Genomic DNA, 288358 nt, shown 5'->3' with positions numbered 1-288358 from the left:
ACACAAGATGGAATAAGTTGTGACAATAATAACTTAGAAGGAGAAGAGGTAAGGGATGGAATCAACTTAGTCTAAGGAAATACGAGGCTGTCAGAAAAGGGATTATCTCATCTACAAGATTTTTTTATACAAACCTCATGGTAAACACTAAACAAATAATCCAAACAGAGACACAAATGATAAAGAGAAACCTAAGAAAGCCATCACAGAGAACTACCAAACTGAATTGGTAGTCCAAAACACATGGAATGAGAAAAAGGGAAATACAGAACAACCAGAAAATGAGTGATAAAATGGAAGCATTAAGCCCTCATATATCAATAATAACTGTAAATGTAAATGGATTGTATTCTCCAATCAAAAGACAGAGAGTGGATGGATGGATTAAAAAACAAGACCTAATGGTATGCTGCCTCCAGGAAACACATCTCAGCTCTAAAGACAAACACAGGCTCAGAGTGAAAGGTTGGAAGACAATACTCCAAGCTAATGGCAAACAAAAGAAAGCAGGTGTTGCCATACTTATACCAGACAAAGTAGACTTCATGATAAAACAGGTGATGAGAGACAAAGACAGGCAATATATAATGATAAAAGGGATACTCCACCAAGAATACATATCACTTATAAATATATATGCACCTAATGCAGGAGCACCAAAGTACATAAAGCAACTATTAACACCCCTAAGAGGAGATATTAACAACAACCCCATAACAGTAGGGGACCTTAACACCCCACTTACGTCAGTGGATATATCATCCAGACAGAAAGTTAATAAGGAAATAGTGGACTTAAACAAAATCTAGATGAGATGGACTTAATAGATATATAAAGAACACTCCATTCAAACACAGCAGATTACACATTCTTCTCAAGCATGTGTGGAACATTCTCAAAGGTAGACCATATGTTAGGAAACAAGGCAAGCCTCCAAAAATTTAAGATTGCGATCATAACATGCATCTTTTCTGACCATAATGCTGTGAAACTAGAAATCAACTACAAGAAAAAAACTTAGAAAGTGACAAAGATCTGGAGAGAAAACAACATGCTACTGAACAACCAATGGATCATTGAAGAAATTAAAGGAGAAATCAAAAAATATCTGGAGACAAATGAAAATGAAAATACACCATACCAACTCATATGGGATGCAGCAAAAGTGGTCCTGAGAGGGAAATTCATAGCAATACAGGCCCACCTTAACAAACAAGAAAAATCTCAAATAAGCAATCTTAAACTACACCAAAAGATTTAGAAAAACAACAAACAAAGCCCAAAGTCAGCAGAAGGAGGGAAATAATAAAAATTAGAGCAGAAATAAAAGAAATTGAAAAAAAAAACAGTAGAAAGGGTCAATGAAACAAAGAGCTGGCTCTTGAAGAAGATAAGCAATATTGACAAACTCTTAGCCAGACTCACTAAGAAAAAAAGAGAGAAGCCTCAAATAAATAAATTAGAAATGAAAGAGGAGAAATTACAATAGATACCACAGAAATACAAAGGATTATAAGAGAATACTATGAAAAACTATATGCCAACAAAGTGGACAATCTGGAAGAAATGAATAAACTGTTAGACTCATACAACCTCCCAAAACTGAATCAAGAAGAAATAGAGAATCTGAATAGACCAATCACAAGTAGAGAGATTGAAACAGTAATCAAAAACCTCCCCAAAAATAAAAGTCCAGGACCAGATGGCTTCTCTGGAGAATTCTACCAAACATTCAAAGAAGATTTAACACCTATCCTTCTCAAACTATTCCAAATAATTGAGGAAGATGGAACACTTCCCAACACATTCTACGAGGCCAACATCACCCTGATACCAAAGCCAGACAAGGACAACACAAAGAAGGAAAATTATAGGCCAATATCCCTGATGAACATAGATGCAAAAATCCTCAACAAAATATTGACAAACCGAATACAGAAATAGATTAAAAAGATCATCAACCATGATCAAGTGGGATTTATACCAAGGACATAGGGATGGTTCAACATCCGCAAATCAATCAATGTGATACACCACATTAACAAAATGAAGAATAAAAACCACATGATCCTGTCAATAGATGCAGAGAAAGCATTTGACAAGATCCAACATCCATTTATGATAAAAACTCTCAACAAAATGGGTATAGAAGGAAAGTACCTCAACATAATAAAGACCATATATAACAAACCCACAGCCAACATCATACTCAATGGGGACAAACTGAAAGGCATCCCTCTGAGAACAGGAATAAGACAAAAGTGCCCACTCTTGCCACTCTTATTCAACATAGTAACAGAGGTTTTGGCCAGAGCAATTAGGCAAGAAAAAAGAATAAAGAGAATCCAAATAGGCAATGAAGAAGTGACACTCTCACTGTTTGCAGACAACATGATTTTACATATAGAAAACCCTAAAGAATCCATTGGAAAACGATTAGAAATAATCAATCAACAACTACGGCAAAGTTGCAGAGTACAAAATCAACTTACAAAAATCAGTTGCATTTCTACACTTTAATGATGAACTAACAGAAGGAGAATTCAAGAATACAATTCCATTTACAATCACAACAAAAAGAATAAAATATCTAGGAATGAATTTAACCAAGGAGGTGAAAGACCTATACAATGAAAACTATAAGACATTATTGAAAGAAATAGATGATGACATAAAGAAATGGAAAGATATATCATGCTCCTGGGTGGAAGAATAAACATAGTTAAAATGTCCATACTACCTAAAGCAATCTACAGATTTAATGCAATCCCAATCAGAATTCTAATGACATTCTTCACAGAAATAGAACAAAGAATCCTAAAATTCATATGAGGCAACAAAAGACCCTGAATAGCTAAAGCAATCCTGAGAAAAAACAAAGCTGGAGGCATCACAATCCCTGACTTCAAAATATGCTACAAAGCTATAATAATCAAAACAGCATGGTACTGGTACAAAAACAGACACACAGATCAATGGAACAGAATTGAAAGCCTAGAAATAAAACCACACATCTACAGACAGCTAATCTTCAACAAAGGAGCTAAGAACATACAATGGAGAAAGGAAAGTCTCATCAATAAATGGTGCTGGGAAAACTGGACAACCGCATGCAAAAGAATCAAAGTAGACCGTTATCTTTCACCATACACAAAAATAACTCAAAATGGATCAAAGATTTGAAGGTAAGACCTGAAACCATAAAACTCCTAGAAGAAAATTTAGGCAGAACACTCTTTGACATCTGTCTTAGAGGGATGTTTTCAAATTCCATGTCTACTCAGACAAGTGAAACAAAAGAAAAAATAAACGAGTGGGACTTTATCAGACTAAAGAGCTTCTGCAAGGCAAAGGAAACCAGGATCAAAATGAAAAGACAACCCACCAGCTGGGAGGAAATATTTGCAAATCATATATCTGACAAAGGGTTAATCTCCATAGTATATAAAGAACTCACACAACTGAACATCAAAAAAACAAACAACCCAATCACAAAATGGCCAGAGGATATGAACAGACATTTTTCCAAGGAAGATATACAGATGGCCAATAGGCACATGAAAAGATGTTCAACATCACTAATCATCAGGGAAATGCAAATCAAAACTACACTAAGATATCACCTTACACCTGTTATAATGGCTGTACTCAACAAGACAAAAAATAACAAATGGTGGAGAGGTTGTGGAGAAAAGAAAACCCTCGTACACTGCTAGTAAGAAGGCAAACTGGTGCATCCTCTATGGAAAACAGTATGGAAATTCCTCTAAAAATTAAAAATAGAACTACCATACAACCCAGTTATCCCACTATTGGGTTATTTATCCAACGAACTTAAAATCAACAATCCATAGAGACTTATGCACCCCTATGTTCATTGCAGCATTATTCACTATAGCCAAGAAGTGGAAGCAACCCAAGTGCCCATCAACTGATGAGTGGATAAAGAAGATGTGGTATATATATACAATGGAATACTACTCAGCCGTAAAAAAAAGACAAAATCATCCCATTCGCAACCTTGAGGTTATTATGTTAAGTGAATGGACCTTGAGGGTATTATGTTAAGCGAAATAAGCCAGAGAAAGACAAACACCATATGATTTCACTCGTATGTGGAAGATAAACTAACAGACAGACAGAGAGAATAGTTTGGTGGTTACCAAGGGGAAGGGGTTGGGAGGTGGGCACAAGGAGTGAAGAGGCACATTTATGTGGTGACTGACAAATAATAATGTACTACTGAAATTTCACAGTGTTATAAACTATTATGACCTCACTTTAAAAATTGACATACAGCTATGTAACAGCAAAAAAAGAAAAATTTGAGTAAATAATTCCCCCACTGCATAATATTCCAGGACTAGACACCATTCTTTGTAACTTCTGGGTATGGGTTACTCGTTTGTACCATATGTGGGGGCAGGGCACATTCAAATTCTCCCATCAGCCCTGCTAAGAAATGATTATTATTAGATTTTCCAGATGGAAAAACTGAGGCTCAGAGAAGTGAATATTTGCCCAAGGACACACAGCAAGGATTTTTTTTTTTAATAATTTTATTTTTATTTATTTTTTTCCCCCAAAGCCCCAGTAGATAGTTGTATGTCATAGCTGCACATCCTTCTAGTTGCTGTATGTGGGATGCGGCCTCAGAGTGGCGGGAGAAGCAGTGCCTCAGTGCGCGCCTGGGATCCGAACCCCGGCCGCCAGCATCGGAGCGCGCGCACTTAACCGCTAAGCCACGGGGCCGGCCCAGCAAGGATTTAAATCATGTCTGCTCTGCATAGTGTTATGCAAATCTGGTGGTGGTGTTAGAGGGACATGGTTATGTAATCCACTCCTAATTCAGAGCAGTTGGCTTTGTTCAGTATTTTGGAATTAGAGACCAGTGCCCCCTAAAATGTGCAATTGTAACTCAGGCTTGCTTGAGATGACCCATTGGGGTGAACAAAGATTCTATTATAACTTCAGTTTCTATTTCTTTATATTCCCTCTATAATTTTTAACATTATATATGTTCAACAACACACATAATTTATTAGTATTGTAGCAAATATATATATGTGTGTACGTGTGAACATATATACATATGTATATATGTATATATATACATATATACGTGTAAACATACCTATATATAATGGGTGCTTGTACTTTCTCTAATCGATGGGGCTTCTGTGAGAAACGCATTGATGAAGGTCTTGTATATGTAACAGGAGCTTAAGGCCGTGATGAGAAAGAAAGGGAAAGCACTGGGAATGGGACATCTACTACCTCAAAGACTTTGAACGTTTTTAGGTTTTCTTCTTTCATTTATCTGCAGAAGTCTTGAGTTCTCTCTCCCTCTCTCCCAGACAGTGTTCTTAATGTGCAGAGTCCCTGTGCAGCTCAGGAGCTGCAAGCCTGGCTGTCAGGATGGCTGGTTCCCATTCACAAGCTAAGATACTCGGCAGAGAGATTCTTGGAACAGGCACCGGGTCCTGGTGATCACTAGGCGTGTGATTGGCAGGCCGTCCCGGGGAGGCCAATTAGGTGCTGGGTCCTGAGCTATGCAATAGGAAAGACAAGATGAATACCACATGGCTAAGCCCCCAAGGAGCCGCAGCAGACATAGACCGTTTCAAATAGTGTGACAGTGCTGCAGTGGAATTGTGCAGTGTGCACAATTCCAGTGGGAGCATAAAAGAAGCATTGGTGGAATTTTCTTGGGGGCTGGGGTGAGAAGTGTTTCAGAGGAGACTCACCAGAAAAGAGATGCCTGAGCTGAGTCTTACAGGATGCTCAGAAGGTCACCAGCTAGACCAAGGTAGTTATAGGAGAATGGAGCAGAGGATAAAGTTATTGAAGAGGTGAAATTAGCAGGACCTCACAGCTGACCAGATCAATAAAGCAAGAGGGGCCCAGGTTGACTTCAGGGATGTGGGTGGGGGACAAAAGTGTTATTGATCAAGACGGGCATCTGGGAGAAGAAGCTGGTCTTTAAGAAAAGCTATTCCATCTCGAAAGACATATCCAAAAGGTAGCCCGTGGTATGGGTCTGGAGCTCAGAGAGAATTCCAGGCTGGGGCTGGGTAGACTTGGGAGTCATTAGCTTAGAGAGGGTTAGAGGAGCCCCAGAAGTCTAGAAGGGAGAGTCTACCAAAGAGGGAAAGTTGGGGAATGTGAGCATCTGAGAGGAAAAATAGCCCTTGTTGACAGCATTTGCCAACTGCTGTGGTGTAAATATTCCCACCGTGACTGATTGTGATCTACCAACAGGAAGTGTCTGAACACAGAGTCAGAAAGTGATGAACACAGTCGGCTCTTGTGAGCTGGTGTGAGCCAGCTGGAAACACAGCAAGGGACACACCTCCACATGTGGTAAAAATCTGTCTGCAGCCGACAGTCTGTCTCTTTGGGATTTTTCTATAGAGCCCATCAAATGAATTGTGCGTGTCTCACATGTATGAAGTGTTTCCACGGGATGCAATATCAGCAAACAGATGGGGGCTTTGATTTGCTTCCATAAACGACAAGAATTTACAGAACCCCTCCACTCCCCGCTAATGTCCCCCAGGCAGGCCCTGCTGGACCAGAGGGAGGAATCCCGAGACAAGTCCCCAAGAAGGCTTCTGCCTAGAGCACCACGTGTTGCCTCCAGCTTCTGGAGTTTTCAGGCGTGCCCCCCCAATTTCAAGTTCTCCCACGTCTTCCCCAGCACAGTAGAAAGCACTTTTTGTTTTCATGGTGCTGAGGACAAGGTTGAAGCTATGAACAGTTTTAAAGTCACAGCTTTGCGGCGGTCCATCACTTGGAATTTTATCTCTTTTGATCAAATGGTGTCAACTTCAGGAGCCCCTTTTTCTGGACATTTCATTGTCATTTTGTCAAGCTTCTCTGTCTTGTTTGCTATTCTCTTGTCTTGAGAGTTCCAATGCCTTCAACACCCACTCAGCCTTCATCTGCTGTCATCCGGGTGAAGGCATCAGCAGCTCAGTCAACAGGCCTGAGCGGAATGGGGAGGGCGCTGGGGGGGAGGATGTGAGATGGGGGCTAATCAGAGCTAATTAGCCCCCTCGAGTGGGGGCTAATCAGGGAGGGAAGCTGGGCCATCCCAGAAAAGGCTGGAGGACACAGTGGCCTCAGTTCTTCGTCCATTAAAGGCCATGATCTGGAGCGGAAGGAATGTGGCCTTGGGGGTTAGGAAGCTCTGGGGTCTGTCACTTCTCCCTTCTGTGGCCTCGGGCAAGTTGCTTCATTGCTCTGAGCCTCAGTTTCCCATTTGTACAGCTGAATACACACTTTGTAGGAGTGTTCTGAGGATGAGGAGAAAGATCTGTGGAGCTCCGGGCTCGGTGTCTGGCACATGGGGTGTTCTCAGCAAGTGAAACTGAACCTTTCCAGAACTATCACACAAGCAGACGGTAACCGGTGACCGGGGTTGGGTCAGGCGGTCAGCACGAGAAGGGAACCTGAGAGGCGCCAGAGGCAGGGTGGGCAGCAGTTGTGGGGGTCCCTTTGGGTGCAGCAGGACCCAACGATCAGGCGGTGGGTGCAGGGAGGGAGTGGGATCCAGCCCCCAGGAGAGCCCACTTTTCAGTGCTTGTTCATGGAAACAGCCAGGGCTGCTCTGGCAGAGAGTCAGGGCTCGCAGTGGTACTGCCGTGGTTTTTCAAACCCCTGCCTTGTTTTTGTTTTCCTAATTACAAAACTTAGTATGCTCAGGGGTAGAAATCATGCAAAATACTAAGAAGAACAAAGAAGGAAACGAATTACCTTCAATCCCAAAGACAAAGATAAAAAACACCATTTAGGCTTTTTATTCTGTGTACCATGCACGTGTATATTTTTTAAACCATAGCTTTGGTTATGTATTAAACTACATTGTTGTGGGTCCTGACTTTTGTACTGAACATTTTGTCAATGAACACTTGCCTGTGCCATTATAAAGTCGCTTTAAAAAATGTTTTTAATGACTGGGCAGGACTCTATTCTAAACTCCATGGTTTAACTCCAGTTTTTGATTGTTTCCCTTTTTCCCCACGTTAAACATAACACTTTGAGGGGCATCCTTGTATCTGAGACTTGGTCCCTACCTGAGACTATTTCCTGTCATAGACTGAAGGTTTGTGTTCCCCCCAAATTCACATGTTGAAATGCTCACCCCCACTGTCACGGAACAGGAGGTGGGCCTCTCCAAGGTGATCAGGATCAGATGAGGGTGGGGTCCTTACGAATGAGATTAGTGTTCTTACAAGAAGACACAAAAGAGCTTGTTTCTTCTTGCTGTTCTCTGCTATGTGAGGATACAATGAAAAGACTGCCTCCTGCCAACCAGGAGGAGGGGCCTTACCAGTCACTGGATCTGCTGGATCCTTGATCTTGGACTTCCCAGCCTTCAGAAGTGTGAGAAAATAATGTTTGCTGTTTAAGCCACCCAGTTTGTGGTAATTTGTTATAGCAGCCTGAACTAGGACATTTCGTTGGGCTATATTTACAGCAGCAGATAATGTTGAAAGGATATGAACATTTTTTAGACTCTAGAATCATGTTACCCTCCAGAAAAAGTGTGTCTAATGTCTGTCCATCTGCAGCATCTGTGTTTTGCCCAATTAGTTATTTGTCTACAAACCTCTTGGAGGACTCTGTGTGTGTGGGGAAGTCCACTCACCTCATGTTAAAGAACACTGCATTGTGTACATGACAGTGATGGATAAGATTGAAATAAAACAAAACCACATAGCTGGCTCAAATACAAGAAAAACATCTCCATGGACCAGAAATGGAACAGAACTTACAAATGGTGGGTACTGCTGAAGAAGCCTGGGCCATACATAAGAAGAAATGGCCGAGAGTTCGAGTTTTATGAGGTAAACTGACTAAAACTGTTGAACAAGGGAGGCGACAGGCCAGGCTGATAGCCAGAGATGCATCTCGGGCCCTTGAAAAGGAGCTGGGGGTCTCTGCTGCCATGCTGTACTGCCGGGCCCACGGGGGGCTTCAGGCAGAGGGAGGGGTACGTGGACCAGCTGCAGGTTCAGGGGCTGAACCAGTCCCCCAGATCTGTGACAGATCTAGGTCCTCATCAGTATTGTCATGGGCAATGATTCCAAACTGCCTTTTGAAGTCCTGCATTGGGTCCTGGAGGCCCAAGAGGACACAGATGCAAAGTCAGCAGAGCTAGGGAAGAGGAAATCAGAAGAAAGGATAGGAGAGGAGAGAGAGAGAGAGAGGAAGGAGCTTTGGTTTAAAATGAGCCTACACGCCATAAATCTGAGACTCAGGAGGAAATCTAATGCTGGGAAAGGCAACGAACAAAACTGGCCACTGGAACCTGAAGTTGCTTTGGAAATTACTATTACATAAAAGCCTAAAAAGGACTTTAGGGATGTATAGAATATTCAGAGAGATAAAAGTCAAGAAATTAAGAAATATAAATAATGGATGAATATGAAAAGAAAGCAATTATAAATCTTTGGAATAAAAAAAGGCAGGAAACAATTGAAGAGTGTTTTGAATTGGAAATTAGTACTGAGAAATGCAACTAGGTCACAGCGCAGAGGGCAGAGAGTTTAAAAAACACATCAGAGCAAGGAGTAAGGAAACCGGGGGGTAGGTAGAGGGGCGCCAAAATTTGCCTTATGAGTGGAGGGAATGAAGAGAAGCAATAACTGAAGATATGATTATTTAGAACTTTCCAGAAAAAAGTAAGATATGAGTCTTCGGATCAAAAGAGCACTCAGAATCCTGAAAAAGAGAATTAAAAATAAGTTATACACACCCCATTGTAATGAAACTGTAGAACTTCAAGGCTAAAAAGAATATATAGAGTCATCAGAGGAAAAAAACAGATTACTTATAAAAGCATAGCAATTTTTTCTGTCAGCAGACTTATTTGCAGCAATGTATTTTAAAAAGATAAAAGTAGTATTCTTAAACTTTATAAATGACATTTTAAAATATAATCCCACCTATATTTTTATATTAAACTTAACTAAAATTCAAGAATGAGGGCAAACTAAAAATACCTTCTGACACACAGGAAATAAGTGAGTTTACCACCTAAAGACCTGTATGAAAAGAGGTACTAAAGGATGCATTTCAGCAAGAAGAGAAGTGAACACAAGGAGAAGGTAGGAATGGAACAATGTTAAGCACAGATGTGGACAAAATATCTTGGCAAACTGAACTAACCATTGATGTCAATATCACTTTTAATGTGTTTTTAAAAGGGTAAAACTAAAACTTTAAATAAAAATAAAGTGTGTGTGTAGATGTGCAGGCATGTTATCAGGCAAACCCTGCTAAGATGTTGTGTCAGTTAACGATTTACTGCCTCTCTGCTCCCAAACCCACCCTTCGTTGCTCTGCTTGAGATACTGGGATTTTTCTCCCTTGTCAGCTGGCACGATGTTAAGCTTTGCCAGTAGACAGAACTGGAAGGACCCTGGAAGAACAAGAGGCACTATTTTGACAAGTGTTCCACGTGACACCTCCTGTGGCAGCTTCCCCGTCACTCCAGAGGGTGGGTGGCCTACTCACCACCCCTGGCGGTTTCCCAGTGAGTTCTGCTGGTGCAGCTTTCAGCGAACTGTTCTGCCACCCAAGTGAGCCCGGCTGCTCCCTCTCCAGTGAGGTCTGGACCCTTCCCTGGGGAGCAGGGCTTCTGCCAGCTTTGTTACTTCCCAGGGAGCTGTATCTCTGCTCCCTATCTCTTATTTCAAATATTCTCCAGAGTTCTCTTTACGTCCTACTAGCCAGTCTCTGATTACTCCGATCCCTCATTATAGCTAATACTTCTTTATAATATACTTTTCCCTCTCAAAGTACTGTGTGGTTCCTGTCTCCTGGTTGGACTCCGAGTAATACACCAGGCTTTCCCTTGGCCAGGAGGAAAACAGAAATATTAATTAACTGTTGACATTCTTAGGAAAACAAGTAAATTGTGTAACTAAAAAATGTAAGAGTAATCACTAAAAGAACAGAAATATAACTTCTAGCCTCTCAATTAGCACAGGGAAAAAATGAGTATAGCAGACTATTAAAACATCAGAAGGCAGAAAAATGTTGATTTTTTTTAAAAGTTGGTAAAAAATGGAAGAATTATGCTTCTTGAATTAATTTTATTTTATAGTTTCAAATATGCAAAATGACATTATATATTGTTTATTGATGCACAAATTAGTGAAGTATAAATACACAGCACAAAATGATAAACACCAAATTCTTGGCAGTGACTGACACTGGAGAGGGGATGGAAAGTACAAGATCAGGCTGTGGTCCACTGGGGTCATAACCGAATCTATAATGCTTTACTTTAAAGAAATCAGACACAAATGCAACATAATGTTAAGATCTGATAAAACTGGGTGGTAGGTATGAGATTATTATGTTATTCTCTATCATCACTACACATGAAATATTACATATTAAAGCGTGTAACGTAAAAAGTCCACGGGTCAAAGGAACTTATGTATCGAGGAGGAAGGCTATGCCAGGGAAAGCTTAATAAAGGGAAAGCTTGACAAATATTTTTTTATTTGAGTTGGAGCGACCTTGCAACTTAATTAAGCTGAGGCTTGCTTGCTCCTTTGATGAGAAAATAATTCCCATTAGGGTTCCCATTAGAGTTTTGGGGGTGGATTAAGGGTGGGGAGGAGAGAACCCCAATACTTTCCACCCCTTGGTCTACCATGCAGCCTGCTTTGTCCAACATTCAAGGCCCTTTCACCTGATTCTCATCTTTCACCCAGTCTCATCTCCTCCCATTCGTCCCACATGCTGACTCTGCAGTGATAATAAATGTATTTCTGAAGGGCTGTGCTCTTTCATGATTCTGTGCCTTTGCACACGCTGTCCTGTCTGCTTTCAATGCCACTTCCCTTTCCCTTCCCAGCCAGCTTACCTTACGGATGACCCTTCCTCCTCTCTGAATCCTTCCCGAGGCCCCAGTGGAATTAGTTACCCCCTGGCCCACACCCTCACGGCACTGTGCACAGCCCCCCAATAAGAGTATGTACGTGTATATACAGTGCGTGTCTGTGATCCCGTGAGACCTGAGCTCTTTGAAGGCAGAGGCTGTGCTGAAATTGCACAGTTAAGTTGTGCGTTATACCTGCTGTTCATTCCACACCAGGCACAGATAACATTTAACTGTATCAGCAATGAACTTCTCTTCTTCAGATGAGGAAATCAAGTCTCTGGGAGATGAGGCAACTTGCTAAGGTCACACAGCAGGAAAATGGCCAAGCCAAGAAAAAAAAATCTACATTTGTCTGATTCCAAACTCATCCTATTCTGTGCTGCCTCTGGTCGTATTCATCTCTGGGTCCCCAGAGTCTGCACATAGCCAAGAACATAGCAGGTCCTAATAACTGTTTGATGAACGAATGAAAGAATGGACTAACACAGGAGTGAACCCAGGAAAAACTGGAGACCGAAGGTATTTTATGCAGAATGTACCGAGAATAGCACGTTTAGAACTTGTGCGTGGAGAGCAGATACTATTAATTTGCACGCTATTTCTACTTTGCATTCTAATAGGTTTACAAAAAAGAGCATCTGGGCTGGAAAACAGTGCATTCCTCCACATTTCATTGCTGATTAAAATGATTTAAAATGTAATATGAATGACTTCAAATGAGCGAACCAAGCAAGTGCAAGAAACAGCACAAAATGGAATGTAGAAACGGAGGTAAGACAGATAGGATCTGAAATATTTGGGTCTGACTAACGGGAAATCAAAGAACAGGCCTGCTTGCTTTAGCTTTGCTAGGCAAGCAAATTAGAAAGGCAAAGAACCCCATTCATGTGTGGATTCTTAAAGAAGTATATGTGGTGTTTCAAGAGGTCCTTTCATCCAGAGATCTCAAAGCATTTAGCAAATTCTTTCACCTCTTGCTGAACTGATGCCAATTAAAAGAGAAAACTCCAGGTTATCCTTGGAGGTGGAGGGGAGGAGGAGCTGTGGGAACCAGCGTCGGGGGCTCAGGCCGGCATTCAGTCAGGCAGGAGAGTGCCTGCTGTCTGTTAAACAGTGCGCGAGCCATTTGTTTGTGGGATGTGCTCATTTATTCAGCGTAACAGGGCCAGAGGACCCAACCTCCGGTGTTGAAGAGACCGGGTCGTGAATCCTGGCTCTGGCACTTTCTGTCCAACCCCAGGCATGGCAATGACTACTCTCCTTTGAGTCGTTTCCTCAGCTGTAAAATGGGGATAACTATACCCATTATATCTGATGTTATTAGTCCTCCTTATAGAGATGAGAAAAATGAGTCTCAGAGAAGTTAAGTGACCTGCCCAAGGTCACAGAGATAAGAAGTGGTGGTGCTGGAATCCAACCCTGGCGACTCCGACTCTTAACTCCTGTGTGGTGCGGGACTCCTCTGTCCTGCCTCCCTGCCGCATTCCTCTGTATGAGACGGCCCAGAGGAGGCGCTGTGGAATACTGCAAAGATGGAAGGAGATGGCCACGTCAGGGCCTCTCAGGGTCACACAATGCAGCTTGCTGGCCTGGCGAACAAAGCAGGGTCAGCCTATTTGCATATACATAATTTTTAAATGCAGAACATGCCCATTTAATCAACGATTTTGGCTCTAAGGTGACATGCTCAGCAATTACACTTAGAATTACCAATAGATGCTCTGCGCACAAGTCATTAATGTCGACACCCAAGTTATTTTCCTACGTTAGTCATTGGTAACTTAGAAGATCATTTTCTAAACCCCGCTTATTTTTCTAAAGGGACACATTTCCATTTTATTTTTGTTTATTTATTTATTTATTTATTGAGGAAGATCGGCCCTGAGCTAACATCTGCCAATCCTCCTCTTTTTTTGCTGCTGAGGAAGACTGGCCCTGGGCTAACATCCGTGCCCATCTTCCTCCACTTTATATGGGATGCCGCCACAGCTTGACAAGCGGTGTGTCTGTGTGCGCCTGGGATCCAAACCGGGGAACCCGGGGCCGCCGCAGCGGAGCGCGTGCACTTAACTGTTTGCGCCACCGGGACAGCCCAACACATTTCCATTTTAATAAGCGCCTTTCAGGAAGATGTGATAACTGCGAGAGTTAAAAACCATTGGTGCAAACTGGTTGGGGGAGATTCCAGCCGTGGGAGCAGGGTGCCCTTGTTTCCTGGACACAGCCCTTGCTCCCAGGTTAACCTCTTCCCTTGCAGAACACACACTGTGGCCACTAGGTGGCGGAGCTGTAAAGCCAAAGACCAAAGTGCAGACAGACTCAAGAGCCAGAAGCTCCAGCCAGACTGAGATCACAGCCAAGCTCGCCTTCTGACTGCTTTGAAGTTTAGAGGCAAAAGAGACTTCTTCTTCCACTAAAATCATTCCTCTTTTGCAACCAGGGGCTCGTCATTCAATACAAATCGGGTATTTTCCTCCTTTAAGTAAACTCCTTTGGCCTCTATTCATCCATCCACCTACCCATCCATCCATCCATCCTTCCATCCACCCACCCACCCACCCATCCTTCCACCCCCTGCCCCCCAATCCATCTCTCCTTACATACATCCACACAATATTCATGAACACCTAGTATGTACTAGGCATTGTGCACGGCATTGGCGATACGCGGTGAACAGACAGACCCAGAATTTACTCTCGTGGAGCCTACGTCCTAATGGGGGGAGGTGGACATTAAACCAACAATTAGACACATAAATAGACAATTGCAACCTGGGGTACGGGTTGTGAGGGAAGGACTCACATCACCCTCAGGGACCTGACTCTCTGATGGATGCATTAACTAAGTGAGGTGGGATGGGGTGGGGGATTCTAGGCTGAGAGAAGAGAATATACAAAGGCTCCAAATATGAAAGGAGCGTGGTGAGGTCATCGCAGGCCTGCAGGTGGAGGGAGACCCCGGCAGGGGCCAGGTCATGGGAGGGATTATTATTACTATTATTAGGGTTTTACTGTCTGTGCAATGGGAAATCTTGAGGGTCTCCATCATCCGAATCCCCCTCCTGTGTGAGTCTCCCACTGTAGTCAGGTTGAACCTCCCGTCAGTTGCTTCTGTGAGTCAGGCCTTTGCACGAGCTCCTTCTCTTTCTTGATCTCTCTACTCCCATCTCTGGTGCATAAACTCAAAATCATCTTTCAACTCATTGCTCAGATTCTTTCAAACTCACTCTTCAGCCTGGTGGTGGGAGGAGGTCAGGTTCCCTAAAGCCCCACACTGGCCAAGGCCCGGGCTCACATGGGGTGTCCTCACTGGGGACAGTGGGGCAGGAAGGGGCAGAGCTGAGTGTGCAGGCAGGATTTTGAGTCAGGTGGAGGACGTCGGGGTCCGGAGGGGGATTGCCGAGCACCTATCTGGAATGGACTCCAGCAATTCTGGTTGTTGTCTGTGGAGCAGCAGAAGTCAGGTATGCGTCAGGGGTATTTATTTAATGAATAAACTGAAGAAACTTGAACAAATGAACAAGAATGAATGTAACACAGGAAATTAAAAGTGCATCAAATAAGACTCCTCAAGTGTGGCTCACACTCTATCCATCACCTCCAGCTGTGTTCCGAGGTCTCTCTCAGACGAGCCGTTGTGCACACAGCAGAGTGCAGGTTTTCTCTGGTTCCAGAGCCGGATCCAGCACGGAGTTGCCTCTGATGCATAAGGGGTGCTGCGGGCAGCCCCTCCATCTCTCCCAGCTTTGCTCTCCTTGTTTGTAGGCAGAGGAGAATCAGAGCTACAGCCCAGCTACGGTCGAGGCTGCTGTAGGGCTGGGATGGCATATCGGAGGTGAAAGGTTTGGGGAACCACTTTTCAAATTCAAAAATTGAGACCACATTTCCAAAATAATTCCACTTTGTTCTTCCCTTATTCTTTTTACTTTATTCTCCAGTAACTCAGAGGGTTTGGGTTAAAGTGAGAAATGAGGCTAGGGCTCATCAAGATTAACCATCAAGGTTAATCTGTGCATTGACCTGATAGGGAATTTCAGCTCTGCAGAATCGGGATTGGTGGAGGGGTGGAGGGTTGGGAAGAAAGATGAACAGATGTATTCATCTTCTTTCTTCTTCTAGAAAGTCTTCTGGGCAGCTGGATAGGAGGAATCATAAAGTAAGCCATGGGGGAGGAGGAAGAGCTATAGGGTCCTTTTCACACTCTGTGATGCTATGTGCTGCTTCTGTCATCAGAGAGAGGGGACAAGGCTGAATGGGGCCTAGACACAGTGGTGAGATCAGGTGTTAGCCTGAGGCAGAGTCAAGCTTACTGTCCAGAGTTGTCACTCCCTAGCCATGTGATGTTCGGCAAGAAAATTTCATCTCTATGAAACTCCACATGGGGATAACACCCACCCTGCAGGGTCACGTGAAAACTGCATAAAGTCTCTTCTGCAGAGTGTGTCACACAATGGTCATGACGATGATGACCATGGAACCCACTCCACCCTGCATCTGGGTGTCTGGCGTGTCCAACCCAGATCATGACAGTGCCTATGTCTGATCAATCATAGGTTGAGCCAGAGCAGCCTTGAACCCATCAGTCCAACTTGGCCACTTTACAGATGGGAAGACTGAGGCTCAATGCTGTGGACCTGCCCAAGTCTGTGGCCTTCCTTTGACCTGGGGCTTTCCCGACAGTGGTTCTTCCTGGGGCTTGCCTTGGCTCATTGGGCTCCTACTGGAGCTGGAAGAGCTACTTCAGGTGAGATCAGATCTAGACCATGTGGGCAAGGGGACAGAGCTGATTTGCGCTCCCTGGTTCCATGGCCATCATACAGTGACCGCCATTTATTGAGAACTCACTGTATGCTAGGCACTGCGTTAAACACTCTGCAGAGGAACTTCAGTTTTCCCATGGCCCTGCGAGGTGGGTGTTATTAGACCCATTTTCCAAATGAGGAAACTGAGGTTCAGAGAGATGAAATTTTCTCACCAAAGATCACACAGCTGGGAAGTGACAAGTCTGGAAGTGAAACCTAACCTAAGCCTGATGCTGTGCTAAGTGTTCTCTCCATTTATCATCTCATGGGATTCTCCCCACTTTACAAATGAGGGGGACAGTGGCACAAAGCGGCGTGGCCACTTGGCCACCGTCACACAAACAGTAAGAGGAGGTGCTGGGATTGGAACCGTGACCTGCACTCTGTGTCTCAACGGACCCCAGGCCTGAAATCTCTCACTTCAGGAGCATCATGAGCCTTTCTGCATCTCGGCTCTTTTTACCTTTGCTTTCTCCCTGGAGGTACAGAGCAGACAATTCTAGATTTAGAGAGAATCTCGGTTCATGCAGTGTATCAGATCTTTGCTGGGATAAACCCTGCTCTCCATACTAGCACCCTCATGTGTAAGATGAGCGTCATCAGGCCGACCTGGCAGGCTTGTTGTGAGGCTGCTTCAATGAGACGATGGTGAAGGAGAACTCGAGTCCAGTCTCTGGGGGACTTGGGTGTTCCACAAAGCAGGGGCGTGTGGCCAGGAAGAGGCTGCATTCAAAGCGAGCCCCATGCTCTTCCTGGGATTCTGGGCTGCTTTGGGCTTGTCCTGTTCTGTGAAGCAGAGCATCCCAAGACTTTCAAAACAGCACGTGAAGCAAATCATTGTGTGTGTCCAGTGCAATGAGTTTAATCGGAGCCGACTTCCCGTGGCCGGTGCCTGGATGAGGGGAAGAAAGTGGGCGTCCTCCCGCCACCCCAGCCTCCCCCAGCTGCAATGGGATCGGAGAATAAGTATCATGGTGTGTCTGCAACCTCTTCAGACTCCCTGTGGCTCATGGGCTGGAAAGCTCTGAACTGCACCGCGTGTGAGATTCACCTGGGGAGCTGTGAGAAGACGCCGGGGCCCAAGGTCACCCAGAGCGGTGGCGTCAGAATCTCTGGGGTGAGAGCCGGGCATCAGTGCCTTTTAAAGTTCCCTAGGTGCCTCCAATTAGAACCAAGTTTGAGTACCTGTGACCTAAGGAGCCCATCCTTTGAAGAAGTTCTCCTTCTCCCCAAAGGTTGGGTGGGACATGTCTCCAAATGTTAAGCTGAGATCAGGCCGTGGGTCACATATAGTATATATCTGGTTCACAAGGTAGGAGACCCCTTGGAGTGGCTTGGAAGTAGGGCAGAAAAAAACTCAGACCCAAGGGTTAACTTACGCCCCCCAGGAATGGGGATGTGAGGAGACCAGGTAACCCTCACAGCGAGCACGTTAAAGAGGAGGCCTGGGAGTCATCTCAACACTGGCAGAACCCACTGTCTCCTGAAATGGTGTGCACAATCTTTTTCTTCAGTCCACTCATCGCTTTTGAGCACTTGCTATGGCACCTGCTGTGGATACACAGCAGGTGCTGATGCACAGCTGAAGAGACCACAATGAAGAAACTCAGGTGTGTGTTGGAGGGGAGCAGACAGATGACCATGCTGTGAGTCAAGAACTGTAATCAAGATTTGTGAAAAGGGCTACAAGAAGCTAAGGAAATGCTGCCTAACTTAGTCTAAAGGTAATGATTCCCTGAGAAGGTGATATTCCAACTGGGTTTTGAGGGATGAAGAGGAGTAATCCAGGAGACAAGATTCTTGGCTGATGACATGCTTGGGAAACAGCCAGCAGCTGGTTGGTGGAGAGAGAAACAAGCTGGATCTTGGAGAGTCTAGAATGCCAGGCTGAATTTGAACTTTATATTGTAGGGGGTGAGGAGTCCCTAAAACAGAAGATATGGGATCTTTTTTTCCCCCTGAGGTTGGTACAGTTCTGCCATGAATCAAAAGTAATGACTACTATATAATACTTAAAATGATTCAACCAGAGCTACATAAAACAGAAAGTAAACAGCGTGAGGAAATGTACAGCACCATGTCATGTATCTGAGGTTAAAAACAGAAGATGGTGCGTTGTTCACAGCTGCCTGCTGTATACAGTTAGAGAACAGCATCATGCCTGGAAACGATGGGCGACAACTTCTCGACGGCAGTTCTCTGGGAAGGCAGAGGACTTGAAATCCGGGAGGGATACACAAGATGCTTCAGTGGTCTCCGTAAACATTTCTTCCTTAACAGAAACAGTACAAAAATCTGAAGCAAGTAACCAAATGGTCAGATGTGTTAAAACCAGGGGTTAAAACCAGGGTGTGCATTATATTTTTTCCCCCAACTTTCTCTTTGTTAAAAATACTCATAGTAAAAATATTTTGAAAACAGAATTGTAAGTACAATATTGTTTCCTCTCAAACCACCATCCCCAGTGAGCATGCACTTTTCAGTGTCTATATGTTTTCTAGCATATACATTTCATAGAGACCCATATCCAGAAATCTTCCCCTTAAAGAATCACAGAACAGGGCCCGCCCGGTGGTGCAAGCGGTTAGGTGCGAGCGCTCCGCTGCGGCGGCTCGGGGTTCGCCGGTTCGGATCCCGGGCACACACTGACGCACTGCTTGTCAGGCCATGCTGTGGAGGCGTCCCATATTAAGTGGAGGAAGATGGGCATGGATGTTAGCCCAGGGCCAGTCTTCCTCAGCAAAAAGAGGAGGACAGGCAGATGTTAGCACAGGGCCGATCATCCTCAAAAGAAAAAAAAAAAAAAAAGAATCACAGAACAATTAATTTCACGGGTTTTAGAAGTAGTTTAAAGACGCTCAAGGTAAAGGTTTCTTCCAAGCTTTTAAATTTGCTTCTCCCTCTTTCCTTCTGTTGCAAATACTTCCATGGTAACGGTCACTGTCCTCAAGGCTGGGAGTCACACTTTGTGATTTGAATGTGGGACTGAAACTGGCTTCTGCCAAAAATGGATGGAAAATGAGGAAGATTTCACAGAAATAAAAGGCTTGATGCAAGTCATAAAAATGACTGTAGTCCCGATAGCTTCTATCTACCACGTGTTCACTGTGTCAGGACATCCAGGAGTTCATTAAATCTCCGCCAAAACTACATGCCTTTCACATCCTACAAATGAGGAATGAGGTTCATGGAGGCTCTGAAGCTTGCCTGATGTCGCATTGAAATGAGCGTAGAGGCCAGATGTGGGCCTGCTCCACCTGGCTCCAAAGCAGTCACGTCCCTCGCCAATTTCATGGCTCGAGACACCTTTGTCATTCAGTAAAAATAAGTCCCTCTGAGCGACATCATGTTTCCCTGCGACCAAGAAATACGCTCTGCCTGACTCTGTGCTGGGCACGCTAACAGTCAAGACAAATCAGACATCTCATCTGTGCCTAGAGAATGCCTCGGGCGATCTGACCCAAACGTCTGAAGCAGGGACAGCAAATGGATTTGGTCCTGAATTTCCCAGAGAAGTAAGAAATTCATATTTTCTTGGAAAATTCCCAATATTTAACATTTGGCAGCAAATTCAACATTTTTTCCAATATACTTTGTAAGCCAAATAAAACGTCTGTGGAGGCTATGCCAGCTGCCCATTTGCCAACTCAGATATTGGTGATGAGTGACCTCAGGAGAATTTAGGCAAGGAACTCACAATCTGTCAACTTCCAAAAAATCCACCTGACAAAACCTGTTGATAAAGCAAAGCTAAGTTTATTAGACTTACTGCAGTAAGGGAGAACGACATTGTGAAAGATTCTTGATGGTATCACAAACCAGGAAAAAAGAGGAGGATATTTATAGTTTTAGGGTCAAGGCTGGATGACTTTAAGGTGAATCATGTAAGGCAGGGACCTGAATGAGGCTGGGCAGAGTTTATAACCCAATAGCTTTGGATTGGGGGGAACATGTGGGCATTGTGAGGGGAGCCTTGATGAGCGAACTATTAGTCTTGATAAGAAAGCTCTTTTAGTTAGTTCCTAATCTTATCTTCTAGAAACCGGTATTTCTTTCTTTCTTTGTTTTTCTTTTTATTGTGGTAAAATACACATAGCATAACATTTCCCACTTTAACCATTTTTAAGTGTACAGTTCAGTGGCATTAAGTATGTTCACATTGTGCAACCATCACCACCATCCATCTCCAGAACTTTTTCATCTTCCCAAGCTGAAACTCTGTACCCATTAAACACTAACGCCCCATTTCACCCTCCCTCTAGCTCTTACTTTCTGTTTGTGTGAATTTGACAATTCTAGGTATCTCAAATAAGTGGAATCACACAATTGTTGTCCTTTGATGTCTGACTTATTTCACTTAGCATGATTATCCTCAAGGTTCATCCATTTTGTAGCATGTGGCAGAATGTTGTTTCTTTTTAAGGATGAATAATATTTTCTTGCACGAATACATTACATTCTTGTTTATTCATTCATTCATCGATGGTCACTTGAGTTGTTTGTACCATTTGGCTCTTGTGAATAATGCTGCCATTATGATGGGTGTGCAAATATCTGTTCAAGTCTAGGAGCAGGTATTTCTTGCAGCAAGTAGCTAAGTTGCTTACCATGGTATCAAGAAAATATGCCCAGTCCCAGAACTGTTTCCCATGGAGACAGGGGATTAAGTTGGTCTACTTCTCAGATCAGATTGTGTTTTAGGGAGATGCCCCTGCTGCAACGTGTGGCTGTTGGCCTCTGGCTCTCCCATTGCGAACCATTTTCAAAAGTGTTGACCCAGCCTTTTTCCTCCTCTCCGCAGTTCAAGAAAAACGGTGCAGTGTCGAATTGCCTAAAGGCCACGGAAAGCAGCAGCGAGAGCTTGAGCAGGGCTCGCTGTGCTGCAAGCCCTGAGAACAGGTGCTCGGTCATTAGGACTTTTGGAAACACGCCCTTTGATGTTGTTCCCAGGCCCCGGCAGAAACCTACGTTCCCAAATGAGTGAGCAGCAGTGGCCGAAGCTGCCAAACACAGGCTCTTTTAAATGATTTCTGCTGGAAACTCAGGCTGCCTTGGCCCACAGCCCTGTCCAATCATTCGCAGTCATTCTGAATTTTCTGGAACACATTCTGGGCCTAAAGGCAGAAAATATTTGGCTAAGAAGCATTTTTAAATTTTAACATCTAAATGAACCCATCTCAGAAATGAATGGGTTTAACCTTTCTCTTTTCCAAGACCCAGACATGGGTCAGTAGCCACAACCTTCTTCCCTGTCTAGAAGCAGCTACTGAAGTTCTATCACAACAAAGATTTCTCTAGCTCTTACTGTCTGCAAGTCACTAGAGCTTGCAGAAGGTGCAAAAGTGAGTCTGCCAACAAGGAGCCTATATTTAGCTGGGCAGTAGGTAAGCACTCCAGGAATAAAAGGCAGGCTACAATATGGGCCAGAAGCCATTTTCTCTTATGTTATTAATCCCCACTCTCTGCCCTAGGGAACCCACACAGTGGCGGCCTCTAGGTCAGTGGTTGTTAAGCAAGGACATTTTGCAATGTCTAGAAACATTTTTGATCGTCACAACTGGAGGGGTCGGTGCTTCTGGCTTCTGGTGGGTAGAGGTCAAGGATGCTGCTAAACACCCTACAATGCACAGGACAGGCCCCCACAACAAAGCATTATCTGGCCCAAAATACCACTAGTGCCAAGACTGAGAAATCCTGTTCTATCCCTTTTCTTACGCCTTTATATACAGATGTAATCAAAGTTGCTAACATCTCAGAGCTTTCTATATTCCAGGCATTGGAATCATATTTAGTCCTAACCACGAGCCTCTAAGGTTGCTGCCATCATCAACCCTCACTTACAGATAAAGGAACTGAAACTTTAAATAAATTGCCCCAATTCCCACAGGTAGAAAATGATGGAGCTGGAGTTTGCACAGAGAATCCAGACCACCTGCATCATTGCAAAGTAATTGTAGGGAAGGTAAGACCTGGGCCACCTATGTCAGCATGACCGGTTGGTTGTTCCAGAAAACTTTTGCCTGCAAAGTTGAGACTATACACCAATGAATAACTTCATTATTTGCTTCAGGAAGTTCCTGCAGATCAAGTTATTGAAGACAGCACTGGCTCACTCAGCAGCCGACAGTCCACCTGTCCAGCCTTACCTCACTATTTCTCACCTCGGTGTGTCCACCAGCCCTAAACCATTGTGTCATCAACATTGTTCAATTCAGATCAGTTCCTTGTCTTTTAAAAATGCCTTCGACCATTTGAGCCCAGACTCTGGGGCCCTATAATTGCCCTACTGCTGATGTCCCTCTCTGAGACGTGACTAGACTGTCAATGAGTCCTAATAAGTTTAGCTTTGCCTTATTAACAAGTTGTCCAGTGATATTTTGGGGAGCTCAACAGCATCCAAGTCATATAAGCCCAAAGTTCTCCATTTTTGCCATTTGCTGTACAATTTGCTATTACAATTTTGATTTTAGCCCAAATGAGATTATCCAGTGATTGGCTTTTTCAAAATATTTAATGAATTTTAGGCATCTTTCACTGCCAATTAATAAAGAACCAGCTCATTTTCCCCCCAATGACTACATAGAATTTAAATGAGTTGATATATGTATCTTAATCTATTTAGCCAGTTCCTTATAGATAGAAATTTAGGTTGTTTTCATTTTTTTTATTACAAATAATATCATAATATAACCCAACTTTGTGCTCATATTTGAGCATTTCTGTGGCTTTGATTTTCAGAAATACAATTGCCGAACAATGTCATGTGAATTTTAAATTTGAATAGAAATTTACAAATTGTCTTCCACATTGTCTGTACCAATTTAGCAGTGGGGCGTGAGACTGCTTCCCCACTTTCCTCCCAATACTTGACAAGCTGGAGCCACAGCCTCAGCTTGGCTCTAGCTGACTGTTGCCACACGGGAATTTATGCCTGGTGGCAAAAAGATCTTCTAATTTTCCAAAAGAAGCTGAAATTCAGACACCTTAAGTAAAATCTCTTGATTTTTTAATGTTGTCAACTAATTCCATTTTTAAATAAACACTAGCTGCAAGCCAAATTAGCCTGCGTGCTACCAGTTTGCAAGCCCTTGGGGTGTTGATCTTGAAGGCACCTTTCTTCTCTGACAAGATAGAGGCCAAGTCCCACAAGGCAGTGGAGTAGATACCCAAGTGTACAGGCTGGAACAGTTGTTTCCCTAGGAGACATATTTACAGCCACTCTAGGGTAGAATCTGTGTTTCTCAGGTTGGACTGAGTGTCTCAGGTGAGCTTATAAGTCATATCCAAGGTCGTCTTTCTAGTCATTCGTATCCTGGCCTGCCATTGCTAGAGCAGCTGAGAGCAGGCACCAGAAGCAGCCCGGTGGGAAGGAGGGCCACCAGGCAGAGCCGCTGACTCTCCTCCTTAGCAATTAAGACCCTGTTGAAGAACAGAGCAAAGAGGGAGCCCACCAGCAGGCAGTTAGTTAGGGACTCAGGGCTCCCTCTTGATCTCCTCCACCCCCAGTGTCTTAGCAGCGCCTGAAAACTTGAGCATGTCCTCAACTGAACTCATGCCAATTTCTCCTGTGTTTCTTGTCTTAGTGAATGTCACCATCATTCAGAATGAAAAGTCTGCACTAAGACGTCTCATGCCTCCATGCATGAACTCTGCTCTCCACGCGGCTGGAGAACTCCCGCTTGCCCTTTGAGGCTGAGCTCAAAAGTTATCTTCTCCATGGTGCCTTCCCACACTGTAGTTGTGGCTTTACTTTCTGCTGCTCTATTTTCCCTCAGCATTTCTGCCAGCTTTCGTAAAATACTTATACTTATCATGCCATGTTCTGTTACCTCTTTGTCTTGCGAACTAGTTGGTAAGCTCCTCAAAGAGGCCTTACATCTGATTCTTCTGCGTGTGCTTAGCCCACAGCATGTCACCTGACCCACAGTAGGTACACAACCAATGCTGTTGAAGAAATGAATCTGTTGTGGCAGTTTTAAAATTTGTCCACAAATTCTCTGACATTCCGTCCATGAAGAGGTGGGGACTGTGTCTCTTCCCCTGAAACTGGGTAAGCTTTTGTGATTGTTTCAACCCATAGAATATGGTAGCAATGAAGTTATATGGCTTCTGATGCTGGATCATAGAAGGTGATTTAGCTTCCACCTTGCCCACTGGAACATTTGCCTTTGAAGCCTTCAGCTACCAAGTAAGCAGTTCAACTGCCACGAGACCACCATGCTGCGAGGAAGTCTAAACTAGCCCGTGCGGAGAGACCCCTAGAGAGGTTCTGAAACTAATGAGGAGGGGAGATGGAGAGAGAGATCCAGCTAGCTCCAGCTGCTTCATCCCACTGCTGTTCCAAAGCCAACCACCCCCTGACCGTCACTGCCTGAGATTCCCTGAGCCAGAACCACCCAGCAGAGCGTCTGAATTCCTAACCCACAGAATCCATAAGAGATATTAAAATGATTGTTGTTGCTTTAAGCCACCAGTTTTGGTGGTGATTTAAGAGATAACAGGAACAGAATTTTGTTCCAACAAGTGGGGTGCTGCATTGGCATTGGCTTTGAGGCTGGATGGGAGGTGGAAGCTGGAAGCGCCTTGCAGAGCCTCTTAGCAGAAGCCTTGAGGAGGCCCTCAGTGAAGGCTTAAATGAAAGTGAGGAGAATGTTGTTAGAAGCTAAAGGAAAAGAGACCCTTGTTATGTGGTGTTGGAAAGTCTAGCAATACTGTTACCTGTTACCTGTGGTAAGTTGGAAAATAGAAAATGCACCTAATAGACTTGATGATCTAGCTAGAGAGATTTCTGGATAGAGTGTCAGAGGTGCTGCCTGACTTCTAGCTGCCTGAAGTAAAATGTGAGAGGAGAGATGAATCAAAGAACAAACTATTCAATTTTCGAGTAAATTTTTAAAGAAAACGCAGGGATCAGGACAGTCTTTTCAGACAGCAAAAGATTCTCAAAGAAACAAAAGACCTCAGGGAAAATATCAAACCCAGGATGCTCTTGGGAAAATGTGATCTCAGGGTAAAGATAAAGATAAGAGTATGACTATAAAACCTTTTGTTAGGAAGGATCCCCCCAAAATTTAAGGTGGTGCCCTACAGACCTTTTCAAACAGACAAATATTCTTCTCAGGATCTAAGGAGTAAGCTTTGCAAACTCTGTTTGTTAAATAATAGACCCTTCTAAGAATTTTAAGGGAATTATCCGACAATGGGATAATTTGCCCAGAAAGCCCAAAATAGGGAAAAACTTTTCTAAAAGAGATTTGTGGGTGTGGCCTATATTTAATGGAGGAGATTATAAATTGGTACACAGGAAGCCCACAAAGTTTTTAAAGGAATTGCATCACCCTGGAATGAAAGGGACAAAGAGAGTATAAGAAGAAAAGAGCTCTTTGGTTGCCCAATCTTTTCTAGGTAGGAAGTGGGCTGCAAATATGAGCCTTTTCTTATGGAAAAGGGAAGGTAACTCAGAAGAACCAAGAACCCAGTGGTCAAAGCCAACAATCATGGAGAACAACTCCCAGGGAGTAGGACCAAGCCTTAATCAATGAGCTGACAACGTGTGCCTGGCTGGAGTTTAGACGTGCTATTGACTATGGGCCTTCTGTTTGCCCTATTTTTGAATGGAAGTGTTTATGGTGATTATCCTATGCATGTCCAACCATTGTGTGTATGGGAATGTAGGTCACAGACCTTTAAATTGAGAAGAACCATGCATGACGGTCCTCACTTGTGCCAAGGCCTGATATAGGTGATGAGATTCTGGACCTCAAGCCCGAGCCTGATGCCATAATGGGGTGAAACTTCCGGGGGGCAGGGGGTCTTGGGAGGAGGTGAGCGTATTTTACATGTGGGATAAATGTAAATAATTTGTGCTTAGAGGGCAGACTGTGGTGGTTTTAAAATATATCTTCAAATTCTTTAATACTCTTTCCATTGAGAAGTAGGGTCTATGCTCCTTCCACTTTAAATTGAGTGGGCTTCCTGCAGCTATTTAATGATGGAAATGACACTATGGGTAGTAAAAGGCAGTGCAACATCCACCTTAGTTGCTGGGACATTCGCTCTTGAAGTCACCATGTAAAAGCAGTCCAACTTCCCTGAGATCAACACGCTATGAGAAAGTCAAACTAGCCCACACAGAGAGACCACCACACGGAAACCACATGGGGAGGCTCTGGGAATACATGAAGGGAGAGAGATCCTGGTCAGCTCGCAGCTGCCTCAAACCACGTGGTTCCAGCTCATGCATCTAACTGCAAACATATGAGAGATCCGGAGGCAGAACTGTTCATCTGAGCCTTTACTGAATGCCTGGCCCATAGAAACCACGAGAGATAATAACACAACTGTTGTTTTAAGGCACCAAATTTTGGGGTGATTTGTTATATGGCAGTAGATAACTGGAACACCTGCTTTGTAAGATATGGCCTCACCCAGAGGATTGCCTTTCACTGGTTGAGAGAGTGACATTGCATTTGCAGAATCAAGTCAGGGTAGCCACGATATTTGCAGATTTTTTTCCAACAGCAAAGAGAAATACTTCCTTTTGCTGTAAACAAGATGCTGTCAAGCTTAGTTTTGGAGAACTGTGTGAAAGCTGGGCAGAAGGCCTGGCCTGTGTTTCCATACAGTACATTCAAGATGACTTTTCTGTTACCTGAAGCCTTGAGGCCACACCTCAGTATTTGACTTTCTTTATCTGACTCACCTTTGACTTGAGCATTTCTTCTTCCTGCCTAAAGCCTGAGACGTGCTTGCAATGCAAAGCTAAGTTGCTCACACACAAACAGAAAGGAGTGGTCTCTTTTGGTTCCAAATATTTTTTACCGTCTTCCCCAAGCCAAATACTCCCTGAATGCAATGAAATTTTAAGCAGCACTTAACTGAAAGACTTGGGAGACTGCACCAGTTACAGAGAGTTGGATGGGAGTCGGGGGAGGGAACTGGCCACGTAGGCCACATCTCCTGCCCCACTTCTCCCCGCAGCATCTCTTGGCCACGCTACTCCTTCCTGACCATAAGAAGTCTGAGTCCCTGGGCATATTCTGTGGTTTGCAAACTCTACAGCTTCCACTGTCTCTTGTACGTCAGTGATGTTTTCCTGACTCCAAGGACAGGAGGTCAGAGGGAAAGTTCTAGTCCCAGTGGAAGGTGAGCTCTGGTCCTTTCCGTCCATGAATTCTCATTCTCCAGCCTATGTTGTGCATGTGTATTTAACATACTTAGCGGCCTTCACTTTGCTCATGCTTAAGACAATGAGCCACTCTGTTCTACGCAAGCTAGTCCAAGGCCTTACCTCATTCCCTCTCTTGGAACTCAAAGGATCCACTTGGAGTAAAGAAAAGTAAAAAATAAGCAAAAAATAACAACAAATAGAACCAATTTTAAAGAAAGAAAATACATCTTTCTGAGCTTCATTTTGGGTTAAGATTATAGACACAGGAAAGGATAATTGAGTAGATATTAATGTGCAAAGTGCTGTCTAAATCATTTTGGCTGACAATGGTATTCAATTTAAATTTTTGAAGAAGAGAAACATTTAAAGAGGTGGTCAGGTTAATAGGGTGCAAATTCCATAAGGCAAGCATGTTAGAGTGTTGACGGAAAAGTTGCCGCGTTAGAAACTAATTTCTTTTAGGCAAAAATCAATAGACAATTTGCAAGTTAAAGTGAAAGCATTTCTGTAAACTATAAAGAATGGTACTCTTGTCAGAGATTAGCTTTAGTATCAGAGGAGAAATGACAAGTTTTTTCGGGGGAGGTGGGGGAGGAATTCCACCTCTTCTGCCCATATTCCCCCCTACCTTCCTTATCATCAGCTCTTCCAAGGATGGAAAAGTGACCAGTTGGGTGTTCAGAGACCCGTATAGGGCTGCCCTTGGCCAGTGGAGGGATCGGGGCCACCAGGTGTCAGAAAAGCTGTTTTAGTTCCTGTTCCCCCAACACCTCGGGTCCCAGCTGCCCTTTTCCCAGTGCTCCTGCCCCCAGCCCACCTCCCCCTGCTTGCAGGCATAGATTATTATCAGGTCACAAGATTTAGAAACGGGAAGGAAGCAGGAGACCTTGTGCCTCCGTCCTGAGCTTCATTCCTGCATCCTGATTATTTGTGTGCATGTGTAAAAGAGGGAAAGGGGGAAGATGGGATGTCTGTTCCACTTTCAGTAAGCAATACAGATTTTTTCTATTTCTCTATCGTTCTTTGTATGTGTTGCTCTCTTTGGAAAAAACTCTCCAGAGAATAGGGCAAGTAGTAGATATCAGTCAGCAAAACCCACTTTGCGTCCCCCACGTCTCACCTGTTTGTTCTCCAACACCAAGCCTGGCCGTATACCTATGTGGGCTTGACAGTTAAGATATGACACCCAATTAAATTCAAATTTCAGATAAACAATGACCTTTTTTTAGCATAAGTATATCTTAATATGTCATAGGACATACTTATACTACTAATTTATTTGTTATTTATCTGAACTTCAAATTTAACTGAGCTTCTTATATTTTTATTTGCTAAATCTGGCAATCCCCTATCCATGGTCTGCCTCTCTCAGAAGCAGTTAGTGTAACGTCTGAGACAAGGACCCTAAGCCAGACAGAGGTGGGTTTGAATCCCTGCTCTGTCACTTGTTAGCTGTGAGATCTTGAGGATGTATATCACCTACACCAGTTCAGTTTCCTCACCTGAAAAACAAGGAGAACAATGGTGCCCACTCTATGGGGTTGTTGTAAAGGCTGAGTAAGTCGATGCAGGTAAGGTACGTATAACAGGGCCTGGTATGTAGTAAGTTTTCAATGCTGTTTGTAGTAAGAGGCTGATATGGTGTAGCAGGAAAGACATTGGCTCTTTCAGTGGTGATTATTTCTCCAAATTGTGGGTATAGTCAATGTATGTACCTAAACCCAGAGACTTCTTCACATAGAATCCAAGATGTGTGGCCCCCTTCCCAATGGAGCACATCAACCAAAGAATCTCTCTACTCTTCTCTGGTGAGAGAGGGACACCAAAATGCTCTAGGAGTAACATTCTTAAATCCTCTTATAAATATGAATAAAAATTAGCAAGAAAATTTCTATCCAGAAATATGTTAGCCCTTTTTCCTTTTGTCGTTTATCATATCATTAGAAAAAGAAATACTTGACTAAACTTGTGGTGAAATAACTGGATGGATGTAACACTGCAAATGACACGGCCTAGGTAGTTTTTGCAAAGCATACGTGAAGGAACACAGGGGAGAGAATTTTGCTATTTTGTTAATTCTTTTTATTATTTTATAAGCTATTAAAGTGTCTGGAAGGACCCAACCAAACCAGCAGTGGCGGTTGCCCTTCTGATACAACGAGGATGGGGCAGTTCATTTACGCTGTTCCCTTTGATTTTTTTTTCCCTTACAAAAACACTTCATATCCTACTTGTGCACTGAAAATATTAAGAAAAGTAAAAGCAAAGACAAGTAATATCTGCTCATGTGACTCCATCTCAAAGAACACCTCTCGTTCCCTGCTCTCACTCTCAGCAGAGGCACTGCCAGCAGGTTTTATATGTCCTTCTAGGAATTTTCTGTGCATCAATGGGCATATACATAATATAGCTTTTTAAAAACCACAGTGAGGTTCTACTCCACCTAACTGTTGAGCAACTTGCTTGTGTCATTTATCTTATCGTGGAAAATGTTCTGTATCAATACATACAAATCTACCTCAATCTTTTTAATCACATTTTCTTCTATAGTATAAATGTATCACACTTTAAGTGGTATGTAACAAGCAGTTATAGAAATACCAGTTTAGGAAAAGTTAGGCTCTTTGGAGTATGAAGTCATTTGTCTAAGCTTATAAGAAACTTTGGTGGTTTAAATTTCCCCTCATAGATAAATGAAAATATAATACATAAAAACTTATAGGATGCAGCAAAAGCAGTGCTCAGAGAGAAATTTATAGCTGTCAATGTCTATATTAAAAACAAAGATCAAATCAATAACCTAACATTCCACCTAAAGAAATTAGTAAGAGAAGAGCAAACTAAACCCAAACCAAGCAGAAGAAAGGAAATAATAAAGACTAGGTAGGAAATATATGAAACAGAGACTAGAAAAACAACAGAAAAAGGTCAAGGAACCCAAAAGTTGGTTCTTGGAGAGGACTGGCAAAATTGACAAAACTTGAGCTAGACTGACCAAGAAAAGAAGGAAGTCTCAAATTGCTAAAATCAGGACTGAAAGAGACAACATTACAAATGACCTTACAGAAATTAAAATGATTATAAAGGAATGCTATGAACAATTGTATGCCAACAAACTAGACAATTTAGACGAAATGGACAAATTCCTAGAAACACACAAACTGTCAAAACTGACTCAAGAAGAAATAAAAAATCTGAATAGACTGGTAAGTAAAGAGATTGAATTAGTGATATCAAAACTTCCCACAAAGAGAAGTCCACCACCAGATGGCTTCACAGGTGAATTCTACCAAATATTTAAAAACAAATTAACACCAATGCTTCACAAACTCTCGCAAAATATAGAAGAGGGACACTTCTTAACTCATTCTATGAGGCCAATATTACCCCGATACAAAGACCAGACAAAAACATCATAAGAAAAGAAAACTACAGGCCAATATCCCTTGCAAATATAAATGTAAAGAGTCCTGAATGAAATACTAGCAAACTGAATCCAACAGCATTCCAAAAAGGTTATACATTGTAACCAAGTGGGATTTATCCTAGGAATGCAAGGTTGGTACAACGTATGAAAACCAATCCGTGTAACACACCACACTAATAAAGCAAAGGACAAAAACCCCATGATCATCTCAACAGATACAGAAAAAGCATTTCCCAAAATATAATACCCTTTCATGATGATAACACTCAACAAAAAAACAATAGAAGGGACTTTCCTCAAACAGATAAAAGACATCTAGGAAAACCCCAGTTAACATCATACTTAATAGTGAAAGACTGAAAACTTTCCTTCCGAGATCAGAAACAAAACAAGGATGTCTAGTCTCACCACTTCTATTCAACATTGTACTGGAGGTTCTAGCCAAGGCAATTAGGCAAGAAAAATAAACAAAAAGCATCCAGAGTGGAAAGAAAGAAGTAAACCTATATCTATTTGTACAAAATTAAAAAAAAAAAGACCTATTAGAGCTAATAAACAAATTTGAAAAATATAAGACCAATATAAAAAATTGATTGTATTTCTATACACTAAAAATGAACAACCCAAAAATGAAATTAAGAAATCAATCCCATTTACAATATCACCAAAAAGAGTAAAATGCTTAGGAATAAACTTAAAAGAAGTGTAAGACGTGTGCTGAAAATGACAAAACGTCATTGAAAGAAGTTAAAGGAGACCTAAATAAGTGCAAAGACAGCCATGTTCATGAACTGAAAGACTTAATGTTATCAAGATAACAATACTCCCCAAATTGACCTATAGATTCAAAATTCCAGCTCTTTTTTTTTTTTTTTGCAGAAATGGACAAGCTGATCCTAAAATTAATACAGAAATGCAAGAACCAAGTCATCTTGAAAAGTTGAAACAAAGTTCTTCCCAATTTCAAAACTCTTCACGGCAATCCAAAGAGTGTGGTACCAGCATAAGGATAGACATATAGATCAATGGAATAGAATTGAGAGTCCAGAAATAAACTCTCACACCTATGGCCAATTGATTTTTAATGAGAGTTCCAAGACCATTCAATGAGGAAAGAAGAATCTTTTCAACAAAAGATGCTGGGACAACTCTATATCCACAGGAGAAAGCATGAAGTTGGACCCCTACCTCACACTATATAAAATGAACTCAAAGTGGATCAAAGACCTGAATGCAAGAGCTGCAACTACAAATGCCCTGGAAGAAAGTATAGGGGTAAATCTTTGTGAGCTTGGATTAGGCAACAATTTGTTAGATATGACACAAACCATAAACAAGAAAAGAAAAAATAAATAAATTAGACCTCATTGAAATTAAAAACTTTGCATGTCAAAGGACACTATTAACAAAGTGGAAAGACAACTTACAGATTGGGAGAAAAGATTTTCAAGTATATATCTGATTAGGGTCTATCATTCAGAATACTTAAAGAACTCTTACAATTCAACTCTTACAATAAAAAGACAACACAATTTAAAAAGGGACAAAGGATTTGAATAGACATTTCCCCCTAAAACATGTACAAATGGCCAATAAGTATATGAAAAGGTTCTGCAGATCATTACTCATTAGGGAAACACAAGTCAAAACCATAATGAGATACCTCTTAAAACTCACTAGGATGGTTATAATAATAATTTTTTTTTTAAAATGGAAAATAACAAGTGTTGATGAGGATGTGGAGAAACTGGAACTTGCAAACATTGCAGGTAGGAGTATAAAATGATGCGGCTGCTTTGGAAAATAGTCAGTTCCTCAAAAAGTTAACCGTAGAGTTACCATATGACCTAGCAATTCCACTCCTAGGTATATACCCAAAAGAATTGAAAACATATGTTCACACAAAAACTTCTATATGAATAGTCATAGCATTATTCATGATAGCCAAAAACTGGGAACAACCAAAATGTCCATCGATGATGAATGGATAACAAAATGTGGTATATCTATACTGTGGAATATTGCTTGGCAAAAAAAAAGCAATGAGGTACTGATACATGCTACAACATAGATGAACTTTGAGAACATTGTGATAAATGAAAGTCAGACACAGAATACTATATATTGTATAATCCCATTTATATCAAAAGTCTAGAATAGGAAAATCCACACAGACATAAAGTAGATTAGTGGTTGCCAGGAGCTGGGAGTAGTGGGGAATGAGGAGTGACTGCTAATGGGTATGGGATTTCTTTTTGGGGTGAGGGAAATGTTCTGAAATTAGACAGTGGTGATGGTTGCATAAACTTGTGAATATATTAAACATCACTGAGCCATATACTTTCAATCAGTGATTTTTATGATACGTGAATTATATATCAATAAAAATATTTTTAAAAATTCCCCTCACATGTTTAGTCAACTGACTCTATATGTGTGTGCTTATTCATTTAACAAGCATTTGTCAAGAGATCCATGTGTCCGACACTGATGTCCCTCTGTGGAGGATGAAACATCACGGTCTCTGCCTTCAGGGTCTATTTATGGAGGATGGGCCCTGGTGAAGAGGGGTGCAGAGATCTGAGACAGCATTCAAACAGAAAAGCCCAGGAAAGTCACTCTGGTGGGAGGAGAGCTCTGGAGTTGAACTGCTCTTAGCAGCTGTGTGATAGCGAGAAGTCATTTAGTGTCTCTAGGTCTCTGTTGCTCTGTTCTGTTTGTTTTCGATTCTTGTCACTAACGGGAATTGTCACTAATGCATCTCTGCCTTTCCGAGATTTACCACGAGAGGATATCTGGGGACCCTTCAGCACTATGCCTGGTGCGTACACGATGTCCTGTATATGTTCATGGGGTCTGGTTTATAGACAAGAAGCTCATGGGGAAACCCCTGGTTGATTAAATGGCATAATGGATCTAAAAGCCCTTTGCAAATTGCAAAGTCGTTTACAAAAGTGAGTTACTGTTACCACTTAAGAGGGAGACTCTGCCGCCTGCGGAGAGCAGGGTTGAGCTGGGGAGAAAGGCCTAGGGACTAGTGAAGCTTGCTTTGGCAGGCTTATTGGATCTGGATGGGAAAGAAACTGTTTCTTTGGGTTGTTAGCTTGTAAATAGCTGGCCTCCTGCTGATTAAATGAACAACTTCCTAAACAGACTTTCAGCTAGAATTACACTGTGCTCCAAGCCTCAAACTGGAAATGAAATAGGGAGGGCCAAAGCACATCATCCACCAGAGGGAAGAGGAGGGGAGAATTCTATTTATTGCCCTTCCCCTTCCCCTTCCCCTTCCACTCGCCCACCCCTCCCCCAGACCTGGACGAAGAACATCTTCCTCATAACAGCGATTGGCTCAGAGATGGCGGGAACCCAGCTCCAGCCAATCAGGGCAAAGCTTTCCCCTGGCAACAGTGGTTGTTTCAGGTATGGGCAAGTGATCAAAGTTGGTCCAATCAGGGTGAAGCCTGGTATTTTTGTTCAGTAACTGGGAAGAAGAGAAAGTCCCTCTTTCCTTGTGAACAGTCTGGGGTGTGCATGTGAAGTCTGAAACACTCTAGCTATTTTGCAGTGTATCCTCTTTTTTAGGGAATATCAATTAAAGGAAGGATACAAATAAAATGGTGTCACCTTTCAAACATGCTCCAAGTCTTCCTTCCTGCTGGGTATCAGATCCTTTGAAGAGACTTTGGGCAGATGATGTAATTTCTCTGTTAACTTGCAGTTATTGAAACACAGTCCAGTCCATTTTAAAACACCAATATAACGTCTGATTCAAAACTGTCTCCCACCCACAACTCATGCCAGACCTTGACTTAAGGACCTTAAGATAAGGACGTGGGCGTCATCTGTTCTGTGACTTTTCCCCTCTCTGTAAGTGGAACCGGGAATAGGCATATGGGCTGCCTCTGGGACACCTCAGCCTCCTCCTGTCTTTGGATCTAACCCCTCTGGGTCTGGGATAGGGGCAGGGATGACAGAAGAGGGAAGGTGAGTTCATATTCCACAACTTCCCACCTGACTATGACTAGGGACGGTACCCTGGCCCCATTGCTTGGTCTGTTTTTTTTCCTGTCTGCTGCTGGGGCCTCCAGCTGCCATGCTGGGATCTGCATATATGGTGAGTGTGATTTTCTTGGCAGGATTTAGTGTACCCCAGGTCCCTTCATCTCTGATGAATTAAAGAGTTAAAAGCAAGTAATTATTTTAAAGCAAGTAATTTGTTTTTCGTGCAACCACCATGGAAAACAGTATGGAGGTTCCTCAAACTATTAAACTAGAACTACCATATGATCCAGCAACCCCACTTAAAGGAAATGAAAACACTATCTCGAAGAGATATCTGCACCCCCATGTTCACTGCAGCATTATTCTCAATAGCCAAGATATGGAAATATATAGATGTGTAATGGAATATTATTCAGCCATAAAAAGAAGGAAATCTCACTATTTGCGACGACATGAATGGACCTTGAGGGCATTCTGCTAAGTGAAGCGAGACAGAGAAAAGCAAATACTGTATGATCATACTTATATATGAAATCTAAAAAAAACTGAACTCATAGAAACAGAACACATTGGTGGTTGTCAGGGGCAGGGGATGTGAGGTGGGGTGAAAGTGGTCAAAAGGTACAAACTTCCATCATAAAATAAATAAGTCCTGGGGGTATAATGTACACCAGGGCAACCGTAGTTAACAATACTGTATTGTATCTTTGAAAGTTGCTAAAAGGGTAGATTTTAAACATTCTTATCACAAGAAAAAAAATTGTAACTATATGAAGAGATGGATGTTAACTAAACCTATTGTGGCAATCATTTTGCAATGTATACATGTATCAAATCATTATCTTGTACACCTCAAACTTATCCAGTGTTATATGTCAATTATCTCTCAATAAAACTGGGGAAAAAGCAAGTAACTAGAGTACAAGATGAGAATTTAGAAAAATACTTATGAGTTGGGTAAAGACTTTCCAAGCATTACATCAAAATCAGAAGCCGTGAAGGAAAAGATCTGGTTACATAAAAGTCAAAAATTGTAGTTTATTAAACAATACCGTGAGCAAAATGAAAATGAAAGTGCACACACGGGGCTGGAGCAGAGGTCTAGCCATACATAATAGATAGAGAATGAATGTCCTTAGTATGCCAAATCTTCTGACCAATCAGTAAGAAATCAATAAACAGCCTAATCAAATTTGATTAGAAAAGCAGGCAAGTCACAAAAATGAAAACCCAACCATAAATAAGTAAGAAATACATTCGGCTTCACCAGTAATCAAAGAAAAACAAAACACGCCAAAATTAAATACTATTTCACACCCATGGAGGTGTGAGGTAGAAATTTACATCAATTTTTTTTCTCAGATGGCTAGCCAGCTGCCCTAACACTATTTGCTGAATAATGTATGTACTGCCTCACTTAGGTGAAGCGGCCCCTTTGTCATGTGGTCTTTCAGCTGCCTCTTCTCGTGGAAGAACTGCCCTTTGCTGGGTGTAGGACAGAGAAGAAGTGGGTTCTAGGTGGAGGGATCCACATTTGCAAGTGGGCAGCCTGGAGTGTGGAAAAGAGCACCATCTGTTCTGGAAAGAGCTGGAACTTCTACAAGGCTGCAATGAGACGATATGTGATGGGAGCTGGGAGGACAGGGAGGAGTTAAGCCTGGAAGTGTGGAAGGGGGCCACCAATTGGATTCTTGAAGGCCATGCTACAGCTTCTAGTCTTCATCCCTGAGGAAATGGAAGGTCATGAAAGGTCTCTGGGTGCAGGGAGAGACCTACTCCCAGCACCAGGGGTGGGAGGACCTCTGAAGAGTTGCCACTTGAAAGCAAGAGTCCGTTAGAAACACGAGCCCATGCACAACTTTTCTAGCCAGGTGAAACCTTTATTACTCCTTTCCTCCTCCTCCAGCTCCGATCCTGGAGGGGCAAAGGCCTACATCGACAAGACTGAGGAGGGAGAGCAGCATACAGCAGGCAAGAGGAAGGAAACCTGCCCTGTTATCCCACCACTGTGGCTAGCCTGCCAGAGGACAGGGAGAAATTATGATCGGTACACAGGACTAGGCATGGTAGTTACTGTAATAAGATTGTTTGGGCAATCAGATTGATTGAAGAAATTTTATCATCTAAGAATGACCAGAAAAAATCTTGAATCCTGTCCTGAATTTCCTCCAGGGGCAGGGAGAGACCTTACCTTAAAGGATAAATTTAAAGGGACAGCACCAATAATAATAAACTTGCCTTCTGTTGTTATCCTCCGAATCTACCTCGTTTAACAAGTTGGTGGCTATTATTAATAGTGGCCATATGTCACTACAGTGAGATATCACCAAGTGATTGACATTCGTGATCTCATTTAATCCTTGGCATCCCCTGTGAAATGTGCATTTGTATCCTCATTTTGCAGATAAGCATCCAGAGGTTCAGAGAAGCTAAGTACCATGCCCAGCTAGCATTTGCCAGATTTTGGATTTAAATTCAGATCATATTGGCAGTGCTTTTGACCTTGACCTTTTATCCAGTCAGCCCTGCCCCACTGCACAGCTTGACGGGGACACATCCCTTGGCAGGGGACAAACATGATTAACCCGCAAGCGCTCTCAGTGCTTCGTCCTCCCCCTGCCGCTAGAGGGAGCAGCGGTTTCCTCCCCTCTTCCGCCTTTGCGTCCTGGTTTAACTTCTACCCTACATGCTGAGATCAGGGGAAGGAAAACAGAACATGGATGGGGAGGAAAGGGGGCGGGGGAGACAGAAGAGAGTGGAAAAGGACAGAAGGAGGTACGTTGGGAGAAGCTGGGAGCTGGAAGCCAGGGAGCAGGCTGCAGAACGTGGAACCAAAAAAGGATTTTAGAAGGTGCTGCCACACTGCCCTGGAGAAAATCAGGTGGAGAACCTGGGTTACGCTGAAAATGATTTTTGGTTCCTGGACTGTGTCTGTTGGACTGAGACCCTGCTTGGAGACTGGACACTTGGGTCACAGCTTCATAACCATTTTGAAGGCTGGTGTGAGCAAATAATCATGTCCCGTCACAGCTGAACAAAACCTGACACCTTGCTAAGAACTTTAACATCGATGCTTTCTTTTATTCCTCGCGCAAACCTATAAGATAAATACTTTCTACTCATTTTGTTGGTCAATTAATACTGCATTATTAAAGGAACTGTAGAAAATTAGGCAGCATCTGAGAGTAAGAATGTGTTCTCTCCAAGAGAGGGGACAAAACCTGGGTGGCTTCTCTGCAGTGTCATAGGGGAGTTTTGCAAGCAGAATAATGTTAATAAGCACCGCTATTTATTGAACCTTGCTAGGTGCGGTATTTGCATTATCTCATTCAACAGACCCTGACACTTTCCAAAGGAGAGCTTCCTCATTTTCCCACTTTCCAGATGAGAAGATTGAGACTCCAAGATAGTAAGTGTATTAGTTTCCTGGGGCTGCCATGAAAAAGTACCACAAACCAGGAATCTAGAACAACAGAAATTTATTATCTCATGGTTCTGGAGGCTACAAGTCTGAAAGCAAGGTGTTGTCAGGGTTGCTTCCTTCTGAGGGCTCTGAGAGAGGATCTGTTCCAGGCCTCTCCTAGCTTCCGGTGGCCTCCTCGGCAGTAGATGTCATTCTCTGTCTTCACTTATCTTCCCTTTGTATGTGGCTGTGTCTAAATTTCTCCCTTTTATGACATGAGTCACATTGGACTGGGGCCCATCCTAAAACCTTAATTTGATCTAAACTTTATCTTCTGCAAAGACCCTATTTCCAAATAGGCTCACATTCATAGATACTGAGGTTGGGACTTGAATGTCTTTTGAGGGGACACAATTCAACCCAATATAGTAAGTAACCAGCTCAAGCAACCAGGACATATGTCATAGTGGAAATGAACAGAATTGTTCAACTGTGGCTCCCCCAATATATTAGCTGTGTGATCTTTTGCATGTGACTTTATCTATCTAGTTCTGACTCAGTTTCCCCATATGTTAAATGAGAATAATAATACCTACTCATAGGGTTGTTGCAAGAATCAAGAAAGCTTGAGAGTGTAAAGTGCCTGGCACGAAGATCGTGTCTAATACTATTTTCCCGAAGCTCTCTTCTTCCTCTGGGAAACCTCTGGGCTGTGGCCGGCCTCAGCCTCCCTCCTTCAAGTAGGAGGCAAGGAAGAGGAGAAGGATCAGCCAGCCAGCTCTGGAAGAAACCACTCACTTCGTACAGACTCAGCCTCAGCTACCGAGTCTCCTGCAATGCTAATTCTCTTGCAAAGCTCCTTATTTTCTAAAGGGCTGAAATGGCAAAGCCAGTTCCCATATTGACTTATGAAATGAAATGAGAACTTAGAGAGGGGAAGGAGGTCACTTAATTATAACCATCAAGAGTATGAGAGTTAATTTTATGCAGGCAGGAGGCCAAGTCTTTTTCATTTTTATTGGGGATAAGATAAAAGGAAAAGGGTTCATATTTCTACGGGTGACATTTAAATAGTATGGGACCTGCTTATAGGGCTGATAGAAGGATTCGCCTTAGGCGACCCTGGGAATAAAACGAAATTGGTTATTTGTGTCACTTCATCTCTCTCTTCAGCTGTTGCCAGAGACTCTCCATTTTCAGGCTTCCCACTAGCATTGCCAACTTCGAGCAGAGTGAACTAGACCATCTCTTCCAATTAGCACTCACTTAGCCACGCATTCATAACATCTACTGAGCATCCACTGTACGAGGGTAGGCTAGCTGCTGTAACAGACAGTTCCCAAAGCTCAGTGGCCTAACCCAAAACAAGTTTGTTTCTTTTTTAGCAAATGTCTAACGTGAGTGTCCCTGGTAAAGCTGTTGTCCAAAACAGTTCTCTTCCAAGCAGCAAACTCGGGGACCCCAAATCCTTCTGTCTTCTGGCTGGGCCTCCTCTAGGCCCTCAGAGTTCTCTACATTCAGGCAGAAGATGAGAAGGCATTTGTGCTTGGGAGGGTGCAGTGGTCCAGGCCTAGAGGGGGTGATATCCCTTCTGACCACATCCCATTGGCCAGAATCAGTCACATGGCCTCGTCTACCTGCAAAGGAGGCTGAGAAATGTGGTCTGCATGGGAAGGAAAGAAAAGGGAAAATGCTAGCCAGTGTCTGTGGCAAAAGTGTTGTGGGAAATAGTTGCTCTCCCCTCCGTATTTCCTGTAGCACTCCGTCCATTTATTCAACCAATGTTTATTATACACACGCAGAGCCAGGCCACGTGGTGGCACTGAAGCTAAGGAAGTGGACCCAGTAGGGGCCGTATGAGCTGAGCCCTGTCCCTGACTTATCACATTATGCTGCATTTGCTTTTCACATGTCTGTGTTTGCAGCGGTCACCTTAGGTAGCACATCAAATTCCACTGTAGTTGCTGCACCCGTGTCCCCTACCCTGTCAGTGCACATCTTCCAGCTGCCCGAGGGCTTTCTCTTGCTGCTGGAGCTCAGGAAACTCACGCCTCTAGGATTAGCCTCAGCCGCAGCCTGATGGAGTTGCTGTAGAATGCCTCCGCTCGCCCACCCGAGGGCAGGAAGATCCTGAGCTGAGTCTGTCTGGCCTCCTGGAGTTTTCTTGGCTTGATAAAGGGCCAGTAACCCGCAGCGCTGGCTGGCTCGATAATGCACTCTTTAGCGGGCTGCCTTCCTGTTCTAGTCTCACTGCCCCACTCCCCCACCAGTACTTCCCTTCACCTCTCAAATTAACGACTTGCACCCGAATCTTTATTTTAGGGCCTGCATCTGGGGGAACACAAACTAAGACACTGTCTTTGCCTTCAAGGTGCTTGCACCTTCAGGGAGGGTCTCTCTTTTCCTCACCCTTTTTGCTCAGAGCCCAGAGCAGCTACCCATTTGTTCCTCCAACAAGCATACAGCCAGCACCGGCCTGGGCCGGGCCCCGTGCTTAGTGCCGGGACACGGGGAATCGCTGAATGAGGGAAGCTGCACTGCTTCTGCGGGCACAAGTTCAGGTTCTGCCATGTCGAGCTCCAGGCCCTGGTGAGAACTAGGATGTGCAGCCTGACTCCTCTGCTGAGCTCCTTGATATTGTCGCTTGATGTGCATCCTACTGCCTACTTTTTTTCTTAATCTTCTCCTGCATTTCTTGCAAGAATCTCAAACCTGAGTTCTCAATCTCGTCCCTCACCTCCTTCAGCCTTAGTTCAGACACCACCTTCTCAGCGTGGCCTTCACCGACGACCATTTTCAAAGTTGCCACTCCCACCTCAACACTCCCTATTCCCCTTCCCTGCTTAGCACTTGTCGCCATCTAACAAACTCTGGGTTAACTTAAACTTACTGTTTTCTCTGCCTCTTCCTCTAGACTTAAGCTCCACGAAGGCGGGAATATTCATCGGCTTCTGTGACCACTGCGTCTCCAGCATCCAAACAATGCCCGCCCCGTACAAGGCTCCCAAACATTCATTTGTTAAATGACTGAATGAATTTGTTGAATAAGTCAAAGTGAACATTTTCAGTGCACAACTGGAAATAGCAGGCAGGAGTTTGGAGGAGGGTGCCAGCTGAGGGGTGTAGAACAGAGCAGTGATTAGGGGTCCTCAAAGGAGAGACGGCAGAGAGAAGAGGGCAGCATTGAGGATGGATCACAGGAAGCCCTTTTGCTAGGGCGCATAGTGGAGGCGAGAGGAGCAGGGGAGGAACAAGCTGAGCGCTGAGTGGTCAGAGAGAAGGGGATGGCCCAGGTTTATGGAGAATTTGCAAATTAAGGAGACATACTGAGGTGCTCAAGAACTTCATCAGTTCTTATTTTTTCCATCTCCCTCTTGCTAAAAGCTCATGCCATCCTTTTTAAATTAGACACTCCATCAAGACTTTTAAGCCTTGTTCTTTTTAAAGACGACATCTCTGGACATATTTATTTGATACACAATTTGTTAAAAAAATTAAATTAAACTCCATAAAACTATCCCCATCTGGAAACATAATAAAACTAGTATTTAAGCTGGAATCCATTCCTCTTTGCTATAGCAGAAAAGAGCATCCTGTGTGCGTGCTGCCTGCCTGCCTGCCTGCTTGTGAATTTCCACTTAGCCATTATGCAATCTTTTTTATTTTTTCTTTTCTAAAAATGAACCCATGTTCCTGAAAAAAGCTACAATAGTCATCTTTGGCAATTATAAAAATTTTCCCCAGATTAAGACATTCGTTTCCACATCTGGGAAGGAGGAAACAGCAGGAAGTTACACATGCCCGGAATCCTCATTACGACCAGTGTTACTACCGTATTTTCGGAAAGGATTTCCAAGGGTCTGATGGTGGGCACACTGCAGGCTTTTGGTGTAACCATAGATTTTGGAGTTTCGTGTTTGTCTTAGTGGCCTGTGATCTGTATGGGCAACCTTGGGTATTTGACTGACGAGATGGGGTGCTGAGGCACAGAGCTTCCAGAACAGTGGCTGCTACACAAAGACATTGTTCTTTGACTTCAGAGTACATTACATAATATTTCAGAATATTTTTTCATATAGTTTTAGAATTTTAGAACTGAGAAAAATTCTTCATGTTCCCCAGCCTGTTCATTTGGATTAATCGATTTATTTTTAGACCTAGTTTAGCAAGAGAGTTAAAAGCATTTACTGTAGATTGAGACAGACCTGTGTGGTAATGCTCACTCCATCACTGAGTAGTTGTGTGGCCTTGGACAAGCCAGTCAAGCTCTGAGTTTTCTGATCTATAAAATGGGAATAATGAAAACACCTATGTCAAGGTTGTTGTGAGGATTAAACATGTAACAGAGCGCCCAGGACACAGTGTGCATTTGGAAAAGCTTAACCATCATTGTTATTATTAGAAACAATCTATGTTTCTGGGGCAGTCAGCACTTGCCATTAAATGTAGTAAAAGTCATCTTGTTCTAGTGACAAGGACATTTAAGTGATCATTTCCATTTCTGGCAACTATAAAAGGGTCAATCTACTGGCTAGGAAGCAGGGAGAGCCTCTTGAATTAGGATTATTTGCATGGCCAACAGCCTATCCCCAGGCTCTTCCTCTCAGCCATGCTGGGTTTGTACTGGACAAGTAGAGACTGTGGGCTTTCTCTCTATAAACAAGTGTTCTAGAATAGATCATAAAGAGAAGAAGAATCCACTTCAGTTCTTGGCTGGGATTCTTCCCCACGCATGATCTCTATTGATTCTAAGGAATACAAACCCTTGACCTACCCACAGCAGCTGGCAGAGATATATTTCCTACCCATCCAGAACCAACTTTGATTTATTACCAATTATATTTATTATTATTTATTACCAATTTTGATTTATTATCCAGGAGTCCAGGAAAACTACAATATTCCGTAAAATCTTCCTCAATAGCCATTTGTGTGTATATTGGGGGGTGGGGTGAGGTGGACGGCCTTCTACTTTTTAGCTGACAGCTTTGCTCAGCATTGCAGTGAAAATTTCCTGGGGTAGTTAGTACTTTTGGCTGTCATTTAAAACTTACTGAGTTCAAATTTGCTTTTGATACTGAGGTCTCATCTGTCAAAGAGTGTGCTGTTTAGAAGTGTGGTCTCCAAATTTTTTCTTGAGGACACCAATCTATAAAAAATTTTTGAGCATGAATTTTCAATAATTATTTTTATTTATTATTTATAAATTATATTCTTATACTTCTACACTAATATACTATGAAACATGTATAAGAAATACAAAATTTTAAAACATACTAGTCAAAATAAGAAGACATAAAATTTTAATACTTTCTTCTTAAACCCAATGTATCTTGCACATGGCCAAAAGTGATGTATACCCCCAACTCTGTAAGAGGAGACAGGAGTGGAAGCAAATAATTGCATGTTACAGTAGGTGTTGTATAGACAAGCAGTGAAAAGGGACCAATCATTCTTCCCTGGAAGATGGGCAGAAACAACAAACAGGTAATAACCCTTGAGTTGGGTCATGAAGGATGAACAGTTTTCCAGGTGAACAATAAGAGGGGGAAAAATTTTAGGCAGAAAAGCAGAGGAAATAAAATTGTTCAGTGGTGCAAAAGCATGCCAAAGTGAAGGCAGCTGGGAGAAGATAGTGGGTCAGTTATGTCTGGATAACAGTGCTTATGGGGCAGAGAACATGGCATAGGCCTGGAGAGGAAATGTAGCACCATCTTGAGAAGGACCTTGAATGCCAAGCCAAGAAAGGAGAACTTTATCTTGTGGAAGATATAAGACGAAAGGCTGCTCTGGGGGCAATGTGGAAGGTGGGTTGGAGGAAGAGACACTAAAGGAGTATTAGTTAGGACGCTTATGATAGTTCAGGGAGGAGATGATAGAAAGGAGAATGGTAGTAGTGATGGAGGAGAAGGGGTGGTTTTGAAAGCTTAAAATGAAGTTAAGATTCTATAAGTTCAGTGTGGGGAAGGAGCTTAGGATGATAGATAAGTGTATATATTACAGAGCCATTTTCAGGCCCTCCAGATTTTTGGTGTTGTGGAGAATTCCCTTGGATAACAATGTCAATCACCGGCTTAAAAACGTTTATTAGCTTCCCATTTATAGTATATTGCATTAATGACCCGGTTCTTCACCTATCTCTGTATTCACACTCTTTGCCAAGTGACTGCTCTGCTCTTCCCAGTAAAGAGGCAGTCTATTTTCTTACCCCTTGAATCTGAGCTTGACCACATGCCTTGCTTTGGCCAATAAAATGAGATGGAGGTGACAGTGCAGCCTGGGATGCTGCTACCTGCCCACTGATGCTTCTGCCATCATCATAAAGTGGACTTGCCTGGGCTAGTACACTAGTCCTAGGGTGATGAGACTTGTGGATCAGTGCTTCCCCAGTCAAAATGCTCCGGCCAAGCTCACTCTAGAGCAGAGCCCCCAGCTGAACTGCAGGAATGTGAGAGAGCACAGCCAAGATCCACCAAGCACAGCCAAGATCCACCAAGCACAGCCAAGATCCACCAAGCACAGCCAAGATCCACCAAGCACAGCCAAGATCAACTGAGTACAACGTAGATCAGTCATTCCCAGCTGACCCGTAAACATGTGATTTATACTTGATTGTTGTTTTAAGCCACAAGATGTGGGTAATTTGTTATGCAGCAATAGCTAACCAGTACTCCATTGCTCCTCAGATAGAGCTTTTAACTCCTCAACACAATCTACAGTACTCTAATGAATGCCTCCTCTTAAGCTTTACCTCTTACACCTTCTCCTTAATTTCCTAAGCTCCAGTCACACTGGTCTTTCAATTCCCCAACACATCCCACCCTCCCTACTCCAGGATTTTGTATGTCCCTTTGTTTGGAATGCTTTCGGTCTCCTACCATCCTAACCCTGTCCCCATAGTTAATTTCTATTCATTGTTCTAAATTCAGTTCAAAATTTGTTTCTCCAAGAAAGTCTTCTCTGACCTTTATGCTGCAGTTAGCTTCTCCCGTTCTCAGCACTCTGTAATTTTAATCCACAGCCTTTTGTCATGATTATAACTTAATGATTGCCTATATAATTAGCTGTAAGCTCTGTGAGGCTAAGGACCATGCCCGTCTTTGCTGCCTAACACAGTGCTTGGAAATTAAAAAAAAGGATGAATGAACGAGTAAATGGTACAATTGATAGAGGATTCTTGATGTTCTGGTCTCTGATCTGGGAACTAGAGAATCTATCTATGAAGTCCCTGAAAACTCAGAGACACATTCAGCTATTTTCTCGAAACTGCTGAAGAGGAAAGGAGACAGGAAAACTGCCTGTGTGTGGATAGACTTGCCAAAAATCTTCACAGCTGTCACAGTGTTTCCGCCATCAAAGCAGGGACTGAAGGGACCATAAGGGAAAGGAACCAGTGCCAACTTCTGGGGGAACTTTAAGGACCAATTTCGGCTAAAGAGTCTTACAAGCCTCTCTGCCTGCACCTGCAGTTGCTCTTAGGCACAAAATGTTTTGCTCAAATAATTCCACCCACAATTAACCAAATGAGTGCTCTGGGGTGCTGTGCTGTATTTAACTCAAAGTCTATCAAATCCTATGTTTTGCTATGACTTCTCTTTCTCTCAGAATTATTGCTGTCAGGATATCATTTTGAATTAAGAAACTTTTGCAATTTTGTGAGCCTCAAGAAGTCTTTCGGTAGTTGGGTGACTATTATCAACCTCTTCCATACCAATAGCAGGGTGTTCAGAGAGAGCGCTCTGGGCTTGCACCTCAGTTTATTGCTTCTTTCATTTATTTATTCCATCATGCTGTCTTTTAACAAAAATTGACCAGTGCCTGATCTGTGCCAGGAACTGCATAAAGTGGGAATATAAATACTAAATTTTCAGGATTTTACGAAAAGAACTTGAAATTAGAAACTTGAAACCTCCTAGTTATTTACTAGATATTCAAAATCCCTTTCCATGGCCCGCAAACCCTACATTTTCCAGCCTCTTCCCAACCTCTCAGACCTAGTTTCTTCCATTCTTTTCCCTCCATTCTCTCTGTTTTTAAGATAACTTGGTCTCCTTTCTGATGCTCAAATGTGCCAAGTTTGTGCAGTTTCTGTTCTCTCTGCCTGGGACACACCCCCCATCAGATGACTCCTGACATTTGAGGTTTGGCCCAAATGTCCCCTTCTCAGAAAGTCCTCATCTGAGTGCACACAACTATTCTCTTTTACAACAAGTCTTTTGTTTGTTTATTCTATTTATCACTGTAGAAATAGTCTTATTTTCTTTATTTGTTGACTTTTTTATTGTTTGTCTCCCCCATTGGTATGTAAGCATCCAGAGAACAAGGATCTTGGCTATCTGTTCACTGCTGTGGTCCTGGCACCTCAACTAGGGCCTGGAACGTGGTAGATCTCAACAAATGTCCGCTGAATAAGTTTCATTCCCAAAGGACCAATGGGCCATCTTGTTGACACTTCCACACTGTACAAAGAGATGTATAGAAAACCTGCACAGGGGAGCCTGACTTAGATGGAGGTCAGGTTGGGTGGTAGTAATTCAGTTTTCTCCAAGTGTGAAAACTAAGTTGAAGTGATTGTAACAGTCAAATGTATAGAACGATTGTGTGCCCCCAAAATATATTTTAGTAAGTTAAATCTCTTAGTAACAAAAGACACAAATTTTAATGATAATTATGGCCTGCTAAGTGAGCAAATATATGCATATATTTTTAGTGACACAAATCCAGAGAGAGTGAATTGATTCAGAATTTCTGAGTATGTATTCTGGACGTATATCAGAAGCCTTGATAACCTCCACCCTTCAGTCTAAGGAAGTCAAAATGCATGTGTGCAAAGATAAAGTTATAAGGAGATTTGTCCAGCAAAAAATGTAAATAACTCAGACGCCCAACCTTTTTCATTGAGGGTTTGTGAAGTAAATTGTGGTACATCTATGTAATAAAACGTAAGACATTTACTAAATCCATAGGCTAGGAGGATAATATATACTAACGTTGAAAAATGTTCATTTTAACAGTGCTAATTTTAAAAAAGTGGACTACAAACAGTGTGTGCCATAGGTCCTATTTTTTTTTTTTTTTGTAAAAGAAAAAAGTGAAGAGAAATGAATATAAAAAATGTTGGAAAAATGCACATTAAAAATTTAATAATAGGTTTCCATTGTATGATGGCATATGGGTGATTTCATTTTGCTGTTGTTTCCCTATGTTTGGCAAATTTTTACTTTATGCATGTATTGTACTTCAAATTAGGAAAAAATGACACTAAATGTTACAAAATATTTTATCTAAAATGACTCCACGATGTTGTCCATTTCATAAAGCAGTTGGTCAAACTGCCCTGGACTTTGGTGATGTGAAGACCAAAGGATGGTTTGGGTAAAGCAGTAAGTTTGCAGTCCCTCATGGTAGTGGTGAGCAGAGCTGAAGGAAAACACTAGAATAAGCTGATGATGTGCAATCTCTCCATCACCAATGATCCCTTATAATTTAATTTATATGCTAAGTGTTTACCTGGCCCTGTGTTGGACATGGGAGATGTTGGCATGGGAAGTCAGAGTGCTGACTTCGTGAGGCTGATGGTCTTGTGGAAGAGTCTGACCAATAAGGAGTCTGTTACAATGCCCTATGCCAATTCCTGGTATAGGGTAAGTAGAGAGAGCTGTGAGGATACAAAGAAGGGGCCTTTAATCTAGCCTGGAGGAACAGGGAAGGCTGCCTGGAGGAGGCAGACATTTGTCAGAAAGACAAATAGAAATTAATGGAGACAGAGGGTGCTAAAGAAGTGTTCCGGGTAGAAGAACAGCATGGGAGAAATCTCCAGAAGCAAGACACTCTAGACTTGTTCAAGGATCTGAAAATAGTGCTGCACAGTCAGAGCCTAGAACATGAGCTGAGAGTGACATGGGCCAGGCTGGAGAAGGTGTCCTGGAGCCACACAGCTATAGCAGTCCTCAGGAGCCATGACAAGGGTTTGGACTTTCTCCTAAGAACATCAAGGAACCATGAAAAGGCCTTACACAGGGCACTGACATGGCCAGATTTACACTTTAGAAAAATACCTCAGGTCATAGTAAAAATTTCTGGGAAACCAGAAATCTATGAAAGGGATGTTAATAAAATAGAGAGAGAGCAGTGGGGTTGAAGAGAAATGGATGAATTACAAAGCATGTAGTGGGTAGATTAGACTAAACGGAGGATGGGTATAGAGACGAAGAGGAGAAGATCACCTGAGGAGATATCAGGTGTTCTGCTTGAGCACCTAGGGGCAGGTGACGTAGGAATACTGAAACGCGGCAGGTTTAGGGGGAGTTGATGTGCCTATAGAGAGATGCCCAGTACGCTTTTGCAAAGGCAGTCTGAAACTCAGGAGGGAGCTAGGCTGGAGACGTCAACTTTGGAGGCATCAGCATAGAGAAAGTCATTGAAGCTGGAGGAATGTACAATGTGGGGCTGAGGGGAACATTGAGTCCACGCTGAAGAATATCCAGGACAGAATCCTGAGGAACTTCAACACTTAAAGGATAGATGGAAAGAGCCCTCATGAAGAAGAGCGAGATGAAGTAGCTGGAGAAGTCGGAGGAGTACCTGGAGTGTGCATGCTGTGGGAGCCAAGGAGGAGAGGATTGCAAAGTCATCACAGTCAACAGTAGAAAGGTCAAGTATGGGAGCACAGAGGAGCACCCATGGGGTTTAACTGTTGCTAAGGAGATTGTTGGTCCCTTTGATGAATCAACCTGTGCAGCGTGGTGGGCACAGAGGTTGGGCTGCAGTGGGTTCAGAAAGGAGAGGGAGGCTAGGGAATGAGGATGCAAGGGTAAGCACCTTGTTCAAGATCTTTGCTGTGTAGGGGAGCTAGGCTGCAGCTGGTGTGGGTTTGAAGAGTTGAAGGGGAATTTGTCTTTAGTCAGAGAGACTTTCAAAGTTCTACCCAGATACTAACAAGGCAATGAGAAAGGGAGAGTGGGAAGTTGCAGAAGAGAGTGAGGATAATCAGATGAGGTCTTGGAGGAGGAAAAAGAGGAGGAAATCTGGAGCATGCATAAGGGAGAAGGTATCCCTCTTCACTGTCGCGGGAGGAGGGGAGGGTGGATGTAGATGCAGCTCACTTTGCAGGTCTGGTATCAACTTTTCAGGAGTTCCTGCCTGAAGCCTTCTATTGTTTTCTGTGCAGTAGGAGGTGAGGTTGCCTGTCTAGACTGAGTGGGAGGGGGTGGGGCAGGAGATTTGAGAAGTGTGGTGAAGTTCGAAATAGCTGTCCTAGAGAGTGGGAGAAGGTTTGCTCAGGAAACTGAGAGTAGTTTCTGGAAGCACCAGGTGAGGCTGAAGACCTTGACTTTTTAGTGGCACCAACCTGCAGGGTGGTGGAATTTCCTCCCCTGGGGTTCAGCAGCCCAGGCAAGGGCACGGGGAAGTCAGATGGCAGGGCTGAAGGAAGGTTGGAACTTGGCTGGCAGGTGTGACAGAAGCACACTGGGCTCAGTGAGTTGAGGATATTAGTGAGAGGAATATGACAGTTATGAATTTTAAGGTCCACGTTGGTGCAGTTAGAAGTGGAGACAAGAGTGAGGGATGTGGAGGAAGAAGCCAAGAAGTTGAGGGATTTGAGGTCTCTGATCCTGAAGATCAGATGTGGTGGAAGAAACCACCTGAGAGTCTTGGAAAGATAAGAGATTATATTTAGAAAGTATCAGCTTTAATATTTCCTCAGTGAAAGAGCTCTAGGTCACGCAGAGCCCAGAGAGTCACCACGGCAGTAGGTGGATGAAGGGGAAAGAAGGTAAAGATCATGGGCAAAGATGACGTCAGAGGTGAAACCAGGGTGTTGGATTGGTGGATGCCCATGAGGGTGCCGGACTCACTTTGATGCCAGCAGGGCACGGGGAGGGTGGGGAGAGGGGGAATGGGAACCAGCAACCTGAGTCTTTATTGAGGGAGGAGAACGGAGAGTGAGTAGGTAGAGGACCAGCAGTGAGGAGGGATAAAGGGCCAAGAAGCAGAGCTGTGTGAGGGCAGAGGAGCAGGAGTTGCATGTTAGTTTGAAGAGTGGTAATGTGGAAGTGGGGTCGGTGAGGAAATGCCCAGCCCAGGTCCCTAGGTCCTGTGGAATGGGTGTCTGGGCGACGGAGCAGTCTCTATTCACGCCAGAAAAGTGGTGGCTTCGGGAGAGAGGGAACTCTCCAGCAAAGAGGAAGATGGAGCAGAGGTTCAGTGAAGAGGCTGAGGAAGTATGGAGATTTATTTCCTCTGAAAAGAGAATCTCCCAGACATCTCAGAGGGATTTGCGAAAGAGGAGAGCAGTGGGAGCTTGGTTCTGGAGAGAAAAAGCACAGCACAGAATGGGATGATGACAATAACAACCACAACATGCACAAAACAACAACAATGTCTGGTGTTCATTTATCAAAGTCCACTCAACAAGTATTTACTGAGAACCTGTGTTCTAGGCGCTGCTCTTACTGTGGTTCAGGAGGCAGACAATGTGCTGTCTCGGAACTTACCTTCTAGTAAGAGAGAAAGACAAACAGACACAGATGTGTGTGTATGTGTAGTAATTTCAGTAGAGATAACGCTAGGAAGAAAAGCAGCAATAAAACAAAGTAAAGATGATAGAGAGTGAAGAACACTGATGTTTTAGCTACAAGAGGATCCTCAGGGAAGGATTCTCTGGGGAGGTGGCATTTGAGCACAGACCTGAATGAAGGGAGAGATGCAGAAGGCAAATATCAAGGATGGTGCATCCCAGGTAGTGGAAACAACAAGCACAAAATCTTTGAGACAATCAATGCTTGCCATTTTCAGGGAAGAGCGCGGAGGCTGGTGTGGCTGGAGCGTTAATGAAAAAGGAGTGGGGTGGGGAACAAGAAATGGAGATGATGAATTCTGCCTCCCGGAAAATAATCACCAAAACCGCCTGTTAATTTGACAAAGCTGAGTTCATTCTTACCCAAAGAGGGAAGAGTGCCACTTCAACAGAGCCTTAGTAGTGTCTCAGACAGGGGAGGACAAAGTTGAGATATATGTGGGAATTCTGACGTCTGGTTTAGGGCTAGTCTTTCAATGAGGGAGCTTGGTTAGGACTGGGTAAGGATCATGATACAATAATTTAGCGTGGGTGGATAACGCAAGGTGAGGATTTTGAGGAAAGGGATTTTAAGAGTCTTAGGTTGTAAACTATTGTTTGATGCTCTTTATTGGAGAGTTGATAGGTCTTGCAGGAAGTTTGTGGAATGAAAAATAAAGTAATTTGACAACTTTTATCTTCGAAGCCAAGAGTTTCCTGGACTAGTAAAGTTGTGTTGATGAGGAAGTGGGAAGTGAAGTCATATTATGTAGACAGGAAGCTATGGATATATAGGTAGTTTCAGTTCTCAAAGAGATTACATGGGACCTTGCAGGCCATGGTAAAGACACTAGATTTTGTTCTGGGCCTGATGGTGTATAGTCACTAGCTTTTGTTATATAACACATCAGCCTCAAACTTAGTGACTAAACCCACAACCGCTGATTTAATAGATCCTGCAGGTTGCTGATTTAGGCTGGGCTCAGCTCGTTGATTCTTCTGTTGGTTTGGCTGGGCTAATTGATGCATCTGTGCTCAGCAAGGCAGCTTTGCTGCTGGGGGTTTGCTGGATGTCAGCTGGGCAACAGGGGCAACGGGACCTCATGCCTCTCATCAACTGACAAGCTTGGACTTGCTCACATGGAGGCTCAGATTTCTAAGGACAGTGAGCTAGCAAAAGCCCCAGTGCATGAGCACTTTCCAAGTCTCTCTTGCATCACATTTCTATGGTTCCTTCAGCCAAAGCAAGTCAGCTGACAAAGCTGAGAGTCAGTCTACTCAAGGGAGGTCTCTGCTCAAGGGAAGGGTCTACACAATGACATAGATACAGGGAAGTGTGAACAAATTTGGAGCCATTACTGCAATGACCTATGATAGGAGACTTGTGAGCAGGGGAGTGACACACATTGTTTTATGGGGTGACTGCCTCTTGTGTAAAGAGACAGTAGGGGGTCAAGACATGAGGCAGGGAGACTGTCCACATGGTAGGATTTGATAGGGAAGAGATCAGTGGAGACCACGGAAGGTTTCCTGGAGGAAAGAGACTTTGATTTAGACCTTGAAGAACAGGTAAGATTAGGGCATGCAAAGGTGTTTGTGGAGTAGAGATTATTTCTGGGGATGTGAGCATCATGAAGAAAAGCCTTGGGCAAATCACCCCCCTTCCCTGGGCCACATTTTCCTCATCTGTATAATGGGTAAATAGGAAACCATGGACCTAGACAGCCCCTCCCAGTTTTATGATTACATGACGATATGATACCCGGAGCCCTTGTTAATATAAGTTACTGTAAGTCACACAGAAAACATTCTTGAAAAACAAATAATATTAAATAAAATGAGCTTAATAAATGTACCAGCAGATTTGCCTGAGATCCTCAAAAGCCCTCTGCTGCCCATGGAGTAAAGACCAAATTCTTTCAAAAGGCCCACAAGATCCTTCTCACCCCGGCTCCAGGCCTTTTCTGGATGCCTCTTTTTTAACTACCCTGTGCTCTAACCACACGGGCTGCTTGTCGTCTCTGCAATGTGCCGTGCTCTCCGTGCCTCTGTGCCGCTGCACGGGCTCTTCCCTCTGCCTGGAATGCCTTTCCCGGCTTCTTCTTTGGTATGTTCCCGCACTCATTCTGCAAGGCCCAGTGTATGTGCCACCTGCTTTGTGACTCTCTTCCCATCCTCAGCCCTAAGCAGAGGCTTCCTTTACTATGGCCTTTTGTTCTACTCAGCATTGTCTCTCCCAGCTGACTGTGAGCTCCCCAAAGGCAGTAGCAGCACCACTTTGTTTTAACAACAGACATTGAGGGTCGGGCATCCAGCAACAGCTCTGCTGGGTGGTTCTGGCTCAGGAGGTGGCAGTGAAGCTGCCGGTCGGAGCTGGAGTCTTCTGAAAGCTTGAGTGGGGCAGGAGGACCTGCTTCAGGCTCCTTCACCTGGCTGGTGGCACGAGGGTTCATGTCCGCACCGCGTGGGCCACTTACAGCATGGCGGCTTGCTTTCCCAGGGCAAGTGATGTGTCTGGCCCCTGGGCAGGAATGGCTGGCAGGCCGGGCTCAGCTGGGCCACTCTCTTTCTCCTTGTGGTCTTAGGAACTCTCGCTCTCCACCTGGTCCCTCATGAGGCTCCTCCACATGGGCTCTCCAGCAGCGTAGCTACGTGGTGGCACGGGGCTACAGATTGCTAAGCAGTTTCTAGTGGCTTTCCTCTGGAGAGCTTGCCTCTAAGTGGCTCCAGTCACCTTTCCATGGGACAGGCCACTTGTCTGAACTGGCAGAACAGCACAAGTTTCCTCTCTGTGTGCCCAACATGTAGCCCCAGAATGGACCTTCAGGAAGCCGCCATACCATTGCTGCCTGAACGGCAGCTGACTCGTCTGAGTGCTTACCACGCTCCGTACTGTGAGAGTTTTTATAAATGCTGTCTTGACCCAGTTTAGGGACCCTGGCTAGAGGCCAATCAGTTCCCTTCTTGAGCAGCCAGTTATGTCCACACTCCGACAACCTCCCTGATGAGGCTCTCACACTCTAGACAATATCCCCCTGCCCTAACGGCCCCAGGCCCACGTACCACACAACCAGGGACAGGCCCTATGTCCCAGAGCCTGCTGAAATTCCTCAAGCCAGCCAATCCTAAGCCTGCTTACCCTGCCTCACCCAGTTTTTCCCTCTCCCTCTGCCTCCTGACCGACCCCTGGGCTTTCCCTGAGCGGCCCTGGGTGGGGGCTGTGTTCTTCCCAGGGAGCTGTGTGTAAAACTCTTTATGGTCTCTCTCTTGATCTGCATCTGGCCTTATCATACCTCATCCAAGGTAATATGCTTAAACACACCCACTGTCCTCTAAACGTGTGTGTGTGGTGGGGTAATGGTGACGGCTCTAACCAACCAGCCCCTACTCTCTGTGTCTCGATACAACAGAGGCTTATGTCTTGCCCAGTGTGCTTGATTGGCAGGGACCTCTCACCACGTGACATTTCAGGGACCTGGGCTCCTTCCATCTTGTGGCTCTGCCATGCCCCAGGATTTTGGAGTTCTCTACTGGCTCCTCTAGGCCAGGCTGGGAAGTGGCGTGCTTCACTTTTACTCACATCCTATTGGCCTGATGTCAGTCCCATGGGCACATCTAAGTGCCAGGGGCTCAGAAATGTCTCTAGCTGAGTGTCCATGAGGAAAAGAGAAGAAATTTTATGAATAGTTATTCACAAACACATTACCGCATGATATCACTTAATCCTTATAACTACCCCATAAGATAGATACTATTATTTATCCCTATTTTATAGCTAAGAAAACAGAGGCTTAGAGAGTTTAAGTAATTTTCCCAAAGACGCACGGCTTGTAAGGGATGCTTGGATTTGAAATTCAAGCAGTTGGGCAGTGAGTGCTCCATTTTAATCATTAAATTATATTGCTGAAAACCATTGACTGAGATGAAATTTTGTGTTTCTTCTGGAGAATCAAGCTGAAGTACCAAACTCACAGACATAAATTCTACTGTGCCTTCTAAGCAAGGCCTCGACACGTCCCAACTCCAAGGGGAGCTGTTCACGTCATAGTTGATATGAATGTTCCTCCTTGGAATTGTGCAGTGCACAGCCTATATGACCTTACACAGCAGCCCTGCTTCTAAGTGCCAGATAAGTTCAACAAACATTTCCTACACACCTGCTATTTTCCAAGCACCAGGCTATACACTTACATGCAAGTTATTTCACAGCAGGGAATCCCTAAGTGTGTGTTTGATTAACTGCTATGCATTATGCAGAGCTCCTTGTCATGGAATTTCCTGGTCAGCCACATTGTGCCCCAATGGAAAAGGCTTTGCTCTTTTGAAAACTTGCTGTCTCTTAGGAGCCAGCTGAATTCCCTTCGGTGCCCACATCTGTACTCTCGCCTCCACTGCCGGCTGGAACAAAGACAAGTTCCCACCACATCTCCGTCTAACTGAGCACGCTGTGCACAAAAGAGTTTGACAATGCCATTTTGCCACTTTTCCCTCTTCTGTTTGGATAATTGCATTGTCAAGAATTACTTATCATACATTTAACACTTAATACCTATTTATTATGAGTTCATGTAACTGCTATTTAAAGAATAAGCCATGCTAACTCCCTTCTACCCCCATTTGATGCCACTCTGATTCTGTAATTGCTGGTTTCTGCGATATTATGCCACAAAACCTGAAAGCATAATTGGTTGTTTCATTCCAGACAATACGTTTTCAAGATGCTTAAAGCTTAACTGGCAGATTTGCAGCGGGAGGAAAGGCAGTCAGGCAAGCATGCTAACCGCAGGCTGGTCTTGCAGAGTAATTTATGCAGGAACCTCCAGGACTGCAGAGAGGAAAATTGTTTCAAATAAATGAAAGGGAGGGGGAATGAGGCTCTTCTGTGTGGACCCTTTGTTTTCAGTTTTCAGCTGCTGGCAGTCCTTTTCGTTGGAGTTAGCCCCAAATATAAGAGGGACGTAAAGCAGCAATGTGAAAAATGGGCGTGTCTCTCAGCAGAGAGTGGGTTCTGGAGCTGAGGACTAACCGTGGCTTTGGGGCAGTACCCTGGAGGAATGGCGGGGTCCTCAGGCTGGTCTTTGCAGGCCTGCCTCCCCCAGCCTGGCTTTGGCTTTCTTAATTCTCCTTTCCTGAAGGTTCCACAGGCTCGTCTGCCCCAGGATTCTTGCTCCTCATTCTCATCAAGTAATGATTACACTTTTAAAGCCAAGGTGTTGGAGCCTGATATGTGAGCTACCTCATAAGTCACACAACCACCTACCTGTCCCCTCCCTCTTTCCCTCCCTCCCTCCTTTCTTCCTTCCTTTTTCTCATTGACTTCTACTCTATGACAGTCTGCTAAGACCCTCATGATTTCCTGGAGAGAACAGAGAGAAACAAAGAAAATTATGATAGAGTGCGCTAAGACCCATGCCAGAGGGAGGCTGCATCCCAGCAAGACTCTGTCCCCCGTCCCCACAGGGCTGTGCCCCGGCTGACCCCCATTACGCACCTCTCTGGCAGTGCCGCCAAGACCAGCGGTCCTGCCGGCTGGGGTGGCCCCAGGCAGAAAGAGACTCAGCTGGGGTTCAGAGCTCCCTGACCTACTTCACCCCACTGGGGAGGGGTTATGATTTGCTTTGGGGAATGCGTGTTTCATTCTGTTGATCGATAGATCGATAAATCAGAAATTACATATTGAACTTCTGTGCCGGGCCCTGTGACAGATGCTGAGAGGGACACAAAGGGTCAACCAGGGTCCTGCTCCCCCAGAGCTCATGTCATGGTTGCAGATGGAAGTGCGTGCGCCTTAGTGTTCTCATCTCTCAAGTGGAGAATAGAACGGCTTCGCCTTCATCGATGGGTTCAATAAAAGAAGGAGCGCAAGGTGCGAAGGGTCATGCCTTACAGAGAGACGGGGACAAGAAACGTTAGCTCTTCTTCCTCAGCTGAAAATACAGCTAACCAAAATTGGGAAAACCACAGGAACTCCCGCAGGGCCACAGAGGAGGACAGACCCTGCCCTTACATCTGCCAGGGCCTCACGCACATCGTGCTCAGACGGGAGCTGCCCCAGCGGGCTCAGGGTTGGAGCTCCTGAGGCAGGAGGCCATCAGGAGGCAGCGAGCCGAGGAAGGGAGACGAGATCAATAACCAAGGCCTGGAGCCGGGCTCGGGGGTCAGTGGGTGTTTGGAGCCAGAGAGGCTGAAAAGGGGCTGGAACTGGCTCACCAGGCTGCAAAGGATTTAGACAAATGAGGCTCAAATCAGGAGGGGGCGGTGAGGCAGTTTGGCGGCCACATCTGTCAATACTAAGCCTAGCCTGGGGTTTCCTTTCCCTTTTCCCTGGAGAAGTCCTATGGGATGGGTGTAGAATTTTAAAGAGGCTCAGGGAAACTGGAAGTTGTTTTTAGAATAATTTTTTTTTTAAATAAGTGAACATACAAAAATGAAAATTCTAAGTTAAAAGTTAAAAGAGCCAAGGAATAAAGGGGAACAAAAGGACTGCACCTAAAAACCTAGGCTGAATAAAACTATGGAGCATAAAACATAGCTCTGAGTTCCCTGGCAGCCAAGAAGAAGAGGGAAACATAGTGGGTTACACAGTTCTCATTGTCTAGTAGTAGGAAGGGTCCAGCTGGGCACTTTAAGGTAATGAGGGGAAGGAGACAGAGCCCAGGACCCTAGCCTGTGACTTTACGGGGTTTTTCATGGAAGTGGATCTTAGGCATTGTGAACAGCAAAATGAGTAAGATCACAAAAAGAGAGAAGTCAGGCTAAGGAACCATGTTCCAGAGAGGCAGAGTGAGTGGTAAACCAGCCAGCAAACCCAGCAGAGGGCAGACAGCTGAAAAGGCCAAGTGTGGGATGTCCTGCTCCACTGCAGGATCCCCAGTCCACTGCAGGATCCCCAGTCCACTGCAGGACTGGACGCCACTAAAGCGCTGGGTGATGGGCAGCTGTGGAGTCCATGTGGCACCAGCAGAGACAGGAGAGTGAGGATGAGCTGAGGACATTAGTGAATGCCCTTGACTGCGTGGCTGTCCTCTGGGCCCTGCTGGTGGTGAGGGGCTGGCTCTTAAAAAGGCAGGATGCCAGTGAAAAAGAAACTTCTAGTACAGCAGCAGAAACAAGCTTTTCCTGGCCCTGAGCTCTAGGAAGAATTTTTCAGGAGGGCCTTTATATAAGGAGCACCATGTGACAAAATGAGTGATATGTTCCCTCATTCATCCATGCACTCATCCATTCATTCAAAGACCGTATATATTATGCAGCTACCCACTGGAGTTCCGTCTAGCCATGGCAATTTTTCCAGAAAACATTGATGGCATCCTCAGAGAGCTGTGTTACCGCAGCAATGCCTATGGAGGCAATGCCTTGGAGTGAGGGCTACCACATCAGAGCACCCCATCATCCTTCCCATCTCCCCCATCCTCCTTGTGCTTCAGAGAGAACTAACCACTCAGAGATCTGATGGGTCACACTCCCATGCTTTCAGGACAAACAATTTGATTCAGTCAACATCTACTGAGTATTTATAGGATGCCAGACCCCTAAGTTGAGATGACTAAGATGAGTCCCTGCCATTAAAGAGGGTACAGAATCATTGAGAGGACAAGATGAATAAATGCTTAATTTTAGTATCAATGAAGCAGATGCTAAAAAGTGCAACGGAAACCCCAGGAGGGCCCTGCCGTGTGTGAACAGCTGCAGGTTCACACATTCACATTATAAACTTGGACTCAGGCCAGTGAGCTGCAGCTGGACGGGAGCACGTGTGTGGTGATGATGACACCAGCCACCATTTATCGACCACTTGACTCTCCCAGAATCTGTGCTGAGGGTTCACATGCATGGATTAATTTTTATACCCGCCTGACGAGGTAGGAACTGTTATTGCCACCATCTGACTCATCTGAGGCTTAGGGAGATTAAGACCCTCACCCCAGGTCACACAGCTAGTAAGTGGCAGAGCTGGGATTCTAACCCACTCCTGTCTGGTTACAGAACCTGCGTCCCACCTGTCATGGAGTGCTGCTTCCCTCTGTAATGTATTATAATGATAATGATGACGATGATGATGTGAAAAAAATAATAATGAGGTAAAGCCGAGATACCTGTGTAAAATCTTGTCAACTGGCACCAGCAATCATGTTAGGGAGAGTCTGGCCATTAGAAAAATGCTCTGGCAAACGTCAAGGCTCTGACGTGAGGTCCTGGGTGGCAGCTCCGGCATCTCAGCTGCTGCTGAGATTTGAGGCAAAGAGATGATTTTACCTGTCGCTTTGCAGAGAAATGGATTGCATGGAAAAAGTGGAGCTGGAGACATGAGGAGAGAGAAAAGGGGGAGCCAGCAAGGTGGGAAGTGGCTGCGACCAGGAGGCGAGGCGGCAGCAAAATCTCCAGATTGGGGCAGGGCAGAGGTAGCTGGAGGGCATTTTGGGAACAGTAACACCAAGACCCCATTCGAGCAGGCTGGCGTTGGTCGTGTTAGACTCCCTCTCCATCCCCAAATATGAAGTCTGTTGTGCCCTGGAATGTGGAACACTTTTTTGGTGACATTTAAGGAAGGTGATGAGTCTTATGCCTGGGTCATGCTGTATGACAGCTACATGTGAGCGAGTGGTAGCCCGTGGGCAGAGGCAGCACGAGGACAGAAGAACAGAAATTCCAGAGATCTTGGGCTTCCACAGATTGTGGGATGGGGCGGGGTGCCCAGATTCAAGGAGACTTTAATTTGATCAAAAGGGAGAGAGAAGCCTTTGCAGATACTCTGTGTGTATGTGTGTGTGTGTGTGTGTGTGTGTGTGTGTGGAGAGAGAGAAATTGAACTCACAATTAATAAACTAGAGCTGTGCCCGCCATCCAGTGTGACAACCACTAGCTCCATGTGGCTATTGAGCCCTTGAAATGTGGCGAGTGCTCCACGTTGAAATCATAGTATTTTAAATATATATTGGGTTAAATAAACTTATTTTATTCAAATTAATTTCACTTTTTTAAATGTGACTTGCAGAACATTTAAAATGACTTATGTGCTCACATTCTATTTCTACCGCACGGCACTGAACTAGAGGAATCAGCATAAACTTGTGGCACAGAGAATATTCTCGTGTATCTCAAGGGGTTGCTAAGGCATTTGGGGTGGGACAAGTCATCACTGAGAGTGACTCTGCAGGGTGATAGAGGACGGCTAGCACTCTGGCTCCCCACCCACTACATACCAATCATTATGACAACCCCCAACGGCCCTGTAATGGGGTAGGTGCGGTAAGGTGGCATTCTTGCCCCTGCTAAGAAACCTGGAAGTGGGTGGATGTACGCAGTGCAGTGGGAGCAGAGACAAGGGAAGATTACTCCTCCCCAGGGGAACAGGAGAAGCACCAGGTGTCCTCTGAGCTGGTCCCTGTTGGATGAACACAGGTTTCCGGGCAGAGAAGGCAGGAAAGGGCATAGGAACAGTAGGAACAAAGTAAGGCAGGCATGTTTGGGGAGGGAGGAAAAGGAAGAGAAATTGGGCCCTAATGCTTGATTCTTGCACTGAGCAAGCTGCTTAGAGGTTGGGGGCACATTTGGTCTTTAAACCAGAAGGAAGTGAGATTCATGGTCTTCTGGAAACGGTTTCCCTTTCATATGCCTAGTGCACCCGACGTGCTTTCCCAGAGCTAGCGGACAGGCCGGAGCTGGTTCCGAACCTCGTCTACTGGCAGCCAGGGCAGCCCAAGGCAGGTTGAGATGTGGAGGGGTTCTTTCCTAGGAAGACACAGCCTTTAAACTGCATCAGAGTTTACAACCTAAAGCATTTTGAGACTTTTTACCCCCCAAATGAAAGGAGAAAGCCTTCGAATGAGATCATGTAACATGTGAACTAGCAGCTCTGAATCTACGTTCACATAATAGGAATCATAGAGAAAAGGAGATGCTCTGGACTCCCTGGTCGAGATAGAGAAGGTATCAGAGCAGTCAGCCAGTCATCTCTCCAATACGAAAGGCGTCAGCCTTGGAGCACGGCCGGGATGGAGGAAGTATGGCCGAGGGCTTGAGGGTCAGCCTCCTCCGAGCAACACCTCCTGCAGCCCTCTACTTCTGGGCGAGGGGATTTATTAGAGCCAGAACTGTCACTTGCCAGAGGAATCTTGACTCGGAGAGATGAGCACAAAATGAGGTTTTTGGCAGTTCCCAAAAGTCTAAGTGGTTGTTTTCTCCGGAACTTCTGTTTGCGTGTGACCGTGGGTAGATGGGACAGCTCATCGGGGCTTTTATGATCTGGAGGCAGAGGGGCCCTGAGCCTCCGCGGAGAAGCCCATTCCGCGCACCCTCCTCCCCTGCCGTGCACTTTCAGGGGGTCCAACACCAGGGGACCCTCGCTCCCAAAGGGCTCCTGCCCTTGAAAACACACTTGTCAGCTCCGAAATCCACAGAGCTTGCTCATTGGTAATGGGTCCCCTTGACCGACGGGAGCTCTTTCTGTTTAAAACTATTTATCATGCGTTTACCATGTGCCAGGCACTAGGTACCAACGTGCTAAGCCCAGAAAGTGCATTAATTTTATTTATTCTTCAAACGCCACCTTGAGTTCAGTATGATTACAATCTCAGAGGTGCAGAGAAGTGAATTCGCTTATTTCAGCTCATGAGCAGTGAGGACAACAGTCAAATCAGGCTGCCTGACCACCAAGCCAGAGCTCTTGACTGTCACGTTGTGTTGCTCTGAAAATACATTTTATTTGTATAGATCAGAAAAATCATCTTGTCACAGATGTGCCATTGGCAAGTATTAACATCTACTACTGGTTATACAATCAACATGGGCACTGCCTTTTTGTTCTTTGGACATTATATCTTGATAAACTACTTCCTCTTCACCTTCTGCCCTCCCTCCCTCCCTTCTTTTCTTTCTTCCCCCATTTTTCCTCTCTTCTTTGCTCTCTTCCCATTCTCATTGATAAAATGGCTGTATCTGAACATTGAAAAATAACTGTTCATTTCATTGAGTGGAGGTGGGTTGACGTCATTCGGGGGGGGTGCAGGTGAAACCCCTTGGCCTGGCTCACCCCCCCACAATCGCCCCTCTGTGGGGGTGTAATGCTTGCCCTGTACCAACGAGTGTTGGCACCTGGGGCTCTCCGAACCCAGGAACTGGTGATTAAAGGATGAGCATCTTCATTTATGAATGTGAACAGGCTCCCTGTGTCCATCTGGAATCCCACAGTTAGCAGCAGCACAAGCACAGGCCCCATAAGTAATAACCAGAAAAAGAATAAGTGGCCAAGTTATTCATGTTCCACCTGGTCCTCACGTCTCCAAGTGTTGTGTTTCTGGTGCAGTTATTTTGCTTGACAGTGAGAACCTGAAAGGCAGTAGGTCCAGCTGGTTCTTAGACTTTCTCACCATTTTGTGCCCCTTGAATGATTTTGCAGGTTGAAATGCAAAAGGAGGTATGATTTCCAGGGCAATGAGCAGAAGGCATGGCTGAGACCATTATAAAGTCAGTGACCCTATTCTTCAGGATTTTTACTGAAAAGGGACAATTTCCCCATCTCTGCTCTCCCCTATCCTTGCAGAACTGAAGGCTGATCTGTTTGGTGGCAAGTGGTGATCAGCTGGTGGCTGGTAAGAAATTTATTGTCTATTAATATAGCTGTCAAAATATTGCTTAAAATAGTGTAATTTCTTCTCCTTGGTGTTGTTTCAGACCTTTTGGTTGCTGGAAGCTTGTAATTAACACCTGAGATGGGATGAAATTGCTTTCCTCCACCATATGTGTCTCTGGGTTTGAACAGGGGGAACAGCTCCTGAGTGTGGCTCCCTTCCATTTGCTGATGATGCCTTTGGTATTTGTTGGGGGGAAAATCTCCTAAATCCACCTCTAGCTATGAGATTTCATCAGCACCCTTTCTTGTGCATATCTACTAGGTGAGAGAGCCCTGTACTAGCCCTGAGGAGACAGGGTCTCAGCCTGGTGCGGCTGATGGGGAGAATGTGTAGAAGGAATCTGATAGGTTGTCTTCTAAGGGCTTTTCCTGCATTAACTTGTGGAATTCGCACAACTGGGACCCAAGAGGCTAGGAACCTTGGTCACTCAGAGAGTAGGCAGCAAAGCTAGAATACGAACCCAGTCTGTCTGGCTCCAGAACCTGATTTCTTCATCATGACACTGCACAGATCATCATAAGACATTATAAATGCTTTAACAGAGAAATGTACATAGGTCAGGCTCTAGGTAGGCTGACCAGCTTCCTAAAGACTCCTGTATTCGCCCAGTGCTCTCTGAATATTTTGATCATACAACACTATTAGTTAAATAAACAAAAACAAAAAAATGAGCACTTCCTTCATTGTATGTTTTTTACTTCACACATTGTATGATGGTACCACTGTACTAACATATTTTATACTTTAAAACACACACATACGAAGTAGACATGAAAAAGGCCTGGACATCCCTGGAGAGACTACACTCTCTTCCTTTTAAAGTCTACTGCACTAGAGAGCAGGGCGTGTGTTCATGTTGATAATCTCTGCACTTCCAGAGCCTGTTGGAATCCCTAGGATATAGCAGGTCTTCAGTGAACATTTGTGGATGGATGGATGGATGGATAGATGAGTGGATGGGTGGATGGATGGATGAGTGAAAGGATAGATGGATAGATGAGTGGGTGGGTGGGTGGATGGATGGGTGGATGGATGGATGGATGGAAGGTTGGATAGATAGACGGATTGATGGATGGATGGATTTGAGGGAGACATTCTCAAGAAGATGGTATTTGAAGTATAAATTGATATTTGGGAAGGAAGGAGAGTGGAGAAGGGCATGCCAGAGAGAAGATACAGCTGTGTAAGGATCTAGAAGCATTTCTGAAAGAGCAGAGAGACCTGTGCAAAGAGTGCGGTGGGGAGTGGGGGAATGGACTATGGAAGAGCTTTGAATACCACACTCAGAGTTTGGCCCTTATGCTGTAGGAGCAGAGGCTGCTTGAGGCCTGTGAGCAGGGCAGGATGGCCACTTTGTCTACTGGGAAAGAAGAATTGGAAAAGGAAGAGGGCAGAGCAGGGGAAACCAGTGAGAAAGTCATTGCAATATTTGGATGACAAATTTCTCTAAAGGAGAAGATGTAGGACTTGCTGATCGATTGCGTGATTTGGGACAGTAAGCGAGAGACAGGTGCTTACCAGGGCACTCTCTTGGGTAGACGGGTAATGATGTCATTAACCAAGACAAGGCACTCAGGATGGAGAGCAGTTCTTTTGAGACTGATAACCACAACTAGCAAATACTGAGTGCTGATTACATGCTGGGCATTTTCCCTACATCATCTCATTCAATTATCATGAGGATGCACTATCATTTGTCATCATTTTATAGATGAGAAAACTGAGAATCAAAGCAGGTCAGTAACTTGGACAGATGTCCAGCCCTCATTCTCCACTGATATAAACTTTATTAAAATGGAGGTATATTAAAAAAAAAAAAAAAGCCTTGTATTACTTTTTAAGTATACAGGTAAAACATGAATGCAATCTCATTATAAAATGTAATTCCACATTACAGATAAGGCTACATTCATTTGATCACTGCCGTAATCCTTTTCTTCTCTGCTCTTCAGAGAAAACCGACCTCAACAGTTTGGTGTGCATCCTTCCAGACCTTTTTCTATACAGTTTCTATTTACGTGCACCCATGTAAGAGAGATAATTTTGTGCATGCACTTTCATATGGTATATATTTACTTACTTATTCAAACAATATTTACTGATTACTTAAACTATATCAGGCATTGTTCCAGAACAGGGCTCGGCAAACTTTCTGTAAAGGGCCAGATAGTAAAAATTTTAGACTTTAGACCACATAGGGTCTCTAGGACATATTCATCTTTGTTTTTTATACAATCCTTCAAATATGTAAAAACCACTATTAGCTCATGGGGCTGGGCCTGGATTTGGCCTGTGGGTCTTTTGCTGACCTCCATTCTAGGAGACAGGATTGTACCATGAATAATATTGTCAGAAATCCCTGTTGCTCAACACCGATCCTTGAAGTATTTTCATCTTATTTTGTATAGTTCTATCTCATTCTTTGTAATTGCTGCACAGCATTTCTTAGCATGGATTTTAATTATTTCTCAAGTCTAGCTTCCTGCTCACCATAATACCAGCTCCTTGAGGACAGGGACCGTGACAAAGTCATCTTGGTGATTCAGGTGCTCAGCACAGGACTTGACACAAGAGTGATCGCCCAAAGGATGTTGCTTGGATTAATAATCAAACGAATGAAAATTTTTGTAAAATGAAGAACGACAAATAAATGAAGAACATAGTCAGTGGGTCCCTGACTTGTTGGGGAAATTGCATAAAGAAGCCCAGATCCTGGCCTAGATGGATAGGGCCGACTTATTTCTTACTTTCTGAATTTCTTAGGTCACTTTGTGTATCACCCAGAGAGTGGGAAGGAATGTTCAAAGGTTACCTGGGTAATTAGCAGTGGAGTTATGACCACTCGTTCAGAATGTCAGGGAAGCTCCACCAACGTTTCTGAAGTTCTGCTTCACTTCGGCTCTGCTGGGCATTGCGTATTTTCACGACATTAGACGTAGGACGTGTTTATGGGCGTGAGATGCAGGACGCACATGGACTGCACATGGAAAGATAGTGTTCACCAGGCCAGACCATTTGGTCACCAATCTCTGTGCATTCCATCTACTTCTTGTGAGAATTTGGGCAAAATGGCCTTGCTTCTCAGAGCCTCCATTTTCTCACCTGGAAAATGGAGATAAAGCCCCATCTCACAAGGTGTCCTGTGAAGATTAAATCCCATCGTATTTTCAAAGAACTTTGCAAAATGCTTGGAACATTTCTCTAGGCAATGAAAATTTTCAGAGACCCTTGTAGGTTAGAACAAGGCAAAGTTAAATAATATTTTCTATTATGAGTCCAAAATATCAGGGCACCCAGAGTTCCCCTCCCCTATCCTCCATTCCAGTGCAGGGCTGAGCAATGCCCAGCTCTCACACACTCTGCCCAGGCCTCAGCCTGAGCCTGAGAGGCTTCAACTGTGTGAGAGGGCCAGGGCCCTGGAGCTGAGGCAGCTTTCTGCTTATGGGGAGTTCGCACCAGAGTGGGTGTGGCAGTGCAGCCAAACCACAGCCAAAATTAGCAAGTGGGCATCCTGATGGAGGGAATAGCCGAGAGGGAGGGTGGGATATGGGGTAGGATAATCTCTGGTCTCCATGGAAACATAAAAACGAGTATTCCTGATGCTGACCCAGAGTGACTAAAGCAGAGCTCTAACAGGCCAAGTCACTTGTTCTCTGCTGGATGCAGATTCGCAGCCCGAGTTCTGGGCCTTGGAATGCCTAGGCACAACAGACACCAGTGTTAGCCTTTGGTGCTGCTTCATTCCCTGAGTCCCCACTGTGACATCTGAAGGTTCAGACCCCGTGTAGAATATTTCCTTAAGAGAAGCTGGAATTGGAAAGCTGGCAGAAGGTGACACAATCCAAGGGACTGGCTTCTCTCTTGGGCTGCACTGGGCCTCCATGTCCTGATACATCTCTGTCTCTCTGTGTATCTGTCTTGTTCTCTTTTCTCTACCAACAGGCCCTCGTGAGTTCATGTGGTATCTGCAGCTCTCAACAGCGGTTTGCACATGGCCCATGTGGCCCCTGGCCCCTCTCTCTGCCATCGTCCACCAGCATCAGCTCCTTTGAGACCTTTTCTTGGTAGGTGCAAGTATGGACTCCCTGGAGTTGCATTCTGATTGGCTGAGCCTAGGGGCTGGCAGGGCCTGGGGCAGCCCACCTGCTTCTGGTTCCATCTCTCCAGTCCAGGATGTCCACCTGTCCCGCTGCTAAATAAGGCTTTGCTCCTGCTTCAGTGTTGGGTCCTCCTACCCAGAAGAGAGAGCTCCAATCACTCTCCTGGAATTTAAGCTTCTCTGTCTCCAGTGAACCCCGAAAGAAGTTAAAAAAATAAAAATCCTGGAAAGCAGTTAAGACCCTCACACATAATTTGGAGTCAATTTGATTCAAAACTCAGTTTGAATCCTAGCCCCACCAAGTACCAACTGGGTGACCAATATTCTCATCTTTAAAATGGGGATAAAAACATCGACCTCAGAGGTCTGATGGTTGGAGCCAAATTTGACAAGATATATTCTATTACTAAGACTCTTTCAGTTGCAATTGAGAGAAACGTATTCAACCCACTTGAACTGGTGAGCCAATGCCTCACGTGATGGAAAAATCCAAGTATGGCCTCGCTTCATGCACAATTGGATCCAGATATCAAAAACAGGACTCTTGCCTGCTCGTTCCTCCACTTGCCACAACCCAGCTTCATCCTTAGACAGGATGTCCTCACACCGTGGAGAAGCGGTCACAAGGAGCCTGAGGATCCGAACCCCATAGCCGGCATCTCAGATGAAGGCATCGCCTCTTTGCTCATAGGTCCAGTGTGCAGCCCACAAGAGAGTCTGGTGTCCTTGTAGAAGGACTAACTTAGACACCAGAGAGGGCTCCCCCTTGCCTCCTTTCCCTTTTTTCTCTCCTTTTTCTCTCCTCTCCTCCTCCTTTCTTATTGCTGCTTCCCCTGCCCCTGAACTGTGACTAACCGGCAAACTGCAGGGCTTGCACCTGCAGCTCTTGGAAATACAGCTCTCACAGTTACCAGTACTCGTGGCACATCCAAAGTCATTTGTGGACACGTGCTGAGCAGCTAAAAATTTGACTCACTTGATGTGCGCGTTCCCAGCTGAGGTTGAACAAGGCAATGCTCTCTGCCGTCTTGTTTTTCCCTGATGAATGGAAATCAGCCTCACTCAGAGATGACCGGAGGATGGAGACCGTAGGGGTGGTGCAGTGCAGTGCAAAAGTTCTGGCTTTGGGGCCAGTTGGATGAGGTTTGAATCCCGACTCTGGCACCCATTGGTGGAGCAGCCTCAGGCAAGTCATTCACACTTCTGAACCTCATTTTCTCTTCCGTAAAAAGAGAAAACAGAATCTACCAGAACGAGTTTTTAAGATTTAAGATTGTAACCTCTGTGAGACTATAATTCCCCTAGGAGTTATGGTTCAGTATTCACTAATTCAGTGTTCATAGTGGCTTTATAGAACATGACTACTGCAAACAATGAGAACTGACTATACGTATCACTTATAAATAGTATATAGATAGATTTTGTGGAATTTTTTAAATATATATGTTTAAATTTGCAACCTTTGTCTTTTGACTCAAGTATTTAGTCAGTTTGTGTTTAATATAACTAAATATATTTCACTGGTTTTCAGATGCACATTTTCCCACATCTGGACATCTCTGAAGTTCATACGAATTCACTATTGGCCAAGCAGCAGTGGTGTTGCAGCCATCATTGCCCACACACGCACATTCACACCTTTAGAGTGGGGGACAGCAGATCTGAAGAAAATCTCTGAGACAATGGTGGAGGCCTCTTTTATGAAATGCTACATCACCCAAGCACTTAATGGCACAGAGTTTGATGTTGTAATGAAAAAACACAGCCATCTACAACTCTGAGTAAAAAAAGAAAGAGAGACAGATTAGAAAAGCTAGATTCTTTATTTATTTATTTATTTTGTGAGGAAGATCATCCCTGAGCCAGCATCCATGCTAATCCTCCTCTTTTTGCTGAGGAAGACCGGCTCTGAGCTAACATCTATTGTCAATCCTCCTCCTTTTCTTCCCCCCAAAGCCCCAGTAGATAGTTTATGTCATAGTTGCACATCCCTCCAGTTGCTGTATGTGGGACGTGGCCTCAGCATGGCTGGAGAAGTGGTGCGACGGTGCACGCCCGGGATCTGAATCCGGGCGGCCAGTAGTGGAGCACCCGCACTTAACCGCTAAGCCGCGGGGCTGGCCCCAGTAAAGCTAGATTCTGAATGCAAAGAAGCTTTGGAAATATCTTAACCCATTTATTTAACTTATGATGTCCTCCTGCATGCACAAGAGTGATGCGTGATAAATAGAAATCTGAGAAAGCTCTTTCAACATATAAAATAAAAATTCTAAGTGTTAAGAAAGCATTGTAACAGTTTTAAAGGGGCAATGTTTTTTTTTTTTTATTAAAGGTACATAAAATAATGATGCTTCTTACAATTAATTCCTCTTAGAGTCTATAAAATACAGTTCCTTGGATATTTTATATCATCTTACTTTGAGATTTCTACTTCCCTCCTGTTCTCTTTTTATCTTCCTTTTTGCTGTTATTTTTGGATCACTTGTGTCTCAGACCTTCCATCTGGGGTGACTTTGTGCCTGAGGTAGTGAATCTTTTAGAATTTCCTTCAGTGATGTTCTGCTGGTGACCAGTTCTCTCTCTCTCTTTCTTTGTTTTTGTTTTTACCTTTTACTTTTGCTGAGCTTATAAATCTAGACTGGCAGTTACTTTATTTAAGCAGATTTAAATATATGGTTCCACTGGTTTTTGGTTTCCATTTTTGCTGCTGAGAAGTCAGCTGTAAGAGTATTCCTTGTTCCTTGAACGATCATTTGTCATTTTTCTCTGGCTGCCTTTAAGATTTTTCTCTTTGACTCTGCTTTTGGGAAGATTCATTACAATGACCAGATGTAAATTTGTTTTTAATATATTTTGCTTGGGATTTTCTAGGCTTCTCAAATCTGTGCATAGGTGATTTTTATCAGTTCTGGAAAATTCCTACCCATTATCTCTTCATGTATTGCCTCTGCCGTTTTGTCTCTCTCCTCTTCTTCTGAACCTCTGAACAAATGCATGAACTTCCCAACGTATTCTCCTTATTTATTACCCTCTCTTCTGTCTTATCCATTTTTTTATTTTCCATGCTATGTTTTAGATAATTTCTTCTCTAGTTCTCTCTTCTGCTGTGTCCAATGTGTTGTCAAAATGCCCCATGAGTATTAATTTCCAGTTACTGTATTTTTTTATTGAGGTCACGTTGGGTTATAACATTACATAAATTTCAGGTGTACATCATTCTATTTCGACTTTTATATAGACTGCATCATGTTCATCTTCAAAAGTCTAGTTTCTGTCATCATTGTACACATGTGCCCTTTTGCGCTTCCCCTACCCCCTTCCCTTCTGATAACCAGTTACTGTACTTTTTTTTAACTTGTAGAAGTTATATTTATTTTTGTTTTTACATTTTCTACATCATTTTTTATTGCTTTCTGTTCCCTGAAGTTATTGTTATTTTTTGTGTGTGTGAGGAAGATTAGCCCTGAGCTAACACCCATGTTCATCTCCCTCCACTTTATACGTGGGATGCCTGCCACAGCATGGCTTGATAAGCAGTGCATAGGTTTGTGCCCTGGATCCGAACCTGCGAACCCTGGGCCACCAAACTGGAGCTCATAGACTTAACCACTACACCGCCAGGCTGACCCCCCCCGAAGTTATTTTTAAGTTTATCATTTATTTCTTTAAACTTAGTAAACACTGTTGCTTTAAAATCTAAATTCTGTGCAGGTCCATTTCCATAGTCTCTTGGTTCTCCTTCATAGATCTTGTTTCCATGTGTGCCTGGTTGTCTTTGACAGCTTATTGTTTATTGTCCTTGAACAAATATTTGTGGAGAGTTCCCAGTGTCCTAGGAGACTTGCCTTTGCTTATTCCAGCTTCCTGGGGCACCACCAGTCAGGACTGACTCATGCCAAGTTCACAGCTCAAAGTTCCTGAGCCCACCCCACCTATGCCTTTCCAGGATGTAAATCCATAAGAGAGCTGGTCTACAACCTGTTTCTCAGGATCGTTTCCCCTCTTCCATTTTCTTCCCTCCTGCTTTGTTCAGTGCCAGAGTCGTCTTCTCTGAATTCCACTCTAGTGGAGGAGTGTGAGCTTAGGTCTGGTTTTCCTTCTCTGAGAGAAGAACCTTTCTGAGACTCATTTCAGCATGGGGAAGATGTCCTCTAAGTACACACACTTCAGTCGTTGGTTTCTGACCCCTTCTCCTTTACAACCACTTTATAGGATCCCAAGTCTGGGGAAATGACAGGTGCTCTCAGGGGTAAGTGACTGGTGCTTTTAAATCCCCCTACCTCTCTTGTTATAGTTAGCCTGCGAGAAAAGACAACCCCATTGTCTCTTGAGCCCACCAATGTTTCAAGGACGATGTGTTTTTCAGACATCATGAAGTATTTTTCATTCTTCTCTGTGGGAGGATTAATCCAAAGAATTTAGTTTGCCATTGTTGGAAACCAGAAGGCACATTTGGGATTTACTAAGACAAACATTTCAAAATGAAAAACAAAGGCAGACTGTCATATAGAACTTCCTGGCCCAGCACACTGCATCTTGCAGATACTCTGTTTCCCCTCCAGAAAAGAATACGCCCCAATCTCACAGGGGTATTATGAGGATTAAATTTGATAACGTGTGAAATTACTCAAGATGCCGTAGGTGCTTAAGACGTTTACTAAGTCCGTAATCTAAGCAAAAGCTGTGAACCTTAACTTTTCCACCCACTCTTAACACTGTGGGGTTAAAAGATGACTTGTCACATGATTGAGCAAATCGTTAGAAACACCCTTGCCCCTTGGGCTTTGGGGAATTTCAATCAGAAAGGATCAGGGTGGGCTCTCTGAGCTCTCCCAGAATGGCAGGCCCAGAGGAAAAGTCAGCTGAAGTGCTTAGGGGATTAAAATAAATAAAATGCTTCACTAGAGATTAGGATTCAATTATCAGTTTGATTTAATGATTCCAGAAGGTTAATGCACATCCCAGGCTGGCAGCCAGTTGCACTCAGCTGGTTTGGAGCCAGCAGGATTATGGTGAGGGTGGTGGTGTCTCTTTGGCAATTCTGGCTTATTTGAGGGACGGAAAGAAGCCAGTGTGGATGGGGAACCGTGAGTGAGGAGAAGAGCGGGGGAAATGAGTTCAGACAGGCGGCAGAATCCAGATCGCAGAGGGGACTTCAGAGGGCACGGAAGGGAACGTAAATTTGATTCTAGGTGTGATGGGAAACTATTGAAATATTGTAAGCAGTACATGAATGTCCAGAGCAGCTTTATTTATAACAACAACAAAAATGCAAACAAGCCAAATGCCCATCAAGAGGTGACTGCATAAACAGACCGTGGTACATCCGTGCAGAGAAATGCCACTCACAAATGAAAAGGAACGAACTGTTGATACACACAGCCGCATGGATGCATCTCAGGAACAGTGTGCCGAAAGCAGCCAGACACAGAGGAGCACGTACTGGATGACTCCACAGGGCAAAATCGTCTCTAGTGACACAAAGCAGAGCAGGGTTCCCTGGGGCCGGGAAGGGAGGGAGATTGACTGCAAAAGGCACAAAAGAGCTCTCTGGAGTGATGGAAAGCCTCTATATCTTGATTACAGTGATGGATATGCTGATATATCAGTTCGTCAAAATTCATCCATCTGTACACTGCAAATGGGTGCGTTTTATTTTGTAAACCACATCTTAGTAAAGTTGATTTTAAAACATCACTAGCAGGTAAGATATAAATTATATTGACCAAATTCTGAACCAGAGTGTGAGTTCAAGGGTAGAGAGAAAATGAATGCACAGATACTCAAGTTACAGGACCTTCCCATTATTGAAGTCAAATGCCCAATCAGACACTGAGCTCTCGGTTTCTGGAGCAAACAGAGAAATCAGTGTGGCCACGTGTTTCTCACTATCTTCCGAACAAGACCGTCCAGGAACTCTCTGTGGGCTTGATGTTCCCACCCTTCCCTAACACGGGATGCTGTGATCCGCGAGGTGGTAAATCTCCTGCACCAGGTGACCAGCGTGACCAAACAGAGCTAAGCCTTAAACACAGGTCTGTGAGACACCCCCTCTTCGCACATTTCCATGGGCTGGTAGTGATGGAGACACACTCCAGTTCTAACAGGTTCTAAAGACTGACCTCCTCCTCAGGAGCCAGCGTGCTTTTGGTTGGATTTGGAGAGACCACCAGAGCAATTGACCTGATCGAGTGACTCACTGCCCTAAACCAGGGTTCTCAACCTCGATCCTATTGACATTGTGGAAAGGAAAATTCTTCCATGTGGGGGGCTGTCCTTACATTGTAAGAAGTTTAGTGGCATCCCTGGCCTCCGCCCACTAGATGTGAGCAGCACTGCACTCCAACCACCCCCCGGTTTTGACAGCCAAAAATGTCTCCAGATAATCTCAAATGTCCCCGGGGGGCAAAGTCATCCCCAACTGGGCACCACTGCCCTAAAGCCTTCCGTGGTTCCCCGTTGCCCACAGGGTGCAGTGTGTGCTCTTTAGCACAGCTCAGAAGGCCCGTGAGATCTGCCCCCTGCCCCCTCCAGCCTCACCCCCACCACTCCCTTCTTCACATCACAAGGTCCAACAGCCACAACCCATCACCCTCATTCTCTAGACCCCATCCTCTTTCTTGCCTCCACACGTTTGTCCACACAGTACCCTCCCCCTAGAACACCCTCACCTCCTCCACTATCTCTTCCCAGCTGACTTTTACTTAATGTCCAAAATTCAACTGAAGACTTACTTCCTTTGGATGGTTGCTTTTTATTATAAATCCTTTTCCACTGTTTGATTTTCTCACCATGAGCAAATATTATTTTAGTTTGAACAATAACAATAAACAGCTGCTTTTCTGTAAAGCCTTTAGACTCTCCCCAGGCTGGGAAAATTCTCCTGCCTCTGGCCCCCCACAGAATTTTCTTTTCCTCTCTTCCATTGCATTTGTGCCCCGGGGAGTAACTGTTTATCTGTTGGCCTCCCCCATTAGCCAGTGAGTAATTCAGGGTGAGGGGGCTGGACGTAATCGCCCAGGTATGCCTGGGCCCAGCACAGACCCTGACCCAGAAAGGGTCTCGGGGAAGGTCTGTATCGTGCCTTACCTGTGGGGCGGTCACCCACAAGGAAGCCCCGGGCCAGGCTGACGTCTGTGTGCGATGAAGTTGGGGTGGCGCCTCTGCCTTTAGCAGGTCAACACTCCACCCAAATGCAGGGGTGGGCTGGGGAGCTCTTCGGGTTTTGCCCTGCCCCCTGCTCCCAAGGGACATTGAACAACTTCACTCGGGTCGGGGGCATGACAGAATTTTATTAAGAAATCATGTTAGCGTCAGAATGAATCCCCAGCAAGACGTTAGTTGGAGCTAAGAGGAGATTTGTTTTCTCACTGTGACTTATACAGCTAATGGATTCTGACGTAAACTTCCTGCACCGTCATGGAAACTAGTGCCCTTAGCTGAGCGGGTGGAAGAGAAGACACAGAGCAAAGGTCAGCCGGGCATACTTGGGGGGTCAGAAGGCATAATATCCATCATCCTGAGAAAATGCTTCAGAAGCCCTGGGGTCTCTCAGCACTCACGGGTGACTCAGGGCCAGGCAGCCACTGGGGACTCACGAGGAGAAAGACCAGCAGGTCAGTGCAGAGCCGCGGGGGCCTTGCTGTGGGGGGACCCAGCTAAGCCACCCAAGGTTTATTCTGCTCTGGGGTCATACTTTGCTGTGTTACCAACGTGTGTCCTGCCGTGTTTCCCCTTATCTTCTGGCCTTTCCCCCATGTGGACAGCAGCAATGACAGTGTTTCTCCCTGGGACCCTACTGGTGTTTAGGGAGAGACAAGTATTTGTTATGAGGGACCGTCTTACACATTCTAAGGTATTCAGTCCCCCAGTCTCTGTCACTAAAAGCTAACAATGTCCCTCCCCCCAGACACTGTGACAACCCCAATTGTTACCTCCCCCCTTTGCGTCCAAATGCCTCTGAGCCCTTCTCAACGGGGCCTTTTGTGCTCCCTGCCAAGGGAGGCACCATTGCAGCTCAGCGTGAGGGAAGAGAATGTCCTGCATTTGGTTTTTGGGTTGCAAGAACTTGTCTTGTAAGCTTTCAAAGCCTAAGTGCTCAATGACTGGGGTTACATTTATACCACAGACCGGGGCCAGCCAATCTGACCCAAATCTGCAGGCCAAATCTGGCCTGCCACCTGTTTTTGTACGTAGAGGTGTGTTGGCACACAGCCACGCTCATTCCTTCACGTTTTCTGTGGCTGCTTTCATGCTACCATGGTGCAATCGAGCAGCCACGGCAGAGACCACATGGCCCGCAGAGCTAAAAACATTTACCATCTGGCCCTTGAGAGAAACAGTTTGCCGACCCCTGTCATAGACAACAGTTTTGGGAAATTACGTGACTGACCAGTCCTTTTTCATGTTCCCAGAATATAAGGATTCCCCAACTTGGGGAGGAGGGCTCAGAGACGAAGCAAGTGACCACAAAGTCAGTGTGTCCTGGGAAGGGGCTCAGCCCAGGTCTCCCACACCTCCCAGGCCACCTGTGACCTGTGGGAGGGATAGTGATAGACCCCAAAAGTGGCCGGAAGTCAACGACAGAGGGAAATCGAGTCTCATTCCTTGGGGGAAGACTGGGGCATGTATTGCCCAACATGACATGGCGTGGGAACTATAGATTACAAATAGCTTCAAAATGTATCTAGGGAAACAGATCTGAACCAGCATCATAGAGCTTCCACTTGCCCCAGTGTGGTGGAGGGAGCAGTGGAATGACCTTTCTTGTGTCTGAGATTAGCACGGAGACAAGGTAGCCCGTAGGCAGCTTCTGCAGGATTCCTATAGCCCTAGAGAGGCATAAGAGAGTTGGGAGAGCTGGCCAGTCCTGGTGAAGTTCATGGTCAGGATGAGGAGGGCACTGAAGGTTTTGGATGCAGAAGCCAGCTGGGAATGTGGACATCTCAGTGTATGTCAGCTGGGGTGGAGGGAGACATCTAGGACCAGATTCTCCCCCATGATGCCTTGCACCGTGAAGCATCATTCCCTGCCCCAGGGTAGATGCAGATGCAGAGATGCTGCTTTCAGTTCCTGCTGTACCCGCGCCCTGGCCCTGGTCCTCTTTTACACCTTAGTGTCTATGATCTTGAGCAATTTACTTAACCTCTTTGGGCCATAGTTTCTTCCACTGTAAAATGGGGACAACAACCATACTTTAGAGGTACAATACCTCTAGAGAGATACCCTTAGAGCAACGGTTTCAACCCGAGATGATTTTGCCCCCAGGGGACATTTGGCAACGTTAGGAGATATTTCTGGTAGTCACCACTGGCGGGTGGTTGCTGTTACTGGCATCTGGTGGGTAGAGGCCAGGAAAGCTGATAAGTATTTTACGATTCACAGGGGAACCCCTCACAACAAAGAATTATCTAGTCCAAATTGTCAGCAGTGCCAAAGCTGGGAAGCCCGTGGTTAGAGGACGGCTGTGAAGGTAACGTGACATGATGACAAATGCTAGCTCCTCCTGCTCCTCCTCTCACTATTATCTCTTACATTCCTGCCTGTCAAATGCATCTCATTCGTTCATTTATTCAGCTGCTACCTAATAGGCCTCTGCTCTGTGCCAGGCACAGTTCTGGGAGCAGCAGTGAAGAAGACGAATGAGGCTCCTGCTCTGACAGGGCTTCCCTCCTGGTTGGGGTGGCAGGTGAGCAGGTGAAATAAACATGAATGAACAAGCAGGGAAATGCAGGTGTTGATATGAGGCTCTGCCGATGTGATGGTGCCTGGGAGGCTACTTTAAAGGAGAGGTCCGGCAAGACCTGAGACTGACTGAGACCAAGGCTGAATGCCGAGGAGGAGCCAGCCCTGCAAAGACCAGGGGCCAGGCCATCCCAGGCAGAGGGCCAGCTGGGCCAAGATGGTGCAGCGGTAATGATGCGGGAGTGTGTGAGGAAGGGAAAGGAGGCCAGTGTGGTGGGAGCATGGTGGGTGCCAGGGAGTGTGGCCTCAGATGAGATTAGAGAAACAGGCAGGGGCCAGGGCACATAGGGCTGGGTAGACCAGTAAGGAGTCTGGATACAAAGGTCACCTGGTTGCTGTGTGGAGAATGGTTTGCGGAAGGCGTGAGTAGGAGCAGGGAGCCCAGTAAGGAGACTTTGCAGTTGTCCAAGCAGTAGACGAAGCCCAGACTAGGAGAGTGACAGTGGATACAGAGGGAATTGGATGGATTGGGGTATATTTTGGAGAGAGTGGAATCAAGGCTGACATCTTGGTTTCTGGCTCAAGCAGCTAGGTGTATGGTGAGACCTTTTACTAAGATGGCCGAAGGATGAAGGAAGAGCAGTTTGAGGCCATGTTAAACTTTAGTTTCCCATTGGACATTATGGTGGAGATGCTCAACAGGTGGTCTGGAGTTCTATGGAAAGTCGAGGGCTGGAGCTGGAGACCCCCTAGTCATTGGTACCAGGTGGGATTTAGAGGTGGGGAGATAGATGAGGTAACTAGGAAGAGTGTGTCTCCAGTGGTTGGGTCCAGAAGAGAGCCCCATAGCATTCAAAACTCTGGAGGCCTGGAAGGGGAGGAACACGCAGCCAAGAGGCATAGAAGGAGCAGCCAGGGAGGTAGGAGGACAGAAGGAGGTTAAAGTGTCCATGAGATGTGTGCTCCTGGAGTGTTAGGAAGGTGGAAAGAGAAAACAGATCTGGAAAAGTGTTTTGCAACACACAAATATCAAAGCCCCAAATCACACGAGTGTGAGAGGCAGGGTCAAACCCTCAAACCCAAGTCCTCTTGAACCAGTGTGCCCAACTAGGGGAAGGAAACAGGGACCAGCATTCCTTGTGATCCTCCTGTGAGGTAGAGATGATTATCATCCCATTTTACAGATGGGAACTAAGAGGGTCAGAGAAGCGAAGCAACCTGTCTCACCTCTAAATATTGGACTTCTTGTGGGCTTTGTCCTGAGTTCTTTCCTCTTTCTACATAATTGCCCTAGATGATCTCACCTAGTTCCAGGGCTTAAAATAACATGTTAAGCTGATAACTCTCAAAGTCATATCTTCAATCCCAACCTCTCCCCTGTATTGTAGACCTTATTTCCTATACTTACTCGCCATCTCTATCAGGATGTCTCCCAACTGAATGTCAAAAACTGAACTCCAGAGCCCCCACCACCACACACCTTTTTCTCCAGTTTTTTCTCCTTGTCTTCTCACTCTTGGAAAATAGCACCAAATTCACCCAGTTGTATTGTTTTAGACATCTCCCTCTTTTCAGCCCTCAGGACTCATTTATCACTAAGACCTATTTTGTCTATATCTAAATTTCTGCTGAACACACTCGCATCTCTCCGTCTTTACCGCCACCTCCTACCCCCCGCCCAAACTGCCAGAATCTCTTCCTTGGGGGACCACAGTGGCTTTCTAAGTGGCCTCCCAGCTTTCACTCTCATCCTCCTCCAATCTACCAGCAGCCAGAGTGATCTTTTAGAAAAATTTAAAATGGAGCGTGTCATTCATCTGCCTAAAAACTCTTCAACTGATTCTGAAGACAAAAATCCGAAGACTTGCATGACCCACCTGGCCCACGTGTTCTGCTCCTGACTGCCTTGCCACCTTCATCTTGTGCCAAATGCCTACTCCACACCCTGGCATCTCCTCCAGCCACCTTCTTTCACTTCTTGCTCATGCCAACCTCTCTGCTGCCTCTACGCCTTTGCCCGCGCTGTGCCCTCTTCCTGGAGTGCTCTCCTTCCTGCCTTTCCTGGCTGGTTCACATCCTTCAGGTCTCCTCTCAAACCTCTTCAGAGGGGCATTTCCTGACCACCCTCCCCAAGGATGGGCCCCCTCCTATTGGTTTATTTCTTATCCTCATTCTTTTCTGTGCTGGCACCATTACATTATTACAATTTGTTTTTTTGCTGACTTAGTTCTTATCAACCTTGTCTACTACTAGACTATAAGCCCCACAAGAATAATGATTTTCTTTTCCAGTGTCATTCACTGTGTATCCCTGGTGCCTGGCATTGTGCCCAGCACATGGTGGGTGCTCAGCAGCAGTCAGTGAATGTTGAATGAAGGCCACAGAGCCAGTAAACATCACAGCTGAGATTAGGCTGATGAGGATGTCTACATGACCTCCCCCACTGCTCTGTTCTGATTCACACTTGATAGCTGCCTCTAAAATACACACGCTAGTGTTTATAAATAACCCTTTGAGCCTGTGTAGCCTGACATGGGGCAAGAATTTCCTCCCAGCATTGCCTGTCTGTTCAGTTCCCTCACAGAAGGCCTGGGTTTGGGATTCTGGGCTCTGGAATGCCTTCTGGCATTTTCTGCTCAGTGAGCCCATCCATTCCCATTTTCTTCAGCAGAGCTGAAGATATAAATTGCAAAAGGCCTTCTTGCAAATTGCTGGGAGAGGGCATGTTCCTGGCCCGGAATTCCTCTGGCGGCTGCTGCAAGGGGCAGAGGGCAGGCTCCAAAGTGAGTTGTTTTCCTGCACAGTTTGGCACTGCTCTGGCTGGCTGGGGATGGCAGAACCAGGGAGCTAGGGCAGCTGCCAGGCCTGGCCCTGGGGACAGCGAGCATGGATGAGTGGAGGAAAGCCTGGGATGCAGGGCAGAGCTCACAGAGCCGAAATGCGGGACCCAGGGTCCATTCAGCTCACGGTCTAGCAGGAGTGACCAAACAAGGGTTACTGTGAGCTGTCAGCAGGTTTGTCCAAATGGGACGTACACACCTGAGGATGTGTCTATACATAGTGGGAGTCTGGCCAGGGACTGGTGGTCTTGGAGTGCCGGGCAACCCCAGGAGACTGGCAAGAGTTAGCTGGGTCCAAAGTTCCAGACAACAACCTGGGGTTAGGAAGGAGGGACTCTAAGATATCGGAAAGATCTTGAGCTTGGAATCAGAAAGGCCTAGCTTGAAGTCTTGATTCCTCCCTTTACCAGATGTGTGAGGTCAGGTAAGTCAGGTCATCTCTCTGAGCCTCCATTGTCTCAACTGTAAAATGGGGAGAAGCACCCTGGCTGCAGAGGGTGTAATAATGATTAGAGACAATGCATGGAAAGCACCCAGCATAAAGTCTGGTACTTAGAAGGCTCTCAGTCATTGGCAGTTACTTATATAGCAGGGCTGCGGACTGAGACTCAGGAGAAACTGGTGATGGTGGTGAGAGGAGGTCCCTGGAAATGACAGGGTAACAGGGAGCAAAGGAATTTTTCTTGGGATTGCTTCAGATGTAGTATGTCCCAGACTAATTGGTAGCACTTTGGCTGGGAGGGAGGGGCAGCTGGGGTGCCCTAGAGGTGAAGCTGGGCCCTGGACTATTCCCTTCTCAGAGTCCAACAGATGGTGTTGGGGGTGGGAAGGCCTGGAAAGATGCTGACATGGGCCTTGGTCTGCAGTGAGGGCCAGGATGAGCTGAGGGGAGTAAGCAATAGGGGACCACATTTGAGGATCCTAGTTATTTTATACCGTTGTTTATTATTTCAATAAATACTTAGGGAGCCGGGCCAGCCCCGTGGCTTAGCGGTTAGGTGCGTGTGCTCCGCTGCTGGCGGCCCGGGTTCGGATCCCGGGCGCGCACCGACGCGCTGCTTCTCCGGCCATGCTGAGGTCGTGTCCCACGTACAGCGGCTGGAAGGATGTGCAGCTATGACATGCAACTGTCTACTGGGGCTTTGGGGGGAAAAATAAGTAAATAAAAATTAAAAAAAAAAAAAAGACACTCACGGCTGCTACTTTCACTTTAAAAAAAAAAAAAAATACTTAGGGAGCCACTTCTATATGCTGAGGCTTTTCTTCAGAGCTGTGTGAGGGAAGCTCACATTCGTTCATCCAAACAAACTCAGTATATGTCTACTCCGTGGTGGGCCCATGGCAGAGGCTGGGAACACAGAGGTGAATGAGGCACAGCCCCAATTCTTGGAGAGCGAACTGGGGGAAGAGGGGAGCTATCGGGTGATTACCAAGAACACACTCCTCAGAGACACTGTCCTGGGCTTGCTTAGCCACTTCTCCACATACAGCTATGTGATCTGGGCTGTCACCTCATCTCATTGGCCTTGGTTTCTTCGTGGAATTATTGTGAGCACTGACTATAAAGTGTTCAAGAAATGCTGGAACAATATTAAGCTCTCAATAAATGTTAGTGATGGTGATGATGGTAATGATGACGATAGTGATGATGATGATGATGATGATGGTGATGATGATGATGATGGTGATGGTGATGATGGTGGTGATGGTGATGATGATGATGGTGCTGCTGCTGATGGTGGTGGTGGTGATGATGATGGTGATGACGATGATGATGATGATGGTGATGATGATGGTGGTGGTGGTGATGATGATGGTGATGATGGTGATAGTGATGATGATGGTGGTGATGATGATGGTGGTGGTGGTGGTGGTGATGATCAGCAGAGGGAGGCGAATTAGAAAATTCTGGGGATGGTTCAGGGAGGGAAGGCATTCCAGAGACGACCTTTCAGTCTTGTCTTTCTTAGAGGATGAATAAGGGATCCTCAAGCGGACAGGATGGGAAGGGCAGTCCTGGCAGAGAACAGCATGTGCATAGGTGTGGAGACATGACATGGCCGTAATGACTAGTTGGAAAGAGATTCCCAACTCAACCATGCCTTCCTTTTGCTGCACAAAGGGAATATCGAGCTTTAAATTGAGAACTTTCAGGTTGCACGTCATTTACTGAGTCCCCCAAGAAGGGACAGATTTCTGGAGATATGTTTCCACATAGCTTGAAGCTCACCTTCTGTCCTCTCAGACCGGGAAGTTGGACCAGCCTCTAACAAATATTTATGTTGAAATATTTGGAGACTGCACAAGATTTGCGGATATTTTCATAATCTCTTTCACGGTTTATACAGCGTACCACCTGCCTCCATCTCCTGAAAAGGAAAGAAAGATTTTAAAGAAAATGGGTTGAAATGAGTGAATAGAAGTCACACAGGGTTTGCATCTGACAAAGGCTTGCTGCTGAGTGTGCTAATGGAGATTGAGCACATGCTGAACTGGGAGAATGCATTTTAGGTGCACTAATAGTGCTGCGGGTATTCGGCCTGCTTTGCACCCTCCTGGGCACTTCCACAGTCATTATCTTTTATAAGCCTCACAAAAATCCAATTAGCAGGGGCTGTTATCCTTGAATTACAAATGGGGAAACAGAGGCAGAGAGAGGCTATGGACTTACTCAAGGGCACACAGTGGCACGTGGTAAAGTGCCAGACTCGTCTCCGAGGGTGAGGAAAGGGAAGTTTTGCCAAATTCTGGCTTTAAAGTGAGTTAAATGATTTTTGAAGTTTTAATAAGGTATTTAACTGAAAGTTTACACAACCTCCCTTCACCGTGCATCAAAGGAGGGCGGCAACCAACTCGTTCTCTTGTGCCACCCAAGGTAGGTGCCGGGCAACACGGCCCACGTTTCAGCCTTCTGTGGGAGCCTCGTGTGTACACTTGCTCGTTCCTTCACTCCACCTCCCTAATCCCGTCTGCTGGCTGGATGATGTCAGGGAAGCCTCGCAGCCACAGGATGGCAGAGACACGAGGTGGGTGCAGCCTGGGTTCCTGTGTCACTGCTGGAAGAGAATGGCTTGACCCGTGTTAGACTGGGACAGGAGTGGGAAATACACTTCTGTGGTATTAAGCGACTGAGATTTTGCATTTTATTTGTTACTGCAGCATAACATAGGCTATCGTCACTAATATATTGCCTCATTCTCCAAAATTTCTACCCTCTTCCCTAGGGAAACTCCCCTCTGCACAACATGAGGGAAGAATTCAGACCCTCCTTATCTCCTTGACTCAAGCACATTTTCTACCCCTGGCTGCTCCTGGGTGCTAGCGTGGTGTTTGTTCTGTCCGGGCTCTGAGGGGGCAGTGGTGAGGTCTCTGCAGTCCAGTTTCTGTATCATTCATGACCACAGTCAGGTTTTCCCGGAATGTCCCAAAGAGACTAGATTTGGATGGGTTTCTTCAGAACAGAACACAGTCTACGCTCCACGAGGAAAGCACGTTTCTCCAGTTGATGTGATTCTCAGCCCTCTTGAGAAGGAGCAAGTCGGGCATCCTTTCGCTGAAGCACATCTGGTCGTCAGGAGCACCTGGGGAAGGAAAGAGGCGATTTAAACAAGCCCTGTCAGGGATAAATTATAGTTTCCTCCTCTTATAGGTGTGGATGAAAGGCCCAGAGAGGGGAGGAGACCTGTCTAAGGCCACACAGCTATTACCCAGAGGAGACAGAAGGAGAATCAAGACCCTGTTACTTCTAACCCACTTTCCTTTATTCTATTCCCCACCAGAAGCACCCTGGGAGGAATTGCCCTAGGAGCTGAATGGTCCACTCTTGCCCTGGAATGAGCCAACTCATATTTATTTTCCCGTTTAGAGTACTTTGGAGTCATATAGGGGTAGATTTGGAATCAAAGCCTGGTTCTGAAAATCATAAGCTGTGTCACCTTGAATAGGCCACTTCCCTTCTCTGAATCCTCTGAAAACGAGGATTCTACTTCCTGCCTCACTGGATTAGATAACGTCTGAAAAGTGCCTGTCACATAGTAGGAGCTCAAAATCTCTGACCTCTCCCACTCTTTCCCTCTATACAAAGCCCTGTGCTAAGGCTTATGGGCAACCACAAGGGAAGTCCTCCTCTCAAGGCATGGGGACAAGGATGTCATCAGCCATGGTGGCAGCAAGCATCAGAGGCAATGTAGCATTGTGGAGCTCTGGAGTCACGTTGCTGGTTTCAAAGCTTGACTATGACTTTGGGCATGCTACTCAAACGTTCTGTGCCTCAGGTTCCTCATCTGTCAAATTGGGGTCATGGTAATACCTACTTTATAAGATTGTTGGGAAGATTAAAAGAGTTCACATGTTGAAATCACTTAGCACAATGCCTGCTATGTATTAAGCCCTGCCTCAGCGTTATTTTTATCAGCATCTATTGCATGCTTATTCTGTGTCTCTTCTAATCTTGGGAAGTGACATTGTCCCTGTTTCGCACATGAAAAGTCTTTAAATCATTGTCCAAGGCCGTGCACCCAGGGGGACGCACAGGCAGGCCTTGGACCCGGGTCAGCCTGGCTCCACGGCCTGTGCTCTTGGTCGTTCTGTCAAGTTGCTTCCCTTTGGAACGTGATCCATACCAGATGCACAAGCATACACGCAAACACACCAGACATGCTCCCCAGACATTCTCGGGGGCTCAAGAGGCCAAGAAACATTATGGAAATGGAAAAACATCGAGAATGTTGGGTGCACGAGGGGTGGAGAGCAGCAACGGCAATTTGAGAAGGGCCTTGAATGCCTTGCTGGGAGTTTGCACTTCAGTCTGAGGGCAGAGAGGACCTTGAAGATTTCTAAGTAGGCCAGACCTGGACAGGTGATGTGTGGGGGACTTCAAAGAAGAGAACAGCTAACTGTCTTGTTAGCTGATTGGACTGGCTATGTGGATGTGGAGCAAGGAAAAAGGGCCTGGAAGCCAGCAGGTAATTGAGGATCCTAAAAACATCTTACCAGCGAGCATGAGGGAGACCCCGAGCAGTTTGGCAGAGATAACAGTGAACATGAACGTGGGCATGGTGCAGGCTGTCTTGCTCATACCTTGAACACTGTAATCTCTACCCTCACATGCACCTTTGATGGGGCACCTCAAAGAGGAAGCCTGAAATCCTTTGAAGCTGCAAAGAAGGGAAGACAAATGGGAAGGACACATGGGAATTAAATTTCTAACAAGAATTTCTATTTTATGTGTTAAAGTCCTTTGGGGGAAGAAAAAATTAAAAATTAGGTCTTTTGGCCTCTTTATCTTTATAAATATTTCTATAAAACCTTGAGTTTCTTATCTGCATTAGATTGATTCAGTCCCAAAGAGAGGTTGTGGCAGACACTATCGTTGGGTTGGTTATGTTAGGTGGCATGTCAGGAGTCAGGCCCCTCAGGTGACAGCCCGGTTGCCTGGTGGATTCCATTGCTGGCTTCTATTTATGTCTCACATTGGTAAGAGGAGAGCTAGCAGTTCTGCCCTAGAGAGCTCCAACCCAGGACCCTGGCTGGACTGGTTGGGCTTTTCCCTGCAGTAGGCAAAGCCACAGAACCAGGGAGGAACCAGCAGGATGGTTCAGGAGGGCAGCTAGAGTGTGGACCCAGAGACGTGGAAACAAGCAACAAATATAAGCAGGGAGATTCACCACCATCAGGCATCAACTCCCAGGTCAGAGCCAGAGATAAGAAAGCACAGAGTGAAGTGGGCTAGGTCAGAGGTTCAAAACGGGTACCATGGGCTGCGTGTGCCTGAGACACGTCTTCAAGGGGAGTGGGCTAGGTGGCTATATCAGCCAACTGCTGCCGTGTGAAAAACCACCCCAAAACTCCAAAGCTTAAAACAATAATTATTTATTTCGTCTCTTGTGCCTGTGTTTGGGCTGGAGGTCGGCTAATCTAGCTTGGCTGAAGTGACTCTGTCCCAAGTGTCTTTCATCCTCTTGGGACCAACAGGCTAACCTGGGCATGTTCTTCTCATGGCAAGGGCAGAGATGTAAGAGAACATGCCCCAAGGTGCAAATACACTTCAAAACCCTGATTGTGTCATTTCTACTAACGATCCATCTGCCAAAGTAAGTCTGACATGGCCAAGCCCAATGTCACAGGGGTGGGAATGACCTCCCCCTTGAGTGGGAGACCACAGAGTCACGTGGCAGAGCATGTGGTCACAGGGAGGGGTGAAGAATCAAGGCACATCCACCACAGTGGTCTCAGTAGGACCTGCAGGTCTAGACAGCTGGTAGAATTCCGACAAAAGAACACACACACACATATACAATGTATACATATATATACCGACAACATATATACAATGTATATACAACAATATATATACAAACAATGTATACATACATACATATATATATACACACACAATGTATACATATATACAATGTATATACAATATACACAAACATATATATACAGAAACAATGTATATGTATACACATATATATACATAATGTATATATTGTTTGCTTTTCTTTTTGTTTGTCTTTTTACTAATCTACCTTGGTTATTTCACCCATCCTTAAATAAAACGCCTATTTCCTCAGAATTTGACTGAGAGCCTCAGCTAAAGTTTATTTTTGTGCTGTTTTTACATCATTTATAATGTATCTGCACGTAAATGGAGTCTACTGAGGATGAAGGAAGTCAGCACTGACTCGCTAGCTAAAGGGAGCAGCGATCAGGAGAGAGCTTCAGCTCCCAGAGTCCCAGCATCAGTGCTGTCTCCAGCAAATGCTGCCCTCACCAGACCCTCAAAAGTGAGATGCTCATTTGTCTGTGCATTCATTACTCACTCACTTGTTCAGCAATCATTCACCGAACACCTTCTTTGTTACAGGCACTGCTCCAGAGGTGGGAGAGTCTACATCTAGTGCAGGTTTTAATTAGGCGAAGAAAAATAAACAAATACACACACATGATCTCAGATTCTGATAATTGCTATGAATTTTTAAAATCAGAGAACGATGATAGAGAGCACGTGTCCATAGGGGGGCATGGGGCGGGGCTACTTGGGATGGAGTCAGGCTCTATAAGGAGACATTTGAGCTGAAGCCTGAAGGAAGCAAAAGGAGCCTACTATAAGCAGAGTCTGGGGAAGAACGTCCCAGGCAAAGGATCAGTGAGTGGGAGACTGGTCTGAGACATAGGTGGGGCCACATCATTCAGGCCCTTATGGACCATGGCAGGGAGTACAGATATTCTTTTAAGCACAATGAGGTGATGTTAGAAGATTTAAGAAGGGATGAAGCATGGTCTTATTCACATTTTAGAAAGCGATGACTACTGGCTTGCAAAATGGATTGAAAGTGGGCTTGAGTGGAACCCAAGGAGTCCAGCTAGGAGATTATTATAGTAATCTGGGAGTTTTAAGGTACTTCCAAAATTTCAGTGGCCTAACACCAAAGTCCACTTGGTGGTGGTGGGAGGTCTGCTCCATGCAGTCACTCACGGCTCTGGCTGATGGAGCCTCTGTTATTGCCAGCTTTTTGCTTCCAAGACATCATGACAGTCAACTTCCCAACAATAACTAACTTTGGTGGACATTTAACTATCTCTGCTGCAAGTTGCCCTTTTGATGATCAAATATGCACGCTCACCCTTCTTCCTACAGGGTGTACACTACCCTCTCCTACAAGAATACTGGGATTTCAGGGTGGTATGCTGTGCAGCCCTCTCCATCAGGCCTAGATGTGGCTCTTTTTAGTCCATTGCCCATAGTCCATAAGTGAATTTATCTTCCTTCAACCCCATACCCAATGCAAAATGGTGGAGGAAACACAGGATCAGACAACAGTCCCTGGTCCGTAACGACTGTGAAAGCCTTCTCTCAGATTTTGGAAGGTCTCTCGGTTCCAGAAGTGGTGGAAGTTCTCTGTGTGAAGTCTGAATGTACTGCCTGGGGAGAATTTCACTGTCTATGGTTCTTCGCGGCCCCTGCCTCTGCCTTCTGGGAGGTTCTTTCTTACCCATTATCGTCCTTGGCCACATCTGTAGCAGGTGTTGGTGAGAATGTGCTTCTTGGAGACTGTAGATTTTCAGTCCACTTCCTGCTCATGCACTCAAGGGGCCAAGCAAGTTGTTTTAAAGATCAACATTCAAAGTTTGCTTTTTGTTTGTTTGTATCTTTTTGGTCTAGTTTCCTGGTCTCTTTGGCAGTACAAGTCCCTCAACAACATAATAGGTTCTTAATCCATTTGCTTCCAGTTGTTTCCATGTCCCAACAGCCACACCCAAAGTATTTTTCTAGATGTGATTCTGAATCATGATTTATTTGTTTTTCACCTTCTTTCTTCCCTCTCTCAACTCAATGGCAGCTACCTGAGGCCTTCAAGCTTGGGTGGTGTATGAATCAGCTAGGGCTGCCATAACAAAATACCACAGATAGGGTGGCTTAAACAACAGACATTTATTCTCTCACAGTTCTGGAGGCTGGAAGGCCAAGATTAAGTCATCTATAGGGTTGATTAGTTCCAAGGCCTCTCTCCTTGGCTTGTAGTTGGCTGCCTTCTCCCTATGTCCTCATGTGGCCTTTCCTCTGTGTGTACATACCCCTGGTGTCTCTTCCCCTTCTTATAAGGACACCAGTCATATTGGATTAGGGCCTCACCCTTATGACCTCATTTAACCTTAATTACTTCTTTAAAGGCTCTATCTCCAAATACAATCACCTTGGGTATTAAGACGTCAACCCATGAATTTTGGGGGGGATATAATTCAGTCCATAATAGGCAGAGAGACCACATCCTTAATCTTCTCTCTGCTTTCAGTTTCTTTGCATATAGAAGAAGGAAGTGGATGAGATCCTTGATTTCCAACTTTTTAGCACAGACTCCTTTCTACAGGAGAGAGAGAAGACAATCACAGATATAAAAGGAGAACCAGCAGAGTGCAACGCCGAGGAACTCAAGAGGGAAGAGAATTTCAGAAGGAGATGGGGGCCCCCAGGGTGAAATGCTCCCAAGCCCTTGTTGGGTTTCTTTCAGGGAAACAGAGCTGGCAGAGGATGGAAGGGCACCGTCAGGGCACCACTGACTGAGTTGAGCTGAAGACGCAGCATTGAGGTTCCTCAGCCTCTAGAAGTATTTCCCAGGGAGTGGCGTGGGGCCCCTGCTGGTGGGGAGCTGATTTTATGTGATGTGCTTGGAGGGTTGGGGGTCAGTGTAGCCTGGCTAGGCTTAGGTCATGGACTGAAGCCTCATTTCAAATGCAGCCTCTACCTTCATACAAAGCAGGGAACTGGGAAGAATTAGGACAGGGCAGAGAATTTAGGGAACCAGAGATAAGGTTTAGCACCTCTCGGATTCAACAGTGTGAAGACAGATTTGAGGGATAGGGGATGGGAAATCTGGGGCCAAGGATCTTATTGTGTTTCCTTTTCCAATTGCTTTTGATGGCAGGTGTGGATGAGACAGCTAACTCACCACCTGGATTGCGCTCTCTACAGTAGCATAGAGTTACTGCTGGGGAGCGACTGCCCAGCCGCTGACCACATTTCCCGCCACCTTGAACCTGGGAAGGACCATGCGATTAGTTCTGACCAGAGTGAAACATGAGTAGAAATGAAGTATGTCATTTTGGGGTCAAGGTGGCTATGTGTCTGGTGTGCATTCACCGTGAACTCTGTCTCTTCAGTGGTGACCTTGGGTCCCGGGTGTTGAGACAGTGGTTTCACAAGAAGGAGGGGAAGCGCTTAGAGGGGAAGACCAATCAGGAACATCTGCACTGAATGTCACATGAACAAAAATTTTTAAAAATAAAATAACGATAAATTTTCATTGTGTGTAGCCCCTGGGGTTTGAGGAATGTTTGTTATGGCAGCTAATATTAGGGTAAGACTCTGACAAATACAAGTGATGCTGGTTTTTTATTTTTGCTATTGGTATAAGTTTCCATAAAAATAAGTTTATTTAAATAAGAAAATGTGTATATTTAGAGAATAATGTTAAATAACAACAGTACAACTGTACACAAATAAGGCAAAACATAGTTCTTAAATGGCTAAGTTTGGGAACCACTGGTAGCAAGCACAAATGATCTCACATCAATGCTGAAGAAATGGGAGAGAGTTAAAGACTAGAGACTTTCAGGAAGGAAAGAGTAGTAAATAGTGTGAAGTGTTTCTTGGATTTCTGTAGGGGAAATGCCGATGGTGTAGGATCAGAGGGATATTTCTGCGGTGTGGGCAGAGTTAATCTTAGAGTGAAGCGATATAATGCCACAGCATACACAAGTCACACATCAATAGTCTATTAGGTAGATGTGACTCTCAGAAGTGTTTGGTTGGTCCTGCACAGTGTTTTATCAAAAAATTAAATTAAAATCAGAAGATTTTACATAAAAATCAGAATTCCTGGTTTCTCTTGAAAGAACAAAAGATCTGGTTGCACAGGGCCAGCATTCCCTCCTGGCAGGCTTCAGCTGGAATTGAGTAGCAGACGTGCCCTGTAGATAGGGTATATCTCCACAGTCCCCACCACCCCTTATTTTCTCCTCGACCCTGAGCTCATGCCAGAGTGACAATTTACCACTTGAATTGATCCTTTGCTTTTGGAAGAGGACCATTTCTCTCTACTCATGCCTCTATCAAAAGAGAAAAAAAAAACAAACTGCTGAGAAAAAAGGGCCATGTGTTTTGAGAAAAACTGGAGAGAACATTTTTTTGGTGGAAGTTAACAAGGTCCTATGAGTTTAATATGCAAATATAGTAAATCTATATTGAAAGAATACAACTGAAGACACCATTAAAAAAACAAATGGTTAAAACTATATCCAGTACATGGAAAAGATGTGTGAAGAAAAGCTTAATGAGCTGAAAAGGGAGCAAAACCTCAGAAGGGTGTGTGTCTGAGTCAATAAAGAGGCAGGGATGTGGCAAGAGTAAATGGACACATTTGATCCGCATCACTCCTGTGCGGAACCACCCTTAACAGTTGAGTCTGTGACCCTGGGTCATTAGCAAGCACAGGAGACCTTTGATAGCTCTAGGGAAGTGGAACACAATCAGGGATGAGGGCAAAGAGTTGAGGAATATGATGATCTCATATCCTGTGCACTGTGCCTGTCCTCTCCCCACACCCGATCCTCGCTTGCTCCCTTTCTGTTCTTCCTCTCACCCCTGTGTCCTCTGCCAACTCCAAAGGCATCTGAAAGCCCCAGCCATTTCTCACCCCAGCTTTGTGCTGCTCCTGACACTCAGAACAGGAGAAGCCATCTCCTCCCCTTGTGTACAAATGCAAAACAGCAGATCCCTCCTGGGTGCTCCCTCCAACTGAACGTGGAGATCCTGGGAAAACAGACTAAAAAGGAGAGAAGAAATTTTAAATTAAAGAAAAGGATATTGAAAAAGGAAGGAAGGGAGGGAAAGGGGGAGAAAGAAAAAATGGATTCAGTCTAAGCCACATAGTCTCATAATGGCACCAAGCGCCAAAAGAGGCCAAGATTCCTAAAAAGAACTAATATAAACCTTAAAACATTATTTACCTACATAATATATAGTATATAAAACAGGAAAGCAGGAGGATCAGTGGTCCTCGAGTCAAGGGAGACCCAAGTTCAAATCCTGGTCCCACTATTTATACTCCATTGACATTTGCAAGTTGCTCCTAAGTCTCAGTTTCCTCAACTGTAAAATGGAAGTCAAGTTCTTTACTTTATAGGAGGTTGGGAGTCATAACAAGATGACATGCGCAGGGGCCTGGCGCAGTGCCTGGCACAAAGCAGCTACTCCGGGAAGGTTATGTTCTCCCTCGGCTCAGCTTCATTGAAACCATTCAGACGATCTCCATGGGGCAGGTACACGTGGGCACGGAATCCCTCGGGCTGCACTATGATAACAGCAAGAGGTAGGAAAGCCACACTAACGCGAGAAACTGTGAATCTGTACTGAGTGGCTGTGGTCACTTGCCTGCCATGGATATTACGAATTTTTTGTGGGGTATCGTGGAAATAACAAAGTATTTGGAATCTGACTGACCTGAACCTGCAGTTCTTAGGGGCCTAGGATTCTGGATAATAATAAGAAGAAAAGCTATCTTTTCCCAAGAATTGGCTATTAACTTGACATTTGCAAAGCACTTTATAGACGCTGTCTCGTTTAGTTCTCTGAACTGCCCTTACAGTGAGCATTATTATTCCTGGTTTACAGATGAGTAAAGGAGGCTTACAAACATTAAGTGATTTGCTCAAGGTCACACAGCTAGGAAACAGTGATGCTGGGGTCCAGTGCGGGACTAGAAAGCCTTTGCTCTCACCCACTGCTGCTCCTGCCTCCTGACACCCGCCCTGCAGGGAGTTTGCCCCTTGCCTGGACTCCTGCAGCCACCCCCCCCCCTCCTCCTTGGCAGGCCCCTGGCCTCCAGCAGCTTCTCATGTGCCTGTCACCGGGATCCAAACTGAACTGTTATCTGCCACCCGCCTTGACGATGCTCCCTGTCTGCAGTCCCCTCTCTCTCACTACTGATGAGCTTATCATGGAGCTCCAATGCTTGGCGCAGGACCTGGCACATAAGGAGTGCCCGGTATGCCTTAGTCCCCTTCTCCTCTGACCCTCCTGCCCCAAAATGGGGACCTTATTACAAAAAATATGCCTTTGACAAAAAACTTGAATAGACATTCTCCAAAGAAGATATACAAATGGCCAATAGGCACATGAAGAGATGCTCAACATCACTAATCAATTTGGGAAATACAAATCGAAACCACAATGAGATACCACCTCATACTCATTAGAGTGACTACTATCAAAAAACAGAAAACAACACACGTTGGTGAGGATGTGGAGAAAATGAATCCCTTGTGCATTGCTGGTGGGAATGTAAAATGGTGCAGCCACTGTGGAAAACAATATGGTGGTTCCTCAAAAAGTTAAAAATAGAATTATCTTATGATCCAGCAATTCCACTTCTGGGTATATACCCAAAAGAATCTAAAGCAGGAACTCAAAGAGATATTTGTACATCCATACATAACAGCATTATTCACAATAGCTAAAAAATGTGTCCAGCTACAGATGAATAGATAAGCAAAATATGGTTTACACATATTGAATACATAAGAATTTTATTTAGCCTTAAAAAGGAAGGACATTCTGGCACATGCTACAGCATGGATGAACCTTGAGGACACTATGCTAAGTGAAATAAGCCGGTTGTAAAGGGACAAATACTGTGTGACACCACTTATATGAGGTACCTATGGTAGTCAGATTCACGGAGACAGAAAGGAGAATGGCGGTTGCCAGGGGCGGGGGGGGAAGGGGTAGTGGAGTTATTGCTTACTGGGTACAGAGGTTGTGTTGCAAGATGGAAAGAGTCCTGGAGATGGATGGTGGTGATGGTTGCACAACAATATGAATGTACTCAATATCACTGAACTGGACACTTAAAAATGGTTAAGATGGTAAATTTTATGTTATCTGTATTTTACCACAATAAAAAAATAAAAAAAAAAGTATTCCTTTGAAACCTTCAAGCCCTTATTATTTGCTCTCTTTTAGGAGGCCTCACTTATTTAGCACACAATTTTGGCAATTAAAGGTTACACTTAATCTGTCTTGTTCGAGAAGGCTTGCATCCCCTGAAGCCTGAGGAGGGAAAAATGCCATCGTATGATTGTTTCATTATGTAACACTTCACACAACACCCGGGAGGAAATGGCTCCAGGAGAAAGATAAAAATACATTCCGAGATTTTAAAAAAAAGCAAAAACAAAACAAAAAAAAACCCCTGCTGCTGTCTCCTTTTTCTCCATTACTTCAAATCCAGATGGCAAAAGTGAGTAATTAAAAAACAAATCCTGGTATTATTTAAAGTGAACTTGAATAACAACCAAGAAGTACCCACATTAACAGCATGGCACACAACACGACGTGTTGGATTCTGTCACCCAAGTGCCTAATATCCCAAATGACTTCCCCACATAGTCTAGACTCTGTGTTGAGGCGTGTGAAAGTTGTTTTTAGCTTCTTATCTCTTTTTTGTGCCAAAAGGATGAAAAACTAGCTTGGCTCGTAAACTGTCTTTCACCTTCCTTCTCCACTGTGCAAATAGCCTTGGATGACACGCCAAGTCAGGCAAAGCTGCTTCGGGGAACTTGAGAGAGGGTGAGGTATGTGTGTACACGGACATACACAGGGAAGTAGGTAACTATGTGTATATGAGAGGTAAACAGAAAGAAAGACAGATGGACGGACACACAGGGAGATATAGAGACATTCTGCGATTAGGAGCCCTCAGAGCCTGGATCACTGTCTGCAACATTGGCTGCTGGACAAATGATGCTCAAAAAGCCATCCTCTCTGAGTGTTTCCTGGTTTGGCTTTTACATTGCTTCGTCTCATGTTCTTTCACTATGGACTTAACAATGGTTATGTCGACATATCCAAAATGACTGGAAGGGACCCATTTTTGCAGAATGTAGTCCAGGAGGACAACGATTACCCTTGCTTCCGGGTGTGTGTGTGTGTGTGTGTGTGTGTGTGTGTGTGTACCTACTAAGTGCTACTTACTGTAATAGATCCAAGAGGGTTACAGGTATAAATAAAACCCAATTTCACCTTCCAGGATTTAACAGTCTAGTGGAGTGGAAGACAGGCACAGAAACAGCTCACTATATTCCAGGAGTTGCTAATCCAACTCCCAGAGGGACTGGGCATCCATCATTTCAGAGGATGAAATGAACCGAGTGGGATGACCTGCAAATCAGACCACATGTGCCCCGTCTGAAAGGGGAACCAGGAACCGGCTCTGCCTGATCGCTGCCATGCAGTAAAGCAGCCCGAGATGGCCAGGTTTTCTGATGTTTAAAGAGCAACCCCATTGCGGTTTTGTGTGTGTATGGAATTTCCTAATACTGACATTTTACCAACTAATTCCATAAAAAAAAATCAGTGTGCAGGCCTGTGTAATGCAAATGAGGGCAAGCTTCAGCCAGTGCTTCCAGTAATAACCTCTGATTTCATAAACATGAAGAGCAACACAGGAGCAGAGAGAGAGAGGAATTCCACAGACCGAGGGAGGGTCAGGGAGAAGAGCTTCACAGCGCAGACGGTGTCTGACCTGGATCCTGAGGGACGAATTTGCCAAGTGGAAGACTAGAGAGAAAGGCATTTCTAGCAATAGGAGCAGCACGCAGCAAAGCACAGTGAGGCGAAAGGGCATCCATGTGAGGACAAGACGATGACGTCATGTGACTGAGGCAGAGGACATGAGGGTTTGCTGGACCTGAGGCTGACATGGTATGTTGAAGCCAGATTGTGATGGGTCTTGAATGCCAGGGCAAAAATGTCGTTTTTAGGGCAGTGGGGAGACATTATGGGTTTGTAATTAGAGGGGATAATATGACCATATTTTTGTTTAAGAACAGTCACTGAGGGGCCTCATGAAGATGAGAGGGAGGTAGCAACATTGGAGCATGTCTAGGTGGGAGATGATCAGGGTTCAGTGGGGATGAAGAGGAAGAAATGTGTTGAGAGAAATTTGGGAAATAGAAATATTAGAACTTTTTATTCGTAAGAATAGGCTAGGTTTTGCTGCAGTGACCAGCAATCTTCCAAATACTAGTAGCTTAAAAAAAACACAAAGATTTATTTCTCACACTAGAGTCCATCTGAGGTTTTTAGGAGATTCTGTTCTACATCATATTTATTTAGAGGCTGATAGAGTTTCCACCGTCTGGCATATTATCAATCACACAGCAGGGAAAGGAATATGGTGAAACCCACATGGGCTTTTTTTTTTTTTTTTTTTAAAGATTTTATTTATTTTATTTTTTCCCCCCAAAGCCCCAGTAGATAGCTGTATGTCATAGCTGCACATCCTTCTAGTTGCTGTATGTGGGACTCGGCCTCAGGATGGACGGAGAAGTGGTGCCTCAATGTGCACCCGGGATCCGAACCCGGGCCACCAGCATTGCAGCGCGCGCACTTAACCACCAAGCCACAGGGCCGGCCTCCCACATGGGCTTTTAAAAGCTTCCATCCAGAAAGGACACACGTCACTTATACTCACTTTTGTTTAGCCAAGTGACATGGCCATGACCAACTCAATAGGATAAAGAGGTGTAATCCTATCTTGTGCCCTAAAGGTGGAAAACCAGAAATACTGGTAAACAATACTAATGACTTACAGATTTAGTGACCGATTGGATATGAAATCAAGAAGAGGAAGGAGGAAACTTCCATTTGTGGCCCTGACAGAGTAACAGATAGTTCCTGCTGCTAACTAACATAAAGTTGTACAAAACATATGAAGTGACTGTTTTCAGGCATTAGACAACAGGAAGCCCAAGGCTGATCCTTGACAAAAGGAAAACACACAAGGTAAACCCGCATGTTTGCCTGCATGCTTGCGTTTTGCCTGGGATCACTTTCTGGGCCACTGTGCACGGTGGTGGAACCAAAGGAGCAAGACAACCTCACTGAACTGAGGTGGTAGAAATCAGAGTTCAGAGCTACCAAAGTGACTGGAATTTGCAGGCCAGGCTACCAGAGGGGAGGGAGACAGGCAGAGAAAAGGCTCCAAAAGTCTGCATAGGAGTTCCCCTGGCCAAGGACTAGACTGCACATGCATAGGCCAGATTCCACAAGCCTTCATGAGCACCCCACACGTTCAGTGGAGATCCCCAGAAAGAAAATGTCTTAGAAGTAAAGACCAGAACCTGGGGCCACATCCTAGGACTATGAACAAAGCCAAAAAATAAAGTCAACCTTGATAGAACCATAGGGATCTGCAAGTACTTTAACTTCATGCCAAAGCAAAACCCACATCCTTAAAAAAAAGAATAACATAATCCAGACTCCCTATAGGGTGTCAACCACAATGTCCAGAAAACAGTAAGAATTTGTTAGACATGCAAAGAAGCAGGAAAATGTGACTCACAATCAAGAAGAAAAATTAGTCAAAAGAAACAGACACTGAGGTGACCCAGGTGTTGGAATTAGCAAACAAGGATGAGAGTAAAAAGACTGAAACACTGGTGAACAAAGCCTCAGTGACCTGTAGGACCATATCAAGTAGTCTAATATGTGTGTAATTAGAGTCCCAGAGGACAGGAGGAAGGGATAGTGGGCAGAAAAAATATTCCAAGAAGATTCCCAACTCACCAATTCCCAAATTTGGTGAAAACATAAACCTAAGCATCCAAAAATCTCAGTAAACCTGAAGTTATATAAAACAGATAAAAGCATACCTACACACATAATATCAAACTACTAAAAACAAAGATAAAGAGAGAACTGTAAAAGGCACCAGAGGAAAAAAGACACACTACAAATAGGGGAACAGCAGAAGAATGAGGACTGACTTCCATCAGAAGCAACAGAAGACAACTGGATAGCATCTTTAAAATACTGAAAGAAAAAATAAGAATACTATATCCAATTAAAATATCCTTCAAAATGAAGGAAAATGAAGACATTTTTAAATAAACAGAATTTGTCTCCTGCAGAACTTCACCATGAGAGATACTAAAGGAAGTTTTCCAGAATGAAGAGAAGAGACATGAGATGGAAACTTTAATCTCAGAAAGGAATGAAGACTATCAGATATGGTAAATATATGCACAAGTCTAAAACACTCTCTCTTTTCCTTCTCTTACTTTCTCTAAAAGATAATTAACTGTTTAAATAAGAAATAATGTTAATATTATTGTGGGGTTTGCAATGCATGAAAAAATACATGACAATAGCACAAAGAGTGGAGGCAGTTAATGCAATTATACAGTTGTAAGATTCTTACATTTTAGTGAAATAGTATAACACTAATTTTAAGTACACTGTGAGAAGTTAGAAGTATGCATTATAATCTGTAGAGCACCACTAAATAAATATTTCAAAGAGGTATGGATAGCAGGAAATAAAATAAACTTTTAAAAATATTTGATTAATCCCAAAGAAGGCACGAATGTCAAAACAAAGGAACAAAACACAGAAAGGACAAATAGAAAACAAACAGCAAGATGGTAGACTGAAACCCAAGCATATCAATAATTACATCAAATGTATATGGACTAAATACTACAAAAGCACATGGTAAAAAAGAACAGAGGATAGGTGATGATAGCTGATGGAACAATTACCCCAGAAGGCAGGCATAATTAGACTCAGGGGGACACAGGGCTCCCATGCACAAACGTGTCCTTTAGGCACTGACCAAGGATATGATAAGATTGAAATCCAGGCCATTGACTATTCTCCAAGCTGTGTGTCCTAGCACAGAGTTCTGTCTACAAGAAGTCACCTTTCTCTTTCAAAAGTGTCTATAGGGCTATGTGTCCATGGTGCTGTGCCTGCCTAGAAGGGGTGCCTTTTTCTAAATCACTGGGAGTCCTATAAGGACTGGCTCTGGCCTCAGACAGGAGGTATGACTCCTTCAAAGGCAGACAAGAGTGGAGAGCGGGATTGCAGCTATGATGATCTTGTCAGTGAGTGGGCTGGGGGAGGACAGGACCTTGTGGGAGTGCGAGCCTAGAGGCCCTCTCCGCTTCTTTTGTGAAGCAGATTGTATTACTCAGCGTGAGCTGCCATAGCAAAATACCCCTGACTGGGTGACTTAAACAACACAAATTTATTTCTCACAGTTCTGCAGGCTGGAAGTCCAGAATCAAGGTGCCAGCCTGTTCAGTTCCCGGGGAGAGCTCTCTTCCTGGGTTGCAGATGGTCGCCATCTCACTGTGTCCTCACATGGCAGAGAGAGAGAGAACGTGAGTTCTTTGGTGTCTTTTCTTCTAAGGACACTAATCCTATCAGATCAGGGCTCTAACCTTATGACCTCATTTAACCTTAGTTGCTTCCTTACTCTAAATACAACCACCCTGAGTTTAAAGCGTCAACGTGTGAATTTATTCTCTTCCGTAACTGAGATGAAGCAGTCTGCTCAATGACAGACCTTCTTCTGTCTGAATACGTTTTAGAGGAAATATGCCAATGAAAAATAACCACAGAATTCTGACATAACAGCTTTAGGAGGGAAGGGTAAGAAATTGGTTCTGCTCTGATGGACAAAAGTGGGGGATGGGGAGAGCCAGGAAAAGTCTGAGCCCTGAGCCCAGCTGAGACTATCCTTTGGAGTGGTCATCCTGATGGAAATACTCCCCAACACCTAATCCTATTCCCTTTCTGTGGGCAAGGAGGGGTGGTATGAGGTGGGTGGGGATGGAGACCCTGCAATGGAGCCATGTTCCAGGAGAAATCGTTAATGTGTATCCACCTGATATGAAGCAAGACAGGATCTTCTACGCAGGGACTGAGGCAGGCTTGGTGGGGGATAAAATGAGGTGTGTGTGTGCAGGGAGTCTGGGGGCTGTCATCAGGACAAGAGCTGAATCCTTGCAGCCATCCCAATGCTTTCCTTTCTTATCACTTGTAAGGTACAAAAACTCATGGAGGCTCCATATGAGGGACCATATGGGAAGACTGGGAAGAACTGAGATTAGGCCTTCTGTGTGTTCTTGGAGCCTTTCTGCAAGTCTAGGGAGAGACTTCTGGGGCAGGAAGGTGGTGGGAGGGATGCAGGGGAGCAGGCATCGCTGGGTTTTTCCCTGTCTGCAGTGCCAGGATGGGGACAGATGTGTCTGTTTGTTGAAGGTGGGTCCCACTGCCCTACCAACTGTTGCCACTACCAGAAATTCCAGATATCTGGAATAAAGTCAGGGCAGAGAAGGGCAGGCAGAAGGTATATATTCTCAGGGAGCATCCACCACAGACATGGAGCAGGGAGGGGGCTCCACCTGGACACATGTATACGGCAGGGGTTGGGGGCAGCTTCAAATGTTCCATGGGTCCTAGAGACTGACATATCTGTTTGTGCAGTGATATTCACAGAAGTTTTGCCTTTAAAAGATTACAGAGTGGATGCATTCATTCCACCACCATCTGTGCATCAGCTGCAATTTGCTTGGCCCTCTGCTAGTTATGGAAACGAGTCTCACAGAACTTAGTGGTAGGAGCCCTCCTTGATTGCTGACTGTCCTGTAGAATGATATCCTTTCCAAAGTGAACTGAGAAAATGGACTGCACTTTTCTCCACTACTTCATGCACAGTTTTGCTCATTCAATTTAATCATTCAACATTTATTGAGAGCCAGGCACTGGGCTCTGTCCCGGGAATATGAAGATAAATAAAATATGATCCCTTTCTTCAAAGAACTCCATCCCAGTTCTTCTGCTCACTCCTTAGGAGCAGAGGTTTAGATACTTGACTTAGTTCAGAAATTAATCATTGAAGTGCCCTTGCAGTCTCTTCTCCGCATCCTGTAGGCCTTTGGAACACTCAAAAACTTCCACACTAGAATGTGGATAAATTGGAACTTGTGCACTGTTGATGGAAATGTAAAATGTAAAACGGCACAGGTATTATGAAAACAGTATGGAGGTTCCTCAAATAATTAAAAGTAGAATTACCATATGATCCAGCAATTCCCCTTCAGGGTGTATACCCAAAAGAATTGAAATCAGAAACTCGAAGCAATATTTGTACACTCATGTTCATAGCAGCATTATTCATAACAGCCAAAAGGTGGAAGCAACCCAAGTATCCATTGATGGATGAACGGATAAAAGAAATGTGGTATATGCAAGCAATGGAATATTATTCAGCCTTAAAAAGGAAGGGAATCCTGTCATATGCCACAACATGGATGAACCTTGAGAACATTATGCTAGGTGAAATAAGCCAGTCACAAAAAGACAAATACTGTATGATTTCACTTATATAGATCCACTTACTTGAATAGTCAAAATCATGGAGAAAGAAAGTAGAATGGTAGTTGCCAGGGGCTCTGGGAGCAGGGAATAGAGTTGTTATTTAGTGAGTTTTAGTTACATTCCCACCAGCAGTGTGCACGTCTTCTAATTTTTCTGAAGATTAAGTGCACAACACTGTGAATGCACTTAACACTACTGAATCATACACTTAAAAATGGTTAAGATGGTAAATTTTATGTTATGTATATTTTACCACAATTAAAAAAAAAAACAACAACAACAACCTCCACACTGAAAAGTGCTCTGTTATTTCGTTTTGAACAGTGCCCATGGCCGGCTATTGCCTAACTTTCAGCAGGGCAAGAGCCACGCCTTTGGGAGTGGTGGGCAAAGCTCTTTGAGTTCTGGCCCCACCCACCTTGGTGGCCTCTGCTGTCCTCCCCCAGCCCCTGTCCAGCTGCACTGGACTCATTAGACAAACCAACCGTATTGGTTTGTTGACTAAAGGAAATTTGTGCCCACTGGCAAAAGATACACATTAGAGGGATGAGTTGAGAACCTTACAGAGGAGCAAGAGGGCTAAGTTGTCTTCCAATCAATTATTCTAATTGTTGCTTCATGAAAAGCACTTTTGCTATATTCTTGGAATCAGAGGGGGACTGACTGGGCACACAGGATCAAAGCAATGCACTGATAATACTGATCATCTCTACAGCTCCCATCCAGGATGTTTCCCTGACTTTTCCCAACTCAGCTCCACCAGAAGCCTGGGAGTTAGGGATTATCTCCATTTTCTAGGTGAAAATACTGAGGCTTCTCTGAAAGAAGGGACTTGCCCTAGGTCACACAGCTAACAACGGCAGCGGTGGGGCTGGGAGCCCTGGTTTCTGGCTCTCGATCCAGTGCTTTCTCCTCTCTACCAGTGGTTCTCAAACTCGGGTGTGTATAAGGATCACCCGGAGGGCTTTTTAAGCACGGACTGCTGAGTGAGCCCCTCCCCAGAATTTCTGATTCAGTAGCTCTGAGATGGAGCCAGAAAATGTGCTTTTCTAACAAGTTCCCAGGGGCTGCTGATGCTGCTGGTCTGGAAGCCACACTTTGAGTGTCACGGGCTGCACCAAAGCTGCCTTATCCTCTAGCCAATGCATGTTGTCAAGTGATGGTCCTGGCATTCTAGGGACCACACTTCCATAAGGGAGATCTGTAGTAGTCACAGGTGAGGTTTTAGAGGGAGTCATTATGTAACACCTTTCTCTTCCTTCTGGAGTTTGGAATCAATTGAGACATGAGGCACAGGTGGCAGAGATAAACCCATATCCACTTGGTTACTGATAAAGCTGATTGAAAAGCAAGGCTTTAGATGTGTGGTCACCATAGGTTTCCTAAAAAGTTGCCTCTGAAACAAAACTTAACCATCCAAAACATTGGCCTCAGTCTTGCTGGGGCAGAGACCTGCACTGGTAAGCTTACCACACAGTGGAGAGTAGATTAGAATGGACTCTCTGTAGGGGCAGGTGACTTCAAAATATAGAACCCAGAACTTGCCCAGTTTCTTCTCTCCGGGAAAGGAAAGCCTCTAGCATGCAGGAGCTGGCCTGGCAGTCATAGCTGGGCCTTGGTGTCCTCCTGTTCAACAAAAAAACAGTTTCTCAGAACAGCACCATCAGACAAGGCCACTCTGTGACTAAGACGGCTATCAAAACAAAAACAAGACCCCTCTGTAATTGTTTCTGAACAGGGACGGTACACGAGCATTGTCCAGACCACAAAGTCCCAGACATCCCCCTCTCCTAGCTAATAGGAGTGGCTGCTGCTTCTGTACCAATGGCAGCTCTAGCCTCCTTCTGGTCTGCCCTCCCTAGAGATAAGGTTTATGGAGATGTGCAATCATAAATTACCCCAACTTCCTCACAGCATCCAATCCAAAGCAAAGCCCCGCTTCCTTACACTCTCCCCCCAAATCACCTAACAGAAGCCAAGTCCTTGAATACGTCCTTTCTAACACCCTCTTACTGAGACACCCATGTTTCTCCACGGTGTACGTTCTCCCTGCTTCATGAGTAACAAACCCAAGGTGTTTAACTACATGTGTATTCCTGACGGTCTTTGGTTTCAAGACATTGATTGACATCCCAAACGCACCAATCAGAGGAGAAGTGAGGGAGAGGGAGGGGAGATGTGGCTATGTTCCTCCCACACTTTTCCTCTCTCGTCTGTGGAGACTTGAGATGAGAGTGTCACCTCCACCAACAGTTACCTGGCTGACTCATCAGACACTGACAGCCTTCCCTACCTTCCAGCCAGCTGGTGGCCCTCGGCTTGGACCTCAGGTGATGGAGAATTCTCAGCTTCTCCTTTCAGTTCATTAGCTCTTCAGGCAGCTTCCTCTGCTTGACATCCCTACGTGGTTCTGTTGTTGGCACCCAGTCTCCTGGGAACATCCACTGTAACGCTATAATGGAAAGGCTCCCAAGGAATGGAAGTGCTGACCAAGCATAACAGTAACACAAACGACGTCCACCAGGATGACCTATTCATCCAGAGGAAGCAGCGGGAGGAGAAGAGGAGATGGCGGAGGACGGGTCACAGTGCCGGCGTTGTCTCGGCCCTCTGTGTTGCTGGTCTCCACAATGGTGTGAGCTCAGACTGGGAGCGTGAAGTATAAGGCTAGCACTCCAGCAGGAGGGACATTTGTCATGGTCACCATTTATGGACTCTCCTCTATGCACCAGGCACCCAGTAGGCACTTTACCTGCCAGGCCTCCTTTAACTCCCAGAAGAAAACCCCTTTGTAGAAGAAAATGGGTTCACTACCTTTTTCTCCTGAGAAGAGCAGGACTCAGGGATTCAAGGGCTTGCCCGGGGTCAAACAACAAGCGAGGTCTGTCTGCGCCAGATCCCATGTGCCGGACCACTGCAACATGGCCTTCACCATCCCCGGAAATCTAAACTATTTTAAATGCTCTGGCTAACTAACTAATCACTATTTTTTTAAAAAAGAACGTTTTATTATGTTAACCAAACCTCTACTCTGCAATTAACTCTAATTACACAAGCAATTAAATTGGGAGTAAGATTATTTTGCAGTTTAAAGATATTTATGCTGACATTAGATTTTTCTCTAATTAATTCTTACTTCTTGGTTATAATTGTTATTTAAAGACTTTCTGACTCTTCCTGCACATTTTTTTTTAAGCACCAGTATGTCCCCACGCTCACACCTGAGCACATCACATCTGCTTTGATGGAGGGTCCCAAAGGGCAGACAGGAGAATTGGCCAATTCTGTTGAGCTACTTGGAAGCAAAGCTTGGCTTCATTAACTTGTCACTCAAAAGTAGGGAGGAAATAATTCCAACACGTGGGGTTGGTTAATATAATCTATGGTATATTAAGTGCTCTATCTGATTAATGACCCCCATCACTAATATGAAATCTGGGATCTTCAGGGGGCTCACTCAAGGTCCTAGAACTATCTTCAGTGTTTGAGAATATCTCAGTAGGGACTATCTATACACCCACAGTGAGTTCACACCGGCTGCCTTTATTTGTTTCTGGCTGGAATCATACTAATTTAGGGTGAATCTGTCAATAATGGCTTTATCATCAGCAGTTGACTCACGCCAACCAGAAACTCTGATTGGATGTAGACGAAGTCATAGAGCTAGAGGCTGATTAGAGGGCTGATGTTTGGATAGCTGAGGGGTATCAATGAAAGAAAGTTTAATCAAGGTTCCTTGGGTGTGATAAGTTTGGGAATCGTTGACTCAACCACAGGTCGACATTTTTCAGAAGTTGACCTTACAAACATTAGCTCATCTAATTCTTTCTCTTCTTTCGTTAAACTTCTCCTGGGTAAGCGCCCTGAGGCTTTACCCATTCTGTGTCCATGACCAAGTCCTTTTGAGCCTCACTTACACATCCCCTTTGGGCCCTAGGGGTTGCCAGATACTGCAAATATTGCATGAGACATACTTACACTAGAAAATTTTTCATTGTTTATTAAAAACTCAAATTTAACTGGATGTCCAGTATTTTTACTTACTAATCTGGCAACCTAGCCCTACCAGTTTAAGAAGCCTACTCTCTTGAAGGAGGAGGTGGTCCCTTCCCCAGGCACCTTAGTAGGAGGCCTTGTTATTCTTTAAAGGTCATAATTAAATAACAATGGGTAAAGCACTTTAAAACACAGATTTTCAACCTTTCCAAATATGAGGACTCCTTTATTACATATAAATATTGTAAGCTCTGACATGATAGCTGTTTTGATTGGTCAAAAATATAATGAAAATATATTTTGCGTATTTCAGGACACCATTGTGGTGGGATATTGTCTTGAAATGCTAATGATTTGTAACTGAGGCATTTTTTCTGATTCTAGGGCAATGCTAAAATACCCATTTTCTCATGGAAGCAAAGTCAAAGCTGAAGACGGTAAGTTGCTTCTTGACTATTGAGAGAAAAGACTTAAGTTTCAAAAGGCTGAGACTTGACTTTTAAAACCATGCTCTTCAGAATACTCAGTGCCACGTCCCTGTGGACTTGATGGTCCTCATTCAGAAAGTGGAGTTAGTAATAACTGAATTTGTTGTTTGTTTTTTCCTGAAAAGAAGCAATTTGGTTCATCTCTGGGAGAGAATGACCACCTAAAACAGAATGGAAACCTGCCCTTTCTCCTCCTGGAAATGTGGGGCTGAATTTGTTGTTCTCTAGGCCACCTGATTGATGAGAAAAGGTAGACAAGTTTGTTACAGGCCCTGGTTTGGCCATCTGGGCTAATGACTGACAAAGCCTTTCTCATAAGAAGCCAATTTCAGTGGCTGGTTGCTGGGCAAGCCCAGAGAGCAGACAGAGCTCAGGGTTGGGGGCCACTCATGGTGCTACTGGCCCACTGCATGAGTGTGAACACTGCTCCTCCAGCAGGAGTGGATTAAATATATTACATGAAAAATCCCCGTTATTCCTGCTCCACAATGCTGTACACAGCTGTGGCATGAGTCACCATCAGCACAAGAAGCTAAGATGATAGGAAGATAAGACAGAAGGTAAAATCAGGCCAGAGATGAATTAGGGTAGCAAAGTACATACCCAGATGTTCTGCATCCAGCTCTGGAGCTTCCTGGCAGCCAAAAAGAAGAAGGAATTCTACTCTCTTACGAGAGGCACAGTGTGTGGACAGTAAAAGCACAGCACTTTGGGAAAACCTCTCATGGGGATATTAGACAGATTATTGGTGTGGGGTTGTTGCTAGCCAGTAGCAGAAGGCAATTGCTTACCCTCCTTCTGAGGAATATTATCAACCTTCTCAGCACAGCCTTTGAGGCCTTGATGACCTGGTGCCTGCCTGTCTCTCTGACCTCATCTCCCACTCGGTGCTCCCTTGCTCGAGTTCAGCCATGAAGCTTGGTTCAGCCTCTGAGCCTTTTATTTGCAGTTCCCTCTACCTGAAAAGCTCTTCCCCTTGATCTTCTTGTCCTTCGGGTCTCACTTCCAAGGTCAAATCTTCCAAGAGGCCTCCCCTGACCTCCTAGCTGCTGTCTCCCCGACACCTTCCTCTCACCCTGGCATTGCCTTGTTTCATTTTCTCTGTAATATTTATGACGATCTGAAAGTGCCTATTGATTGACTGACTGTCCTCTGTCTCCCCCACTGGCATGGGATTTCCTTGAGACCTTTGCTGGCTTATTTTCTTCTGCATCTGTCTGTGTTCTGCCTGGAACAGGAAGTGATGCAGTGACTAATTATTGAATGAATGAATTTAGGAAGGTGCATCCTAGTAGCCAGCGGGGACTTGGCTGTGCTGTGAATCGACAGCGCCATGATGGAGTGCAAGTTTGCAAGTGCAACTTTGGGGCTAGGAGATGGGACAGAGCAGAATTTTCTGCATAATAATGCAGGCAAGAATTTACACTCCCCAGGAATTCTACTAGTAGAGAGAGAAGAAGGGGACATGCCCATATTTTTCTTCTAATTATAGGTAATAGTCTTCCTCTCCTACAGGAGAGAACATTTTCCCACTGGGTCCTCTTAAAGGATAACTGTGTGGTGAGGGGACTATCTCATCTCTCAGTTGAGGCCTGCCATCTCCCGGCAGGCCTCTGATGGTGACTTATCCAGGAGGAGAAAACCAAGTGGCCCCAGCATTTCTGCATTTTCCATGAGATATTTCCTCTGACTGTAGTGTAAACACTGTAAAATATTAAAAACATTGCTGGGTCATGTTCAGTGCATTTGTTCCAAAGCCACGTTCCAGCCAAGTTTGGGGCTTGATGAATCGCCCTGAATGCAGCTATATTTAGGCCTCCGAATGCTAATGTTTCTATTTGTCACCAAGCCCAAGGAGCAATTCCAGAGAGTATCTCTAGTGTCCTGGTCTCCATGGAAACAGTTCTCCTGCTTTGCACGCCAGCCCCAGGAAGGAGGACTGTCTGTGCCACTTCCTCTCTGCCACTGACACAGAATCCAAACTTTGTTGCATTAAAGAAGCCAGTCTGGTCCCTGGCCCCACTCTGGCTTGGGATGGTTCAGGGCGGAACCAGCTTTATAAACATCTCTTCACCCCACTCTTCCATTTCACACTCTTGTCTTGTATCTCCACATCTTTGCTTAGCATGCTTTGGAAAATTGGGATAATTGGGAGCACAGGATCTGTGCATTCTAAATAAAGGCATCATTTTTTTTGGGAAAAAAAAAAAAAAGAAAGAAGTGCTATACATCAAATTGTTAATTGTGCGACTTCTGGGGAGGACAGTGTGGGTCCAGGGCAGGGGACCAGGACGTTCACTTTTGTTTTGTAGTATTTGAGTTTTTTTCAACAGTGGCCGGTGTTACTTCTACAGTTAATTAAAGCAAAAGGGTTCCCTGTTACTGAAGGCACCCTGAGTTGGTGATCTACACGTGCTGCCTTCCACCCGATTCGACTGTGCGGCCCTGTTTCACCTACGTCACCTGGAATCTTGAGGAAATCACGGTAGCCTAGGGATAGGATCGAAGCAGACTTGCAAAACCAACAACAATCTCTCATTTGTCTTCAGACCCTCCCTCCTCCACTCACCACAACCTTAAGTGTACCCATCCCAAACTTACTGCCTGGGTCCAAACTCATCAAGACCTATACCTTACATGCGTGCAGTTTTTGGTATATCAATTATACCTCAATAAAGTTAGATAAATAAATACATTTTTGCTTCCAACCAAGTTATAATTGTGCGTAGTTTAACAGTCCAATAGCAACACAAGGCTTATGGTATAAAAAAATAAAATAAGAAATAAACAGAACAGTACATTTCTCTCCCCTCTTTACTCCAGAGTTCTGCTTCCCAGGGGAAGATCTTTCAACAGTGTTTGCTCTTTCTTCGGGCCCCTACCGCTGCGTTCTAAGCAATGCATCTCTAGTCCTATTTCTGACGCTCCAGTTTGAGATCTGTCCGTGGACTTCTTCCCTGGGAAACCGAGGAGGACTTAGCTCCCTTATATGTACACCAGCACTTCAAACCATGCTTTCTCTCCACCTGTCTTCCCAATGAGGTTGTGACATGATGTTTAGTTAGAGCAAATATTCTGCGTACGCATTATTATGCCCATGTAAGTATTATCCACAGTTAAGTCTGGTATGATTGTATTTCCTTTCTTTTGCTTGATGTCTCTGGAATTGTCTCATTTTTTTAATGTGCTTAGTTTTTTATAATGCCTATTATTAATTCATTCTAGAACTCTCCGACAGAGATGTCAATCTCCTCTCAATACTTTCATTATCGATTTTATTGGTTTTCTCTTTTTGTGGAGACGTCTGTCTAGGAGGCACCTCCTCTGTCTTCCACCAGATCGACTTGCTGTCTCGTCCTGCTGCATTGCTGGGTCCCGGGTTCTCCCTGCACCCCCCTCCTGGGGACACCTTTCCTCTTTTTCTTGTTCTGGGTCCCGTATTTTCTGGATCCTTTGTCTTCCTCTGTCTTAGTTTTACTCTCATGTTTTAGCAGAACACATCTTCCAGCTAATTTCTGAAAAAGAATGCATGTTTTTGATTTCTTTTCCCTTACTCTCATATTTGGTTGTCGGATGGGTGTAGGATTCCAAAACGGAGACCGTTTTCCTGTAGGGCTTTGAGACACTGCCCCGCTTTTCGTATTGCCATTAAGAGTCCAGAGCCGTTCTGATTTCCGATTCTCTGTAGGTAACCTGTGCATTTCACCACCCCACCCCCCAACTTCAAGCTTTTTATTTTTCCCCATAGTCAAATTTTCTAATGAGGTGATTTGTCAGTTTTTCATTTTTATGCTGGATGCCTAGTAGGGCCTATCAATTTGGAATTCAGTTTTAGGAACTTTTCTTATATTGTTTCTATGGTAAATTTTTCTCTTCTGTTTTTAATCTTTGCTCTGAAACTCCTATTTTTTTAAAAAATACTGGCCTCCCAGACTACTCTATACATTTTTTTTATTAATTCTCTTTTTTTCATTTCCTTTTCTTCTTGTCCTATAGTCTCGGATATTCATTCCCTTTATCTTCCTAAACCTTGTGACTATTTAATTTCTTCTGTCACATTTTTTATTTCCAAGACCTCTTTATTTTTCTCTGAACATTTATGATTTGTAGCATTCTCTCCTTGTTTCACAAAAGCTCTCTCTCTTTTATTTTGCTGAGGGTATTTTCCTTCATTAAAATTGCTTTCTTCTGCTTCTCACTCCTAGTTGGCTTTTTGTTGGTTGGTTAGCTGGTTGGTTTGGTTTCTCTCTTTAATTACTCAAACATCTGTTGATACTCGGCGGCGCGTTCGCATGACAGAGTGAGGCACTAGAAAGAATTAGAAGCTCCGTGGGCATGGACAGGGCTGGTTGACTGGTTGACTGGTGGGCTGATTTGGCCAAGTTAATTCATCAGGAGGCAGCTCCCCACAACTGTAGTCTCCTGTAGGTCTTTTCTCTTAGGCTAGTCTGTTTCCCCAAAGTTAATCCTCCCACTTCTTATGTGGGGTTTGTATAAACCTGGATGGCAGTATTCTTAGCGCTGAGATGGGAAAGGTGGCTGGTGGAGGGAGTACCACTCACCATTTGGTGTGCAGATTTTCATCTAATCCCCACGATCAGTGTGACAGCCCTGGCCTCAGCTGTGTCTGGAACCCCAGAATCCACTCATCACTGGTCCAACACCACCAGGGAATGAGACCTCAGTCTTCTGCAAGTACGAGCAAGTATCACATCTCTGGCAGTGTGGGGTGGGTCAGAGGGACAAGTTTAACGTCTTTTTATGCAAAATGTTGGCTGTCTTTTGCTTTCAGCCTCATCTATACCTCCACTTTCAGACATTGAGTCCTCCTGAGGTTCTGTGGTGTGACTCAGAGCACGTTTAGGTGTTCTCCACTGTTAGGGTAGGGTTCAGCTTTCTCTTCTGCAAGGTCAATAATCTCTTACACTTTTGCCTTTGAACTTCCAAAATTTTGTTGCTCTTGTCTCCTCTCCCCGTCTCTGTCCTTGTGGATTTGTGTCTGTTTTTAAATCCCTTTACTCATGTTTGTGTGGGGTTTCAGGAGAAAGTGGAAGTAAAACTATGTTCAAATTCCAGTCTCAGCAGAAGTCCTCACGCTGACATTTCCTGTGAACTCTGAACACTGTGTATTTGAAAGTCTCTGCCTCTCACTTGCCTGGAACATGCTATTCTCTCTGGGCTACTCAGCAAATTATCCCTGTGCATCTATCAAGACCCAAGTCAAATGGCCTCTCAGCTCTCTAAGCAGAGTTGTCACAGGCTCTTCTGGGCTCCCCTGGTACTTTTTTAATGCCTGTAGGTTGGCATTGCATATATAAAATAGCACGTACGAATAAGGGACTCCAATATCTGCTGCTGTCACTGCTCATAGCCATTCCTTTTGTATATTCATAACTGAGTTTTGTATCTTGATTTATTTCTAGGTTAGCTCGATATAACAAGTATTTTTCTGTGTATGGAAAAGCAGGTTCATGATATTCTTTCTGAATTTTAGTTTTGCTGAGAACTTCTTCTCCTGCCCTCCCACAGATGCTACTCAAGCTGAGTAATGATCTGGGGATCAGAACAGAGGCGGCCTTTGGTGAGGAGGCAGGAAGGCACGTGCTCCTGTGCAGTGCCTATTCTGACTTTGTTGTTGTGGCTCAGTGTCAGTGGGGGCATCCACATCCCGCCGAACCCCTTGTCTAACTGTAGTGCCCTTGCACACTGTAGATGCCCAATGGGAGCAAGGACTGGGCACATGCAGCATCTCTGTTCCTGAACATCGTCAGCCTTCAGTGCCATCCTGCAGGAGCGGCGGATGGAAGTGCCCACTGCCATTTTCCCCATTGCCCAGTCAGTTTGAATTGTTTCCTCCAAACAGCCTTTCCCTAAAAATCCTGTAGTATGTCAAGCAGGTTGGCACTAGGTCCAAATCCTATACCCCGGAATGGTAATTCAGAAGTCACTCCTCCTTGCTTAAATGCTCTACTTAGGCAGACTTCACTCTTTGCATCTCAGCTGAGCTTCTCACCAGGTAACTATTGTCCCAAACTGTACAATCTAGGTAGGAGTTAAGAGATGCTCTTCAGCTAAAAACAAAAATTCTTTTTTTATTACTACATAGATTTTCCTTATCATTGTATCCCTATGGTAATTTTGCTGGGAATTTGGAAGGAGTGAAGAATTCAATGCATGGGTCTCCAAGATTTCCATATTGGTCCAGAGGTTGAGAAGGTGACTGTCATCTTTCTGTTCTCACTGTTTACCAGGTGGGCTTCATCAATGAATAAACCAGACACTTACTGACTCACGCTGTCAACTGCCCACACCTACCTGAAAAGGTGCACAACCCATTTCGGTTAGGCTCTGGATGTTCACACATGGAGGGCAGCTCTAACATCATCACTGTGGGCCCCAGATACTATTTTCCATGGGACAGTTACAGGCTCTGTCTCTGTTTTGAGCGTGTTTTGGTTCAGAATCCAAATTCTTGAGTGATGTCCATATAAAGTGATGGCTGGTTGGTGAGTGGGGGCCTCTGCCTCTCCAAGTCTGTCCGGTCCCATTTCAGTGGGCGGATAATGTGATGTGATCCAAACAGAAGTCTGGACTGGATCTTTCACAGTTGGTTATGGTGGGCCAAGAGAAGTGCCAGCTCTCTTCTCCCTCTCAGGGTGACAATGTGTGAGCCATGCAATTTCAAAAGCTAGAGCTTTTGAGGCCAGACTCTCCCCCTTCTCTCACCGCAGCTTCTGGAAGCCCAAGCACTGTCTCATAGGAGCTCTTAGAGGAGCCGTTAGCAATCTCAAAAAGAGATGCAAAGAGGGCCTTTTTTTGCAATTAAAGGCTTGGTGGGGGTGACTGGATGCTTTTTCAAAAGTGGAGGTTGTAGGTAACGGATATCATCATCATCAATCATCACCTAATAGCTGCTGTGGTCCTCATGCAAACATGGCTTCATTTAATTCCTGTACTTGGCCTGTAAGGTAGGTGTTATTATTCCATTTTATAAATGAGGAAATTGAGGAAGCAGTGCTTAGCCACATAGGTATCCAATAAATAGTTACTGAGTAAATGAATGAATGGAGGCATGAAGTGACTTGCCCAAGATCATGCAGCAAGTAAGTGGAGAGTGGGAAAAATCCTAGAAGACAGGCCTCTTCCCCAGCCTTTCCAGGCGTCTGAAGCATTTCTTGAATTTCAATGTGTCCCATGAATCCATCCCTTAAACCTCAGCACCTCCCAGGCCAATGCCTTTAAAAGGAGGTATGGTAGCTTATACGCAAAACTGTCAGTGTTGTTCATTAATCATTTTTTCATGGGCCAGTTGTTAATTCAACAAATATCAGGCCTGTGCTAAGTAAGAGGGGGAATGACCCAGACTTAAATAAGATATAGTTCCTCTTCTCAGAGAGCCCCAGCTTCCCGGAAGACAGACACACACAGACCAGGAATACAGCGGGAGAAGTCCTAGCAGGTCAGTGCACAGCGGGTAACCAGCCATCCTGGTTTGCTTGGGACTTTCCCAGTTTTAGCCCTGAAGTCCCACATCCAGGAAAACCCCTCAGACCTGGACAGACCAGGACAGTCGGTCTGCCTGGTGCACAGGTTTACCTACCTGCCACAGAGTAAAATAAGAATTTGTTCAGGAAATATTGACCAAATTTAAGAGAACAATGAAAACACAACCAACAGGTGTGGTACTTTGCAGTCCACCAAGCATTTTCCTTTCCGTCATTTTAATATTCACAGCTTCTCCATGTTAGGTTTCCGTGGTGTCCCACGGTAACCGAGGATCAGCTCAGTCTTCACTAATACGTTCAAGGTCAAGTTGTGGGTAAACAGCAGGCATGCTTTACTCAGGAAAAAAGAGAAGATCATTAACAAAAAAGGTGGTGCAGGCGTGTGGGTTTGGGCAGTGGGTGGGGACGCACAGCTCCAGCAGGGAGATCAGGGGAGCAACGATGCGGCCTCCCACGAGCCAAACTGGTCCACATGGTTTGATAAGGAGGCACGGGCTCTGCATTCACCACTGGCACACTGCAGCAAGGCCCTTGCTGGCTGCCCTTGACCTTGAAGAAGTCATTCATGTCAGAACTTTGGATCTTTCAGTTATGCAAGGGGGTTAATTATCCCTGCCTGGCGTGACTTTTGCCAAGATGAAATGACACGGATCATACAAAGCACTCAGCCAACGGCTTGCCTTTGATAGGAACTTGAGAGATGTTAGTTCCCTTTCAAATTTCTCAGATTTTTTTCTCTGTTGCAAGCGGAGAAATCTAATTTAAACCAACTGAAAAATGAAAGCAAATGTATTGACTCGTAACCGTGTGCGTCAGGGCTCCAGCATGGCTGCGTGGATGGAGGGGTCCTTATGTCCCCAAGGTGAGTTCTCTCTCTCTCTCTGTCTCTTGACCTCTCAGCTCAGTTTTCTTCTGTGTGCTGGCCCCCCTCACCCACTTTCCAGGCAGGCCTACTCTATGCCACCACCGTGGCTCCCAGCATCCATTTTACAAACTAGTAACACAAGCACGAAGCACTTCTCTCTCCCAACATCCACAGATCCATCCTGGGAAGAATATGGATGGGCCCTGCTCGGGAACAGTCTCAGCCCTGGACCCACGCTTGTGTCCGCATGGACTTGGGTCTTACCTGGGATGTGGGTCCACCTTTCTCATGGTGACTTAGGGTAAGCATATAATTTATCCTCTAAACTGGGGTCCTCAGAGGGAGTGAAAGGGAATGTCTTCGTAATTAAGCCAGGACAACAGGCATAAGCAGACGGAGCCTAGCAATCTGGGATGCATGGTGACCCTCCTGGTGCCAAAACAAGGGAATCGGGAAAAAGATAGAGCAATAGCTGCTACACCCAAAACACATATTTTTGTATTTAAAATGACCTATGTGGATTTGTCTAGAATGTAGCATCCTGTTCCTAAACACAGAGCATCTGAAAACAATTTATCCTGCATCCTTAACTGAAATAGTGATTTTTTCCAGCAAGTGTCTTTCAAATCTTTGGATAATTTAAGCGACGGTCAACCTGCCTTTATGATTCTTGTTCCTGATGCTTGCGTTCAACTGCTGCTGTTCCCTCTTCCACTGCTCCCAAAAACTCCAGCGCTTCCCAGTTTTGGGGACAGCCCGAGGCCCAGGAACACAGCCCCAGCCCCCTGCCATTAGCACACCCACTGAGAGTGCTCCGATGCCTCCCTGCCAAGCAGTTGCAGCAACAAATTTGGAGGTAAAATGTTCAGCATCCTTCCTGACATGCTAGGAGATGGGGTGACTCCTCCAGAGGTCCCCACTCCCCTTCTTCTCTGCCCTCCCCAGTGATCACAGGTCAACAGCACAGGCTTTGAATTCACTGGATCTGGTGAGTAGGCTGAGTAAAGCAGATTGTCCTCCCCAATGTGGGACACGATGCCACGCGATTGGTCACTAATCTTATCCAGCCTCAGATGCCTCATCTGTACAATGGGAAACATCACCAGAAAACTTTTTAAGTGTTTGGCACCTCAATTAATGGCAACTATTGTTATTTCCATTACCATTATGATGGCATAACTCATCATTGGACTTGAACTTTTCAGAGCAGCTCTTGCTGTGCTGGCAGCAGAGACTTCATTCGTCTTCTCCAACAGTTATTCATGCTCTGAATCTTCACTACTTTACCAAACGGCTCCTTCCAGTCTTGTTTCCCTCATTTGTTCTGGTTAACTGCAATCATAATGGGTATCTCCCAGGCCATACCATTTTCTGTTTAGTGTGCTGACTAGTGAATTCCCCAAAAAGCCTGCTGGAAATGCCGCCCGTGAACTGGAGAAGGGATTACAAACACGCTCTCCAAAGGGAATTCTGAGATCTGTTCTGTGCGTCTCTGAAAATTGCCTCTGCAGTTTCTGAGCCGCTTTATGGGTCTTGCCTCATTAATCCACTTTATTGCATCGCCTAAGCTCCCTCTCTGAATCATCTCTTTGTGCCTGTCTGTCTTGACTCCATCACTAATTTTTCTTTCTCTTCTCCGGTGTAAAAATAGCAATAGCTAACAGTATTGTGTGCTGAGCCCTGGGCTAAATGCTCCACATCTTCCTCACAACCCTGTAAGGTCAGTTCTTTCATCATGTCGTCTTGCTGTGGGGAAACTGAACACAAGGAGGAAAGGTAGCTTGGCGAATTCAGATCTCTTGTGGGATTTAACCACAGGCAGGATGGCCCCAGAGCCGGCATTCTGAACTCTACTGCCTGCCTCCCCCTGCAGGGTAGCATGTACGTGAATGACAGATGACCGTAGCTAACTGCATCATTTTAGAATGTATGGCACAAAACGTTCTTTTTTCTTTCAGCCCACATTTATGGACTCCAGTCACTGTCTTACTCCTCAACCATACCAGGATAAAGAAGGAAAAAGCCCTGTCCCGAGTAGCTCACGGACTAATGGAAAACACAGATACAGGAAGATGGGGAAATTCTAAACACACAGGAGGGTGATATACAAGAGACAGAAGTTCCAGAAGAAAGCAGGAAGGATGCTCATTGTGAAAAACTGGCCTCGTCCAGCCAAGAATAATGTGTTCCAATTAATCCAATGCTTTAATTAATAGTTACCAAAAGACCCAGGATAAGGCACTTTTGCAAACGCTTGATAACATTCACAGTTCTTTGATTTAGAAGACACAGCAGGTTCTCACAAAGAATCAAGGCCAACATCACAATCATAGATGCCTTGCCCGGTGAAAAGAGCACAGACTTTGGAGTGGAACAGAGCAGCATTCCACACGGCTCTGCTACCTTCCAGCTGTGGGTGTTGGGCATGATATTTGACCTCTCTAAGCCTCACATTGCTTGTCAATAAAATGGACACAATCATTCACCTGTTAAAAGGCATCTAGGTTGTTTCTAGTTTTTAGCTATTAGGAATATAGCTTCTATGAACCTTTCTGTACAGGTTTTTGTGTGAACATAAATTTCTATTTCTCTGGGATAAATGCCCAAGAGTGCAATTGCTGGGTTGTATAGTAATGGCATGTTTCGTTTTCCAGAGTGTTTTCTAGAGTGGCGGTACCATTTCACACTCAGCAATGTGTGAGCGATCAGTTTCTCCTCATCCTGGCCAGCCTTAGGTATTATCACTGTTTTTATTTTAGCCATTCTGATAGCTGTGCAGTGATATCTCATTGTGGTTTTAATTTTCATTTCCCTCCTGGCTAATGAAGTTAAATCCATACCCTAGAATACTCCTCAGTAATAAAAAGGAAGGAACTACTGATGAATTAGTTCATCAGGAAGCAGCAACACCTTGGAGGAATCTCTAGAGAATTATGCTCAGTGAAAAAAAGAACAGTCTCCAAAAGTTACATACCATATGATTATACTTATATAACTGTGATGGTTACTATGTGAGTCAACTTGACTTGGTCATGGGCACCAGACATTTGATCAAGCATTGTTCTGGGTGTTTCTCTGAGAGTGGTTCTGAAAAAGATTAACATTTGAATAGGTAGCCTGGGTAAAGCAGATTACCCTCCCCAATATGGGTGGGCCTCATCCAGTCAGTTGAGGGCCTGAACAGAACAAAAGGCTGACCCTTCTGAAAGTAAGAGGGAACTCCTCCTGCCTGACTGCCTTGAGCTGGGACGTGGGTTCTTTCCTGCCTTCAGACTCAAACTGAAATATCAGTTCTTTCTGGGTCTTGAGCCTGTTGGCGTTCATATTAGAATGACACCATCGGCTGTCCTGGGTCTCCGGCTTGCTGACTCACTCCGCAGATCCTGTCAGCCTCGATAATCATATGAACCAATTCCTTATAATAAAGCTGTATATATATACATATATGTGTATATATGTCCATACACCCTATACATATTGGTTCTATTTCTCTGGAGAACCCTGCTTAATACAAAAACACTCCTGAAATGGCAAAATTATAGAAACAGAGGACAAATTACTGGTTGCCAGGAGTTAAGGAGATGGGGCAGGAAGGAAGAAGATATAGTTATAAAAGGGCAACAGAAAGATTCTTGTGGTGATGGAACTGTTCTGTATCTTGACTGAGAAGGCGGATGCGTGAACCTAGAACTGTGATAAAATTGCACAGAACTAAATACACACAAACACACACACACACACATGAATGAGTACAAGCAAAACTGGAGAAATCTGAAAACGATGGGTGGGTTGTTTCAATGTCAACATCCTGGTTGTGATATTGTGCTATAGTTTTGTGAGATGTTATCATCAGGGGAAACTGAGTGAAGGGTACATGGGACCTCTTGAGACCATTCCTTCCAACTGCATGTGAATCTATAACTACTGCAAAATAAAAAGTTTAACTTAAAAATGGGAATAATCATCCTTACATCACAGAGCTAAATTAAAGATGAAATGAAATGGTGTGCACAGAAGCATTTGGCAAGGTTCGAACACATAGTAGGTCTGCAACACATGGCAGGTATTATTTCTTCCATCACAGAGAGTTCTGATTAGTGCAACATCATATAGTAACATTTCATAGAGATGAGAAGGAAAGCTCTGATCACAGTTGAGACAGGAGGCAAGTAGACAGAAAGTTAGTTATAAGGAAAAGCAGAGTGCTTGTTAAAAAGAGACCATTGTATTATTTAATTTTAAATATATATATAAAATTAGACATTACATCGACCCAAGGGAACAGACTAGACAACTGGTTGTTAACTAACAGGCAGCTGCCGTTCTTCGTAGATGCCACCTTCTGCTTCAAATCTTCATAAATGTCTCGTTGCTTCTGAGCTTGTGGAATAATTTTACATTCATACATAGGCCGCAGGAATTTTGATGAGGACCTTTGAACAACCCAGTTTCCTAAAATCATAGCCTAAACCAGACTCCCACAAAGAGGGGCAGAGCTTGGCCAGCTAATCACCAAACTTGTTCCCTCTGGTTTTGGGACACACATCTAGGCTACATTTAACCACCTCCTCCCAATGTAGTTAGGTGTGGCCACGTGACTGAGTTCTAGCCAGTGGGATGTGGGCAGTCACGACCTGCTCCACTCCCAGGCCTGGCTGATAAAAACCACCCAGGTGCAAACTTCCCTGCTCTTCACCTTAATCAGCTCGATGTAGACAACCATGATAACCTTAGAAGCAATGTGCTAAGGATTGGAAGAAGCCTGGGTTCCTAAATAACTGCTTGGAAGGAAAGCCATCCACTGATCAGAAACCTTCATTTTGGACAAAACATAAGAGAGAAATAGACTCCTCTTGTATAACACCATTGAAACACTTGGGGGGTTACCTGTTACAGCAGCAAGCATTACCCTAACTGAAACTTAGAATTGCTAGAAGTTTCTAGGCCAAGGAAGCATGTTTAGATGCTAAAGAGCCAGGTAAGTAGCCAAGTAATAGACCTAGTTGTCTTAGTTTATTTGGGCTACTATAACAAAATACCACAATTGGGTGGCTTATAAACAAAAGAAATCTATTTTTCACAGATCTGGAGGCCGGAAGTCTGAGATCAGGGTGCCAGCACGGTGAAGTGAAGGCCCTCTCCCAGGTTGCAGACTTCTCATTGTGTCCTCACATGGTGGAAGGGGTAGGGAGCTCTGTGGGGTCTCTTTATAGGAGCGCTAATCCCATTCATGAGCTCCATCCTCATGACCTAGCCACCTGTTAAAGGCCTCACCATACGTACTACTTTGGGGTTAGGTTGTCAACATATCAATTTTGGGGGGACAAAAACATTCAGATCATAGCACCAGTCATACCATGAGATAATTCTAAAGGAAATCCCACTGCACTTTGTGGTGCTCTTCAGGCATAATGAGACTTGACCAAGAACCTCCACCACTGCTGCTACAGAAGATCCAAACTCCCCTGCTGCCAAGCCTGCCACAAGATCTGCCCTGCCTGGCTGCCACCAGGTGCTTACTTCTACCTTCAAGTCTTGCATGAATGAATCTTAGTGGACCCAGGTTACAGACAGCACTCTAGCTGCAAGGGAGTCTGGGAAATGTAGTTTATAGCTTTTCTGCCTCCACAATATAGGAAGGCATGACAGAGGGAGTTGAATGAATCAGCCTACAGAATCTACCCCCCTGCTGAGGCTGGATCCAGAAGAGGTGGACCTAGCTGGGTGACTGAATGGTTGTGATTTCAAGTTGTATACTGATCGTCACAGCAATTTGACACAGGGGTCAGCTTCTCAAGGCTCCCTCTCTCCTAACTGTTTAAGGCGTTCCAGTTTTTATATCTTCCAAGGTTGAAAGCTGAGCAGTCTTCCCTCTTACTTGAGTCTGCCAATATTTTTTTTCTTCTTTCCTGGTCTTTGAGACACTCTTTATTTAAGGTATTATAGGCCCTGCTCTTTATGTGATTTATGTGGTAAAACTCTTGGGAGAGGGGCAATTGCATCTACCTTGCTTCCAGGTGCTTTCCTGACTTCTTGAGTTTCCCTGAAGACCCACTCCAGAGAGGGCCGTGCTTGGAAAAGTGGTCACAGGCTTAGGGGGAGATCTCCACCTTTAGGCAGTTTTTTCCTTTTTCTATTCTCACCTTCAAAGGAGCATCAGGCCCCTAACTTTCTCATCAAGGTGACGCAGCAACCATTTTGTGCTGAGGGTATGATTGACAGTGTGGACTCTGAAGCCAGACCACCTGGGGTCAAAATCTGCCTCTGCCACTTTCCAGTTGCGTGAACTTGAGTAATTATTTGAATTTTATGGGCCTCAGTTTTCTCTGTGAAATGGGGCTATTGGCAGTGCCTCCTTAGGGACTGCTGATGAGGAGTAAACAAGTTAATTCACATAGAAGTCTTAGAACAGAGCCTGCCACATAGTAAGTGACCCACAGGTGGTGGTCGACAAGACGACGATTCCAGGGAAAAAACCTAACTGCATGGCTACCTTATTTGAAAATTTATTTTTGCTGGTAATAGTCATGCTTTATTATACCCTCCTTCCCACCCCCACCCAAGGTGATTTCACCAAGCTTTCTTTGTTCATCGTGGAGAATGGTTTTTGTTTTCTGGTTTGTTCCTATCACTTCCTTAGAACACATTTCCGATTTTATAAGGACTAATGGCAAACTTGAATTGGAAATGTTGATACTCATGTTGTAGGAGACTTTTGAGGAATAAATCTAGTCCCTAGAGTACAGCAATGGGGAAGCAGATGTATTTGAGCCCACATTGTCAAGCTGTTACACTTTGGAAAGAGCATACGGAGGTCAAAGAAAGAAAGAAAATGTGGGAAGGTGTTCAGAGCAAGTGGATGGGAATGGGACCACAGGACCCATCCCGAATGGAAGCCAGCATGTGAGTTCAAAGCTCTGCCTTGGTTTTTGCCATGGGTGTGCTGACCTCAAGCCACGAGTTGGTGCCCAGGTACTTCCATACTAAGAAAGTCAGCAAAGCCAAGTGCATCAGGAGATCCAAGTGCACCATGCGCGGGACCTGGAGCTCTGCAGCCCTGGGCTCGAGTCCTGGCTCAGGCACTTGCAGACAAGGCTGCTTGGGAAGTTTCTTCCCCCATGGAGCCTCTGTTCCCTTCAGCTGTAAAATTGAATCATAGCATCTATCTCACCAGGCTGTTTTGAGCATTAACTGACATAACAGGAATGAAAGCACTAGCACGGTACCTGGCATGTAATAGGTTCTCTAAGAATGTTAAGCAGATGGGAATTTGTATTTCATATTCTTGAAGGAAAGGAATTCTATTGAAAAGAAAATTGCTCTTCATAAGTTTAGTCTATAGCAGTAATGGTGTGAGGTGGGGGTGCTGGGGGGAAGCAAAAGACAAAAAAAAACCCCAGATAGTTTCATCTCCAGCTTTTGAATCCTCAGAGTGAACTCTAATTGGCTCCTTTCAGCCCTCAGGAGGACTGAAAGCCTTTGCAGACAGACAGAGGCGAGGAGGCCGGCCTCCGCCATTGTGCGCTCTGATGTACCATTCACTGCGGCAGCAGACATCTGCTCGGAGGGTTCTCTGAGGGCATGACAGAAAGGCGTCTCCTTTGAATTCGGCAGAATTTGCAGCCACTCAGATCTTAATGGGAAACAACTGCAAGGTGGCCAGAGTGAGACAGCAGGGGCCTGGCTGACCATCCACTGCTGGGCTGGGACCCTGGTGGGGACAGTGGCACTGGGTGCTGCCTGAGAATCTCTTGCTCAGCCCCCTACCCCCAGCCTAGCACTCAGTTCCTGCTGAGGACTGGGGCGCCCCATATAGCCTCTTGCTAATTACCTTATGGTTCTGGGCTGAGCTGTCTCCCCCCAAATTCCTATGTGGAAGTCCTAACCCCCAGCACCTCAGAACATGACTATATTTGGAGATAATGCCTTTAAAGAGGTATTAAGCTAAAATGAGGTCATTAGCATGGGCCCTAATTCAATCTGACTGGTGTCCTTATAAGAAGAGGAGATTAGGACATAGACATGCAGGGAAGACCATGAGAGAACACAGGGAGAAAACGGCCATCTACGAGCCAAGGAGGCCTCAGAAGGAACTAACCCTGCTGAAGGCTTGATCTTGGACATCTAGCTTCCAGAATTGTGAGAAAACACATTTCCGTTGTTTAAGCCTCCCCGTCTCTGGTACTTTGTGTAGCAGCCCAAGCAGACCAATACAGTTATTCAGTCTCAAACATGAGGTAGGTCAAGCTCCCAGCCCGCTTCTCCAAGACACTGAAGAGGTCATGTATGAAAAATGTGTGTGAGATTCTCGCAAGAGCTGGGGTTGCATTAGGAACAGCTACGCTCTGTAGAGCTCTGGCTGTGTGCCTCCCACCATGCTACTGCCTTCCCATGCTATTTAATCCTCCCTGCAGAGAGGGGTTACTTGGCACCGTTCCCATTGTACTGACAAGGAAACTGAGGCTCAGAAGGGAACCTGGCTTTCCCACAACAGAGAAAAGGCAGAGCTGGGTTCTGAACAGAAGGCTGCCTGGCTCCAAGCCCAGGCCTGCTGGTCCTGCTGCTTCTGGAAGATGGGAGACAGGAGGTGGGGACAGAAAGGAAGCTTTGACTAGTGCTTCCTGCTCCATTATCACCCCAGCTCCCTGCCTTGATTCTGTGACCCTCCGGGGCATCTAAACTTATCTCGAAGGGGGTTGGACAATTTTCAGTGTCATTTGAATTCACTTTAATTTATTAAATGAATACGTGTGTGTGTCAGGCTGCACGTTTCAGGGGTGGAAAAGGGAAGCTGTGTCGTGAAGTCAAATAAAACCACAGGAAGTCAAATCTCAAAGTCTGGGAATCCGTGCGTGCCCCATGGACATACACAGCTCTCCCCACCCTGTGACGCCGTGGTGCTCTCAGCTACCTGAAGACACAAATTCCTAAAATGCTTAATATCGCGACAACCGCTGTTCATTCCACTTTGTCCAGGGAGAGGGGACCCGCCCTGAGGGAAAGGATTATGGGCCTCGGGCTTGAACGGCCCCAAGCACCTAACACGGCGCAAACCACCCGCGTCCTGAGCGAACACTGCCCTTTGGATGAAGGGGACGGTAACGCGTGAAGAGCTGCAGGTTCACCAAGAAGACGATCTCGGGGGCGGCGTCTGAGTGCAGCGGGGCGTCCACTGGCTCGGCAGACACGGCCTGGCCCTGCGTTCCCCGCAGAGCTCCGCAGATCAGAGGAGAAGGAGACGCACGTGCCCCGGCCCCGGAGGGGCCAGGCCTCGCGCGGCAGGATGCGCTAGTCTTCTCACTCCGCTGCTCAGCTGATTGACAGTGCCTTCCCACCACGGCCCACCGCGACCCTGCTCCTCACCGCCAGAGGAGACCTGGTTCTGACAGCACCCCGCCCCTGCCCTGCACACACACCAGGGCGGGGGCACCCAATAACCCATTTTCAGCTGCTCAGTGAGGGCAGCACAGCGGGGAAGCCGCTACTGAGGGATGGACAAACTCCCAGGGGAATGCAAGGTGGGGCGTGGTTTTCTCTGCTCGCAGGAGTCTGAGAACCTTTTGCAGGGAGAGCTTTTTGAATTGGGTCTTGAGGGGTGGGTAGGAGTTTGCCAAGGGGCCATGGTGGGGCAGGGCCTTGCAAGCAGAGGCTGTCTTGAGTGCCCTGGGGTAGAGGCAGGGGCTAGAGTCAGAGGCAGGGGCGGAAAGCAGTGAACTTTGTGGGCGTTGTTAAGGGGGTTGGGCGTTTTCCTGAAGGCGTTATTTAAAAAATTTTTAAAAAACCAAACCAATATGGTTAAGATGTCTCTGGCTGCTAAAGGGCAGACAGATAAAGCAGAAGGAGAGAGGAAGCATCAGTGGGTTTAAATATGAAACTGAACTTCAGTGTGACTTTCCATGTGGCCATGTGTGAGAACCAAGTGTGGAGCTTTTCATTATGTACTATTTTGCATGAGATAGAATTTTAGCCCCAGAGTTTTCCTGGGGTGTCACTGCACAGTGAGTCACCCACATTGCCCAGACATCTGGTGCTGGGCAGACCACAGGTCAGTGGGAGGCTCCCCCTCCCTCATCCTACCCCTACTGGTGTGACCCCGGGTCACTCTATGGATAAAACCTGATGTTTCTCCCTGCTGGCCCTCAGCCCCCACCCCATCCTAGCCTGCCATTCCTGTTGTCCTACCTCAGACCACACCATATCTCACTGGAAATTAACATGTTCGGCAAAACAGTCTCTTCCGTGGCCTCCCTGCTGGCCTTGCCCCTCCAACCTGTCTTCCACCTGCTCTGGAAAATAGGGAAGAGCCGTGAGAACCTAAGCCTGCTGAGACGCAGGGCTCTGCCCATTCCATTTACCACTGTGCCCCAGCAGTAAGATTTGTGCCCGGCATATAGCAGATTCTCAATAAATGATCCCTGTATGAATTAATAAATTACCAAATGAAAAAAACTAACTGAGGTTGTTTTCATATTATGCTTCATTAGGTGGTTATTTAGGTGCCTGACATCCATGCAGGGGGAACCACGAGGCCTTTCAGAGATTTGTGAATGCGACTCAAACATACAATCCCCTCAACAAAATGCATGATTTTAATCGACCTCCCAGACCCTAGGTAAGAATTCCTGTACCGGCAACAGTGAGGAGTGAACAACGAAACTGTCTTCAGATTTCAGTTGCTGGGCCATGGACTGAGCTACATGCCCAGTGACCCTCAATGTCACGTCCAAGACAGAGGAGGGTCTGTGTGTCTCTGGACCGCTGAATGCTTCAGGTAGTAAATGGAAATCTCAACAGTAACAAGCATTTATTGACTGGTTAATATGCACCAGGTAATGCTCAGAAAGAATCTGTATATGTATAAAAGGAATCTACATATTTTCACGTTTAATCCTGACATGTTAAAAGGGAGGTATTATTGTCTCCATTTTAGGTGAGAAAAGGGAGGCTCGGGGGGGAGACACGACTTGCTCAAGTTCACAGAGCTGGTGTGTGGCCAAGCTGGGACTCCACCCCACACTGGGCTGACTCCCGGCCCTGCCCCTGCCACTCTGTCCTGCTCACATCACTCGATGCTCATCTTGCATCTGCCTCGATGCCTTCGGCGTCCCAGGGCCTCGCTGATGCCCCAGTTCCCTCCCATGTCTAGAGAGGCTACTGAAATCACTGAAGGTAAATGCAAAACCTCCCTGTGGGCAAGGGGTTTTCCTCTCTTGAAGGAAACACAAGTAATTATGGGCAATGTAGCCTTTTTAAAAAATAGCCTCAATAGAGAGCTGAGGAGGGCATTTCTGTAGCCCTTACCACCAGGCTTTCTCCAGATGGTTGAAAGGCTGCTTGTCTTGGGCAATTTGGATTTGGTTTGCTGTGTGGTTGGAGCTGTCAGATAGATTTGCAGAGCTGTGTGCATATCAGGATTACTTCTATGGCATCGCATGCCCCTCATTGTTTTGTGAATATCTCCTTTCTCTGCCTCCCCTGCTGAAACATGAGTTCTTCAAGGGTGACAAGAAATTCCAAGTTGGTCCAACACACAGCTGGTTAAGAGTCGGTGCTCTGGTGTCAGACAACCAAGGTTCGAAGGCCAGTTTCTCTGCTTACAAGCTGTGTGACCTTGGGCATGTTACTTAACCTCTCTGTGCCTCTATTCCTCCACCTGTAAAAAGTGGATATGATAATACCTACTTCATAGTGTTTTCCTGAGAATTAACATGAAAAGTTTTAGAAGAATGTCTGGCAAAGAGAAAAACACTCAGCAAAAGTGAGCTCTTATCATCCCTGTTGCCGATGGCTCCTAAGGCCCCCGGTCAAGCCTCCTCTGAAGCTATCCCAATTTCTGAACTTTTTCAGTCACATGAGGCAACACATCACCTTTTTTATTTAAGTCAGATTGAGCTTTTTGCTGCTCTTTACTCAGCTGAAAGCATCTGAAACAGATGCTGGATGGAAGTAGATGGCAATCGATGCAGTGTTCCAGGTTCTTCTTAGGCTGGGACTAGAGAGCTGAGCCCATCGATGGACGCCTAGAGGAGGAGAGCTGTGTCTAGGGTGGACAGCAGGGAGGTGGCATTCCACCACGATCACCCCGTGTTTGCCACACCCTGGCCTTTCATGCCCGCCTCATTAGAAGCTTGTCTCACTCCCACACCCCCCACCCCAAGGAGAAATCAGCAAATGCACAGCCCCACAATCCTCAGACATCTCCTTCTCCTTGCCTTGATCCTCAGAGTGGTGGCTGATAGACCACCTTCCACAAAGGGCAACATGAACCTGAGGTCTACTTCTGCCAGGTGTGCTGGGTAATCTTATTTTAGATGATTTCTCTAATTTATACACCACCTTGAAGTCAGGTCTTCTCATCAGTTTTTGACTCTGCTGAACCCATGCACTCCCCCTGATGTTGTGGAATTTTGATTACCACCAGACAGCAGGCAGGCTGCCTATGGAGTTGCTTGAGATGTTTGGGCTGTCAGTGCCTGGGGCTGGTAACTTACAAGCCCTGGGGAGAATTCCGCAAAGCAACCAATGTTGCAACTTTGGTCAGAAATAAGCCTAAAGGCTTGTTTTTAGGAAGCAGTGGGAGGGGCAGCTGGAGAGCCAGGTTCCACCTGCAGCAGCTGCTCTGGGAGAGAAAACGCTGGAAACAACATGGACTTTCTTAGAAAAGACACCTCAGAGAAGGCTCCCCACAATAATTGCCGACATCTTTCAGGCCAGAGCTATGACTGTAAACATGGATAGTTCCCCAGCCCGCTCCAGCTCCCTCAGGAGCGGCCCTTGGCAAGTCTCCCAGGAGAGGCCAGGAGCCCCCCACATACCCAAAGCAGCCAGGAAGATTTGAGTTCTTGACAGCTTTTCCCCTCACAAGATAATCAGGTAGGTCACATTTCAGATTTAGCCCACTTGACATTTTAATGTTCTTCTAATGTGCTTTCTGATGTGTGCAGATGAGGTGCTGTGTAGGTACAAGTTGCTATTTATATAGTCCTGGCAAGCAGATTCCATCAGTATCAGCTCCTCCGTTCACTCAGCTGCCTTTAAGATTGTCACAACTTGAAGCTTTCAACTCCCCAACAGTTTCTTCTTCCCAAAGTTTTGAAGAAGAACAGGAGAATGATGACCTCCTAATTTCTTCCCCTGTGGCAAGAGGACAGTGTAGTTAATATTATTAAAAATCCTGAATTTGGAGAGGAAAAACCAGGTACTTAACACCTACCTCTTAGAGCTGGATGCAGGGAAGTGAAATAATGGGTGCAATGTTCTTAACATAGAGGCTAACCCAGGGGCCAAGCTCCAGAAATGATAATTATTACCTTTACTTGCTAATTATCATCGTCACTGTCAGCGTCATCATCATCGTCGCATGGCTGTCAATAGTGTCACCATCACCATCATCCTCCTCTCTATAATCATCATCATCACCACCATCACTTCACCATCACCACCATCACTTCACCATCACCACCATCACTTCACCATCACCATCACCATCAACATCATCACCACCACCACCACTGCCACCACCACCATCATCATCATCATCATCACCACCATCATTTCACCATCACCATCACCATCAACATCATCACCACCGCCACCACCGTCACCATCATCCTCACTTTCCTGGCTCTTTCACTTTTTACTCTCACTATGCCCTTAGGCAAGTTGCTTTCTCTCTGTGGATCTGATTTTCCTTATTGTAAAACTGGATAATAGTTGCTATCTCTCAGGGCACCCAGGAGGTGTAAGTGGGGCAGAGTGAGACCTCAGTATGATTTGGGCCTCCTTGGTGCTCCCAGTTATATCTCAGCCTGTACTTCCTACACATGATTTGTTTGCTTCTTTGCCTGTTCTGATCTCTCAGTCTTTGCGTTTATCAATTCTCCCAAGCCACAGAGCCTGGGACTTTCTGTGCTCCAGAGTCCTATGCTGGCCTGGTAAGAATGTTGATTCAGACTCGAGAAACTTGCCAACTGGGAATCCAGCTCCCATCACAAGCTCACTACGTGGCCTTGAGCAATTTTCCTCGTCTACAAAATAAGACAGTTGCACCAGACGGGTAGTTCTTAAAGTGGTACAGAGACCATCAATATGAGAAACATCCAGTATACTTGTTAGGAATGTGTGTTTCTGAGGCCCCACCTTACACTCACTCTATTGTAGGCTATAATGAGGCTCTGGGATCTGCATTTTAACAGGCTTCCATGTGCACTAGGTGTCTCATGTGCCCTAGGTCCTGGTGAAATGACCTCTTGGGACCTCCTTTCAGCTCTGATGGTCTCTGGCTGCCCGGGGAATACATTTCTCAATGTCATTGCTCTACCCCAAAGCCACGTCCTTGGGGGTTGATCAAGTTGACAAAGGGTAGTCCATGGAGCCCACATGCTCCTGGAGTCCCCAGTCTTAGTCATCTTCCGGACAGCAGCACTTGAAGAATGTTCTAGATTTCTGCTCTCCTTGCCAAACCTGAGGGCACTCATCTTCCTGGTTTGGGATGGGGACCTCTAGCCACACCCTGTGGAGACCACCCAGAACCAGGAACAATGTTAGGAATATTTAACTCTGTCCTAATGAACAGGGCCTGTAGAAGAGTGATTTTCTAGATAAAACTTTGTCACCATTAAGTGAACCAGATGCTCATGTTCTTCCTCGTCTCAGCTCAATGCTCTGAACGTGGTGATAGTCAGGGGCCCAGCCTCAGAGGCTAGACGACCAGGCCTTGAGTCCTGGTGGTACCACTTACTCATTGTGTCACCTTCACCAACTTCCTTAACCTCTCTAAGCCTCAGTTTCATCATCTTTCAGCTGGGATAATAGTTTTTCCCTCCCTGCTTGAGTTGTTGGTTTTAACGAGATAATGGATGTGAAGTGCTTAGCAGAGATACCGGAACATAGGAAGTGCTCAGTAAATGAAAACTGTCAGTATTTCTAAAAGCAAAACAAGTAAAATGAATCACATTTTAATTTTAACTTTATTAGCATCCCAAACATCAAGACTAGAACACTTTAACTAGTAAATATATCTTATCAGATAAAATTATCTTCACAAACTTAAAAGAAATTTTAAGAGGAAGTTCTTATAAACATGCTTTGAATTTGTCAGTACTTTTTCCTTTGCTGAAGTATTTGGAGACTCTCAATTAGCCTGCTAAATCCCCTAGAGGGGATTATCTAGAGGGATGATATCTATTTCATCAGCCCAGGATTATAGTTAAGGCATATTCAATTTTTCTCTCTTGCTCAATAACATTTTGAAGAAACACAGAGGCATAATTAAGGAGACTATAAATACCAGCTCCACTGTGAATAAAGAACTAAGTTTTTTATTTTTTTAGAAGGGGGTGTTTTTTAAAGTCCAAATTAGGAAAAACTCTGTTGGAGGCAATAGTTCAAGTAACGGCATTAAACAGAGAAATAAGTTAAATACGAGACAGAAGTAAGTGGAAATCAGGATGGATTAAGAGTCCTTCTCACCACCACCCCCAAAAATCAGATTTTGAGTCCTACTGAGGCCACTTACCCAGCTGCGTGACCTTGGTCAGTTACCTCCCAGTGCCCTCACCTGTAAAACACGGCCCGTGGTTCCTCTCAGAGAGAGCTGTGAGGACAAGATCTCTGTGGAAAGGCGAGGAGCAGAGTATCAACTCAGGAGCTGTTGTGTCTGAAACATCATCCTTTTCCTCATTTCCCTAAATAAAGAGCGCACAGCATGAGAGAGAACAACAAACGAATGCCATACGCCCAGCAGCAGTGTTAACACAGCCGGTGGAAGCTTTCTGTTGCGAGATGAAATGACTCCTCTAATGATGGAAAACAGGTTCCATCTATCCTATGTGAAGGGAGATTGTGCAAAAAAAAAAAACACCAAAAGGAAAAACTAAAATAAACAGAAAGCAAGAAAGGGAAAAAGTGGGGAAACCATATAAACAGATCAAAGAAAGTGTCATCTCTGTATTTGAAGGAAATTCAAGTGGAAACATGGAGGTGATGGCGTTATTGAAACAGTTAGATTCTCCAACCTGTTTAGAGTGTGTCACTTTGGGACTCTAGAGTTAACACGGTGGTGTGGTAGGCAGCCTCTTAGATGACCCCGAAGGGCCCCTGTTTCTCAGAACTCAGGTTTTTGTGTAATCCCCTTCCCTTGAGTCTTCGCTGGGCCTGTCGACTCACTTCTAATTAATAGAATACAGCAGGAGCAAGAAGATATCACATCCGAGATTAGGTTGTAAAAAAACTTCAGACTTTCTGAAAGTATTGCTTTATTCTAGAAGACATGGATAAACATATTCAAGATACTGAAGAAAAAAGAGAGGTAGCCACGAACTCCGTCTGCAGCTGCACCCACCTTCAAGTAAAAGGCTGTGGGCAAACTGTCAGGAGCATGTGAACTGGGGGTTCTGTTCCCAGGAGCACTGACTGGGGAACCAGCTTCGGATAAGTGAAGGGACGAGAGAACCGTACCACAGGGCTAGCGATGACCATCAAATAGGTATTCACCAGTCAAAGACATATGTTTACACGCACACATATATTTACAGATGTGTATGTATTTAACATACACACGTTACATACATATAGACACACATTTCTTTTACTAGTTATAAAACTTAGTCCTGTAGTCCTATATATCCCATAGGACTAAGACAAAATTAAGGTTGAAAAAGAGGAAATTATGAGGAAATGGAGGGAGAATGGGCAAGATATAGGAAAAGCAGATTAAGCTCTCTTATTGCCTTCTAGGTGTTTGCTGAGAATAAAAGGACGCGTTGGGGAGGGGGTGTGGAGGGGAAGAAGATGTCGCTAGCTAAGTTCACTGTTGTTCATGGTAACAGAAAGGAAGGAGGGAGAGCAAGAGAAAGAAAGAAAGAACTGAGAGAATTACATACATTTATAAAGGTAACTATTACAACAAAAATTCAAACACAAAGTTTCCTAAATACAGAAACGTATACTGAGAGAGAAGTGAACGACAGACACAAATAAAATAGACCAAAAGGAAATATATATAAGTAAAATACATACACACATATGTATATGACTTTATATAAATATAAAATAATATGACAAAACTGAAGCCAAACATATCAGTCACATCAATAAATGCAAATGGCCTTAACACAATCTAAACTAACTAAATAAGTTTAAAAAGTAAAGAAAAAAGATACAAAAGCAAATAAAAATAAAGCATGGGCTATAAAACAGAACAAAAGACTGGAAACACCTCAAATGCTCATCAGTGGGGAGCTGGCTGGAGAGATTAGGGCACAGCCACCAATGGGGTCCAGTGCAGCTGTGAAAAGGAGAGCAAGAGACCTCTGCTTACACCCAGGGAGGCCCCCCGGTGCACTGTTAGGTGGAAAGTGTAAGGTAGACCGAATGTGTATAGGATGCTAGCAGCCACATAAGGAAGGAAGGATGTGAACACACACGCACACATATGCACACATACATGCATATATTTTAAAAAGTAAAGAAAAAAGATACACAGCAAATAAAAATAAAGCAACATATATGTATATACACACACTTATGTGTACGTATAGATACACATATATATGCATGCACATATGCACATGTATATATACATTATATATGTGTATGTTTATATTTAGAAAAATGATGGAAAGGTAAACCATAATTTTAAAATGCTTCTCTACAGGGGAAGAGAGTGAACCAGGTGGAGGGCCAGGGAGAGAAACCAGACTTCTTTGACTATACCTTTTTCTGTAGATTTGGCTTAGGAGATATAAACATATTTTACATAATGATATGACAAAATTTAATATAAAATAAATTCCTAAAACCCAGAGTTAAATGAAACAAATGAGCCTGAACAGTGTGTCCAGTTGGTGGCATAACCACAGAGAGAGAAACCAGTCCAGGTGACTTACAAAGACTTGCAAATATCCCCTCTGTGCCCTTCCTCCCCAGCCTCCATAACATTCTGAGACCTCCAGTCTACCCGGGAGAAAACGTCAGACACACCGGGTAGTCACTCCGGAGCCCCCTTTTCAAGCACGTGAGCAGGGAATTGGGTCATCGAGCTGTGTTCGCTGCCACTGGCCCAGCTCTGGGGACAGAAGCCACATGTACATCTAGTGCCAGCACAGACGGGAAAATATCATTGTCAAATAAACAAATGAATCATAAGTATATGGAAGTTTTTAAACTTTTGAAATCTGGGTATTTTCAAATTTAAATCCCAGAGCAAATTTGTGCTTGAAAAGTCTATGAATCTTACTAAGTAATTAACAAAAAAGAGTTGAGTGTTTTCCAAGTCTGGGGAAAGTTTGATCTTGAAAAAAAAGAAGAAACTTTCAAGTGCCTCCTTTTCACAGCCCTGCTCCCTGACACCTCGTTAGTTCCCATTGATCCAGGATAATGCAGACTTGTTCCCGCAGGCCAATTAATTCTTTTTTTTTTTTTTTTTTTTTTTTTTAAGAATAAATCTGTGTTTTATTTTTTGTTTATTGCAGTAACATTGGTTTATAACATTGTAAAAATTTCAGGTGTACATCATTGTACTTCTATTTCTGCATGGACTACATCATGTTCACCACCAAAATACTAATTACAACCCATACAATTAATTCTTGAAGTCGCTGAGAGAGCAGGAGATGCGCTGGCCCAGTTGTTGGCAAGCTCTGGATCAATCAGCTCCCTTCTTCCCAGAGTCTGAGTGTCACCACCAAACAGGGGTCCTCTACTCGGCGCAAAGACAAGTCAATAGTCCAGAGGCAAGGTGGTAAGAGAGAAAGGGTCTTTTATTATTATTACAGCTTGCTAGCAAGGGGGAAGATGGCAGACTAGTGTCGATAAAGAACCATCTTAAAACCACAAACTTTTGAAACAGTTCTATAGGGCAAATGGGCTGAAAGGGGGGGCGGTTTCGGAATGTGACCCTCTGGTGTTGTAGTCCTTGAGACGCGGGATCATCCCTTTTTCTTGTCACTGGCGATGGATACCAGCATAGCGGCTCCTTTCTGAAGGTCATTACATTCCTGGGAAAACTTAAAGAACAAAAAGTTACTGTCTTATCACAATAGGGAGGTCTATGCATAAGCTAAGGCTGAGAAAGTAGCAGAGCATGCGTATTGCTCACAAGCAGGTGTGGACTTATCCAGGCTACATGTAAACTAAAGCATTGCAGGCTCAACAAAGGGGTGCCTGTGGATCAGGGTTATTTACAGCTCCAACATGATTCCCTTCTACAGGATGGCTTCCCTTATGCCAACTTATGCTAACCTGTGACTACATATCTATCATAGCTATTTCAGCAGCACTAACATGAGAAAGCAGCTAATTCTGATTGGTGGGATCAGAAAAGACTTGCTGGCAGAGGAGAGGGTTGAATTGGGTCTGGAAAATGAGTGGGAGCTTGCCAGGCCTTGGTGGATGGGAGATCGGGGTTGAGCATTCCAGGCAGAGGGCACGGGGACTTCAGGTGTGCCATCAACATTGTATTGGAACTTTGTGCCAGGAAGCGAGCTGAGGGAAGTGACTGGGCGTTAGAGTCCAGTTGATTAGTCTAAAGAAATTTGTCAGATCCTTTTGCTTAAGAGGAAAGTGCCTTCCCTACCCCTAGAGGGGAGGGGATGTTTGAAGAAAATTGCCATTTTTAGAGGATCTTCAACTTGCGCTATGCAAGGCACTTCCTATGGCTTCTCATTTAACCCTCAGAGCCCTGTGAGAAACAGAGCCCTGTGAGAAACACATTATCCCCGCTCTATAAATGATCAAACCGAGGCTTGGAGGTCCGCTAAAAAGTGGCAGAACTAGGATTTTCCTTCACGTCTGTCTGACTCTAAATCCCACATCCTTCCCAGTCTACCGAGCAGCCTACTGATGGACAGAAGGAGGGGACATGGAGAGGCCAGGGGCTGCCTCTGCTGCTTAGAGCTCTTGGGTACAACACCCATGACTTCCAGTCCTTACTTGGCCCCCCAGAGATGTGAGTTTGGACCAGCCACTTCTGAGCCGCAGTTTCCTCATCTGTAAAATGGGGAGCTCTATTAAATGAGACAGGGCCCCTGACACCCGGCAGGTATCCGTGACAGGTCACTGTCACGTTGCTGCGATGGTGAGCCCATGACCTGCTTGGCATCCAGGGCCCACAGGACAAAGCACCCACCATCATCTCGCAAACCCTCACCCTGGGGCCCACATTCCATGACAGGCTCTGGGCGTGGGTAGCCGAGGGGTTAAGAGAAGAGTAGCTACAGCCGGCAGCTTCCTCCTACGAGCCCGTGATTAATAGCAACGAACAGACCGATCAGGGAGTATTAGGGCAAGATGATTAATGAGTCAAACAGGCACCCAAGTTTTAATGAGGCAATGTTTGCTTTCCTACCTCTGAATTCTGTATCCCACTCCAAGGAGTCAGGCCAAACGGGGAGAGGAGTGCCCAGCCCAACAGCTCGCTGATCGCCAGCCTCCCTCCAGGGACTGAGCTGAATCAGAAAGGCTTTCGGTTTTCCCCTTTAGGAAAAACAAATTAAAAAAAAAAAAATTCCCATTGTAAGACAGCAAGTAGTCGTCATTTCTGTAAAGGCCAGAAGTGAAAAAGACAGCTGTTGTGGGCTTCCTGACAGATTTGTCGCGGCGTCTCAGAACTGGCAGATGGGCCGCGTGGGTGTCCTCTGGGGCCTGGGATCCCGGCGCCTTGCTTTTCTGAAGGAGGAGATGTGGGCTTGGGAGCAGGCCCAGGGCAGAATGACAGGGCATCAGAGGGCGGGAAAGGGCCTCGGAGCTCAAGGTGTCACCTGGAAGAACAGGACACTGCGGCAGGTGGACACTGCTTGGAGCAAGTGCTGTCTGAAGGCCACCTCCACTCCCACGCTGCAGTCCTGGGGCAGGTTGCCTCACCTCTCTGGGCCTCAGCAGCCTCTTTTGTAAGGAGGAAACCAGCACCAACCTCCCAGGTGGCCAGGATTAAATGAGATAACGTGTGTTAAGTCCCAGGTGCATTGCAGGCGCTCCACACGGCTTCTCTTCCCTGGGGCAGGAGCATAGTTAAAGAGCAGGACCCATAGAACTAGACTGTCTAAATTCACACTCTGTCTGGACCACTACCTGTGAGTGAGACCACAGGCAGTTTACTGACCTGCTCCAAGCCTCAGTCTTTTCAGCTGTAAAATGGGGGCAAGGATCATACTTCCTTCCTCGTGGAGCTGTTGTGGGAAGCACGTAACACAATGCAGGCAAGTATCAGGAGTACCTGGCACGTTGTCGGTGTTCAATGGCAATTATTGTGAGATCCATTTAATAAGGAAGAGCTGTTTTTGTCCAAAGAAAACACTGACAATGCCTGGGATCAATATCAAGAACTGAAGGAGACATAAATATGGAGGGAACCCACACAACAGGGTGCAGCCGGGCCTGTGGGGCCTTGTTTCAGGTTGGGGGGGTTCTATAAAAATACATGCAGTTACAAATACAAAGTGAGGAATGAAAGTCAGAATAAAGAGAATGAATAAAGAAGTCACTACACATCACACTCCCGTGGCCCCTCATGTTGAGTGTGATACACACTCATGAAGGTGTGTAAGCCAGCCCTTCATGCCTGTATCTCCCCCTGATTTAGACAAACGATGTTCTAACTGCCTGTTCCAATGCTCTATCAAACTATTACTCTGAGGATGAAAGTGTGTTCTTCAGTCTGAAGAAAAGTAACTTGGAGGTCCAAGTTGGTGCACCAGCTTCTGTTGTAGTTCTTTTATAGCCCTCTGAGCACTGGCTTCTACCACTGGGTAAGCAAAGCCCAGGTCAGGGTCACTGTCTGCTCCTGTCAGGACCCATATGTACCTCCCACCCAGGGGTACCGGCCTGGGTCCAGTAATCCACTTGCCAGCTACCGTGGGGGCGTTCCCCAAGGAGTCTGCCCACAGCCATCCGCAGTCTCTGTCTCGCCTGTTGGCAGACACAGCAGTTCTTGCTGGCATCTTGTTGGAGTCAGAGGGTGCAAGCAGAATTTGTCCAGACTCAGCCCATCTCTGCACTGCTGCAGCCCCCACCGTCCATTCATTTCCTGGACCCAGGGATATCCACTTACCGGTTCCAATCACCTTCCGATCCTGGGTGGAGGTTCTTGTGATGGGCACAGACATGTCCTACTTTAATGCACCCCTCAAATTCCCGTAGCCATTTCCATAGGGCTCTGTCCCATATGGACATCCCACTAATAGGCCAGTTTTCCATTACTCTCTGCCTGACCATATGGCCAGGCCATTGGCCACTGCCCATGAGTTGGTAAAAACCCAAACATGGGGCAAACAGCATGCAATTCAGTCCACTAAGCTGATTTGTTTTGACCTTCTTCCATCGGAGCGGCTGCCTTCAAACAGGAGCTGTCCATTCACCATGGAACTGTCCACAAACCACGCAGCTCTTTGTTGGTCAATGGAGAGCGGTTCATAGGGCACTGCCCAAGTGGCCCAGTGGCCATAGGATCCAGCAGCTCCTCAGGGTAAAAGAGGCTCCCTGCTCATGAGTTCCTCCTCGCATTCTCCTGGTAGCATGTTCTTATACAAACCATTTCCATTTCATGATGGAACACTACTGGGCATCAATGCCCTCCCCATTAGAGCATTTCTCCAACATCACTCAAGGCATTGTGGGCATTTCAGTTTTCAAGATTATTTTATGTCCTTCAGTCATAGGACATTTCAATTACTGTCCAATAGCAAGCTAGTAATTGCACTTCAAATGGAAATTCTCTGGTCCAGAGTCTCAGTAGTTGTCGCTGGAAAGTAGGCAATCATAGGCTTTTGCCCTAAGCCTCGGTCTACACTCCACACACAGAATTTGTCTGCACCAGTATTCCAGCTTCTATTCTACACTATGTGGGCTCTGACAGTCTCATTGGTTCCCATCTAGCATGTTCAAGTAATATTGCTTGAAAGATAAATTTGCATACCTTCTGTTTTATGGTACTAGGTAGGGGAAACTAGGTTCCCCAGTCAGACACTACTAAGCTATAATACATTCAGTGAAGAGATACAACCACTTCACATAAAGCCTGCTCAACATACAATTTTTGTCTACACTTCCACCTTAATGCCATCAAGTGTTGGTTTCCTAACTGTAGCCCCAGTTAGGACATCACCAACAGGTTTGGGTTCTACAATGTTAGGGAGGGGAAGTATTCCTCTGTCAGACATAACACCCATTTCCATAAAACAAGGAGACACAACCACTTTACGTAAAGCCTGTTTAAACATTTCAATTTTCATCCAACTTCCACCTTAATCTTATCAACTCTCGTGTTTCTGTGTCCTCTCAATTTAACGGTGAAGCCCCATTAGGGCTTCACCAATGAGTTTTGATACCATATTGCATGGTGTGCCCATGTCAAAGAGTCCCAGAAACTTCTCTTCTTTACCCTCTGTCCATTTTTACCCACTTATGTGCATAAGGCTTTTCGTGTCCCACAAAAGGTCACGCCAAAGGACTAGAGGCTACAGACGAACTGGCCAGAATCTAAATTTGGCCCAGTTCCTATTTTCCTTTTAGCTGTTACAGAGAACAGTAACCAAAGGATTGTATGTTTTGCTGTCTTCTTATTATCTTGCATCTCCTTACAACTCCGTGAGCCACCACCCTATGTGCTGGATCCATCACCTCTAAATTCCATTGGTAACTTTTACCTCCAGGAAGCAATCAGGGCATAGCTGCAGTTCCACACAATAGGTGCCCTGTGGCAGTCCATGAATAAAGGTGCTTCACCCCCTACCTTTCATCCTTTCTCTTCCCAAACCACATGTTTCAGTGAGTCAGGATCATTCTAGGGAACCTGTTTCCTGATACTAACTACTGCAAAATCCCAACTGGTCCCGCACCAGCTGAGTGTACAGCAATACAGCTCAGACACTATCTGTCCAGAGTTAGCATCAGATCCCACAACCAAAGCCAGTCTTCCACAAGACTACCCCCACTTCAGATGACAGCTGCAAGTAGGGTGCCTAGGCCACCCCGACTTCTGACCAACTGGCTACAAATTCAGGGATTCTCACATCCCTTCATGTTCAGTAATTTGCTAGAACAACTCACAGGAAAGTGCTATACTTATGATGATGGTTTTAGTATAAAGGGTACACTTAGGGAGAGGTCTCTGAGGGAACACAAAGCTTCTGTGCCCTCTCCCCATGGAGCCAGGACACGTCATCCTCCTGGAACTGAAGCTCCTCCGAGGGTCGGTGTCCAGAGTTTTTGTTGGGGTTGCATTTTATAGGCATAATTGATTAAATCACTGGCCACATGACTGATGCAGTCTTCAGCCTCCTCCCCGTCCCTAGAGGTTGGGCAGCTAAAAGTCCCAATCCTCTCATCACATGGTTGGTCTTATTGGTGACCAGGTCCCGTCCTGCAGCTCTCTGGGGCTCACTGTGGGTCTTCTCATTAGTACAACAAAGACATTCCTGTCACTCAGGAAATTCTGAGGGTTTTTGAAACTCTGTGATAGGAACTGGGGACAAAGACCAGACATAATTCTTTATTGTAACACACTGACAAATACCATAAGCAGCATAAATCCAGAAAATAATATAATATTTGTATTAAATTAACTTCCTGACACATCTCTATCATCTCTATAATTCTATTACAATTCTTTATTATAACACTTGTACTATTTTCTATAGAAAATATAGAAGATAGTTCAGATTTTCCTCTATCATGGTTGATCAAAATTTGATTTTTATTCTTGATAGTTAAGAACATTTTTTTAACTTCAGAACTCTATTAGTAATATTATGTAGTTTTTGAAAGCTGTTAACAAATTTGGGAAAATCGCTTTCAGTTGTGATTTTGGGTTTTTTTTTTCATAAGTGAGCTAAAAGATTTAGAAGAATTTTCCATAGACTTGCATCTGGCCCTGTATATTTCAAATCTAATTAACCACATACTTCCTGTGCTGGGTGCCATAGGACATTATTATTACTATAAAACCTACCACAATGTAGATAAGTCACATTAGGTGAGTCAGTATTCTGGAAGCCATTCTAATACCACCGTAGCTACTGATAACAATATGTGAAAGTGACTGCAGAAGACAAATATATCCCAGTAAGACCAACTAAATGTTTCCCCATCTTAGCTTTATTTTCACTGGATCCCAGGACTACTCCACCTATACCACATAAGGGGAAGAGAGACAGAAGTGAAAATGGAATGGAAAGAGATGGTGACCTTCACTGATTGTGGTTTAAATATATTACTTTTTAAAATTTCACAAAAACATCCTTGCAAATACATTGCTAGAGGCTGTCCCAGGCCTTAGAAGGAGCCTGTGCAAGTGGGGGGCCCTGAAACTTGCCCGCAGTGGTCTTCCAAGGGGTAGGGGACAATGGGAGCAATCTGCCCCAGCGGGGAGCTCTATTTCATCACTAACCTCTTATAGGTCTGCCAGAGCATGGTGATAAGAAAGGGCAGATCTATTTTCAGTTGGTTTTACTGTTTTTGAATTCTCTGCAGACAAGGTACCTCTGTGCCCAAGCCAGAGAGCTCCCTCCACCCCACCCTTAATAAATCACTGCTGAGGCTTCATTAGCTTCACAGGAAAGTTACTTCTGCCATCTGGCATTTCCCCCGCTCCAGTCCCAACCCCTGTTATGGCAACCATGAGTCTGGGAGAAAGAGAGAGAAAACAATGAAACTATCCAGGGAGATGGGAGTTCATCTCTGGGAAGCATGCAAGGTTTACGGTAGCGTAATAATTAAATGTTTATGCTCTGGAGCCAGAATCCCCGGGTTTGAATTCTAGTGCATCTTCTCATCAACAATAGGACTTGGGGCAAGTTATTTCACCTCTCTGTGCCTCAGCTTTCTCATCACTAAAGTGAGGGTAAGTGCAGTCTTTACTTCATAAAGCTCTGTGTGTGTGTGCATGCGTGTGTGTGTGTGCATGTGTGTGTGTGTGTGTGTGTGTGTGTAAAGAGCAAATGCAATGTGTGCATTTTTAGGCAGAGAGGCCTGCAAAAACCCTGTGACATGAGGGAACGTGTCACATTTAGGGACTAAAGCAGGGGAGTGATGCAGGAAGAGTCTGGGCCTTTTAGGACACTTAAGGATTTGGATTTCATTACAAAGGCAGTAAGAGACTTTGAAAGTTTTGTTATGTGTTTTGGAAGGAAGTGGAATGGGAGTTTGGTGACACTGAGAACTATGACCACTCACATCAACCAGGACTTAACTACGAGGACTAAGAGCTGGGACCACTTGTGTCAACATGACTTGGTTGTTTGTTCCAGGAAAACTTTGCCTGCGAAAGATAAGACTATAAGCCAGTAAATAAGTCCACCGTCTGCTTCAGGAAATCCCTGCAGGTCAATTGATCTGAAACTTGGGCAAACAGCTTGCTTTCCCAGTGACGGTTTACTATTAAGACTTGCTTCAGGACTCTGTCTCATTATGTGCACTAACCCTGCCCTGCTGTGCCCAAACTTTGCCTACCCAAGGAGTTCCCTGCCTTAAACCACTTAAGCATAGAACTCCAAACGCTGTAAATGTATTCTGACATCCCTCTTCTAGGAAACTGTGAAGAATTTTTCAAGTTGGTGTTCTCCATTACTACAGTAAGTCCTAACAAATTCAGCTTTGCTTTGTTAATGGGTTGTCTGGTGGTATCTTGGGAAGTTAACCCCATAATTGAGTTTTGAAGAATTCTCTCTGGCTGCAGCATGGAGAACGGATTGGAAGAGAGAAAGAGGGAAGGTGGCAAGTCTCAAGGCATATTTGCGTCAATGGGGCTGGAGGCATCCACAGGCTTGGCTTTCTCCTCTACCCCCACTTCACATCCCCACCACTCTGAGGATCGTGTTCCCCTAGAGCTTCTAAAACGCTGTCCAAAATATGCTTCACACAGCCGGTAACCATCACCTTCTCCAAACCCGCTGTCTCCTTCTTCAGCTGCCACAATGAGATCACTACCAACAACTAATGGAACAAGAATAGAGGAATTAGTAAGAAACAAGGGGAATTCACCAAGAAGGAGGCAGCAGCATTAGAAAAGACCCTGAGGACCATTATCTAGAAGAGAAAGATCATTTATTCATGAATTCCTTTAGCCAACCAGTCGGTCAGCAAGGCCTGTCTGAGCATCTCCCCTGTGCCAAGCTGTTGTGAGTACTTGGGAAACAGAGACGAATTTTAGACATGCTCCCTAATCTGGAGGAGCTTCCATTCCTCCAGAAAAAAGAGACTCTAAAGAGACCACCCTGACACAGAGTGGAAATGGCTATGATGGGATAGGCAGCACAGAGGCCGGGAGGGGAGATATGGAGGGGACGGTCCAGGAGGACATCCAGTGGTGGCATTTGAATGGAGTCCTGCAGGATGAGTAGATTTCCCTGGGCAGTACCTGCCAGGAAATGAGGGCAGCCTGTCAGTGAAAAAGCAGATGTTGGGTTTCAAACAGAGCAAATGCCTCCTCTGTTCAGCTCAATCATCTATGCCAGGCCGTGGAGGTACACAGATGAAGATGGCACAATTTCTGTCCTGGGGGGGCACACGGTAGAGGTGATGGGTGTAGAGAGAAGTGGGCCTGGGTAGATATGCAAGGCCCAGATCTCAGGAGGTCAGCTAGCAAAAAAAGGAGCAGAATGAAAGTCCCTCCCCTCTGGAGGGTGTGAGTGTACGCCCAGCCTCAGATCAGGCTAGATGGCAGAGGATCTGTGAACACGTAGCAGAATGACTCATGTCATAAAGAGGAGAAATATGTTTCTATTTCCCCCTTAGCTGGATTCCTAGTAGGGCCCCATTAACACTCTGCATTTCTGTAGCCACTCATCATGGCTGAGCACTTGATTCCTACTGCACATCCTTCAAAGAGGAAAGTGTGAATGATGATGTCCTGTTTATGGAAAAGGAGACTGAGACTCCAAGATGTGAAGTCAACTGCTCAGAATTTCAGAGTGCCTCTTACTAAAGCCAGGTCTCAAGTCCAGTCTGCCTGAGACCAGGTGAGGATTGCAGGCTGTCTCCACACTGCATGCATAGTCTACCCACCAGGTCTCTGTTCCTATCTTGGCGTGAATTATAGTCGGATACTGGACCCAAAGCACTTGCAAGCAGGCTTCGCTGAAGCAAGAGGCTGTGGTGCAATGGAAAACCCATGAGCTCGACATCCAAAAGGTTCAAGACTGTAGCCTGCCACTTCTGAGACTTTTGCGACCTTGGGCAAATCACTTCATCTCAATTAAGAATCTCAATTAAGATTCTCCCAAGAATTTTAATTGGGGGAAAATCATATTTCCAACCTTGTAAGAATAAAATTAGTCAGTGGCCATGAGGCTGCTTGCCAATAATAACGCCAGAGAACGTTTATTAAAAACTTACAATATGCCAGGTGCTGGGTTAACCCCTTCACACTTGTTATCTCATTTAATTCTCTCAATAATTCTACGGGGTAGATGCTGTTATTATCCTGATTTTTCAGATGAATAACTTAAATCCAGTGCTTAAGTTACAGGTGGGGTAACTTACCCAAAGTCCCACAGATGGAAAAGGCAGAGCCAGAGGGAATTCCAGAGCTTTCACCAGCCTCAGTTGAGCCCCAAAGCCCTGTTCACGTGGAAACTGGTGACATAGGTTAGGGGATGGACCTAGATTTAGAGCATCAGTCTCTAGCTCTATTTTTTATTTTTTTTTTGGTGTGTTTGTTTTCTTGAGTCACACAGTAAAATCCGCCCTTTTTAGGTGTACAGTTCTATGAGTCTTGACAAAATGTATACTTGTGCCCATCACCACAATCAAGCCTATTTACATCATCCCAGAAACTTCTCTGGTGCTCCTTGCACATCAACCTCCTCTCCTCACTCACATCCCCTTGCAACCATTGACCTGACGTTTCTTTCTCTATGTGTTTGCATTTTCCAGACCCTCCTATAAATGAAATCATATAGTATGGAGCCTGTTAAGCCTGGCTTCCACCACTTAACGGAAGGCATTTCAGGGCCCTCCATGTTATTCCATGTACCAAAAGTTTGTTCTTGTTGCTGAGTTATATTTCATGGTGTGGATGAATCTCTAGCTCTCCTTAAGGAGCAGTGAGAACTGCATTTTCCACATGTCCCCTGGTGTCAAGGATTGGGTCCTTTAGAGCTGAGCGTGAACCTGGGTTGAGAGGAGAATCTACATTAGGATCAAGGAATCACTTTTTCCCTCCCTTCTTTCATTCCCTGACTCCTTCTAAGAGCAGAGTGGGTGCTTGGGCCCCAGGCGTTCATCTGGAGAGTAGAGGATGGGGTCATGGAGTGTGCTAAGAGGAAGAACAGTGCGGTTATGGGCGCGGAGGTGGGACACGGTGAGCTGTGTGCACAGATTACCTCACATTGTGGGCTCCCTCTCTCCCTCTCTCCCTCTCTCCCTCCCCGCCTACTTGCGTTCCTGTTCCTGGCTATTTCCTATCTTCACCAGAGAGGGGTAGAAAGGCAAGTTTCCAAGACACCATGGGATATGACTTTATCACTAGGTTAGCCCCTCTGTTAACTAACTAACTAACTGCAGATTTTACAGATCCTCAGACACGGGGGCTCTGGAGTTGAGCTCTGGACTCTGGGTGCTGCTGTGACAATAGATGCCACAGCCTACAAATTGCAGCCACTAAAAATAGGCCTAAGTCACCTGGTCTCACTTCTTTAAGTGCACGGCTTCTGTGCTGGATCAAAAAAGTCTAGATAATTAGCTTTAAAAGCCTCATTTGTGGGAGAAGGGTAGGTGGGTGGGCTGCCCGTAGGAGGGAAGGCACACAGAGGAGAGGAGCTGGTTGAAATGACAACTCGGTAAAGGAAATGGAGCAGTGGAAGGAGGAGAGAGGGAAAGGAAAACAAAGGGACGAACTTTGGGAGTGGTGGTGGGGGAGGCATTAAAAATAGCAATGCTCCAAGAGGGAGTGGATGAGAGAGAGGTTAGGAGAAGGCAGGCAGCCCCTCTACTGGGTGGACCACTGGGAATGTGTGCAGGAGGGCAAATGGCATGTCCTGTAAAATGGTGTTCCCAGTCACCATGTTACCCAGGCTACAAGGCCAAAGTCAACCTTATCCTCTCCTCCCTCTCTCCACTGCTCGCCCAGTCCTCCCTGTTCTCCCTCCTAAATTTCTCTCCTACCCATGCTGTCCACACCATCACTCTCCAGCAGCTACCCTTTGTCATGTCTCGCCTGTATACTGCAACAGCCTCCAGGAGTCCCATCCTCTGATGTCTCCTCTTCCTCCATATACTTTCTCCACTCCAGTGACAGGTCCACTTCTGCCACTTCCCAGTTGAAAAATGCTGAGAGGCTCCCAGCCACCCATAGAACCAAAACTTCATATGGAGACATTCCAGGCTCTTTCAAATGTAGTCCCAAATTACCATTCCAGTCTTCTCTCCCTCCAATTCTGACTATACACTCTGCTCTTGGGCTGCACACTGGTGGGCCATGAGCTGAGTCTGGTCCTTGGGCATGTTCTATTTGATCCTTGGACATTTAAAAAATCTGAAAATTTCACATACAAATCTAGATTTTTTTTTTTTTTTACTTCTTTTCAAAAGTTGAGAGACTCAGCAACACTGAGCCCATGAGCCAACATGGTGGCACTCTTTGGTTGGCCCCAGTCCCCACCATTCTCTAATGTCTTATACTAGTATGTCTTTACTCATTTTCATTACCTTTCTGACCCTGTAGACAATGGATTTTAAGACCTCGACTCTATGCGAACTGTGGCAAGGCATTATGGAGTGGCAATCTGATGCCAAACTCTGTTGGGGACTTGGGGTACCTGGGTGAATAAGACATGGTCTCTGTCCTGGTGAACTCCTGCCCCATGCCAGCTCTGATGTGAGGTGCTGGGGCACAGAGGTGGAGAAAGCTGTGCCTGCCCCTGCAGGCTCCAACCAGACACTCTGAGACCCTCATGTCTTTGTTCACGCTGTTCCCTCTGTCTGGGGTGCCCTTGTCTGCGTTTCCTTCAGGTAAGGTAACTTTCCTGACACTCTCTGTTAGGATTAATCCCAGGAGCCATGGCCTTCTCTGTGGCGTCATGATGTCATGCTCAATCCCAACCAAGGCCTCACCTCTGCCTTGGATCTCATTCTAGTCTAAATTTGCCAAGGTTAGGGTCTATGTCATATCCATTTGCTCCCCCTACTCAATGTTCACACTTCCCCAAGATTCATGCCTTGCACATAATAGGTGCTCAATAAAGCTATTAATGAGACCAATTCAGAAACAACCAGAATCCTTAAAGTAACTTTTAATGGAATCAGAAAAAAGAATATAGATTCCCAATTTTATGTCCTTTCAGAGAAAACATGCATTAGAGAGATATCATAGAAGCATGAGAAAGATTTAAAAGTACAATAAAACCTTTTTTATTTGAAATAGTTGAAGGGTGTGGAGGAGTGAGCATAAATGATTTATGTGTGTGTGTGTGTGTGTGTGTATAAAAGACTGTTTGAGACTATTTTAAGAGAACAAATTATCTTTTAGTTTTAGATGTTGTAAGTGTGTTGAAGCATGTCTGTTTACTTGAACTAACCTTGGACTTCAGAGCTTTGGGGTAAAATTTTTAAGTGGGCTTTTCTCTTAAGCCTCCCCCAACTCATCTTTCAAGCGCCCTTCATCATTAGAAGGAGCCAAGTCGGCTGCTGCTCCGTGGTCCAGATTAACCCCCTCCAGCACTCCTTTAGAGCCTGGTCTCTGCTGTCCTAAGAGACAACCTGTTACACAATCACTCTCCTATAAGACCCAGCAGGGAAGGGCCATTTCTTGGGGGTGCTTTGTTGACTGAGGGACTCAATAAGAGAATATGAGAATAAATACTCATATAAATGTGGTACCCATCCTGATTTAACCAACATCAGAGATGCGATGCCTTCACCCAACAGGATGGCTCTCTACTGATGGGGATTTCTGCAACTGGGGTAGACCAGGAAGGGAGGCCTGGGTGTGTGTGGGTGGGGGGGTGGTGTTGCACACTAGCTCCAGGTGGAGAGGAACAGTAAAGAACGTTTCTTGTATGTGCTTTTCAAATAACACCAGCCCGGGGGATTTTCCTCTTTGAGTCAAGTTTTGCCTTACAAAATCATTTTCTCTCTGTTAATTTGTAGATTAGTGACATACGACTCTTTGCAGGATTCTGGACATATTTTGTTTATTACAGAACTGTCTTGTAATTATTCCATACTTATAAGAATAGATTAATAGAATTTTAATTAAAATTATTATGAAAACATCTGTATAACAACCTTAGAAAAAATTTTAAATGACACACAATTCCACTGTTCTATCATATGAATCATTTGCATTTCTCTGTATTTTCTTCCAGTCTTTGTACATATGCAGACATAATTAAACATATCCCAAATAGAAACATATCATTTATTGATCATTGTAACATAAATATTTTCTTTTTCATATTGTTATATAGTCTTAATAATTATCTCTTGTAATAGCTGTAGAATGTATTTCTATTTAAGTTGATGTATCATAAGTTATTTTACCAGTTCCCTATAGCTAGACATAAAAAGTTTCTAAAATTTTCCTACTATTAAATAATAACATTTTTTTGCATTTAAGTTTTTAAATGTGGTTATTTATGTTATGGTAGCAAGAAATGTTCTTCAAACTAAAATTAAACCTAATATACCCATATCTGTTTCCTAAGGCTGCCTTAACAAAGTACCACGAACTGGGTGACTTAAACAACAGAAATTCATTCTCCCACATTTCTGGAGGCTAGAAATCTGAAATCAAGGTGTCACCCAGGGCCGCACTCCCCTTGAAGGCTGTAGGCAAGAATCGTTCCTTGCCTCCTCCAGCTTCTGGTGGCTCCAGCCACCCTTGGTGCTCCTGGGATCGTAGCTGCATCACTCCAGCCTCTGCCTCCATCCTCACACAGACTTCTCCACTGTGTCTCTGTGTGTCCTCTTCTCATCTATAGTGACACCAGTTACTGGATTTAGGGCCCATCATGTAGCATGATTTCATCTCGAGATCCTTAGCTAATTACCTCTACAAAGATCCTGTTTCCAAATAAGCTCATATTCACAGGTACTGGGGGTTAGGATTTGAACATATCTTTTGGGAGGATACTATTCAAGTCATTATACTACCTTACTCTAAAATCTCTTAAGATCCCTGGTATTGTCACCAGGACCCCAGAGGTGCCTACATTCTGCCCTTTCAGCCATCACTCTTCCCAGCAGAATCCCTGAGGAAGAGAGGCACAAGGGACAGAAATTAAATGGATCACGGGGTGCACAGTTCCTGCTGGCTGAGAAGGGCCCTCTGAAAAGCTGGGTGGCAGTGAGACTCCGAAGGCTATTATCATCCCCTGAAGCCACATGATGGAAGTTACAGAGAGGACAGAAGATGACTGCTTTGCCCCACGGGGCCAGTTCTAGTTCCACCTACGCTCAGAGCCTCCTGGAAGAGACGAGCAGGTGCCCGAGACCGAGGGATGGTCAACTCTGCTCAATGCCCCTGCCCCACTGAGCAGAACTGAGGGCCACCGAGAGACCAGGAGGGACCCTTAATGCATGGTCACTCTGCCCGCTAGTAGACATGACCTAGGAAATGTCCTGCAATATAACGAAGCAGATCAGCAGTCTCTCCCACTCAGGATGAGGATGGCCCTAGGAAGGTGTGGTGACAGAGGCAGGCACATAGAGACACGATTTCTTCTCTGAGAGTAAAATGTGTTTACGTGGCTGCCATCCGTGTATGTATTATTTAATGTGCATTTTTAAAAAACATTATTCTATATGCACATTCCCGTGTATTTAGTCTATACACTTGTTGCTTTTAATAGCTAATGAAATGGCATCAACAAATTAAAGAGCAAAAAACAGATGATCATCTTACTAGATGCCAGAAACATGGATAATGAAATCCAACACTCATTCTTGATTTAAAAGAATAAAATAAAATAAAAAACAAACTTCAGGAAAGTTGGAATAGATCGAAACTTTCACAAACTGGTAAAAGGCAGCTGCCAGAAAACCCTCAAAACATCAGACTTCATATCGACACATTAGAAGTATTCCTACTACGAGAGGACCACTACAGAGGAGTCTGCCCAGACCAATGCTGTTTTACATAAAAACTCCAAATACTGGAAAAGAAAACACCACCACAAGTTGAGACATTTTGCTATCTATTAAAAAGCCAAGAGAATCAACTGGAAAAAAACAAAAGAATCAATAAGAGAATTCAGTAAGTTTGCGAGATCCACCTATTCAACAGTATTTAATGAATACCTACTGTATGCCAGGCACTTTTCTAAGAATTCAGGACACAACAGTGAACTTAATAAAGTTTCAACCCTCATAGGCTTCCATTCCTGTGTGCACAAAGTTAACATAAAAAATGAGACACAATAGCCAATTTAAAACATAATGGGAAGAAAGTATCCAATTCACAATACCAAAAAGAAACCTAACATCATTGGGAAATGTACAAGCCCTATGAAAAGAACAGTTCAAATATCATTGTGCTAATGACATTAAATAAATATCATCATAAGTTAATCCTCACAGCAATGCGATGATAATGGTGGGACTGTTACTATTATTCACTGATTTACAGAGGAGGGACCTGGGGCTGTGGGAAGCAAGCCATCTGCCCAAGGTCACAGTCAGGGGCAGAGTGGGCTTTCAAGATCTTGTCTAGCTGATGTCTGGGCTGAGAGTGTGGCCACTGTGCCACGCTGCCCGCTCCCCACTTTTTAACCTCTCCCTCAACCTCACTCTCCCTACCTAGAAAAGGGCAATGCCCACACCTCTTCCTATCCCTGTTATGAATGAAATACCATGTTGAATGCACGTAACTCAGGGCATAAAGCAGGTGCTTGATAAATGCCAGTTCCTCATTCTAACCAGAGAGGAATCGAGCTCCCTGAGTCTTTATCAACACACTCTATAGCATAATGATAGGGGGAGAGAAGTATTTCCATCAGGATCAATCAAGACAGGGAAAAATAACTTGGGAGGCATGTAGGAGAGAGGTGGGTTTTTAAACAGACAGAATTTCTATTATACTCACTTACTTGATGATTCACTGAGCTGTTTGATTTGAAAGACAGTGAATCTGAGGGTTGTAAAATGCCGATCTTTCTGAGCAGCAATTATTTGTGATTAAATAGCTGTGCCTTTTGAAGGAAGAAGCCACTTTGCCTCTGGAAGGAGGTGACTCGTGGAAAAGATATTTTCCCAGAGAGCAGGGAAAAGGCTGCAGGTGCCGCTGAAGAGGTGCCGGTACCCACTTGGACGCCTAAGGAAGCCCCCTGCTCCTGAAATATCCTGGGAGCTGACTGTGGTCTCATTTTGCTCTCAGTGTACATTAAACAAAATTAGGAAAATGCAGAAAAGAAGGAGAAAATTCCCAGTCCCAGCATCCTGATGTAAGAACTGCTGACCTTTTGATCTATTTCCTTCTGGCTTTTTCTCCATCCGTATGTGTTTCTTAACTTGTTTCCATCACTGTAATCCTCCAACTTTGTATCTGGTCTAAGTGTGAGTAGAAAAAGCACAGGATTAGAAACCAGAGTTTAAATTTCATCACTTGCCGGATGAGGGACTTTGGAGCAGCTATCTGTCACATCTGAACTTCAGTTTTCTCTTCTATCAAATGGATAATAACACCCACCCCAAAGGGCTTTGTCAGGATTGATTAGATAACGTGAGTAAATTGCTGGCACATAGTAGGCACTTAATATATGGCCCATTCCATGCCCCTGGGAATCAGGAAGTCTCTTTGGTTGCAAAGGAAGAGCTGGTCCATCAGGCTTCAGGAAGGACCAGACATGAGGCCACTCTGGAGATTCTCACAACCCCTCTCCAGAATCAGGGAAATTCTACACAGGGTCCTAAACCAGATGTAGCCTCATCTGCCCTTCCGTCTCCAAAGACCTCATTTCAGGGTTCAAATTCCAGCATGTTCAAATCTAATTGGCCAGCTCAACATGGGATTCGGCCATGGGTAACTCAGCCGTGGCTGGATACAGAGATTTGCAGAATCAGAGCCAACCTAGTCATTGTGAATGGATAGCCAGCCACCTTCATTTTGGTATTTCCATTCTGATATTTTAATTTTATATTATATCATAAGCATTTTTTCAAGTAACTGTTTCCTCATCACCACATTTTTAATGCTCCAGAAAAGTCAGTCAAGGCAATGGACTGCTATTTAATGGTACTTTTTTCTGTGGTTAAAGAGCTAAATTATTTCTTGAATGATACTCTTTGGTAAGGATAGTAATAAGTATGTATTTAGCCTTTGAGGGAATCCCCAGAAACTGCCCAGCCTTCAAGGTAGTTGATACTCCATCCTCTGAATGGACTAGCATATCCCTCGTGTTAGATTCTCCATCCTCTGAATGAACTGGCCCATCCCTAGTGTTTGATTCTCCCATCCCCTGAATGGACTGACCCATCCCTAGTGTTGGATTCCTCCATCCCCCGTATACTGGCCCATCCCTCCTTCCTATCCTGTGACAAGAGATTTTCACATATTGATGTATATGGAATAACTATTTGGGTTCAAAATTGATTCGGCTTGAACTGGGGAGGCCTGACTTATGGCCTATCAAACATACATTGTACATTTGCTTTAACCACTAAAGTAAAGAATGCACTCTTTTAAGATAAGACTGCATACTTCCCCTCCTACGCCCTATTGGTAATGCCCTATTGGTAACACGCGTATTAGTCCCTTTCCCCACATCAGGGTCATGTTGACCTGCTAATTTGCAATTAAATATCTCTTTGAAACTTTGAAAATGTATCCTAGGTGTGTTTAATGTATGTTCTTTGTTCTAAAAAGACATAAGACTGTACCAAAAACCATGCTTCTCTGGAACACTTTCTAAGGCTTTCCTGGGTTATAATTCTCATTCTGGCTCAAGTAAATCTCGCCTTATTTCTCTAATCTATAGAATGGCTTTTGGTTATTTTCTGTCAACATTCTCAGGTGACTGAGAAACTAGTGGGAGTGTCTGAGGTTGACCCTCCAGACGTGCAGCAGACCCATAGGGAACTCCATCATGATCTTTCACTTTAAGTAATTGAGGGGTCATCCAGGGAAGTGCATATGAGGGTTGGTCGTGTACTCCAAGCCTCAACAGTAGTTTTTGACTGCCAGTGGGAGAAACTGAGACACATAAGAAGTGCTCACGACCTTTTTAGGGACTGACACTCACAAGCAGCACACTTCTGACCCACTACACTGTCCTTAGAAATTGTTCAGACTTTATAGTAAAACCAAATTAAAAGAAAACGGGAAATCATGCTTCTAAAAACACCGTAAATGCTTGGATCTTTGGATCAAGATAACTCAGGGTTAATTTAAAATGACAGTGGCCACTTTGGGGCTCCTTTGAGCCTCCAAAACTTATACACTGGCCATTAGAAGGAAGGTTCCAGTTAGGTAAGATCATTTAGGAAGTGTACTTATTAAGTTATGGCTTTATGGACACCCCCATAATCCACCTTTGAAGGAGGACCAATATGAGCCCCTCCCAGGGTTAACAAGACTTTGAGAGATTATCTGGGAAACTGCTACCCTTGAATAGTCAAGGGGAAACTAAAATTAAAAATTAATGGATTTGTTTAATACTGTCAGGAATAGTTACTGCTTGTCCCAGCTGAAACCTGATGATATATTTGGAAGGATTTAGCAACTTATGATCAGGAATTTGGCCAAATTGGAAGCTGATATTCAAAGCCTACCAGGAATTTTTTTAGGTCTTCTTCCCTAAATAAAGATAAAACTAAGTACCCAGAGAGAAAGAAGTAAATTAAGGAAAATGTAATTGGATGGGCATGTCAGTCCTTTGATAAATAACTAACCTCCCTTGTTTATCCAAAAAACTTGTGACCTCTCTGGGAGCTGTTGTCTAGACCACCCCAGATTCCTAAGACTGAAAAAAAAGGGGAGAAGGAAGGAGCTTTTGGAGACGCAGACTGCTATGAAAACACCCTTGCCCAAAAACCTAAGGAAAATTTTAAAACAGAGTCTATAAAATCTTTGTTGCATCTGTCTATGTGTTTGGGTGTGTCTATATATATACGATATTTTTCTACCTCTGATGGTACAATTTCTAAAGGAGCTCTATTTAATTGGCTTAAAGTAAGTGCTTACATAAATCATTTCTAAATGTAATAGAAACTAACCCAAATGTCTTTCAAGTTAACATGATATGAAATAATCTTGGGTAAACAAAATCTTGTTTAAGTTGTTGGTTTGGTTGAAATAGGCATGTCCTCAGAGTTATCAGCATTGGATATGATGCAGACGTGCAGCTTGGGTTTATTAGTCAAATAAGCTCATGTCTCTGTTACAAAATTTGTCAGAATAATAGCTTAGAATGATAGGTGATTTTGTCTAATGTCTCATAAAGTTTTTTGTAAGCCATCTAAACATAATTATTGAAAACAAGTAAATTAAATAGATGTGAAAAGATAAAAGTTTTTGGGTGAACTTTTTAACAATAATTATCTGTTATGGTGTATGTACTTAACTTCAAAACCTTTTGGTGACTTGAAACCTTAGAATTTTGTTACATTAAGTTAAATGACAGAAATTTATTGAGTATCTAGGTCATTTCCATGTAAGATAAAATATTAGACATTAATTACTAAACATAGATTTATCTACTTTTGGCTTATTACAGAGAAACTAAAAAATGTTTGGGTCTATTAGTAAAAATGTCTTGTATTTTATTAAAAGATTGTACTATGAAGTAGCATGTTTCTAGAAACTACAAAAAGTGTTCATGAATTTGCCAAGCCACAGAATGCTAATGTAAAGGACAATTTATAATTGCTTACTTCTTAGTTTTCACTAAAAATTAAGGTCTGTAAGGATTAAGAATTCTAATTAATATATGCAATTAAAGCTACTAAAAATTAGAAAGGAAAACATCTTTGTATTCAAGGAAAGTAATGTATCTTTTCAGTAAAGAAGGTATAAGGAAAGAAAATATTTTTGTCTGTTTTGTTAAGAAAGATAAATCTATCCTAAAGTACTAGGGGAAAAAAAAGAAGACATGGGACAAATTCTGAATGTAAAAAGAAAGTTATAGAAGCTTTGTGAAAAAGGAACCTTGAGAAAAGAGTTTTGTGCATGGTCAAAATTTAATTAAGTAAATGAGTTTTAATATCAAAAGTAAGCTGGTGCAAAATTAGAATTTGGTTTTCTCTTTCTTAAATGGATAATTTTCCTGGACTTTTAATCTTCTCTTGATAATGAGGTTGTAACAGGTTGTTCTTTACCTTTGAGTAAATCTACCTAAAAGACAGAATTTCTATGTTTTGTCAAAATAATTTCCTATGTTCTAAAAGGCTGAAATCTCCCTATACAAAGAACTAAGGTTTTTCTTAACTATTTGTCTTTAACATCTGTTATCACTTTGGTTAAATGGATAACTAAGCATTACTTCACAGCAACCAGTGTTTCAGAGTGATGCAAGATCAGCAAACACCTGATCTTGCTTGACCAAAAGGTGTTTTAGAACCTTTTGATATTTTTTGACAGCCTCTCCAAAATTCAAATCCTAAATGCAGTCTTTCTTTTGACTTAAATTCCTCTGAGAATTTTCAGAAGGTCCCTGGGAGTTCTCAAAGAAATTTGTACTCTCTTCCTACAAAGTGGGAGATACTAAACTAATTAAACTTGTTTGGTATGCTAAATTGCATGGGAAGCATTGTCAAGTAGATGATGATAAACCTTCTTAGGTTATATTGCGTAGGTAAATACTATTCACTATCTTACCACTGCTACCTTACTTCCAGCACCACAGGAGGAAAACCACCACAACTGCATTCTATTACCTAATTTGGTTTATGGATGGGTCTTACTTAAATGATAAGCAAGGATGTTATCAAGCTGGATATGCTGTCCAGCCTCAAGAATGCCCACTACTTTCTATTAACTCTGCTAACCCAGTGAAAGATTTCCTTCTATAGGCTCAAGAAATTGCCATGGAAGGAGAGAAACAAAGGTGGCAACAAAAAGGGGGAATTTTTGACACCACTATGCAGATGTGGTTCCAGCCTGATAATCAGCCATATTGCCTATTGGAACACAATTTCCACTGCTCCAGCATATGCATCAATTACCCATTGGGCACCTAAAAAGGTGATATTGTGGGGAAAACAATATTTTGGGAAACTTTCTCCCACAGTAGCTCATAAAGCATATGCTTGTTGTCCTATATGTCCTAAATATAATCCTGAGAAAATGCTTTATGTGTCACAAGGTCACTTTCCCCTTCCTAAGGGACCCTTTGAGGTATGGCAATAGAATTTGTTCAAATACCACCATCTCAAGGGTATAAACATCTTAGTAATGATCTGTGTGATGTCACATTAGGTTGAGGCCCTTCCCTGCAGAAGAGTGACAGCTTTAGCAGTAGGTAAAGTATTGGAAAGGAAATTCCCATTTAGGAAATTCCTACTGAGTTACACAGTGTCTGGGGAACTCATTTCACTGGACAAATAATTAAATCTATTTGTGACATTTGGCTAATAATGCAACATTTTAACTAAGGGTACAATCAAAACTCAACTGGGAAAGCTTTCAGAAGCATTTGATCTCTCATGGCCAATAGCTCGTCAGCTAGTATTTCTAAATCTTAGATCTACACCTTTTGGTAAACATCAGCTGTCTGCTTTTGAAATAATAATAGGACAGCCTGTGCAATTAGATGAGGACACATATAAACCAACTTTGCGTAAGGGGGATACATTATATTGTTGTCAGGGTCTCACTGAGGTGCTTAACAGAAATGAAAGGTCGGTAGCTGATTCCTTCCACAGAGAGCTCCCAGGAGATGAAGACCCTTAAGAGTCATGGACTATAACCTGGAGAATTTATTTATTGGTAGAGACATCAAATAAAATACTCTCTGCAGCCCCATTGGACAGAACCTTAACAGGTACTTTTAACCAATCCATGAACTGCAAAATTAAAGGGCATACATTCATGGATACACATTTATCATTAAAAAAGATTTCTCTGCCTGAGTAGATTTCAACTCCTGTTTCTGACACCTGACTTTGACTGACTAAGACAAATTCCTCCAAACCAGGATGAAAAGAAACTGGCATCTGTTGTAGAAAGCTGTCCCAAGACTGTAGACCAGGCCTGTATTCCCAACCTTGTGTCTCCCCATTTAACCCCTTGTAATGCTGAAACTGTATACCCATTTTCTATTTAAGGTTTTCATAATACTATCATCCTTAAAGAAAATAATTGGTTTGGAACAGACTGGTCTTGAAGGCCAAACATTTAGTGGGTGGCTCCTAATGGAACTCAATGGTTATGTGGAACAAATCTCTGGCCTTGGCTAACACCTGGATGGCTAAGATGCTGCACCCTGGGTTTCCCTTGGATGTGGGGAAGGATTTGCCCTGAACTAACAACTGTTGCCCATCTTCCTCTCCTTGAGGCCAGATGGGCTCATTCAGTGTTCCTCTGGTATGACCACTAGCAGCTATATTTGTTCCTCTTTGGAGCTGGAAGATGTCATATCACATATAGAAGCCCTGACTAAATTTACTCAACTAGCCCTTAACAATACTCAAGTAGGAAGAGCCTTATGAAATACTGAAATATCTTTAATGACAAAGGCTGCCCTTTAAAATAGAATGGCTTTAGGTATTTTTACCATGTCCCAAAGTGGTACATGTGCAATCATTCAAACTGAATTTGTGTTTTTATACCTGATGAATCTTCCAATGTGTCATCTCTGCTAAAGCACATGAAAAAGTAGGTGAATGCCCTAAGTGACCCTACACCTAGTCTTGATTTGTTTAGTTGACTCCCTTCTGGTACTGGCTTCCATTTGTGACCCGAATTGCAATTCCTATTTCTATTACTCCTTTGAGTTGTTGTATTAGTATAATATTCAAACTAATTACTGTTTTCTTTACTCAGTGTTATAAGACTGGCATGCAGACTAGAGTAATAATTTCCCAATGACTTGAGATGATCAATCTTACAACCCTGGACAAATCTCCGTTTCTTATTAAGGCTATGCCTAAGAATTCATTTTTAAGCTACCCATTTAAAGTACTGGATTACCTGTTCTATAATTGTTATAAACAATGTAACTATAGGAAGTCATGTAAAAGCACATGTGCATGTTTGTGAGATAATCTAAAAATAATTGACAAATTACGTAACCTACGAAACATTTCGCCTGTAATACATACCTCTATGCTTGTCCACTATACCTGACTATTTCGCCCCAACATGGATAAGTGGGCAAATCAACGAAATAAAAGCCTGGCACCAAGGGACATGATGAACCCAGGGCAGGCAGCAACCACCCTGACACCGAGGGACAATATTTTGATCAGCAATGCTTGCTATCAAAAGATGATTAACCAAAAGAGGGAAATGACAAGAGCTTTTTATGTAGGGTAACTATTTGGGTTCCAAATAGATTCGACTTGAACTGGAGAGGCCTACCTTATGGCCTATCAAACATACGTTGTATATCTGCTTTCTTTTTTCTTTTTTCTTTTTTTTTTTTTGTGAGGAAGATCAGCCCTGAGCTAACATCCATGCTAATCCTCCTCTTTTTGCTGAGGAAGACCAGCTCTGAGCTAACATCTATCGCCAATCCTCCTCCTTTTTTTTCCCCAAAGCCCCAGTAGATAGTTGTATGTCATAGCTGCACATCCTTCTAGTTGCTGTATGTGGGACTCGGCCTCAGCATGGCTGGAGAAGCGGTGCGTTGGTGCGCACCTAGGATCTGAACCCGGGCCGCCAGCAGCGGACCACGCGCACTTAACCGCTAAGCCTAAGCCACGGGGCCGGCCTGGTATATCTGCTTTAAACATTAAAGTAAAGAACACACTCTCTTAAGATAAGAATGCATACTTCCCCTCCTACGCCCTATTGGTAATGCCCTATTGGTAACACCCGTATTAGTCCCTTTCCCCACATCAGGGTCATGTTGACCTGCTAATTTGCAACTAAATACCCCTTTGAAACTTTGAAAATGTATCCTCGGTGTGGTTTAATGTATGTTCTTTGATCTAAAAAGATATAAGACTGTACCAAAAACAATGCTTCTCTGAAACGCTTTCTAAGGCCTTCCTAGGTTAAAATCCTCACTCTGGCTCAAGAAAACTCACCTTATTTCTTTATCTATAGAATGGTTATTGGTTATGTTTCATTGACACCTGTGAATGTGCCAGTGTTTTCACGACCTTTTCTGATTTCCTGCCAGGTAGTATACGGAATGGTACACAACATGTGACTGAGAATAGAAAGTGACCTAGGTCTTCCTTACAGGAAACATGAAAGTATTCTTTATCAGCTCTAAACTGAGGATCACTGATAACAAGAAAAATATTTGGTAGGTTAAATTTTGTGAGATTTCATTATATAAAACATATCGAATTTTGAGAATATAAAGAGGATCCTCAGGCAATTTTTATTTTACAAGACACCTGACCTGATGGAAATGGTACAGTCTCTGAAATCAGGCTGTGCTCACTGCCAATGAGGGCACCAGGACTTTGCTTGATGCTAAGATTTAATCTGCCCTGGCTGCCTCTGCCTAATTAGAATCCAATGGCAGAGTGCAGCATTATTTTAAGATTAGAATTAAATCCTTTCCTTCCATTCTTTTTGACTTTCAAAACTCAGGCTGGATGATAGCAATGCTGTTTTAAAACATATGGTATCTCCACAGAGGAAGTCATCCATGGGAATTTTGGGAAGGATAGAAAGTTGGGGAACCACTGATCTAAACTTTTCAACCATCCATTCATTCAAGAAACATTTGGTGAGCACTTCCTATGTGTCCAGATCTGTTCTAGTTGCTGGGGAAACAGCAGCAGATATGGCAAAGTTCTTGTCCTCATGAGCCAATATTCCAGTTCAGACAGTTTGACTTAATCCAGAAGAGCACACACCCCATAAAGAAGTATCCTAATGTAGGGGAAGAAGAAAAATCCTCTACCCTCTGGGTCCTTCTGGCTGGGGTATGAATTAAATTGACATGAGACAGAATAACAGGAGAAAATCAAACAAAGCTTTATAAGATGTATACATGGGAGAGACTAGGAAAACTGAGCAACTTGTCAAAATGGTGTGGGTCCTCATCTTAAATACCATCTTCAGCTAAAGACAAAGGAGGATGTTGGGGGTGGGGGGGAGTCAGTTATGGGAGATTACCAGAAAAGCACAGTAAACAAGAGTAAGGTTATTATGAAGATTTAAGTCCTTGCCTTCCACATTGATAAGCGTTTCTAGAGATAAGGTTATCACCCCTTCCTCCTGGTACAGAGAGGGAGATACCTTTACAGATGGAGATTTCCCTTACAAATGTAAATGTTTCTTACAAAGGGTAGATTCTACTTTTCATAGCTTCTCCCATGTCTGCAGTTTTTAAAAGTAATAATCCTCACTAGCCCAAAATAACCCACATGCCAAAGAGATATGTTTTGGGGTGGCCAATTCTGATCCCCCACGCTAAGCTGCTTTAGTGTCACCAGTGTGACTGGGAAGAGACTACTCTGAAAAGACACAGAACAGAGCAAAATTAAGCATCTCTAGCTGCTCCATGGGCACCTCTGCACAGCACTGTCTGGTCTACCCACTATTCCAGGAAGAGAATCACCTAGTTGTGATTGTTGTTGTTATTATTATTACTATTATTCACCATATGTTAAATAATTGCTACATGTCAGGCCCTTTACATCATTTCATTTATTCCTCATAGCATCCCCATGAGTTAATATCCCCATGAATATTATTATTGTATCCAATTATAGAGAAACTATCTGAAAGAATAAGAATCAAGTTGTTCACAAAGCTAAGACGTGGATAAACAGGTTTTGAACAGATTTATTTGGCCACTATGCTGTGTGCCACAATCTCACCATACTGTCATGAGCAGCAGCAATAACATTTCTAAGAACAGAAGTGTCCACTCCATGAGGACCCCCAAAATGGAACAAAGGGCTTTCTTTGGCTATATTCTATATGTCTCTTGTTAATCAACATTACTGACCATTTAAGATTCAATCTTATACAGGGCCCAACTCAGGTCCTCTTTAATGGCAAAAAGATACATTGAAATTTAAAACTTCTATTTCCAGCCATCAGACAGACTAGATGTCTTGAAAAAAGAATCTTCTTAATGAAAAACACACACACCAAAAAAAAAAAAAAAAGCTAGACAAAAGCAAAACCTTTTAAAATATATGACTGAGCTTGAGAGAAATAAAGGAAATCCTCAGAGGTGAAAAAAAAAATTTCAAATCATGAGTACAGAGAAGATAAGATAAACAGTGAGCCAGAAATATAATGGACCGTGCATGTAGGACAAGCGACAAGTCCTGGGTCTAAATGAGCTGGAAAGTTAGATCAAAGACTCTTACTAATGCCAGAAGCACCAAAATGTCACCATGTCAAATGGGTAGAGTAAACAAATAATTTAAAGTCCTTCTCTGTGGAGAGAGACTGGAAGTGTACTTGTTTGTTTCAGTCTTGAATCTGGTGGAAAGGAGGAGGAGGAGAAGGAAGATGAGGAGAAAAAGGAAGAAGAGAGAGAGAGAGAAGGTAGGGGAGAGAAGGGAAGGGAGAGGCAGGCTTTCTCTATGAATTTCTTCATGGACAAACCCTCACTTAGGTTTACAGCCAGAATTCACATTAGCTTTGTAGCTCCAAAACCCCAAGTTAAAATTTAGTTTAGACTGGTTCAAGATTAGTAGACCCCTCAGGTGCTTTGCAGAATCAAACACACCTCATCTCTGAATGAACACACTAAACCCTGGCCTCAAAATTTTCCCATAATTAAAGTTCCAAAGAGCATGAACTGACAATCAAACAACACAGAAGGAAACAAGCCACTACAAGTGAAAGACAGCACACAAATCCAATTGCAGAAACATTCATGCAAAGATACCAAAATTAGAATTCATAACAAAAGAATGTATATACATAGTTTTAGTGTGTTACAGAAAGTTTTAATATGTTTAGTCAAAAGTATGACTAAAGACGCAAGAGACTGTCAAAAACGGCCAGGCAAATTGAAAATAATAATAATCATGACATAGAACTTCTAAAAAAATTGTTTGAATTTACAAATTCAATGGATTTAATTTATTTATTCAATAAATGTTATTTGAATGTTATCTTTACAAGGCAGGCACTGTACTACATGCTGGGAATATGTAAGTGTGAAAGATGACATGAGTGGAGCCATATTAAATAGAGCTGGACCAGCCATTTCAGAGGCATTGCCTTGCATGCCTTGTTTTCTTTATCTTCCAAACTGGACCAAATCGCCAACTTTCCGAGAAGTCAGTAAGAACAAGAATATCCTGTCTGTAAGGACTGATGGCACTGGACTTTGCTGATGACCGCATCGCTGACCAACCAATGAAGGGCAAGTCTAGCCTTTTGCCTGATGACCGAATCTCAAGCCCATCTATGAAGTACAAATCTAGCCTCACCTCATCTGGCACCAGTGAACTCTTCCTTAAGACAACTTACCTCATCTTCCTCCCTTTTTCGAATAAAAACTCTAAGCCCCTCTCCTGTAATTGGGACACTATTTAGGTTTCTACGCAAATCTGTGCTCCCCAAATCACAATTCTTTGATTCCAAATAAATGCTTTGCCTCTTAAACTGGTTTCTGTTTTTGCAGGTTGACATAAGTGAATAAATAAAAGTCCCTGCCTTCAAGAACTGGCATGCTAGCATAAGGGGAGGAGACAATAGACAAATAAGGAAGTGTATATGTCAGATAGTAGTATGTGCTACAGAAAATAATAAAGGTGGTAAAGGTGATGGAAAATGCCAGTGGGTGGGCTCCTGTTTTCTATGAGGTGGTCAAGGAAGGTGCTGCTAATAAAATAGTACTTGAGCAGAGGAACAAATGAAGTGAAGGAGCGTCAGATTTTATACAAGTGATAATAAATAAAGTGGTGGATAAATATGAATAAATCTTATAGAATGTAGTACAAATAGACAAGGAGAGCAAAAGTAAAACAATAGACAATTTCAGAGATGTTCTAGGTAAACCAAGAAGTTTTACAGGCATCTAGTGGGAGTTCCAGGTGGAGAGAGAGAGAGAATGGGGCAGAGGCAATATTTGCAGGAAATAATGGGGAAGAATTTCCAAAATTGAAGAAAAACACTAAACATCTAAATCAGAAAGCTCAAACAATACAAATTAGGAAAAATAAAATCATATATAAATATATATGATATATACATATATATATATATCATTAGGTGGGCTTCCTGAATTTGATATGTGGTGTCTTTCTTTAATTTTGGAACTTTCAAAATTAATTTTTTTTTATGAGGAAGATTGGCCCCGAGCTGACATCTGTGCCAATCTTCCTTTCTTTTGCATGTGGGTCACTGCCACAGCATGACTTGATGAGTGGTGTGTGGGTGAGTGTCTGGGATCCAAACCTGTGAACCCCAGGTTGCCAAAGCAGAGTGCACAAACTTAACAACTATGCCACCAGGCCAGCCCAAACTTAAATTTTTAAAATTTTGAAAACCTAAAGAATACTAAAAGGTCTGAGCACCCAATTCCAACATGTGTGGGGGCTGGTTTTCCCCACGCCACCAAGCAGTTCTCCAACACCAGCTACGAGTCCTATGATTTAATTCAATTCTGACACTATCTATCCAGAGATGGCATCAGATTCTATGGGTTAAGGGCTGAGTCCTACAAGACTGCCCCCACTTCAGAAGCCAGTCACAAACCCAGGATATCACCTGTGCTTCTGACCAATCAACTATAAATCAGAGGTTTCCATGAGCTCCTCCTTAGGTTTGATTTAATTTGCTAGAGTGGGTCACAGAACTCAGAGAAACATTTTACTTACTAGATCCCTGGTTTATTATTGAAGGACATAACTCAGGAAAAGCAAATGGAAGAGATGCATAGGACAAGGCATGCGGAAAGGGCATGGAGCTTCCATGTCCTCGCCAGGTGCATCACTCTCTCCAAATCTCCATGTGCACACCAACTCAGAAGCTCTCTGAATCCTGTCCTTTTGGGGTTTTCTGGAGGCTTCACTGCATAGGCATGATTGATTAGATCATTGGCCATTGGTTATTGAACTCAATCTCCAGCCCCAGTCCCCTCCCCAGAGGTTGGGGGTGGGGCTGAAAGTTCCAACCGTTTATTCATGGTCGGTTTCCTTGGCAAACAATCCCCATCCTTAGGTGCTTTCCAAAAGTCACCTTATTAACATAAACCTGGTTGTTTTGTAAAGAGGCTTGTTATGAATAACAAGACACCCATTTCACCTTTATGGCCCAAAATTGACTTCAGGAACTGAGGACAAGAGACTAAATATTATAAAAAAAGATGCTCCCATTGCTCTTATCCCTCAGGAAATTCCAAGGGTCTTTGCAGCTATGAGCCAGGAACCATGGATGAAGACCAAATATTTATGAGAAATATATTCTGCTCATCTGAACGATCAAATACATATTTCTTATAAATCACAATATCATAAATACCAAACACAAAAAGAAGATCTTAAAGTGTCAAGAGAGAAAAGGACACATTACCTAGAAAGTAAAAACAATTAGATCAATTAGATTGATGGTCGGCATCTCAAAACAAGAGTAGAAGACAAAATACAGTGGAAAAATCCCATCAAAGTGCTGAGAGAAAATAGAAACTAGAAATTTATACCGAGCAAATCTATCAAGATTGAAGAACTAAAAAATACATAATCAGAAAAAATCTCTAAGTATTTCCTATCAACACACAAAATTACAGACCAATGTCCCTGATGAATATTGACTCAAAAGTCTTAAACAAGATAATAGCAAATCCAATCCACTGATTTATAAAAAGGGTAATACATCATGACCAAATGCTGTTTATTCTAAGAATGCAAAGTTTGTTTAACAGGGGAAATTAAACACAGTAAAAGAGTAAATGGGAAAAGAAAATCCTCAATCTGATAAGTATATCTACAAAAATCTACAGCTAACATCATACTTACTGGTAAATATTAATCCTTTCTCCCAATATGAGAAAAAGATGAGAATGTCACTTTCACTACATCTATTCAAGATTGTCTTAGAGGTCTTAGCACAAAAGGAAGGAAAAAGAAATAAAAAGTATGCTGTGTCAACATAAATAATCCATAATCAATCTATAAATCAAAATTGGGGTGACTTTATTATGAGTCTGGTTTGAGGACTATAGCCTGGGGCCTTCCTTTAAGGAAAGAAGGTCACCAAAGAAGGGAGGTGTACAGAGTGGTTATATACCGTCTTGGAACAAAGAGCGTACATCACACATGACAGGATTATCACTTTTACTACTGTCATGAGATATTAGCTGGCACAGAGGTCAGTGGTCAGCATATTGGTGGTCACAAGAGGACCACAGCAGGTCGGTAATTAATCTTTAGTTTCCAGGAAAAGATGCTTATCCTCTTTCTTTTGTATTTAAAAATTTTCTGCAAATTCATTACTTCAGCCTGACCATCAAAACAGCACTGAATGTAACATGTTTTAGTTTTTACTAAAGAAAATTTGGTCACGTTACAATCTGTCTTCCTCTGATAGAAAGGGATGTCACATACATGTGCCTAATCATTCTTTTCACCCTCCTCCCGCCCCCCTTCCCCTCTGGTAACCACCAATCCAATCTCTGTCTCTATGTGTTTGTTTGTTGTTTTTTATCTTCTACTTATGAGCGAGATCATATGGTATTTGACCTTCTCCCTCTGACTTATTTCACTTAGCATAATACTGATACGGCTCAATACAAGGTTGACATAAGGGAAGCCATATTGTAGAAAAGAAACCATATGGTTGCTTAGAATGACCTCTGACTAACTCTGGACTTTATGGCCCCTCTCAGCTGCTATAAGTTGACAACTTTGTTCTTTTGAGTTCCTTAGGACTGTGATAACCCCCGGGCAGAAAGTCTATGCTGATAGCCATCATCAATGACAACAGAATGATCAGGGTAGAGGGTGTTGCTCTGGTCTCTGATGCATATCAAGTAAAACAAAAGACTGCCAGGAACTAAGACCAAATGAATGCCCCGGCCCTGAAGACCAGATGCCTCTACCCAGTAATCAGATGGATGCCCCCACCTTGAGATCAGATGCCTTCCCCACTCAGAGACCAGCCCTCTATATAAATGGCCTGTAGTCTTTGGTCTGGAAGATGGTTCTTTGGGACATTAGTCAGTCATCTTCCCCCCTTGCCAGCAAGCTGTAAGAAACTGCCCTTTCTCTGCTACCATCTTACCTCTTGACAATTGGCTTTTGTCTTGTGGTGAGCAGATCATTCCCTTTGTGCGGTAACAATACCCTCAATGTCCATCCATATTGTCACAAACAGCTGGATTTCATCATTTCTTATGGCTGAGTACTATTCCATTATGTCTATATACCACATCTTCTTTATCCATTTGTCTCTTGATGGGCACTAGGGTGCTTCCAAGTCTTAGCTATTGTGAATAATGCTGCAATGAACAGAGCAGTGCATGTATCTTTATGCATGCATGTTTTTATGTTCTTTGGATAAACACCCAGCAGTGGAATAGCTGGATCGTATGGTAGTTCTGTTCTTAATTTTTTGAAGAATCTCCATATTGTTTTCCATAGTGGCTGCACCAGTTTGCACTCCCACCCGCAGTGGATGAGAGTTCCCTTCTCTCCACATCCTCTCCACATCTTGTTATTTCCTGTCTTGTTAATTATAGCCATTCTGACAGGAGTGAGGTGATACAAAACTCACTGTAGTTTTCATTTGCATTTCCCTAATAGTTAATGATGTTGAGCATCTTTTCATGTGCCTGTTGGCCATCTGCATATCTTTGGAGAAACGTCTGTTCAGGTCTTTTTCCTATTTTTTAATTGGGTTGTTAGTTTTTTTGTTGTTAAGATGTATGAATTCTTTTTTTTTTTTTTGTGAGGGAGATCAGCCCTGAGCTAACATCCATGCTAATCCTCCTCTTTTTGCTGAGGAAGACCGGCTCTGAGCTAACATCTATTGCCAATCCTCCTCTTTTTTTCCCCAAAGCCCCAGTAGAGAGTTGTATGTCATAGTTGCACATCATTCTAGTTGCTGTGTGCGGGACGCGACCTCAGCATGGCCAGAGAAGCAGTGCGTCGGTGCGCGCCCGGGTTCTGAACCCGGGCCGCCAGTAGCGGAGCGCGCGCACTTAACCACTAAGCCATTGGGCCGGCCCAAACTTAATTGATTTTTTTTTTTTGTGAGGAGATCACCCCTCTGCTAACATCTGCCAATCCTCTTTTTTTGCTGAGGAAGACTGGCCCTGGGCTAACATCCATGCCCATCTTCCTCCACTTTATATGGGACGCCGCCACAGCACGGCTTGCCAAGTGGTGCATCCGTGTGTGCCTGGGATCCGAACTGGGGAACCCCAGGCCACCACAGTGGAGCCCACGCACTTAACTGCTTGCGCCACTGGGCCAGCCCCCTGTATGAATTCTTTATATATTTTGGATATTAACCGCTTAGCGGATATATGGTTTGCAAATATCTTCTCCCAATTGTTAGGCTGTCTTTTCATTTTGTTGATGGTTTCCTTTGCTGTGCAGAAGATTTTTAGTTTGATGTAGCCCCATTTGTTTATTTTTTTCTATTGTTTCCCTTGCCCAGTCAGACATGGTACTTGAAAATATGTTGCTGAGACCTATATCAAAGGACATACTGCCTATGTTTTCTTCTAGAAGTTTCATGGTTTCAGGTCTTACATTCAAGTGTTTAATCCACTTTGAGTTAATTTTAATGGTCTACTATCATTTTTTTTGCATGTGGCTGTCCAGTTTTCCCAAAACCATTTATTGAAGAGACTTTCCTTTCTCCATTGTATGCTCTTCGCTCCCTTGTCGAAAATTTACTTTCCATAGATATGTGGGTTTATTTCTGGGCTCTCAATTCTGTTCCATCTATCTGTGTGTGTTTTTGTGCCAGTACCATGCTGTTTTGGTTACTATAGCTTTGTAGTATATTTTGAAACCATGGAGTGTTATACCTCCAGCTTTGTTCTTTTTTCTCAGGATTCCTTTGGCTATTTGGGGTCTTTTGTTTTTCCATATAAATTTTAGGATTCTTCGTTCTATTTCTGTGAAAACTGTTCTTGGAACTTTGATAGGGATTGCACTGAATCAATAGATTTCTTTAGGAAGTATGGACATTTAAACTATGTTAATTCTTCCAATCCAAAAGCACAGAATATCTTTCCATTTCTTTGTGTTTTCTTCAATTTCTTTCAGCAATGTTTTATAGTTTTCAGTGTACAGATATTTCACCTCTTTGGTTAAGTTTATTCCTAGGTATTTTATTCTTTGTGTTGCAGTTGTAAATGGGATTGTATTCTTAATTTCTCTTTCTGCTACTTCATTGTTAGTGTATAGAAATGCAACTGATTTTTGTATGTTGATTTTGTATCCTAACTTTACTGTATTTCTGAAAGTTTTTTGGTGGATTCTTTAGGATTTTCTATATATAAAATCATGTCATCTGCAAATAGTGGCAGTTTCACTACTTTCTTTCCAGTTTGGATCCCTTTTATTTCTTTTTCTTGCCTGATTGCTCTGGCTAGGACTTCCAGTACTATGTTAAATAAGAGTGGTGAGAGTGGGCATCCTTGTCTGGTTCCTGTTCTTAGAGGGATAGCTTTCAGTTTTTCACCATTGAGGATGATATTAGCTGTGGGTTTGTTGTATATGGCCTTTATTATGTTGAGGTACTTTCCTTCTTTACCCATTTTATTCAGAGTTTTTATCGTAAATGGATGCTATATCTTGTCAAATGCTTTCTCTGCATCTACTGAGATGATCATGTGATTTTTATTCTTCATTTTGTGAATGTGGTGTATCACATTGATTAATTTGCAGATTTTGAACCATCTCTGCATCCCTGGAATAAATCCCACTTGATCATGGTGTATGATCTTTATAATATATTGTTGTATTCGATTTGCTAGTATTTTGTTGAGGATTTTTGCATCAATGTTCATCAGTGATGTTGGCCTGTAATTTTCTTTTTTTATGTTGTCCTTGTCTGGTTTTGATATGAGGGTAATGTTGGCTTCATAGAATGAGTTAGGAAGCTTCCCCTCCTCTTCAGTTTTTTGGAAGAGTTTGAGAAGGATAGGTATTAAGTCTTTGAATGTTTGATAGAATTCACCAGGGAAGCTGTCTGGTCCTGGACTTTTATTTTGGGGAATGTTTTTGAACACTGTTTGTATCTCCTTACTGGTGATTGGTCTATTCAAACTCTCTATTTCTTCTTGATTCAGTTTTGGAAGGTTGTATGATTCTAAGAATTTATCCATTTCTTCTAGATTATCCAACTTGTTGGCATATAGCTTTTCGTAGTATTCTCTTATAATCTCTTGTATTTCTGAGGTGTCTGTTGTAATTTCTCCTCTTTCATTTCTGATTTTGTTTATTGGAGCCTGCTCTTTTTTTTTCTTGATGAGTCTAGCTAAAGCTTTGTCAATTTTGTTTGTCTTTTCAAAGAACAAGCTCTTGGTTTCATTGATTTTTTCTATTGTTTTTTAAGTCTCTATTTCATTTATTTCTGCTCTGATTTTTATTATTTCCCTCCTTCTACTGATTTTGGGCTTTGTTCTCTTTTTCCAGTTTCTTTGGGTGCACTGTTAGATTGTTTTCTTGAGTTTTTTCTTGTTTGTTGGGGTAGACCTGTATTGCTATAAACTTCCCTCTTAGAACCCCTTTTGCTGTATCCCATAAATTCTGGCATGTCATATTTTCATTTTCATTTATCTCCAGGTATTTTTTGATTTCTCCTTGATTTCGTCATTGACCCAATCGTTATTCAATAGAATCTTGTTTAATCTCCACATATTTGTGACTTTTCCAATTTTCTTCCTATAGTTGATTTCTAGTTTCATATTGTGACTTGTGGTCAGAAATTGAGGTCATTTCTGACCATTGTGGTCAGAAAAGATGCTTGGTATTATTTCAATCTTCTTACATTTATAGAGACTTGTTTTGTGGCCTAATATGTGATCAATCCTAGATAATGTTCCACGTGCATTTGAGAAGAAGGTATATTCTTCAGTTTGGGGATGGAACGTTCTATATATATCTACTAAGTACAACTGGTCTAGTGTGTTGTTTAAGGCCAATGTTTCCTTATTGGTCTTCTGTTTGGATGATCTATCCATTGGTGTAAGTGGAGTGTTAAAGTGCCCTACTATTATTGTGTTACCATCTATTCTCCTTTTATGTCTGTTAATAATTGCTTTATATCTTTAGGTGCTCCTATGTTGGGCGCATAGATATTTACAAGTGTTATATCCTCTTGTTGGATTGTTCCCTTGATCACTATATGGTGCCCTTCTTTGTCTCTTGTTACAGTTTTTTTTTAAGTCTGTTTTGTCTGATGTAAGTATTGCTACCCCAGCTTTCTTTTCTTGCCATTTGCATGGACTATCTTTTTCCACTCCTTCACTTTCAGTATGTGAGTGTCTTTAGATCTGAGATTTGTCTCTTGTATGCAGCATATATATGGGTCTTGTTTTTTTATGCAATCGGCCACCCTATGCCTTTTGATTGGAGCATTTAGTCCATTGACATTTAAAGTAGCTATTGATAAGTATGTACTTACTGTCATTTTTTTACTTTTTTTCTGGGTGTTTTAGTAGTTCTTCTCTGTTCCTTTCTTCTCTTCCTTTGTGGTTTGATGGCTTTCTTTAGTATTATGTTTGGGTTCCTTTCTCTTAGTTTTTTGTGTATATATTATAGGTTTCTGGTTTGTGATTACCATAAGGTTCATATATAATAACTTATGTATATAGCAATCTATATTAAGTTGATGGTCTCTTTAGTTTGACCTCTTTCTAAAAGCTCTACTCTTTTACTCCCCTCCTCCAACATTTTATGTTTTTGGTATCATATCTAACTTATTTTTGGGACATTTGTATCTGTTACCCTCTTATCATGGAAACAGATAATTTTTTCCTATTTGTGTTCTTCTCTTCCCCCTTAAATAAGTCCCTTTAGCAATTCTTGTAGAACTAGTTTCTTGGTGATAAACTCCTTTAATTTTTGCTTGTCTGGGAAACTCTTTATTTCTCCTTCCATTCTGAATGATAACCTTGCTGGGTAGAGTATCATTGGCTTTCTCCTTTTAGCATTTTAAATATATTATGCCACTCTCTTTTGTCTGAAAGGTTTCTGCTGAGAAGTCAGCTGATAGCCTTATGGGTTTCCTTTGTATGTAACTTGTTGCCTTTCTCTTGTGGCTTTTAGGATTCTCTCTTTATCTTTAATTCTGGACATTTTAATTATGATGTGTCTTGGTGTGGGCCTCTTTGGGTTTATCTTTTTTGGTGCTCTCTATGCTTCCTGTACCTGGAAGTCTGTTTCCTCCCTTAGGTTAGGAAAGTTTTCAGGTATTATTTCTTCAAATAGATTTTCTGCCCCTTTGTCTCGCTCTTCTCCTTCTGGGACACCTATAACACAGATGTTAGTGTGCTTGATGTTGTCCCAGAGGTCTGTTAAGCTGTCCTCACTCTTTTTAACTCTTTTTTCTTTTATCTGTTCAGCTTGGTTGATTTCCTCTAGTCTTTCATCCAGCTCGCTGATCTGTTCTTCTGTATCATCTACTCTGCTTTTGAGTCCCTGTAGTGAATTTTTCATTTCTAGTATTGTATTCTTCATTTCTGATTGGTTCTTTTTTATATTTTCCATTTTTTTGTTGACGTTCTCCCTGAGTTCATCCATGCTTCTCCCAAGATTAGTAAGCATCCTTATGACTCTTTGTTTGAACTCAATCAGGTAGAGTGCTCATTTCTGTTTCATTTAGTTGTTTTTCTGGGTTTTTTTCCTGTTCCATGACTTGGAAAATATTCCTTTACATCCTCATTTTGCCTCTTTCTCTGTGCTTGTATCTATGTATTATGTAGGTCAACTACGTCTCCTGATCTTGGAGAGGTGGCCTTGTGTAAGAGATGCCTTATGAGGCCCAGCAGTGTTGCTTCCCTCTCGTCACTAGTTCCATATGTTCCAGGAGTGACCCCCATGTGGGCTATGTGTGTCCTTCTGTTGTGGCAGGGTTGTTTTTGCTGTAAGTGCCCAGGGAAGCTAAGCTATCCCCTTGGCTGGCTGGTTGTAATGCTCAGCTGTGTGTGGTTGTTGTGGACCCTTCAGTCTCTTTATCGGGTGTGGGGAGCCCCAGGACAGTTGGCTGCAAGGTCTAATAGCATATTCCTGTTGCAGTTTTTCTGTTAAGTGACTAGGCCCCCAGCATGGCTGGGTGTTAGTCTCAGCGGCTTACAGTAGCTATAGGCTTCTGGCCTATAAGGCTCTTGTCAGCTCTCTCAGGATTGCAGCTGGGTGGGGCTGGCCTCAGGCATGGGAGCACCGAATTGTTTCAGGCTTTGGAAGGTGGGGCTGATCCCCTATGTGGCTGTTTGAGAAATACAAGTCTTCTGCAGCTGACAAGCCCACTGCCCACAGGGCCACACACACAGTCAACACAGTCCTGCCCCGTGTGTGGATGCTGACCCCCTGAAGAGGATCTGGTCACCCCATGGCAGAGGCCCCACACACTCCACAATGCCCCACACGCTCCACCTGCTCCTCGCGCATGTCTTGCCCCACAGAGTTAGACCCACTCGCTTTGCTGCAGGGAATTCAGGCATCTAGCCTATGCAGGCCCACAAGTTGCCCCAAGGCTTGTTGTTGGGTGGGGCCAGTCTCTGGGGTGGACTGTTTGCCTTGGCTGAGCTGGATTAAATTGGTGCTTTAGTGGGTGAGGCAGACCCTGGGCTTGCAGGCCAGAAGGAGAACTCCAATGGTGTCTGCCAGCATCTGTGTCAGCACGCATGCACCAGGTCACAACAATGGCCACCGCCAATGTCCCAGTCCCTGGAGAGGTCTCACCTCTCACCGAGATGCACCCAGAGACTATCAGGTGAGTCTCTTTTCACCAAAGGACTGTGCACCTTTCTTTTTGGTGATTTTAGGCTGCTTTCTGAAATGAGTGAATTTGTGCATGGACCCATTTAAGAGCCGGCTTTAATTTCCTTATGTCCCAGCTTTTCCGGGGGTATTCCCCATTGTTTTTAGTAGCCAGCAAAGCCAGATATTATGACACTTGTCTCGGTTGTGCTGGGTCAAAAAATGCTTATAATGGCAATGCTCTTTGGCTCAGGTCCCCCACTCCTCCAGGGAAGGCTGCATACCTTTGGATTGTTCCCGGGCAGCCATGAAGCACTGTGGCTTGTGAGGGTGGATATTTTTCTCTCCATAAGGGAATTTCTGCCTCTTCCATCTCGGTCAGGACTGTCATTTGTTGCAGGGGTTCCTCTTATCCAGTTTTTAGTTCTCTCTCAGGGGTAATTGTTCCAAGAGTAGTTATAACTCTGTTGTGTCTATGGGAGGAGGTGAGTTCAGAGTCTGCCTACACTACCATCTTGACTTCTCTCTGAGGTCCTTATCCTTAAGGAAATGCCAATATGGGGGGAAGCTACATCCCTATCTTTAGGGGCATCATTCTTGTCTTTGGGACATAGTACATGTTTAAGGCAGATGTACAATGCATGCCTAACAGGCCACATCAGGCCCTTTTGGAAAAACAAGGTCAGGCCAAATAAGTTTTAAACCAAATGGCTTCTTCATATACTCCAATATACCCTATTGCTTTTCATTTATTTATCAACTGATTGGAAAAGAAAAAATGAAATTTTCTCCATTTGATGATATTGTATATGTAGAAAATCGGAAGATCTCAACAAATAGTAATAATCAGCCAATGAATTTAGCAGGTTGTTGGATACAAGGTCAATAATAAAATCAATTATTTTTCTATGAACTAGAAACAACAGTTAGAAAATGAAATTAAAAAAAACATTTGCAATAGCTTTAATATCTAGAAATAACTTTTTAAAAAGATGTTCAAGACTTGTAAGTGAAAACCCACAAAACACAGCTGAGAGAAATTAAAACCGTAAATAAATGGAGAAATATACCATTCACATGGAATGGAAAATTCAATATTCTTCAGATGTCACTTTTCCACAAATTTATCTATAGATAACTGTGACCTCAATCAAAATACTAGCCAGGTTTTTAAAATTTTAATAACGTTGTAACCACGGGCCCTCCAGGACCAGTTCAACTGACCCCATCTTATCAACAGAGTAATTAAGAGTGTTTTTTTGGGAACTGAGACCCCTTGTCCAGTTCAGGCCAGTTGAGACTGCCAACCCATCAACTGGGCCTGTGCAAATGCCCAAAAAGTGACCTTTTTGACATCAAAGGGCTGAAAACTCCACTCTCAGGTCATACCAACACCACTATTTTATGAGCATGTGTCCTATGAAGAGGGATGAAGTTTGACCATGCTTGCACAGATCATCAACTCTCTCACTTCTCCTTACCTCCAATCATCTATCTCCACACTTCAGACCATCCTGCCCTTCATCCCATTAATTTTGCCCCAACCCTGGATGGGGGAGACAGATCTGAGAGCTGATGCCTCCTGTCTCCTTGCAGGTTGATCTAGCAATAAAGCTGATTTCTTTCCCCAAAAGCTGATGCCATAATAATCGGCTTTTTTTATGTGCATCGGATAGGAGAACCCCAATTTTGCGTGGCAACAACATTTTATTTAACCCAATATTTCCAAAATACTATAATTTCAGCACAATCCCTATACAAATTATTAATGAGATATTTCATATTCTTTTGTTTTGGAAGCTCAGTGAAAGAGATTTTTAACTTTTTATTTTGAGATAATTGCAGATTCACATGTAGTTATAAGAATTAATGCAGAGATCCCATATACTCTGCACCCATTTTCCACCAATGGTAACGTCTTGCACACCGTCATACAATATCACAACAGAAAATTGACATTGATACAATCCATGATCCTTATTTACATTTCACCAGTTTTACATGCACTAATTTGTATGTGTGCATTTTCTTAGTTCTATGCAATTGTATCACATGTGTAGATTTGTGTGACCACCATCACAGTCAAAACACAGAACAGTTCCATCATGAGGATTTCTTGTTCTGTCCTTTGTAATCACAGCCACTTCCCTCCCTTCCTCCCTCCTTAAGCCCTGGTACCACTAATTGGTTCTAGAGATCTATCATTTTGTCATTCTAAGGATGCTACATGAATGAAATTACAGAGTATGTAATCTTTTGATATTGGTTTTTTCCCTCAGCATAATTCCCTCGAGATCCATTGAAGTAGTTGAGAATATCAGTAGTTCATTTCTTTTTATTACTGAGTAATACTCCATGGTGTAGATTATCTGGGTTTTTTTCAGTTTTTGCCTATTATGAATAAAGTTACTAAGAACGCTCATGTCTAGGTTTTTACGTGAGCATAACTTCTTATTGCTCTGGGATAAATGCTCATGAGTGCCTGCAGCCTTTTCTTTTTGTTCTTTTCTTTATTTTAGAAAGTGACAGGCTGATTCTATTTTTTCTTTTTTACATGGAAATCAAAGAAACTAGAATCGTCAGACAATCTTAAAGAAAAAGAACAAAGTTAGAGAACTTGCACTACCTCAAGACTCACCATAAATCTACAGTAATTAAGACTGCTTGTACTGGCACTGAGATAGATATATAGATCATCATGTTCTTCATCAAGATTGAGAACTGCTGCTCATGAACCAATAAGAAAATAACAAGTAACCCAACAGAAAAAATAGGTAAAGGATTTGAAAAGTATTTCACAGCACAGTAAACATAAATGACTCATAAACATGTGAAAAGACACTTAACCAGCAATAATAAAGAAAGTGCAAATTACAAGCACCCTCTCTATACTGGCAAAACTTTTAAAAAGAAAAAAGTCTGGAAATACCAAAGTTAACAAGGAGAATAACAAGGAGAAGTAGGAACTGTCTTAAAAGACTAATGACAGTGTAAATTAATAAAACCATTCTGGAAAACGATTTGGTGTTACCTAGTTGTTTTGAACAATCATATGCCTTATAACCCGTTTTAATTCATTCCTAGGTATATACTCAATAAACTTTTACATGTGTACCAGTTCATAATAGTATTTTATGTAACAGTAAAAAACTTTAAAAAAAATAAGAAAGGTCTCACAAAAATGAAATAGATAAATTATAGTTTAGATACACACTAGATTAGTACACTAATCTAGCTGTGAAAAGGAATGAATTATAGCTACTTGCACCAACATGGATGAATCACAAAAGCAAATCATAGCATACATATACTACAATTTTGTTCATATAAATATGTGATATATTTCATAATTTTAAAAATACAAAAGATATATATTTTCATACAGAAAAAGAGAATTAATATTTCCAGGAAAAAAAAAAATATCCTCTCTCTCTGAGCCAGGCACTCAATTTCTCTGGAAATATTTGAAGCTCTCCAGAATGTGCTTTACTCATTTCTCCCCCCTTCCTTGAGGACCTGGCACAGAGAAGACGGGTCAGTGGGATGACCAGGTCTTCCAATGGGTGGGGGAAGAGGAGAGGAGTTGGATCTAGACCTCTCCTGTCCAATTTCTCTGAGAGCTGATTAACCTGAACACTACATCTTGTCTCCTCTGTAATTTTCCTCACAGTGTCAGGCAGGCGGGCTGGCAGCAAAGTAGGCCTCAGGTCTGACCTCCCATTGGCTGACCGTGGGCAAAATCCAGACTCCCTGCGGCTCTCAGGACACTAGATCCTAAAGCGGGGCTACCAGCAGCTGCCGGGCTTCAGCAGTGGCTATTTTCGGGCTACCTAATAAATACAAAGTCAAGTGAAGGCTTCGCCTGCAAAACGTTTTCACCTCACACCAGACAACACCATCAGAGAGACGTGCATGTGTCCACCACTTTAATTTTTAAATTACAAATACCTTTTTCTTGTGTTCTTTTTATTACTCAAAAGCAGATGGTCACTGTGAAGAAGCTGAAAATGTGGATATGCACAAAGATGAAGATAGAAATGACCAGTTTTACCCAAATTCTGATGTAATCACCATTAGCATTTCACGTGTGTTATTTCATTCATCTTCTGCGGACATATATTCTTACATCTGTGCATTTCAACAAAGAGTCATTCATCTTGTTCAAAATTTTAAACTGATTTTTAAAACCTACTATTACTGTGCATTTATCTCCACAGCTTTAATTCTTAGTTTGCAGCCTTGTTTTAATAGCTATACAATAGTCCATTTAATCGTTCTCCTGTTGTAGGACATTGGTTATTTCTGATTTTTTTCATTAACATAAGTAATGTTGAAATGATCTCTCTTTTAAGTAAAATCTTTGTGTACACACTTTGTTATTTCCTTTGGACAGAGTCCTAGAAGTGGAACTCCTCTCACCCACGTGTGTGTATATATATTCTCAGGTGCTTCTGATTCTTCTGAATGAGATAACACCTGCAGTGCACCTAACATGGTGCCGGGCACATCATAATCACACAGGAAGTCACAGATAATATTCTAGCTATGCACTCAGCACCACACATAGCACTTTACACACATTGCCTTTAATACTCGTGAACAGCTCTGCAAGGCAGGTATTATCATCCCTGTATATAGATGAGGACATGGATTCAGAGAGGTTCAGTGACTTGCCCTACATTGCACAGCCCTGTGGATCAGGTTCAAACTGAGGTCTCTCTGACGCAAAGGGAAGGGCACTGGGTCCTGGAACATTTTCCTCATAGATTCCCAGAGGCAACCTCAAACTCTTCATAGGCCTGGCGTCTAGAGATGCATCTGAAGAGTCAGATACAGGTCTCTTGTTTCCAATTTCCCTGAGAGCCAACTACCTAAAACCACAGCACATTTTTATCTTTACTGTGCTCTAAAAATGCAGATAAGCAAGACGCTACCTTAATTAAAATCGAGTCAAGTGCCTGGTCTTGACTTTCTGGAATGCAATAGCATCTTACACATCTGATTTAGGAATGAGGCTACTGCTTCAACAATATAGATTTGCTGTTCACAAATTAGCTGGGGAAGTGACGTTGGGAAAGCAGAAATAATAGATGGTTGTGATGTGTTCACTGTGCCTGCAAACTCCATCGCATTCATCGATCCATTCATTCAAATGTGAACTTAATAAGCACCTATCTCTGCCAGGCTCTGCACTGAGTGCCAGAGAAACAGCAATGAACCAGGCTTCTCTCTGCCCTCAAGGAGCTCACAGCCTAGTGGGGATGTCAGAAACAAGTAAATTATCGCAAAGTGTGTTTTACACTGAAAGGAACTTGACACAAGATATCATACAAATGCAGAAAACGACCTTGGGGGAATCCATGAAGGATTCAAATGGGGCAGGGCTCTTAAAGAGTAGGTGTTGACATATGAATAGGAGTTTGCCCCATGGAGGTGAGTGGGCCTGGCATTCCAAGTAGAGTATACAACAACACAGAGGTGTGGCCCCACATAGGATTTGCAGGAGGAAGTGGTGGAACCTGAGGGTTGAAAAGCCCATTAGAAATGCATTGTTCTTGAATGCCAGACCAAGTTTGGACCTTTCTTGAAGAATAGCTAGGATCAAATGAAATAGCAAAGTACGGCGCCTGGCATAGAACGGTGTTTATGAGAGGGGAGGGTCTGGAAGCAGGGAAAGCCGTGTGAAGATTCCTGTTGTAGTCTGAGAGAGAAATGATGAAACCAAGACTGGTTGGTGGCAGTGGAAATTGAGGAAGGAAGATGGGTCCAAAATTTCCAAGTTATCCTGATAGGATTTTGTAAGCGGCTTTGGCTGGTGGGAGTGGTGTGGGAACATGGTAAAGAGGGAAGATGACTAAAGAAGAACATTCTCTACTCACAACATTTCTGACCCCAAATGTTTGGGAGATTTGTCCCCACATCAGTCAATTTTCCAATTCCCTGGACACCAACTGGATATCCTACAATTTAATTCAATTCTGACACCAACTACCCAGAGTTAGCATCAGACTTCACAGGCTGAGGGCTCAGTCCTACAAGACTGCCTCACTTCAGATGCCAGTCACGAGTAATGGGTCCCCAGGTTACACACACTTCCGTGACTTGATTACATAGTTGGGGGTTCCCACAACCACCTTCCCAGGTTCAATAATTTGCTGCAATGGCTCACAAAACTCAGGGAAACACTTAGGCTTACCAGTTCACTAGAAAGGATATTGTAAAGGATGCAGATCAACAGCCAGATGAAGACATATATAAGGCAAAGTCCAGAAGGGTCCTGAGTGCAGGATCTTCTGTCCCCGTGCACTGGGGGTGCACCAACCTCCCAGCATGTGGATGTGTTCACCAACCTGGTAGCTCTCTGAACCCCGTAGTTTAGGGAATTTTGTGGAGGCTTCATCACACGGGCACGATAGTTCTTCACTCAACCTCCAGCCCCTCTCCCGTCCTGGGAGGACAGGGGTGGGGCTGAAATTTCCCAACTTCTAATCATGGCTTGGTCTTTCTGGCAACCAGCCCCCATCCTGAAGCCATCCAGGAGGCCACCAGGAGTCACCTCTTTAGAACACAAGATGCTCCCAGCTCCCAGGTAATTCCAAGGGATTAGGAGCTCTGTGTTAAGATGCTCCTATCACCCCATCACTAGGGAAATTACAAGGCTTTTAGGAGCTCTGTGTCAGGAACTAGGGGCAGAGACCAAATATGTATTTCTTCTTATGTCACAACGATTCTGCCGTTCCCAGTGGCCCTGGGCCCTGGGGCCACACGCTCTACCTTCGGGTGATGCGGGTCCCAGCCCTGCTCAGGCGGCGGCACGGCCAGGCAGAGTGGGTGTCCACCCTATGTAGCATTTCTCTAGCTCTACCTCTCCCCCACTGTCTTCCATGACAGGATGTTTAAATAGGCTGAACTTGGTAAAGAACAAAGGGAAATACCTTTTATTTTTTCTCCCACCCAAACCTCAGCTGTTTTTTTTTTTCCCACTTATTTTGGGTGTTTATCTAATTTTCAGCTATTCTAGCACTCCATACCTTTGAAATATTAAGCTTCAATCTTTCAGCTAGTGCACAGCCACTCTCTCTCCCTCTCAGGCCTGATCCAGAACTCTCTCTCTCTCTCTCTCTCACACACACACACACACACACAGGTGCACCCTCACACACAGGGTGATTCCTGGACTTTGTGGAGACGTGTAGTCTTCTGCCCTGCAGATTCACACGCAGTCTTCCTGCTGGGGACCTGCATTCAGTCCTATTGGCAAGGGTCTTTTCAATAGAGCTCTAAGCTAGTTATCTGGGGTTTCCACCCAGCCCATGGGAACTTACAACCCTTTGCTGCAACACACAGTCGATTTGCTGCTTCCTTCTCTTCTAGCTCCCTGTGGGAGGAAAATCCTGCAGCCTCCTGACTTGAGGCTTATCTAGGTGAGGGACTGGGGCTGCCAATTTCAGGGGACACAGGTCAATTTCCCTTTAGCACTCTCTTATGCAACCATCTGGGTCTGGGATCTTCTGCAATTGAACAAGAGTCCGGCTGGAGATGAAGTGCTAGACTCCCTTCTGGGAAATATCTCCCCAATCTCACCTTGCTGCCCTCTTCACTTAAATTCAAAAATATCCTCTCCATTGAATCTCTGACTCTTTTTATTTATGGTTACTGAAAAGAAGAGTTATGGTCTCTGTGGGATTCTGTCTAGCGCCTCGCTTTAGAAGGCAAGGTACTTACAGGCATTGCTCTAAGCTCTGAGGTTTAGCTCCAATTCTGAGTCAAGATTTAGACAAAATCCATTTAACATTCTGTCACACTTCTGTATCTCTTTTCCTTTGAAATCAACAACTTTCCTTTAACTCCAGACATTCTTTCTGGCTGTCAATTGGGCGCCTGGCTGGCTTCTCCAAAGCCAATGGCTGTGGGTCTCTTGTATTTCTTATGTTGAGAATCATCATCTCATCAAAGGCTCCCTGATCCAACATGCTTGCAGATATGACACGGATTCTGGGGAGAGAATGGGAGGCATGGGCCTCTCATGCACAATTGATCAAAGTATCCATTGAAGCAAGTCTTTGGAGAGTAAACAAGCAAGTTTACTGTAACATTAAATGTACAGCCTTCGACTTGGCAGTCCCTCTCTCACGTTTCTACTCTGCGATGGTAACCACATTACACAAATGACAGAAGTCTATGTTTTACATGAGGAATTTAGTGTCACAATCAACGAGCATTGACAAAAACTATTGGCACCATTCCTGAATATATAAACAGAAAAGAAAGTGTGTCCGTGGGCAGGAGAGTTTTGATCTGGTGTAATGTTGAGGTTGAGATGAGAAAATGTCTCTGCACCCCCTGTGGATTCTCTGTCACCTGACTATCCCTGGGTAATATTTTGAAATATGAATCTACATTATTTTCATTTACCCCTTTTCTTTCCATTATTCAGGCAAATTGTCAGCTGTGTGCTGACTCATTGCCTCAGGGATGGTATGTTTCTGGGCCGAAAGCAAAAGTAGCTTAAGAGACTTCCTGGCTGTTGTGTTCGAAAGGTAGGGCCTTAAGGGATCTAGGACAGTTTTCTGGAAGACCAAAAGGGCATGCTTGTGGCATAAACAGAGCTTATTGATCAAAGAAGGGGTGACATCAAGGCTTCCCTGGCCTCAGAGTAGAAAGAGATGCCCCTGGGCTTGGGAGAAGAGAGAGAAATCTGTGCATTGTGGCCAAGGGACTTGAACACCACTCGAATAACCACTGCAGGGAGGCAGCAAGACCCTGGAGAAATGGCCATAAGGGATGACAGAGGGCCTTGCAAAAGATCTGCAGTATAAGCATGAAGCAAAAATATAAAGAAGCCACCAGACCTAATGGAACCTGAGGACAGGAACAAGGGATCACCTAGCAGTAACCTGTGTAGAACACTGACAAAGGCCAAGATGCCCCGTCTGCCACCCCACCCCCAAGCTTCCCACCAGAGGACTCCTTGACCCTGCACGAGATCCCAGACCTGTGGCCTAACCCTATACACCTGCAGGGAGCCACAAAAAGTCCAAAGTTAAGTTTTCTCCCAGTCAGGCAGATTGGAGGCTTGGAGTCGGAAATTAAATGGCATGACAGAAGATAAAGCTCTATTTCTTACCTATCTGGGTTTGGGGCCTGAGATTTCTACCTACTACTCATTCTTTCTTTGGGCATTAAACCCTATCGAGAAAATGATGCAGGCTGTTTTGCAAAAGACCAAAGCAGCTAGTGATGACTGCAGCTTGAATGGGGGTGAGGGAGGAATGGGCTGACACACACATCTGCCACATCGCTGTGCTGGCCACTTCTACAGGAGGCTGGAATTGCCACCTCGGGTTAGCTGTGTCGTTGCTCTGAATGGCACTTCAACTTCCACAGAGGAAGCCAAATTTAGTTCCTCAGCATAAACGCAGTTGTCTGGTTGAGGGGAGCCGAAACCAGCATGGGACTATGTCTGCAGAAATGTTTGAATAATACATGTCAAGGCAGTAAAGCAGAAGCCCAGAAAGGACAGAGCTTCGCAGGAGGCGGTTTTCACATTGAATTTCAGAGAAAAAAAAAATAACTATAGGATGACCTGATAATCAGAAAGGAGAGAGATCATTTTAGTTCAAAATTTCTGCCTCAAAGCAGTGAGCCGCAGCAGAAAGAGGCCAGGGAAAATGGTGAAGAGATCCTTGGGGTCTGAATTCAACTTTTATCTGACTGAAAGGCCCTGGGGGTGCAAAGAGGAGTTAGTCAGTTCCCGCTTTCAAAGGGCTCCTGGTCCTGATGGGGGAGAGGTGAGAGAGAATTCTAGTTGTGTGCTGTCATAGGTGTGCTCACAGGGGCTGCAGGAGCACAGAGCAGAGGTGACTGGTGTTCCCAAAAGGCTCAGGGAAGCTGCCCCATCAAAGTGGTGTTTGAGCTGGATTTGGAAGGCTGAGCAGTGGCTTGCCTGCCTCAGAAGGGAAGGAAGGAATTCTACACTGCAGGAAGATTTGGAGATATGAACAAGTAAGGTGAGTTCAAGGAAGGGAGAGGCCTCTGGGGTGATGGATGCACAGATTATGGGTGCTATGGACGGAAGGTTTGTGTCCCCCAAAATTCATATGGTGAAGGCCTAATCTCCAATATGGTAGTATTTGGAGGTGGGGCCTTTGGGAGGTAATTGGGTTTGGATGAGGTCAGGGGAGTGGAGCCTCCGTGATGGGGTATATTAGTATGTTTGGGCCACTATAACACAATACCATAGACTGGGTGGCTTACAAACAATAGAAATTTATTTCTTACAGTCCTGGAGGCAGATTTGGAGTCTGGTGAGGAGCCACTTCCTAGTTCATAGACAGTCATCTTCTCGCTGTAACCTCACTTGGCAGAAAGGGTGTGGGAGCTCTTTGGGGCCACTTTTATAAGGACACTAATCCCATTTGTGAGGGCTCCACGCTCATGACCTAATCACCTCCTGAAGGCCCCACCTCCTAATACCATGGTGAATTTTAGGGGGACATAAATATTGAGTCTATAGAAATGGGATTGGTGGACTTATCAGGAGATGAAGGTACAGAGCTCTTTTCCTTGACCATGTGAGGATACAGTGAGACGGCAGCTGTCTACAAGCCAGGAAGTGGGCCCTCACCAGACATTGCATCTGCCAGCACCTTGATCTTGGACTTTCTGGCCTCAAGAACTGTGAAAAATATTTCAGCCACGCAGTCTATGGTATTTTGTTATAGCAGCCTGAATCGACTAAGATAATGGAGAAAGGAGCGGCAAGAGATGGAGGCAGGAGAAAGATAGGGCCCCATCCTGAAGAACTAAGGAGCTTGGCTTGATCCTGTAGGTGCTGTTCTGCATCCTCTCTGGAGCTTTAGATTCATAACTCTTCATTGTTCTGGACTCCAAAGCTGAGGCCTCATCAGAGCAGTGACTAAGCCGGTGGTTTGTTAAAGACCTGAGAAAAGCAATTTAATGACTCAACAGTACAAAGAGAAAACTGCAGAATAAAAATTTATAATAGTAATATTGAAAAAAAGCTTTCCATTTCTACTGAAAAAAAATTAAAGAGAGATGTAGGTATGTTTTAGCTAATTATTTCATTCATCAATGTAACAAATATTTATTATCCACTCTGCACTGTGCAATAGTGGTTCAGCAGGGGACCAAAGAGACAGGGTCTTTGCCCTCATGGGGTCTCTAGTATAGTGAGGGGAGACACAAATAACCAACACCAAGCAAATCACTACATAGTAGAATGTAAGGCTGTGGTAAACACTGGAGAAAGGTATGATTTCTGTAATGGTACTCCAATGCGGAAAGGCCCTGTGAAAGTCTTAAAACAACTCTGCCAGCCTGCTGGTCTCAGCTCCTACGTGTAAAGAGCTTGGAAGGCATCACTCTCATCCTCACATGAAAAGGCTGAACAAACTGATATTCAAAGATTTCACTTGACCCGTTGAGAACTCGTGTTGCAGAGCCAATTGCGACCCTGAAGTCTGGAGAGAGGAGAATCCGGAGAGAGTCACAGCCACGACCTGCTTACTCGGAGCAGAAGCCACTGGAGCCGTGAACCGGAAGGAGCACCTAAATGGTAATTTTGATGAATTACTGGAACTGTTGTGGGCTGAATTGTGTTGCCCCCAAATTCATATGTTGAAGTCCTAACCCTCAGTACCTTAGAATGTGACTGTATCTGGAGATAGGGTCTTTAAAGAGGTGATTAAGGTAAAACGAGGCCGTATGGGTAGGCCCTAATTCAATAGGACTGGTGTCTTTATAAGAAAAAGAGATTAGGACACAGACACACAAAGAAAAGAGACCATGTGAGGACACAGGGAGAAGACGGCCATCTTCGAGCCAAGGAGAGAGGCCTCAGAAGAAACCAACCCTGGCAACACCTTGTTCATGGACTCTAACCTCCAGAATTACGAGGAGGTAATTTTCTGTTCTTTAGGCCACCCAGTCTGCAGTACTTTCTTATGGCGGCCCTAGCAAATTAACGCACTAAGTATAGGACTAGAACGGGAATAAGAAACTCTTGGGGGCCCCAGTCTTAGCAGAACCCTATACCTTTCTGGGTTTCACCTACAGGAATTCAACCAGGTTCTCATGGGGAAGAGCCAAAAAAAAAAAAAAAAAAAAATTCCCTGGTGGCTGTGGTAGGCAGAGGAGAAGAGTAACCCTTCCAAAATAAGCCCAGAGCATTCTCCATAAAAAGGGCCTAGTTTCCAAGAAAATAGCCTTTACCAGAGCCTTATCTCACATTTGGGAATTGTTCTCCCCACTCCTGCACCCCTAGCCTTCTTCTCTCACATCAGGGGGAGGAGCACAGGAGGTATTCCACTGAATCAACACATGTGAAAAGATCCACTGAAAGACTGGGATTTAATCATAAGATTATAGAACGTTCCCCTCCCCGGCACCTGACCATCACACCAGAAAGGCAGAGCGACCAAATGCAGACTCTCTGAGTAGGAGGCTTAGGGAAATACAAAGACAGCAAGGGAGACAGAAAAAAAGGACGCGAGAGGAATTTGAAGTCTCTGGCACCTACAGTTACAGAAAACATTAAAACAACAAAACTCCTTACCAGATTAACACAAATTCCCACGTTAAAGTCTGTTTACGTCAGTTCCTGTTACCCAAGACAACACAGCTGGCTTTTTAAAAAATAATTAGAAGCCATCCAGATTGCAGAGGTAATGCAGTTACAATGAGGTCGAGTGGGCCCTAATCCAACATGATGGTGTCCTTATAATAAGGGGAAATTTGGACACAGAGACAGACATGCATAGAGGGAAGATGATGTGAAGACACAGGGAGAATGCCACCTACAAGCCAAGGAATGGCCAAAGCCACCAGAAGCAAGGAGAGAAGCCTGGAACAGATCCTCCCTCACAGCCATCAGAAGGAACCCACCCTGCCAACACCTTAATGTCAGACTTCTAGCCTCCAGAACTGTGAGACAGGAAATTCCTATTGTCTAAGCCACCCAGTTTGTAGTACTCTGTTAGTTCAGCCCTAGGAAACTAGCTTCCTGGTAAGCGGGGCACTGCTGTAACAAATGCCTTAAAACGTGGAAGTGGCTTTAGAATTGGGTGATGGGGAACGTCTGGAAGAGTTTTGAGGTGCTTGATAGAAAAAGCCTAGATTGCCTTGAGGAGACTGTCGGCAGAAAGTGAACATTAAAGGTCCTTCTGGTGAGGTCTCAGGTGGAGATGGAGAACATATTATTGGAAACAGGAGGAAAGGCGATCCTGTTGTAAAGTGGCAGAGAACCTGGCTGATTGTGTTCTGTTGGACGGAAAGTAGAACTTGTAAGCGATGAACTTGGATACTTAGCTGAGGAGGTTTCCCAAAGTGTTGAAGGCACGGCCTAGCTTCTCCTTGCTATCTATAGTAAAATGTGAGAGGAAAGAGATAAATTGAAGAAGGAATTATTAAGCAAAAAGAAATGGGTACTTGAAGATTTGGAAAATTCTTAGCCAATGCATATTGCACAAAATGAGAAAGCCATGGTCTGGAAAGAACACCAAGGGTATGGCTAGACAACTATTTGCTAAAGAGATTATGTGTGTGACCTGTGAATCCAATCAACCATCTCAGCAGAAATGCTGCCAGCTTGGACAGAAGGGGACAGAGATGGGAGGAAATAAAGGAAGGCTCTCAGACTTCAGGGTTTCACCAGGGCTGAGGGGGTGGGGCTGCCACCCCAGTGGGCCAAAAGGACAGAGTCTGGAGCCAAAGAAGTTTATTCTGAAGGCTTAAAATTTAATGGGATTTGCCCTAATAGGTTTTCCAACTTGCTTTAGACCCATGACCCCTTGTAATTCTGATTTCTCTCTTTTGGAGTGGTCTACCTTATGCCTGTCCCACCTTGTACTTTGGAAGCAGATAACTTGTCTGCTTTCACAAGTCCACAGATGAAGAGGAATTTTGACCCAGGATGACTCATACTCCGGGTCTCACCCGTAACTGATTTGGGTGATGTAGATAATGAAATTTGGGACTTTGAGGTGATGATGTTTAGATGAGATTTTGGACGTAGAGCTGATGCTGGAATGATTAAGACTTTTGGGGATATTGGGATAGGTGAATGAATTTTGCATGTGGAAAGGACATGGATTTTGGGGGGCCAGAGGGCAAACTATTATGGGTAGAATTGCGTCACCTCAAGAAAAGATATGTTGAAGTTTTAACCCCCAGTATCTAAGAATGTGACTTTATTTGGAGATGAGGTCTTTACAGAGGTAATCAAGTTAAAATGAGGTCATTGGGGTGGACCCTAATCCAGTATGACTGATGTCCTTATAAAAAGGAGAAATTTGGAAACAGAGGCAGACACTTACAGAAGGAAGACACACATGCACACACAAGCACGCACACACACACACAGAGTTAACATGAAGGCAGAGATCAGAGTTATGCATCTATAAGCTAAGAAATGCCAAAGATTGCCGGCAAACCACCAGAGGCTGGGAGAGAGGCGTGGAATAGATTCTCCCTTGAAGCCCTGAGAAGGAACCAACCCTGCTGACCTTGATCTTGAACTTTTAGCCTCCAGAACTGTGAGAATAAATTTCTGTTGTTTAAGCCACACCTGTTTAAGTCACTCTTACCTTCAGAGACTTTGAAAATGATGTTCCATCTATCTGTGACACTCTTCCTTCCATCCCAGCTTTACTTAGCTGACTCCCACTTTCCCTCTGTTCTCAGTTTGGGCTTTAGTTTTTCTAAGAAGGCTTCCTCAACTTCCCAGGGCTGGATAGGTGCTTCCTAACCTCTTGTGCTCCTGCCAGCTCAGCATTCAGCATACTCCGTGGTACCTGTCTCTTTATCTGTCCGTCCCCATCACAGATTGTGAAATCCTTGAGGACAGAGCTGTTTCTTGTTCTTCATTGTATTCTGGAAACAGTTTCAAGCACATAGAGAGCAGCTCGAAACTATTTTTTGAATGAATGAACGGCAAATGAAATCTAAACTTAGGAGATAAAAACAAGTACTGAGAATTAATCAGGCTGTTAAATGACCAGGCATTTTTTTCAAAAGAGTTGGAAGATTAACGGTACTGTGAATTTTAAGTTCTATCGACATGATAACAATTTCCCAAACAGCACACAATTCTATTTTTTGTCACTGCCCCTGCCTTGCTTGAGTCACCCAGGACTGCTGACATAGCTCATGCATTGCCTGCTAAATGATCATGGTTCTACGTCTCAATAGAGGGGTTTTCAAGGTGAGAAGCCTCATCTCTTCCTCACCTTCTTCCCAAGGTCATTGTGAGAGGCAAATGAGGACATGCACAGGAAGGGGCTTTGTAAACTGCCAAGTGCTAAAACAAATGGAGTTTCTCAAACATTCTCCTCTTAGAAACTCCACCAAGAAAATATTCCATGGTCAAATAAATGTGGGAAATGATGTTGGTGCTAATCTCTTTTGCATATTACAAAGCAAATTCCCATAGTAAAGGCTCTGAGATACCTTGCAATAAAAACCTGTTTGATTATGTTTGACACTATCTTTCCCAAACTTGTCTAATACAGGAAGACGTATGTGTTTTTGCATGTATGTATACGTGTCTAAAACACTTTTCTAACATGGGTTACAAAGAACACACTTCGGGAAATGTTTCCATACAGCAATCCAGGGAGAGTGTCTATCATCGGAGATGCTATTTAATCAATGCATTTTACAGGCTCTTGCAAATTATCACAGATCAGTTTCTCAAAATCGTAATGTCTGTTGAGTGACCACTCTGTGTGTCAAGTACTGTGCTGGGAGCTTTTCAGATGACATCTTGTTAAATCCTCACACCATCCCACAAGGCAAGGACATTAGCCCTCTTACATTGTTGGTGGCGTTGACTCTCAGGAAAGCTGAGGACATATACGAACACCCTTCAGACGTACAGCTTGTGAATGACAGAGCTGAGATTTGAAGCCAGGCCTGCCTGACTCCTAAGCCAAAGATATTCTCTACTAAGACTTCAAAAGGACACAGAATACTATGCTCTTTCAGTAGGAATTTGCTTTTTGGAGTAAGGTTATTCTGTATTCAGATTAAACCTTATAGTTCCTCAGACGTTTCCACCAGAAGCCCAGTGTGTCTGCTACAGCTCATTCTCCTCGGCTGGCCCAGATCTCCAGTTTTTGTTGCCCAGATCAGCAAAGGACCCAAAAGCTCTGCGAAGCTTCTTGTCATCTCAGCCTGCTGCCACTTACAGCCCAACCAATACCTTGAGTGCTAAGGAGGGGCCTCTGAAGGGATGCACTCTAGGAGGAAGTGCAAAACAGAAAGAATCCAGCCCTCCCAGGACTGAACCTCAACTTCTAATCAGCTCAATCCCCGACTGGATGTAGGAGAGCTTCCTCAGCTTAACCGCATGGCAGAAGCCAAAGAAAGTCCCTTCAGGAGGAAGAGAATATTATCCAAAGCCTCAAATTATCTTTGACTTTTTTTTTTTTTTTTTTGGTGAGGAAGATTAGCCCTGGGCTAACATCTGTTGCCAGTCCTCCTCTTTTCACTGAGGATGATTGGCCTTGGGCTAACATCTGTGCCCATCTTCCTCTATTTTATATGTGGGATGCCTACCACAGCATGGCTTGATAAGCGGTGTGTAGGTCCATGCCCGGGATCTGAACCTGCGAACCCCAGGCCGCCAAAGCTCGTGAACTTAACCACTATACCACTGGGCTGGGCCCTATCTTGGATATTTTTATGGAAAGCATCTGACATTTTATCAAAACTTATCAAGCATTCCAGAAGAAAAAAGAACAAGTGGCCAGAAATCAAGTGGAAAAAAAAGCCACAGTTATTTGTTCTATTATCTAATAGAAAGAGACCCACAGCAGATCCAAGTATTAGGATAATCAGATAAAGACATTAAAATAACTATGACTAATATTTTCAAGGAAAGATACAACAAGTTGATGCTTTTCATCAGAGACCTGATATCTATACAAAATGGAAAGTCTAGTAGTGAAAAATGTTATACAAAAATTAATAGCTCAATAGATTTATTACCAGCAGATTAGATGTAGCTGAAGAGAGGGTTAGTGATCAAGAAGACAGGTCAATAGAAAATACCCAGTTTGAAGCATGGCGAGAAAAAAGCACGGGAAATACAAAAAAGGGTATAGGAGACATATGAGAAATGGTGAAAGAACTAAATGCATGTAATTGGAGGACCAGAAGGAAAGGAGAGAGAATGGTGCAAAGGCAATATTGAAAATATAACAGCCAATAATTTTCCAAAAGTAATGAAAGCTACAGGTTCAAGAAGTGCTCTTACCTCTAAACAAACAATATAAAATGAATAGTGTTTTGCCTGTTTATAGAGTTTAAATATATGTACATTTTTGTAAATATTCTGCAATTTTCCTTTTTACCTAATGCTGTTCATTGAAATTGTACACAATTTTTCATAAAAATTGTTCCATTGTATAAATGGTATATTAATGCATTCCAACATTGATGGACATTAAGTTGTTTATAGTCTTTTCTATTACATATTTGATACTACTTACCTCCTTGTGCATATATATGGAATTATCTGACACAGCCGTCTCCAAAGTGGGGCACATACATTCCAAGGAGAGTGGCAGATAATCCATGTGGGTACAGGAAGACAATGGTAGAAATTCTATTTGCATTTCTTAAAGACATCATTTAAAATCTTCTACTTTTGTATGTGTTTAATAATATTCATATGAGAATAGTGATATGTGCACATGATTTGTAAATAAAAACAGTACTTATACTAAGAGAGCATGCTAAAAAACCTTCAACTGATGAGGAACATGATCAAAAAAGCTGGAGACCTCTGCTCTAAAGAATATGGCTAGAGATGGAATTTTCAAGTATAGACACCTGCAGCTTTATTAGGTATTACTAAATTGCTCTCCCTGGTGGTTGTGCTAATCCATACTCTCACCCCAACATATATGAAGGTTATCTTTTCTGGTAATCACCCGAATTGCAGGAATTTTATGTTGCCTAGGTTTATAAGGGCTTAACTCCCAAATGAATCATTATTGCTCAGAAATGACACACTATGAGGCTGTATCATCAACATACTACCAACATAAAATTCTTCCTGTGTGCATTTTAACAGTCATGTGAAGTTTCAGATCCCAATGGCACAGATCAAATTCTAAGAAGAACTAGCATTATTATTATTTTTAAGTGTATTCAAATTTTCCGTTCATGATCCCCAAGCACGTCGCCAATATCTCTAAGTACATTTGTCATTTTTTTCTGAAAACTCTGAAATACCGCTGCACAAAGCAGCAGCTGTCATAACAGGATACTTCAGTGATGTGGTAATTTGTATTTGAAATTCCCTAGGATCCAGCGAAAAAGTCACGAAAATCTCAAGTCTGATGAAGAAAAGGAAGCAAGGAATTTCAGAGCCCCGTGAGTCCTGGCTGCCAGAGTCCCAGTAGGACACCTGCAAAGGGTTCCTGCAGAGGGGCAGGGGCAGAATGCAAAGCCCGTGGGTTCTGATCAACAGGGAAAACTCAGGGCGTGGACGACTGTGAATTACCTCACTCAGCACTTGAGCACTAGTCAGAGTACACAATACTTGGATATTTCAGGTACTCAGCTGAAATCTGACCCTATCATGCAATGAATGTTTATGCAGCTAATGTTAATTGACCACCTACTGTGTAGTACCAGGAAACATGCTAGCTGCTGTCACTGTAGCTGACATTTACCAAGCATTTACTATGGGCCAGGCTCTTTCTTAAATGCCTTTCTGGCATCCCTACAATCTCTTTATGAGGTTGATACTACAATCAACTTCATTGTGTGGATGCGAAATCTGAAGGTAAAGCCAGTTAGGTACCGTTCGAGGTCATGAAGCTAATATGTCCTGGAGCTGAGACACAAGCCAGAGCTTGTGGGATTCCAGAGCTCCCAAACTATGAGGCTTTATGTTGTCCTAGGATGACACGGGTACAACATGGCTCCTGCCATCACAGAAATTGCAATCTAGTTAGAGAGACAGACACAGAAACACAAGAAAGATTATAATTTGCAGATGCGTGAGGTGGCTGGGGATGGGTGAGAAGTGCTGCTGGGAGACGGGGTATCTGACCCGGGTCTTGAAAGATGAGTAGGAATTTGAGGATGGAGGAGAGGGAAGGGCATCCTGGGTAGAAGCAATAGCAATGCAAAGACAAGAGTGTGAAGGGGTGCATGCATTGAGGGAAAGTGTGCAGCTCATGTGATAGAAAGTAAACAGTGTAAGGAGGAAATGAGTAAAAAGAGTGGCTCTGGAAAAGTCAGCAGGGCCGGTTCCTAGAGGGCTTTGAATATCAAGCTAAAGAGCTCCAACTTTTTACAGTCAGCCATGGAGAGCCATTAATGTTTTAAAACAGGAGTGTGACATGGTTAGTGCTATAGTTTACAAAATCTGCTTTAGCCTAGAGACAGATTTCTCAGAATTCCTGCCCTGCTACCTGGGGAGACTGGCTTATTCAAGTCCTTACACAGGTAGACACAGTTTAGAGCTGATGCTAAGATAGACGCTCCAGGAATTTTGAACAGAACTTTTTAAGCCTTAAAGGAATCAAGGGGGGTCCCTGAGAAGCCTCCTCCAATTCCCACTCCTGTGAACCTGTAGCTCTTTGGTATCTGGCTGCCTGCCACACGAGCAGGGTCAGAAGTGCGTGGCTGATGTGGGGTCCGAATCCATCAGTCACTGGGGCAGAGGCAGAGGAAGCTGAGAGGAGCCAGCCTGGTCCACGCACTGAAGCTACAGGGCTAATTTTAGGGACATCAAACTTGGGACAAGCCCTTTGATCGACCTCACGTGTATTATCCCGTGAGTATGCTGCCTCACAGGCTATTTCAGGCCTGAAAGATAATTCTTCTGGGGAAAGGGAAATTTTTAGATCTCTCATAAACAGCTAACTTTTATAAAGAGAAATGAGGAGCTAAAATTAAACTGCCTCAATTATTTGGCTTCTAAACTGACTTATGAAACTCACAAAGACTTTGTGCAAATTATCAGCAGCCAGAGGAAAGAGTCTTTGCAAATCTCCACAAGTGGCAATAGCCTGGGCAGATCACACCAGCCTCCAGCCCCAGGGCCGAGCAGCTGTGCCCAGGTGGGTAGGCCTTGGGGCAAGGTGTCTGAAGGAAATAAACTGGAAATTGATTCCTGAAGAAGAAGCCATCTCTGTGCTCTTCGAGCAGGTGATGAAATTTCCTCCTCAGTCAAGGTCCATCCTTGTCTCTTTGTAAGGATGCTGGCCTTCTATTTTTCTCACTGCCCTGCATTTCCTTTCTGTTCAGCCATCATCAGACATATCAGAGAAATTATTAAAAGGGAGTCCAGCTTACACAAGGAGATATATGCGAGGGTTCACATAGCCCTGGTCGCAATATCCCCAAATTGGAAACAATCTAAATGTCCATCAACAGGAGGTAAGAATACACAACTGTAGGACACTACACACGTGTTAAAATGAAAGGTGTTGAGGTACATGGGTAAATATCAAAAAACATAATGTTAAATTAGAGTAAATTGCAAAATGATTCCTGGAGTTTGCTCCTGTGTATTTAATACTGTGCATTATTGGTGGGTTCCTACCAATGGAGTAAGGGCATCCCAAACATACATGGGAAGGGTAACCGCTCACTTCAGTTGGGATTTTGTCTCTGGAGAGGAAGGAGGGAGGGGAGAAAGCAAATTGGGCTAGGCAGGGGCACTAGGGACTTCAACTCTTTCTGTGATGTTCCATATGAAAAAAACTATTAAGAGATCTGAAAGGAATGGAGGGATGTCCGGATTTGACCTAGTGAGTGGTGAGGGCACAAGTGTTCATGATGTTAGTCTCTGCACTTCTATTAAGGTTAGAAATATTTCATAAAAAAATGTTTTTAAAAAGAGGTGATCAGGTCTCTTTTTCCTGCTAAGGGTCAGAGGTTAACCACATGCATGGATTAGGTTGAGAATGGCTTATTTGCCTGGCTCCACAGGAAGTCTGGAGCGCCCCTGCGGGTCCAGCAGCTCAGAGATGTCAGAACTTTGGACTGGCCTCTCAGCCATTCTCTTGGTAGCACCAGTGGATGCAGCAGCTCTGAACACCTCATCCTCACACACCAAGGGCCCCAGCCACGGACAGGAAAGAGAGCACTCCTAGTATAGGCTCTTTTCATTGGGCAGCAAAGTCTTTCCCAGAATCTTCTAGCAGACCTGCCATTGGCTGCAACTGGATCACATGATCACCTCTCCTTCTACGGAGGCTGGGGAATCAAGTCTCTGACAGCTGGACCACAGGGTGGGCAACAGGCTCTGCAAGAAGGTGAAAGGGGGAGCAGTGGATTGGGGGTAGGCAGCCAAGAGGGCACGCCCCACATAGGAAGAGGGTGGGCTGGCAAAGGGCTGAGATCCCCAGGGAGCAGGTTCCCGTGGTGTCAGTGTAAGGGGGCATCCGAGCCAGTGGACTCTCAGACAGTGGAAAATTGGGCTGATAGTCGTGTGCAGTAGAGCAGAAAAACAGCAGTCACAGGCTTTGCAAGCTCATAGATCAACGCCTTAAAAAAATGGTAAATGTTGAGGGCCTGCCCTGTGGTGTAGCAGTTAAGTGTGCGCGCTCCGCTGTTGGCAGACTGGGTTCGGATCCCGGGCGCACACAAACGCGCACTGCTTGTCATCCACCGCTTGTCACGCCATGTTGTGGCGGCGTCCCATATAAAGTAGAGGAAGATGGGCACCGATGTTAGCCCAGGGCCAATCTTCCTCAGCAAAAAGAGGAGGATTGGCATGGATGTTAGCACAGGGCTGATCTTCCTCACAAAATAAAAAAAAAAAGGGTAAATGTTGGCAATCATTGTGGGGGGCTGCTAAGTGAAATAATTAACAGAAAAAAAATGCCACCATCTATTCTACTCTTACGTTGTTTCTAAAAAAGGAAGAGCATTTTTATATCAACCAATTAGGAAGAACATGGTGAAAAAGAAAGGCAAGTTCTTCCCAGTGAACAAATTCAGGCTTATGGCAGAGTCGCTCTTGCTGCCCACTGTACTTGCCCCTGGACCAGCTTCTGGCAAGGACCGTGAGTGGTCTGGTAATGTGGGAGCAAAGCTTTGGGTGAACCAAGAGGCAGTGTGGGGTACTGAAAAGGCAAACTGAGTCAAGGCTGTGAAGAGCCTTGAATGCCAAGCCGAGGGATTCAGAGACTCAGCTCAAAAGTAGTATGTTCTGTGAAGCTTTTCCTGATACCTTTCCCCAGGCCTCACCAGCATCCCTTGCCAGCCTCTAGGACCAGCAGCTCCCTGTCTTGGGTCCCTCGTGACACTACCTAGACTTCAGTCGAGTGACATTGCATTGTTTGCTGATTCACCTGCCTCCCTCTTTACTGTTGGGGTTCCTGGAGAGCCAGAATGATGTCCTGTCTGTTCCTGTATCACCAGCATCCAGGCCAGCAGCACAGTAGGTGGGAATAACTGATGGATGAATGAATTAATGAATATATAAAAATATGAACAGGTTAAGGGAATGGATTAGGCAACTTCTAAAGTATACCTTAGTGTTTAAAAGGATGGGCTAAAAGTGCCCAAGGAAGAGAGTCTAAAAGGGGCCAAGTTTGAATTCTTACTCTGTTTCTGCCTAGCTGTGTGACCTTGGGGAAATAATTTAACATGCCTACACCTCCGTTTCCTTGTCCACAAAATGGGAATAATAATGCCACCAACAGAGTGATTATGAGAATTAAGTGAATTTCTATAAGTAAGTCACCTCACCTGACTCAATAATTTTATCTACTTTTGTTGTTATTAGTAGTAGTATTATCTCCATTTCCATTTTGAAGGAAACTGAGGCAGAAAACTTAATGACCTCATTAAAATCCCACAGCTGAAACCCAGCTCCTTTGGCTCCAAGCCCACCATCCTCCCCAGTAGCCCACCTTCTCTTGACGCACCATTGGCCTACATCATCGTGGGTGAAATTTCTTTGCTTTTCTGCCAAGGATCTTCAGGTGTGCTTTCCAGACTGCTCTTAGAGAGCAGTGAAAGGTTTGCAGGTCTTCAGAGAAACCTGCCACCAGATTTGCTTCAGTCAGGAGGCAGGGATCTACAAAGGACACTCCTGCTTGTCACCATGGCTAGCATTTACTGAGCAATTACTAGGTGCTAGATTGGGATCAGCAAACTACAGTCCATGGGCCAACTCTATTTTTGTAGGGCCTGTGAATTAAGAATGTTTTTACGTTTTTAAATGGTTAAAAAATTCTAAAGAAGATAGTTTATGAACATTAAAATTATATGAAATTAAAGTTTCAGTGTCCATTAATGAAGTTTTATTGGAACACAACCACGTCTGGCCAAAGTTTGCATATTGTCTATGGCTGCTTCAGAGCCCACAAGCCCAAAATATTTCCTGTCTGGCCCTTTACAGTAAAAGCTTGCTGACTCCTGTGTTGGATGCTCTTTTGGGGGCTTTTCCTGGATTATCTCTCAGTCTGTACGACTCCATGCCTGGGGGTGCGCAAACTGACCTGTCCGTCACTGGGAAGCAGATGCTTCGGGGGGCAAGTAACTCGCAGCTGGTCCCACACACAGTGGATACGAGAGAGGGGATGTGAGACTGGGACGCTCACAAAGAATGAGCGGCAATTTCCTCCTTCCCATGAAGTTTTCCTAAGACTCATCAGCCTCGTTCTTTCTTCTCAAAGAAAAATAAAGCGCTCTTGCTATTAGAGAGACCTAAATTAAGTGGAGAAGGGAGGGCGCTTTTGCGATAGTTTAGTGAAGCAGATGGTGAGCGGTGGGTGGGGGCGTAGGACCTGACTGTCCAGATGGATGGTGGAGAGAGGGGGCTGGAGTTCAGAGTTAGAGGAGGGTGGTGATTCTCAGACAGCCAGGCTTCACTCTGCGTGGCCAGTGAGGGTCTCACTGCTCAGGACATGGGCCTGAGACCACTCTGGGGCCAGGGAGCTCTGAGGGAATGGCAGAAATCCATGCTACTGGGAGAGTTCAAGAGATGCCAGAGAGAAGGCTGAGTCAGAGGTGGGCAGGGTAATGCCTGCCAGGGTCTTGCTTCTGCCTTGAAGCTCTTGGCTTCTGCCCTGAAGCTGCATTGTTCCTGCATTCCACAACTTGCCCCCCTGAGCTGGCTTGTCTCATGGTCTGACTTGGGCCAAGCAAGTCAGACACAAGGATTTGGAAGCACTCCTGTATAATGGGAGAGACCCTTCCAGAAGACAGGACTGTTTTCCAGAGTAGAGAAATAGGAGTGAGCCATGAGCCCTTATATAGTGGAGACACTCTGTTAGGAGTTTTATGCGCATTTTCCCATTAAACCACACTGCAGCCTGTCCAATGGGGTAATGGTGTAGAGGTGTTCTATTTTCTCCCAGTATTCCTCCACCTTCTTCCTTAGGACCTGGGGGCATGGCTGCTGGAATAAAGACTGCATTCCTCAGGGTCCCTTGTTGCTGAGCAGGACCATGTAACAAATTCTGCCCCAAGATCTATAAGTCTAAGTGTTGTATATGACTTCCAGGAAATACCCTTTAAAGAGAGGGAGAGAACCCCACTGTACTCCTTACTCCTTCCTGCTAGCTAGAAGTAGGACATGGTGGCTGGTGCTTAGCAGCCGTTTTGGGCCATGAAGTGAAAGTTTCCTGCTGATGGTCGCAGAGCAACAAGAAGGAAGAGCTTGGTTCCCTGAAGATTGTGAAACTATCCTTCCAGTCCTGGACTGCTTACCTGTAGACTTTTAGATGAGAGAGAAATAAGCTCTTATCTTGTTTAAACCACTACTACTTTGGCTTTTCTTGTACTCATTTCCGAACCAAATGCTAACCTACAACAATGTTAAAACAGAGGCCCAGAGAGGTCAAGTGACTTACTCAAGGTCACACAGCTGCTAATTGGCAGAACCAGGATTTAAACACAGGTCTGCCTGACTTCAAAGCCTGTTTGCCTTATAATTTATTATTAAATTAATAACAACTCAACAGCTGCCATTCACTGAGTGCCTACTCAGTGCTAGGCACTGGATATCTTCACCAAAACTGGCGGAGTTTGAACCTAAGCTCTACTACAAGCTTGATGTGTAAGCTCGGGCATGCTGTTAAACCTCTGAGCTTCAGATGCCTCATCTGTAAATGGGCTCAAACATATGGTTTTTGGGAAAATTAAATGAGATCATGGATGCAGAGTGTGAGTATGTTGCCTGGCACAGCATGGGTTACTTATAGATGACTTCCACTTTATTTCCGGATCCTCAGTGCCCTCTCATAGGTTATGCACCCTATGAGATGATGGGCACCTAAGCAGCCCCCCTGCATGCACACCAGAAACCACTAGCTGCTCTTGAGAGAGAAAGGCAGAGCCAAGTGAGGTGATTCACTGACTGGTAGGGGTAGTTTCACTGTCTTCAGGGATCCCGGACCTTCCCTCTTGCTGTTCTGTGACCATTAGCAGGAAACTTTCACCTCATGGCCCAATATGGCTGCTAAGCTCCAGCCACCATGTCATTCAAGTTAATGTTTATTGGGCACCTACTGTGTTTAGTATCACAGAGGCTGCTGCTTGAAGGGACACAAGTGTTTATTTAATCCCCATTTAACAGATATAGAAACTGAGACCTGCAATTCCCTGACTTGAGTAAAGTCTCCCAGCTAGTAAATGGAAGAGTTAAGCTTAGAACATGAGTCTTTGGACTTGAAATTCTGTGTTCTTCCTCAGTGACGTAAGCTCCACACTGCACCGTCTTCTTCTCTCCTGTGCCATGGGTTGTGTGCAAGGGGCCACAGATGGAAGGCTGGGACGTGTGTGCGTGAGACAGTGCACATGTGCTGCGAGCAGAGCTAGCAAAATGGGGAGACTCAGAGCTCGCACCTCAGGGGATTGGGTTTAAAGGAGGAAATGCATGAGACACGCACAGCACACAACCAATGCTTGACCAATAGTACCCGGCCCCACCAGCCCGCAACACACATAGAAAAGACTAAAACTCAGGAAACCCCCGTAGATCGCACACAGCATATGACCTGAGAGTAAATGCTGTTATGCATCTTTGCACACTTGTCTCCAAGAAATCCCACTAGAAACTCGCCAGACACCCAGAATCATATTTAAATGTAAAATATTCATGGAGACCTGACTGCCACAGAAATGCCAACAAATATTTTCAGGAGATTATCTGATCTATATTTCAATGCTCTGTAAAACCCATCTGTAAAAATTTCAAAACTGCGACAAAGCAAAAGAGATGGAGATTTTTTTAATGCATCCAAAATGATCAGGAAACGTGTTTGGAAGTTTATTCATTTAGAAAACTCTATCAATGGGTTAGACACCAATTAATTGCTAAGATACAGAATCCAAGAGTGCTCTGTGTTCAGAGAGGTCATCAATTTAATATGGTGCTTTGCGAATGGAATGTGTAATTTGAACAAATTCAAAAAGAATATGTCACACTTGAACAGAAAGAAAGAACACAGACTAAAATACAGAAAGAGCGGGCAATCAAGATGATTTTTTAAAAGTAATTTGGAACAATAGACGCATTAAGCTGCTAAGTTGGTAGAACCCACCTCTGGTGGCTTACAAAGGTCAGTGAATTGGAGGCCAGGGGAAAAAGGGCTTTGGAGGCGCTGAGTCTGAAATGAAAACTGGTTCTCCACACAGAGTGGTGGGAAAGCCATCAGACACACTCGGGGGCCTGTGTCAGGGGCTGTGGGTTGCATGGATACGCCTGGCAGGTTGGCCTCCAGACAAAATAAAGCAGGAAAAGAGATCCATTTACCTACCTTGATGGTTACTCAATTTTAAACTGAGCTGGAAGCTGTTGAGTTTCTGAAGAGATTGTAGAACATCTATCTTCCCTGGGAGTGAGTTTTGTTGTTTGTGAATCCAGGGGAAAAAATAGTTTCCACTCTCAATATTTCTCTGGTTCTCCTCGGTGATGATAATAATGATGGCTACCATGTGTTGAGTGCTTGTCACGGGCCTTGCATCATGCCAAAAACTTGGCATACCTCATCTTGCTTAACCATGATAGTCACCTAAAGTCCAATTATTCCAGTTTTGCAGAAGGGGAAACTGAGGCCCAGAGAGGTCAAGCACTTTTCCCAAATCCACAGTCAATGAGTAACAGAGTTGGTGTTTGAACCCAGCTCCTTCTGCTCCAAATCCTGAGTTTTTAATCAGTTTACTAAACTGCTTCTTAAGGATGATGTTGTTTTGAAGGGATGAAAAAGCTGGCTGAATATGAAAATAAATCAAACTTGTCAAATCCACTGGGGCCATAAGGACCCCAGGAGATCTGTACCTCCTCACTTATGTAATGATTGGCTTGTGGGCCAGCCTCAGGAGTGCCAGCCCTGTGTGATGTGACTACAATTCCAGACTCCTTTTCAGTAGCCCTTTGGGAGTCACAGGATAACAAAATAAAGGCAACGATAAGCCTGACTAACAGAATATTAGAATATTCTTGATGCCCAGGACAAACCATAGGTATCTTGCTATTGCTTCCAGAATTGACATTCTGAGCAAGACTATGTAAGAAAGAGAAAACTCCTGTTCCTGGTGGACTTGGTACAGTCTATTCCACCTCCTACCATCGGAACAGCTGGGCCTGTTATCAATGAATATAGTTCTTTGCAACCTCCACCCTTCATTCCGAGAGACCTCCCCCTGCCGGGCGGGCCCACACCCCGGCAGCTTACATCTGTCCTTGCATATGCTGCACGGGGCAGTCAGACAAACACCCAGAACTTCTGCTGCAGGAGTATAAAAATGACACGGACTGTCTTAACATCTAGCATCAGGAGTTTCTCTTGGGGAGGGAACCATCACTAGGAAAATGGCTTGTGGGGAAGATGAAGCCTAGAAGATGTGTCAGCAGCGTCAAGGTAGCAAAGAGGTGATTAGAGAATCGAGTGTTAGAAATGACCAGAAATGGGCTGGAGGGGTGACAAGAAAGAGCGGTGGGAGGAGCAAGAAAGGTGGATCTACAGAAGCCGGAACCGGAACTGCAGAAATCAGTGAGGGTGACCCGTTAGAATCAGGGACACAGGCAGAATTTTAACTTCCGGTGTGTGCCTCAGCGTGCTTGCGCCCGTAGCTCTGGAGTCTTCTCCACGAGCCAGTGCACGCGTGTGAGTTTTCTGTAGTGGAAATTATGCAAAAGGGCTTGACTGGCTGTGGAATGGGGAGAACGTGAGCAGGACGGGGAGGTGGTCGCCACACTAAGCTCGGTGAGAGCAGGAGCTGGGGGTGGAGTGAACAAGAGCAGGAAACCCCCCTCCCCAGATTCCCAGAATCCTGGAGAGGGCGCATCTGAGGCAGTATAGGGTTTTTCAGCTATTTTATGTAGATCTGAACGGGTCTGGAAGCCTCAGCTCACTTCTGGGGTACACAGACATTCCAGCGTAAGATGAAGTATAAGTCATCACTGATAACAAGAGCCTGATAACAAGAAGTATCATTGATCCAGTGCACACCTGTGCCGGGCCCCACCCTAAGCAATGGACATCCCTAATCTATTTACTCTCAACAACAAACCTATGAGGAAGGTACTGTCAATTTCTCCGATTTACAGGTAAGGAAACCGGCATGAAAGGTTGCATGATTTGCCCAAGATTGCACAGCTGTTAATTGATGGGGGCAGGTGGAAACCCAGTCAGTTGGACTCCAGAGCCCACACTGTTAAGTAAGAAAATGTAGGATGAAAGAGGGAGACTTGTTCCAGAAGCACCTCTGACTCCAGACCCCAGCATTTTAACTGGGAAATCAGAATGACCCCAGATCTGACTACAGTAACCCACAAGCTAGGTCAATCCCGACAATGCAGAGGTCAAAGAGATGGGCAACGCCTTCCAAGAGCCCAGAGTGGTGACGGGAAGTCAGTCACGTGGCAAAAGATAACCCCACGGCATGCTGGACACCAACAGAGGAGGCTGTGCTGTGTGATCACCAGGACGACCCTCACCCACTAACTTTGCTGGAGAGGCGGAACAGGCCTTACAGAAGAGGGAGTGGGGGGCTGGTTCTTCAGATGGACGGATTTCATGGACTGAGGGCTTTCTACAGGCCTGACTCTATGCTAGGGTCTCTGCATACGTTATTTTACTTAACCCTCAAAGGAACATTGTGAAGCAGGTACACTTTTCACATTGATCTTCCACGCAATTTCCACCACCCTATGGTGCTTCCTGAGGCTTAGAAAACCATGAGATCTCTGGGAGGTGCTGCGGAATACTTCTGTACTAGTCGGCTTGGCTGCTGTAACAAAATGTCATAGACTGGGTGGCCTAAACAACAGGAATTTGTTGTCTCACAGTTTTGGAGGCTGGGAAGTCCAGGATTAAGGTAGATTTTGTTCCTGGTGAGAACACTCCTGGCTGGCAGACAGCTGCCTTCTTGCTTTGTCCTCACATGGCGAAGAGACAGAGCAAGCTCTCTGGTGTCTCTTATTACAAGGGCACTAATCTCATCAAGAGGACTCCACTCTCATGACCTCATCTAACCCTAATCACCCCCTGAAGGCCGCATCTCCAAATACCATCACATAGGAGATTAGGGCTTCAACCCATGAATTTTGGAGGAACACAGACATTCAGTCCATAACACATTGATTCTTCTCAAAACTCTCTAGTTCCTTATGGCTTCCAAGAGACAAATCTAGCTAAAGCTCAGACTCTGGATTTTCACCTGCCTAGGTTTAAATCCAGACTCTGCCTCTTGATAGATGTGCTGCATTAGGTCAGGTGTCGGGGAACTGTGGCCCGCTGGCCAAATTCCGCCCACTGCCTGTTTTTGTAGATAAAGTTTGATTGGATCACAGCCACACCAAGTCATTTACGTATTGTCTCTGGCTGCTTCCATGCTGCAAAGGTGGAGTTGAGTAGTTGCAACAGAGACCTTATGGCCCACAAGGCCTAGAATATTTACTATCTGGCTCTTGACAGAAACATTTGCTGACACTTGCTTTAGGTAAATTATTTCACCTCTCTGAGCTTCAGTTTCCTCCTTGGAAAAATGGGCAGAATAAATGGCTGACACATTGTGCTGCTGTGAATTTTAACTGAGGGATTCTCAAAGTCTGTGATCCCATGCTTTGCAGAAAAGGTTGCTTAGTACAGCTTCCTGGATGCAGCTCTTCGTTACCCAAAGAACTGTGAAAAAGACACTGGTCCACAGAAATTCTGCAATCTAATTTGGCACCTGTTGTCTGCTTCTACTGCTCTGGGGGCAGGGAATGTTTCCTATTTAAGATCCAGGTCTGCTCACTGGGAGTGGTCCCCTCATCCATGTTCTTATTTCCCCTCTTGTTTCTGCCCTCTGGGCTCTGGGCTCTGCCCTCTGATATTCATTCTTTCTTTTCTGTTCTTTCCTCGCTCCCTCCCTTCCTTCCTTCCTCCTTTCCTTTTGTTTCAATAAGAAATGGACCATGTTTGCAGCTGAGTGCTTTTCTCAGCCTGCTTCCTACCTATAGAAACTTGGGAGCCCTGAATCCTCTTTTCATTTTCAACTTTCTCTGCCCTAAACCGCTAAAACTCATTAAAATCTTTGCAGGTTTCTTATGAATTAGATAGTGGTCAACTCTATGCCTAAAACCCACGGTTGTAATTCTTTTCAAGACAGCTTCTCTCTACTTTGAAACGTCAAGATGCTGTGGGGCAACTCTCAGGACTCTTAAAAGCTCTTTTGTTTAGCTGCGAGGATCTAGGAGACAGCACCTTAAATTTTTCTGATGTCTTAACTAATTCGAAGAGAACTATCCCATCTCAGCTTGAGAAAGGACTTCCTGTCTTCAGTACACTCCCAATTCTCCAGAACACTCTCCCCACGTCATCCAGTTGATTCCTGCAGCAACCCCTACAGGGAGATTTTGTTACCGCACCAGGTCCATTTTTGCCAGCTGCCCAGAAAGCCAATCACCCAGACGACAAGATTGCAGAGAGCGAGGGTTTATTAATCACAAGGCAGCCAAGTGTGGAAACGGGAGAATGAATCTCAAATCCGCCTCCCCGAAAATAGGGACTCGGGGATATTTATGGGGAAGGGGGCGAGGTGGTCTGAAGTGATTGGAGGTGAGGAGAGATGGGGTAATTGATGATCTGCGCAAGCGTAGTCAGCCTTCATGCCTCTTCGGAGGACGCATGTTCACAGAATGGTGACATTAGCATGCCCTGAGCGTGGAGTTCCAACCTCTTGCCGTCAAAATGTCGCTTATCCGACACTTGTCTGCATGGCCCAGTTGATGGGTTGGTGGTCTCAGTCTGGCCTGAAGTAGACAAGGGGTTCAGTTCCTGAGAAAAAATAGCTCAAACAACCATCACCATGGTGACCCAGGCTCCAGGAGGATGTTACCTATAGGAACCTAGTGGGAGTCAGATAGCATATTACCTAAACAGCACAGTTAACAATGGGTAAGTTTATCATGCAGATTTAAGTCCTCACCTTCAGTTCTCCTAAGTTTCTAGGTAAGGCCATCCGATCCCAGCCCCCCAGCCCCCTTCTTCCTGGTAGAGGGAAGAAGATACCTTTACAAATGGAGATTTTCTTTACAAATGTAAATGTGTTTTATAAAGGGCAACCAGAACTAAGAATGGGTTTAGCATGGACCCACCCAGACACAGAGATGTCTATGGTAATGGCCTGTTCTGGGTGCAGGCCTCCCATCCCAAACTCCTTTGGTTAGTTAGTGGAGGCGGGGGCCAATTCTGATCCCCCATAGTTACTAGCTGCTTAATCATCAATGGCGTTTTAGTGCTCAGTTTCAATTTTATTCTCCCACTTGTCAGTTGAGGAACCTGAGCCTTCAGAAAGGAGATGGCAATTGCCTGAGGTCACAGGTGGGGTGTCCAGGATGAGTCAGTCCTCCTATTCCCTGGCCCCCACAGACCCAGGAGCACAGATGAGATAGGAAGCTCACCTGAGGTTACCCTGTCCCTTGCTGAGTGGCTGTGTCTGGGGAAATCACTGCTTCAGACCACCCTCCTCAGAGGAAGAGAGCGCAGCCGGAAGGGCTGTTGCGGACAATCAAGTGCTTTCCACAGGCATACTTCACTCTGATACCTCGTCTCTGATCTCGCTACTTCAAAACTGCAGGGGCTGTCTCAGGGGCTTTAGCAGACACTCACGTTCTCAGCACTGTCTCTGCCACCTTAGAGCTCTTTCATGCTCGCGATCTCATTTTACTCTCACAGCAACTGCGCAAAGCCAGCAGAGCAGGCATAATCATGATCCTGTGAAGGACACAAGGAGGAACTCAAAGCCAGCCAGCCTTGGACAGAACAATCTCTGAGCTCGTGGTCCTGAAAACGTTGGTGCTGGAAGTAAACGTGCTAACCATCATCCCCTTGTTTTCCAGATGTGGAAACTGAGGCTTAAAGAGGGGCAGAGGCAAGTCAGAGATTGCTCGGCTAGTTAGCTGCAGGTTAGGACTTGAACTTAAGCCCCCTGCCTCAGACTAAGCTGTGTAAACACAGCCTGCGGTGTTGTTTGATCTGCTCCTCTATTTCTTTCAATCTACAAAGCAAAGCTTTTATGAGGACTGGCAAATTTTAGTGTTCTTTTTGTAGTTCTCACAGGTGGGCATCCAAGCCTGCCCTAAAAGCATCCACCTTCTCACCTAGCTACATCACTTGGGAATGGGGTTACAGCATCTTCCTCAACTTGGAAAAATGGTAGCTGCCCATCAGCTCCAGGGCCTCAAAGACTTTATCTTCTTAGGATGCATCCAGGCGTAATGAGGTGAGTCACTCCATGTGCAACTGGACTCAGGCCCAGACTTAGGAAGGAATCACATTACTGGAGTCTGAAACCTGGTCATCCCATCAAAGTCAATCATTCTTAATCACAAGAACAGAAGAAAGAGGACAAGCTCATGATTGGAACAGAAAACAATCTAATCCTATGTGGCTGATGGTCCATCTGTGCTTTAACTAACCCTAATAATAAATTAGACCAGACCTGACTGCTCATCTACACAGTCATCCATCCATCCACCACCCACTATCCATTCATTCTTCCATCCACCCACCCATCCATCCATCCAACAAGTCGTTACTAAGCACACTATGTGCTCAATTATTCCTAACAACAGCCTGGGTCCCTCCTCCCCGCTCCGCATAACCTTTGTAGATAAGAAAACTGAAGGCCCAGAGAAATTACATAATTTACTCATTAATTATCTTTTGAATTATATAAAATCAAATCTCTTTCCTTGGAGAATTTTGATCCAGAGGAGGGAGGGTGTCAGGTGTGAACTAGTTATAATGATCAGCGCTTCAAAGCCCTTCCCTTAACTCATTTCTTAAACACTCAGCAGGCATTTCTTGAATACCTACTGTGTGTTTATCGAACCCTACTATGTGCCAAACAGGTAACAGGAACCAAGTCCACAAAGAATAAAACAAACCCTGATGGTTTGGTGGAAGGCGAGTATACAGAGCTGTCAACAAGTAGCTATATGGTTAAAACGAGGTAAATGTGATACTAAATATCAGCAAAGGAGAAAGTGACTCACTTGGTTAGGATCTGAGAAGTCTGCCTAAAGGAGGGAACGGCTGAGTGAGGTCCTGAAGAAAGAGTAAGAATTTGCAAAATAGGAGTTTCAGCTAGATTTTTAAGCTAACTTCTTCTTTGTAAAAGCACTATATGATTGTGCTGAACATTTTAAAGAGGACAGATGGGCAAAAAATATAAAGCAAACCCTCTCACTCTTTCAGCACCCACCCACGTGCTTGAAACCCACCCCCCAGAGAGCTGTCTCTGCTAACTGTGTCTAGAGCACCACTCTAGAATTCTCATCCATATATAAGCAAATTGTCTCTAAGGGCTGTAAATCTGGGATTTTATAATTCTATAATTTGTTCTGCAGTTATTAGCTGGCATCATTTGATAAAGGAAAGCTTTCCTTTATCAAATAAATAAACTACAGTTTATTTTTAGAAGGCAAACTATTTCCTCCGGTTACCAGTCTTCAGGATAAGAGGTCTCTATCTCTATTGTCGGGGGAAGAGGGAGAATCTCCCTCTGCCCTTTTCCTTAAGGTTCTTATGGCTGGCCAAATAATTAACAAGACAGGTTAGCAGGAGAAAATAATACCAAGTTTAATAACATGTATACATGGGAGAAACTCAGAAATGAGCAACTCGTCCCTCTGTCTAAGCTGCTTGCTTAAGTATTGCAGCTAAAGGCGAGGAGCGTGTTGGGGGTGGGTAGTGGCCTGGGACTTCAGAAGGCAGGAGGACAATTCTTTTCAGGGTCATCTATAGATAATGTGGTCAGGGAGAGACAGAGTTTTTGACAAAAGGGGCTTGGTGCCTTTCCTATTGTAACCTCTATCCTACATTATCTTTATAGCCATCATGATAGAAGATCTGTTCCAGGAAGGAGCCACCATGTCAAATTCTTTAGGCAGTTAGTGGGGGAGGTCAAATGTCCCTCAGAGAAAACAATCAAGGTAAAGAGATATATTTCAGGGTGGCCAAATCTTGATCTCCCACATATACATGGGAGAAAGCAGGGACACTGCATTTCTCAACATAATAGCAGAAATTCTCGTCTTAAATACCATGTCCAACCAAAGACAAGGAGGATGTTGGGGGTGGGGGTGTCAGTTACAGGAGATTATCACTAAAGCACTGTAAACAAGAATAAGGTTTATTATGCAGTTTTAAGGCCTCACCTTCCACATTGCTAAGTCTCTAGAAATGAGGTCATCCCCCCTCTTCCCAATACAGAGAGGGAGATACCTTTACAAATGGAGACTTCCCTTGTAAATGATTGTCTGGTAACTCCTCGCAGGGCCATCCAGAGCATGTGGCCAGAGAGACAGAACTTCCGATAAGATGAGCTTGTTGGTGCCTTTTCTATTGTAACCTCTATCCTACATTATCTTTATAGCCATCATGATAATAACTCCTTCCTGAAACAGATCTTTTGTTTTAAATTCTTTAGGCAGTTTGGGAGGGGAAACTCAAATATTCTTCCTGAGTTCTCTGAGTCCTTATTGTCTTCAGCTCGAAATAATCCACATACCAGAGTGGTGCTTCCTGGGGTAGCTTGCCCTGAGCACCATCACTATCGTCTGTCATCTATCATCTATCCATGTTTCTATCCATCCACCCATCTATCCATCTATCATCTATCCATCTATCCATTATCCATCTAAGCTACTCACATTGTTCTTCTATTTTTCTAGAATCGCTATGGACTTGTAAATTCTTATTCATTCTGTATTTTGCAATCAATCAAACTTATTTTTCTGTTTGATGCTCAAAATATCCCAAATTTGGCCAGTGGGGGTTCCTATTAACTGGTTTCTGTGTCCTTTGACATGCCTTCTACGTTCTTGCTTTCTCACACAAGATTTATTTATTTTCTAATTTCTCTGCCCCAGACTTAGTATCACCCCTTTCTCCAAGGAGCTCTGTTTCCTTTTAGGGGAGAATGGTGCTCAGAAACCAAGATCTGGGTGCTAGGTGAGCTCATAGCTATTAGACTATTGTTTCTTCCAGGCCTTTTCAAAGGACAGAACTAGAAAATATATCGTTTAATAAAAACATGCGTCCATAGTGATATTCACAATTTAAATTTAATATTACAAGGTTTATTCAGAACACCTTAATTCATATTTTTATCTCCAACTGAAAATCTTAGTTCCTGATAACATGTTGTCTATTTACTTTATTCTATAATGCACACTAAACAACTACCAAGTTATAATTACTATATGACTATTAGGGATGAAACCACTGAGGGAACTTGAATATTTCTTTGCAGGTCTTCTTGTCCTTGAGGACAATCTGAGTGTCATGTTCAAAAGCCATTTGAAATATTTCTCATGTGGTAATGTGACAAATTTAACATATTACCAGGGTTATTTGTTTCAGTTTACTTTCAATTTTAGGTTGCTTTTTTACTTTTCTGTTTAATTTTTGAATACATACACACCTACATAGTTCAAAAGTTAAAACCGTATAAAAAGATGCACTCGGAGAAATAACTGGTCCTCCTCTCTCTTGCCCCAGCCTATACAGCTAAACACTATTTTTATTAGTTTCCAGCTTATCCTGCCAATGTTTCTTTTTGTAAGAAACATTGGGTTTTTACATAAAAGATAGCTTACCTTAAACAGTGTTCAACAACTTGCTTTTGTTTGACTAAATATGCAGAAAATCACTCCAAATCTGTACAGAGAGATCTGTTTTTATTGGTTTTTAGGGCTGCACAGTGGTCTACTGTGTGAACATACCCTGGTTTATTCAACCATTCTCGTGCACAGTTGAGTGGTTTATAGTCTTTTTGCTCTTGGAAATAATACCACAGGGAGTGTTTTCCTATTTATGGAGGGGTATTTTCAGAGTAGATTCCTAGAAGTACGATTGCTGGGTCAAAGGGCAAATGCTATGTAGTTTCGTTAACTGTTGTAAAATCTCCCTTCACAGAAGCTGGGCATTTTGGACTTCTACCAGCAACGTATGAGAGTGACGGTTTCTTTACAAGCGATGCCTTACCAAACTCTTGGATGTTTGCCAATCTGAGAAAGGAGAAATGACATTTCAGTGTAGTGTAAATTTGCATTTCCTTTATTATGAGTGAGATTGAGCATCTTTTCGTATGTTTAAAGACTTTTGCCTTTCTTTTGCTATGAACTATGCCTTTTGCCCATTTTATCTCAATTTTGAAGAACTTCTTAATGTATTAACAAGATTAGCCCTTTATGATGTAAGCTGCAAATATTTTCTCGCTTCTTTTCATTTCACTTTGACTGCTTATGATGTTTTTTGTCATGCAAAACTTTAGAAAATTTAGATAGTTGAATTTATCAATCTTTTAACACTTCTGGATTGTGAATCATAGGAAAAAGGCTCTTGCCACTTCCAGGTTAAAAGAAATTTGCCTATGTTTTCTTTTAGTATTTATATGGTTTTATTTTTTTATATTTGGATTTCTGATGCATTTGGAGTTTAACCTGGTGAATAGTGTCAGGTATGGATGCAATTTTATCATTTTCCAAATGTCTACCCAATTCTCCCAACACCATTTATTACGAAGTTATTTTTTTCTCCTGGAATTTGAGATGTCACCCTTCCCTATACCAAATTTCCATGTGTACAGTAGTCTCTCCTTATCACCAGTTTCATTTTTCACAGTTTCAGTTACCTGAGGCCAACTGCAATCTGAAAATATTAAATGGAAAATTCCAGAAATAAACAATTCATAAGCTTTAAATTGCATACTGTTCTGAGTAGCATGATGAAATCTCACGCTGTCCCATTCCATTGTGCCCAGGACGTATTCATCTGTGTACACTACCCCCTGTACCCCCACTTAGTCACTTTGTAGCCCCCTGGTTATCAGATCGACTGTCACGGTACCGCAGTGCTTGTGTTCATTATTTACTTAACAATGGTCCCAAACCTCAAGAGTAGTGACGCTGGCAATTCAGATGCGCCAAGGAGAAGCCATAAAGTGCTTCCTTTAAATGAAAAAGTGAAAGTTCGTGACTTTATAGGAAAGCAAAAAAATTGTATGCTGAGGTTTCTAAGATCTACGGTAAGAACGAATCTTCTGTCCATGAAATTGTGAAGAAGGAAAAACTAATTCATGCTAGTTTTGCCGTCACACCTCAAATATGTACGTAGAGGAAAAACCATAGTATATATAGGGTTTGGTACTCTCCGTGGTTTCAGGCATCCACTGGGGGTCTTGGAACATATCCCCTGCGGATTAGGGGGGATTACTGTACTTAGACATGTTTCTGGACTTTCTATTCTGTTTACATTTGTTCTGTCTATTCATATGTTAATAATGCTGTTTTAATTATACACTGTGTCGTGTTGTCCTCCATTGCCCCTCTCCCTTGCTTCTGCACTCTGCCTTCAGCCCTTGGAGGTTGGCCTGAAAAACTCCAACCACTACTTCCTTGCCTGTAGCTTCTGGTTGGGTTTGGCCATTGGAGACCTCTGACAGGAGAGGGGAAGGAGGGAGAAGAGCAAGGTAGAGATATTTATTCTTCTGTCTCCTTCCTTTAGGTTCTCCTTGACCTGTCTACGTCCCTTGACAGAAAGTCACCAATCCTCTCAAGTTGGCCCTCTCAACACAACTCCTTCTTCTAGGTTCTGCTACCTACTCCCTCCTCCCACATCTTTGAGCCCTTAGGTAGTTCACAACCCCACAGTTACTGGGGAAACTGCACAATCCCTTGTGATTTTCCTGCCATCTGGCCACCCACACCTTTGTAAATAGTTCCTTTAGTAAATTATTTTCCTATTATTCTAATTTGAATGTGTCATTGTTTCCTACTCCACCATAAAGAGTACACAGAGGCTGTATTTACTTATATCTATCTATCTATCTATCTATCTATCTATCTATCTATCTATCTATCTATCTAATCTACCTACCTAGCTACCATCTCTCTACCTGATGGACTTGTCTTACCTTCATCGCTCCTTTTTTTAGTGCTTTCCTAGCTATTCTTGCTTTTTCTTTATATCAACTTTAAAATCAACTTGACAGACTCAATCAAAAACTGTTGTGGGTACATGTTAAGATAACACTCAATGACATGTTGCCTTGGGGAGAATTCACATCTTTGTGAGATACTGAGTTATTGTTGCCAAGACCATGTTTTGTCTGGACTTTTCTTCAAGTCTACTTTTATGTCGTTAAAGAAGTTTAAACCTTTCCCTTATATAGGTTTGCTCATTTCATGCTCAATGTAACTATAGGTATTTTTTTCTTATTGATATTATAAATGGGGTCTTATGCTTCATTACATCTTCTAATTGATTATTGTTATGTGAAGGCTATTGTGAAAACTATTGGGTTTTTGTATGTTAATTTTATAATCTTCCATCTTACTAGATCATCTTTTCATTTTACTTTGCTTTTTCATTGATTCTTTTGGGTTTATCAGGTAAAATTTTTTAACTGCTTTATTGAGATATAATTCATATGGCATACAATTTACCCATTTAGAGTAAATAATTCACCATTTTTTAGTATATTTACAAGGTTGTACAACCACCACCACAATCTAATTTTAGAACATTTTCATAGCCCCTAAAAGAAACCTCATGCCCGTTACATTTCCTCTAACCCCACCCCACTCTCAGTCCTAAGCAACTAATCTACTTTGCACCTCCATAGATTTTCCTGTCCTGGACACTGCCATTTAAATGGAATCATACGCATACTATTTTTTTCCCCTGAGGAAGATTTGTCCTGAGCTAACATCGACTGTCAATCTTCCTCTTTTTATGTGAGCTGCCACCACTGCATGGCCATTGACAGATGAGTGGTGTAGGTCTACACCCGGGAACTGAACCTGGGCCACCAAAGCAGAACACACAGAACTTTAACTGCTAGGCCACCAGGGCTGGCCCACTTAGCATACTATTTTAAGGTTCATCCCTGTTGTAGCCTATATAAGTACTTCATTACTTTTTATTGCTGAATAATATTCCATTGTATGGCTATTTCACATTTTATTTATCCATTCATCAGTTAATGGACATTTGGTTTGTTTGAACTTTTTGGTTATTAATAATAATGCTGCTATAAACATTCATAAATAAGTTTTTGTTTGGACATGTATATTCATTTCTCTTGGGTATATATCAAGGAGTGGAATTACTTAGTCAAAAGGTAGCTCTATGTTTAACATATTGAGGAGATGCTAAACTGTTTTCTACACCATTTTACATCCTCACCAGCAGTATATGAGAGGTCCAATTTCTCCATATCCTTGCTGACACTTGTTACTATCTATCTTTTTGATAATAGCCACTCTAGTGGATATGAAGTGGTATCTCATTGTGGTTTTGATTTGCATTTCCCTAATAAGTAATTATACTGAGCATCTTTTCCTGTGCTTATTGGCCATTGGTATATCTTCTTTGAAGAAATGTCTATTCAAATCTTTGCTCATTTTTAAAATTTGGTTGTCTTTTATTATTTAATTGTAAGAGTTCTTTATATATTCTGAATACTAGATCCTTATCAGATATATGATTTCAAATATTTTCTCCCATTCTGGGGTTTGTCTTTTCACTTTATTGATAGTATCATTTGTAACACAGAAATATTTAATTTTGATATAATCCAATTTACCAGTTTTTTTGTGGCTTGTACTTTTGGTGCCATATCTAAGAAACCATTGCCTAACCCAAGGTTGTGAACATTTACTCCTATGTTTTCTTCTAAGAGTCTTACAGTTTTAGCTCTTAAATTTAGGTCTATGATCCATTTTGAGTTATTTTTTGTATATGGTGTGAGGTTGGAAGTCCAACTTCATTCTTCTGCATTTGGATATTCAGTTGTCCCAACAAAATTTGTTGAAAAGATCATTCTTTCTCTACTGAATTATCTTGGACCCCTTGTCCAAAATCAATTGAACTTAATGTAAAAACTGATTTCTGGACTCAGGGAAATTTTTTTTCTTTTGCCTGAGGAAGATTCACCCTAAGCTAATATCCACTGCCAATCTTCCTCTTTTTGTATGTGAGCCGCCACCACAGCACGACCACTGACAGATGAGTGGTGTAGGTCCATGCCAGGGAACCAAACCCAGGCCACTGAAGTGGAGTGCATTGAACTCAACCACTAGCCCACCGGGGTAAATTTTTATATCAAATGAAAACAGAGATAATTTGGTCTCTTTCTTTCTGATTCTTATTCCTGAATTTGCTGGCTAATATTTCTAACAAAAGTCAAAGATTAGTGGAAATAGTGAACATCTTTGCTTCATTCTTGACTTGAGTAAATATGTGTTTCTTGAGTCTCCATTAAACATTGGGATAAGTTATATTTATTTTATAATTTTAAGAAATTCATGAATTCCTATTTATTGTGCTTTTTAGGAAATAGTATGGAATTTTGTCAAATACCTTTTCAGCGTCTATGAAGTTCAAATGATTTTTCTCCTTAGATTTATTAATATAATCAATTATATATTAATGGATATTGAACCATCCTTGAATTTCTAGAATAAGCCCCACTTGGTCAGGATGTATTATTTTTAACGTACTGTTGCATTTATTTGCTATGATTTTATTCAGGATTTTTCATTGGTATTCACAAATGAGTCAACTATTTTCTATTTGCATGCAGTATTTTTCAGATTTAGTTATCAATTTTATACTTATTTTGTGAAAATAATCTTGAAGTTTTCCTCTTTTCTTATGCTCTACAACTGTGCTGTCAAATAGAGTAGCCACTGGTCACACATGGCTATTTAAATTTACTTTAATTAAAATTAAATAAATTTAAAAATATAGTTCCTTAGTCACATTAGCCACATTTCAAGTGATCAGTTGCCGCATGTGACTAGTGTCTACTGTATTGGGCAGCACAGCACGGATATAAACATTTCCATCATTTTGAAAGTTCTGTAGAACAATGCTGCTCTAGAATATATGTAGGGCTGGGTTTTGGGGGTAGTGGACAATTGACAACCATCCCTATTTCTCTTATGGAAATTAGTGGATTTGAACTTTCTATCTTTTCTGGCATCAATTTTGAAATTTATGGTATTCTAGAGAGTGTACATTTTATCTACACTTTAAAATACATTTCCATAGAATTATATAAAGTGCTATCTTATATTTTTTTAATTTCTTATTTTTCAATGATTATATCCCTTTGTAATTTTTGTTTGTATTGTGTTTTTGGATTTACTCTGTTTCTTTTAGGTTACCTTGTAGCTTATCTACTTTGTAGATTTTTTCAAACAGGTAGTATTTTTATTAGATTTACTATTTATTTTCTATTTTTTAACTCAACTTATTCTCTTATTATTTATCTTCTGCTTTAGTTTGGCTTTCCCTTTTGTTCTTTTTCTAAGTTTCTGTTAGTTAATTGATTATTTTTCATTCTCTCATTTTTATTGATATGTATTTAAGGGATTGCATTTTTCTCTGATTGCTGATTTAATCATATCTCATAGATTTTGAAAAGTTTGTTTTAATTATCAGTATTTTCAAGAATTCTGCAGTTTTTTTATCAGAGAGGTATTTAATTTAAAAATGAAGCAGCCTTCATGGTTTTGAATTTGTTACTTATTTTTAGATCCATTCCTTTGTGATCAGATAATTCTGTGGCATTTCTATTTAACAGAATTTATTAAGGTTTTCACTGTTATTTTATATGAGATAATTTTTCAGTTGAAGTTATTAAACTCTTCTATTACATCTTGTATCTCCTAGAGTTTCTGCTTTATGAAATTTGCTGCTGCGTTATTTGGGGCATAAGTATTTATAACTATTGTAACTATTATACATTGTTGTCAAGTGTGACTTTATTAAGTATCCTTCTTTATCTTGTTTATGTTTTTAGTCTGGATTCTAATTATGAGATGTTATGTTGAAGTGTTGTGTTTCTATTTTTCTCTGTTTTATGGATTTTTTTTTTATTTTGAAGTGTTTTTATCTTCTGAGAAAGTTTGATTTTCACTTTCTGTTTTCCTCTTGGGAACACTCTAGACAAAGTGATCATGAGCCACCTTGGTTGTTCCCTCCCTCCCTCCCAAAGCCTTGCTGTTCCATGAAATACTGGACATCCATCCAACATGTCTCCCTATTGTTCAAGACGCCTGCAGTAGACTTCTGTTATCTGCAACCAAAACAGACATGCTATATTTTCACTCGCTTGTTCTCTTTGTCTTCCCCACTTGACGGATCTCCTCAAACACTGCGACTTTGTCCTAAATGTTTGATCCAGAGAAAGTGCTGAGTCAGGGATGGCTGAATAAATGGCCAGTTGCCTCATTTCTCCACTTCCTTTCCTTCGGGTCATCTACACAATACACATCCTTTTCTTCATCTATTTTCCCTAAGTTGGGTTATTTAGGAACCACTATGTGCTGAGATCTTTCTATAACAATAAGGAACACAAGGAAGCATCACATATATGTGCCAGTCCTTATGTACTTGTAGTCCATCTGAGTAGAGCAGACATCAAACACAATAAATTGCACAAAAATATAAGAAAGAACAAGAGAAATGAAAACTTTATTACCTACCATTTATTGAATGCCTACTACGTGCTTTGCAAAGCACTTTGACACACCTTTGCATTGAAACCTCACAGCAAGCCTTGGAGGAAGATGTTATTATATCTGCTTTACAAAAAGGAAACCTGAGACTCAGAGAGTTTAAGTGACTTGTTCAGTGTTATACAGGTAGTAAGAGATGGGGCTGGGATTCAGGCCAAGCTCTGTGTGCTTCCAGAGTCCGTGGTGTCTCTGGGCTGCCCCATGTAATCACAATGTTAGAAGGCTTAGGCAGGAGCCATAGATATGAGGCTGGGCCCAGTGAGAATTTTAGGAAAGACTGCAATCTGGGCAAAAGGTCCCCGGTCAAGTGGGAAGCATTTGACAGAGTTGGAGAGAGGAAGACAGCTGTCATCATCAGCTGAAGCAGACTGGGTCAGCATATCAGGAAAAGAGTCTATCTCCAGGTCCCTGGGGCTGTCCACTGGGGAGCCAGCTCTCTAAGGATGAGCCAGGGTGTGCGGCCCCAAACATCCCTTACTTCCATTTATTATCTCTCCTTTGAGGGTCAAACAATGATGCCAAGTGACAGCGGGAGAAGTCTCCTTTTCAGGCTCAGGTCCAGACAGTAATATCTCAGGACCAGTACCAAGTACAAAAGCTCTCTTAAGTCTGGTAGGGCCAACCCAAGAGACCAGTGGGAGGCCTTCAGATAATATTGTATTTGTTCTGGGGCAAACCTATTTCTAGTCAGCTTTTTAGTCAGTTTTCTTTTGACAGAAATCCAGCTTAAAGTGCCTTAAACAAAAAAAGGAAAGCACTGACTCACGTAACAAAGAGGCCAGGAGAATGGCTAGTTCCAGATATTCAGTAAAAGTCCTCAGAAATCTGGCTCTCTCCATCACTTTGGTCTGCTTTCCTTTGTGTTGGCTTTATTCTATCCCTATTGGGTAGCAAGACAACCCCCTAGCATCTCCACATTTGTCTACCAGCTTGAAATTGCCAAGTAAAAAAGGGCCCCTTTCTAAATAGTTCCAGCAACAGTCCTGGATTGATCTTATTAGGTCTGATTGTCCAGGCTTGAGATGTGTGCTCATCTCAGATCCTATTCTTAGGGCATCTAGGGCTCTCGTAGACCAGACGTGGGCTGTGAACTCATCTTGCAGGTACAGTTGTAGGTAAACACCCTGTTCTGACCACATGAAATGATAGTGAGGAAAAGATGTTTTCTAGTTTCTCAGAGGAGTATCAAGGTACTGTCACCAGGAGACGGAAGAATAGATGATGGGAAGGCAAAACAAGGGCTGGCCATGGTAATGTTCTTGAAGCACTTTGGGAAATAATCATTCACTCATTCCTTTACAGGGTATGCACTACATAGAAGAGATGTGCTGGGATGAAAAAAACACGAGACCTGGTGTCCGTCATAAAGAATAGCAACAGGTACTTCTGTTGTTCTTTACTGTTTAAATGGTGCTTCATCTCCATTACCTCATCTAGTCTCCATATTAACTCTGCATGGTGTCAACAGCCCCACTTTAAAGATGAGAAAACTGAGGTTCAGGGAAGTGAAGTCACTAGTCTAAGTTTCCTTGGTGTGGTGGATTGGATGATTGTGCCCAGCTCTCCCATTCTTCCCTGTAACAAGATTATGAATCCATGTCCTTTGTCATGTGACTTTGCAGGCCTCTTGGGAGGCAGTATGACCTGTTGATTCTGAGCAAAGAGTGAGAATGGATGTGACGTATCACATCCCAGGGGAGGCTTAAGAAGTGCTTGCAGGTTTCACTTGGCCTTTGTGTCTTGTCATGAGAAAAACATGCCCCGAGGAGCCACTGCTCCTTCAGCCGGGGTCCCAGGTTGGAGAGACAAATGGAACAGATCTGAACTCAACTCACTACTGGGATCCAAGTCTAGCCAAGGTCATCAGGACCACAGCCCACTCATAGATCTGAGGGCACAAGATACTATTCGTTATTGCAAGCCTGAGACTTTGAGGATGTTTGTTACACAGCAAACACTGACTAGCAGACCTAACTAATACATTACTAATGAGGAATTTAGAGGCTAGTCTAACATGGCAGCACAAAGCATGAAGAAAGGGCCTTGAATGCCAGTGATCAATTCGTATTCACCCTGAGAACAGTTGGAATTCCTGAAAGGAATCACCTAATTAGATGTACATGTTAGTACACTAGGTCTAGGACTTGAGTGAGCAGGACAGTGAAGAGGACAGCCAGGGAGGAGATGGGATCTTAGGTCCAGGGAAGAGATGATAGCAGACGCAACTACGGCAGCCCAGATGTGCAGGCAGCTTTCTGTCCAGCTGTTGCAGCTCCATAATTGCTCAACTCAATTAAAAATCATTTAATCAACAGGGCCAGGTTAATCTCTTCTGATACCTGCTAAAAATAAGCCTCTCAAGTAACCTATATAATTGGCAACAGCAGATTTTCCCCATGCGTTATCTCCTTTCTGATTAGAATTCATTTGACTGTAATTACTGAGTATAATTCAGTGGCAGGTTTTACCCAGTGGCAAGTGTCGGTTCTGATTTCTGATAGTGCTCCCTGGGCACGGCCACTACATTTGTGCTCATTTGTGTGAACAACACTGCCCTTCACGTTTAGAAGTTGACGTTGGAATCTATATTGCACACATTTTAAAGATCGATATCCATGCTTTAAAAATTTCAGTGACTGTTAGAACCAATGTTAACTCCTGAAGATAAATTTTTAAGGAGAACCTTTAAATTTAAACTGAAGGTTCAGATTTGGATGCCACATATTCTGAGCCCTTACTCTGGGCCAACCCTCTACTTTACCTTGTTCTCTCTCTTCGCCTGTGACAATCAGTCCCATTTTATAGATGAGAACACTGAGACTTGGAGAGGCCAAGGGACTTGGGGTAAGAAAGGGAAGCATTAAGAAGAAGTGTTAGTGTGATGAGCCTCTTGGCAGGACAGTTCTTTTCAAAGAATTATTTTTTAAAAAGCCTACTTCTCTGAGTTTCCTCATTTGCCAAAAGGGGATGAAGAGACTAATGTCGTGGGCTTGTGGTAAAGAGGAAATAATTGCGGGCATTTGCCATTCTTGCTGCCCTTCCAGCACCTTTGAAATCTCTTTTAAGTTAGAAAACTTCCTTGCCATCTGAATCTTAAACCCCCAACCCACTTTACTTTTAAACAGCTTTATTGAGATATAATTTACACTTCATAAAATTCATGCATTTTAAGTTTCAACTCAGTGATTTTTAGAAAATTTACAGAGATGTGCAGCCATCACCACAATCTAGTCTTTAGAACATTCTCATCATTTCAGAAAGATCGCTCATGCCCATCTGTAGTCAAAGCCCATTCCCACCCCAGCCCCAGGCAACCACTGATGTGCTTTCTGTCTCTACATATTCCCTTGTTCTGGACATTTCATAAAAATGGAATCATACAATCTGTGGTCTTTTTTGTCTGCCTCTTTCATTTAGCATAATGTTTTTGAGGTTCATTAATGTGTCTTTTTACTGCTGAATAGTATTTCATTTACGAATATACCACATTGTATTTATCCATCATCAACTGATGAACATCTGGATTCAGTTTTGGGCTGTTATGAAAAATGCTGTTACAAATATGTGCATACACGTCTCTGTGTGGACATAGGCTTTCATTTCTCCAGCTACCTTTCCAAGCCTCCATTGCAGCAAGGGTGCAGGCATATAACCAAAGTCCCACCAATCTGAACCCCAGTCATAAGACTGCTGTTAATTCCTGTGGTGACTCTATCAGATGACGTCATTGCTATCTCTAGGGCTAAGCTGCAGGCCCCGGAGTTTGCAGACATTCACAGTCCTATGTAATCATCTAGCCACCAGACAAAGAAGGAAGAGTCGTCAGCATCCCACTGACAGAAGGGGAAACAGGCTCAGAGAGGTGTAGTCACTTGCTCAAGTCTGCACAGAGAGTGAGTCCCAGAAGCCAGGACCCCATCCTCAGTGGGTCAATGGCCAGTCTGACCCTCCCCACTCCAGCGTCCACCAACTCAAGGTTCCATGGTCCTTTCAGGTGGTGGTTGCAGAGAGTAAGAGCTTGGCGGTGCCCTGGGTAGCAGTGGAAGGTGGTGGGTGGGCTCCAGAACCTAACAAAACCTGGATCAAATCTGGGCTCTTCCATTTGTCACCTGTGCAACGTGGGAAACTTCTTTAGTCTGACTTTGTTTCCCATTTTATAAGATGATAAAAGAATAATACACATTCCATGGGGCTGCTTATGAAAGTTGAGGGAAATATGCATTGTAAAATCACATGGCAGCCTAGAGCCAGTACTCTATCCGTCTTGCTCTCCAAACAGCACCACCAAACACAATAGATGGAGAGAACAGAATCTGGGTGGTGTCACTTTAACCCTAGAGCTAGCTATGCCTGAAACCAGCATGACCTACTCCTGGATAGTGCTCAGTCCAGAACTTAGATGTCACCTTGACTCCCCACCTTCTCTCTCCCACTCCTAATCCACCAAGATCAAAATGTATGTGAGTGTGTTCCCTGCTTGCCATCTCTACAACTCCCTCTTTGGCCCAAGGCAGGCGAACGACTGTGCCAGCCTTTTAACTAGTCCCAATGTCCATGCTTCTCTCCCTCCTCCCCACCCAAAATCCATTCTCTCCGCAGCAGCCAAAATGCTCTTTCCAGGTTATCAATTAGATCATGTCACTCTCCCATTTTAAACTCTCCAATGACCCCTTATTGCTTTTTGAGTCCAACTCAGACCCTGCAGATCTTGTCAATAACATCTCATAAATTTGGTCCCTCTGATCCTCATGCATTTGCCTGGCCTGGCCATCATGGTAAAAGCTGCCATTTATCGAATGCTTGCTACCTGCCCAGGGCCTTCCTAAACAATATGTACATGTTACTTCATTTGATGAGGTGTCCCCACAGCCCAGCCTCATGGGCATGCAACCCGTGTAGTCACACAGGGCCCCGTGCTTAGAAGGGTCTCATGTTTTATTTAATGCTCTGTTGGAAGAGTGTTGAAATTTTTAATAATTTTTGATCAAAGGGCCCCACATTTTCATTTTGCAGAGAGCCCTGCAAATGATGTAGCTGATTCTGACTCCCAACAGCCATGGGAAATAATGGATGAGTCAGAAGTCTTCTAGTTGCAAGCAACAGAAGTCCATCTCCAAGTGGCTTAAGCAGTAAGGGGGAATTCACCGGTTCATATAGATAAATAACCCAGGGATAGATCATATGGGCTTGGGGCATAGCTGGATCTAGGGTTAAAATGATGCCACCAGGGTTCTGTTCTCTCCTTCTTTTACCTCTGCTTTGATCTGTCCAGTTTCAGGGCCAGATCAAAAGCTTTCCCCTCCCATAGTTCAACAAGTCGTAAGATGGTATCTCACCATACTATCCTGGTCACCTTCCCATCCCTGAAGGAAGCACGGAGGCCCGGGGATGTCTCCTACAAGGGGAGGGTGTTATCATCTCCCTTTTTCAGGTAAGGAAAGAGACTCGCTGAAATGCTGGAGGATGACCAAGGCCACACCCACGGTTGGGATTTGAACCCAAGAATGAATGACCCCAAAGTCCCCCAGCTCCTCTCCTCACCAAGCCCTCCTGCCTTTCACCTTGACATGTGTCCAGATGAAGACTCACTGTCGCCAGCTCAGGTTCGGCCCCTTTCCTATCTCAGGTCATGTGGTCTGGGCTTCGCTTTGTGCAGTGTCCGCCTGGCGGGCTCGCCTGGCCCTGTCCCCATGTTCTCAGCCCCTTGCTCAGCACCAGCAGCTCAGAGGAGCACTGTCCTCTGCTTCAGGGCTGAGCTGGAGCAGGTCTCTAGAACCCTTAGGAAATGCTTCGTCTCTTGGGCTTATTTGGCAACGAGCCTATCTCAAACAGCTATTTAAATCCTAACCGGCATCTGAGGTCCACAACTCAGAACCCCTTTGGCATGTCAGGCCAAATTCCGCTACTCCTCTCATTCCAAAAGAAAACAAATCCAACTCCAAAAGCATCAGGAAGTAACAAAACTCCCTCTAAGTCCACACTCTTCACATCTCTCTTCTCTTCCCTAAAGTCCCTTCCTAGTAATTAGCTGAACCAACTAACGTTTCTCAGGTTTTTGGAGGTTTTATCCCATTCCTACCCAAGATGGCTTGTCAAAATATTCAACATCCCCCACAACCCCCAAAACCAACCAACCAACAAACAAAACAATTCTCCACTCGTGGAGGAAATTCTGCTGCTTAGAAAATAAGGTTTTTGGTCTCCATCCTTCACTATGCCCCACTGGACTAGACATCCAGAATTTGAGCCCTCCTCCCCACCCTCCCGCCCTCCCACCATCCACGGCCCCAGCATGGCTCCCCCGCATCACGGCTCCCCTGGGCGACGGCAGTCAGCGCCCTCCTGGGCTCCTCGCTCTCCTCCTCGCTCTGTTACGGCCTGTTCTCCATGCAGCATACTGATCCTGTTGGAAGGCATGTTGTATCATGTTACTTCCACACTTTAAAACTCTCCAGTGGCTCCCCTTTCACTCAAAGTCAAAGCCACACTGCTTATCCTGACCTGTGAGACCCTACAGGGTGTGGTCTTGATCTCTTTCTGGCCTCATTGCCTCCATTTAGCTCCAATCTCACTGGCTTCCTTGCCTTTCTCCCAGTGCCAGACACAGTCCTACCTCAGGGCCTTTTCACTAGCAGTTCCCTCTGCCTAGAACGCTCCTCCCCTAGGAGCCCACAGGGCTCAGTCCTTCATTTGATGACTCTGAAGTCATCCTCTCCGTGATAATTTCCATGTCCATTCTATTTTTTTTTTTTGTGACAAGATGTCCTTTTTTGTTGTGATTTCTCAAAGAGAAAATAGGGGGTTTTTTTTCCTGATTATAAAAGTGATGCTCATTTATAAAAGAGCACATACTCTAGAAGAGTATTATTAAAAATTACTCAAGAGGGACAGCCTGGTGACATAGTGGTTGGGTTCAGCATGCTCCACTTCAGTGGCCCGGGTTTGCAGGTTCGGTTCCTGGGTGCGGACCTACACCACTCCTCAGCCATGCTGTGGCAGTGTCCCACATGCAAAATGAGGAAGATTGGCACAGATGTTAGCTCAGGGCAAATCTTCCTCAGCAAAAAAAAAAATAATAATAAAAATTACTCAAAATCCCATATCTCAGAGGCAGCTGGTGGATGTGATGATTTAGAACTGGACTCCATGGACACTCTGCCAGAGTCATTTCATACTTCACCTGTTTATGAGCTGTGTGACCCAGGACAAGTTCCTTCACCTCTCTGAACCTCAGGGTCCTCATCTGTGTGGGCAAATAGTGATCCTCCTCCTTGGGTTGATGGGAGAGAATGGAGGAAAGCACCAATCCAGTGCCCAGCAGGCAGTCCACGGCAGCTACAGCTATCTTTGTTGTTTTTTTTATCATCATCATTATTATCATTAACATTTTGGTGTGTATCGTCCCAGACATGTGCCTATAGTTACATAAACATATTGACTATATTCTCATAGAAATGGGATCAAACTGCCATATTACTTTATGATCCCCTTTTCTCATGGATTATAGTGTGAGCATTTAGGTGGCTTGTCTTACACAACATTTGTGTTTAAATTATTTTATTGAGGTCATATTGGCTTATAACATTGTGTAAATTTCAGGTGTACATGATTATATATCAGTTTCTGTACAGACTGCATCATGTTCACCACCAATAGTCTAGTTTTCATCCGTCACCATACACATGTGCCCCTTCACCCCATTCACCCTCCCCACCACCCCTTTGCGCTCTGGTAACCACTGATCTGTTCTCCTTATCCAGCTGCTCGTCTATCTTCCACATGAGTGAGATCATACGGTGCTGGTCTTTCTCTGTCTGGCTTATTTCACTTAACATAATACACTCAAGGTCCATCCCTGTTGTTGCAAATGGCACGATTTTGTCTTTTTTATGGTTCCATTGTATAGATATATACCGCATCATCTTTATCTATTTATCCGTTGACGGGTACTTGGGTTGCTTCCACGTCTTGGCTATTGTGAATAATGCTGTGATGAACACAGGGATGCATAAATCTCTTTGAATTGTTGATTTCATGTTCTTTGGATAAATACCCAGTAGGGGGACAGCTGGATTGTATGGTATTTCTATTTTTAATTTTTTAAGAAATCTCCATACTGTTTTCCACAGTGGCTGCACTAGTTTGCATTCCCGCCAGTAGTGTATGAGAGTTCCCTTTTCTCCACATCCTCTCCAACACTTGTTATTTCTTGTCTTATTAATTATAGTGATTCTGAATGGTTACACAGAATTTTTAATGGCCACATATGTAGCCACTGTATTGATACAATATAATTTATTTAAAGAATTCCTATCAATAGTTTCTAAGTTTTCTCTATATAAACAACTATCCTCTGAACACCCTTATATTCTTCTTCCACTCACTATCCCATTGCTTCCTTAAGATAACATCTCAGAAGTGGAAATCCTGGGTCAAAGGTATTTACAAGCTAATGCCTTTGATATGTATCACTAAGTTTCTTGCTAGGTAGATTACTCCAAATTATACTCCCGTCAGCAATATAAACTACCCATTTTCCAGCATCTTATTCAAAAGTATCTTGTTTTTAAGATGCTGATATAAGCCCTGGAGTCTGCAGATATTTTCACCACTGATTTTAGATACTATGAAAAGAAAAATCAGAGATTAATTTATTTCCCTCCAAGTTATTGTATATAAATAGCCACTTTGCTACAAATTAGTTAGAGGCAAACTTTATGCCTTAAAAATTTAGCACGAGGACTTTATGCTTTATTTTGACAAGTGCATTTAAGAGAACCCTTGTAGCTTCATACATTTATTCTACCCATTTCAGCTTGTTTGTTTTTCCTTCTTGTTCTATATGGATACCACATTTAGCTACATGCTATAGACACAATTGCTGCACAATTCTCATGACGTGTATATCCTCACTACTGGCCTCCCCCTCTCTTCCTGCAGAGAACAGGAAAATATCTGATAGAAAGATGGGGCATTGGAAGGGGCACGGGTACTTGTAGAAAGGTCTGTACTCCTAGGACTGGCCTATCCCACAGAGCTTCACTCCAAGGCCTCTCTGGGCCAGGGCCCAGGGCTGAATCACACTGATTCTCCAGATTAATAAACCTTATTAGTTAATCAAGGAATCACATCTAGTGGAGGAAGCAGGCTGGGAAGCAGAGGCTAACTACAGAATGATGTAAGGCTGATGGAGATATGAAGGAGCACAGACGATAGAACACTAATTTCTATAGAAATCAAAGATGTCAAAAGGACTTTGAGTTGCCAGCCCCAGGAAGTGTGAGTGGAGGGCTCCAGGCAAAGGGCACGGCATGTGCTAAGTCACGGAGGCTCACTAGTTCATGGGTAAGTTTGAGAAGGCCGAGTCCACAGTGGTCAGAATCCCATGTGTGTGTTTAAGTGTATGTGTGCGTGTATAGAACATGGATTGTGGAAGAAACAGGGCAGATAGGTCAGGTCCAGGTGGGCGAACTGACCAAGCAAGATAGAGAGAGAGGTTGGGCCCAAGTCACATAGAAACTACATGTGTCAGGCTGCAGGCACTGGAAGGCCATTGAAGTCTCTAGCAGAAGAGGGATGTTATGTGTTTGGCATTAGAAATATCACTTAGGCTGCCGTAAGGAGGAATGAGTGAAGTTTAGTGACGGGGAGATCAGTGGAAGTCAGATGGGGAAGTGACAAGGCGGATCTAGGCCTTGGTGGTGGAGATGGCGAGGTGGAGCGGGACAGCGGAGATGCAAAGGAGCAGATTCAACAGGCCTTAGTGAGTCACTGGGTGTGAAGGAAGAGGCAGAGGAGGAACTCAAAGCGTTGTCTGGGTTCCTGGTTCCATGGACCAGACGGAGGGTGGGGCCATTCACTGGGCTAAGGAGCCGGAAAGGAGGGAGGGGAGGGAGGCGAGGGGCCAGGGCCTCCAGGCGGCTGTGTTCAGCCCACAGAGGGGAGAGCCGGGCTGGAGGTAGCGGTTGGGGGCATCAGCAGAGAGAAGGTGATAGAAGCCTCGGAGAAGGCGTCCCCACCCCGGCAGTGTGTGTCAGGGGAAGACCACAGGGAAGTGTAAAGTGTTTTTTAGGGGAAACTGCTGCCTGTGATTGGCATGAGAAGCACTACGAGGCAAGGGCACAGAGGCTGACCGTGGTGTCAGGTAGCTTCCATTTTGAAAGAAAATATATAGAAGCAAGTGTCTCTCACTGCTTCCGCACCTCCAGGAGCCTGCACTGGGCCCTGCAGGCAGGGCTCCCCTGCCGGCAGAGGGCCGACGCTCCGGGGCAGAGTGCAGAAATGCAGGTCGGATCCTGCTCCCATCTCGCTGCATGAATTTGATGGGCAATCAGCAGCTCAGTCCCACCATCGTGAATTTCTCTGGCCTGAGACAGGAGTGAATTTTCAAATGCATCATATCTGGTTCAGCGCTGGCTGCTAAAGGAGAAATGCCAGAGGGCAAGACCTCTTCCTCATTCCATGGTGTAGGTTCTGAGTTCACCTGGGATGTGTACGGGAGTAGTTAACCCCTTCACGTCAGCTCCCCCGGAGCCCTGAGTATGCTGGGTCTTTACACACAGTGACGTAAAGGTGAAACAGTCCGTCATTCTTACAGAGAAGTCTTTAGGTCCCCAGATCTTCCAGGAGGGACAAGAGGGAGAAATCAGAAGACTTCTCAGTCAGCAGAGAATGCTGGTCAAGAGCTCAAGCTCGGGGCTAACTGTCTGGATTTAGGACCCAGCTCCCCCTGGAAAAGTCTCTTATCAGCTGTGTGTCCCTGGGAAAGTCTCACTATGCCTCAGTTTACTTATCTGTAAAGTGGGGAAGAAGAATAATAGTTCCCACATCCGAGGGTTATCGAAAGAATTTAAGTATGTGTGTTTCTTCTAGGAGGATGGAAATGTGTTAAGGGTTTTAGGGAAGGCAGATAGAAAAGGCAAGACCTCACTGGACTCAGATGAGTCTTTTGGACACTGACAATGCTTAGAATATTAATCTTCAAGGCAATTATCTTTGGATAGTTAGTTTAATATTATATTTCAGGCCATGCCTAACTCTAAAGTTTCACCTCTTTATATATAGATTTTTCTACGTAGACTTAGGGTTGAATTCCTTCTTTTTCCTGACTGGATTCCCACATTAATTTTTCATTTTCAATTCAAGGGAGAAATTGTATACGGAGCTGCTCATCGTGGTGGGAAAGAGGGAGGGAGGGCTTAGAACTGGGCATGAGAGACTCTGCTTCTAGGCTCATCTCTTCCCTGATCAGCCCAAGTCTCTGGACCAGGTACTGGATCCAGGAAAATTAAAACTGGAAGAAGCTATAGCGACCACCAGGTCTAACTGCCTCCTTTGGGAAAGAGGGAAACTGAGGCCCAGGGAGGAGAAGGGAGTCTCCCCACACTGAGCAGGTAGCCAATGGCGGAGCTAACCCTCCACACCAGGTATTCCGATGCTTTGAGCTCTGAATGGGGATAATGACATTTAGCCTGTCTAGCCCTCAGGGTTGTCACCAATGTCAAATAATATATTCAACATGCAAGGCTCAAGTGCCCAAAATATGCTCTGAAGACCCACCAACTTGGATCTGAACTTTGGTTGCAGCAAGTACCATCTAGGTGACCTTGATCTCAACCTTTCTGAGCCTTTGTATTCTCACCTGTAAAATGGAATAATAATAGGACCTACCTCACAGTATAGTTAAAATGATAAAATGAAATCAGACTGGTAAAGCCTGTAGCCCAGTGACTGACACATGGAGAGTGCTCAAGGAGCAGCTGGTATCTAATTATTGTTATCGCACAACCTGATTTAATGAATATTTGCTGAGTGCTTACTTGGGTCCAGGGTATGTTGGAGGTAGCTGGGGATACAGAAAGGGGGAGACCAGATCCTAATTTGGGAAGGGGGTGGTGGTTGAGAGAACAGTACGTGGTGCAGGCGGGGCAAAATCTAGAGAGGCGTCTGAGAGTAAGAGGGAGCAAGAAAAGTAGGAGAAAGCACTTCTAATTGGCAAAGTCAAGAGTGGCTTTCGGCGGGTGTGGTGTTTGTGCTGGGCCTTGAAGGATGTGCAGCTTTGGGGCCAGTAGACACATTTGGGGCAGGTAACTACGGTGACTTCAGATAGCATGAGCACAGCGGTGCAGGGTGGAAGTGGCCGCAGGCATTATGAGCAGTTCCGGGCGGGGAGGGAGGGTGTTGCAGTGGGACCTCTGTTGTTCTGTCTGCCCCACATCCAGCCCCCTTCTCTTCTGCTCACCACGTTGTTTGCCCTGTGAGGAGACCCCCTTCCACTCCCAGCCCTGTGGCTCATGGGACTCCACCTCTGGACACAGCGATTGGTTCAGGGGTGGCAGCAGGACCTGAGCTGGGCCTATGCGCTTCTTCCCTGGGACTTCTGCTGGCCTGGGGAAAGAGGTTTTCTTTTTATTTTTTTTTTTTTGAATGAGGGGTTTTCTCTTTCCACTGGGGCTTTAGCTTGTAGGGTAGAAGCCTGGAGCTGTGGATCTCCATCTTTGTCACCACATGGGAGAGCCTATGCATAGGTACACCGGCCACAGAGGAGAGCAGAACTGAAATATGGAGAAAAATTCTGTGACATTAGCCAGGCATGACGTCAAGCACTACATCCTACAGCTTTTAGTTATATGAGACAGTAAATTCTGTTGTTTTTTTTTCTTTGGCTTAAGCCTATTTGTATTGGTTGTCACTGAAAGAATTCTGATTAATAAAATAATAGTGATAGTAGTAATAATAATAATAGCAGTTGGGTTTCAGCCAGTGCTAGTCACATTCCAAGTGGTGTTCTAAGAGGCTTACAGGTAATAATTCACTCAAGCTTCCCCACAGCCCAACAGCAGGTACTAATTATTAACATTTTTTCACAGGTAAAAGAAACTGAAGCCCAAAAGGTAGAGTGCCTTGCCCACTATCTCACAGCTGGTGAGCACAAGGGCTGAGATTTGAGGCCAGGCAATTTGGTCACAGAATCTGTTCTTACCCCTCTGCCCTACTGACCCCAACATTGGCACAATGTGGTTTCCCTTCACATAAACAAGGACTGGTGGTCCACGAATCCTTGACACTGAATCTGCCCAGCTCGTGATGGTTCTCATCTTATTTGTAGCATGTTTTTCTGAGTTTAAGGGTGTCTTGGTTACCACTCTTTCTTTCATACTATTGCCTCCAGTAAGAAATCCAATAGGCCAGAGCGAAGGCTTAGTCTTCAAGTCCTTTACCCCATCCTCTCAGGAGGCCTAGCAGGGCTTTGCTGACAGAGGACACCTGGTGACCATTCAAATGCAGCTCTCCAGATGCGAGTTTGCACCACAGTGTCCCCCTCGCCCACTCTTGTCCTACCCAAGAGTTTCATGCTACAACCACAAATAACTCTTCCCCAAGGCAGAAAACTTCAAGAACACCAGCCTTGACACGATAGGGAAACTAGACAATCTGGAGGAGTGTGGTTGCTTGGCTACAATGCACTGGCCCTTCCCGTGTGCCAGGCACTGCCCTGAGCACTTTTCAGGCATTGTCTCTGAATTTGAACTGGAGCCTGTCTGCCCCCAAACCCAGTGCTCTAACTTCATACCGCATTCCAGCTCACAGAAATTCCGGCAAACTACAGAATAATGAGATGGGCTGTCTTCTTCCAAAAGCTCAAGGGAATTAAGTTTGTGTTTTAGACAAAGAAAAGGAATTTGAGGTATTGCACTGTGGCTAGTAAATGTACAACATTGATTTCTCTGTATCGTTAGGGACTGACCCAGAGTGGGCACTCACGTTTTGCTAATCTAAGGGGGATGCCCTGCGGCTTAGTGGTTAAGTGCCAACTAGAAGGATGTGCAGCTATGACATACAACTATCTACTGGGGCTTTGGGGGAGAAAAATAAATAAAATAAAATCTTTAAGGGGGATGGAATTGAGGGTATTTCATATGAACTGAATGGAATGGGGGCTAATCAAATCAAATTGAAAACGATAAAGACAGATGGTAAAGACAGAAAATGCATTGGTTCTGTGGACAACTATATCAGTGATTGAACCGTGAGCAGCAACTAATGGGAATAAAACTTGAAGAAAGGGGAAGAGATAAGTTTACCTCCTTAACATGCCCCAGCTGAGATCTGGCAGAGTGTTTTTCAAAAAAAGTTGACTACTATCCACAGTAAGAAATGCATTTTACATCACAATACAGTACACATAGTCATATACATGTAAATGTATATAATATAAAATATTATATATATTCCTTATATAATAGAAGTTCCATGAAATAGTATGATCCATACTAACCACGATGCACTTTTATTCTGTTCTAGTCTAGTCTGTTCTATTTTTTTCTTTCTTTCTTTTTTTTTTTTTTTTTGCTGGAAAGTTTTGCCCTAAGCTAACATCTGTTGCCAATCATCCTCTTTTTTTGCCTTCTCCTCCCCAAAGCCCCAGTACGTAGTTGTATATTCTAGTTGTAGCTTCTTCTGGTTCTTGTATGTGAGCTGCCACACAGGGTGGCTACTGACAGACGGGTAGTGTGGTTCTGGAACCCGGCCGCTGGAGTGGTGAGAGCACCAAACTTTAAGCACTAGGCCATCAGGGCTGGCTCTTTTCTGTTTTTTCTTTTAATTGTTTTAGTCCCAAACCTGCTAAATTGATTCCACTCCCTTCGAATAGGTTGAACGTGCCATGTGGAAGGCCCTGTCCTGCTGGCAAGTGGTCTGGGTAGACCTGGGGTTGAATCCCAGCACTTCGTTCTCTCTCTCTGTGACTTCATCATCTTTCAGAGCCTCCATTGCTTCATCTGTAAAATGGGGTGCTAGCTCCTCTGTCGGAGTCGTTGGGAGGAACAGATGGCCTGGTACCTGTAGCTCCTAGCATAGTGCCCGACATACAGTGCCTAAGCCAGTGGCCTTCGATGTCACCATGCCACAGAGCTGAGTTTGACCCAATATAACAATTCCCGATTCTTTTCAAATAAAGAGAAGTGACAGGTAAAGGAGGCACTCCCATTTTTCCTGCCTCTCTTCTTCAGTTCCTCTCGGCCCACAGTGGCCGGCCCAGCTGAAAGGCAGCATTTCCAGCATGGTAGCCGTTTCTCATCCAGGTCATGGCTGGAAGTTCATGGCCCCAGGCATTCCTCAGGCCGCCGTTCTGCTCTCGGATCATTTCAGAGAGAAGCAGTGTCTCTGGTAATTAATCACCATGAGCCGGGGCCTGTCTGACTCGTGCCAGGGGGCAGGCAGCAGTCAGTGAAGATTTGAGATTGGCCCTGAGACCCTGTACTGAATTATTCAGGATTAAGAAGTTCTGACCTGCCAGGAAGCAGAAAGATAAGCCAGCTGCGCAAGCTGGAAGATGGTGCAATTAAAAGTTGAACATAAAAATGGGCCTTGTGGACCCAGAGACAGAGACAAGGCTGCAGACTCTAAAACGACCTTCTTTCTAAGAGTTTCTTCATTTGTCCATCTGTTAACCCCTCCATTCATTCATTCAGTACACTCAGACACCCACCCTGGGTTCCTGCCCTGCTCAGGCTCTAGAGAGACCAGATGCATTAAGACCAGCCCCTGCTTTTGAGGAACTCAGCACAGCAGGCCAAAGGGAAGACTGAACAGCACAAGAGATGCCTCTCACAGGGGCTATGGGGATCTTGAGGATGGGGTGAGCCTGGGGGAGCAGTGGAAGACAGGATTACCAGGAGAGAAGAAAGCAAAGGGCATTCCAGGCAGAGGGAACAGCAGAGGCAAAGGCACAGAGGAACGACAGTGACCTGAAACCAGACTGAAGGAGCTGGGGTTTCAAAGGGAGGTAGAGCCAAAGCTGAGTTGGGAAAGAGGGGCTGGGCAGATTATGAAAGAACCCGCAGGGTGTCCGACCCTCTCCTGCAGGCAATAGGGAGCCACTGAAGGATTTGGAGTAGGGAGTGACAACTTCAGCTCTGCAATTTACAAAGAGATCTCTGGAACACTGTGCTAGGTGCACTGGACCAAGAACCTGGGGGCAAGGAGATCGTTCTGGATGCTGCCCCAACAGTCCAGGTAAGAGACGATGAGGAACTGCAGAAATTTATACACTGGCTGGACATTTGTTAATAGTAAGGGATTAGTGTTAGTTTTTTAGGTTTGATATTATTGCACTTATACACTTTTTAAGTGAGTCTTTATCTTTTATAGATACATACTGAAATATTTATGGATGAAATGATATGATATCTGGGATCTTCTTGAAAATAATCTGGGTATAGGGCTGCAGGAATTTGGGAGGAAGCAATGGATAAAGCATGATTGGCTCTAAACCAGTCCTTGTTAAAGCTGGGTGGTAGATACATTGAAGTTCATTCTGTTATCCTCTCTACTTTTGTTTATGTTTGAAACTTTCTATAATAAAGGATTTTAAAGATAATGAAGAGAAGGAAATAATAGAAGAGCTAATATATGGAGTGCTCATCGTGTTCCAGAAGACCTCATGCATACCCACTACCTTCACACGCATGGCGATCCTATGACCCAGAGATTATTAACACCGTCTTTAGCAGATGAAGAAACTGAGGTCAGAGTGGTATGGACCGTACTTAAGGTGACACAGGCACTAAGTGGTGGGGTGACAATTCTACCCACCGGGCAGTACAGCCCCTGCTCTTTCTTGCTCTAGGTTATGGAGTGACATGAGGTTATCATCGCCCCATTAAGCCCTCCTCTCAGAACAGGGGATACATCAGTGGACAAAACAGACACAGGCCCCACTGTCCTAATGCTACATTCCTGCTGAGCAGACAGACAGGAAACCAGCATTAGAAGACGATAAAGAGAGAGACCGAGGAGGAAGGGACAGAGGAAGTGCCATTGCAGGGGGTGGGCTGGGGGGTCCTGTGTGCCATCGGAGGGGATGAGGAAGAGAGAAAGCCGGACAGACAGCTGGTGGAACACATTCCGGGTAGAGGGAGCAGTGAGCACAAACGTCTGAGGTATGAGTGTGCACAGTGTGTCCGCGGAGCAGCAGGGAGGCCGGGCGGCCTGAGTAGGGCTTGGGCAGTAGGAAGAGACAGGGTTAGAGAGGCAACGGGGCTCGGCCATGCAGGGATTTTCCGCTATTTTAAGGACTAGCTTTTACTCTGTGAAATGAGGGCTGGGAGCAGAGGCGCTATGCAGAAAGGAGTGAGCCCGGCAGGCCTGACCACTGCCCAGCAAGGCTGGCCCTGAGCTGGCCGCTGGGAACGTGGGTATGGGGAGGGTCCCACCATTCTGTGACGAGAGGGGCCCTCGCAGCCTAAACTGCTTGCACAAACAGTGCTGTTCGTGCGGAAACCCCTCCCTGCCTCTGGGGTGTGGAGTCTGGGTTTGTGCAGGCAGGGAGGGCTGACACGACCAGCCCCAGTGAAAGCCCTGGGACCAAGTCTCCAACTGGCGTCCCTGGTAGATAGCGTTCCACGCGCTGGCACAGCCTGTGCAGGGGAGGAAGGACGCCCTGCCACTCCCCTGTGGAAGCTTATACCCAGTGTCCCCTGGACTCTGCCCCACTTTCCTTTTCCTTCTGTTGGGTGAGTTTCATATCCTGCTGCTGCAATAAATCGCAGCCCTGAGCACAACAACACACTGAGTCTTGTGGGTCCAAGCGAATTGCCAAACATGAGGGTGATCTTAGGACCCGCGACTCAGGAATGACTGTTCCAGCAGTCTTTAAAGGATCACTCAGGCTGCTTTACTGAAGGAGGCAAGGGCAGAAGCAAGGAGACCACAGAGAGAGCTGTTGCAATAATCCAAGCGAAAGATAACCAGGGCTTGGACCCGGAGAGCTCTGGTGGAGGTGGTGAGGGAAGGTGGGGTTCTGGGTTTTAAGTTTCAGGAACTAGACGCAGGCAGAGGAAGTCTCAGACTCAGTGCCTGTGAGGACGCGGCCTGCTAACCAGGGGGCTGTCCTCACTCATATACTCTATTCCGTTGTACGGATCCCTTAGTGTGGTAGAGACCTGCCACAGGTGCCTGTTACAACCTCCAGTAGGATCTCTGACCTGTAGTGCAAACGCAACTTTCAAAGATCTCCTCCTTTTATCTCGCTCCTATTTGCGGAGATCAGCCCGGGGGACACTCTGCCCCCATGAAAAGATGAGTGTACCTTCGAAGGCTTAAGTGCCCTTGGCAGAAGCGGGCGGTGAACCCACAATTATGGGATTCCACTCAAGAAAAAGTGTGTAACCAGCCCATCCCTGCTTCCTGACCTCAGGTTTTCCAAGAGTTAAATGTTGGCAGGGAGATTAAAAAAAAAAAAAAAAAATGTTTTTAAGGACCAAAAAGAAAAATGTCTCTTTGGTTAAGAATACAGGTACCACTGTGGGCTGCTTCTGCAATGGAAGAAAAAGACATCTCTTTTTATGACTTAGATTACACAAACTTTCTTGAACTCTAAATTTGAAATAGCATATTTCAAGGCAGGTGGGTGGATGGGTGTGGAGGAGGAAAAAGCAGAAAGACAAAAGGAAGCGGGCTGGATGAGCTCTTGGGAACCTGTGCGCTGAGCGCTCTCGGTGATTTCAAGTTGAGGAGCGATATTATGTTAATCTATGTTCTAATTGCTCAGCAATAAACAACACCCACTCGCTACATAAATGTCAGGGCCAAGACTGTTTCTAAATCTGCTTTGAAACAATGTCAGTCACTGCAAAGAGCACAAAGAGATTGAGCACTTTTGTTAGCATAAAGAGTTTTTAAAATATCTATGACTGAGGGGTATACATTATTAAAAGAAACAGACCTCAGATGCGGTGGGAGCCGGAGGACAGGGCTGTGTTTAAGGGGGACACTTGGCCGGTTGACTGCTGAGGCAGGAGGGGCGCTGTAATGTGTCCACGACACTTGTCACCTATTGCTGAAAGTGTCACAGAGCCAGTCGCTGCTAAGCTTTGATGGCACTGGGGGGTGGTGAACTGCAGCCTTTCAAACAAAAATGAAGGCTAATGGGACAGCTTTGAATGCTCCAGTCCACCAAGTCTAGAAAGATGTCAAGAACTGAAGTTAAAAAAACAAAATAAAATAACCAGATGCCCTGTCTGCTCTACTCACAGGCTGGGAAAGACTCGAGGCCTGCTCACGGGGAGTGTGGAAATAGTTCAGGTTTGGGAGCCTGACACTCTGAAACCCTGTCTTTGATTTTTACTCTCTGTGTGTCACCAGGCAGGCATTCAACCTCTCTGAGCCTTGGTTTCCTTGTCTTTTATAAGTGAAGACAATATACCCACCTCTTCGAGTGGACATGAGGATCTATGAGCTAATGTGTCTATGCAGGTGCATGAGAGTCTGTTGTATGTAACAGGCACCTAACACATGTTCCCACGAGCAGCCCACAGCAGCTGGACACTGCCGGAACTCCAGCTCAGTCCACTGAAGTGCGGCGGGCCACCCTAGCTCCCCAAAACTACACATATGCCTCCGCTAACCCCAGAGGACCTTGCTGACTGGATGGAGAGCCCAGCGGTGGCTGAAAACTGATGGGTATCTGGGATGCTCGCATCACACATCTGAACTGGGGAAATGATCCTGCAAAGCAATGGCTGCTTTTGGCTTCAGCCCCTCCTTCCCTCAGGTCCGGGTGGTGGGCAAAGATGCTCACCCGCTGAGAGCACGGACGCTGGCATCAGACAGACCTGATTGTAGCTCCAGGCTTCGTCGTTTCTACCTGGGCGGCCTTAGATGAGTCACAGAACCTCTCTGAGCTTAGGTTCTCTGGATGAAAATGGCAAGGGATACAGGCCTATGAAACTCATTGTGTGTCATTAAATCCACCACTACTCCCAATTTTGAAAACAGAGCCAAGTAGATTTATATACTAAAAAGAAAGTTGTTTGGTCTTTTAACACTTTCTCTAAGAGAGAAGGCATTGTTAGAATCTGGCTTCACCAGAGACCCAGCTTGGATTTCAAAGTTTGCTTTCTTCCTACTTCTACAGGCAGTTCCTTGTTGCTGCTGCTGCTATTGTGGCATATAGTCAGGGATCTCATCTTACTACTGACGCCAGTAAAATATTATGCTCTGCAGTAGTTGAAACCCTGAGGAGGTTTGGAGATAGAAAAGGAATAGACAGCATCTTCTCCAACCAGCAGGGCTTTCCCTAAATATCCCTCAGCCCTGTTCTTCTAGAACCATTTTTATGTGTGTGTGTGAGAGAGTATATGTATGAAAGCGTTATTTTTATGAAAATGTACAGAGAATTAAGGAACTGTGAAGATAAAGCTCTTTCCCTACAGATTTCCTTTTTTGGGTGGAATCCAAGGAGTTGGCTGGAAGCAGGTGAACTAAACCTGCGCGTCACCCAGGTCTCACGGGTGGTTGCTGAGGAGCCGTCAGTGTGAGCTGACAGCTGCTGGACAGCTCCCTCCAGAACTGTGGGTGAGGACGCCCTGCTGTCCTGGGGACCGTGTGAGAGCCCTAGAGTGGGCCCCAGGCTGCCCTCACTGTGTGCACGAAAGTGACCAGCCCCTCCGTCTGAGCTCACGTGGGAGAGTGTAGAGAACTCGGGTGAGAGTCTGGGCACATTCTGAGGCACCGGGAAGGCTCTGTATTGAGAGATTCATCGATCTTCGTCTCAGAGACACGATGGAGAGGTCACCAAAGGGTTAACCTCCTAAAGAGAAATTCCTTGGTTTGTTTCTTTTGAAGGATCTAGGCAGATAGAAGAGAAAAAATCTCCGCAGTTGCCTACGCATTGGAGGGAGGAGGTTCTGTGACACCTGGGCGTTAAGGAGAGATGGAGTCAGGAGAGGTGGGATCCTGGCCAGCTCAGAGCACCAGGCCACCCTCACCCTCACCCCCGCCCTGGGAGGGCGACAGGGAGAGTGAGGCAAGATGGCGTGAGGCCCAGGGGTCAGGAGAGAAGCTGGGGACTTAGCCCTTTCTGGCTGGATGTCCCTGGGCAGAGTAGACATAAGCTGGCTGCTCTCGGGAAGAAGCTGGGCTACACAGAAGGAGAGAAAGGGTCAGGTACAGGGGAGGGACGGGGGCAGAGTGAGTGCCTCGTGCAAGTGTCACCAGGTCCCACCAACCAGGTGTGGAAAGTCTGGGATTTCTGGCACACTGCTTTAAGAGACTTCGTTAGTTCTCCGTGTGAGATGGCTGGTGAGGCCAGCATGTTGGTGTCTTCCTTCCCTTGGCAGCTCTGGAAAGCACTAGAGGATTCCTCTGACAGTGTCCTGGGTAGGTTCTCCCAGTGTGAACCCTAAACTTATGATTCCCCTGTCTGTGCCCTAGTCCTATAATCAACACCTCACTTCTACCCCCTCAGCATGGGAGTGTCTATCTGACACGCTGACCCAGAATCACACTCAGAGAATGGACTTGGGTCAGGGATGGCCGTGGAGAAGCTCCAAGAGGTCAACCGAGGTTGACCAAATGAGAGAGTATGGTAACATCATGGCAGGCACGACTGAGTTCAAATCTTGCCGGCTGTGTAAACTGACCTCAACCTCACTCATCACGTTTCCTTGTCTGTAAAGTTCAGATACAATACTAAGCACTGACTCCGTGTCAGGAGCCTTTCAAAGCTCTTATAGCCAACAAGAAGGAATTCATTTGTAGCTGATAGAATTATTGACTAATAGTTGCTTAAAAAAATAAAGTCATTTAATTATCTCACATAACATAAAGTCTGAAATTAGCTCCACTTTTGGTGCAAGGGCTTAGAGATTGAGACACATTTTATTCTTTCTACTTCACCATCTTCAGCATGTTGACTTGTTACCTCATGGTCACAAGGTGACTGCTGCTACTCTAGGCATCATGTCCTCACACCAGCAACCTGAGTAGAAAGGAAGATGGGGCAAAAGGCTTTCTCCTGGGAAACTTTGTTTTTTATTTCCTCTTTATTTCAAACCAAAACAGTTTGACTTCAGAGACGATTTTCTTAACCACTACAATCGAGGGTTATTGTGACACTTAACCATATGATGCATATGAAAATAACTGGCACATGGTAGACATTCAATAAGTGTTACTTTCTTGGGAAGGCAGCACAGCAGGATCCCAGGCTCTAGAGTCCATTGCCTGGGTGAGACGATGAGCAAGCTACTTCCCTCTCTCTGCCTCAGTTCCTCAACTGTGAAAAGGGGATGACAGCAGTCAAGCTGTAAGCTCTCTACAAATGTTCACTGCTCTCATGATTTGGTTTCTAGCCTGTATAGTCACAGGCTCAGCGTGACGTTGAGAATTCACCTTTCAGGCCCAAGTACTAGTCAGTTAACACGTTCCATTTGATTTTTTGCGATATTGCTTTTAAAAATAGTGTTTAGCACGGATTTCTGCCATGTGTCAGCAGCCCTTCCATCTTGGAGGTGCCGGGGAATGCCAGCAATAATTATCACCTAGCTGGGCTCCTGTTAGAACTAAGGAAACTTGAATTAAGAAGATGAATCATCTGATGCCTCCTTAGAAAATGGGCAAGTTAGTATGTAAATAGATGATTATTCATCATCAGGAAAAATGTGCTGTATTTACTCACGCCTGGAAAGGTTGTGGCTCAAGAAAGAGTTCCTTTGTACTTGGCTAGTCCACAATATTTGTTTTTTAAACTTAACAAAAAAAATTAGATGGGAAAGAGATGCATAGAGCTGGAGTTTATACTCTCAGCTTTAATTCTTTGTGCCACTAATTTGATCAAATTTTTCCATATTTTATCACCAGAACAAGGGCTGTTGTTTGGACAGCATTCATTACCAAACGACTGTTCATGTGTCCAGCCACACTTACTGGCAGTCGCCCTGCGGGTAGCGCTGTGTCAGGCTCCAGGGAGACAGAGACGGAAAACCTGCCCCTTGACTTGAAGGAGCGCACAGCTGGTGGACAGACGTCGCCTCCAGCAGCTCACATGCTCAGGGCGGTAACAGGAGCGTGTGCCCAGAAGAGGCGCAGCTCTGGGGGAGGAATGATTGCCCTGCTCAAAGCTGGGGAGGGCAGGGGGTCAGGGAGGCTGCCCACAGGAGCCAACCCTGGAGCTGGGAGAGGGATTTCCAGGGGGACAAAAGGGCACATGCAAAGGTGCAGAGGCTGGAAACAGCATTGCGTTAGAGGAAACTTGATTTGGTTGGGGAAAACGAAGTGGGAAGGGGATGGGGCAAGAAGCGGTGCTAATGTAGCCGTGCCAGATCCAGATGGCAAGCAGGTTTGATCCCACGGGGAGGAGCTGGGGACCTCTCCCCAGGCCAGTGGGGACAAGGGAACGTTTTCCTTCCTTCCTTCCTTCCTTCCTTCCTTCCTTCCTTCCCTCCCTCCCTCCCCTCCCTCCCTCCCTCCCTCCCCTCCCTCCCTCCTTCCCTCCCTCCCTCCCTCCCTCCCTCCCTCCCTCCTTCCTTCCTTCCTTCCTTCCCTCCCTCCCTCCCTCCCTCCTTCCTTCCTTCCTTCCTTCCCTGGATTTTCATTTTCAGAAGACTGCTGCACCACAGGGCTTCTGAGATAATGGGTTAGCATCAAGCTGTGCAAAAGGAAGCAGGTGGTCGGGAGAAGGTCCAGGTTCGAGTCTTGGCTGTGTTGCTGACTACCTGGGTGGCCGAGTGCATGCACGTCACCCTGTCAGCCTCACCTTCCTCACCTGTGAAACAGAGCGTGTGGGCCAGATGATCTCTAAGGTCCCTCAAAACGCCAAATGTTGAGCTCTATGACTCTGAATTCCCTGACTGCAGGGACAACAACGGCGGACAACGTTTCCACCTGAGAGCACTGTTTACTCGCCTGACCCCACGTGACCGGGTGCCCGTGCTGGAGCTGCTCTCACCCCACACCACCCGGAAAGAGGACTCAACAGGGCGCCGTCTCCCCAGACACAGAGCCCCTTCCACATCCGGTGATGAGCTTGGTAGATTTTCCTGAACCTTTTCCAGGGAGACAAGCTTCACGCACACACCTCACAAAAACACTGGAGAAGGTGGAGGGAAATGCAGGCTTAATTGAATGCCTTAGGAGAAGAAGCCCATTCCTCAGGATTAAAGCAAAGCTGTGCCTTTTCTAGCTTTTGGAGGGGAAAACCAATCTTCAGATCCTAAGCAGTTAAGACAACTATAGAAAAAGTGGTGCAAACATTTCGTGAGTTATTTAAAAGTAAAAACTATGGTTCATCCTCGGAAAAGCATTCACAACACCCAGTGAGGAATATGGGGCCAACTAAGGCGCTTTCATTATTTAAAGTCAATGTCATTGCATTTTCCCTTGTCTAATAAAAACAGAGGGAAAAGACACTTGTTAGTATCATACTTCTCTCCCCTACAAATTTGGTGGGGAGTTTGACTTTTGTATTTCCAAGGACTTCGAACAAACAGCCTTACTGTGCACACAGACTTAATTGTGGACAAGAACTGAGCAACATGATGTGTTTTCTTCTTCCATACCCATCACAGAGCAGAGGGGACGGGGCAGGGGAAACTCAGCCAACACAGCCCCGCAAGTCCCACCTTCACTCTTCTCATCCCAGATAAAGGAGAAATAGCCAAACCCAAAAAATGAGAGGAGGTAAGACTGAGAAACAACCTGTTGGTAGCTAAGCTTCCAAAATAAGTCTGTAGCTCCATGTCTTTTTCAAAATACTCAAGTGTTCAGAGAACAAAGGAGACTTCATTTTAGTAAGCAGATTGATTCTTTTATTTTCTTGCTCACCCAGTTGGCTGTCCCTAGCAAAAAATTTTGGAGAAATTTCATGCTCAACTCAGGGTGTCTCTTTGCATTGGGATATAAAGCTGATTTGGACTTGGACAGCAAAAGGGCCTTCGTGACCCTCCCTGACAGAGAGAGGACGGAGCTTGAAAGAAGGAACACGGACACTGAAAACACCTTCAGTCTGCCTTCGGGGTGTGCTAGCCTTGGATCTTTGGTCTAATTATGTAATTTTACTGAGCCTCATTGTTTTGTCTGTAAAATGGTGATTAATAAACCTATTCTCAAATGCTCAGCACCTGTATTTTCTCAGGAGGCAACTGGGAGGTTGGTGTGCAAACAGGGTGATAGGTTTTTTGTGTGGTTTTTTTTGGTGAGGAAGACTGTCCCTGAGCTCACATCTGTGCCCATCTTCCTCTGTTTTGTATGTGGAACGCCGCCACAGCATGGCCTGATGAGCAGCGTGTAGGTCCGCGCCCAGGATCCAAACCTGCAAACCAGAGGCCCTGAAGTGGAGCGCACGAACTTAACCACTACGCCACCAGGCTGGCTGGAAAAGGGTGGGTTTTATGGGAAGGTGGACCTGGATTCAGTGCCCTCTTCACAGAGGAGGAAACAGAGCCTGTACTCATAATCAAGACCGCAAAGGACAACTTCTCCCCTGGGGCTTGGCCTGTCGTCACCTTCATTCCCCCATCCCCTTTCTCACCTCCCCTCCTTCCTTCTTCCTTCCACCTGCAGCACTTGTGGAGTCAGTTGTTCTCCTATGTGGACTCAGATGACCAGAGGACAGGGTGCCTTCGGCCATCTGACTCCCAAGGCAGAGGGTCCCAGTTGTTTTGTTTGGTTTTTCGCTTTTATAATTGTTTCTCTGTCTCCTTCTCCTTGTCACATTCTTGCAGCTTCCTTGAGTGTGATTGCTCCCAGGTAGAAGCAGTTGGACATATCAGCCTAATAATACACAGAGCTTCTTGGGTTCAAAATCTGACCACGGCAAACGTCAGCGTGCGTGTGTGTGCACACGCCTGTGTGTGCCCACATGTGCCGTCTCTCCAACCTGACCTGCATAATGAGGGCCTGGAGATAATGTGGTGATAACACTACTGGAGAACCATGGCTTCAGAGTCAAGTCAGCCCAGCGAGAGGCCATGTTGTATAATGGTTAAGAGTATGAACTTCTTGAAAGAAACTGGGTTGGAATCCCTGTTCTACTGTGTACTAGCGGCTAAGTGGTGTCATCTTTCTGAGTCTCAGGTCCCACACCTGTGAAATAGGGATGATGATATTGCCTACATCATTGGCTGGTTGTAAGGATTAATCAGGGCTGTGGGCATGCAGTTTCTGGTGCACAGTAACATGACTAGCATCTTCATCGTCTTCCATCTCCACCCTGCTCCTTCCAGCCCCATATGACATGCGATCATTGGGGGTCTATGAATCATTGAAGAGAAGGGTCCTGCTTATGAGGGTGGCAAGTGTCTGGATGGATTTAGGTCTGACACTTTGTGACTGAGCGACCAAGCCCTAGGAAAATGAGATGCTGCAATTAGAGCCCAAACAACCTCCCACCGGTGTGGGAAAGAGAAGCTGTGGGTGAGTCAGAACTGAGAAAGCAGCACAGCAGTTTAAGGACAGAGGAAAGCTGGGGAGCTGTGCCAGGAAGTTTCCACAGCCGTGACTCGGGAACAGCCTTTCTCAACTTTCTGAAGCAGCATCCCGCCTGAACTAGCCAGCCCTCTGTGGGTAGGCAGTCTGCTTTTTAACACTTCTTGAAAAGCCCCAGACCTGATGTGGCCTGGTGAACAAGAGAAGAAGGATGCTAACATTTGTTGGGTCGTCCATTATTCCATAGCATCCTCAACAAGCTCTGAGAGATAGGTATCAGGATCCCAATTTATAGATGAGAAAACCAAGGTTCAGAGGAGTGAAGCCATTTGTCTGATGTCACTCAGCTTGGGATGTGAATTTAGGTCCATTTGTCTGCAAATGCCTGCTTTTCCTGCTTGGCCATCCCACATTCCACTAGTGCTGGGCCAGGTTACAACATTAGAATCTGCACTCACGCTTTGCCAGGCGGAGCTAATGAACATCTCTGGAAAACAGTCCTTTATGACAGGCTATTTGGGGGCATGTGCACAGGGTCTCCAGCTTAATTGTAGGCTCCTTCGCGGTCCCAGCAGGCTATAAGCACTCCCTAAATTTTGCCTGGATAAAGACTCACAGTAATTACTAATATTTGTTGAGAGTTTACTAGGTCCACATTTTATAACCCACTTAAGCCTCACAATAACATCTAAGTGTCAGGTACTTTTATTAGCACCGTTTTACAGATGAGGAAACAGAGGCACAGAGAGGTGAAGTAACTTGACCAAGACAACACAGCTAAGAAGTGGCAGAGCTGGGATTTGAATCCAGGGAGCTGTTCTGGTTGTGGAGTGTGTGTTCTCAATCCCATTGTTGTGGAGGCCTCTCCTCATTGAAGAGATGATGGACAGACGGACAGACACCAGGCAAAGGTGAGAAGGGCACCATGATCTGTTGGTCGTTTGGAGCAGCCCAGGCCCTGGGCCGGGCTCTTCACTTTAGACAACAGGTAACTCTCACAGGAGTCTGCGGGGTTAGGGACATCTCCAGCTTACACACAAGGACGCTGGGCTCAGAAAGCTGAGATGACCTGGGAGAGTCCCGCAGCTGCAGAGCTAGAATTTGAAGCAAAATTGTCTCCCACCAACGCCCAAGCTCTTCCAATCCTTCAGGGCACCTCTCGGGGGTCAAGAGGTTGAAATACACACACTAGAGTGTGAGAAGGCTGTGGCGTCCTACAATTTGCTGGTTGTGAAAATCTAGTCGAGGAAGCAGCCCCCACGACGCGCTGATGATTGGCAGCCTTCTGTTGTGTGAACTTTGCTCGTTGCAGGTTTTCATTTTCCGTGACGCTCCTGACAGCTTTGTGGGATGATTGCAGGGTAGAAGACTGCAACCTGTAAAGGTTTGGTAAAAACTCTGCAAGTGGGAGGTCTGTCGTCTTCCCGGCGCGTGTTGTCAGCTGCTGCTCAGAAATGTTTCTCTACAATAGCTGGTGCCTGAGCTCTCCAGCCGAGGGAGGCCGGAGCCAGAGGAACGCCAGGGTGCGGAAGGAGGGAGGGAAACCAGGGGAGGCTGTGACGTGAGACGGCAGGACTTGGGCTCCCGGGACAGCAGGAAGGAGGAGAGGGTCCATCTCAGGGTTAGGGCTTGATGGGGGCAGCCAAATGGGTGGAGAACCCTGAAGGAACCTAGAAGCAAGGAGGGGCCGTGTAAGGGTGGGGGAAACGAGAAGACTGTTCTCCACCAACACGTAAGCTCCTCCCCGTGACCTCTAAATGAAGGCTCTACCCCGCCCCTCAGAGTGTCTCTGAGGCCACAACAGCCGTCCCAGTGGCTGCAGCCAGGCTTGGGGACAAGCCAGCACTCTGGCCGGTGGAGCTTCCTCTGTGTGCCTGGCAATCTAATTCTGGATCCCGACTTGTCTCCCGGCTCTTCGTCTCTGTCTCCCTTTTCTCTGTTCTGGGGACTCGAGTCACACTGAAGGTGACGCTTGCCAGCCCGACCCCTTCCCCTACCGTTCCTCCTCTACTCTTACTTCTGTGCCTCCTGGGGAGGCAAGCCCTGGGACGCAGAGACACACCGGCTGCTGTCCTGCCTTAAGACCCTCCCAGCCCGGGGGCCGTCGGCACCTGCAGGTGCTCCCGCACGGGAGAAGGGCTGAAGGGATCAGAGGGAAGTGCAAGCGAGCGTCTGTGCTGCCGGAGAGGCAGGAGGCTCCACGGGAGGCTGCGTGAGGCCTGGGCCTTGGAAGGTGAGCACAGGCTCTCCAGACCCAGCGCATGGGGAAGGGCGTTCTAGGCCGAGGGCCACCACATGCCAAGGCAGGGGGGTGGGGAAGAAAGTGGCGTATTTGAGGACAGGCACGGGATTCCATTCGACTGGAGTACAGGGCGAAGCGGGACAAGTGGAAAGAAAAGTGGTTTAGAGATCACACAGGGCCTCGAAGTTCATTCAGGAAAGTTCTGGCGTGCCTGTGAGTCACCATTTCCCTACGTGTGGTCTGAAGGACATTCATATCAGAATTAACTTGCAGCACTTATAAAAACGCAGATTCTAGTTCTTGCTCCTGACCCAGAGAATTAAAATCTCAAAGGATGCCCAGGAATGAACATTTTTAAAGTGCTCAAATGACCATTATGCTTTCCTGTAGGCAATGGGGAGCCATGGAAAGTTTTAAGCTGCCAAGTGATGAGATTATCTCTGCATTTTAGACATATCCCTCCAGAGGGGCAGAGGATGGCGTGATAGGAGGCTGTCACTAAATGATCCCTCTGTGCACCAAAGGTGGGAGAGACCAACTGCCTGGGCAGAAGGAGCTTCTCTACCGAGCTCCCCAGACCAAAGGCCACTGAGAATGTCCCAGAGGATGAGGGCTGCCAGCACCTATGTAGCTTCAGTATAATCGAGCCTCCATGGGTGGTAAACCCAGACTGTACAGCTGGGGCTGCCACAGTGCACAATTCCAGCCCAGCAATAGTGGTGCTGTTTCCACAGCCTGGAATGCGGACGGCGCCCCCCGCGGTTGTGCAATGCCTCAGCCCTGCACACAGGCACTCCAGAAATGAATGCTGAAGAGGAAGCCCAAGGCAGCAGGGCTTGAAGGCAGGCGGGGGATCTCCCTCATCCCTGTCCCACTAGAGAAGCTGGCACAGCCTCTGGGACTCCTGGACACAGGATCTGCAGAGATTTCTGGCCAACCCTTCTTTTGTAGTTGTCTCTACTTGTCGCCAGGGTTTAAAAAAAATGTAGAGTTCAGAATCATGTAAAGAAGGAAGGAGATAACCACTATTCATAGTGTTTAGTATGTTCCACCAGAAATGTGCTGTATATTTATAAGCATAAGAGAATTCTTCTGAACACAAATCAGCTCATATTCTACATAAAATACTTGAACTTGTGTGTATCTGTGTTTACTTAAAATGTATAGGGCACCGTTTTGCATGAGCTCAGGGAGATAGTCCTCATTCTTTTTCCTGGCTGCCTCGACTTCCACGGCATGGATGCACCGTCGTTATATTTTTAGCCAGTGCCTTGTGGATGGATCTTGAGATGGTTTCCAGTTTTTGCCTTTAAAGACATGACTGCCTTCTTTGTGTCCCATGCTGGGTTTCTTTTCTTATTTGTTCCTGTGCCAGTCTGTGCCAAGGTGGTCACTTCTTTGTATCAGAGTTGTAGTTGCTCACTACAGAATTAATTACTAACTGTAGAACATTTTCTGTCTGTACCCCTGCAGCTGCTCCCAGTTCCCTTTAAGGATGAGTCTTTAGCAGCAAGGTTACCGCGGAGATTTGTGCCCATCACTCTGGTCCTAAGATGCCTTCTGTTAGTTACAGATTTCCTGGGAATCGGGGCCCCTGGGGGCCCAGCATGTTCAGCTCCATCTCTACGCTGCCCCTGCGTTCGCCCAGTCTGTCCTCTTCTGCAGCAGAGGATTTTAGAATGCAGTAGAGAACGCTCAGACTTTGAAGTCAGACAGAAGTGAAATCAAATCTCGTCTTTGTGTTTGGTGAGTGCCCGCGGGTGAGTCGCTCACCCATCTGAGCCTCAGTTTCCTGATCTACAAAATGGGATAAACAGAGCTCCTAACGCCAAGGCTGAGGACTGTAGAGCGTTCGTGTGTTTGTAGAGGACTTACCGGAGTGCCAGGTGCTCGGCAGGCGCACCACACAGGCTCGCAGTCGTAGTTGGTGCAGCCCCTGAGAGTTTGGTAGGAAAAATAAGTGGAAGAGGTGAAAACTGATTCCCCCCTGGCCCAGCAGGTGTTATCTCTGCTAAAACCAAATCCATTCTTTCTGACCTTTAGGAACTCATTCAACTGCAAATATTTATCAGCCTCCTACTAGGAGACGCAGCAGCCGGTGTTGCTTAGAAGCTTAGCCTTCAAAGGGAGCTCTCACACACTGCTGGTGGGAGTGGAATGCAGTCTGGCAATTCCTTACCAAACTAGACATGAATCTTCTCTTTTACCCAGCAATTCCACTCCTAAATTTTAACCCTAAGAAATGAAAGCCTATGTCCACAGGTAGACTTGTACATGGATGTTCATAGCAACCTTATTCAAAATAGCCTGAAGCAAGTGAGGTGGGGGTAGCCCAGGTGTTCATAAACAAGAGAATGAACGAAGCAACTGTGGCACATTCATACAATGGGATACCACTCAGCAATATACAGGAACAAGCTACTGATACACACAGCAATGTGGATAAATCTGATAACCATGCCAAGCAAAAGAAGCCAGGCACAGAAGAGTACATACTGAACGATTCCATTTATATAAAGTTCTAGAAGAAGAAAAACATATCTATGTTGAAAAGTCAGAACAGTGGTTTCCTGGGGGCAAGTGGTGTGGGTATTAACTGGGAAGGGACATGAGGGAACTTTCTGGAGTGATGCAAATGTTCTATATCTTGATAAGGTTTGAGCAACACAGGTGTACACATTTGTTGACTTTCATTGAATGCTACAATTAAGATTTGTGCATTTCTCTCTATGTAAATTTTATCTCAAAAAAATACCACAAATGACTTTTGAATTCTTGTTAATGATACCCATGCTAAAGTGTTTAGGGGTGAAGTATAGAGATGTCTGCAACTTACTTTGAAATGCGTCAAAAATAAGATGAGTTGACGGATGGGTAGATGGATAGATGTGAAGTAAAATAAATGTAGCAAAATGCTAACAATTGCAGAATCTAGGGAGTGGGCACACTGGCGTTCACTGTAGCGTTCTTTCAAATTTTCTGTGCTTGAATTTTTTCCTCACAGAATGTTGGGGGGAGAAAGCATCAGAACCTTGCTGTCTGGGCTTGAGTCCCGGCTCCGCTCCTTCTAGCTCTGTGACCTTAGAAAAGCCTCTCAGTCTCCCTCTGCTCTGCCCGAGTTTCCTCATCTGCAAAATGAGGGTAAAAACATTCGGCTGCTCTAAGGATTAAGTGAGTTACTACATGAGAAGCACTTGGAACAATTCCCGACACATAGTAAGCACTCAAAAAGTGCTTTCTTTGGCCAGCCTATACACAGATGTTGATTGTATGCCCCTGTCTTCAAGGACTGTATCTGTATAATCCCCCTGAGAGGCAATGTTGTAGAGGAATGTGCATTGAACCCTAGAGTCCAAAGGCCGAGGGGTCTCCAACAAGTGGTTACTCTCCCTGAACCTCAATTTTCTCAACTCAAGAAGAGGAATAATTCAGATTGCTCCAGGCTTTTAAAGGGGATTAAATAAAACAGCATAAATAAAGACAACAGAAGCAGAGGTCAATAAATGTTCACTGAATGCCTCTTTCCTTAGTCTCCTCTCCGCTGACATAACTGGAAGGGATTGATTGAGTTATGGCCTAACTCAGCCCCTGTCTGCACGCTCCGCAGCAGGATGCCAATCATATAGCCCTGGACCCCAGCAGGTGGGGTGGTTGTGGGAGGGGCGGCGAGAGGAGGGAGCGTCTTCACCCCAAGAGCTTGGGGCAACTCCTTTCAGCCCCTCTTGGGAATGCCACCTCAGGCTTCAGAGCCCTGCTGGCAGTCTATTTAGCCACGAGGCTGGAGTAAACAAGATTGATCCTGGAATAGCCGTCTCAGTGTTATTCAGAGCTATGTAGGACACCGATTATGCAGCATCTCCATCCCTGAGCCTGGCAGGCCCTTTTGTGAGGACATGGCCTGGTAAACAGACCAGAAGAGGCTGTTCGCAATGTCAGCAGCCGTCTGTCCAGCGCATCTGTACTGGGTGATAAAACGACCAGAGAGAGTGGACTTTACTTACAGTCGCAAAGCCTGTCTCGGCGAAACTTTGGAGTCACCTTTGAGGCCACCCACTAGGATTTCATAAAAACAAAGAGTAATTTAAACAAAAAGTTCAAAGTGGTTTGCAGAGCTTTCTAAAGCGTGGTATTTCATGATTTCCTGATTTTTAAAAACTTTTCTGATGGATAGTTTGACTTCTGATAGAAATGCCCTCAAAAAAAAATCCCCCCATGGTCTGGCTTCATTGCTTTTGGGGGAAGGAATTTCTCATCCTAAAATCCTTTTGGATTTCAAAAGGATTTTAATTCATGCCTTGCCATTTCGGTTATTTCTGTCAAAAATGCTATTTTGTCAGGGAAATTTGCAAAGCCCCCCAGAGTCTCTTTGGAGATCTTTCTCCAGTGCTTTGATGCTGCAGGAGTGGCAGGACCACCCGGCGCTCCGTGTGTGTACTTTTTACCTTCCTCTTGGCAACGCTTAAATGGAATCCAAATCCCAAATGTCACGTGCTTTCCGCTGAGCTTAAACTAGTTAGGGAAGGCTTCTCTACGGGAGCGAACCGTGCGCAAGCCCCTGGTGAATGAAGAGATGTAATGGCGGGTTAGATAGTACAATGGGATCCAACGCGCCCTTTTCACCCCTGTTTGGCACCATCCCTGTAACCCAGGTGGCTGCTGACCCCTTGTCCTCACAGGCTGGCTCGCCTCCCAACCATTCCAGCACACACTCAGCCGCATCACCACCTTCCCCCCAAAACACCATCACATCAAACATATTGGTATTTTGATTGTAATTTTTAATTCAAGATTTCTGGCATCCCAGGGCAGAATCACAATGCATTTCACAGAAGCCCCCGTTGGATATGACCTTCCCAAATCTCCCCTTGACCCCCAGCCACCAAGGCACCCCCTTCCCTAACCATCTTTCCTCATCATGCAGGTGTCAAAGGCGGTCTTGCAGAGTGGTTGAACTCCAGGTTTTGGAGTCCAGAGTGTGGGTTCAAAGTCCACCTTCGCAACTTTGTGGCCTTAGACCAATGACTTCACCTTTCTGCACCTGTTTCCTCATCTGCAAAATGGAGATAATGGTGCTTACCCTAGGGTTGTGGAGAAGATGAAATGGGATACTTCATGTAAGCCTTTTACAACAGTGGTTTCATGTAGGATGCGTTTAGTAAATGAACACGTTAATGGACTCACCCATCTTAGAGGGCAACTTTGAAGGCTTTGTGTCCAGAGAATGCTCTTTAAAGCATTTCTCTCCTGAGAGGAGCTTTGGTAAATACAGCTTTCTCCATCTCACTTCACATGGAGAGCCAGGGGTGTGTGTAAGTGTTATACATTGGGTATCTTGGAAATGGGTCTAGCTTCGCTCATTTCTGAACTCCTCTCCCCAACCCACCACAATATTGGGGTGGAAGGAGCAGCATTACCCATCTCGACTTTCTCTGGGTCCCCAAGCACAGGGTATTCAGCCAAGCTGCTAGACGCTACTCATGCCCACAAGACAGCCCCTGAGGAGGCAAACCTGATAAGTGGCTTTGGGATCCTTTGGGAGGTGAAGTGCTGTTCAAATGCCATTTTGGACGTGAAATCTAACCTCGAGGGCCAAGCCAGAGACCTGGAAAATCCATCACTTAGCAACAGCTGGCCCTGATCAGAAAGAGACATGAGACTGCTACTGTGACCTTGGGGACACAGACTTGGAAAACCACCAACAGCTACTGATTGAAAAAGACCCCGAAGGCAGAGGTATCTGTAAATAACAATTGGTTCTCAGTGATGTGAGGACATTGGGTGGCAGCAAGAACCAGGCTCTGGAATTAGAATCCCAGCTCGGCCATGGACAGGCTGTGTGACCTGGAGCAAAGGCTTAACCTCTCTAAATGTCACTCGCCTCACCTGTGATGCAAAGACTCCAAATCTTACTCTTCAACATTGTTGCAAAGATTAAATGATTGACAGATATAATGCACTTAACGCAGTGCCAGCATGCAGTAAACACTGAATAATCAGCAGTCACTGTTAATAATAATAAAGTTCATGACCCAAAAATTCATTCTGAATTCCTGGATCAGTGTATCTAACATTCTAAATAATATCTAAAATTCTCTTACACAAATGTGAATCTGCAAGGACTCCCCCTGGGGAGAGAATGACATATTCCTTTACCAATCCCATTTAGTCGACTTGTCTGTCCATCTATTGTGTGTGTACACATTTACATATGTGAGTTTGTGAACATACAATGCATGTATATTTATGCAAACAACTACATATACAGAGTGCTTTGGGGTTCACTCGGATGCACAGTATATGTGTCAATGTTAATAGAAATATTAAAGATAATAATAATCATTCAGTAAAAGTTTAAGTGCCAAACACCATGCCATATAATAGGCACGCACACTTTTTTCTATGCTATCAAAAATGTAATGCAAGTGCTGTCATCCAGTGTCAGATGTCTGACTCAGTATTATAATCTTCATTTTACAGATGAAGTAATTGAAACCAAGATGGATCATGGGGAAGTGAGAGAAATTATATTAATGGTAGAACAAAGTTCAAACTGAAGCCTGAATCCATCACTAATGCTCTTGATATTCACTGAAGTTTCTGATTTGAGTAACTGAATGAATGGAGGATGTATGTATGTATGTATGTATGTATGCATGAATGGATGGATGGATGGGTGGATCATCAACTGAGAGAGGGAACAGGTTTGGACGATAAAAGTGATGAGTTCAGCTCTGGAAATGTTGAGTTTGTGGTGCCACTGGGTACATGGATGGTGGCCATGTCCAAGAGGCAGGAGAACATATGGGCCTAGAAAGCAAAAAAAAATTGGACTGTAGATATAGAATTTTAGCATTTACTTCACCTTCCTGAGCCTCAATTTTCTCTTATATAAAAAATGAGAGTAACAATACCTTCTTTGAAAGATTTTTCAAAATGTTACATTCCACTTCAGACTGGGGTTTTTGGCTGTCTTCCAATGATAGAACTCATGTGATGGGACAAACAACTTATGAAAACAAGTATAATGATGCTTTCTTCCTAGTGCCTGCAATGCCCTGTAGTTGAGCATGATCAAAGCCATGGCGTGTAGCAGACAACTTGGTAGAACACAGACTGAGCCAAGATGATGAGGGCACAAGAGTTTAGTTGGCCCATTTCATCATGGCCATTCCATATGGCTGAGCCTCACCACCCTCAGGAAGCAGGAACATCAGGACTCCCTTTGGATCTAGATATTCAGCATCTTTTGACACCTATCTAGCCTAGGATTGAGTCCAAACTTGGTTTGGAATATGAGTTTCACCTAAGCTCTTAGGACATCTCCAGGCAGGAGACCATATTGCTTTCATATTGCATCACAACATTTTGACTTTGTCCAAGTGACTGAAGGGTAACTGAGTTGGAGCTTAATCAGACAGAAGAAATGGAGTAGGAACAAAATACATTATCGGATGTCTGAAGATGTGAGGATGTCCTGAGAGGCAAAGAGCTGAGAGTTCACCTTGAGAAAGTCAAAGGGAAGGGAAACATTCTTTTTTTGATGATAGAAAAGCCCACAAATAGAAAAGGGCCCTGGAGGAGGGACACACTGCTTAGTGAGAAAAAGACGCAGCTTGGCATCTGAAGAACACAAGTTCTTTCTAATTCCTAATTCCTAACTCTGGCACTTAGAGCCTCTGTGATCTTGAGCAAGTAACCAAGACCTTCTGCCTTCAACTTTCTCATCCGTGAAATGGAGATAATATCTCTTTGTTAGTCAGGCCTTTTTGAGTTGCAAGTGACAGAAACACAGCTCAGTGTGGCTTAGGCAAAGGGGGAAATTTATTGGGCCTTTCATGCTCCTGGCAGAGCGGAGGCTGCTGGAGCCAAGGACTCAAACCCTATCACAGCTCTATTTCTTCCTCTAATCTATACTTCTCCGCACATGCTGCCCTTGGCTTTTTTGCTCTTAGAATTGATGTTCTTCAAGAACTGGAATAGTGGCTGCTGGAGCTCCCAGGCTCACTTCTCCCCGTGTTCACTGACAGAGGAAGGGACTCTCTGCCCTTAGCTCCTAGGGGAGAACACTGATTAGCCTAGTTTGTGCAGCATGCCTATCTCTGGTTCAATCACTGCCAGTCATGCCCTGGCGAGGCAAGGGCTTATAGGAAGGTGACAACTCACCTTTGGACCACCTGTTAGGGGCTGTTAGAAGGAGATGAGACATGGTTCCCTGAAGATGGGCATAGTGGCCTCAGAAGAAGTGAAAAGTGCTGAGAAGATGAAATGATAAATACCTGTTACAGGTTCTTTCAATCACAGGGATATTGTAAGGACAAATTTGTGAATATGAAAGTGCTATGCAAATGTTACTAATATGTTGATGTGTTATTAATATCTTGTTGTTTAACATATTAATGAAATAATAGAAAATTACCAAAATTAGAGGCAGGTACATCTCTCGCAGAGAATCTAAAGAAATTTGTAGCACCAGGTGAGGGCCGCAGCCAGGAGCTGTTGGCATCTCAAGAAGCTGCTGTTCCCCCCGCCACGAGAAGTAGAGCCGTGTCCCAGAACACAGGGAGGTAAAGATCACCTTTGATGAGAGAATCCACACTGTGGACCGTTCGTTCAGCTAACGTGGACTGAACATCAAGACTCTTCCAAGCTCTGTTCTACACGGAGAGGCAGAGATAAACCAGGGATCAACCCTTCCCCAAGAAGCCTAAAACCTAGAGGGGAGAAAGATGTGGAAAGAAATTGCTCGTGCTCTGTGTGATCCACCCCTTGAAAAAGGAATGCCCATGGCACTGTGGCTGCATTCACGGGACCAGCCGGGGAGTCCGTCCAGGCTAGCAGTATTTGATGGGACCAACGAAGAAGGCTGGGGCACGCTGTGTAATTGCCACCTATGTAGGGTGACTATGTATTTGGGTTTACTAGGGACAGTCTTAGTTGTTATCTGTTGACCTGGCTTAATTCTTTATAGTCCTGCCAGACCCTTCCCTCTCAAAAGAGACCCAGATTAGATGGTAGGTTGCCCTATCTATACGGCTATCAACCTATAATTTGAGTAACTGTGTTTTAGACATTCCAAATACAGTGAAGAGAGTGCAGGCTTGGAAGTCAGGTAGGCTTCCAGAGTTCAAGAGTTCCAGAGTTCAAATCCTCTCTGCTATTTATACATCATATGACCTTAGAAAAGCTACCTCAATATCCTGAGCTTAAAACTCCTTATCTATGAAACAGGGTCCTCTTATGTATGAAGAAGCATCTTGTATGTGAGGGGTGCATGATAGATTGTAAATCCCAATCCAAATAATAGCTGTACATCTTAATAAATGGCACTACCATTGACCCAAAGGCCCACTCAGGTCAAAACCTAAGAGACATCTTAGATTCTCTCTTCTGCTTACTCTCCAACATTTAATCCGTTTACAAGTTAAAGCAACTCTATCTCCAACATTTATCGTAATAATGGCAGTACTTTTGGCTTCAAGAAGAAAAGCTGTCACAAAGCGTATCAATCCTCATTTGAAAGCCACAAGTAAACTTTGACCTCATTGTCCGAACAATTTAGGCAAACACCATGAACTGACCGTGACCTGCAATGTGATCATCTTTCCCATTTTGGTTAGGAAGTAATTCAGGGACTCCCTACTCGAGTGTCCTTTCCAAACTTGAAATTGACACACTACTTCTTAGGATAGGTTGTGCCCCTGGTAGAGTGGTTGAATTTGGGTATTAGGGAGGATCTCAAATGTTTCAGAAACGACTTTTTTTCCTACCAAAATCACAGATGAACTTTCCAATGGGATTCTGTGCTCCTATTAAGCATCACCCAGGTCATTAAACCTCAGTGTCCATTTTCCCTTCAAATCCAAAGAAATTTCTCAACATCCTCTCGCTCTCCCAAACCATTGAAAGAAGAGAAAAAAGCCCAAAAAGAGAGTATTGTCAGCATGGTGAGGTGGAACAGCCCTAGACCAGTTGTCAGGAAACCCAGGATCCAACCTTATTCTGGGTGGGCTGCTTGTCTGAACTTGGACATATCTTTTCCCATTGGACTTTAGGTTTCCCATCTGTACAGGGAGCAGGATTAAATTATCTCTAACGATCTGACGGACTTTTTGTAGCCAAGCGACCATGGTGAATTGGCCAATGGCTAGAAAAACTACTAATTTCCCCCAAAGAAAGTATGTCTCACTGCCTCTTCTGCTTTTTCCTAAACTCTAGTGTTCGGTATGCTGTATTGTCAGTATCTTCATACTATAATGGATATGAATTTCAGCCTCAAACTCAGGCAGGCAAAAATGGAACTTTTTTCTCTATGACCTAACGTAGTAGATCTTTGAGCCCCCATTTCCTCTGGGTAGTAGGAAACTTAATCTTGCAAATTAAAGGTAAACTCAATCACTTATGAATTTTCACAATCTCATTTGTGTCCATTTAGAGTTCTTGCTCTCTTTTTGATCTTTTCTTTCTCCCAGGAAGATCTAAATTTGGGGGCCCTACATGCCCCTCTGGCATCCAAGGAGAGGCACTGGTCTTCAGGGTTGTTCCATGTGGGCTTCTGTTGACATGTAGAATGCTCACTTGTACTTGGTTTGTTGGCCTTATTTGTTCTCATGCTTCTGCTCTTCAGGAGTCCACATCGACTTCCTCACCCCCCTCAGCTTTCCCAATGGCAGGACCACATTAGTCGCTCTGCGCCTCTCTTGCTCTGACCAGAAGACATCAGTGGGTCCTCTGACCTGCCCACACCTGCCCTGTCACAATTGCCCTCTTCCGTCTCCAGGCTAGCTCTGAGTCTTTGCAAGGCTGTTTCTTCCCAGGCTTTCAGATGCAAAGTGAGGTATGGGACCCCTCTGATCTTGGTCCCTGTACATGCATCTGAGACTTCTACTTTCCCATCCTGGGACTCAGGCGAGGAGACCTACATTGAAGCCCTCTTAGCAGCATTCACCTGTGCCTCACTCTCCTCCCTCCTCTCCTGTTTCTTTGCCTCAGCTTACCCACTGAATATTTACCAAGTCTGGGGTGGAAACGGCATTCTTCCTGTCTATGTGTATGAAGTCAACCATTTACATTAAGTTATTCAGCATAGCAGCTTTTGAGTTATGAAGCCAAACTTTAAAACTAAAAAAAAGAAAAAGCGTCTTCTGTCTCAAAATTTCAGACTCTTGCAATTACAAGCCTTAGTTTTTAAGAAATTTATTCTAAGTGTTTCAAGAGCCTGTTTTGGAATCTTCTATGGAAAATTTTTCTTGGCAATAAATGTTCTCTTCCTGAGTGTAGGGAATGTGCTTCCTGAAGAGTGGCGAAGAAGTGGAGGGGAGTGACATGGGAGGCACTTTTGGCTAATGTGTCAGAATATTGTCCCACGGTAATTTCCTGTCTCCCCAATGGTCTCTGAGCGCCTGAAGAACAAAAGTGTAACCATGGGGGCCAGCCTGGTGGCATAGCGGTTAAGTTCGCGTGCTCCACTTCGGCGGCCTGGGGTTCGCAGGTTCAGATCCCAGGTGGGGACCTATGCACCACTTATCAAGCCATGCTGTGGCAGGTGTCCCACATACAAAGTAGAGGAAGATGGGCATGGATGTTAGCCCAGGGCCAATCTTCCTCAGCAAAAAGAGGAGGATTGGCTACAGATGTTAGTTCCTGGCTAATCTTCCTCACCAAAAGAAAGAAAAAAAAAAGGAAAAAGTATAATCATGGTCATTCTACATTCTACTCTGAACCTCCAGGTTTGGTCCAAATTCTCAGAGTGTGCTGAATGAATTTGTTGAAACATCTCAGCTGTAGGACTCTATGTCTCCTCTTCAAATTATCTTCAACCTGAAAACTTCTAATTATGTTTTAGTTTCTCTAAGGTACATAGGAAAAAAACAGGGAAGAAATCCCCTTTTTTTTTTTCCAGAATCATATGACAAAGGAGTAAGGCACCTGCCTTTATCCAGTGGTAGAATACACTGTTCCTCATATCCAGCTGCCCTCCTGTGGATACCTACTCTGAACCTCAGGAGAGAAACGTCATTTGTGAGGAATGTTGTGCATCCGAAATTATACACATTGAATCCGTCAGCACAGAGGACAAGTGTTAGGGGAGATTTAGATTGCCCAGCATTTAAAAAAAAAAGGACATCATTAGCACGGGTCGTGGAGATAATGTGGTACCCAGGGAGCGTAGCCAGGGAGATCTAGCAGTAGGCAGAGTGAAGGGAATGTGAAGGACAGTTTGATGGCACTAAATCTGCCCCAGCCTGAAAATGATTGTGTCCTCTTAGATCTGGGGGAGCAGGGATTCAGGCAATAAAAGCCAAGGCTCTCCTCCCTGGGATGCAGCACCTCGTGTGGCTAACATCAAAACTGAAATCCTTTTGCCCCAAGTAAGTAAATACTAAGTAAATACCAAGAAAGTTCTGATCTTTTTGTGTCAGCTCTTCCCCCCATCAAGGCAAGAAGAGGTCTCCCCCTTCTTCCCCAGCCAGAACCCCCAGCTCCTTGCCACTCCTCCTGAACCCCACTCCACACCTTCCTCTCCTCTTTCTCAAGCCACCATCCTGCCTCTGACCCCTTTCTTTCCAACCTTCAAAGTGCTAAGGTTTCTCCCCGCCTAAAACCACTTTCTCACGATCCTTTCTTGCCTCCTAGCTACTGTGCTCTCTTTTCCTTCCCACGCAAGCTCCGAAAGGGGTCTACAAGTGCACTCTGGCCACAGCCTCTCCTCCCAGCCCCTCTTCAGTCCACTGCAGTTCTGCTTCTGGGTCAGAGACTCAGGCCCACAGACCGTGAGCCCCCAGGACAGATGGCATGTTTCTCTTGTCCTCTCTGACCTCCAGCACAGGGCGTGGCACAGAGCAGATGCACAGGAAATGTCTGGTAGATGGACAGGTGCCCAGGCAGGCGGCTGGCTGGCTGAGCTACTGAGAGATTCATTGAGGGTAACTCTCTCAGGAGGACTCATTGACTGGGATTTTTTTTTTTTTTTAACTTAGAAGACAAATAAAGGCAAGTTACATCAAATTGTCTTTTTAAAAATAATCCAAACTAAGTGGCACCTGTCCTGCAGTGTCACAAGGACAAAGGTATTAAGACGAGGTGGGAGTCTTCCCTTGCCTCAGGAAGGCATGTTGCTAGGGCGGTAATTCGGAATCTGGAAGAAGAGCTGGGATGAGGCCGTGACTCAGAGCGCCAGCAGCCACCAGCGATAGGTGGCTGACGGGGAAGGAGATGGTGGATCTGAGGCACCACATGCCGCCTCTGTTGGTGTCCCTTCGCATTGCCCCAGCCAGGTGACAGGGAGCTCCGGGCCCTTTGCTGCTCTGCAGGTCTGGGAACGGCTGGAGAGAAGGCTGCTCAGTGGGCTCGGTGAGGAGGGCCCACACTGCCCACTGCAGCAGCTGCAGTGGTGGAAGGGCCCACGCCGGGGCCAGACAATCCCGAGTTATGATCCGGGCTCTCCACCTACTGTGGGCAATCTTGCCCAGAGAGAGATAATCCACACTGAACAGGGCTGTGGTGAAGGTAAAATGGACTAGCATCTGGGAGCCTGGCCCGGAGCCTGGCCCCGAGCCTGGCGGGTGTCTGTTCCCCTCCCACCTCCAGGAATCCAGCTCGCTAGGAGCATGCAGCGCAGGGTGACGCCTGAGAGCTTGGTCCCCTGTGCCAGCTAGAGTGCGAATCCGCTGGCTTTTCACTTCTAGCATTTGGGAAATAAGAATTCCAGCCTCCTTTCCAGTTTTGCATTGTGGTGGCATAATCAATTCTGCCTCCTTCCCTCACTGGCAGGCTCCACAACGCCTGGGACTGGGTCTGCCCTGTCTCCCACGGGGTGTCCAACACCAGGCACAAAATCAAGCCTCCAGGAGTATGTTTTCAATACTCAAGGAATGTCAACCACAGTACCCATGTTCGCTATCGCTTTACAGCTCACAGAGTGTTTTTGCTACATGATCTCGTTTAATATTTATTGCTAATGAATGAAATGGGCCTTCCAGTGTAGCAGTTGGGGGCACGGACTCTGGAGTCACACAATCTGGGTTCAAATCCTAGAATTTATAAGTATGACTTTGGGTCAATTACCGTTCCTTTCTGAGCCTCCGTTTCCCATTTACAACATGGGGATCATGTTAAAATCTACTCTCTAGGGTTTGTGGCAAAGACTGTGAAGGCGATAGATGTGGAGGACTTGGTGTGGTACCCGGCACAGAGCAAGTGGCCCTTATAGGTTACCTGTGCTCAGTACTGATGAGGAATCTAATTCCCAGAGAGGCGATGTCAATTGCCCACGGTCACACAGTGAGTCAGCATCAGAACCAGGACTGGAATCCAAGATTTTTGACTCCAAATGAGTGGCTCTTTCTAATCTATGATTTTAACTGCCACCATTTGATGTGTTTCCCAAGTGCCAGGCGCTGTGCTAAGCACTTTTCATGTACTATCTCCTTTCTTGCTCAAGACAATCTTGAGATGGGTCTATAATTATTCCCATTTTACAGATGAGAAACCTAAGACTCAGAGATGGTAAAGTAATGTGGCTAAGGCCACAGGGTCCTGACGTGGTAAAGCCAGGCCTCACACCCAGGCAGTCGGTGCAGAGCTCACGTTCCTAACCTTACCTTCAGTCGTGTGCTGGGGCCAGCCAACCCGGGGCTGCCAGTTGTTATACGTTCAGGACTTTTACTGCCTGGTTGTTAAACCATGGAAATTGGCCATGGTGTGAGTATTTACACCACAGAAATCGGCATACACCACAAATCAGGGCTTTTTTCTTCTAACCTGCTAGCTGCTTTACCAGCCCACCATCTCTGTCAACTCTACAGACCAGCATACGCTTGGAAGACGTTGCTTCTCAATGCCTAGTTGTTGTTAGTTGGGAAAACTTAGGGGGAAGAAAACGGATGGTGAAGAGAATTTTTCTCATCCTGACACGGTGGTCTTCTCTTGTCAGGGCTGAAAGTGTGTGGACTGATAACGTCATGTAAGGCTTAATTGTTCCCTTACTTGTTGCTGGCTGCTACGCTCCTGGTGGGGGAGGATTAGTGCTGTCTGCACTAATGAGAAGTGTGTCCATACTTGACAGGTGCCCTCCTGCTCTTCAGCCTTAGAAGGTCTAAACTGACTGTAACAGCATATAGTTAACACATATCCAACTGGTGCTCCACAGAGAAGCTGGCAGATACATCCAGTATTTATTCATTTAATTAACAAGCTTCCACCCAGCACTTATGCTCACTAGGCTCTGGGCTAGACAGTGGGGACACAGAGATGAGTCAACTGCGGTTTGTCCTGAGGGTCTCACAGTCTTACAGAAGAGACAAGGAAGGCAAGAAACAATTTGAGGACTCTGTAAAAAGTCTTCCACACGGAGGAGGAGGGAGGACTTGTATCCAGATGGAGGAATCAAAGAAGGCCTTACTCATGTAGGGATATTTGGGTATCCAAAAATTGATGGACGGTTTCCCGAAGAAAAAAGGGTAGAGGGCATTGGGACAAAGGACAGCGTATGCAAAGGCTGGGAGGAGTTCAAGGAAAGGGTGTGTTTAACATCGTGCCAGAGTTCACAGCACATGCTGGATTGGGGAGGGCACTAAGAGTGGAGAGGTAGCCTGAGGCCAATTTACAAAGGTTAAGTGTATTAGTTGTCTGTTGTTGTGTAACAAATCATCCCCAAACTTAATGGCTTGAAACAACATATCACCCATCATCTCTCATAGTTTCTGTGGATCTGAAATTCAGGAGTGGCTTGGTTAGGTGTTTCTAGCTCAGGGTTTCTCATGCAACTACATCAGATGCCAATCAGAACTGCAGTCATCTGAAGTCTCGACTGGGGTGGGAGGATCCACTTTCAAGGTGGCTCACACAGATGGCAGGCAAGTTGGTGCTGGCTGTTGGCAGGGTGTCTCAGTTCCTGTCCACATGGGCCTCTCCACAGAGCTGCTGGAGTGTCCTCATGGCCTGGGGACTTTCTTCCTTCCGAGTAAGTGATCAAAGAAAGCAGGATGGATGGCGCGGTGCTTTTTATGACCTAGCCTCAGCTGTCACACACCATCACTTCCACTGTATTCTATTGGCCATACAGACCAGCTGTGATTCCATGTGGGAGGAGACTACACTAGGTATACACACATGAGGCAAGGATTATTGAAGGCTGACTATACATCCGATTAGAAGTTAGGATTTTATCTCATAGCTGAGGGGAGGTTTTGGAAATGGAAGCAAGAGTATTTGCACTTCTTGAGCATCAAAATCTGCCTTGACAAAGAGCAAGCAGGAGTAATACAGTATACTAACGTTGGGTGGGCATTGCATCCTGATTCCTGGAAATTCTCTTGAAATTCTCAAATAAGTTCTACCATTTTCTATCTGTGTGACCTTGAGCAAGTCACTTCCCTTCTCCCAGCTTCAGCTTCCTGTTCTGTAAAATAGAGTTTATTTTATCTGTCTCACAGAATTACTGAAAGACTTAAAAAAATATTGCATTCAAAAGGCTTAGTACAGTGCCAGGCACAGGTATGTGTTAAATAAGGATTAGCTATTGTGTTTATCAACACCATGGAGACCAACACTTTGAGTTGTACAGTGAAGACTGAATATCCATCCATTCCCTGGAGGGGCACAAACAGTTCCTCTGGGCCAGGACTTGTGCCCTATCATTTCACATCTAGGAGGTTGAATTTGGTGTGTGGGCCTATTGGTAATCTTCAGTGATTTGTACTATTTTTCATTTTTGTTTTCTTTTTTGGCCTCAATCCTGAACCAGAATGATAGAGCTTTTGTCTTAAAAGGGAGGTTTAATCCTGCTGAGAAAATTCCACCCATAAAAGACCCTAAGCAGGGCCCAGGGCCTTTGGAAGTTGGTACCACTGTTCTTGAAAGTCCCAATAATGCCATTGGGGACAACAGTATGGTATGAGCTCTGAATCCAGGAATGCCATCAATATGCTTGGTGGGGGTACTTAGGACCCCTCCTCCTGGTGGAGGAGGCCAAAGGACCTTGTTCTTTATTCCACGAGCCTTGTTTCCAAATCATTTTGCATTAAGACTCCCAAAGACTGGTCCCCTTGAGGACACCCAAGCCACAGGTTCTCATTTACAACAACAAGAAGGTTCATTGGCCTGTGCCTCAACTTGAGGCTTAGTTCCTGAAGGACAGGTCTGGGAAGCCACCTTTCCCTCAGCCAGCCTTTGTTTCTCGTCCTTGGCACATGCCAGCCACCCTTTGCCTGACTCCTTGGCAGGTCTCCCTTCCTCTCTATGGGACTTACATATTGGGGTTTGGAAATTTATTAGGGCTAGCAAAAATTTTAGATGTGTATTCCTCATGCCTTTTGCAATTTTTTGTGTGTTTTGATGCTACAGAAATAATAGCACATATGTAAGAATATCCATGACAGCATTCTTATAACAACCAACTAAAGAAAGAGAGAGAGAAGAAACAAAGTTGACATCCAAAACTGTAAAAGTTTAAATACTTACGGAACATTTAGACAACGGAAAATGAGTCTCCATTAAAAAGAATACACCCAAGAGAATGGAAAATACGTATCCACACAAAGATTTGCCCATGAATGTTCTTAGCATCATTCATAATAGCCAAAAGGTGGAAACAATCCAAATGCCCATGAACAGGTGAATGGATAATCAAAATATGGTACATCCATGCTGTGGAACACTGCTCAGTAATAAAAGGAACAATACAGCTATGACAAGGATGAACCTCAAAAACATTAGGCTGAGTGAAAGAAGCTTGATGCAAAATACCACGTATTGTGTGATTGTATTTGTATGAAATGTCCACAATAAGCACATTCATAGAGACAGAAAGTGGATTTGCAGCTGCCCGGAGCCGGGGTGGGAATGGAGAGTGGCTGCAAATGGGCACAAGTTTTCTTTCAGGGATGATAGAAATGTTCCAAAATGGGATTGTGGTGATGGCTGTGCAACTCTGTCAATTTACTATAGATCATTGAGTCATATGCTTAAAATGGGTGAATTTTATGGTATGTAAATTATACCTCAATAAAACTGTTCAAAAAAATACAGCATGTCTTTGTATGTTGACCTAGACGGATGCCTAGGATAAGTGGTGACACTAAAAATAGCATATTGCACGTTAATATAGAGACCAGTAGTGCATTCTTTCTTTACAAACAAAAGAAATAAAGAAAATATGTATGTGTACCTGCATTTATATTTGCAGCAGCACTGGGCAATTTCAGAAAGGACACGCACCAAACAGCTCACAGTGCTCACCTCCTGGGAGGGAGGGAATCAGGTACAGGGGTGGACCTTCTCTTTTTATTTTACACATTTTTTTCAGAAATGTAATTCATGGTCAATTGTACTTTACTTTTTACTTATACACACATATGTATAATAGACACACGTATAGATGTATACATACATAGCACATATACACACACATATATAACATATATTTATCTGCAATGTTGTAAGCTATTTTCTTGACTTGCAACTTGGCCCTCTGCTCTCCCTTGCTCTATGCTTCCTTCCTAAATGATACCAATCCTTCCCAGAACCTGAACTCCTGCCCAAATCTGGGCATGTAATCTGTGACTCCACTGGCCCATCCCAGGCAGATATACTCACCCCTGCTCCCGCTTCCTACAGCCCCATTTACAGTCCTCTGTTACAGGGCTCATCACCTTTGACTCTAGCTGAATATTGAGGTGACTGTCTCCCTCAATAGACAATGAGTTCTGTGAGGACAGAAACCACTGCAGAGACCAGTACAAATTATGGGGGGAAAAACCTGCCAATAAGTGCTTGTTTACTGGGTGGTTGAATGATCACCCTGAACTACCTTCAAGTCCCTAAAATTTGCTCTTGCCCAGTGCCTTTGCACATATTGTTCCCTTTGCCTGGAATGTCCTGCCTGCCTTATTTGCCGGAGAAAGTGTACGAGCTCAGTTGAAATTCTCTAACAAACACCCAAAACATGAGAGGCTTAACACAAGTTTCTTTCTTACATCCCTTTCCAGTGTAGGTTGCTGGAGGGCTACCAGAGGTCCAGCTGCAGCCAGTCATTTGAGAATCTAGGCTCCTCCTGTCTTGGAGTCTTCTCTCCTCTAAGAAAAGAGGAAAGAGAGTGAAGACCACTCCCACCACTTCCACCCACATTCCACTGGCCAGAACTCAGTCTTCTGCCCCCATCCAACTGCAGGGAGGCTGGGAAATGGTGTCCAGCTGTGCACTCAGGAAGAGGAGGAGTTGATGGGTATTGGTGAGCAGAAGACGTCTCTATCCCAGAGCCTCCTGCTCACTTTTCATAACCCAGCTGTGCCACCTCCTGCAGGAAGCCCTCCTCGGGACTCTCTCTCTGTGTCACTGAGGGACACTTCTGTGTTCTCACCTCTCCGATTCCTGGCCCCATGTTTTTCCTATTTCCCCATCTTGTCTTATAATCTTATCTGCCTGTCACTCGTACTGGATTGTTAGTGGAGTTACAAGTGCTAGACAAGTAATAGATACTAAATGCACTTTGGTGAAATGACCAGCCAAGAGTCAGGTCACAGACTGCAAAGAGTTCAGAGAGTCGAAAGGTCTCAGATCTGAGAAACTGCAAGTGTAGTTACTGCTGTCCTTCACCCTGCTTCACACAAACATGACCTGAGGGATGGTTTACCAGGGCCGCCCATGTTGAGTTAGGTGAAGCCAGCTGAATACAGCTGTGGAGGGGGAGGCGGCCACCTGGAAATCATATCTGACCTATACATTTATTCTCCTCTCTTGGTGAATATTTTATTAATTGTATATGATAACAAAGAAAAAAAATGGCCCTTACCCCCAAAGCAATTTGTGCTTCTAATTACAGAGACGCAAGACATTGGCACATCTTTTGAGTTATTATAATTGCATGCAAAAGACCATCCTTCACCAGGAATTTGTATATGATCTTGATCAGCACGTTCTCCAGCTTAAGACTGCATCAGAATCACCAGGAGAGCTTGTTAAATTGCAGACTGCTGCGCCCCATACCAGAGTCCCTGATTCAGTAGGTCTGAGGTGGGGCCCAATCATTTGCATTTCTAACAAGTTCCCAGGTGCTGCTGCTGCTGCTGCTGTGGGTGCCACACTTTGAGACCAGCTGCTGTACATAATTAGAAGAGTGTAGTTAAGTGTCAGACAGACTGGAGTTCAAAGCCCAATTGTACCACCAAGTCACTTGACCTTGGGCGAGTCATTTCAATCTCTGAGTGCCAGTTTACTTGCCTGTAAAACAGAGATGACGCTGTAGTCAGTCACTGAGACAGACCCTCACCTGGTGCCTGACACTTCACCATGAAAGCTTGTTCCCCTCAGCTCTCCTAGTGAAGCACAGTGCTTATGCACTTCATTAGTAGTCATGGTATGAATGCACTGGTCAGAACACAGCTGTGGAATCAAAGGGATCTAGCAGCAAATCCCAGTCTATGACTTACTCTGAGGACTCAGGCAAGTTACTGAATCTCTTTATGCTTCCTCTTCCTTTTATAAAATGAAAATGAAAATAATATCAGCATCTACCTTATAGAGTTTGGGAATATTATCATGTGTCTGGCACATGATAAGCATGGGGTAAAGGAGAAGTTTCACTAGTGATAATTTCTTTTGGTCGACAGAACCTCTGCTTTTGCCATAAAGATAACCCCAAGGGATGGAAAATGTGTGCAAAGACATTGAAGGCATAAATAAATATCCAAAAAGCTTAAATTCTAAATTTCTAAGCTGAAATTTCAGGAGGAAAGGTTAAAGATGCAATACATTTGTTTTGAAACTAATTGATGTCCAACAGTTTAAGGTGGAATAAAGATTGTGCTGAGGACTCACATCTTTTAACATCAGACAAGACATGGACAAAAATGGTCCAAGGGCTGGAGTCGATTCCTGACTTTTCTGTGGTCATTTGAGATGATGGACTGCTTGTCAATCAGCCCACATTTCTCTCAGCAGCCGTGGTGTTGACCTCGCCTCTGGAGATAAAGAAATTAGGAGCCAGAAGGATTAAGTGAGCTGAGATGAGGAACGAAGGAGCCAACGCATTGGGTCAGACGTCTCTGAACCTTTGGCCAGCCTGGGTCCAAATACACAAACTCATTTGAATGCTTTCTATTTTGCTCAATTCACTTAATCAGAGCAGGAGTGATGGAAAAATCGAAACATTTTATGCCATTCATCTGCTGCCTATCTGGGGAGGAGAAGGAAAAGGACAATGAGAGGAAAAGGAGGTGAGTGACAGTGGGTGTGACCCTCCACCATCCTGTCTTTGAGTAGCAGCCTCGGTGTTACCTGAAAGATATTTGTACCCATGCAGGAGAAAAATTTTTTTTGGTGGATTTGTAAGCATATACCCAGCAAACAACAGAACAGAATTATGCAGATGGCTAAAAAAAAAAGACTTTTAATAAGTCCAGCACTGTTCCTAGTATTATATCAAGGGGTTAGCTCTGACATAGTAACTCGATTTCAGGTTCAACATGTTTATTCCCTAACTGGCAAATACAATTTCTTGATTAGCTGATTGGGTTTCAAGTGTCCAGTAAAGATCTCTTGGACAGCGGTTACCTCAAGAGCCACGTGGCTGTGTCCCCACAGGTCCTTCAGAAGTGGAGGTGAGGAGAGTTCTGGGGAGTGAGGGATCCAGCTAGAATCCCAGCGTTATGGTGCTGAGCAGTCACTTCCTTTCTCTGATCCTCAGTTGCCTCAACTGTAAAATGGGCAGAGTGCCTACCTCTTAAGGCTGTAGGTACTAAATAAGAAGATGCTTGTGAAATGTCTAGCACAGAGTAAGTTCACAATAAAAGTAAGCTGTTATTGTCATCATGAGGCTGTATGTAAACCCAACAGCAAAATGAACAGGCCATTCCTTCAGAGTGATGCTTCTCCCACTGAACGTTGACTGAGTTACCCAAGTGTAGCAATTACAGACCTGTTCTGTTTTTTTTAAGTCTTTGTTATTAGAAGCAAATAAGTATTCAGGGTCCATAAGCCCAGTTTGCAAAGCAACTTGGTATATTTTATTCTAGCAAGTGTGGGGAAGGGAAAAAGAAGAAGAGAAGAAAGAAAATAACATTTGTTAAGTGCCTACCACGTGCCAGACATTGTTCTTGACTTTGTATTAACATTGAATCTTAGAGACATGAATAAATTGACCCGAGTCACACAGCTAGTAAATGGCAAAGCCAGGATCTGAACTCAAGACTGTTAGAGCCCCGAACGTTTGCCCTATTCAATTCTCAAAGCCAACACCCCAGCCCTTCAGCCACAGCCTCTCCCCAGGCCTCTTGACAACTTCGTCCTGGGACTCAAAAGATTAGCAAGATGAAAACCCAAAGAGCCAAATTTCCCACCATGACTGACAGGTCCCAGAGAGAACCTGATCATGGAATATGTTATACTCAGGTATAAACGGGGCATGGTACAAAGGCTGCTGGTAGTAAGGCAGTCACCGTGGAGATCAGTAAGGTGCTCACTTGTTTCTGAAAAGGATTAGGTCGGTTTGTAGCCCTTTCTGCCTACCCGAGGTGGAGTGGCATGGAGGAACTCAGACCCAGAGACTACTCTGTGAGCAAGAAAATTGTTATACACAGAGCTTGGGGATTCGAGGAGCGTGCTTGAGAAAGCACAAGACTTTAACGAACAAATAAAGATTTCACTGCCCAGGCAGTTAGTGTTAGGCTCTCTAAAATACAACTGAAGAAAAAATGTTTTCCAACCATTTGGATTACAACCTGAGCTCCTGAGCATGGTCTGGGCATGACTTCATGACTTCAACCTTTAAACCATGCCAACTTCGTCCTGTACCCACAACCTCGTGCTCACTTCTCTCTAATCACGATGACATTCTTTCACTTCTGGACACACACCAAGCCCACTTGCTCCTCATGGGCTTCACACCTCCTGTTCCCTCTGGAATGCTCTTTAGCTAGATCTCATGAGACAAAGTCCTTCCTGCCATTGGGTGTCAGCTCCAATGTCCCATTCCCAGGACCTATTGAATGTTGCCATCCTTCTCCTTTCACTTTCTATCATGTACCTTGTTTTCTTTATAGCACATTTATTATTTGAAATAGTCCTTTTTATTCATTGGTTATGGGATTTGTTGATGGTCTCCCCCTCCAGAATGGAAATTCTGTGAATGTCAAAACCTTACCTGTTTTTTTCACTACTGTCGCTGCCTAGAATGGAGTTTTGCATTTTGTAAGCATTTGATAAATATTTTTGAATGGAAAATGTAGTCTCTGTCAGTTTGAGGGGATGTGAAAGACTCACGGAGTTTTATAGCTCTGTTTTGTTCTCTCTGCTTGGAATGTCCCCTACCCAAGTTCTGAAAGCCTAGTCAATTCCTAGTCATCTTCAAAATCCAAGTCAGGAACCAACCTCCCCATAGTCTTTCCCGCCACTTGCCCATTAGGGGTAACCAGTGACTTTTGTGACAGATCTTTCTATCTTGGAGCTACCTCTATTTTCGCCCATCTCACACTCTGCTCTGTTTATTTACCTATGTATCTGTCTCTCTCAATTGCTCTGAGTTCCCTGAGGACAGAAAAGCCATGTTTATCTAGTATTTCACACCTGGGACAATGTCTAGCGTTTAAGAGGTGCTTGGTGAACATCTGGGAAATATGTTGAATTGAAACTAATTAAGTCATATCACTGAAAACTATTTTTAAATGTTCACAAACTGTGAAGGATATCCACCTAGTTTAATTCAACTTGACACCTATTTATTCAACATAATTTGGCAAATGATGAGACTGCTCTGGAACTGTAGCTCTATCAGAATAAATACAGTTAAGGTTCTGTCTTTAATTACAGTAGTTCATAAACTTGGGAATGGGGGTTGCTGACATACAGGTGCAATATTGAATTAAAAGTGTAGAAATGTCAGTACTGGCATGGGGCACCTTCTCTCGGTTAAGTCTTATGCTCTATCCTGTAGATTCAGGGTGGTGGGTGTTATCAGTGTGGTACATACCGAGTGTTGTGGGAGCAGAGGAAAAAGGGAAAATTATTGATCACCATGGGATCTGGAAAGACCTGGTGGCAAAGAAAAGGTTTAATAGAGTCTTTGAACACCAGCGCACTTCAGCCGGAAGAAAAAAGATTCTTAGGCATTCCAGCTGCAGAGAGACAGGAAAGGGAGGACATATGTGGAGGACACCAGGAGTAAAGATTGTGAGATAGGAGAGGTGGAACCAAGAGATGAGGGAGACCTCAATGGCGTTCAGTGCTTAGAGATCTACTGAAAAAGGCAAACCCCTTCTTACCACCATCATTTCCAGCTGAGTATGAGATACTGGTGCCTGGACAATGGTGGCCTTCCAGGAGGTTTTAGGAATGCAGTTTTCTCATCGTTGTGTGATGCTCAGGCCTGTCCCAGCAGGTTGACTGGCCAGAGGAAGTCTCCTCCAGTCTAGTCCTGTCTGTGAAGTACCCACCCCACCCTCTCCTGCAAGAAGACTATGTCCACCCCAAGGGCAAGGACATTTTTAAGGACCTCGGAGCTCCCTTGGGGATCAAGTGGAAAATGGACAGAAGAGCCCAGGGGCAGGCTTTCTGGTCAACCATGAACTCTGACTAGAAATGTCGAGGTGAATGAAATCTGAAACCTAGCCCTTTCTCAGTCTGTAATGCTATGTGGATCACTTTCTCTTCAATATCCTCAACATCTTCTTCTGTGAAATGGGATTATAGCACCTGTCAGCCAGGATTGTCCTAGATTCAAATGGAATAATGCAGTATTTCCAAAAATGCAGGTTGTGGAATATTCACAGAGATGATTTTAGGTAGTGCCAATTGTGATATTAACAGATTTTGTGACTATGTCAAGCAGAAGGTCTTAATACGGTGCTAATATTTTTAACACTTCCCCTAACACTCCCTTTTCACAAGAGTTAGAACAGCAGTCTTTGAGCTCAGAGCCACGGCAAAGCAACCACAGGCAAAGAGTGGCCACACAGACCCACAAGTGCCATGGAGACACCTGCACACTTTCCTCCACTCTCTGTACACATTATATTTAATCCACATTTCTCCTAGATGTTTATTTCATGCTGATCATTGGAAGTCAAACTCAATGAAGATTCTGAGAGCTGTTTTTTAAGTCTTCAAGTCCTATTAGCTGGAATCTCATATATAGGGACTTCTTAGCCACCCTTTGGCTAGAATCCACTGGCATTATTTTGTTTCCACTATATTTATTTTTATAACTATCTTCTACTTATAGCCAGTGATGCTGCATTTTTATTTCAAGTGATGATATAAAGTTTCCTTTTTAAATAAATGCATTTTTTTTCCAAGTGAGTTAACTGAGTAAATAATATTGGTGGGACAAAGCTATGACTTATGTCCAGAGCTACGACCATGTAGGGGTGACAAGTGTGGAGAAGGTAGTACACAAATAGCTGGATTTTGGAAAATGATGAAATAAATGATAAGACAGTGATTTATAAACAGCAAGGTAAACGAGCCACTGTCAAATGTCAGATCCCACGAGTATTCTCTGGCACCAAGTCATTAATTAATTCATAATAAGAACATGGCTGAGTCTATAATTCAACAAGCAAGGCACAGCACAGCGCAGAGTGGCTCGTGGACATCCTGGGTGGCCTGATTTCCAGTTTTGCATGCCAGTGGCCCACCTGAGGGAGAGGAAGCAAAAGTTGGAGCATCTCTGCTTAATGACTGATGCCTAGAACTTAGCAATGGGGGGTTGACTCAATTTTCCTGAAGCAATTGGTAATTGGGTGGACTTTGCCGAGACTTCATTTGTCTAGTGAGGACAGCCACAGAGCAGCTGGGGTGAGCAGGGGATAACGAGAGGCAGGCAGTTACGGTGTCCTTGATGGAAGGAGCCCTGCGGCTGTCATGTTAGCCAGTTTCTCATCAGAGCCTTTGTTGGCCCTGATGTGAGAAGAAAGTCCAATGATCTCCCCAGAGGTGATTAGCTCAGAAGAACTTTGCAGAGGAACAAGGGAGTATGAGTCACTTTGATAAACTACAGAAACCCTGAGTTGCTTCAAGTCTGCCTGTATTTAGCACAGCAAGTGAGAGTCCTAGCTTGAGTGTTAGAGAGTCAGACTTTTATAAGACGACCTGGCAAACTAACAGATACTATAACCCTAATTTCAGGAGAGGTGGGGCATCTCCTACAACATAACGCAAGCTGTGTCCATGGGTGGAATGAGCACACACCTGGGCAGGTCTGGCACACAAGAAAGATGAGCCTACAATTTGGAGAAGAACAATGAAGTATCTTACGAGAGAACTCATCTGGGACTGACCTAGGATGAAGCCCTCGCTGTCAGAGAAGAGAAGTGTTCTTAAGGACAATGAAGCACCTACCACATCGTGAATGCTCAATGCATGTGTGTGGAATAAACAGTGAATGAGTAAATTCATCTCCGGCTCAGGCAATGGAGCCCCCATTATGTGACACCCTCCATGAAAGCCCCTCTAGGATTGACCACTTAATGTTTACTACTGTGTCCTCTGTCATGAAAAATAGCATTGACAAATAATGACAGTTCTCAGTTGTTCCTAAGTAAGTCATGATACAACCTGCATTCATCTCTCTCAAAAGATGAGCCATAGTGAGGAAAGAAAATAATATAATAGCTGCAGATTCCCTTACTCAAAGCCCCTTGATTTTGCAGGCTGGGGGGCTTGCTTTCTCTTAGAAAATATGTAGAGAGAGAATTGTCCCTCAGTGTCTCGAAAGAGATGAGGAAGCGATGCTTTGATGTCATCATTGACCCGTCATTTTTGCTCTATGGGATCCAATAAATGGCAACACAGACTTCCCTTTTTCCAAACAGCCAACTTGTCGCATCCACCAGATTGGCTATGAATTGTGCGCAAGCACTCTTGTGTCCATTCCTTTGTCCAAGTGAGCTCTGCCACCTCAGGGCTTTTGCTGTAATTCCATCTATATTAGAGTTCTCCGGAGAAATACAACCTATAGAATATATATATATATATATGAAGAGATTTCTTATAGAGATTGCCTCAGGTGGTTGTAGAGGCCAAGAAGTCCTCCAATCTGCTGTCCGCAAGCTGGAGACCCAAGAAAGCTGGTGGTATAGTTTGGTCTGAGTCCAAAGGCTGAGAACCAAGGGAGCCAATGGTGTAAGTCCCTATCTGAGGTCAAAGGCCTGAGAATCAGGGGACACTGGTGTAAGTCCCAGAGTCCGAAGGTCCAAGAACCAGGAGCTCTGATGTCTGAGGGCAGAAGATGGACGTCCCAGCTCCAGAAGGAGAGAAAGACAATTCGCCCTTCCTTCGCCTTTTTGTTCCATTCAGGGCCCTAACAGATTGAATGATACCCCCCCACATTTGTGACAGTGGATCTCTTCACTCAGTCTATTGAATCAAATACTAATCTCTTCCAGAAACACCTTCACAGACACACCCAGAAAATGTGTTTCACCAGCTATCTGGGTATCCCTTAGCCCAGTCAAGTAGATATGTAAAATTACCCATCATGCCATCTTTAGCAGAGAGTTGAAAGCAGGGTAAATTGATTAAGAATGATCCAGGTGAGTGGAGTTCTGAAACTTCCATGTCACAGCAATTTAAAGAATCCCAAAATGAGGCTAACCCAGAGAAGAGGTCCTTTTAATTTGGCCAAGGCCCTAAAGTACCTTTTGCGCCCTGATGGATCATTGGTGACCACCACTGGGAAATGCTATACCTGGTGGCAATGAGTGCCCCACAGCATGCAGCCTGAAAGGCTGGCAGGTGCTGCACTGACAAAACAGGCAGGGAGGGCCAGCAGGAGCGGGCTTCTGTGTGAGCCTCTGTGAGACACCCTGGGAACAAGAAACCTCTTGCAGAAGGGACAATTTCTCTGTAAGAAACTGTCAGCAGTTGGGGGCAGCTTACCAATGGAGTTGAACCGCTAGGGTTTCTATGGCCTCTTTTGTATCCACAGCTAATGGGAACTGGTCCAATTCAAGCTACCCTCATCAAGCAGTTTGGAAATGAAATGCCCCAGGATAAGCTTCAGCTCTGGGAGAAGAATCCCGCTGCCACTCACCAGAGTGGGATCTTTGGGAAGTTATGAATCCTCTTGGGTTTCCTCCTCTCTATTAGGAGTCATCCTCCTCGCTATTATAAGAGTCATCGTATCTCCTGTGTTAAGAAGGAGATAAGTGTTAAGAAGACTGGAGACAATAGATGTAACCCTGTGTCAGCTCACCCCCAGGTAGCTGCTATTTTCATCCTGAACTAACCTTGATGTAGGGCTTTGCCCTGTTGTGCAATTCACCCAGGGTTCTAGAGCAATAATGAGCAGTGTGCATTTTACTGAAGTCCGTAGAGGAAGGCAAGCATGGGCTTTACATCACACATCACACAGTAGATGACCTCAGACTGCTCCACTCAATGTTTCTGACTCTCCTCAAGTCTTTCCTGCTCGTGCTGGTGGCAGTCTTCTGCAGAACACCTTCCCCTCCCAGTGCTCAGCCCCACTTCTTTAGCCCCTCCCAACTTTCTTATCTCTACATGAGTCTAGTCCAAGCTTGTTTCCATCCTATGATGAGCTTATCAAAACATTTTTGTAAAGCCAGTCTAGTTTTCTCCTTATGACAAAATTCTCAGGCCTGCTGCTAAACTTTGCAAAAATGCTACGTGGAAGTAAAGACCCTGGCACACTGTAGGTACTCAATAAATGGGATATTTTTTCCCTTGCCCGTTGATACTCTTTGGATGTGGAATCAGGGAGGTGTGGGCATCGGAAACAATGTAGCAATATAGGAAATGCTGCTTGATTAGCCTCATCATTTTGGGAGCACATAAGTCAGCTCCCCAACTACGGGTATGTCCACCCAGAGGCATGGAGGCAGCAGAGAAAACACCAGGACTGTAGCTAGTCCTGGTTCTGTCACTTACCGGCTGGGTGACCTTGGGAAACTGTGTTTACAACCCAGGACATCAGTTTTTTCATCTGAAATTGATCAAGATGAAGGGGTAATGATTAATGACACCAACTCATAGCGATATTGTGAGGCTTAAAAGTGGCGGTCTGTGGAAAAGAGCATCCAGGAACTGGATGCAGATTGAGGCTGGATTCATTATTTCATATACCCCATTAAGAATTAGAATGCCAAATTTAATAGCTACAGCCTTCTAGAAAGAACTAAGTTTAACACCTGGTTTCTCCATTTATGAATCACATAGCTTTGGATAAATGACCCTACGTCTCTCAGCCTTAGTCTTCCCATGAATCAAACGGTGGTGGGGAGGAGGGGTGGGGGTGGGAGTGCATAATGGGTATATAATTGTTACTCTCTCTAAGATGTTGTAAGAATTGAATGAGATATGGAGATAAATGTAAAGACTAAGCACAGGGCCCCTTCCTTTTAGGCAGAAGGGTTTCAGTTTTATCTACCTGGCTAAGGGGCTGCCATATTTGTACTTTACCAACCTACAATGGCATTTCACATTGTAAGCTTGTTCTAGCCTTCCAGAATTTTGTCAATTCTCTCTCTCTGTCTCTCTTAATTAGTTTTAAATTTTATTTTATTCTTATCAAATAATGAGAGTTCATTTTAGAAAATTTGGAAAAAAACTCAAATCATCTATTATTCTATAATCCAACAGTTTATTCGATTAATGTTTATCAATTGTCTTGCACGAGTCCAGCTCTTTTGCATTGTAGCAGTACACAAGACAGGCAGGTCCCTGCTCTCTGAGCTGACATTTGAGTAGGCAGAGACAACCAATGAACAAGTGAAAAAACAAGAGAATATTAAGTAGTGATAAGTGCATTGATGAAAATCAAATGGAGCAATGTGACAGAGACCTAGGTCACAGAGACCCAGCTACTCTAGATGAAGTAGTTAGGAAAGGCCTGGCTGGAAGGAGTGACATTTGACCTGAGACCTGAATGAAAAGAAGCAGCTTGTACAAAGATCTGGGAAAAGAGCGCTTGAGGCTGAGGGTGCAGGCAGGGCCCATGTCTCAAAAGGGAAAGAGTGTGATATGTTTGAGAAACAAGAAGAAGGTCCGTGCGTCTGGAGTAATGAACATGGGGACAACGATGTGAGAAGAGGTTGGAGACAGAGGTAGGGACTAGATTATAGCAGGCCTTGTGGGCTATATGAAACTGAGAGCCATTGTCGTGTGATCATTTGAGAGCACCGAGGGAACCAGGGTACATGAAGAAAAGAGGGCCCAAAACAGAGCCGTGTGGCACTCTAGCTTGGAGAGTTTGAGAAGAAGAGAAGGAGGAGCTGAAAAACAGACTGAAAAGGAGCCATCTGTGAAGTGGGAGGGAAGCCAGGAGGAGAGCGTGCGGGAGGGCCTGAGCCGGATGCTCCGAGAGCCTGAGTCAGGCGTCCACAGGGAACTGACCGTTGCCTTTCACATCGTGGAGGTCCCTAGTGGCCTGGACAGCCACACGCTCCCTGCTACATCACCGTGCCTCTGGAGACAAGCGTTTAAGATCACGGGGCAGCACCTAAACACAGGCTGTGAACACAGTCCCAGGATATCCAGCCCTTTTCCCGCTGGACCGCTGGAGAGAGAAGTGGCCTCCACACAGCCCCCTGCGCTCTGTGGTCACGTGGGCTGCCATCTACCACAGAGTCCTGCTCTCATCCTTTCTCCCCACTGGAGCCCGGCCTGTGGGACTTTTTGGAATTTTCCCAGCCTGTGGGGCAGAAGAAGGCTGACTCAGAACAAAGTGATTACTTATTTTTGGCTGAAGTTGTATTTTGTACAAAATTCCAAAAGGCTTTCTTAAGTGCTGTTCATTTACCTAAAAAAGCAACATACTAGGAGTATTTCCCTGAAAATAAAGATTCTTGACACCCTGTTTCTATTTGTGATCTGCCAACAGCATCAAACAATTTTTCAAAGCTATAAAGAACACTTGGAGGTCGATTCTGAGAAGTTATTAGTTTGGGGAAACATGGGAGTTGAACTTGGAAGCACTGACTGTATAAATGCTGAAGTTGGATTTTGTGATTATAAAAGAGTTTGTTTCTGTTTATTATATGAATTTGAGAAACCCGGAGCCCATCGAAGTTATTTGCATTAACTGAAACTACTAATATCATATATTGGACCATAAATATTTCCTCTCTGAGAAAAAAGAAAAAGGTCTCACAAACTTAGGAAAGGAGAGAAGTTAGCCACGGTAACAAGGAGCCATAGGAGTGGATCTGAAGTTTGTTCCATTGATCAGTGGCAACCTGCCTCATCAACCCTGCTGTTGCGACTAGTCAGTGTCAGCCCCTTTCTTCTGCAAGTCAGCGAGACAGGGACAAATTCACACCAGAAAACAGCGTCTCTGAGGGCAACCAACCAGCAACAGTCAAACTCAAGTAACTACACTTCTACAAATGATAGCAACCTGCACAGGCTTCTGAGAGTCCACCGACCCCTGCACTCGTGCTGCCCCAAAGCCCCGTACAAAACCGGCAGGCTGCTCTGCTCAGAGAGCCCGCCTGGCCAGCACGCTGTCCCTTCCTATAGGGAGCAATAAATTCAGCTTTGTCTTTTTATTCAGCGACTGAGTGATGGTCTCATCATTGTATGAATTCCCTGTGTCTCGTGTTTAAATGTTGGAAGGATCAACTAATTCATCTATTCATCAAACCTGTCTCTAGTGCCTTTTAGGTGCCTGTCACTGTTCTTGGTGCTGGGGACACAAAGAAAAGCAGGACATGATCCCTTTCCTAGAGGAACTCTCAGATCAGGAAAGACATGGCTAGAATACGGTGTCATAATCCTAGTGCTAGAATCAGCCAAGGGCTGCAGAAGCCCTGCAGGGGAAGTATGAACTCTGTTTGAGAGAGGAAGACAGAGAAGCTGTCCAAAGATGATGTTTAAATTGAGGTTTCAATGATATGTATGAGTTTTCCTGATAAAGAAAAGAGAGAAGGCATTCCAGGCTGAAGTGACAGCACGAGCAAAGACCTGGATACTTGAAAGAGCACAGCCAACCCAGTGATGGGAGGACAGTGGACAGGAGCCTCGTGAGAAGGAGGAATGAGCAGGGCAGCACAAGGGTCATAAGTGTCCCCATGCTATGTGTAGGACCTTGGTCTAAACTCATTCAGCTCTGTCTTCTCCTTGATGAAATGGAATTAATAATATTACCTACCTCTCAGGATTGCTGTGAGGATAGAATAAAATGAAGTGTATAAATATAAGTGTTTGGCATACATTATGCATCCAAGCAAGAACACATATGATTTTTGTTGGACTTTCTCCTAAGAACTTTGGGGCACAAGAGAATGAATTAATAACATTTGCGTTTTAGAGTGGGCTCTCAGAGGCATTGTGGGGAAGCTGAAAAAAGTGTGAACAGTTTCCTTTTGAAAAATTCTGGAAATAATAATAATAATAATAATAATAATAATGACAGCTAAGCTGTTACTGAGCCCTTACTGAGTACCAGGCGCCTCTACCTCTGTTCATGTGTCACATGTGTTGACTGGTTAATTACAACAGCCCTACGGGGCAGGTACTATTATGATCCACATTCAAGAGACTGATCCCTTGAGAGGAAAATGGAGCAACCCACGGGAGCTGAGGTTTCTGGCTTTACAACCAGAGTCTTCAGCAAGAGCCAGATCAACACCAGTGCGAGACTCTGAGATTGGAGATAGTGTGTGTTCTGGTAGATCTGAGCCCATGCAGCACTCATTTACTCGTTTATCTACTGAACACACACTAACTGAGCGTCTACGACTTGCCAGGCACACCAGCGGATGCTGTTCTTGGTCCTGCAGAGCTTTTAACAATAACAAGCACTGGCTTTCTGCCCAGTACTGTTCTGAGCTCTTTACACCTAACGACTCACTCAATACTCCAACAAACCCATGAGGAAGGTGATATTATCATGCCCATTTTACAGAGAGGAAACAGGCACAGGGAGATTAGGTAGTCTTGTCAAAGTCAACGTGGTAAATAGCAAAGCTGGGATTTGAACCCAGTGGTGTAGCTCCAGTGACATTAAATTGTGGTCTAGTGCAGTGTGACCTAAAGTGAAGGCCCGGCCATCTGTTCCACCACTGAATCTTGTGCTAGGAAGTGCACCAGCTTCATCGTGCACACTGTATAGTTCAGGGGACATGTCTCCACAGCAAGACTTTCTCAAGGAAGGAGGTATTGCGATTGACATTCGGGTACAAATTCCTCATCTGGTCACAGGCCAGCAGCGTGAGTAGTAGTGGATGAAAGCCTTTACATAAATGATTGCACCGGTGAATGTGTAATTGCCGTTAGGATCAATATTAGGAGAGAAAATACAGGGTGCTGGCAGAGAGTGCAACAGGGTAGCAGGCAGCTCCTCCTTGGAGCAGGGAGTGGGCTCGTGGGAGCATGCCAGAGACCTGTGGGATGAGGCGGACTCTGTGGGCCGAAGTGTGGGGATGGGAGGGGCATGCGGAAGGGCATGGCAGGCAGAAGGGAGAGCACTGGTGAAGGCCATAAGTGGGAAAGACATCTTTGGGACCCAGAGAAAAAACAGGAGTATAAGGAAAGACTCTCCTGGGAAGTGTCCAGGAGGATTCTACCATGAACAACTCATGCTGGATGAGAAGAAAAATGCTTCAAGGAATACTGGAGGGGCTTGCTTTACAGAACTATATGGGGTGCCACGCTGTTGCCTTTTGCGCTGAGGCCTCCAACAGGTGGGTGCTGGGTTTCTGATGACCCTGGCCAGAGCTAGTCAAGGGCCAAATAGGGCAGCTGGGCCCGAGGCGGTGTTACCACTTTGCTTCCGATTTGCTTCAGGCTACATCACTCACTGAACTGGGTCAGGTCTGGGGCCACAATTACCTGAGCACTGTGACTGCAGAGTTTCTAGGAAACCCTGGAGCACAGGAGTTAAGTTCACTGGCCAGGGGTTGGGAGAAGGAAGAGGAGAGGGAGGCAGAGGGTGAACTTCAATCCGCTATGCCCCACGCTCTTTGCACACATTATCGCCTCATTTAGTGCTCAAGGAAACTTGGGTGGAGGGCACTAGGAATCCCCTCATTATCGATGAGTGAAATGAGACTCAGCCAGCCTGGGACTCACCCAAAATGACGCGGTAGTAAGCTCGGAGCCTCCCTGGACGAGAGTGTGCCTCCTTATAAAAGCTGATCCCTAAAGCCCAGTGTCCTGCCCCAGTTACTAAGCCCGGTCCTACTTCCATCACCATCTACTTAAAACACTGTGATGAAACAGAAGAGTGAGGTAGGAAATCAAAAAGAAAAACAGGACATGGATGAGAGAGGAAGCTATGCTGAACTTGCTGTTGAAAGCACTGGTTTCTGTTCCCAGCTCTGCCACCTGGGCTTGTCACCTCACCTCTCGGAGCCTCGGTTTGCCTATCTGTAAAATGGGAAGGGGTATTGTAATCATTTCTCCTTGGTGCTCATTGGCTTCATCTGTAAAGTGCGGATAATAATGGATCCCGCTTCCTAGGGGATCGGAACCTAGGGTTTGAGAATTCAGAGAAATCATGTGGGTAGAGTATCCGGAACAGTGCTCGGCCTGTAGTAATGATCATTGATGCCTATGAGCACCATTACAAGAGTTAAATTAGGGTGTCAACCCCCCGAGGAGGTGCTCCATGAATATTTATGTGGTCCTGATTTGGCAAGAAGAAGAGAGAGATGGGGCAAGGATGAGCAGGATTGGAAGAGAGAGAGACGCCTTGGCTGCCTCCACTCAGAGTGAGAAAGCCGGGGAGAAGTGCCCAGAAGGAACGAGGCCCTGCCCTCCCCTACCTCCCACCTCCACCCGACTCCCATCCTTAGTAGGTTTATTTGATGTTCTGGTGCTCTCTTTGCCCCTGGGAGGGTGGCACAGACATTCCCAGCAGGAGGGTGGGCTTTTGGGGAAGCTCAATGATTTTCACAAAGTAATGGAACAAACCCTCTGGCAGTAATTTGCCAAGTGCCTCTTGCTCTGGCAAGTGTTGTGAAGAAGCATGGTGTTCCAGGAGCTGTTAGATGCACTAGGTGTCGGTACAGCCGACCATAAAAATGATAAACCATGCAGTTGGCTCACCCCCTCTGTAATGATCTCCTAGTCTGTGTATCACCAGCTCTGACTTCCAGACACCTGGAGGCGGTCTTCAAAATCACTCGGATGGGTTAGCATCAAGGCTCCACCGCTGAGTCACCGTGTGAACACGGGTGACTAATTTCACCCCTCTGGACCCCCATTTTCCTATCTATAAAATGGGAATAAAACCTTTGCGAAGGTTAAGTAAGATAATGGAAGGGACTGTGGTTGGCCTAGCCTCACGACCTGTTAATGTGGATCCGAATCCTGCTCAGGGAGGAGAAGATAACTTCAGAGCCCATCTGTGTGCAGCGTTCCAGCTCCAGAGTTCTTACGTGCAACATCGTGTGTGTGTAGGAGCACTTTTCCAGGGGAAAGACTGATGGCTTTTATCGGAGCTCCAGAAGGTTCGGGACCCCAAATACTGAGGACCACTGTGGGCTGCGTGTGCTCTGGCATCTTGCTTGGTTGTTTTCGTGACCACTTCCCCATGAGCACCAAGGCCTCTTGGCTGGGCCCCGAGTAGAAACCACAAACTCAGGACATACAGTTTCAGGAAAATCATCTCTGTGCTGTTTCAACCTCGGGACAAGTGACTTCAGCCCTCTGCGCCTCGGTTTCCTCTTCTGTGAAACCAAGGAAACAAGAGACAATGTATGAGAAGAACTCAGCAAGGTCTGTGGGCCTGGTGGGCCCAGTAACTGTTAGTTCCTCCTCGACTCTTCCCTCTTAGCTCACTAAACCAACCCGTGTAGGGCTGGGATCTGGGGAGAGAAGAGAAGGAAGGCGGTGGGAGCAGCAAAGGTTTTACTTGTCTGGTCCCAGTCTGGCCTTGAGTCTATTTTTTTAAGACAGCCTTTGTGGGTTCTCTGGAGGTGCCCATTGCTGGTCTCCTGTAATTCCCTTGAGTCAGCACACACGGGGCTTTCCCTGCTGCTCACTGTGTCTCGTCCTCATCCCAGACAGCGGTCCACTCCAGCTTCCACTGAGCTCACCACATCCTTCCTGCTGAATCTCTAGGGCAGAGTCTGGGCAACCCCACACCTTTGGCCTGCTCAGCAGGGAGTGGAGACCTTATTCCACTGGCCCAGGCGCTTCAGCCAGCCTCTCACCCTTTCGGTCACTCAGGCATGAGCCAGACCCTAGTCAACTCCTACATGCGTTCTACCTTTGGTGGGAGTGAAGGGTTAATAGAGGCAGAGCTGGGCTCTGACCCCCCTCCTTTGCAAGTCCTGCAGAGTGGTTTGCACCTCGCTCTGGACTATGATGTCTCGCGTCTTGAGGCCTTGGCAGGATACGAGGCCAAAACATGTCCATTTTAAAAGTTACCTAGGAGCCAGCCCGGTGGCGTAAGTGTTAAGTGTCCGTGCTCCGCTTCGGAGGCCCAGGGTTCACAAGTTCAGATCCCGGGTGCGCACCTACACACAGCTTATCAAGCCATGCTGTGGCGGCGTCCCATATAAAGTAGAGGCAGATGGGCACAGATATTAGCCCAGAGCCAGTCTTCCTCAGCAAAAAGAGGAGGATTGTCATGGATGTTAGCTCAGGGTTAATCCCCACAAAAAATAAAATGAAAAGAAAAGATAGTTATCTAAAATACCCTGAGAATTTGCTGCTAGGGGCAGGGGAGGAATGGGGGTGGAATCAGGGTGGCTTTCTAGAGAAGGTGATATAGGAGATGGATTTTGAAGGATAAATATGAACTTACCAAGTGGAGAGTGGGAGAAAGGCCCTCCCCCATGGCAGAAAGCTCACGTGCAAAGCCACGGAGCCGTGAAGAGAGCCTGGTCTATCCGGAGGGTGAGGCAGAGGAAGGGACTGAGGCCAACCTAACCTAATTCAGAGTCAGCTCTCTCCACTTGCTAGTTGGATGACCTTGGGTAAGTAACTCAGCGTGGCCTCCTCACTGGGCTGCCCATTCCTGAAGCCAATGGCTGTCCAGCTTTAGAGAGCATAACAATCCCCAGAGAGCTTTTTAGAAATGCAGATCCCCAGGCCTCCCCAGCAGAAGCTCTGACTCAGTAGGTCTGAAGTAAGACCCAGGATTCTGATGCAAGAGGTCCATGGAGCACACTTTGCAGACCTCAAGCGTCCCAAGCCCAGGACAGAGCTGGCCATACAACTGGTGCTCGGTAAGCGTTTTGAGCAATGAATGAAGGAATCAAATTAATCAATTTCAATATAGCTTGTCCCACGAGAATGCTCCCAGAGGTAACACATGGCTGCCTAAAATATCTACACATTTCACAGCACAGAGTGGCGCCGCCTCACAGAGGGCTCTGCGCAGAGGATAAGGGCTCGGATGCGTCCGCCCAACCTGGGAACATTAGTCAGCCGTGGTGACGGGGTGAAGGCAGGAAGCCTCCCCAAAGACAAATCCCGTGGGTATTTTAAGCCTCTCTCTGTCGTCATTGTGGAGATGAGAGGGAGCTGAGAAAAGCTGAAAGAAAACCACTTGTGACTCTGCAAAAAGCAATATGGGATGAGGCTCTTAGCTCAGGCTGAGGGAGAGCCCAGGGCCTCGGAGGCAAACATCCCTGGAGTTTAGTCCTGGCAAGTCATTTCACCTCTCTGAGCCTCAGTTTCTTCAACTGTAAAATGGAAATAATATTCTCTGAGGGTTGCTGTGTGAATTCAGTGAGAGGCAGGGGTAACAACTGTTTAGGAACATGCTGCCAGCAGAGGGAGAGGCGGAGTGATGGGTAAATGCCATTCCTGATGTGAAAATAAGCACGGATCACCAAATGAGAACAAACAGAGGCTGTGTATTCCGTGCTTGCTGTAGCAAGGGGATGAGCCGCCATCACTTGAGTGTGGCACAGATTCAAAGGCAGGCAGGGAAATGGGAGAGCTTTGTTTTGGAAAAGAGGGAGGGTTTCGGCCATTCTCTAATTGGCAGCTGCTGGCGTGGGGAAGCTGGAGGCGGGCTGACAGGAAGCAGAGTACCTAATGTGATTGGTTTGGGGAGTGTATTTGGCTTTCTCTGCTGGGTCCTGAGTTGGAAGCTGGAGCTAAAAATAGGGAAGCTGGCAGTCATTGATCAAGTCCTGATGGTTCTGGGAAGATTGCTGCAGAGGTCGTGGGTCAGAGCTCCATGGTCATATACGGTCTGGGGTTGTCCGTTTGTATATTCAGATTCTCACTGAGCACTTACAGTGCGTTTATTCAGCAGATATTTATTGGGAGCTTTCTCCATGTTCTAGGCAGTAAGGACACAGCTGTGAGCAGGACACCCCAGACCTCCTGCTGGCCCTGGGGCTGCCCACACGGTGCCCAGCTGAGTGGCTACCTGGGGACCCGCCCTCTTTGTGTCCATGCCCTACTTGGTCCTTCAGCCTGTGGTCACTGCCACAGTGAGTTCTCGTTATTCAAATTTCATATTTCTTGAGATTCCGAGGATCCTCCCAGGGGTCACAGGCTCCATTTCAGTCCCAGGGCCAGGCCTCAGCCAAGAACAGGCTCTCTCCTCCTTACTTAACATCACTCCCCCAGGAATGTCAAGTGCCACACCTGTCATGCGGTACAGATCCCTAAGTTCTGTGGTCTTAGCTGTCACTTGCCTTGCTCCCCTCTGATGTCGGTGTGCTGGGCACGGACTGTCACTGTGGCCACAGCCAGGAGAAGCCTGTTTGGTTCCTGCAGGCCCGTGGAGGCCCTTGGCACCCCTGCCCGCACTGAGTTAGCACCCAGAGGGAACGACCTGCACGCTGTGCCATTTTTATGAAGCATCGTGCTCCTGCCCTCCAGGAAGTCTAACGCCTCCGCCTGCTGCTTTGCTTGGCTAAGTCCCAGACACGCTTCCCCTGCCTCCTCTCCTTCCCACTCCCTCTCCTATCCTTCCCTCTCTCCTCCAGTTCTTCTTAGTAATGGTAGTAGTGATAGGAGCCACCCGTTAGTTATGGAAGTTTCCCAGGTGCCAGGCATCTCACCAGCACACAACGCACGTTAGTCTGTAACCTTCACAGGAACGCGATGAGGCGGCACTTGTATCATCACCCCCAACGTAGTGTAAGGGAACTGTTAGGGGCTGAATCGTGTTCCCCCAAAAAAGATATGTTGGAGTCCTAACCCCCAGTACCTCAGAATGTGACCTTATTTGAGTCTTTACAGAAGTAAACAAGTTAAGATGAGGTCACTAGGGTGGGCCCTAGTCCAATATGACTGGTGTCCTTACCAAAAGGGGAAATTTGGACACAGACACGCACAGAGGGAAGTCGATGTGAGGAGACACAGGGAGAAGATGGCCATCTACAGGCCAAGGAGAGAGGCCTGGAACAGGTCCTCCCTCACGGCCCTCAGAAGGAACCCATCTGCTGATACCTGATCTAGGACCTCTAGCATCCAGATCACGAGACGGTAAATTCCTGTCATTTAAGCCACCCAGTTTAGGGCACTTGGTCATGGCAGCCCCAGCAAACTAATACAGAAACTGACTTTCTGGGAGGTTAAAGTAACTCGCATAAAACCACAAGGCAAATAGGCAATGGAGTCCTGGCTCCCCGCTGGTCACTCCCTGGGTCACTAGCTGGTCACTCTGGGGGATCTCTCAGGGCTCTGTTGTCTCCTGTCTCTTTAGTGAGTCTCTCCCCTATTTAGGTCACCTCCGTCGCTGTGCATGCCCCTGCCCTGCTGGGCCTGTGTCTCTGTCTCTCTGTCCTTCCCCAACTTGCTTCCTCCCTCTCAAAGTCAACGCCTAGCATTGCTCAGGGATCTCATTTCTGAAGCCCTCTCCCAGGAACATCGCCCTAGGAACATCGCCCCTTTCTCCACCTGCAGAAGGACCCACGTCTGGTTGTGGAGTTCAGACAGCATGATGGGAATATATTTTATTTTGAGACATCGACAAGAACCAATAAGAAAATACCTGTGATTTCTGTTGATGATGGTCACAAGTATGTGATATTCATAATGGAAAGGAATACTAAATTCCGGAGAGAAGGTAGTGAAAAGAAAGATGCATTTTACCCCATCCAACTTCACGGACCCCCTGAATTCTATCAACAGACTCTTTGGGGGTTAAAACCCTGATAAGCCTACAGTATCTGAGCTGTAAGGTAACTGTTTGTTTCTGTGTCTTTTCTGCCTTAGGGATTCCTAGCACACAGGCACCGTGTCGTATTTGCGTTTGTATTCAGAGCCGCTGGCCGGGCCCACCTTAGAGCACCGTCTCAATATATGCTGGGAGGAGGGAAAGAAGGGAGCTGAGCGACAGAGAGGGGAAGGGAAGGAGGGAGGGAGGTTGTGGAATGGATCCTCACGTGCACTCGCACAAGTCTGAGGAAGCTGCAAGCAGCTTTTTCCAGCCTTCATATGTGGCTATGAACTGGGCCCAGTGAATCCTGGACTGCCGTCTATTTTCTGGCAAGTCCACGTGACTTGTCCTCTTAATATTGAGATGGTAAGTAACGAAGCAGAATATTTTTTAAAAATCGAATTTATTTGGCCTCCTGTAAACATACAAAGAAAAGTAGAGATTTTGCCAACATTTTTATTTTAATGAATTTAGATTCGGGGGTTGCCCTTATAGACCCACCTATTCAACTTGACAAAGATGGCACTACAAAGAAGCTGTCAGTAGGAGAATTTGTCTGTCCTCTTTCCATCCCAATTCAATTCAAAACACATTTCTTGGGCCCCTACTCTGTGCTCAACTAGAAGCTAGAGGTCAAGGTCTCAACCTGGAAACCAGATCCACAGCTCAAGGCAGCAGGACTGACTGCAGCCGTCACACGTTGGCTATTCAGGACCATCATGTACCTCTGTGTCACCAGGACTGGTGTGACTGAGGTTGGGTGGAACTAACACAAGAATTCCACGTGGACACATGGACAGGAGGAGCCTCCTCAAGCCCAGTCCTGCCCCGAACCCGTGAGAGCTCCACAAGGGCGGGGGCTGGGCGTGACGCATCTCTCAGGGAGGAAGATCTCGGAATTTTAAATTAAAACAGGAAGGGAAGGAATCGGCACAGTGCTACGAGCTGCCTAAATTCTGCCAGACTGAGCCGTCATGACAGGCACTGTGGAGGCTGCTGGCCAGTGCCCCGTGTGTCAGGGTCGACTCTAGTGTGTCCATCTTAGTCAGCTTGGGCAGCTACAACAAAAGTACCACCGTAGACTGGGCAGCTTAACCACGGGATGCATTCATCACAGTTCTGAAGGCCGAGAAGTCCAGGATCAAATGACCGGCTGATTCAGTTTCAGATGAGGGCTCGCTTCATCTCCCTTGTGTCTCATAAGGGCACCAATCCCATTCTTGAGGACTTTGCCCTCATGACCTAATTACCTCCTGATCAGGTCACTCTCATGACCTAGTCACCTCCCAAAGGCCCCACCTCCAAATATCATCACATTGGGCTTCAACTACGAATTTGGGGGATGCAAACTTTCGGTCCACAGAGGTATCCTTGCCCTGTAGGCTGTCCCGTCCATGGCCCACAGTTGAGATCCTGGTATGACTTCTGATCAGAGCTGCCACCTCCAGGCACATTACAGGAGTCCCTTCATCTCATCTACCACATTTCATTGGAGAAAATGAAGATCATTGCTTTTTACCACTGGTTCATGGCAAGCCTATCAGCCTGGCCAGCCATCTCAGAACATTGACTGCAGGCCCATGGCGAGCCTCCCGTTTGGATGCTTTCTCTAACTTCACTTTGGGACTGTGACCCTTCTGAATGGGATACTGACAAAACATCCTCTGCTGTTACTCTCCAGATTGGCAAGAATTGCCTCAAGCTAAACACCATAGCCTTTCAAGATCTAAAACTTTCATCTCTCCTAATTTCAAATTCCTCTGAATAGCCCCATAAATTGCACCAACAGGATCCAGGAAACAGAGCTTTTAGGAGTATCTTATTCAGAGGCCTTACGCACCTTTTGTTTTCAGAGGTGATAGATCACTTCCTATGACATCCTTCAGTTGAGTGGCCAGGGGCGTGGGCATGAATGAAGATTTCAGGACCAGAATGACTGTGTGGATGCCTGCACTGCCACACAGTGGGTGGGTGGCTTTGGGAATATTAATTAACCTCCCTAAGCCTTAATGCCCTCATTCATAATGGAGATAATATTACAGTATATCCAGTATATTAGAGTATGATTACAGTATATATTATCCAGGGCTGATGCCATATCCAAGTTAAATGAAATAAGGCATGTAAAACTCTTAGCACATGTTATGTATATTTTACCACAATTTTGCTAAAAATTGGTGGAAAAAACCTCTTAGCACAACACTGGACCTGTGGTAAGTGCTCAGCTAACCATTCAAGCAATGGTATCTGGGTGGCATGATAACTTATAGAGATGTTCATTTTTGTTCCTGTATTTCTCCTCCAGGAGCTGCCTTCTGAGTCTTTGTTTTCCAGACCAGGTGCCCATTAAGGGGGTTATGCAGGGGGAGGGGAGATCTCTGAGGGTAATTTGGGAGATGAGGAAGGATCCTGTGTAGACTGAGCAAGTTGCAACGGGCCGAGCAGGATGCTGGCAGCACCCCAGGAGGGGGCAGGACCTCCCACGGAAATAGCAGCCTGGATTGACATGTGACCCAGCAGTCCTGCGGTTAAATTTCCCACCAACCGGATGGGTGGAAGTTCCAAGTCAGACTGAATTTAGCTTAAATAAAATAAACACATGTGACTTTTTCATTCCTGACTATGGACTAAGATGATGATGTTGGTGGTAATGGTAAGGCAGGCAATGGAAAACTATTCTTTGCCATTTTCAGGGAAAGCCCCCCAAAATATTAAAGAAGATCAGAAAAGATTGGCTCCATGAGAGGCGAAGAGGAGACAACTGAAGGTAAGCGTAATGAAAGGAGGGGAGAAGAATAGTATAAATTAAGAGATTGCATCTCCGGGACTTTGCCTGTGCTAGCGTCCTGCTAACTGGAGTGCTGTTGAGGTCAAGGGTTGCTTGTTATGAACAAATAAAACACTGAAGCTTCAGTTAAAGGTGAGTTATTGTAAGACAGGCACTGCAACTGGGTGCAGCCACTCCCTTTCTGTGCATGTGTCTCTCTCTGCTTTTCTCTTCATTCTCTAGATTTCTCCACAAACCTGCAGTCTCTGTTTGCCCATCAATGTAGAAGGTTCCAAAGGGCTGTCACCACCCAGCAGCCACAGCCCCATGTCCATATGACCTTGAGGGTCCAGCACTCATTGCTCTCTGACCCAAGCTCCCAGTTCCAAATTCCCAAGAAAGAGAATCTGATTGGCTCTATTCAGCCAACAGAATGCATCTCCTGGGTCAGCTGTCCACCTTGGTCCAATCAGCTGCAGCCTGGCAGAGACAGAGCCATGTACTGTGAAACATGGCGGCAGAGGGCCCGTCTACAGAGGAGGGGCTGTGAGGTCTGCTGAGCAGGCCCCTGTCCAGGTGTTTGTGTCACCTCCCTCTCACTGTTCACCTGGTGAGCACCCACACATTTTTAAAGCCTCATTTTATGGCTTCGTGAACCAGCCTCCACACCCCACTAGGAGAATCAGCTCCTCCCTCCTCAGAGCCCCCCGGGACAGGCCTCTATCACAAGAACTACACAGCTCATGGCAGTCTTCTATTCCCACAGCAGATTCTGCTTCATGTATCTCAAGCACAGGACTCTTATCTCTAGTGTCTAGACCGGGGCAAATAAATGTTGGCTGGCTGGCTGAAGAAATGAAGAAATGAATTGCCCATCAATTTTACATTTTAAGAATATATTTTGGCCCTCATTAGAGCCTCTGAGGAAGATATCATTATTACCCAGAAAGATGAAATGACTCATCTATGCCACACAGCCTATTAGAGAGGGAATGAGTGTTTAAGCTCAGGTTTTATGATTCCAGACCTCTTAAAAAAAACGTTAATACCAGTCTCATTCTCTGGTGTAGATGTTATCACAACCTCTCTGTTTCCTAACCTGTGAGAGATTTATTTGAACAGCACTATTTGCCTTTTAAGGAGTTGTGGGAGAAATAATTAGTACTTATCCATTGTCTAGAAATGGCAGCTTATAAAATGTAGCAATCTAACTCAGTCTTCATTTTTAGATCTTTTATAGAACATGAAACTCTACTCTGCAATCATAGTAGAAAAGCTTTTCTTTGTCTGTTTATGTAAAAGTTTATTTTGAGCTATTGATTTTGAAATCTAAAGATTTGTACTCTTTTGTGTCTCCTTGAATGTAAGTAAACATGGATATAGATTTTTGACAGTCTGGTATCTCCAGGCAAAAGCACCTCTGACCCTCTCTGTCTGTGTGGTTGGTGCGGGGGCTGGGGAGGCTGGTCCATCCCTGGCTCGCCCTCTGCTGCACTTACTAAGGCTACAACTGCTAGTGGCCACCTTTGTCATCACCTACAAAAGAGCCTGTCTGAGGCTCATAGCAAGCAGATTCAAGAGATGGAGAGCTGTCAGGTGCTGATGACAATGAGAACTCCATGACTAAAACCAGTGCCACCCGATGTATAAATTATCAGTTATAAGAACGATAAATTCCCTTTTTTGCTTAAACTTGTCTGACCTGGAATTCTGCCATTTACAACAATAAAAAATCCTGAATAACATATTAAAGATAATAATCATAATAATTGACAATAAATTATATATTAAGTCAAACTCTCAACTGTTTACTGAGCTCAAATTATATTGACTAAATTGAGTTAGGGAGCAGGCCCCATGTTCCAGGAATGTATATTCTGATCAGGAAAACTAAACATAAATTTATTTTTTAACTGATTCTTGCTTTGTTTCATTCCTTCACTTAACAAGCATTTGCTAAATGCCTCCTCTGGGCCCTGCTCAGTGCGATAAGCTAGTGAAACAGAGACAAACATGAAAGATAGACCAGACTGGAGCCCTCTGCTTTGTTTTTTTAAAGTATACTTTTATTTTGTTTTGTTTTGTTTTGTTTTTGGTGAGGAAGATTGGCCCTGAGCTAACATCTGTGCCAATCTTCCTCTACTTTTTTGTATGTGAGACCCCTGCCACAGCATGACTTGAGTGGTGCATAAGTCCACACCCAGGATCTGAACCCAGGAACCCTGGGCCGCCAAAGTGGAGCCCTCAAACTTAACCACTACACCAGCAGAGCAGCACCCTGGAGCCCTCTGTTTTATTGCACCTGAACTCTGGGTTCATGGCATTTATCACAATTTTAAATAATCAATCATTCATGTAATTATCACATTAATGACTGCCTCTGCCATCAGACTGGGACTTCATGTGGAACAGGACCTTGTCTGTCTTTTGTCACCACTATGCCCCATGCCTGGCACGGTGCTCACCCTCTGGAAGTTCACAGTCCGATGGTGGAGACACATCTACACAGACGACTATAACACAGGAAGACACATACCACCAGAGGGTGAGATGTACAAGGGTTGTGGGTCCCCAGAAAGGGAGCCAAGCCATTTGCCTAGAGGAGGAAGGGACAACCTGGAAAGGTTTCCCAGAGGACGCAGGTATTTGAATGTGACCTGAAAGGAGGAACCGGAACTCTTCATTTTGATTCTGTTAGACTAAGAAGGGTGCTGTGGGCAGTGCGCTGTGGTGACTCCCAATCACCCCCTCCTGGGGTCTGTGTTTGTGCTGCTTCTGGCCCCAAAATTGCGTGGGTCTTCCCTGCGTGGGACCTGGGCCTTCTCCCTTGGATCTAGCTCGTGGGCGTTGTGAGCGGCCTCTAAGATGTCCCTCAGTGACCCTGGGAACGTAAGCTTGTCTGAATTGGCCTTTCTGTCACTTGAACCTAAAATATTCAAGATGAGCGTGAACATCACGAGCACCCTTCTAGCCAGGCATCTGGGTGTTCAAGACCCTTTCCCAGGTAAAATGAAGGGCAAGGACAAGCCTCCCTTACAAAGCCTCACTATGCACCCTGCTCTTGGTCACCAGCCTGGGAAATAGGCCCCACACTGCTCACATTTAGATCGATTTTGGGGAAGGATCTGAAACCAGAGAAACTTGAAGTTTTAAATTTTTTCCTCGGACTTAGCACTGGAGTCCTAACCCCAGGTCATCCAAATGTCAGCAGAGGCCTCTCAGCCCTTGAGACCTGAGACCACCCAAAGCCTCCCCAAGATTTCTACAATTCTAAATCTCTTCCACATTTCCATGCCTTTACATTTACCGTTCTATGGGTTTGAAATGCCTCTCCCTCCTCTTCTCCGTCAAAAGCCCCATTCGCCCCTCAAGATCCATTTCATCTTCTCCGTGAAGCCTTCCTTGATGCAAACATTTGTTGCTCCTCTCTCTGTTCCCAAGAGATTCTGAACATGCTGTCTTTGCACTTAGTACGTGTTGTAGATTCTTGTGTCTGTCTCCATCTCGCCCATTAGACTGTGAGCCCCCCAAGGTCACTGTCCATGAATCACCCCTCTCTGTGTCCCCAGCTGTCAGGTTCTGAGAAGAAGTAGCCACTCAGTAAATACCATTGAATGACATTGGAAAAGAAAAGGAGCAGAGAAATTCTCCCACTGGAATTTCTTGTTTTTAAGACAAGACTGCCAGGGTCACTGAAGGAGGCTATTTGTCTCTCAGAACCATAAGATCCAAGTTTCCTCAGAGGGGTCATTATTCAGAGGCATTTTTAATAAAAATAGATAACATTTGCCTCACCATTAGGCTCCAGCAAGACCATGTGGGACAAATCAATTCATGTGTACGAAGTTGTATTTGTCTTAATAACCACAGTCCTTTCTCAGGGTGCAGGGTCGGAGCTAAATGTCTGTCTCTGGACATCTTGAGTAAGTGGGTTTTATTGCCATTTAATTCTGAGATGAATGCTTTGCATTCCAAAAAGCTTCTTTCAAGATGCTCAACAGTTTTAACTGAAATGATTAAAATTAAATTGCAAATCATTATCCCCTCTACCACATTTTGCTAGATATTCAAA

The sequence above is a fragment of the Ceratotherium simum genome, chromosome 4 (assembly GCF_057802395.1).
Source record: "Ceratotherium simum simum isolate JZ-2026a chromosome 4, ASM5780239v1, whole genome shotgun sequence".
Taxonomy (NCBI): Eukaryota; Metazoa; Chordata; class Mammalia; order Perissodactyla; family Rhinocerotidae; genus Ceratotherium; species Ceratotherium simum.
This window is presented reverse-complemented; position numbering follows the sequence as displayed.